The 288,358-nt window shown below is 35.0% G+C and overlaps 1 protein-coding gene and 1 pseudogene across 4 annotated transcripts; one reads left to right on the top strand and one right to left on the bottom strand.

Annotated features, from left to right (window-relative positions):
- The first annotated feature begins 72,924 nt into the window (after nt 1–72,924).
- On the top strand, nt 72,925–227,421 carry LOC146992905 (uncharacterized). 4 transcript variants are annotated; one of them, XM_085809593.1, is made up of 12 exons: nt 72,933–73,081; nt 116,523–116,660; nt 138,678–138,835; nt 160,872–160,902; nt 174,807–174,935; nt 190,638–190,775; nt 200,492–200,611; nt 203,084–203,181; nt 221,126–221,180; nt 221,270–221,366; nt 221,482–221,664; nt 227,306–227,421. In XM_085809593.1, exons 2-12 carry the CDS (start codon nt 116,610–116,612, stop codon nt 227,359–227,361), a joined length of 1,116 nt encoding a protein of 371 aa, XP_085665719.1. In that variant the 5' UTR covers nt 72,933–73,081; nt 116,523–116,609; the 3' UTR covers nt 227,362–227,421. The 4 variants fall into 4 exon arrangements, with proteins under 4 accessions (XP_085665720.1, XP_085665722.1, XP_085665719.1 ...); XM_085809595.1 differs by lacking the exon at nt 116,523–116,660 and adding an exon at nt 138,391–138,451 and having other exon boundaries at nt 73,001–73,081; XM_085809594.1 differs by lacking the exon at nt 116,523–116,660 and having other exon boundaries at nt 72,925–73,081.
- On the bottom strand, nt 103,974–110,191 carry LOC146992906 (uncharacterized; annotated as a pseudogene).
- Nucleotides 227,422–288,358: the final 60,937 nt, after the last annotated feature.

Genomic DNA, 288,358 nt, shown 5'->3' with positions numbered 1-288,358 from the left:
ATGGCAAAGTTGAGCGCCTTCATCGAACATTAAAAACAGCATTAAAAGCCCACAACAACATATCTTGGACGGACACGTTACCAAGAGTACTTTTGGGTTTGCGTACTGCTATTCAAGAAGATACCAATCATTCTATTGCACAAGTAGTTTATGGCCAGAGTCTCAGACTTCCTGGAGAGTTTTTCAGCGAACCAAGTATTCAGACAGCATCGGAGACTTTTGCTAATAAACTCCAGAAACAGTTGGAAGTTGTTGGACCGAGACTAATTCGTAAAAATTCATCTGAACAGATATTTATCCATAAAGACTTAAAAACTTGTTCTCATGTGTTTCAGCGAATAGATCGGGTAAAAAACCTCTGGAACCTCCTTGTGAAGGACCATTTCCTGTTATTGATCGCAAGGACAAATATTTTGCTATTAGCATAAAAGAAAAACATGTTAATGTATCCCTGGATCGCTTGAAACCAGCATATATTTTAGCTGAGGAAAATTCTCAGTTGATACAACCTGACTACACTAATTTGCAGAGACCGGACTCAAATTCGGATGTGAATCAAAAACATTCTCGCACAGGCAGAACTATACGTTTACCTGTTAGATTCAAGGACTGACTAAATTATTTTGATAGTGGTTAACACTGCAATACTAGTTACTACCTATTTCTCCATCTTCGTAACGTAACTTAGTTACTGGTGGGGGAGTAGTGTAGTGGCCCAGTTATTGCATGAGAAATAATTATTTTTTATTTCATATATTTGTTCATGTGTTTAATTATTTTATAAAATTAACTTTAATATTTTGTTAATATTCATATTTATATTTCTTTCATGCTAAATGTCAATAAGTAGTTCATATTTATATTTAAATTTCTTTATGCTGAATGGCAACTAGTTCTAGTTCTGATTCATGATTGCTAGGTTTTGGTTTCAAAACGTTGCTCGTAGCGTCGCATTTCGATAGCTGGAAAATAAAATGCAATAACTTAGCTATTTGTTTATAATTCATGCTGTTACTAGTCATAAATTAATTTTAAACATTAGTAGCCAAGGCTACATCGTGGTGACCCTGATTAATTTTCGAAATGTCAACAAATGACTCTTCTGAAACTGCTATGAAAGATACGATGCAGTCACCGGAGCTTCATAAGGTGAGTGTAAAAATACCTCCTTTTTGGATTGATAAACCGGAAATATGGTTTTTTCAAGTTGAAGCTCAGTTCAAAATTAGTAATATCGTTTCAGAAGAAACGAAATTTAATTATTTAGTTTCACAGCTTGAACCTAAGTTCGTCGAAAATATTTGGGACATTGTAACGAACGATAGTGCCACAAAATATTCGGATGCTAAAATTAATTTATTACATTTATTCAAAGAAAGTGAAAATGTACGGATTAAACGTTTGATTACTGGTATCGAACTTGGAGACATGAAACCAAGCCAACTTTTGCAGAAGTTGAGATCAGTTGCTACTACAGATGTGTCTGAAAATCTAATCAAAACTTTATGGCTGGAGAAGCTACCTGACTCCATAAAAAATATATTATTAGTTAGTGATGAAGATGTAACCAAGTTAGCGTCTGTGGCAGATAAAATTAGTGATATGAATCGGAAACCAGAAGTATTTAGTACTAATGCTCCTTCCGTTCCCGCAAATGATTTGTTGCAAAGAATTACCTTTCTTGAACAAAAAATTGATCAAATAACCATTCGCTCAAGACGCAGGGACTCGGATTTACGTAATTCACGTTCACGATCTCGAAGCCGATCTCGTAAACGATATGACCCTACTGGCCACTTTTGTTTTTATCACTTTCGTTTTGGAGCAAAGTGCATTCCAGAGAAATGCAAGCCTCCGTGTGCTTGGGTAAAAAACGATTTCAAAAACCAGGAAAACTCGAATCTGCAGTAGGTTCAGCGGCAAACGCTGCTGCAGAAAATATGAAGGATTGTCGCAAATTTCGTTTATTCGTTCGTGACCGAAGATCAAATTTGCCCTTTCTTATTGATAGCGGAGCTGACGTAAGCATAATTCCTGCTACTTCACAGAATAAATGTAAAACTGAATATAAACTGTATGCAGCTAATGGCACAGATATTTCCACTTTTGGCATAAAAACGCTAACTCTTGATTTGGGATTACGTCGTGATTTTCAGTTTCCATTCATAATTGCTGATGTCACAAAAGGTATTTTAGGAGCTGACTTTCTTCACAAATATAAATTGCTTAAGGATATAAATAAGAAAAAATTGATTGATGGCGTAACACAGCTTTGTGTCCAGTGTGATGTCGCTGCTATTTCCAGTGATTACTCAGTAACCACATTAAATAAATCCATAAAAATTTTCGATTTACTGTCGAAATATCCCGAAATTTTTAAACCTAACCTTTTTCCTACACAAATTAAACATGGTGTTACACATTTTATTACGACTGATGGTCAACCCGTTTATTCAAAGGCACGACAGCTCGATCCAAAACGCTTAGCTATAGCTAAAGAGGAATTTAAATTTATGCTTGACAATGGCATAATTCGCCCATCAAACTCCCAGTGGTCAAGCCCCTTGCACCTTGTTACGAAAAAGGATGGTTCATATCGTCCTTGCGGAGACTACCGACGATTGAATGCCCAGACGATACCTGATCGATACCCAATTCCTCGCATTGAAGATTTTCATCATATTTTAAGAGGTACAAATATTTTTTCTAAAATTGATTTATTCAAAGCTTATTTTCAAATTCCCATTGCAGAAGAAGACAAATGTAAAACGGCTATCATCACTCCTTTCGGTTTATACGAATTTAATGTAATGAGTTTCGGTTTAAAAAATGCTCCTGCAACGTTCCAAAGATTTATTCATGAAGTCTTTAGAGGATTAGAATTCGTTTTTCCCTATTTAGACGATATACTCATTGCATCCAGTACCCATGAAGAACACGAAAATCACCTTAAATTAGTTTTCGAAAGATTACATACATTTGGGTTAAGAATTAATGTTTCAAAATCTGTCTTTGCTGTTCCCCAAATCGAGTTTCTAGGCTACCTAATTACACCTAAGGGTTCCCGTCCTTTGCCAGAAAGAGTTCAAGCTATTACTAACTACAAACGACCAGAAACAATTCATGAACTTAGAACCTTTCTTGGAATACTTAACTTTTATCGTCGTTATATAAAGGATGCAGCGAAGAATCAAGCATTGTTACATGCGTATCTGAAGGGAGCTAAAAAGAGGGACAAACGTAAAATCGAATGGACTGAAGAAGCTGAAAAACAGTTTGAAACGTGCAAGAATGACCTGGTGAACACGGCACTGTTGTCTTTTCCCAATTCTGAATTACCTCTGGCGTTATTTACAGATGCTTCAGATTACGGCGATTGGCTGTAATCTGAATCATACGGCGATTGGCTCAGTGTTGCAACAATATGAAAACTCCTCGTGGAAGCCAATAGCATTTTTTTCTAAAAAATTAAGTGATACTCAGCAAAAATATAGCACCTATGATAGAGAACTATTAAGCATATATCTTTCAGTTAGACACTTTAAGCATTATCTAGAAGGAAGAGTATTTACAATTTATACAGATCACAAGCCCTTAATATTCGCCTTTCGTCAAAAACTTGACAAAGCAACACCTAGACAGGCTCGCCAACTTCAATACATCTCCCAGTTTTCGATTGATATCAAATATGTAAAAGGTGAGAATAATATTGTGGCGGATACATTATCTAGAGTTAATGAAATTTCATCGATAGATTATGATAAAATAGCTGATGAACAAACTCAAGATGAAGAACTGAAGAGTTTGCAAACCACTACTTCCTTGAATTTCAAGCAATGTTCTCTACCTTCGGGGAAATATTTGTGGTGTGATACATCAACTAAACATGTTCGGCCGTATATTCCTCAGGCTTTCAGACAACACGTCTTTCAACGAATTCATGGTTTATCACATCCAGGAATAAAATCGACTATGAAATTAATGACATCAAAATTCATTTGGCCTAACATAAAAAAAGATGTACAGTTGTGGACAAGAACCTGCTTTCCTTGTCAAAAAGCTAAAATCAGTAGGCATACCAAAACAAAATTAGGTGAGTTTAAAGTACCACCAGGAAGATTTTCTGTCATCCATATCGATCTCATAGGACCACTTCCACCATCTAAAGGGAATATTTATTGTCTTACTTGCATAGATAGATTTTCGAATTGGATGGAAGCAATTCCTTTAGAAAATATTTCCGCTGAGAACGTCGCAAGAGCCTTTTATAGCAACTGGATTGCGCGTTTCGGAACGCCAAGTAAACTCATTAGTGATCGTGGATCCCAATTTAAAAGTGATACATTACGAGCTTTGTCCAAAATCTGTGGCATCAATTTACAACACACTACTGCCTACCAACCCTCGTGTAATGGCAAAGTTGAGCGCCTTCATCGAACATTAAAAACAGCATTAAAAGCCCACAACAACATATCTTGGACGGACACGTTACCAAGAGTACTTTTGGGTTTGCGTACTGCTATTCAAGAAGATACCAATCATTCTATTGCACAAGTAGTTTATGGCCAGAGTCTCAGACTTCCTGGAGAGTTTTTCAGCGAACCAAGTATTCAGACAGCATCGGAGACTTTTGCTAATAAACTCCAGAAACAGTTGGAAGTTGTTGGACCGAGACTAATTCGTAAAAATTCATCTGAACAGATATTTATCCATAAAGACTTAAAAACTTGTTCTCATGTGTTTCAGCGAATAGATCGGGTAAAAAAACCTCTGGAACCTCCTTGTGAAGGACCATTTCCTGTTATTGATCGCAAGGACAAATATTTTGCTATTAGCATAAAAGAAAAACATGTTAATGTATCCCTGGATCGCTTGAAACCAGCATATATTTTAGCTGAGGAAAATTCTCAGTTGATACAACCTGACTACACTAATTTGCAGAGACCGGACTCAAATTCGGATGTGAATCAAAAACATTCTCGCACAGGCAGAACTATACGTTTACCTGTTAGATTCAAGGACTGACTAAATTATTTTGATAGTGGTTAACACTGCAATACTAGTTACTACCTATTTCTCCATCTTCGTAACGTAACTTAGTTACTGGTGGGGGAGTAGTGTAGTGGCCCAGTTATTGCATGAGAAATAATTATTTTTTATTTCATATATTTGTTCATGTGTTTAATTATTTTATAAAATTAACTTTAATATTTTGTTAATATTCATATTTATATTTCTTTCATGCTAAATGTCAATAAGTAGTTCATATTTATATTTAAATTTCTTTATGCTGAATGGCAACTAGTTCTAGTTCTGATTCATGATTGCTAGGTTTTGGTTTCAAAACGTTGCTCGTAGCGTCGCATTTCGATAGCTGGAAAATAAAATGCAATAACTTAGCTATTTGTTTATAATTCATGCTGTTACTAGTCATAAATTAATTTTAAACATTAGTAGCCAAGGCTACATCGTGGTGACCCTGATTAATTTTCGAAATGTCAACAAATGACTCTTCTGAAACTGCTATGAAAGATACGATGCAGTCACCGGAGCTTCATAAGGTGAGTGTAAAAATACCTCCTTTTTGGATTGATAAACCGGAAATATGGTTTTTTCAAGTTGAAGCTCAGTTCAAAATTAGTAATATCGTTTCAGAAGAAACGAAATTTAATTATTTAGTTTCACAGCTTGAACCTAAGTTCGTCGAAAATATTTGGGACATTGTAACGAACGATAGTGCCACAAAATATTCGGATGCTAAAATTAATTTATTACATTTATTCAAAGAAAGTGAAAATGTACGGATTAAACGTTTGATTACTGGTATCGAACTTGGAGACATGAAACCAAGCCAACTTTTGCAGAAGTTGAGATCAGTTGCTACTACAGATGTGTCTGAAAATCTAATCAAAACTTTATGGCTGGAGAAGCTACCTGACTCCATAAAAAATATATTATTAGTTAGTGATGAAGATGTAACCAAGTTAGCGTCTGTGGCAGATAAAATTAGTGATATGAATCGGAAACCAGAAGTATTTAGTACTAATGCTCCTTCCGTTCCCGCAAATGATTTGTTGCAAAGAATTACCTTTCTTGAACAAAAAATTGATCAAATAACCATTCGCTCAAGACGCAGGGACTCGGATTTACGTAATTCACGTTCACGATCTCGAAGCCGATCTCGTAAACGATATGACCCTACTGGCCACTTTTGTTTTTATCACTTTCGTTTTGGAGCAAAGTGCATTCCAGAGAAATGCAAGCCTCCGTGTGCTTGGGTAAAAAACGATTTCAAAAACCAGGAAAACTCGAATCTGCAGTAGGTTCAGCGGCAAACGCTGCTGCAGAAAATATGAAGGATTGTCGCAAATTTCGTTTATTCGTTCGTGACCGAAGATCAAATTTGCCCTTTCTTATTGATAGCGGAGCTGACGTAAGCATAATTCCTGCTACTTCACAGAATAAATGTAAAACTGAATATAAACTGTATGCAGCTAATGGCACAGATATTTCCACTTTTGGCATAAAAACGCTAACTCTTGATTTGGGATTACGTCGTGATTTTCAGTTTCCATTCATAATTGCTGATGTCACAAAAGGTATTTTAGGAGCTGACTTTCTTCACAAATATAAATTGCTTAAGGATATAAATAAGAAAAAATTGATTGATGGCGTAACACAGCTTTGTGTCCAGTGTGATGTCGCTGCTATTTCCAGTGATTACTCAGTAACCACATTAAATAAATCCATAAAAATTTTCGATTTACTGTCGAAATATCCCGAAATTTTTAAACCTAACCTTTTTCCTACACAAATTAAACATGGTGTTACACATTTTATTACGACTGATGGTCAACCCGTTTATTCAAAGGCACGACAGCTCGATCCAAAACGCTTAGCTATAGCTAAAGAGGAATTTAAATTTATGCTTGACAATGGCATAATTCGCCCATCAAACTCCCAGTGGTCAAGCCCCTTGCACCTTGTTACGAAAAAGGATGGTTCATATCGTCCTTGCGGAGACTACCGACGATTGAATGCCCAGACGATACCTGATCGATACCCAATTCCTCGCATTGAAGATTTTCATCATATTTTAAGAGGTACAAATATTTTTTCTAAAATTGATTTATTCAAAGCTTATTTTCAAATTCCCATTGCAGAAGAAGACAAATGTAAAACGGCTATCATCACTCCTTTCGGTTTATACGAATTTAATGTAATGAGTTTCGGTTTAAAAAATGCTCCTGCAACGTTCCAAAGATTTATTCATGAAGTCTTTAGAGGATTAGAATTCGTTTTTCCCTATTTAGACGATATACTCATTGCATCCAGTACCCATGAAGAACACGAAAATCACCTTAAATTAGTTTTCGAAAGATTACATACATTTGGGTTAAGAATTAATGTTTCAAAATCTGTCTTTGCTGTTCCCCAAATCGAGTTTCTAGGCTACCTAATTACACCTAAGGGTTCCCGTCCTTTGCCAGAAAGAGTTCAAGCTATTACTAACTACAAACGACCAGAAACAATTCATGAACTTAGAACCTTTCTTGGAATACTTAACTTTTATCGTCGTTATATAAAGGATGCAGCGAAGAATCAAGCATTGTTACATGCGTATCTGAAGGGAGCTAAAAAGAGGGACAAACGTAAAATCGAATGGACTGAAGAAGCTGAAAAACAGTTTGAAACGTGCAAGAATGACCTGGTGAACACGGCACTGTTGTCTTTTCCCAATTCTGAATTACCTCTGGCGTTATTTACAGATGCTTCAGATTACGGCGATTGGCTGTAATCTGAATCATACGGCGATTGGCTCAGTGTTGCAACAATATGAAAACTCCTCGTGGAAGCCAATAGCATTTTTTTCTAAAAAATTAAGTGATACTCAGCAAAAATATAGCACCTATGATAGAGAACTATTAAGCATATATCTTTCAGTTAGACACTTTAAGCATTATCTAGAAGGAAGAGTATTTACAATTTATACAGATCACAAGCCCTTAATATTCGCCTTTCGTCAAAAACTTGACAAAGCAACACCTAGACAGGCTCGCCAACTTCAATACATCTCCCAGTTTTCGATTGATATCAAATATGTAAAAGGTGAGAATAATATTGTGGCGGATACATTATCTAGAGTTAATGAAATTTCATCGATAGATTATGATAAAATAGCTGATGAACAAACTCAAGATGAAGAACTGAAGAGTTTGCAAACCACTACTTCCTTGAATTTCAAGCAATGTTCTCTACCTTCGGGGAAATATTTGTGGTGTGATACATCAACTAAACATGTTCGGCCGTATATTCCTCAGGCTTTCAGACAACACGTCTTTCAACGAATTCATGGTTTATCACATCCAGGAATAAAATCGACTATGAAATTAATGACATCAAAATTCATTTGGCCTAACATAAAAAAAGATGTACAGTTGTGGACAAGAACCTGCTTTTCTTGTCAAAAAGCTAAAATCAGTAGGCATACCAAAACAAAATTAGGTGATTAAGACAACAATAACACGCCGAATATTTGCTAATTCAGAAGTCAAACAACAAAAATCAGCGTTAATTTACAAAACTTTCACAGGACTAGTTTCGATGGTTTTACCGAACCATCATCTTCAGCTGCAAAACCGCAAATGAACAAGATAGGAAATAATGTTTAGATAAGATAAGAAAGCCTGGACAAGAATAAGCAAGTGGCGCCATCTGTTGGCGAAACCAGAACTAAAACATAATTTCTCTAAAAGCCGAAGGCAAATTTGGATTGGAATTAGGATCGTTAACTAGAACAGAAAGATTTTTATGAATGTGAAATGCCTCTAGAAAATCCAGTTCTCCAATGGAAGATGTTTTTTGAATAATTTTGGCAGCAGAAAAATTGAAAGTGTGATTTTCGGACCAACAATGTTGAGCAACAGAAGACTTCTGTGTTTCCTTTTTTCTAACATATGCCTCATGTTCTTTGACGCGAAATTTTAAGGCTCTCTTAGTTTGGCCAATGTAAATTAAACCGCACTGGCAAGGAATCCTATAAATACCCCAGGAATTCATATCCGGAATGGGGTCCTTGAGTATAGAAGTTGGAATTTTATTGATGGGAGAGTAAACAACCCGAAAGTTAAATTTCTGCAAAATATGTGCAACTTTATAGCTAATTGATGGAAAGAAGGGAATGACAACAGAATTTTTATAATCTCCTAAAATAAGAGTGTGGCTTTTAGTGTGTTGAGATGAGAATTTTTTAACTGCTTGATTAATAATGTTGGGTGAAAAGCCCCTGTCAATAGCTATTGCTTTTAAATAATTTAGTTCTTCATCAAGGGCTAGTTTGGAGGAGCAAACTTGAAGAGCACGGAAAACATAGGAATAAAATGAAGCTAACTTTTGTTTAGTCGGATGACATGATTTAAAGTGTGGTGGAAGGCAAACCGATGAAGGTTTACGGTAAACTGTAGTACTGAAGTTGGATGTGTTACGTGTGACCAGAATGTCGAGAAACGGAAGAGAATTGCAAGTCTCAAGTTCAAAAGTGAACTGAATAGCAGGATCAATAGAATTCATTGTTGAAAGAACTCTATTTAAATCATCTTTATTACCTTCAAACAGGGTAAAAGTATCGTCTACGTAGCGGAACCATGCCGGGAAGTTTAAAGTTTCAAACAATTTTGATTCATAATAATGCATGTAGATATCAGCCAGGATGGGACTGAGGGGGCTTCCCATGGCTAATCCCTCAGTTTGCTTGTAATATTTATTTTGGAAAACAAAATGTGTTTGTTTCAAACAGAGTTGGGTGAGAGAAATTAGCTCATCAATTTCGATGCAAGAGAAATGAAATTCGCGAAGTCTGGTTTCTAGACATCTTAATGCACCCTCCACTGGGACATTGGTGAATAATGATTTTACATCAAAAGAAACCATGAGTAAATTACGAGGAGAAATGTTTTTAACCTTTTTTACAAACTCTATTGAATTTTTTATGGTGTAAATGTTATTGTCTAATAGAGTGGAAAATCTAGAAACTAAATATTTAGCTAATGGATACGAGGCAGTACCTAAATTTGATACAATAGGGCGGAAAGGAATACCACTTTTATGAATTTTGGGAAGAGCATATAATCTGGCACAATTCGCAACAGATGGGATAAGCGAATGTTTTAAGTTGCTTGAAATGATTTGCGAAGATTTGATCGCAGTTTTTATTTTGGATAAGTCCGAAGGTGAAGGATCTTTAGGGATCGGATTATATGGTCCTTCGTTTAAGAGTTTAGTGACACCATCGATGTAAGTGTTCTTATCCATGACGACTATCTGGCCACCTTTGTCGGCCTTTGAAATGACAATATCCGGGTTAGAATGAATCTCGCGCATTGTAGCTCTTTCTCTCGCAGTCAGGTTTGGTTTCAAAGGTTTATTATTGAATTTCACATTATGAGCGATAAGATGCCTAATCATTTCTTTCTGTGAATCTGAAACTTTACTGAACTTGAAAGCTTTTTCGATAGGAGCCAAAATCTTTGGAATCGAGGGTTTACAGGTTTGTGAGAAGTTAAAATTATATTTTAGAATTCTCTCTTGTTCTTCTGAAAGACTAACATTAGAAATATTAACTATTGGCTTGATGTTTACAATGGGAAGATTTTTTGAACTACTTGAACTGGAAGACTGTAAAAGTAGTTTTTCGAATTTAACTACAAGGGTGTTTTTATGACGGTTAACTGCATTCTCCGTTCTAGACCAAGACTTTTGTTCAAGGGCAGTGAATTTTGGATATGTTTTAGCGAGTTCCAGATGAAGCTTATAGAGTTCATGTTCAATTTTGGACAATTGTTGACGTGTATCCCTTATCACGGACCGAAGTAAGGCAAGTTTGCAATTTAACAGAATTCTTGAAACGCGACTCGAAGGTTTTTGATTAGATTTGATTTGAATAAAATTGGGGATCAATTTTTTACATTTACATTTAAGTAAAAAGTCAAGATGATTCAGGAATTTTTGCCGTTTCAGGCGTAATTTAGTGAAACGATTAACGGATGAAGGCATGATAAACAATGCAGAAAATCAAACTAAATTAACTGAGCAATAATAAAGTACACACAAAATAGCAGAAAAATCCCTCACTGAAATGAATAGAAAACAAAATGTTTGTAAGCAAAATGCATGAAATCAGACAAGCAAAGCACAATATCCAAATGTACAAAACATAAACATAACTTGAAAATTGCAAAAATGTACTCACCGAAACTCCTACAATCACAAAATGGCGGCCACACCGTGCAAAAAAGAAAGCAAAATGTAAGCCTGTTTGGGGCTTCTATAATTAAGACAACAATAACACGCCGAATATTTGCTAATTCAGAAGTCAAACAACAAAAATCAGCGTTAATTTACAAAACTTTCACAGGACTAGTTTCGATGGTTTTACCGAACCATCATCTTCAGCTGCAAAACCGCAAATGAACAAGATAGGAAATAATGTTTAGATAAGATAAGAAAGGCCTGGACAAGAATAAGCAAGTGGCGCCATCTGTTGGCGAAACCAGAACTAAAACATAATTTCTCTAAAAGCCGAAGGCAAATTTGGATTGGAATTAGGATCGTTAACTAGAACAGAAAGATTTTTATGAATGTGAAATGCCTCTAGAAAATCCAGTTCTCCAATGGAAGATGTTTTTTGAATAATTTTGGCAGCAGAAAAATTGAAAGTGTGATTTTCGGACCAACAATGTTGAGCAACAGAAGACTTCTGTGTTTCCTTTTTTCTAACATATGCCTCATGTTCTTTGACGCGAAATTTTAAGGCTCTCTTAGTTTGGCCAATGTAAATTAAACCGCACTGGCAAGGAATCCTATAAATACCCCAGGAATTCATATCCGGAATGGGGTCCTTGAGTATAGAAGTTGGAATTTTATTGATGGGAGAGTAAACAACCCGAAAGTTAAATTTCTGCAAAATATGTGCAACTTTATAGCTAATTGATGGAAAGAAGGGAATGACAACAGAATTTTTATAATCTCCTAAAATAAGAGTGTGGCTTTTAGTGTGTTGAGATGAGAATTTTTTAACTGCTTGATTAATAATGTTGGGTGAAAAGCCCCTGTCAATAGCTATTGCTTTTAAATAATTTAGTTCTTCATCAAGGGCTAGTTTGGAGGAGCAAACTTGAAGAGCACGGAAAACATAGGAATAAAATGAAGCTAACTTTTGTTTAGTCGGATGACATGATTTAAAGTGTGGTGGAAGGCAAACCGATGAAGGTTTACGGTAAACTGTAGTACTGAAGTTGGATGTGTTACGTGTGACCAGAATGTCGAGAAACGGAAGAGAATTGCAAGTCTCAAGTTCAAAAGTGAACTGAATAGCAGGATCAATAGAATTCATTGTTGAAAGAACTCTATTTAAATCATCTTTATTACCTTCAAACAGGGTAAAAGTATCGTCTACGTAGCGGAACCATGCCGGGAAGTTTAAAGTTTCAAACAATTTTGATTCATAATAATGCATGTAGATATCAGCCAGGATGGGACTGAGGGGGCTTCCCATGGCTAATCCCTCAGTTTGCTTGTAATATTTATTTTGGAAAACAAAATGTGTTTGTTTCAAACAGAGTTGGGTGAGAGAAATTAGCTCATCAATTTCGATGCAAGAGAAATGAAATTCGCGAAGTCTGGTTTCTAGACATCTTAATGCACCCTCCACTGGGACATTGGTGAATAATGATTTTACATCAAAAGAAACCATGAGTAAATTACGAGGAGAAATGTTTTTAACCTTTTTTACAAACTCTATTGAATTTTTTATGGTGTAAATGTTATTGTCTAATAGAGTGGAAAATCTAGAAACTAAATATTTAGCTAATGGATACGAGGCAGTACCTAAATTTGATACAATAGGGCGGAAAGGAATACCACTTTTATGAATTTTGGGAAGAGCATATAATCTGGCACAATTCGCAACAGATGGGATAAGCGAATGTTTTAAGTTGCTTGAAATGATTTGCGAAGATTTGATCGCAGTTTTTATTTTGGATAAGTCCGAAGGTGAAGGATCTTTAGGGATCGGATTATATGGTCCTTCGTTTAAGAGTTTAGTGACACCATCGATGTAAGTGTTCTTATCCATGACGACTATCTGGCCACCTTTGTCGGCCTTTGAAATGACAATATCCGGGTTAGAATGAATCTCGCGCATTGTAGCTCTTTCTCTCGCAGTCAGATTTGGTTTCAAAGGTTTATTATTGAATTTCACATTATGAGCGATAAGATGCCTAATCATTTCTTTCTGTGAATCTGAAACTTTACTGAACTTGAAAGCTTTTTCGATAGGAGCCAAAATCTTTGGAATCGAGGGTTTACAGGTTTGTGAGAAGTTAAAATTATATTTTAGAATTCTCTCTTGTTCTTCTGAAAGACTAACATTAGAAATATTAACTATTGGCTTGATGTTTACAATGGGAAGATTTTTTGAACTACTTGAACTGGAAGACTGTAAAAGTAGTTTTTCGAATTTAACTACAAGGGTGTTTTTATGACGATTAACTGCATTCTCCGTTCTAGACCAAGACTTTTGTTCAAGGGCAGTGAATTTTGGATATGTTTTAGCGAGTTCCAGATGAAGCTTATAGAGTTCATGTTCAATTTTGGACAATTGTTGACGTGTATCCCTTATCACGGACCGAAGTAAGGCAAGTTTGCAATTTAACAGAATTCTTGAAACGCGACTCGAAGGTTTTTGATTAGATTTGATTTGAATAAAATTGGGGATCAATTTTTTACATTTACATTTAAGTAAAAAGTCAAGATGATTCAGGAATTTTTGCCGTTTCAGGCGTAATTTAGTGAAACGATTAACGGATGAAGGCATGATAAACAATGCAGAAAATCAAACTAAATTAACTGAGCAATAATAAAGTACACACAAAATAGCAGAAAAATCCCTCACTGAAATGAATAGAAAACAAAATGTTTGTAAGCAAAATGCATGAAATCAGACAAGCAAAGCACAATATCCAAATGTACAAAACATAAACATAACTTGAAAATTGCAAAAATGTACTCACCGAAACTCCTACAATCACAAAATGGCGGCCACACCGTGCAAAAAAGAAAGCAAAATGTAAGCCTGTTTGGGGCTTCTATAATTAAGACAACAATAACACGCCGAATATTTGCTAATTCAGAAGTCAAACAACAAAAATCAGCGTTAATTTACAAAACTTTCACAGGACTAGTTTCGATGGTTTTACCGAACCATCATCTTCAGCTGCAAAACCGCAAATGAACAAGATAGGAAATAATGTTTAGATAAGATAAGAAAGCCTGGACAAGAATAAGCAAGTGGCGCCATCTGTTGGCGAAACCAGAACTAAAACATAATTTCTCTAAAAGCCGAAGGCAAATTTGGATTGGAATTAGGATCGTTAACTAGAACAGAAAGATTTTTATGAATGTGAAATGCCTCTAGAAAATCCAGTTCTCCAATGGAAGATGTTTTTTGAATAATTTTGGCAGCAGAAAAATGATTTAAATAGAGTTCTTTCAACAATGAATTCTATTGATCCTGCTATTCAGTTCACTTTTGAACTTGAGACTTGCAATTCTCTTCCGTTTCTCGACATTCTGGTCACACGTAACACATCCAACTTCAGTACTACAGTTTACCGTAAACCTTCATCGGTTTGCCTTCCACCACACTTTAAATCATGTCATCCGACTAAACAAAAGTTAGCTTCATTTTATTCCTATGTTTTCCGTGCTCTTCAAGTTTGCTCCTCCAAACTAGCCCTTGATGAAGAACTAAATTATTTAAAAGCAATAGGTATTGACAGGGGCTTTTCACCCAACATTATTAATCAAGCAGTTAAAAAATTCTCATCTCAACACACTAAAAGCCACACTCTTATTTTAGGAGATTATAAAAATTCTGTTGTCATTCCCTTCTTTCCATCAATTAGCTATAAATTTGCACATATTTTGCAGAAATTTAACTTTCGGGTTGTTTACTCTCCCATCAATAAAATTCCAACTTCTATACTCAAGGACCCCATTCCGGATATGAATTCCTGGGGTATTTATAGGATTCCTTGCCAGTGCGGTTTAATTTACATTGGCCAAACTAAGAGAGCCTTAAAATTTCGCGTCAAAGAACATGAGGCATATGTTAGAAAAAAGGAAACACAGAAGTCTTCTGTTGCTCAACATTGTTGGTCCGAAAATCACACTTTCAATTTTTCTGCTGCCAAAATTATTCAAAAAACATCTTCCATTGGAGAACTGGATTTTCTAGAGGCATTTCACATTCATAAAAATCTTTCTGTTCTAGTTAACGATCCTAATTCCAATCCAAATTTGCCTTCGGCTTTTAGAGAAATTATGTTTTAGTTCTGGTTTCGCCAACAGATGGCGCCACTTGCTTATTCTTGTCCAGGCTTTCTTATCTTATCTAAACATTATTTCCTATCTTGTTCATTTGCGGTTTTGCAGCTGAAGATGATGGTTCGGTAAAACCATCGAAACTAGTCCTGTGAAAGTTTTGTAAATTAACGCTGATTTTTGTTGTTTGACTTCTGAATTAGCAAATATTCGGCGTGTTATTGTTGTCTTAATTATAGAAGCCCCAAACAGGCTTACATTTTGCTTTCTTTTTTGCACGGTGTGGCCGCCATTTTGTGATTGTAGGAGTTTCGGTGAGTACATTTTTGCAATTTTCAAGTTATGTTTATGTTTTGTACATTTGGATATTGTGCTTTGCTTGTCTGATTTCATGCATTTTGCTTACAAACATTTTGTTTTCTATTCATTTCAGTGAGGGATTTTTCTGCTATTTTGTGTGTACTTTATTATTGCTCAGTTAATTTAGTTTGATTTTCTGCATTGTTTATCATGCCTTCATCCGTTAATCGTTTCACTAAATTACGCCTGAAACGGCAAAAATTCCTGAATCATCTTGACTTTTTACTTAAATGTAAATGTAAAAAATTGATCCCCAATTTTATTCAAATCAAATCTAATCAAAAACCTTCGAGTCGCGTTTCAAGAATTCTGTTAAATTGCAAACTTGCCTTACTTCGGTCCGTGATAAGGGATACACGTCAACAATTGTCCAAAATTGAACATGAACTCTATAAGCTTCATCTGGAACTCGCTAAAACATATCCAAAATTCACTGCCCTTGAACAAAAGTCTTGGTCTAGAACGGAGAATGCAGTTAACCGTCATAAAAACACCCTTGTAGTTAAATTCGAAAAACTACTTTTACAGTCTTCCAGTTCAAGTAGTTCAAAAAATCTTCCCATTGTAAACATCAAGCCAATAGTTAATATTTCTAATGTTAGTCTTTCAGAAGAACAAGAGAGAATTCTAAAATATAATTTTAACTTCTCACAAACCTGTAAACCCTCGATTCCAAAGATTTTGGCTCCTATCGAAAAAGCTTTCAAGTTCAGTAAAGTTTCAGATTCACAGAAAGAAATGATTAGGCATCTTATCGCTCATAATGTGAAATTCAATAATAAACCTTTGAAACCAAATCTGACTGCGAGAGAAAGAGCTACAATGCGCGAGATTCATTCTAACCCGGATATTGTCATTTCAAAGGCCGACAAAGGTGGCCAGATAGTCGTCATGGATAAGAACACTTACATCGATGGTGTCACTAAACTCTTAAACGAAGGACCATATAATCCGATCCCTAAAGATCCTTCACCTTCGGACTTATCCAAAATAAAAACTGCGATCAAATCTTCGCAAATCATTTCAAGCAACTTAAAACATTCGCTTATCCCATCTGTTGCGAATTGTGCCAGATTATATGCTCTTCCCAAAATTCATAAAAGTGGTATTCCTTTCCGCCCTATTGTATCAAATTTAGGTACTGCCTCGTATCCATTAGCTAAATATTTAGTTTCTAGATTTTCCACTCTATTAGACAATAACATTTACACCATAAAAAATTCAATAGAGTTTGTAAAAAAGGTTAAAAACATTTCTCCTCGTAATTTACTCATGGTTTCTTTTGATGTAAAATCATTATTCACCAATGTCCCAGTGGAGGGTGCATTAAGATGTCTAGAAACCAGACTTCGCGAATTTCATTTCTCTTGCATCGAAATTGATGAGCTAATTTCTCTCACCCAACTCTGTTTGAAACAAACACATTTTGTTTTCCAAAATAAATATTACAAGCAAACTGAGGGATTAGCCATGGGAAGCCCCCTCAGTCCCATCCTGGCTGATATCTACATGCATTATTATGAATCAAAATTGTTTGAAACTTTAAACTTCCCGGCATGGTTCCGCTACGTAGACGATACTTTTACCCTGTTTGAAGGTAATAAAGATGATTTAAATAGAGTTCTTTCAACAATGAATTCTATTGATCCTGCTATTCAGTTCACTTTTGAACTTGAGACTTGCAATTCTCTTCCGTTTCTCGACATTCTGGTCACACGTAACACATCCAACTTCAGTACTACAGTTTACCGTAAACCTTCATCGGTTTGCCTTCCACCACACTTTAAATCATGTCATCCGACTAAACAAAAGTTAGCTTCATTTTATTCCTATGTTTTCCGTGCTCTTCAAGTTTGCTCCTCCAAACTAGCCCTTGATGAAGAACTAAATTATTTAAAAGCAATAGCTATTGACAGGGGCTTTTCACCCAACATTATTAATCAAGCAGTTAAAAAATTCTCATCTCAACACACTAAAAGCCACACTCTTATTTTAGGAGATTATAAAAATTCTGTTGTCATTCCCTTCTTTCCATCAATTAGCTATAAAGTTGCACATATTTTGCAGAAATTTAACTTTCGGGTTGTTTACTCTCCCATCAATAAAATTCCAACTTCTATACTCAAGGACCCCATTCCGGATATGAATTCCTGGGGTATTTATAGGATTCCTTGCCAGTGCGGTTTAATTTACATTGGCCAAACTAAGAGAGCCTTAAAATTTCGCGTCAAAGAACATGAGGCATATGTTAGAAAAAAGGAAACACAGAAGTCTTCTGTTGCTCAACATTGTTGGTCCGAAAATCACACTTTCAATTTTTCTGCTGCCAAAATTATTCAAAAAACATCTTCCATTGGAGAACTGGATTTTCTAGAGGCATTTCACATTCATAAAAATCTTTCTGTTCTAGTTAACGATCCTAATTCCAATCCAAATTTGCCTTCGGCTTTTAGAGAAATTATGTTTTAGTTCTGGTTTCGCCAACAGATGGCGCCACTTGCTTATTCTTGTCCAGGCTTTCTTATCTTATCTAAACATTATTTCCTATCTTGTTCATTTGCGGTTTTGCAGCTGAAGATGATGGTTCGGTAAAACCATCGAAACTAGTCCTGTGAAAGTTTTGTAAATTAACGCTGATTTTTGTTGTTTGACTTCTGAATTAGCAAATATTCGGCGTGTTATTGTTGTCTTAATTATAGAAGCCCCAAACAGGCTTACATTTTGCTTTCTTTTTTGCACGGTGTGGCCGCCATTTTGTGATTGTAGGAGTTTCGGTGAGTACATTTTTGCAATTTTCAAGTTATGTTTATGTTTTGTACATTTGGATATTGTGCTTTGCTTGTCTGATTTCATGCATTTTGCTTACAAACATTTTGTTTTCTATTCATTTCAGTGAGGGATTTTTCTGCTATTTTGTGTGTACTTTATTATTGCTCAGTTAATTTAGTTTGATTTTCTGCATTGTTTATCATGCCTTCATCCGTTAATCGTTTCACTAAATTACGCCTGAAACGGCAAAAATTCCTGAATCATCTTGACTTTTTACTTAAATGTAAATGTAAAAAATTGATCCCCAATTTTATTCAAATCAAATCTAATCAAAAACCTTCGAGTCGCGTTTCAAGAATTCTGTTAAATTGCAAACTTGCCTTACTTCGGTCCGTGATAAGGGATACACGTCAACAATTGTCCAAAATTGAACATGAACTCTATAAGCTTCATCTGGAACTCGCTAAAACATATCCAAAATTCACTGCCCTTGAACAAAAGTCTTGGTCTAGAACGGAGAATGCAGTTAACCGTCATAAAAACACCCTTGTAGTTAAATTCGAAAAACTACTTTTACAGTCTTCCAGTTCAAGTAGTTCAAAAAATCTTCCCATTGTAAACATCAAGCCAATAGTTAATATTTCTAATGTTAGTCTTTCAGAAGAACAAGAGAGAATTCTAAAATATAATTTTAACTTCTCACAAACCTGTAAACCCTCGATTCCAAAGATTTTGGCTCCTATCGAAAAAGCTTTCAAGTTCAGTAAAGTTTCAGATTCACAGAAAGAAATGATTAGGCATCTTATCGCTCATAATGTGAAATTCAATAATAAACCTTTGAAACCAAATCTGACTGCGAGAGAAAGAGCTACAATGCGCGAGATTCATTCTAACCCGGATATTGTCATTTCAAAGGCCGACAAAGGTGGCCAGATAGTCGTCATGGATAAGAACACTTACATCGATGGTGTCACTAAACTCTTAAACGAAGGACCATATAATCCGATCCCTAAAGATCCTTCACCTTCGGACTTATCCAAAATAAAAACTGCGATCAAATCTTCGCAAATCATTTCAAGCAACTTAAAACATTCGCTTATCCCATCTGTTGCGAATTGTGCCAGATTATATGCTCTTCCCAAAATTCATAAAAGTGGTATTCCTTTCCGCCCTATTGTATCAAATTTAGGTACTGCCTCGTATCCATTAGCTAAATATTTAGTTTCTAGATTTTCCACTCTATTAGACAATAACATTTACACCATAAAAAATTCAATAGAGTTTGTAAAAAAGGTTAAAAACATTTCTCCTCGTAATTTACTCATGGTTTCTTTTGATGTAAAATCATTATTCACCAATGTCCCAGTGGAGGGTGCATTAAGATGTCTAGAAACCAGACTTCGCGAATTTCATTTCTCTTGCATCGAAATTGATGAGCTAATTTCTCTCACCCAACTCTGTTTGAAACAAACACATTTTGTTTTCCAAAATAAATATTACAAGCAAACTGAGGGATTAGCCATGGGAAGCCCCCTCAGTCCCATCCTGGCTGATATCTACATGCATTATTATGAATCAAAATTGTTTGAAACTTTAAACTTCCCGGCATGGTTCCGCTACGTAGACGATACTTTTACCCTGTTTGAAGGTAATAAAGATGATTTAAATAGAGTTCTTTCAACAATGAATTCTATTGATCCTGCTATTCAGTTCACTTTTGAACTTGAGACTTGCAATTCTCTTCCGTTTCTCGACATTCTGGTCACACGTAACACATCCAACTTCAGTACTACAGTTTACCGTAAACCTTCATCGGTTTGCCTTCCACCACACTTTAAATCATGTCATCCGACTAAACAAAAGTTAGCTTCATTTTATTCCTATGTTTTCCGTGCTCTTCAAGTTTGCTCCTCCAAACTAGCCCTTGATGAAGAACTAAATTATTTAAAAGCAATAGCTATTGACAGGGGCTTTTCACCCAACATTATTAATCAAGCAGTTAAAAAATTCTCATCTCAACACACTAAAAGCCACACTCTTATTTTAGGAGATTATAAAAATTCTGTTGTCATTCCCTTCTTTCCATCAATTAGCTATAAAGTTGCACATATTTTGCAGAAATTTAACTTTCGGGTTGTTTACTCTCCCATCAATAAAATTCCAACTTCTATACTCAAGGACCCCATTCCGGATATGAATTCCTGGGGTATTTATAGGATTCCTTGCCAGTGCGGTTTAATTTACATTGGCCAAACTAAGAGAGCCTTAAAATTTCGCGTCAAAGAACATGAGGCATATGTTAGAAAAAAGGAAACACAGAAGTCTTCTGTTGCTCAACATTGTTGGTCCGAAAATCACACTTTCAATTTTTCTGCTGCCAAAATTATTCAAAAAACATCTTCCATTGGAGAACTGGATTTTCTAGAGGCATTTCACATTCATAAAAATCTTTCTGTTCTAGTTAACGATCCTAATTCCAATCCAAATTTGCCTTCGGCTTTTAGAGAAATTATGTTTTAGTTCTGGTTTCGCCAACAGATGGCGCCACTTGCTTATTCTTGTCCAGGCTTTCTTATCTTATCTAAACATTATTTCCTATCTTGTTCATTTGCGGTTTTGCAGCTGAAGATGATGGTTCGGTAAAACCATCGAAACTAGTCCTGTGAAAGTTTTGTAAATTAACGCTGATTTTTGTTGTTTGACTTCTGAATTAGCAAAATTAGGTGAGTTTAAAGTACCACCAGGAAGATTTTCTGTCATCCATATCGATCTCATAGGACCACTTCCACCATCTAAAGGGAATATTTATTGTCTTACTTGCATAGATAGATTTTCGAATTGGATGGAAGCAATTCCTTTAGAAAATATTTCCGCTGAGAACGTCGCAAGAGCCTTTTATAGCAACTGGATTGCGCGTTTCGGAACGCCAAGTAAACTCATTAGTGATCGTGGATCCCAATTTAAAAGTGATACATTACGAGCTTTGTCCAAAATCTGTGGCATCAATTTACAACACACTACTGCCTACCAACCCTCGTGTAATGGCAAAGTTGAGCGCCTTCATCGAACATTAAAAACAGCATTAAAAGCCCACAACAACATATCTTGGACGGACACGTTACCAACAGTACTTTTGGGTTTGCGTACTGCTATTCAAGAAGATACCAATCATTCTATTGCACAAGTAGTTTATGGCCAGAGTCTCAGACTTCCTGGAGAGTTTTTCAGCGAACCAAGTATTCAGACAGCATCGGAGACTTTTGCTAATAAACTCCAGAAACAGTTGGAAGTTGTTGTACCGAGACTAATTCGTAAAAATTCATCTGAACAGATATTTGTCCATAAAGACTTAAAAACTTGTTCTCATGTGTTTCAGCGAATAGATCGGGTAAAAAAACCTCTGGAACCTCCTTATGAAGGACCATTTCCTGTTATTGATCGCAAGGACAAATATTTTATTATTAGCATAAAAGGAAAACATGTTAATGTATCCCTGGATCGCTTGAAACCAGCATATATTTTAGCTGAGGAAAATTCTCAGTTGATACAACCTGACTACACTAATTTGCAGAGACCGGACTCAAATTCGGATGTGAATCAAAAACATTCTCGCACAGGCAGAACTATACGTTTACCTGTTAGATTCAAGGACTGACTAAATTATTTTGATAGTGGTTAACACTGCAATACTAGTTACTACCTATTTCTCCATCTTCGTAACGTAACTTAGTTACTGGTGGGGGAGTAGTGTAGTGGCCCAGTTATTGCATGAGAAATAATTATTTTTTATTTCATATATTTGTTCATGTGTTTAATTATTTTATAAAATTAACTTTAATATTTTGTTAATATTCATATTTATATTTCTTTTATGCTAAATGCCAATAAGTAGTTCATATTTATATTTAAATTTCTTTATGCTGAATGGCAACTAGTTCTAGTTCTGATTCATGATTGCTAGGTTTTGGTTTCAAAACGTTGCTCGTAGCGTCGCATTTCGATAGCTGGAAAATAAAATGCAATAACTTAGCTATTTGTTTATAATTCATGCTGTTACTAGTCATAAATTAATTTTAAACATTAGTAGCCAAGGCTACATCGTGGTGACCCTGATTAATTTTCGAAATGTCAACAAATGACTCTTCTGAAACTGCTATGAAAGATACGATGCAGTCACCGGAGCTTCATAAGGTGAGTGTAAAAATACCTCCTTTTTGGATTGATAAACCGGAAATATGGTTTTTTCAAGTTGAAGCTCAGTTCAAAATTAGTAATATCGTTTCAGAAGAAACGAAATTTAATTATTTAGTTTCACAGCTTGAACCTAAGTTCGTCGAAAATATTTGGGACATTGTAACGAACGATAGTGCCACAAAATATTCGGATGCTAAAATTAATTTATTACATTTATTCAAAGAAAGTGAAAATGTACGGATTAAACGTTTGATTACTGGTATCGAACTTGGAGACATGAAACCAAGCCAACTTTTGCAGAAGTTGAGATCAGTTGCTACTACAGATGTGTCTGAAAATCTAATCAAAACTTTATGGCTGGAGAAGCTACCTGACTCCATAAAAAATATATTATTAGTTAGTGATGAAGATGTAACCAAGTTAGCGTCTGTGGCAGATAAAATTAGTGATATGAATCGGAAACCAGAAGTATTTAGTACTAATGCTCCTTCCGTTCCCGCAAATGATTTGTTGCAAAGAATTACCTTTCTTGAACAAAAAATTGATCAAATAACCATTCGCTCAAGACGCAGGGACTCGGATTTACGTAATTCACGTTCACGATCTCGAAGCCGATCTCGTAAACGATATGACCCTACTGGCAACTTTTGTTTTTATCACTTTCGTTTTGGAGCAAAATGCATTCCAGAGAAATGCAAGCCTCCGTGTGCTTGGGTAAAAAACGATTTCAAAAACCAGGAAAACTCGAATCTGCAGTAGGTTCAGCGGCAAGCGCTGCTGCAGAAAATATGAAGGATTGTCGCAAATTTCGTTTATTCGTTCGTGACCGAAGATCAAATTTGCACTTTCTTATTGATAGCGGAGCTGACGTAAGCATAATTCCTGCTACTTCACAGAATAAATGTAAAACTGAATATAAACTGTATGCAGCTAATGGCACAGATATTTCCACTTATGGCATAAAAACGCTAACTCTTGATTTGGGATTACGTCGTGATTTTCAGTTTCCATTCATAATTGCTGATGTCACAAAAGGTATTTTAGGAGCTGACTTTCTTCACAAATATAAATTACTTAAGGATATAAATAAGAAAAAATTGATTGATGGCGTAACACAGCTTTGTGTCCAGTGTGATGTCGCTGCTATTTCCAGTGATTACTCAGTAACCACATTAAATAAATCCATAAAAATTTTCGATTTACTGTCGAAATATCCCGAAATTTTTAAACCTAACCTTTTTCCTACACAAATTAAACATGGTGTTACACATTTTATTACGACTGATGGTCAACCCGTTTATTTAAAGGCACGACAGCTCGATCCAAAACGCTTAGCTATAGCTAAAGAGGAATTTAAATTTATGCTTGACAATGGCATAATTCGTCCATCAAACTCCCAGTGGTCAAGCCCCTTGCACCTTGTTACGAAAAAGGATGGTTCATATCGTCCTTGCGGAGACTACCGACGATTGAATGCCCAGACGATACCTGATCGATACCCAATTCCTCGCATTGAAGATTTTCATCATATTTTAAGAGGTACAAATATTTTTTCTAAAATTGATTTATTCAAAGCTTATTTTCAAATTCCCATTGCAGAAGAAGACAAATGTAAAACGGCTATCATCACTCCTTTCGGTTTATACGAATTTAATGTAATGAGTTTCGGTTTAAAAAATGCTCCTGCAACGTTCCAAAGATTTATTCATGAAGTCTTTAGAGGATTAGAATTCGTTTTTCCCTATTTAGACGATATACTCATTGCATCCAGTACCCATGAAGAACACGAAAATCACCTTAAATTAGTTTTCGAAAGATTACATACATTTGGGTTAAGAATTAATGTTTCAAAATCTGTCTTTGCTGTTCCCCAAATCGAGTTTCTAGGCTACCTAATTACACCTAAGGGTTGCCGTCCTTTGCCAGAAAGAGTTCAAGCTATTACTAACTACAAACGACCAGAAACAATTCATGAACTTAGAACCTTTCTTGGAATATTTAACTTTTATCGTCGTTATATAAAGGATGCAGCGAAGAATCAAGCATTGTTACATGCGTATCTCAAGGGAGCTAAAAAGAGGGACAAACGTAAAATCGAATGGACTGAAGAAGCTGAAAAACAGTTTGAAACGTGCAAGAATGACCTGGTGAACACGGCACTGTTGTCTTTTCCCAATTCTGAATTACCTCTGGCGTTATTTACAGATGCTTCAGATTACGGCGATTGGCTGTAATCTGAATCATACGGCGATTGGCTCAGTGTTGCAACAATATGAAAACTCCTCGTGGAAGCCAATAGCATTTTTTTCTAAAAAATTAAGTGATACTCAGCAAAAATATAGCACCTATGATAGAGAACTATTAAGCATATATCTTTCAGTTAGACACTTTAAGCATTATCTAGAAGGAAGAGTATTTACAATTTATACAGATCACAAGCCCTTAATATTCGCCTTTCGTCAAAAACTTGACAAAGCAACACCTAGACAGGCTCGCCAACTTCAATACATCTCCCAGTTTTCGATTGATATCAAATATGTAAAAGGTGAGAATAATATTGTGGCGGATACATTATCTAGAGTTAATGAAATTTCATCGATAGATTATGATAAAATAGCTGATGAACAAACTCAAGATGAAGAACTGAAGAGTTTGCAAACCACTACTTCCTTGAATTTCAAGCAATGTTCTCTACCTTCGGGGAAATATTTGTGGTGTGATACATCAACTAGACATGTTCGGCCGTATATTCCTCAGGCTTTCAGACAACACGTCTTTCAACGAATTCATGGTTTATCACATCCAGGAATAAAATCGACTATGAAATTAATGACATCAAAATTCATTTGGCCTAACATAAAAAAAGATGTACAGTTGTGGACAAGAACCTGCTTTCCTTGTCAAAAAGCTAAAATCAGTAGGCATACCAAAACAAAATTAGGTGAGTTTGAAGTACCACCAGGAAGATTTTCTGTCATCCATATCGATCTCATAGGACCACTTCCACCATCTAAAGGGAATATTTATTGTCTTACTTGCATAGATAGATTTTCGAATTGGATGGAAGCAATTCCTTTAGAAAATATTTCCGCTGAGAACGTCGCAAGAGCCTTTTATAGCAACTGGATTGCGCGTTTCGGAACGCCAAGTAAACTCATTAGTGATCGTGGATCCCAATTTAAAAGTGATACATTACGAGCTTTGTCCAAAATCTGTGGCATCAATTTACAACACACTACTGCCTACCAACCCTCGTGTAATGGCAAAGTTGAGCGCCTTCATCGAACATTAAAAACAGCATTAAAAGCCCACAACAACATATCTTGGACGGACACGTTACCAACAGTACTTTTGGGTTTGCGTACTGCTATTCAAGAAGATACCAATCATTCTATTGCACAAGTAGTTTATGGCCAGAGTCTCAGACTTCCTGGAGAGTTTTTCAGCGAACCAAGTATTCAGACAGCATCGGAGACTTTTGCTAATAAACTCCAGAAACAGATGGAAGTTGTTGGACCGAGACTAATTCGTAAAAATTCATCTGAACAGATATTTGTCCATAAAGACTTAAAAACTTGTTCTCATGTGTTTCAGCGAATAGATCGGGTAAAAAAACCTCTGGAACCTCCTTATGAAGGACCATTTCCTGTTATTGATCGCAAGGACAAATATTTTACTATTAGCATAAAAGGAAAACATGTTAATGTATCCCTGGATCGCTTGAAACCAGCATATATTTTAGCTGAGGAAAATTCTCAGTTGATACAACCTGACTACACTAATTTGCAGAGACCGGACTCAAATTCGGATGTGAATCAAAAACATTCTCGCACAGGCAGAACTATACGTTTACCTGTTAGATTCAAGGACTGACTAAATTATTTTGATAGTGGTTAACACTGCAATACTAGTTACTACCTATTTCTCCATCTTCGTAACGTAACTTAGTTACTGGTGGGGGAGTAGTGTAGTGGCCCAGTTATTGCATGAGAAATAATTATTTTTTATTTCATATATTTGTTCATGTGTTTAATTATTTTATAAAATTAACTTTAATATTTTGTTAATATTCATATTTATATTTCTTTCATGCTAAATGTCAATAAGTAGTTCATATTTATATTTAAATTTCTTTATGCTGAATGGCAACTAGTTCTAGTTCTGATTCATTATTGCTAGGTTTTGGTTTCAAAACGTTGCTCGTAGCGTCGCATTTCGATAGCTGGAAAATAAAATGCAATAACTTAGCTATTTGTTTATAATTCATGCTGTTACTAGTCATAAATTAATTTTAAACATTAGTAGCCAAGGCTACAACTTACATGTATCCCGTGTATTACTGATATTTTATTTCTGGTATGTACCTTATTAACAGTTTAAGAATAATACAACTTAATTTGCTTGCCAACTGAATTGTGGACTTCGAATAATTTGTTGTCTGTACTCTGCAATGTTGTTAGTCCTTCTTATTACTTACATGTATCCCGTGTATCACTCATATTTTATTTCTGGTATGTATCTTATTAACAGTACAATAGGCTCAAATTCTAAGTAATTGACGAGGCCCATCAGCTCAACACTGGTGGTTTGACTTCAATTCCTGGAGAATAGGCTGGTTGCATGGCAGTTTTTCCATGTGTAACAAAAGTTAGTTAATGCAGTGAGTTACATACACATTATTTAAAACTATTTAAGCATATTTGGTACTGTGTGTATTTTATGTAATATTATTTATATCTATCTCTACTCTACATATTTTTATTTACATTCAGTTTAACAACACTCAAGTATAGCTATAGTCTACATGTTACTGTGTACTTTGATTATTATAAAATGAGAAAGGTCTAAACACAAAGAATTATGACTACCTGATCCTATACTAATGGTACACAATGTTTACAATTACTTTTTTTAAACACTCAGTGCATTTATGTACATAGCATAACTTGCATTTAATATATTCAAACTCAAGTGTAAAGTTTCTGTACATATAATAATGGTATTTATAATATTACAAATTGCATTAGTATAATTGCTGTTTGTACATATATAGTAATGCTATATATTAATGCTATTTGCACTTACAAGCAATGCATAATATAACATGCTTGCACATAAGACTACTGAAGGAATTGTATCAGATATTTTCTTATTTATTGTACATAATCGTACATACGGTATTTTATGTATGGAGTGTTATTACATATACAGTCAAAAGTCGTTAATCTGGACTCGTCGGGACTTCGGCGATTTCGGATTATCGATTTTTCCGGATTATAGATCATCAGTTTAAATCTCGTAAGATGGCATGCAGAAATTCTAAAATTAAAAATATGAAACCGTAATTTATGAAATAAAGAACAATTATGATCTAAAGGGTATCAAAATTTACAAAAAAAAAGGCTTAATATTTATTTGTTTACTTTATTAAACATTTCTTTCAATGTAAGTTGTTTAAGTTGCTTCGTTTTATGTGATAATACTTTCTCTTTAATTCTATAAACAGATATAATTTCTTGTTCAGTTACAAAGTTCCGCTGTTCAAGTCCCGTAATTGCTGTGCCGAGAATACCGACTAAATTGTCAAATGAAATTTTTTCGTTTTCACTAACCTCTCTGTCACCTTCTTCATGTCTTTATCCATTTTTTGCAGCAATTCCACTTTTTGTTTGATGGACATCGAAACATACTTTCGTTTTGTAGATCCTTTGGGAGCTCCAGCATCGGAAATTCTATTTGACATAATCGAAAGTTCAAGTTTACTTTTATAAAATTGCTCTTACAGTCTGCAAAAAATAATAATTAAGGAACAACGCAATCATCAACATTAACTGAAATAGATAATTAGATAATTTTAGCTTATACCGTCCGTTATCGAGAAAACGTATTCTGCCCTTGCGCACACGCATATGCGCAGTAGTAAAGGTCTTACGCGCACGCGTAAACGCCTATGAGCATATGTCAACGCGGCGCATGCGCAGAAAATTTTTCGCTTTGAGGTCCGGATTATAGATCATTCCGGATTATGGGTTTCCGAATTAACGACTTTTGACTGTACTGTATTTGTAAGTATGTGCAACGTTTCACCAATGCCCTCTGTGGCCCAGCATTTAACTTGCTAACACTGGTAGGTCAACCCAGGTTCATATCCTGATGAATGGGCTGGCTGCATGGGAGTTTTCATGTTTTTCTTCATGTGTTATAGGGATAAAAGGCAATTTCTCTTAAAAAGGCCTTCACATAGGCCTCCATTCCCTCGATGGACACCCTTGTATGCATCGGGGTAAAACATGCAGATTACTAGAACTATGTATCTTTAATAGATTTGTACTTATACACCCTTGAACTCGCTGTATTTTGTGAATTTTGATTTTAGCCATAGATGCATTTATATCCAGTGTAATTTCAATCAATGCGATACTGTATCTTTAGTATCGCATTAACTAGTCGCATTAATTAGTCGCATTAACTTGTGATCTAGTCAAATTGTAATAAGCTAACATAGATTTAAATTTCCCTGTTATTTATGATATAGTGTTTTCTTTATTATGCATTTCTAAGCTTATGGTATTTTTGTTTACATTGGATTACTGAAAGTGTATGTGATATTATATAATTATATGCTATGTAATACTGTATTCCTTGCAGTATATGACATGTTTTGATGCTTTTTACCTCCATAAAAACTCTGATTGTAAAATCTAAAATAATATGCATAAAAACTAGGACTTGTATGACTAGGACCTTTTTTTTCTACGGACCTTGAGGAAATACAGCTATTGAAAAAATTAATGAAGAAGAAAATCCAAAAAGTTCCCAAAATAAGCAAGATCAACAGACTCCGGCTACTCTCAGCCAATCACGTAAGGATCAAGGATCAAGGAAGTGCAATTTACGGAGTTCATAGGCAATTACGCCTTTACCTCCACATCTTCAAAAGAAATTAAATCATCCGAAAGAGGGGATTGTCAAATAGGGTAAAATTTTGATAAGCCGAATGACTTGGAGTAAGTGCCTTCACACTGAGTCAAAAAAAGGCAAAAAACTCAGAAGGTCTTAATTTTGAGCCGAAAAAGGGCCAGAATAATTTAGATAGGGGCAGCCATAAAAATTTTGACTAGAAAAATAAAAGGTGATGTTTCCTTGAACATTGATAATCATTTTCTTTGAATACGTCAGATGAAGAATACGCAAGGGAATTCCGATGCGCGTTCTTCGAGGTGGGAGGGAGGGGGGAACCTGTTTACAGGTCGAAAAAGTAGTTCTGCCAGTGATCAGCTGGGAGGGAGAAGTTTCATTTTTGACCGCTATTCAATGCAGTTTTTAAAGGCCAAAAAGGACGCTGTTAAGCGCCTAAGAAAGTTCCTTTTTAAAGGAAGAGAGAAGCTATAATTTAACAATCTTTTTCAGTTTTATTTCATTTGATAGGTTAAAGTATTTTAAATCTGTCCTATTTGACTATGATGTTTCTTATTAAAGAAACGTTAAAGGAGGTTCCTCGAGTTAATGCCGTGTGCATTAAAGAACTTTAGAGGCGGGGGGTTAAGGAACGAGAGGTAGTTATTCACGTGGCTATCAGTGTGCTCATATCTAGCCCGTTTAAATGGCATATTCCCTGTTAAGAACCGCTCTGGGTCTTTTCCGGGAAGAAGCAACAGCAGGATCGTATACGGGTAGCATATGAAGCACAGGATTTGCAACACGTTGAATATTTTTGAAAAATTTTTCCGAAAGTCGCTGTATATAGCGATTAATGGGCATAATTTTGAGGTCGTTATGAATCTCTTCGTTCCGTACAAACCACGGAGCTTTTAGAATTTGCCGAAGCATTTTAGATTGAAAAATTTGGACATGTTTTCGGTTAGTCAGTGCACATGGGCCCCATACGGGACACGCATACGTAAGAACCGGCCTAATCATTGATTTGTAGAGCAAGATTTTGTTATCAGTTGACAGGTCGCTATGACTAGCTAAAAGGGGGCGTAGGGCGGTTTTGACAGCTGTCGCACCCGCTATGATTTTGCGGATGTGAGGCTGCCAAGTTAATTTTGAGTCTAGTAAAACACCTAGATATTTGTAAGAAGAGACCCAGGGAATGGGTTCACCGAAGAGCATTAAATTAGGTAAACTTGGGATGTTTCTTCGGATGAACATAGTGGCAGCACATTTTGCGACATTAATTTTTATTTTATACAGACCGAGCCAGAGTTCTAAGGTCGAAAGGTAACTCTGCAATTGTGAGATTACCTGGAGGGTGTTGGAGTGTTGTGAAATGATGGCTGTATCGTCTGCGTATAACGCAAGATCGATATTTGGGGCCTTAGGAATATCATTTACATAAAGGTTAAAGATTGCAGGGGCGAGGAGGCTACCTTGAGCCACCCCAGCATAGATTGGGCGGGGAGAGGAGAATTCGTAGTTAACTCGCACGCGGAAACTGCGTCCGGTCAAGTACGAGTTAATAATTTTAATAAGATGGGCCGAAAAACCAAGCCGCATGAACTTGTAAATAATCCCGTCATGCCAAGTTCTGTCAAAGGCTTTGGCAACGTCCAGATAGACATTTCCAGTTTTCTCTCGCTTACGAAAGCCTTCATGAATGAATTCCACGACACGGAGTAACTGGTGTACCGTGGAGTGTTTAGGTCGGAAGCCGAATTGTTCCGGGATTAGTAAATTTTGATCTCGGCAGAATTCATTCAGGCGATTAAGTAAGACAAATTCATAGATCTTAGAGAGAGAAGATAACAGACTTATGGGTCTGTAATTGACGGGCAGGTTTAAATTTTGTCCCGGTTTTGGAGTGGGGACGACTGCTGCAATTTTCCAGCAGTCGGGGAAATAGCTTCTCCTGAGCATTAAATTTATGAGTACCGTGATCCATACGATAAACATAGGGGGGGAAGTTTTTGATCATGCGATTCGAAATAGAATCTATGCCAGGTGCCTTGTCAGGTTTCAATTTATCTATGAAAACCATGACTTCAGTAGGGTCCGTTGGCCTGAGTTCAGTTGTGATAGGTTGTGTTAAAAAATCTTTAACCCGTGCTTGTATGCGCCCCTGTGTAACCGGGCGGTTACAGTAGGAGTCGTGGTTTGTTGTGAATTGAGTTGCAAGGCTGTCAGCTATGACATTCGCCTTTTCTGAGTCAGTGTAGGCCATCTGTGCGCCATCGGCCGTTTGAAGGGGCGGAATGTATGTTTTATGTTTGCATAATCGGGCGGCTGCGCGCCAAATCGATTTGTCTTCAGTCGTTAGGGACTCAATGTATGTTTTCCACTCCGCTTGTTTTAATAAGCGGGTTTCGGTCCTTATCTCGTTCTGTATCTTGCGAAATTGGGCACGGATATTGGGATCTCGTGACCTTTGCCAAATTCTTCGCAAGTAATTTCGCTGCTTAATTTTGAATTTAGTCTCAGGTGGGAGCCTAGCACCTGGGTGTTTGCGTGGTTTTGAAGCCGCAGTTCTCGCTTCTTTCAGTAAAGACTCCAGACTTTTGATATGCCTGTCAAAGTCCGAATTGCTGGAAATTTTGATGGGAGGGAGTGAAGTTTTTTCCAAAATAAATCTAAAGTCTTCCCAATTTGTTGAGACTTGCTCCTCTAATTTTGAGTATCGATTTTGAATATCTAGGGTTATCAAAACGGGGTAGTGATCAGAGTCTAATTCCTGAATCACTTTTACCTCATGCCGAAAAAATATATTATAAAAGGCAGCCAGATCAAGAACTGCAGGGGACGCTCTAACAGGGTAAAAAGTCGGGAGGGTAGGAGCTATGATCTGTACATGGTTTTTCTGGCACCATGAATTTAGACTAATACCATACCTGTTCCTATTAGAACAAAACCATGCGGTATGGCGTGAATTTAGATCGCCAGCAATTATTAGGTGATTTGAAATATTCAAAAGTTTATCAAAATCACTGACAGGAAAAGCTGGTCTTCACGTGCTCTAGACAGTGGAGGTAGATAAGCTGAGACTATTGTCAGCGGGAAGGAATTTTGAAGGAAAATTTTGATGATTGTCGCTTCCAAAAAATTTAAATCAGGGGACGGTATCATTTGGTGCTTTAGCGAACGCTTCACATAGATACAAGTGCCACCACAGGGATTTCTGCCCTGTGACACCCTGTCAGTACAATAAATGTCATAATTCCCAATTTTGGGAGTATTCCCTGGGGTAAGGTGAGTCTCTTGGACTAAAAACACGTCAATATCGTGCTCTACTACAAAATCACGAACTTCGTGAATTTTAGATGTTAATCCATTGGCATTCCACGTGCAAATGGTCAGTTCTCTGGTGGTGTTTGAACTGTTATTCATAAAATTGAATTTTAGGCCGTTATTAGAGGTTCATCACTGAAAAACAGAAGACATGGGTCTAAAAAAGCCTAATTAGGTTGAAAGCTCAACATAGCTTTCATAAATATAAAATGCCCTCATTAAAGCATCTGCTTGCCTGAGTTTAGGCATTGCTTTTTTGAAGGCAAGGAGCAGAATATGCTTGTCTACCGCTGGGTCGCGGGAGATTTCAATTAAGCATTTTAGTGTAGATGAAAAGACATCGTCGGAATCAGTGCTACACTCTGCTGTGGCTGACACTGCTGGGGCTTCTGCAGCCGGCAGTCTTGGATTCGTGGATTTGAATCCGTGCTCGGTGGTGTTCTTCACCATCTGTGCATAAGATGTTGAACTGACGTTGCTTGGGGAGCAGGCATGGGACGTCTTGTCTCAGCAGTTGCTGGGGGCTTAGAAGTACCCTGCGGGGGGGCTGTCTGAGCAGCTGCCCTAGTGTTACCTGCCCACGAGCCCGTTTGTTACCTGGGTAGCGGGGACAAGATTTATATGAAGCAGGATGATCTCCACCGCAGTTGCAGCAAGTGGCAGGTACATCTAAGCCTTTGGTACACTCACGTGCCCAATGGGGTCCAGAGCATCTGACACAACGGATTGGAAGGGTGCAGAGTTCCGAAGAATGGAAAAAGCCCTGGCACCGAAAGCACTGAGTAGGGCCCTTGCGGCCGCGGTAACGCTCAATGCTGATCTCTGTGCCCCACATGTCAGTGACGGCAAACAGATGATCGAGGAAGGGGTGTGGGATGACTTGTAAATAAACAAGTGGCATTGGGTGTCTGGAGCCAGGCTGAGTAAGCCGAACGATGCGATGCACTTTAAATCCCATCGCCTCAACTTCCTCTTTGATGACCCCGACGTCTGTTTCAACAGGGAGGCCTCTGATGACAATTTTGACTGGCCGGTCCTGCTTGAGATCAAAAGTTTTGAACTGGATGCCGGCTTGCTTCATTCAGCGGGTGACCTCCCTGAACTCCAGCTCTGTCTGAACAAAAATTTTTAAATAGGGTCCAGTCAGGATGCTCCGTAAATTAGGCGCAATTTCTCTCATGAAAGACACTTGTGTCTTCCAGTTCTTGCTGCTTTTGAGATGTATTTCCGGAATCAGACTGCGGTGGGGGGGATACGTTCCGTGCCTGCTCGGAATTAACTCCCTCAGTAGTACTTGCAGTAGCTATTTCTGCGTCATTGGTTTGATCGCTGATTAAGGAATTTTTAATTTTTTCGTACTTGTTAGTACTCCTCTCCTTTTTAGGAGTAGCATTTTTTGAACTGGTTGGCAATTTGGAATTTGGAATAGTAGCATTTGTTTCTTTAGCGTTTTGTGCCAAATCATCTATTGTGAGATCCACAATAGGCGCCTTCCCCTGTTTTCGAGCCGCGGGGGTGATAAACCCGTCAGAGTCGATTGTCTGCGTCTTTCGCTTCCGCGATGACGTCGACTGGACCGGTTTCCCCCGCACCTCATGCGTGGGAATAGATGCATCTTGCTTACGAGGATCTTCTGTGGATTGAGCGGCAGCCATCTTGGCTAAGCACTCGTTCTCCAATATATTTAGAAATTCCTCTCTGGTCGAGGGAAGGTGAAAAATGGGTACATCTAGAGCATTAGCAATATCATTAATCTTGTGAAAAAGTGACTTACCCGCCCGGTCGAGCTGGTCGTAACCACTTGCATCTAACGGAGTAGGAGTTCGCTCCATGAAGCTCTTCTGCCGCTGAATCGCCTCGAACTGTTGTTTCAGGTCATAAAACTGGATGAGAAGATTCATGCGTTCGTCATCTGGCGACGCTGATTGCACAGACGGAGCCTGATCCCTAATCTCACTCATATCATGATCAATAATTTCATTATTATCATAAAAATTCCCAGAATTGCCCTGCGTTGGCGGTAGCTCGTTACACGAGCGACCGTCACCCTCGCCGTCCATCCTCGGAATCCCAATCACGTAATTTGGGCACTGCCCCGTACAACCAATCATATGCAGCGATTACCAAGAGCAACCCGAAGACGGTAACGACAGGAAATCCCTCAAGAATAATAAGAAATCTGTAAATAACGATAAAGAAGATCAATTCTCCAAAAATAAACGAAAATCAGTCAACACAGACACAGAAGAACAATCCTTTGAAGAATTCACCGGGTTCATTACTAAAATTTACCAAATTTACCAGCAATACAAGCAGGCTTCTAACCCCGACTTCAGGCTCAAGACTGCAATGACAGCACTAAAGATATTCATCCAGAACGAGCATGAATAATTACGCCCATACGGCTATTCCAAATACCATGCAACATATTAATTATGCCAAGTTTATGTTTTATAATAGTAATGGTATTAAAAATCAAAAAATTGAAATTCAAAACTACATCAACCAGCACAGACTGGATGTTATTTTATTAAGTGAAACCCACCTCAAACCGAATGACAAATTTTAAAATTCCCAACTACAACATCTATAGATTTGACAGTTTTCATAACCATGATGGTGGTACAGCTATTCTCATGAAAAATGCCTAAACAGTACCATCTTTCCTCTTCCCCTTATGAGCTTTGAAGCAAGTGCATGTATTTTGAACAGTGACAATAAAGAATATCTCATCATTGTTGTTTATAAGCCACCCAACAATAGCCTCAGCACTCAAGATCTTGACTATATTCTCAACTTAGGTTATCCAACTATTATTGCTGGGGACTTAAATTGTAAACACGCTAACTGGAACTCCAGGCGAAATAATCTAGACGGAATTATTCTTAATAATTACATCATCAACAACTCTGATATCAACATTTATGGTCCAGATGAACCTACGCATCTTCATCAAATGTCAAATACTTCTGATGTATTAGACATCTTAATTACCTTCAATGTTCCTCAAATACCTTTTCTCCAAGTGGATAATGAACTTTCTTCAGATCACCTACCAGTACGCTTCACTTTATATGGCTTAAAGCATGGTCTTCCGCCTATAAAGTGTCCTATTAATTGGGAAAACTATGCTTATCACCTTGAAGAAAACATATCTGCTACCACTAAAATGACTAATAACAGCGAAATTCATGATGCCACAGTCTATCTTAGCAGCAAAATCAACGAAGCCATCAACCACGCCAAATTTATTCCAAAACAGACTAATTATACGCTCCCACACAATATTAGACAGAAAATTACAGAGAAAAATAGACTAAGAAAAATTTATCAACGTTCCCACTCCATCCAAGACAAAGGAAGATTTAATGCTGCCAATCGAAACCTCAGAAAACTTATTTAAGAGTACAGAAACAATTGCTGGGATAACTTCATTGAAAGTCTTTCGCACACCGACCACTCTGTGTGGAAAGTTGCTAAAGCTATCCGAAGCACTCCCTCCAATATTGGACCCATTCTAGATGATAATAATACCAAAATTTACGATCATAAGAAAATTGTCAACCTCTTCGCTGATAACTATGAACAACAGTTTAATATAAAAAATTTCCCACGCCCGAATGATATCAATATTATCAATCACGTGACCGATTTCCTCTGCAAAGATCCTGAAACTCAAAACAACCCGACTTCTCCCAAAGAAATACAGAAAATTATAAAGAAACTTAATCCAAAGAAAGCATCTGGATATGACAATATCACTAATAAGGCCTTGCAATACCTCCCAAGGAAAGGCATCGTTCTTATTACAAATATTTTTAACGCATGTTTAAGACTTAATACATTCCCAAAAAATTGGAAACACGCCATTCTAACTGTCATTAAAAAGCCTGGCAAAGCTGGAAATCTCACAAGTAACTTTAGACCGATCAGTCTTCTGCCTGCGATTGACAAACTTTTCGAAAGGCTTATCGAGTCTCGACTCACCACTTTTATTAATGAAAATAACATCATCAAAGACCATCAATTCGGATTTCGCCAGGGATTCTCAACGACTCAGCAGATCGCCCGAATCGTAGAATTCATAGGTGAAAATTTTAATAAAAAGGAAGTAGTTGCTGCTATTTTTATGGATGTAGAGAAAGCCTTCGATAAAGTTTGGCATCACGGTCTTATCATCAAGCTGATGAACTATAATTTCCCACCTGCCATCATCCATCTAATCGCTGATTTTTTAAAGAACAGAACTTTTCAAGTTAAGATTCAAGATAATTATTCTACCACAAGAAAAATTCACGCGGGTTTACCACAGGGGTCGGTAATTTCCCCGCTTCTCTATAATTTATATATTAATGATCTTCCTAATATTGAAAATATTCTCACTGCATGCTATGCCGATGACACGGCACTTTTATGCCACTCACTTAATCCATATCATGCAAGAAATAAACTATAGAATGCCATTAATTACATTTTACCCTGGTTTAAAGGATGGAAAATTAAAATTAACCCTGAAAAATCAAAAGTGATTTATTTTAAAAAAGGAAATATCCCTCAAGTCTTAGAAGAAATTACAATGGACGGACAAATCGTGTCACGTGACCACCAAGTAAAATATCTAGGTGTTTATCTCGACCAGAAGTTAACTTTCAAATTTCATGTTAATTATATCAGAGACAAAGCACAACGTGCCTTAATGAGCATATATCCTCTGTTGTGCAAATATTCGAAGTTAAATATCAACGCTAAAAGAACACTCTATCTACAGGCAATCCGACCCATAATTCTATATGCCGCTCCGGCGTGGGCAGCTACTGCACGTTCAAACCGAGCAAGGCTTCAAAGTTTTCAGAGTAATTTTACAGTGTAAAAAAAGTAGTGGAAAAATGTTGTAGTCATGTAACTGGGCTATCATACATAAAAATTAAGCAGCGTTAAAAGTGTAGGGTTTATATTTATTTTAACTAACATTTATTTTAAGTTTAAGCTATCTTTCCTGTCAAGCCTTACTTTCCCCTGGAACTGCCAATGCCAGAGTATGTAAATTTTAGTAGAACGCACAAGGATTCAAGTTATCAGCGGAAGAATTCTGAGTTAAATAGAAAGGAAACGAGTTCGAGGTGTGCTGTTCTTACTTCACGAGCGCGGAGGTAGTTAGCCAGAAATTCAAGAACCCCGCGTTTCGGCCTGTGTGCTTGCCTCGGAGAATTGTTAATCGTTCAACGTGATATTCAAAGTTTGCTGAATTAGCAGCGATATTGTAAAACGCGGTGAGGTTAGTTACTTTTAGAAAGCCTCGTAGTTAGAGTCTTGTTATTATTTCTTTTCAGGTTCTTATTTTTATTTTACCACCGGGTCGGCGTAGTTTGTGAGTGTCAAGAGCACGCAATTGTAATTTCTTAAGTTGAATAAAAAGGGACTTAAACCCTTAGCAAGACTCTGTCTATTTTCCAGTTTCAACAGTCACCTCTTGGTTGCGTGCAAGTTGGAGGCGCGCAACTCTACATTGGCGCCCGAACTCTTATCGAACTGAAATGGCCGAAAATCGGATGGAAGCCGCGGGACAACACCAAGAAATGGCAAGCCAATTGGAAGGATTTGGATACCTGGTCCAGACTTTGAGAGCGTCAATCAAGCCAAACGTCAATTTCGACGGAAAAAATTTGGTGGCGATATTTCTAGAAGGCCTAGAAAATCACTTTCAGCTCTACCCTGTGCCTGAAAGACAAAACGTTGCCATCGCCACATCCGCACTAAGAGGACAGGCCGCGCTATGGTGGAAGAATATAGGCAAATTTTTATTAGGGGAATTTGGAAGCCAGACATATACATTTGAAAATTTCAAAAAATCGTTAGTAAAGGCTTTACCCATAGTGAAAGATCGAGCAAGACTGGAAGCCCAACTATATAGTTTCTATCAACGGGATACAGAAGAGTTGACGGACTTTATTTTGCGAAAAATTAAGCTGACGGATATGCTGTATGGGAAGCAACCCGACGCGGATATTATTGAAATAATCTTACCAAGATTGTTACCTGCTGTTCAAGACTACTTCGAAATTAGAAACCCAAGCACATTGCAGGAGCTCTTCGAATTGGCGGTGAAGTTTCAAAATCGCAGAATAGCGGAAAAAGCTAGAGGGGCATCGTATTCTCAAAGTACCCGAAGGAAATCTTCAAATGAGCAAACCAGAAATGCAAACCGCTCTTATGGAGGAAAGAGCTATCAAGCTAACTCATCGAACCTCGAAGATCAAGGCCCAAAAAGAAAATTCGAAAACAAACATCCGCGTACCCAGAAGGCAAAACTTGAAAGGAAAGCTTTAAACGAGTAGAGGGGCCTGTGAAAGCGAGGGTCCAGACCCCGGAAGTTTTAAAAAAAACCTCAAAAAGACATTTAAATACGGTCATCGTAAAAAATCACATTTACCAATTATACAAGTCCTGGTTGGCGATGTACCAGTAGAAGCCCTCATCGATACAGGAGCAGAAGGAAATTTTATGAGCGAAACATTCTTCAAAAAGAATTTTTATAGGGTACGATTATTTAAAACCAAAAATACCGAAATTATAGCGGCGCAAGGAAAAACCTGTCATTGCATCGGGAAATTATCATTAAACATACAGGTAAAAGAGGAAAGCCTCAAAGTATTAATTTTTGTAGTGAAGAATCTACAAAATCCTCTTATTTTAGGTATGGAGTTTTTAAGGGCCGCGAGGGCCAAATTGAATTTTGAAGACAGTTCAGTTGTGCTGGAGATGGAGCAGAGGGTGGTGGAACCTGTAGAACAACCGCAAGTGTACCTTAGCCATCTGAATGACCATGAAAGTCAAGCCATCCAGCAAGTGGTGAGTAATTTTTCTAACTTGTTTTCAGAAAAGCCTGGTAGTTGTCAAATAGTTACACATCAGATACAATTAACTGCCGAAAAACCTTGTAGGACTAAACCATATCGTTATGACAAACAAAAACACGTAATCATCGAAGAACATATTCAGCAGATGTTAAAGAATAAAATAATAACGCCCATAAATAGTGAGTACGCGAGTCCAGTCGTACTATGTAGGAAAAAGAACGAGTCTCCTCCTTCGGATAAAAGGGCTTGGAGGTTTACTATCGATTACAGAAAACTAAATAGTATTACTAAATTCCCAGTTTACCCTTTGCCGGTTATAGAGGAAATTATTAGAAAGATCAAATCTACAAGATACATGTCTACCTACTATCAAATAGCTATGAGACCCGAAGACATACATAAAACTGCGTTTATAACAAAATCGGGCACTTATGCATTTTTACGCATGCCCTTTTGTTGTGTGGGGCCCCATCAACATTCCAGAGAGCTATGGACATTGTTCTAAAGCCTGTCCTAGGAAAATCGACGTTAATCTATCTAGATGATATAATTATAACGAGTAGTACGTTGGAACAACACATTAAAGATCTAGAAGAAGTTTTTAAATTATTAAAAGAGGACGGTCTTACAATTAACGCCTCAAAATGCAAGTTCGCAACTAAAGAACATAAATATTTGGGTTATAAAATTTCGCAAAAGGGTATAGAAACACAAGATTCAAAAATAAAAGCAATCAAGAATTTCCCACCGCCCAACACCGCCAGGAAACTTTCTTCTTTCCTTGGGTTATGTTCTTACTATTGGTCTTTCATAAAAGATTTCGCTAATATTGTTGAACCACTCTTAGTAATTAAAAGAAAGAGAAGTAAATTTACGTGGACAGCGGAAGCAAATACAGCATTTGAAAGATTAAAAGAAGATCAATGCCCCTGTCTTGAAATTCCCGGAGGGGGACGAAAACCTGGAAATTGCAGCAGATGCGTCGGACTATGCGGTGGGTGCGGTTCTTATGCAAAATAGCCATCCTCTGGCATTTTTTAGTAAAACGTTGAATCAGACACAAAGGAATTATACAGCTACAGAGAGAGAAACATTAGCCGTATTAATGGCTGTACACAAATTTCGAGTTTATTTCGGGAAACCGCCAGTAACAGTCTTTTCGGATCATGCGGCTGTTGGTAGACTTTACTCGGGGAAAAACCTAACGCCTAGGTTAATAAGATGGGCTTTAAAACTCCAAGAATATAATCTAATAATAAAATATAAACCGGGTAAGGAAAACAATGTAGCTGACGCACTTTCTCGTATAAAACTGGACGATGAAGGAAATGAACTTAAATGCGCTGTGTTGACTTCAAAAATTTTAGATTCTAGAGATACGATTATCACTGAACTGAAAGCTGATCCCGAATTTGGAAGTATCTATGCATATTTGAAAGACCCCGAAAGCTTTGAGCACACAGATATCGATGCGATAAGAAATAGAGCAGAAAACTATGAAATAATAGATAATTTATTATTTTATATGAAAACAACAAACGAAAATCTCGAGTACAAACCAATCATCCCAGCCTCGCTTCGATTAAGCATTTTGAAGGAATTACACGACGCGAAAACAGCGGGTCATTTAGGGGTCAGAAAGACTTTAAAAAGGGTACGCGAGGCGGTATATTTCCCGCAATTATACAAAATAGTAACGGCGTATGTCAGGTCCTGCAATCAATGTCAGTTAATAAATGATATTAATTACAGCCCGGCAGGGTACTTAAATAGCATTCGCGCTACATTTCCGAATAAAATTTTAGGCATAGATCTTCTTGGTCCCTTCCCCCAGAGCGAGTTAAATAAAAATCGTTTTCTTTTAGTAATAGTAGATCATTTTTCAAAATGGACTGAAATTGTTCCACTTAAACGCGCGTCAGCCAAAACAGTCGCAGATGCATTCTTACACAGATACATTTTAAAATACGGTGCACCGATAAAAGTCATTAGCGATAACGGAAAACAATTCATTAGTCAAATATTTGAAAACATATCCACTGGACTTGGCATACGCCATATCAAAATGGTTCCGTATAGACCACAGGCAAACATAGCAGAAAGAGTGAATAAAAACATCGTAAAAATAATTCGCAGTTACGTTAGCACACATCACAAGCGCTGGGATGGCTACATAAATGAATTAGCTTATGCTTTAAGAACGGCAAATCACGATACTACGGGAAAACCTCCAGCAGAATTATTTTTAGGCCGAACGTTAATTACGCCTTTAGATAAATTATTCTTTGTGCAACAAAGAGAACAAGAGTTTAAACAGAAAGATGTGCAAAAACGTATTGATCAGGAGCTTAAAAGCTCGGATACGGCAAGAAATAAGCAAAAAGTTTATTACGATAGAAAACGCCGTGAAGCAGATTTTAAAGTTGGGGATAAAGTATTGAAGCGGAAATTTTCTTTATCAAGTGCCCCAGACAATTTTACTGCAAAGTTAGCTCCAAAATTTGAAGGCCCCTATGTAATTCAAGAAATCAAATGAGTCGTATTGTACCTTAAGAACGAGAGAGGGGGAAATCTGTAAAGCAAGTCCCGACCAGGTGAAAAAATACTATAATCCAAATGATTTTGAAATCCTTAAAAGTTTCTTGCATGACTCAAGCCTAAACGAAGTAGAAGGTCCAGAAATAACGACAACCGTTCCACCACCCAAGAAGCAGAGAACTGATGAGAGACCTAGTCCTTCTACAACCCAGACGACGGTACCAAAAAGAAAAAGTGAAAACTTTCAGACTCCAGCATTTAAGAAAAACAAGAATGCAAAGCCACAGCGTAAAGAAACCTTGGTAAAGAGGAAAACACCACCTACAACGTATCGCAGTAGAAATTATACATCAAGGAGAACACTCCCAGGGCCAGAGAGTCGGGTGCAAACAAGGCCGCCGTTCCGGAAACTGAAAAGACAGCAGGAGGAACGAAAATACCAGGAACAACAGAAGAAATTCAAGAAGGACTCCAGACCGGAGGACGTCAAGACCAGCCGTCCAATGGAAAAACGAAAACGACAACAACCCGACGATTACTCCGCCAAGAGGCCAGCATGCAGAGGACGCAAGAGAAAAACTAATGTGGACGACACTCGGAGGTCAGTAAGGAGAAGATTGACGTCCATGAAACCTATAACGTGGGAACAATTTTGGCAGAAAAGAATGACGGAGTTTGAATCAGCGAAAACTCAAAGATAAGTTAAAATCTTCTATAATTTTTTTTCTTTTGTTCCGAAATGTTATGCATAAGTACGAAGTTCTATGTTTTGACGAAAGTCAATATGTCTCGGTTGAGACTTAGTTTTGTTTTACTTTATTTAGCTAAGGCAAACGTATTATTTTCTTTAAGTATAAAAGCTAAGATCAAGCATTTTCTGTTGGTCGAAAGACTAATTCTGTTATGTTAAAGCCAAAATTTGGCCGAAGATAAAAATAACTTCGTATTCTTGTATTAATAAGAATTTTAGTTTCAGTGCCGCCAGCTTGGCGAAGAATGAGTAAAGTAAAAATTTATTTTCTCTTATTCATTTTATGGTAAATTGTAAAAATCATATCTATTAAAATTTTGTAAATATACGTAAATACTTGAAAGTTATGTAAAAGTAGAATTTAGTCTAGATGCATAACATTTTAGTGCTAAAAGTAAATACTTAAAAGCAATGAATTCAAAATTTAAGTATTAAACTGTAGATAAAATCATGCTTTAGAGCGAAAGCCTGCATGTCTAAAGATGAATGAGGGGGAAGTTAGAATGAATGTGTTTTGTTGGCTTCTCCAGCTACACTTGAATTTTTAAGAATGTTAAAGTAGCTCATCGAGTTGTAGAATGTCGAGGAAGGTGTGTCTATTTGGTCGTTGAATTCTAACAAATCATGGTGGTTAGGGGAAGTGTTGTAAGACTAAAACACGAATATTCCCGTTTGACATAACACATGGTGGACAGCCAGGGTAAAGTTAAATTAATGCTTGAATAATTGGATGAATGTGAAGTAAGCAGTAACTAAGGAAAACGAATCGTTTAAAAACAAAAATTTATTCAGTGTCAAGAAAGTGTAAATTATAATGTATTTAGAAAGATACTGATACTTATTCCTTCCAGATGCTGGAAGGAAAAGAAGAAGATTGATTGGTGAAGTCCAGGAAAAGTTGCTGTAAGAAGAGAGATTTATATAAGTATCGACAGAAATTTAGTATACATTTTGTTACATAAGACTTTTTTTGTGTAAACGAGGCTCTTGAGAGTAGGTTCAGAATTATAGAAACTTTACAACAGGTCGGTTGTAGGACCTGCTTCCAAGTTTTCCAAATTCTGGCAGCGGCAAATGTAGGGTTAATATTTATTTTAACTAACATTTATTTTAAGTTTAAACTATCTTTCCTGTCAAGCCTTACTTTCCCCTGGAACTGCCAATGCCAGAGTGTGTAAATTTTAGTAGAACGCGCAAGGATTCAAATTATCAGTGGAAGTATTCTGAGTTAAATAGAAAGGAAACGAGTTCGAGGTGTGCTGTTCTTACTTCACGAGCGGAGGTAGTTAGCCAGAAATTGAAGAACCCCGCGTTTCGGCCTGTGTGCTTGCCTCGGAGAATTGTTAATCGTTCAACGTGATATTCAAAGTTTGCTGAATTAGCAGCGGTATTGTAAAACGCGGTGAGGTTAGTTACTTTTAGAGAGCCTCGTAGTTAGAGTCTTGTTATTATTTCTTTTCAGGTTCTTATTTTTATTTTACCGCAGGGTCGGCGTAGTTTGTGAGCGTCAAGAGCACGCAATTGTAATGCCTTAAATTGAATAAAAAGGGACTTAAACCCTTAGCAAGACTCTGTCTATTTTCCAGTTTCAACAGTCACCTCTTGGTTGCGTGCAAGTTGGAGGCGCGCAACTCTACATTGGCGCCCGAACTCTTATCGAACTGAAATGGCCGAAAATCGGATGGAAGCCGCGGGACAACACCAAGAAATGGCAAGCCAATTGGAAGGATTTGGATACCTGGTCCAGACTTTGAGAGCGTCAATCAAGCCAAACGTCAATTTCGACGGAAAAAATTCGGTGGCGATATTTCTAGAAGGCCTAGAAAATCACTTTCAGCTCTACCCTGTGCCTGAAAGACAAAAAAGTTGCCATCGCCACATCCGCACCAAGAGGACAGGCTGCGCTATGGTGGAAGAATATAGGCAAAATTTTATTAGGGGAATTTGGAAGCCAGACATATACATTTGAAAATTTCAAAAAATCGTTAGTAAAGGCCTTCCCATAGTGAAAGATCGAGCAAGGATGGAAGCCCAACTATATAGTTTCTATCAACGGGATACAGAAGAGTTGACGGACTTTATTTTGCGAAAAATTAAGCTGACGGATATGCTGTATGGGAAGAAACCCGACGCGGATATTATTGAAATAATCTTACCAAGATTGTTACCTGCTGTTCAAGACTACTTCGAAATTAGAAACCCAAGCACATTGCAGGAGCTCTTCGAATTGGCGGTGAAGTTTCAAAATCGCAGAATAGCGGAAAAAGCTAGAGGGGCATCGTATTCTCAAAGTACCCGAAGGAAATCTTCAAATGAGCAAACCAGAAATGCAAACCGCTCTTATGAGGGAAAGAGCTATCAAGCTAACTCATCGAACCTCGAAGGTCAAGGCCCAAAAAGAAAATTCGAAAACAAACATCCGCGTACCCAGAAGGCAGAACTTGAAAGGAAAGCTTTAAACGAGTAGAGGGGCCTGTGAAAGCGAGGGTCCAGACCTCGGAAGTTTTAAAAAAACCCTCAAAAAGACATTTAAATACGGTCATCGTAAAAAACTCACATCTACCAATTATACAAGTCTTGGTTGGCGATGTACCAGTAGAAGCCCTCATCGATACAGGAGCAGAAGGAAATTTTATGAGCGAAACATTCTTCAAAAAGACTTTTTATAGGGTACGATTATTTAAAACCAAAAGTACCGAAATTATAGCGGCGCAAGGAAAAACCTGTCACTGCATCGGGAAATTATCATTAAACATTCAGGTAAAAGAGGAAAGCCTCAAAGTATTAATTTTTGTAGTGAAGAATCTGCAAAATCCTCTTATTTTAGGTGTGGAGTTTTTAAGGGCCGCGAGGGCCAAATTGAATTTTCAAGACAGTTCCGTTGTGCTGGAGATAGACCAGAGGGTGGTGGAACCTGTAGAACAACCGCAAGTGTACCTTAGCCATCTGAATGACCATGAAAGTCAAGCCATCCAGCAAGTGGTGAGTAATTTTTCTAACTTGTTTTCAGAAAAGCCTGGTAGTTGTCAAATAGTTACACATCAGATACAATTAACTGCCGAAAAACCTTGTAGGACTAAACCATATCGTTATGACAAACAAAAACACGTAATCATCGAAGAACATATTCAGCAGATGTTAAAGAATAAAATAATAACGCCCATAAATAGTGAGTACGCGAGTCCAGTCGTACTATGTAGGAAAAAGAACGAGTCTCCTCCTTCGGATAAAAGGGCTTGGAGGTTTACTATCGATTACAGAAAACTAAATAGTATTACTAAATTCCCAGTTTACCCTTTGCCGGTTATAGAGGAAATTATTAGAAAGATCAAATCTACAAGATACATGTCTACCTACTATCAAATAGCTATGAGACCCGAAGACATACATAAAACTGCGTTTATAACAAAATCGGGCACTTATGCATTTTTACGCATGCCCTTTTGTTGTGTGGGGCCCCATCAACATTCCAGAGAGCTATGGACATTGTTCTAAAGCCTGTCCTAGGAAAATCGACGTTAATCTATCTAGATGATATAATTATAACGAGTAGTACGTTGGAACAACACATTAAAGATCTAGAAGAAGTTTTTAAATTATTAAAAGAGGACGGTCTTACAATTAACGCCTCAAAATGCAAGTTCGCAACTAAAGAACATAAATATTTGGGTTATAAAATTTCGCAAAAGGGTATAGAAACACAAGATTCAAAAATAAAAGCAATCAAGAATTTCCCACCGCCCAACACCGCCAGGAAACTTTCTTCTTTCCTTGGGTTATGTTCTTACTATTGGTCTTTCATAAAAGATTTCGCTAATATTGTTGAACCACTCTTAGTAATTAAAAGAAAGAGAAGTAAATTTACGTGGACAGCGGAAGCAAATACAGCATTTGAAAGATTAAAAGAAGATCAATGCCCCTGTCTTGAAATTCCCGGAGGGGGACGAAAACCTGGAAATTGCAGCAGATGCGTCGGACTATGCGGTGGGTGCGGTTCTTATGCAAAATAGCCATCCTCTGGCATTTTTTAGTAAAACGTTGAATCAGACACAAAGGAATTATACAGCTACAGAGAGAGAAACATTAGCCGTATTAATGGCTGTACACAAATTTCGAGTTTATTTCGGGAAACCGCCAGTAACAGTCTTTTCGGATCATGCGGCTGTTGGTAGACTTTACTCGGGGAAAAACCTAACGCCTAGGTTAATAAGATGGGCTTTAAAACTCCAAGAATATAATCTAATAATAAAATATAAACCGGGTAAGGAAAACAATGTAGCTGACGCACTTTCTCGTATAAAACTGGACGATGAAGGAAATGAACTTAAATGCGCTGTGTTGACTTCAAAAATTTTAGATTCTAGAGATACGATTATCACTGAACTGAAAGCTGATCCCGAATTTGGAAGTATCTATGCATATTTGAAAGACCCCGAAAGCTTTGAGCACACAGATATCGATGCGATAAGAAATAGAGCAGAAAACTATGAAATAATAGATAATTTATTATTTTATATGAAAACAACAAACGAAAATCTCGAGTACAAACCAATCATCCCAGCCTCGCTTCGATTAAGCATTTTGAAGGAATTACACGACGCGAAAACAGCGGGTCATTTAGGGGTCAGAAAGACTTTAAAAAGGGTACGCGAGGCGGTATATTTCCCGCAATTATACAAAATAGTAACGGCGTATGTCAGGTCCTGCAATCAATGTCAGTTAATAAATGATATTAATTACAGCCCGGCAGGGTACTTAAATAGCATTCGCGCTACATTTCCGAATAAAATTTTAGGCATAGATCTTCTTGGTCCCTTCCCCCAGAGCGAGTTAAATAAAAATCGTTTTCTTTTAGTAATAGTAGATCATTTTTCAAAATGGACTGAAATTGTTCCACTTAAACGCGCGTCAGCCAAAACAGTCGCAGATGCATTCTTACACAGATACATTTTAAAATACGGTGCACCGATAAAAGTCATTAGCGATAACGGAAAACAATTCATTAGTCAAATATTTGAAAACATATCCACTGGACTTGGCATACGCCATATCAAAATGGTTCCGTATAGACCACAGGCAAACATAGCAGAAAGAGTGAATAAAAACATCGTAAAAATAATTCGCAGTTACGTTAGCACACATCACAAGCGCTGGGATGGCTACATAAATGAATTAGCTTATGCTTTAAGAACGGCAAATCACGATACTACGGGAAAACCTCCAGCAGAATTATTTTTAGGCCGAACGTTAATTACGCCTTTAGATAAATTATTCTTTGTGCAACAAAGAGAACAAGAGTTTAAACAGAAAGATGTGCAAAAACGTATTGATCAGGAGCTTAAAAGCTCGGATACGGCAAGAAATAAGCAAAAAGTTTATTACGATAGAAAACGCCGTGAAGCAGATTTTAAAGTTGGGGATAAAGTATTGAAGCGGAAATTTTCTTTATCAAGTGCCCCAGACAATTTTACTGCAAAGTTAGCTCCAAAATTTGAAGGCCCCTATGTAATTCAAGAAATCAAATGAGTCGTATTGTACCTTAAGAACGAGAGAGGGGGAAATCTGTAAAGCAAGTCCCGACCAGGTGAAAAAATACTATAATCCAAATGATTTTGAAATCCTTAAAAGTTTCTTGCATGACTCAAGCCTAAACGAAGTAGAAGGTCCAGAAATAACGACAACCGTTCCACCACCCAAGAAGCAGAGAACTGATGAGAGACCTAGTCCTTCTACAACCCAGACGACGGTACCAAAAAGAAAAAGTGAAAACTTTCAGACTCCAGCATTTAAGAAAAACAAGAATGCAAAGCCACAGCGTAAAGAAACCTTGGTAAAGAGGAAAACACCACCTACAACGTATCGCAGTAGAAATTATACATCAAGGAGAACACTCCCAGGGCCAGAGAGTCGGGTGCAAACAAGGCCGCCGTTCCGGAAACTGAAAAGACAGCAGGAGGAACGAAAATACCAGGAACAACAGAAGAAATTCAAGAAGGACTCCAGACCGGAGGACGTCAAGACCAGCCGTCCAATGGAAAAACGAAAACGACAACAACCCGACGATTACTCCGCCAAGAGGCCAGCATGCAGAGGACGCAAGAGAAAAACTAATGTGGACGACACTCGGAGGTCAGTAAGGAGAAGATTGACGTCCATGAAACCTATAACGTGGGAACAATTTTGGCAGAAAAGAATGACGGAGTTTGAATCAGCGAAAACTCAAAGATAAGTTAAAATCTTCTATAATTTTTTTTCTTTTGTTCCGAAATGTTATGCATAAGTACGAAGTTCTATGTTTTGACGAAAGTCAATATGTCTCGGTTGAGACTTAGTTTTGTTTTACTTTATTTAGCTAAGGCAAACGTATTATTTTCTTTAAGTATAAAAGCTAAGATCAAGCATTTTCTGTTGGTCGAAAGACTAATTCTGTTATGTTAAAGCCAAAATTTGGCCGAAGATAAAAATAACTTCGTATTCTTGTATTAATAAGAATTTTAGTTTCAGTGCCGCCAGCTTGGCGAAGAATGAGTAAAGTAAAAATTTATTTTCTCTTATTCATTTTATGGTAAATTGTAAAAATCATATCTATTAAAATTTTGTAAATATACGTAAATACTTGAAAGTTATGTAAAAGTAGAATTTAGTCTAGATGCATAACATTTTAGTGCTAAAAGTAAATACTTAAAAGCAATGAATTCAAAATTTAAGTATTAAACTGTAGATAAAATCATGCTTTAGAGCGAAAGCCTGCATGTCTAAAGATGAATGAGGGGGAAGTTAGAATGAATGTGTTTTGTTGGCTTCTCCAGCTACACTTGAATTTTTAAGAATGTTAAAGTAGCTCATCGAGTTGTAGAATGTCGAGGAAGGTGTGTCTATTTGGTCGTTGAATTCTAACAAATCATGGTGGTTAGGGGAAGTGTTGTAAGACTAAAACACGAATATTCCCGTTTGACATAACACATGGTGGACAGCCAGGGTAAAGTTAAATTAATGCTTGAATAATTGGATGAATGTGAAGTAAGCAGTAACTAAGGAAAACGAATCGTTTAAAAACAAAAATTTATTCAGTGTCAAGAAAGTGTAAATTATAATGTATTTAGAAAGATACTGATACTTATTCCTTCCAGATGCTGGAAGGAAAAGAAGAAGATTGATTGGTGAAGTCCAGGAAAAGTTGCTGTAAGAAGAGAGATTTATATAAGTATCGACAGAAATTTAGTATACATTTTGTTACATAAGACTTTTTTTGTGTAAACGAGGCTCTTGAGAGTAGGTTCAGAATTATAGAAACTTTACAACAGGTCGGTTGTAGGACCTGCTTCCAAGTTTTCCAAATTCTGGCAGCGGCAAATGTAGGGTTAATATTTATTTTAACTAACATTTATTTTAAGTTTAAACTATCTTTCCTGTCAAGCCTTACTTTCCCCTGGAACTGCCAATGCCAGAGTGTGTAAATTTTAGTAGAACGCGCAAGGATTCAAATTATCAGTGGAAGTATTCTGAGTTAAATAGAAAGGAAACGAGTTCGAGGTGTGCTGTTCTTACTTCACGAGCGGAGGTAGTTAGCCAGAAATTGAAGAACCCCGCGTTTCGGCCTGTGTGCTTGCCTCGGAGAATTGTTAATCGTTCAACGTGATATTCAAAGTTTGCTGAATTAGCAGCGGTATTGTAAAACGCGGTGAGGTTAGTTACTTTTAGAGAGCCTCGTAGTTAGAGTCTTGTTATTATTTCTTTTCAGGTTCTTATTTTTATTTTACCGCAGGGTCGGCGTAGTTTGTGAGCGTCAAGAGCACGCAATTGTAATGCCTTAAATTGAATAAAAAGGGACTTAAACCCTTAGCAAGACTCTGTCTATTTTCCAGTTTCAACAGTCACCTCTTGGTTGCGTGCAAGTTGGAGGCGCGCAACTCTACATTGGCGCCCGAACTCTTATCGAACTGAAATGGCCGAAAATCGGATGGAAGCCGCGGGACAACACCAAGAAATGGCAAGCCAATTGGAAGGATTTGGATACCTGGTCCAGACTTTGAGAGCGTCAATCAAGCCAAACGTCAATTTCGACGGAAAAAATTCGGTGGCGATATTTCTAGAAGGCCTAGAAAATCACTTTCAGCTCTACCCTGTGCCTGAAAGACAAAAAAGTTGCCATCGCCACATCCGCACCAAGAGGACAGGCTGCGCTATGGTGGAAGAATATAGGCAAAATTTTATTAGGGGAATTTGGAAGCCAGACATATACATTTGAAAATTTCAAAAAATCGTTAGTAAAGGCCTTCCCATAGTGAAAGATCGAGCAAGGATGGAAGCCCAACTATATAGTTTCTATCAACGGGATACAGAAGAGTTGACGGACTTTATTTTGCGAAAAATTAAGCTGACGGATATGCTGTATGGGAAGAAACCCGACGCGGATATTATTGAAATAATCTTACCAAGATTGTTACCTGCTGTTCAAGACTACTTCGAAATTAGAAACCCAAGCACATTGCAGGAGCTCTTCGAATTGGCGGTGAAGTTTCAAAATCGCAGAATAGCGGAAAAAGCTAGAGGGGCATCGTATTCTCAAAGTACCCGAAGGAAATCTTCAAATGAGCAAACCAGAAATGCAAACCGCTCTTATGAGGGAAAGAGCTATCAAGCTAACTCATCGAACCTCGAAGGTCAAGGCCCAAAAAGAAAATTCGAAAACAAACATCCGCGTACCCAGAAGGCAGAACTTGAAAGGAAAGCTTTAAACGAGTAGAGGGGCCTGTGAAAGCGAGGGTCCAGACCTCGGAAGTTTTAAAAAAACCCTCAAAAAGACATTTAAATACGGTCATCGTAAAAAACTCACATCTACCAATTATACAAGTCTTGGTTGGCGATGTACCAGTAGAAGCCCTCATCGATACAGGAGCAGAAGGAAATTTTATGAGCGAAACATTCTTCAAAAAGACTTTTTATAGGGTACGATTATTTAAAACCAAAAGTACCGAAATTATAGCGGCGCAAGGAAAAACCTGTCACTGCATCGGGAAATTATCATTAAACATTCAGGTAAAAGAGGAAAGCCTCAAAGTATTAATTTTTGTAGTGAAGAATCTGCAAAATCCTCTTATTTTAGGTGTGGAGTTTTTAAGGGCCGCGAGGGCCAAATTGAATTTTCAAGACAGTTCCGTTGTGCTGGAGATAGACCAGAGGGTGGTGGAACCTGTGGAACAACCGAAAGTGGACCTTAGCCATCTGAATGACCATGAAAGTCAAGCCATCCAGCAAGTGGTGAGTAATTTTTCTAACTTGTTTTCAGAAAAGCCTGGTAGTTGTCAAATAGTTACGCATCAGATACAATTAACTGCCGAAGAATCTTGTAGGACTAAACCATATCGTTATGACAAACAAAAAGACGTAATCATCGAAGAATATATTCAGGAGATGTTAAAGATTAAAATAATAACGCCCATAAATAGTGAGTACGCGAGTCCAGTCGTACTATGTAGGAAAAAGAACGAGTTTCCTCCTTCGGATAAAAGGGCATGGTGGTTTGCTATCGATTACAGAAAACTAAATAGTATTACTAAATTCCCAGTTTACCCTTTGCCGGTTATAGAGGAAATTATTAGAAATATCAAATCTACAAGATACATGTCTACTTTGGACTTAACGTCTGGCTACTGTCAAATAGCTATGAGACCCGAAAACATACATAAAACCGCGTTTATAACAAAATCGGGCACTTATGCATTTTTACGCATGCCTTTTGGGTTGTGTGGGGCCCCATCAACATTCCAGAGAGCTATGGACATTGTTCTAAAGCCTGTCCTAGGAAAATCAACTTTAATTTATCTAGATAATATAATTATAACGTACGTTGGAACAACATATTAATGATCTACAAGAAGTTTTTAAATTATTAAAAGAGGCCGGTCTTACAATTAACGCCTCAAAATGCAAGTTCGCAACTAAAGAACTTAAATATCTCGGTTATAAAATTTCGCAAAAGGGTATAGAAACGCAAGATTCAAAAATAAAAGCTATTAAGAATTTCCCACCGCCCAACACCGCCAAGAAACTTTCTTCGTTCCTTGGGTTATGTTCTTACTATCGATCTTTCATAAAAGATTTCGCTAATATTGTTGAACCACTCTTAGTAATCAAAAGAAAAAAGGGTAAGTTTACGTGGACAGCGGAAGCAAATACAGCATTTGAAAGATTAAAAGAAGATCAATGCCCCTGTCTTGAAATTCCCGGAGGGGGACGAAAACCTGGAAATTGCAGCAGATGCGTCGGACTATGCGATGGGTGCGGTTCTTATGCAAAATAGCCATCCTCTGGCATTTTTTAGTAAAACGTTGAATCAGACACAAAGGAATTATACAGCTACAGAGAGAGAAACATTAGCCGTATTAATGGCTGTACACAAATTTCGAGTTTATTTCGGGAAAGCGCCAGTAACAGTCTTTTCGGATCATGCGGCTGTTTGTAGACTTTACTCGGGGAAAAACCTAACGCCTAGGTTAATAAGATGGGCTTTAAAACTCCAAGAATATAATCTAATAATAAAATATAAACCGGGTAAGGAAAACAATGTAGCTGACGCACTTTCTCGTATAAAACTGGACGATGAAGGAAATGAACTTAAATGCGCTGTGTTGACTTCAAAAATTTTAGATTCTAGAGATACGATTATCACTGAACTGAAAGCTGATCCCGAATTTGGAAGTATCTATGCATATTTGAAAGACCCCGAAAGCTTTGAGCACACAGATATCGATGCGATAAGAAATAGAGCAGAAAACTATGAAATAATAGATAATTTATTATTTTATATGAAAACAACAAACGAAAATCTCGAGTACAAACCAATCATCCCAGCCTCGCTTCGATTAAGCATTTTGAAGGAATTACACGACGCGAAAACAGCGGGTCATTTAGGGGTCAGAAAGACTTTAAAAAGGGTACGCGAGGCGGTATATTTCCCGCAATTATACAAAATAGTAACGGCGTATGTCAGGTCCTGCAATCAATGTCAGTTAATAAATGATATTAATTACAGCCCGGCAGGGTACTTAAATAGCATTCGCGCTACATTTCCGAATAAAATTTTAGGCATAGATCTTCTTGGTCCCTTCCCCCAGAGCGAGTTAAATAAAAATCGTTTTCTTTTAGTAATAGTAGATCATTTTTCAAAATGGACTGAAATTGTTCCACTTAAACGCGCGTCAGCCAAAACAGTCGCAGATGCATTCTTACACAGATACATTTTAAAATACGGTGCACCGATAAAAGTCATTAGCGATAACGGAAAACAATTCATTAGTCAAATATTTGAAAACATATCCACTGGACTTGGCATACGCCATATCAAAATGGTTCCGTATAGACCACAGGCAAACATAGCAGAAAGAGTGAATAAAAACATCGTAAAAATAATTCGCAGTTACGTTAGCACACATCACAAGCGCTGGGATGGCTACATAAATGAATTAGCTTATGCTTTAAGAACGGCAAATCACGATACTACGGGAAAACCTCCAGCAGAATTATTTTTAGGCCGAAAGTTAATTACGCCTTTAGATAAATTATTCTTTGTGCAACAAAGAGAACAAGAGTTTAAACAGAAAGATGTGCAAAAACGTATTGATCAGGAGCTTAAAAGCTCGGATACGGCAAGAAATAAGCAAAAAGTTTATTACGATAGAAAACGCCGTGAAGCAGATTTTAAAGTTGGGGATAAAGTATTGAAGCGGAAATTTTCTTTATCAAGTGCCCCAGACATTTTTATGGCAAAGCTAGCTCCAAAGTTTGAAGGCCCCTATGTAATTCAGGAAATCAAAGGAGTAGTCTTATATATTAAGAACGAGAGAGGGGAAATCTGTAAAGCAAGTCCCGACCAGGTGAAAAAATACTATAATCCAAATGATTTTGAAATCCTTAAAAGTTTCTTGCAGGACTCAAGTCTAAACGAAGTAGAAGGTCCAGAGACTACAACAACTATTCCACCACCCAAGAAACAGAGAACTGAAGAGAGACCTAGCACTTCTACAACCCGGACGTCGGTATCAAAAAGAAAAAATAATTTTCAAACTCCAGCGTTTAAGAAAAACAAAAATACAGATGCACCGGGTAAAGAAACCGTGGTAAAGAGAAAAACACCACCTACAAAGGATAGCAGGAGAAATTACACATCAAGGAGAACGCGCACACGGCCACAGAGTCAGGTGCCAGCAAGGCCGCCGTTCCGGAAACTGAAACGACAACAGGAGGCACAAAAATACGACGAACAGAAGAAATTCAAGAAGGACTCCAGACCGGAGGACGTCAAGACCAGCCGTCCCAGGGAAAAACGGAAAGGCCAACAACCAGACGATTACTCCGCCAAGAGGCCAGCATGTAGAGGACGCAAAAGAAAAAGCAACGTGGACGACACTCGGAGATCAATAACGAGAAGATTGACATCCATGAAACCTCTAACTTGGGATCAATTTTGCCAAAAACGGATGACGGAGTTTCAAGCATCGAAAACTCAAAGATAAGTTAAAACCTTCTATAAATTTTTTTCTCTTTTGTTCCGAAATGTTATGCATAAGTACGAACTTCTATGTTTTGACGAAAGTCAATATGTCTCGGTTGAGACTTAGTTTTGTTTTACTTTATTTAGCTAAGGCAAAAGTATTATTTTCTTTAAGTGTAAAAGCTAAAAACAAGCATTTTCTGTTGGTCGAAAGACTAATTCTGTTATGTTAAAGCCAAAATTTGGCCGAAGATAAAAATAACTTCGTATTCTTGTACTAATAAGAATTTTAGTCTCAGTGCCGCCAGCTTGGCGAAGAATGAGTAAAGTAAAAATTTATTTTCTCTTATTCATTTTATGGTAAATTGTAAAAATCATATGTATTAAAATTTTGTAAATGTACGTAAATACTTGAATGTTATGTAAAAGTAGAATTTAGTCTAGAAGCATAAAATTGTAGATGCTAAAAGCAATGAAGTCAAAATTTAAGTATTAAATTGTAGATAAAGTCATGCTTTAGAGCGAAAGCCTGCATGTTTAAAGATGAATGAGGGGGAAGTTAGAATGAATGTGTTTTGTAGGGTTCTCCACCTACATTTGAATTTTTAAGAATATTAAAGTAGCTCATTGAGTTGTAAAATGTCGAGTAAGGTGTGTCTATTTGGTCGTTGAATTCTAACAAATCATGGTGGTTAGGGGAAGTGTTGTAAGACTAAAACACGAATATTCCCGTTTGACACCACACACGGCGGAGAGCCAGGGTAAAGTTAAATTAATGCTTGAAAAATTGAATGAATGTGAAGTAAGCAATAACTAAGAAAAACGAATTGTTTAAAAACAAAAATTTATTGTGTCAAGAAAGTGTAAATTATAATGTATGTAGAAAGATACTGATACTTATTCCTTCCAGATGCTGGAAGGAAAGACCAAGATTGATTGGTGAAGTCCAGGAAAAGTTGCTGTAAGAAGAGAGCTTTATAACGATCAACAGAATTTAATATACAATTTGTTACATAAGATTTTTTTTGTGTAAACGAGGTTCTCGCCAGTTAGTTCAGAATTAGAGAAACTTACAACAGGTCGTTTGTAGGACCTGCTTCCAAGTTCTCCAAATTCTGGCAGCGGCAAATGTAGGGTTTATATTTATTTTAACTAACATTTATTTTAAGTTTAAACTATCTTTCCTGTCAAGCCTTACTTTCCCCTGGAACTGCCAATGCCAGAATATGTAAATTTGAGTAGAACGCGCAAGGATTCAAATTATCAGCGGAAGTATTATGATTTAAATAGAAGGAAACGAGTTCGGTGTGATATTCTTACTTCACGAGCGCGGAGGTAGTTAGCGAGAAATTGAAGAACCCCGCGTTTCGGCCTATGTGCTTGGCGGGAAGTAGTGTTAATCGTTCAAGTGAGCTTCAAGTCTGCTGAATTAGTAGCGGTGTTGTAAAACGCGGTGAGTTAGTTATTTTAGAGAGCCTCGTAGTTAGAGTCTTGTCTTTAGTTTCTTTTCAGGTTATTATTTTTATTTGACCGCCAAGTAGGCGCAGTCTGTGAGCGTCAAGAGCACGCAATTGTAATTTTTACGTTGAATAAAAAGGGACTTAAACCCTTCACAAGATTCTGTATTTTATCCAGTTGTCACAGTCACCTCTTGGTTGCGTGCAAGTTGGAGGCGCGCAACGTTACATCTTAATTGTGTGTTTGTGCTATGCTACAAAATAAAATTTTTGAGCACTAAGTGGTTTTTCTGGTACTTATGTATCAATAAAAGTGTCCATTCCAAATTCTTTTGAAAAATTGTTCATTTTCCCTATCATTGAAAGCTTATTCTTAAGCTTGGCAGTATAGCACATAAGGCAAAGCAAAGAATCAAATGAAAGTGAGAGAAGAAATTTTGACAGAACCTAGTCATCACTTTGGCATTCATGCTGCTAAGTTCGTCAACAATAACCTTCCTGAAAAGGAGCATTTCATCCATTTATTTTTTTAGGTAATTTCTAATTATCACACCCCACCACCACCAAAAATTATAAATTTGTTGCCTACTTTAGAGAGAGATGTTTATTTGAGTACTTTTGGGTCTATTTTAATAATGCATCCAGTGCCACCTATTTCTTTTTTCTACAATACACACATACTCCTTTTTTTTGTGCTACTGTTTGATTTCTTGGACACAGCATTGAAATCAAAATTTTAAAATAAGAAGGTAAAAAAAAAGAGGTCCATAAAGCCTTTAACCCTTTGATGGGCGGCGGGATGGCTTTTTTTATCAGTTTTTATCTCCAAGATGACAGCTGCAAAATTCTGTTTAAAATACATACAATAATACCTTTCAGTTTCCTAAATATATAACAGATGGTAGCACTAGTAATTCATAGAAATCATGTAGGAAAAAATTCTTTGCAGGTCTAATTTTGAAGCATTTTTTGTTTTAATTTCTTATGCAATTTAAATCATTTGGACAACTTTTGGTATTAGAATGAATATTGTTTTCTTGCAGATAAAAAGTATTATTTGAATTCATATATATATATTAATTAAAAATGGTTGAAATGAAAAGGTGGGACAAATTTGTCCCATCACGCATGTAGGAAATACTGCTACTAGGGACAGGACTATTGAAAATGTTTTCCGAACATTTGTTCCATTGTGATTTTGTACTTTCGGTTTAATTTTCTGAAATTTTTTTGGTAGGTTTATGGTTATTTCTAAGGTATCACAAACTATAATAATCATATGAGATATGCTGATTAATTTGACCACTTAAAAATGTCTATATCAGACTGAGATAAAAAGTGTCAAATGGTGGCACAGAATTTTTTTTCATTTCCTTGATGTTTGTGTAGTTAATTCATTCATATTGTGTAAACAGTTACCCGCAGAGTGAGAACATTTAAAATATCTAAAATTGTTTAAAATGTATATAGCTGGAAATTTACTGAATATGAGTTCTATAAAGAGAAAAAAATACCAGAGTCTTGTACATGTAAAGTAATAGTAAAATTAATATAAGTTAATTTTACTAAGACATAGGTCATCAAATGAATTTTCAATATAATGTAATTTTTAAACAATGAAAATTTTAAGAAGAATGTTGCCCCTGAATATTTGTCTTGTTGTTTATCATAACTGTGAGAGGAAAATTTTTTACTGATGTCCGAATTAAATTTTTCATTATTTTTCTTCTTTTTGTTTGTTTAAAGGTTCCTTTCTGTACAATTTTTTTATTAGCTGGTATGTTTACAGTTGGAGGTTCAAAGTGTGGTATACTCATATTTATTGCAGATTTATAAATTTTCTCCATTTTAGTTACTTCATTAGGTGTTGTTATTGAGTTTAGTAAGCTTGTAAATTTATTCAGCAGTGCCATTTTTCTTTCTGCTAATGTCAAAGTTTGTGATGTACTTTGCATTAATTCATTTACTATTACTATATCATTTGTGTCGTCTATTATCAATGAAGGATCATTACAGGAATCATGAACTATATCTGCTAGACTGTTTTTCTGCATCTGGCATAAATAATGAATATGCTTACACATATTCCACTTAATTGAAGAATCTATACATGTGCACATATATGTGTGTATACATACATTACATTCAGTACACTTCAATTCACAGTTACCCTCACTGATCACTTTTTGTATGGTATACAAATCTAAATTGCTTTCTGATGAAATAATCCAGCCACTTTCATTTTGTATAATTTGTGATGACAGTGTTAAGCTGGTTTTATATCTGTTTCTCAAGTCTCTAATTTTACTTGTCAATTTTCCTTTATTTGATGTAATGATTCTATCAAACATTTTATCCCTAATAAATTTCATAATTGCATGCACAGCCTTATCAAATCTTTTAACATTTTTTCCATGTAAATAAATATATGTACTTTAATGTTCGATGCATTCTTTCAATATGTGTATTTGTATTTAATCCACAATGAACTCTGTGACAATAAGCCCAAGTAGTTGCATCTTTTAAATAATGTGTCGAAACATAATTATCAAAATCAAGTGTATCGGGATCAGTTTTCAAGAAATTTAACACAACTTCTGCTGCAGTATTAATTAAAACTCTGTATACACATTCTTGTAAAGAAGTGCGGAGAACTTGATACTCTTGGGCTTGTTTTTCTCTACCATCGATTTTTTTTAAATTCTTTTGCCATGCACGGTCAACATGCCATGCACAAAAGAAGCGTTTTTCACGTGTGCCCATCTCTGAAACCTATACATTAAAAAAAGAATCAGCCATATCTGACATGAAAACTTTTGGTTGTAATGTGCCAATGCTTTGCTTGATTATTGAGAAGAATATAGATAAAACTGGTTGGTCACTTCGACTCGAAATTAAAAATGCACAAGGAAATCCTTCTCTTAAATTGTTGACAGTTAATAAAACTATAAGCTCAAAGCCATATGCATTCATGCCATGAGTGCCATCTATACATACAGTTAGTCAATAAAGTCTGCGTACATCAAGAAAAGTAATATCAAATCCAAATTTATGGTGCGAAAAGGGTAGTTTCTTAAAGTTTTTTTTTTTAAATGTTTAGTTTCAATAAGGGACTTTGAAATTATTTAACTGTAATATTTTCATATATAATAATTTATGCACACTAAATTTTAAAAGATAAGTGGTCATAAATCAAAGGCAATAAAGTTTGCGTACAACGTGAAGGAGGCGGGGTATTTCTTAAACTTTTAAACTTCAAACTTGAGAATACAAAGGAGGTTACACTTTCAAGGTCATTGACTTCCGAAGCAAATTTCACGTTGATTGGAAGTTGTTATTTCTATTTTCTTTGACGAAAATGACAACCAATAAAGAAATTCCTTTAGTTACGAGACAACTAATTATCAAATTGAGATATGAAGATAAAACTCTTCGTTATATTGGTAAAACCATTTTCTAGTGGGCAAAGAGTTATTCAAAACTATCTTGACACTGATAGTCTTGCTGTAAAACCAAGATGTGGGAGACCGAAGAAGCTAACGCAGAGGGAAAAAAGAACAATTCTTTTACGAATTAAACAAAATCCTAAACTTTCTGCTGCAAGCATTGCAAAAGACATTTTTTTAACTAGCAACAAGGAAATTTCTCCTGAAACTGTACGAAAAGTGCTGCGAAAGGCCGATTATCATGGACGCAAATCTATGTGGCGTTCCGACAGATACTTCAACTTCTATTCACGAGATGGCGCCACGTGTAAAATCCAGTTCTTAATCGGAGTAGCAAAGCGACGTCATTACTCACTCAGACTTCTCGTCAGACAACTGTACGCGACAGTAGCATGAACTGCGTTCCGAGCTCTGCGTTGATCTCTGCAATGTAATTTAAATTGTAATTTAGTACTTAATATATTCTTTTGTTATAGGAGATTGTCTACTCTTATTTTCTTTAATTATATCATGCATTAAGCACACACGACCACCAAAAGTGGTGACCTTTTGACTGAGCACGCTACTGACAATGGATTTTCAACGACCCTAAGCCACGTGCATCCAAGGCATTCTGAAGAACTGACTAAAGATAACAACGAATATGGACATTAAACGTATGCTACAACGCACCCCTTCAATTATTTCTAGAAGTATTGATATATATTGCTTGTGTTTTTTTCAAAGTCTTGCATATCATCGCAAGGAGCTTCAGCAAATCATCAATGTGATCTGTTCCGTTCCGCTGACTTCGCCAGTCGTGCAATAATTCTTCGATCATTCAACTTTTGAGACAAATGTGATACAATAGTGATTTTCGCTAAATGTGCTACATCAGTAAATTTTCTGCAACGTGCTACGGCAAAATTCTTCCCTCACTGTTCGAAAGTGGTGAATTTTTTTCTCATGTGCTACAGGAATGATTTCCTTTTTTCTTCGAAAGTGCCTTAGTAGTGTGAAGTGGTGATTTTGTGTGTGCGCAATACAAAATGAACGCATCATTTTTTCTCAAATAGGGGTTTCTTTTCAAATGCATTTCGGTAAAATATTATTTGTGTGTGTAATTGCTGACCCTGTCTTATTTGTGTGTGTATCGTTACGTAAATTTTTTCTGCATGGTTAAAATATTTATTGTTATCATGGTAAAATATCAATAGTGTATCCTCATGCTACAATATTTGTGCTGATAAGTGTTTATTAATTAAAGTGAAAATTATCTATCAGTATGCCCGACGATATTCCACCAGAGCCACAAATCAAACGCGTTGCGGTGAAGCCACCGCCTTTCTGGAAAAATAATCCTTCATTGTGGTTCGCTCAGATCGAAGCACAATTTTCTATCGCTCGCATTAGTGAGGATTCTACAAAATTCAACCATGTAGTTGCAGCAATTGAGTCTGATATTCTGAATTCAGCGCATGACTTAATTCTCAAACCACCTGATTGTGATAAATATTCCAAACTGAAACAGCGGCTCATTGAAATATATTCAGAAAGTGAATCTTCAAAAATACGTACTTTACTACAAGGACTTGAACTTGGAGATCAGCGACCTTCATACTTGCTGTCACGAATGCGTGATCTGGCAGGAAGCCATTTTAGTGACGACTTGTTGAAGTCACTATGGCTTTCGCGTCTCCCTAATAACATACAAATAATTCTTGCTGCTTCCAATGAAGATCTAATCCGTTTAGTAGCAATGGCTGACAAAATTAATGAACTTGTTACTCCAGCTTATGTCAGCGCTGCTAATGCTGCACCTTCCAGTTCATCCCTCGAACAACAAGTGGCTGAATTGACCAAAAAAGTATCTGAACTCTCTACAAGTCTTCATGCTTCACGGAGATACAATCGATCAAATCAGGGCTCACGTAATAAATTTCGTTCCCGAAGCAGGAGTCAATCTCGTCACAATACTCGAACGCAGTACAAAGAACCCACAAGTGGCATATGTTTTTATCATATGAATTTTGGCTCTCAAGCTCGCAAGTGTGCCCCTCCATGCACTTTTGAACAAGCGGGAAACTAAATGGGCGGTCTTCTGCTGGCCAACAGAATGTCCGCCACATCGACAGAATAGTACTGGCTGATCGTTCCACTCAGTTATGTTTTCTAGTAGATACTGGAGATGACATATCAGTGCTCCCGAGAACTAAAACAAATGCTCACCAACTTAATAAACTTGTACTGTATGCAGCCAATGGTACCCAAATTGCAACCTACGGCACCAAACTATTGACACTTGATTTAAACTTGCGCCGGACTTTCAACTGGCCATTTATTATTGCGGATGTAACTCAAGCAATTATTGGTGTCGACTTCTTGACACATTCCCACCTTCTAGTGGATGTCAAGAATAATTGCTTAATTGATGCTACAACTCAGCTGACATCACAGGGCCAAGCTTCTCACATATCGAACGTACCTACCAACATAAGTGTTGTATCGGGCAGCACACGGTTTCATCGGTTATTAGCAGAATTCCCTGACATTTTAAACCCATCCAAATCAGGTCAGCATACTCATCAGCCAGAAGTGTATCATCACATTGAAATACATGGCCCACCTGTATTTTCCAAGCCTCATCGTCTTTCTCCAGAGATGCTAAAAGCTGCTCGCAAAGAATTTTAATTCATGCTAGCACAGGGAACCATTCGCCCATCTAAAAGTCCATGGGCCAGTCCACTTCACATGGTTAAAAAGTCTAATGGTGACTGGCGGCCTTGTGGAGATTATCGTCGACTTAATGCCGTCACAGTCCCTGACAAATATCCAGTCCCACATATCCAAGACTGTACCCATCTTTTTCATGGAACAAACATATTTTCTACCCTCGATCTTGCCAGAGCATATCACCAGATCCCAGTGCATACTGAAGTTGTGCCCAAGACCGCAGTGACTACACCATTTGGTCTCTTTGAGTACTTATATATGCCATTTGGCCTTCGCAATGCTGGCCAAACATTTCAGCGTTTCATACACCAAGTACTGTCTGGCCTCGATTTCTGCATCCCATATTTTGATGATATCCTGGTTGCATCTACAGATGCGGAAGAACATTTTCAACATCTGCGTCAGATTTTCAGTCGCCTTAAAGATCGTGGATTAAAACTAAATCCATCCAAATGTGTACTTGGTCAACCCTCAGTTTCCTTTCTTGGATGTCTTATCACCCAGAATGGAGTCAAACCTTTACCGGAAAGAGTCAAAGCAATTAACGACCTACCTCAGCCCAAAACCATCTCTGAACTGAAGCGTTTTCTAGCAATGTTAAATTTCTACCGACGCTTTCTGCCAAATGCCGCAAAAACACAAGCCTGCCTACATGAGTTTCTGAAGAATAGCAAAAAAAGAAAAAAAACGATCAACGAGCTGTCCCTTGGACTGAATCTGCATCTGCAGCATTCGTGCAATGCAAACACGATCTGGCAAATGCAGCCACACTTTTTTATCACTCACCTAGTGATCAGCTCTCTATAATGATAGATGCATCTGACACGGCCATAGGAGCAGTGCTTCAAGCCCATACCACTAAAGGACTTTCCCCAATGGCATTCTTTTCCAGAAAACTTACTACTGCAGAAAGGAAATACAGCACATATGACAGAGAGCTACTTGCTGTGTACTGTGCTGTTAAATACTTCCGGCACAACTTGGAAGGACACGACTTCATCATTTTCACCGATCATCGACCATTAACCTTCGCTTTTAGAAAAAAACTCTGACTCATGTTCTCCTCGTCAGCTTCGACATCTGGATTTCATCGCCCAGTTTAGTACAGATATCAGATATGTCTTTGGTACTGATAATTGTGTCGCTGATGCCTTGTCTCGGGTAAACAATATCAACCTCACTACCCCAGATTTCTCTGAAATTGCAAAAGCTCAATTGCATGATGAGGAACTCAAGAACCTAATCTCAAATCCACAAACCTCCCTTCAGTTACAACCGCTGCACATTGATCCAACGCTTAAAATTTACTGTGACATAGAGAACAATAGAATACGTCCCTATATTCCTGTCAATTTTAGACGTGAAGTGTTTAATGCCTTGCACAATTTGGCACATCCTGGAATCCGTGCCACCAAAAAGCTGATCGCAGACAGATTTGTCTGGCCAGCAATGAATCAAGACATCACAGAATGGACTCGTTCATGTATTAGATGTCAACGGTGTAAAGTATCCCGTCACACTCACAGCCCCATTCAACAATTTAACCTTCCAGCAAGACGCTTTGATCATGTGCACTTAGACTTGGTTGGCCCATTGCCTCCTTCAAATGGTTACACTTACCTCCTCACTTGTATTGATCGGTACACAAGATGGCCTGAAGCCATTCCTATTGAAAATATATCCGCTGAAACTGTAGCTGGAGCATTCATCTCCCAGTGGCTTTCAAGATTTGGCATGCCTACCACCATCACTACTGACCAAGGCCGACAATTTCAATGTCACTTGTTCGCATCTCTCACCTCTCTTCTTGGCATGCGCCATATTCGCACAACACCATACCATCCATCTGGAAATGGGATGGTGGAACGCTTTCACCGATCTCTCAAACAAGGTCTAAAGTGCCACAGTAGCACACACTGGACAGAAGCCTTACCCCTAGTCTTGCTTGGTCTTCGCACAGCATTCAAAGAAGACATTGGTAGCACTTGTGGTGAAATGTTATATGGTGCAACCCTCCGTCTGCCAGGTGAATTCTTTCATCCAGAATCTACTCCAGTTATCGACTCTCCAACATTCCTTCAACGTTTACGTGAGACCATGAGCAATATCTCGCCAACCCCAGCATCTTCGCATAACCAGCCAAGCTATTTTGTACATCCTGCGCTTGAGACATCTTCCCACGTATTCGTGCGCAACGATGCAATTAAGCCAACTTTAACACCTTCATATGATGGTCCATTCAAAATTGTCAAACGAACACCGAAACATTTCACCATCATCTGCAATGGCAAACAATCAGTGATTGGAATCGATCGTCTCAAACCAGCATTTCTAATGCAAGATCCAACAACTTTCTCATCAACATCTTTCCCGGAAGAAAGCTTACATCCCGTTAAAGAGCATCCTAAAACTACTAGATCTGGAAGAAAGGTTAAATTTAACCCAAAGTACTTATAACGTACCGATGGTACTTGGGGGGCGGAGTACTGTGGCGTTCCGACAGATACTTTAACTTCTATTCACGAGATGGCGCCACGTGTAAAATCCAGTTCTTAATCGGAGCAGCAAAGCGACGTCATTACTCACTCAGACTTCTCGTCAGACAACTGTACGCGACAGTAGCATGAACTGTGTTCCGAGCTCTGCGTTGATCTCTGCAATGTAATTTAAATTGTAATTTAGTACTTAATATATTCTTTTGTTATAGGAGATTGTCTACTCTTATTTTCTTTAATTATATCATGCATTAAGCACACACGACCACCAAACCTAGGTCTAAGCCATACATTTCCGAGACAAATAGAAAGAAAAGAATTTCTTTTGCCAAAACATATTTAAACTCTTCGCAGGACTTCTAGAAGAATGTAATTTGGTCAGATGAAAGTAAATTTACTATATTTAAATTTAATGGCCACCCTATTGTATGGAGAAAACCAGGAACAGAACTGAATCTGAGAAATTTAAATCCAACTGTCAAACATGGAGCTGGCGGTGTAATGGTATGGGGGTGTATGTCGTCGAAAGGAGATGGAAATTTTCACATTATTGATAAAGTCATGGATAAGTATGTTTATCTGGATATTCTGAAGAAAAATCTATGAGACAGTGCCCGAAATTTAAACCTTTCTAATACCTTTATTTTCCAACAAGACAACGACCCGAAACATAGAGCTAAAATTGTGAAGGAATATCTCCTCTATCACACTCCAAGACAATTGCGTACTCCTCCACAGTCACCAGACCTCAATCCAATCGAACATTTGTGGGCAAAATTGGAGAAACGAATTCGAAAGCACAATATTACATCACGAAATGATCTAATTAGTAAATTGCAGAAAGAATGGGCGAAATTTATGTCGGATGACACTTAAAAACTAGTTCAGTCAATGCCCAGACGTCTGCAGGCTGTTTTGAAGAATAAAGGATATCCTATAAAGTATTGAAGTAATGTAAAAAACTTATATTTTACTTTTTTTTTTTGAAATTGTACGCAGACTTATTGGATGGAATTTCTGAGTTTTTTGAAAAAATTTAAAAAGTATTACACTGATATTATTTACTTTTTATTTAAGCTTACAATTTTAGCTAATAGAAGAAAAATATGCAATGATTAAAAAACATTTTTCTATGCTTTAAGTGTTTTTTTTAATTTAAAATTTAGTCTGTACACAGACTTTTGTAGCTAACTGTATGCAGTCTGAACTAAATTTTTTTAGCATTTCACTTTGTGATTATTTTCATCATATTTGTCATTATGATGAGAATAAAATCTTCATCGTTAAGGAATGTATGTGTTGGGGATATTACACCTTGTGCCTTATAATATAACTCGCATGAAATCTGTGAACTAAGCATTTCATTCACCCACATGTCAACCCTCACATAGTCATTACTATGCTTTAGCCGACCAGCGGTCGAGCAGTAAAGTCGCTGAACACTGGTAGTTCGGTCCGAGGTTCGAATCACGCGAATGAGCTGGCTGCATGGGCGTTTTCGTGGTTTTCCCCATGTGTGTAACGTGTATACGAGCCAGTTTCCCTTAGAAAGTTCTCCACAAAGGCATCCCTTCCCTTAGGCAGATAGCCCTCGTGTGCTTTGCCATAATTAAATACACCAATACCATTACTATGCTTTACTGCACTGGAAGCTAACTCAAAACTTCGTTCAATGTTTTGCAGATCTTTTTTGTTATTAGATGCAATCGTTCGAGGCCAGAATCAGATATGGAATTGTGAATGTCATCCAAAATTGCATCAAATGGTACTTTAGCAGCTATTCTTGATGCAATAAAGGTTCTATCCTTACATGAAAGGAAAAGATGACCCATATCATTTTCATGGCCTACATGTGTTTTCTGGAAATATGCATAGTATTCCTCTCGTTTTGATTTGACCAATTTTATTTTCGCAGGACAATAAGCATTAATTTTTTTACTGCCCAGTAGCTTTATGTGTCGCTTTTCAGAACTCTGTGAATGAAAATGCTCTGAACGGTGACATGTAAAATATGTAACTGTACCAGTGGCATTTGGTTTTCAGATACAAGTATTATAAATTTTGACTTTCTGATGTTTCAAGTTTTACATCATGAACTTGTAAAAAGTGTTCATTTATCAACTCATTTTCAAAATCCCCTTTACACAAAGGACATTTATACTGTCTCTTAGTTGAAATGTGATCACCATTACTGCTCATATTTTGAGTTTTGATTTTGAGTCACATATTTTGAGTTTGGATGTTTCACATACTTTTAAATTTAGAGACTGCAATATGTGTTCATCCGTTGGATGGCATTTTATTACATGCCTTTTCAAATTAAATTTGGAAAAAAAGAATTTCCCACGTCCGCATGGAAACTTGTTTGATGTAATCATATCCGTAGAAATATCCGAATTAGTTTGATTTTTTTCATCAGATTGAACATTTGGCTCTGAAAAGGGCCCTTTATTAAAGTGATCATTTGGTCCTGAAAAGGACCGTTTTGTTTTAAAATGATCAGAGATGTTTGATCAAATTAGCTTGCAAACACTCGACTACGAAAATTGCAATACGAGGATTTCCGTTCACTAGCTATTCTATCATTTGAGATCCCTCCCCACAACCGGAAATGACATACTGCGAGCGAAGAGAGTGTGGAACTCTGGGATAGATGAGAACCCAATATCTAGGCGCTTGTGTTAAAGTAAGGACAGGTCTGACCCTTCGTGTTAAATAAACAGATGGTTATATTTCCGGTAATAAACATGGCGGAAGGTTTTGCGTCAGTTTTAGCTGAAGCGTATTTGAATGAAATTAGTCGAATTTCTCTGCGTCAGCAGCGAATTTTCCGTGATCGAAGCAATGCGTCCGATTTACATACAATATAGACAATGGATAATTAATCATTGCCAAGATTAATGAATTCCGGGCCCAGGAGAGTGTCGTTGGTGAGGTAAGTTCAGCTTCGTATTTTTCCATAGAATGTTACAAAAATTACTCTTCGTATTTCTTCAGAATGTGTATTTTTATTTCATTGTCACTTATTGACGATCAACTGATTGTATAAATACAAAATGAATTGCGGAATGTGCATGTGTTTGTAGCCTTGGCTACTAATGTTTAAAATTAATTTATGACTAGTAACAGCATGAATTATAAACAAATAGCTAAGTTATTGCATTTTATTTTCCAGCTATCGAAATGTGACGCTACGAGCAACGTTTTGAAACCAAAACCTAGCAATCATGAATCAGAACTAGAACTAGTTGCCATTCAGCATAAAGAAATTTAAATATGAATATTAACAAAATATTAAAGTTAATTTTATAAAATAATTAAATATATTAACAAATATATGAAATAAAAAATAATTATTTCTCATGCACTAACTGGGCCACTACATGTTTGTGCAGTAAAATTATCGCCAATACTGTTTGTGATGTTTCTTTTATTATCGCAAATAGTTTATGCTGTTTGTAAAATTGTATCCTATATTTCATGTAAACTTTGTGCTGAGTTATCACAAAGGTTAAAAATGTGATGTGCTTTATTTTTTATTTAATTTTACTGTACGACTGATAATTTAAAGTAGCATTCTATTTTGATTCTAATATATTGTCGCCAAATCTGTTAGTTGGCGCCAGTGTTAAAAACTTGATAGTGTGATCTAAATTATAAATAATTTTGTTTTTTCTTTATAGTAAGATATATTATGTATTTTTTAGGAATTTTGAAGACGTTAAGTATTAATTTAAATATTCGACAAATTGTTTTGAGCCCATCATAATGCATCTAGTAGTAGATCTTCATGTTGCATTTTTAAGTATACTTACTTTAAATTTACTTAAATGTGTGAACAGGAAATACGTTTTAAGTAGCTTTACAAAATTAATCCTATTTTCGTATAAAAATTAAAATTTATCAGAAAATTGCATTCTTAAAAGTGTGATTAAATTCATTTAATACATGTAACTGTTCTTAAATACTAGTGTTTTAGATTTTAATGTTAAATTTCATGCATGCTTTTGTTAAACTTGCAAGTACATTTTAAAGAAAATCAATTTGTTCATAAATTTGTCGTGGAAGATCTCATGTTCAGCTAAATCAAATTTACTTTTGTGTGACCTTAAATTTGGGCACCGATCGTGAATTTGTTTTGGCATATTCATAATTTTGTTTGGAAAACTTAGTGCTACTGTGAAAGAATGATCAACTGATTTTTACCTTATTATTGTAATGACTTGCAGGATTTTTCACAATGTGATGTTGCATACGTTTTACTCTTCTTTGTTATCAAATACATAAAAGAGTATATTACTAATCTGATATTTCTTCTTTTGTAAGAGTGTAATATATCAAAATGTGATACTTGGGATTTTTTTTAGAGTACATATCAGTATTTTTTTTTTGACATGCTAATAGAACCAGTGTATTTTATTTACTTGTTGCTTTAAAACAGATTTTAAATGAAGGCTATTTTTTCTGCCTACTCAGTATGCACATAAAACTTACTTAAGCTATATTTTTAACAAATTAATGAGATATATGTTTTAGGTTAGCTGCTTTAATAGAAAAAGAACTAAACTAAAATGATATACCTTGAAACATTTTATTGAAAATAAGAATATCTTAGCAGTGTTGGCTAAGATTTATTCAGACCTTTTTTTTTCATTTATTTTGATATTTCCATATACATTCATTTAAATAAGAAGTAAAATCATTCTATATAAAGCTGTTGATTTATAATAGAAAAACATATCAAATTACTGCTGTATTTTAATAAGATTTCAATATCATGGAATGAATTGCACTACATTAAGGAAAAAAAAAAAAGTGAAAAAAATTCTGTTTTTGCATTATTTTCACTATCTGTGTTTTGCATAGGCTTGTTACAAGAGGCCATAATCTATAGATCTGTAGCTAAATGATATTTTTATGTTTTTACATATGGAAATTAACTAATAAGAAGAACTGTGATTTAAGCATTGCCCTTGCAGTGGTATCGATTGAATCTTATATAGGTTATGGAATTATCATTAAATATTCAGATAAGTGTAATATTAACAACATATGTATGTTTTTTTTCATCATTTAATGCACGTAAATTCTTACAAATTTATCAGTATTTCTTTTATGTGTTATAAAAAGTAGCTATCAATAACAAATAATTGATTAGTAAATAATATCTGGAAATTCCATATGTAAAAGTATTATTTTTATTTATTTATGTACGTATTATTTTTTAATTTCGTTTTACCTAAACAAGGGTGAAAAAATATTTTTGATGTGGAATTTTTACTCTACTAAATCTATACAAAAACTTATTTTTTTTTTGCCATCAGAGAAATGAAGTATTTTTTACAACATTTTGCACTTCAATCTGAGCATTATAATTTAAAGGTGCATGTCTTGAACCAGTATTTAAAATCATAAAGCCTTTTCTGGAAACACATGCAAAATAACATTTTTAACCAGTTTGCTACAATAATAGATGTTAGTTTCCATGTAAGCAAACTTCAAATAGCATATTTAAAATAAAAAACATGCTTTATATGCAGACATGCTATTAATTTTTTTCAGAAGTTTAAACTGTGAACTTGCTAGATATATTAAAGTGCCAGCATGCACTTATGTATTCATCATGTAAAAATTTATTGACAATTTTAGAAAATTATCTGTTGATTCAGGAAAGCTTTTGAAACTTAAAAATTACTGAAGTTGTATTTATACCAATTTGTACCCACAGCTTTAATGGCCTCTAAATAGTTTAACATGTAATGTAAATAAAAGTAATATGCTTAACTCCATCAGTACTGAAATGCCATAGCTCAGAAATTAAGAATTATCATTGAAATAGAGCACTGAGAGACGTCTAATTTTTATATGACACATAAAATTACCTTGAATTCTAAAAGGAAAATTGTTAAATAACTATGAAAGTATGATTATAAATCCAGTACAACCTCATAAAAATTTAAGCATACAGCTGCGAGGAATTTATTGTCAAAAAATAGATTTTGAGATGCTTAACATTATGCATGTATTTACAAGTAAAAATTGAAAATTCAACAAAGAAAGTATTTTTAACTAATATACAAATGTGAAATTTAATATATGAAAATGTTTTAGAAACTTTCAAAATAACTTAAATCATATGAGAAATTTGGCAGTTTAAAAAAAAAATACAAGAATGAAGCTGAACTGCAGAGAAAAGAAAGGGGACAAAAGCCACACATCTTTATATGAATGCAAAAAATCGGAAGCTTGGATACCCTAGAATGTTAAATAATAACGTTTTAGCGAACACCGCTAAAGTGCCAAAAATGGCACCCCAAACCTGAAATACAACTCTAAAGCGTGGCTACAATACGAGGCCCACGGTTGAACATGGCTGATGAGTCAACCTATGTCTCTAGTAGCTGTAATATGATTGGCTTATTTTAACGAAGTTTCCCAACTCTCGAACGAATGTTGCTTACCGTAAAAATTCCTCCGACGGTCGTTGTCACGAATGCCAATTTAACCAACAGTCCTTACGGTTACTGGAGCCGTGAAATTTAGCGGTCGTCCGTTAAGAGAAGATCGTTATTTACGCTCCTTGTCGTGAATAGGGCCCTATAGCATACTTATAACTTGTTTTTAAGGAGAGGCGTAACCAATATTACGTCATAAAAAGGCGTGTCCAAGCATAAGAGAAGTAAATACAGCATCGACTGATGCAGCCTATTCTGCGATTTAGCCGTAAATTTTTTTAACAGTTTCTACTTCGTGTCTGCAAAGTATTCCTTTAAGTCGCAAGGTTTCGCGATATTCATTTTCCTTCTGACAAAGTTTATACATGAATCCAAAACATTAAAACCTTCGTAATCGATAAACAACGGCCATTTCATTTTCGATGACATACGTCTGCTTATCGATAGTAAAAGGAAAGTTTGGGCCATCCGAAAAATCGGCGACCGTGTAATATGATTGGCTTATTTTAACGAACTTCCCCCAACTCTCGAACCAAGGTTACTTACGTAAGGATCCCTCCGACGGTCCCAATTTAACCAACAGTCTTTACGGCTACTGGAGCCGTGAAATTTAGCAGTCGTCCGTTAAGAGAAGATCGTTATTTACGCTCTTTGTCGTGAATAGGGCCCTAAGATGTCTAGCACATGCGGATGTTGTTGTTCCGATCGTAAACACGTGACGACATTTTCCCGCTTCTTCTCTTGCGGAATGCATCTCATTTTATCTAATTTTTTATTCGAAATTTAGTTTCTCTAGATTGGCAACAAGAAAATTGTAAAGAACAGTTCGGTTTGGCGGTTTCTGACTCTCTAACGGCGTCTTTCATTATGATGAATTAATTGAAGTTATTTTGAATTAGGTAGACGGACAGTCCTGTTTGGAAACTGCTGGTAAAGAGTTTACCGCAAAGTAAGCATTAAAATTCCTCATTTTTTGGAAGAAACTCGGACATTTGGTTCCAGTTTGAAGCAGAGTTCTCAGTTGCTAATATTAGCCAGAATCAGACTAAATTTAACTATCTTGTAGCGCAGTTAAAACCAAAAGTAGTAGAAAATATATAGGATGTAATCCAGAGTGAACGGAATGATAAATATGGGAACAGCTTTAGTATTGATCTTTTGGCGATTTTTTTATTATTTGACGAAAAACTTCGGTCGCCAAGGTAGACCCGGTTTTGAAGATCGGAAAAAAATGGCGGATTGTCAACAAAACCCGATCTAGACTAAACAACAATCCTAAAAAATAAGCTCTTAATCAGAATAAACAGTCTTTCTCTAATTTTCAGTATTTCTAGTAGTGCTATGATAAATTCTTGAAACACTACTGTAAATAAATTTATGACAATTATTATGGTATGAATAATGAAATTTACAAAATGTTATTTTTAATTACAAAATATAATGTATTAAACATTAATATTTTAAGTAGTTAGTTCATATTTATATTTTATTATATTAGTACTTAGCTAATATTTTAAATTTACAAAAGGTTAATTTTTATGTTTATGAATAATGAAATTTACAAAAGGTTAATAAATGCATTTCAAACTAGTACTAATAAGTTTTTCTTAAATTAACTTTCTTAACTTAAATTAAAACTTTAGTTTCTTAGATTCTGTTATTAAAAGAAAATAAAAAAATATTTCAAAGTGAAGGAAATCAAATTCCATTAGGTTGATCTTTACATTATGGTAACTTGGCGATTTTTTGGTGAAAATTTGGCAACCAACACTCCTACAGCAACCTTCTATTTTTTTTCCCCGCCGCCATTTTGTCTTCACGAAGTAAAGACATGTTTCTTTTCTTCTTATCTACTGAACACTTCTTCCAACAATCTACTAGCCGAATTACACTTATGCTAGAAATTTTATCAAACAAAACTGCTTAATCATGACAAATATTCACTGCAAAATTGGGAAAAAGTGCACAATACCATACACCTTACGCGTTTTTCAAAATAACACATACACATAAACCATGTACACGCCGACTTATTTTTATTTAAAAAAACATCCCAGAATTGCACAAAAATGGCATTGTGCACACTCTTCACTATATCCATGTACACTGCTTTTTTCTCATAAATTAGAAAAATTTCACGAAAATACATGACAATTTTCTCAATCTTTAAACCTGGTAAAAAGAACATATATGAAATTACCTGATCGCGAAAAAGTATTTACCCTTTACAAATATGAACATTTCCACATATAAAATAAATAAAATATCCAAAAACTTTTACCTCTAAATCATCTATTACATTATACACGTCACCAACGAATTCATACCGCAAGCATTACAAATACTTAGTATCAAATATTTAAATTATTTCCATGCACGTTTATTTCAACTTAAACGTATACCAAATTCCTACAAACATAAAATTCACAAAATAACTATCATTTAATTAAAATATCACTAAACCATGTACACGTCGACTTATTTTTACTTAAAAAAACATCCCAGAATTGCACAAAAATGGCATTGCGCACACTCTTCAGTATATCCATGTACACTGCTTTTTTCTCATAAATTAGAAAAATTTCACAAAAATACATGACAATTTTCTCAATCTTTAAACCCGGTAAAAAGAACATATATGAAATTACCTGATCGCGAAAAAGTATTTACCCTTTACAAACATGAACATTTCCACATATAAAATAAATAAAATATCCAAAACCTTTTACCTCTAAATCATCTATTACATTATACACGTCACCAACGAATTCATACCGCAAGTATTACAAATACTTAGTATCAAATATTTAAATTATTTCCATGCACGTTTATTTCAACTTAAACGTATACCAAATTCCTACAAACATAAAATTCACAAAATAACTATCATTTCATTAAAATATAATTGAATTCAAAAACACTACTTAAAATATAAATGAGCACATACATTAAATTAATAAAAATTACCTTACAATCCTAATTACTTTAAACTAAATCATTGCTAATAACAATTTTCCCAATAATACCAAATTCCTTTCCACCTTACATTTAGAACAATGCATAAAAATAATATCCTCAAATAATTAAAAATACTAACTTACCTAATCTTCTTCAGAATCTTGATTACGTGGCGGATACACTTTTCTAATTCATTCAATAAAATTATTCAAAGATTTTTTCTGCAAATTTTTCCTCCATACTTCCTCCGCTAAATAAAAAGCAAACTTCTCTTTATCACAATGCCTAAATACCCATTTCGAATCACTTTAGTTAGGGCCATGGGATCCAAAAATTACACAACACTGTTTCACACGACACAGAATAAAGCTAAATACAAAATTTCCACATTTTTTCCCGATTTCCCCCCTTTTCCGATTAAAGAACCGTAATTCGTCCATTAATATCACCTGACATATCCCATGATATCTCATTTCCCTCGTGCAAAATAATGCGTAATCGGAACTGAGTACTGCTCACATTATTACCAAAGTCCCAGGTAGTAACCTTTATCGCCTCCAAAATGTCGCCAAACTACCAGTTACCATATTGTAAAGATCAACCTTCAATTATAATGGGCAAGTTTTGTACCAGTGTTAGAAATATTTTTTATGATTAAATATTGTAAATGGTAAAAATATTAAGAAGTGTGTATTTTTTAATCCCTCAATTTATTACAAGTAATTTATGATTATAATTTAAAAGATAAAATTAAATTATCATAATGAGTAAATTTTGTACCAATGGTAATAATACAACAATCATCGTAAATGATGATTTCTGTAAAAAATTCGAACAGTCATTGGAATCCACTAGTGGTGGAGTGATAGCCACTGAACAGTGGTAGTTCAGGCTGGCTATATGGGAGTTTTAGTAGTTTTCCGTAGATGTAATGTGAATCTGAGCCAGTTTCTCTTAAAAAGTACTTTATGAAGGCATCCATCTTCTGCTAGCCAGCATATGTATTTATTTTCTATTCATAATTCTCTCTTAATTTCTTATTTCTTAATTCTAAATCTTACTTCTGAAGAGAAGAAGTGTTGCATCTATAGGTTGAAAAATATGGTCAATATGTTTGCAAAATCCTGTCAGTTTTGGAAAGCATTTAAATAAACTAAATACAAAAATGCAGTACACTATTTCATGTACTGAATAATTAATCAGGGAACAAAGTATATTGTAACGTTCCTTTATTTTGTAACCAGAGTTATTTTATGCTTGGGATCTTTACTGTCAGTTTCCTCCATCCGTTTTCTCACCAGAATCCAAATGAAGTTTTTATTTTGTAAAACAAACCGTGTTTTGCCTTTTGATGCCACATAGGTTGCTAGATAAGAAAAGATTTGTAGTCTTCAGCCTTGCATTATAATTGCTGATAGTTGAATTCCATGCCAGTTAAGTTTTTAACCATATTTGCATTAAATTGATTTGTGCAGCCTTTGGGCTACAAATTTATTTGAATTTAAATTTTACATTTGAACTTAATTGTTATCATAAGTTATCTTGCCACAAGTGGTTAACTGAGTCAAGTGAGCACAAGAGTGCCTTCTGTTCTGTACATCTAAACTTTATAATAGAATAAAATTATATCTTAACTTAATAAGAATATATCTAAACTTTACGATAATAACATTTAAAGATATTGAAATCAGTATCTAAGTGCTTGCCATGTAGTCAAATTTTTATATATAAATTGTACTCTTACTTTTATTATAGAGTTTTTATTACAAAAAATTCAGATTTCTGTTAGATAAAATGTTTAAGTAATGTAGAAAATTTGCATAAAATTTAAAATAAAAAGTCGACTGTTATGTCAACATACTATTAATAAAAGTAATAATACTCAGTGAAGGTTATTCATATACAGCTATTAGGTTGTAAGATTTACAAAATTTGAGAACTCTAAATTATAAGCAATATATTCCATAATCTAAGCAACATTATATTTTTTATAGTCAGACAAATTATGAAAATGTTATAAAAGCAATAATGAAACCTGATTTTGGTCTTGATTTGAACCTATGAATTCATGCAATTACACATCCCTTTAGTTCTAATATGAGGTAAATAAGTATTTTTAGACCATGGCAATTTTGATCTCCTTAGCAAAGGAAACACCAAGAGTTTACCTCATGCTACTGAAAATGTTTTTTTCCTTGGGGGGTGGTGGAGTTTATAATAATATGCAGAGTTGACATATGGTAAAATGTCAAGACTCATGTGATGTAATATTAAAAGCACCAGTTTTAACTATCAAAAAGTTGGCTTTTTAAAAAATATTTTAAATGTTATGCTTTCCTAACACAAAAGTAACTTTAAGAAAAACACACAATTTATCTCTCCTGCCATCAAAGCTCCGATACCTATCAAATTCGTTAAAGTTACGTGGACAGAAATGGCGGCATGTTTGAAGCTCAGTATTTAGGGTTACCAAGGTTATCATAATTTTTCATTTATCGCTCCAAAATGTCGCCAAATTTCTCGCCAAAAAGGACTAATACTAAAGCTGTGCCTAAATATGTAGCTGCTAAAGGAAGTATTTTAAGTACTTTTAAAGAAAGTGAAGGAGGAAAGTATGAAATTCCTGACAGGAATTTAACTGGGTGATATGAAACCAAGCCATATATTGTGTAAAATACAATCACTTCCTCGATCAAATATAAAGGCTAAAGTTTGGCTTAAGAAAATTGCCAGAATCCATTAAAAATATTGGCATAGCTTTAGTATTTGTCCTTTTTGGCGAAAAATTGTTTGGCTGCATTTTGGCGCGATAAAGGAAAAATTATGATAACCTTGTTATTTATGGTAACCCTAAATACTAAGCTGAAAAATATGCAACCATTTGGTAGGTATCAGAGCTTTGATGTTGGGAGGAATATATTGCATGTTTAGTTAAAACTGATGCTTTTAATATTACATCATGTGGGTCGCCATTTTTTCATGTCATCTCTGCGTATTATAAACTCCACCCACCCCCAAGGAAAAAAGAACACGTTTTTAGTAGCATGAGGGGGTAAACTCTTGCTGTTTCCTTTGCTGAGGAACCACATGTGTTTCTTAAAATGGGCAATGATCAAAATTACCATGGTCTAAAAATACTTTTTTGCCTCATTTCTTAAATTAGAACTATAGGGATGAGTAATTGCCTGAATTCATAGACCAAAATCAGGTTTCATAATTTATCTGACTATAAAAAATATAAACGTTGCTTAGATAGTGCGGGTTTTCTTCGGCAAAGGATCCGTTGGCGTCGGGGTGTATTTATTCGCCACCGGTTAAGATTTTAGCAGTGTATAGTTAAGTTGCAAGATGGAAGGCATGACATTAGCAGTGTACAGTCAAGTTATAAGGTATTTATCATATAGAAGTAAAATAAATAGGTAAATAATGACATTTAGCGGTGTATAGTTAATTCAGGAGGACGTAGGCTGTATTATGTAATACGAGAACGTGCGTCGCAATTAAATGACATACAAATGAAACATATTCGTATTACAATTCAATAAAATAATGCATTCTGTATTAATTACAACATTTATTATATAAAATAGCTTAAAAATAATGTTAATTTTAAAATTAATAACAAATAAATCAAAAGTACTTGCATTTTCTTCAGATGATTAGGAATCATTGATTTCTATGAGAAATTTGTTTTTAATTTTTGAATGCAATTATAATCCATATTATGCAGAATTATTACATGGACAGTGGGTTATATAATTAATTTTCAAATCAATTAGGCTCAAGAAGAATTAGATATTTTGTAGTTTATACATAAAGCTTCTATTTTACAGTGTTCTTGACATATATTTTTTTTACACTTCATACAGTTTGTGGTTTTCTGTCTTTTTCTCTTGAGAACGTGTAACATCTTCGGTAACATAATTTTCTTTTTGTTTGCGAATCTTCAAGAGAATCTCCGTTGTATTCCTTCTGTTTATGTTGTGATTTCAAATGTGGATTTAAAAGTACAAAGGCCAAATCAGAAGTGCCTGGACTTCTCTGGTGGAGTTGTAGATAAAAACAAGATCGGTTGATCTTTGGATTATGGTAACTTGGCGATTTTTTGGCGAAAATTTGGCTACCAACTCTGCTACAGCAACCCTCTATTTTTTTTTTGCCGCCATTTTGTCTTCACGAAGTAAAGACATGTTTCTTTTCTTTTTATTTACTCAACACTTTTTCCAACAATCTACTAGACAAATTACACTGATGCTAGAAATTTTATGTAACAAAACTGCTTAATAATGACAAATATTAACTGCAAAATTGGGAAAAAGTGCAGAATCGCAAACTCCTTGTGCGTTTTTCAGAATAGCACATACACATAAACCATTTACACGTAGACTTATTTTTACTTAAAAAAAAATACCAGAATTACAAAAAAATGGCATTGCACACACTCTTAACTTTATCCATCTACACTGCTATTTTCTCATAAATTAAAAAAAATTGCACGAAAAAGCAGGAAAATTTTCTTAATCTTTAAACTCGATAAAAAGCACATATATGAAATTACCTGATCGCGAAAAAGTATATACCCTTTCCAAGGATGAACATTTCCACATATAAAATAAATAAAATATCCAAAAGCTTTTACCTCTAAATTATCTATTATATTATAAATGTCACTAACGAATTTATATGCAAACATTAAAAATAGTTACAAATACTTAGTGTCAAATATTTAAATTATTTCCATACACGTTTACTTCAACTGAAACATATACCAAATTCCTACAAACATAAAATTTACAAAATAACTATCATTTAATTAAAATATCACTAAACCATGTACACGTCGACTTGATTTTACTTAAAATAAATCATCCCAGAATTGCACAAAATTGGCATTGTGCACACTCTTAACTATATCCATGTACACTGCTTTTTTTGTCATAAATTAGAAATATTTCACGAAAATGCATGAAAATACTCAACAAATACTACTCAAACGTATTCCAAAATACTACAAATATATAACTCACAAAATCACGATCATTAAATTAAAATATAATTAAAAAACACTACTTAAAATATAAATAAGCACATACATTAAATTAATAAAAATTAGATTACAATCCTAATTACTTTAAACTAAGTCATTGCTAATAACAATTTTCCAATAATACCACATTAATTTATTTACTCCTTACATTTAGAACAATGCATAAAAATAATATCCTCAAATGATTAAAAGTACTAACTTACCTAATCTTCATTACGTGGCTGCAGTACTACTGCTAATTTCTAAATCCTAAATCCAGTAGTCAACTGGAAGTCTATTCACCAAGTAATAAGAAATTAATAAAATTTCACCTATACTCAAACTACTTTCAGCAAACCACGTACCCTTCCTTACACTCCTTTTCACAAAATGTCCATTTTCACCATATTTCTTGCACCGCCATTTAAACTTAAGTGTAATATCCTTCCTTTCACACAATCTCAACTTATTATTATTATCAGATAAACAAATTAAGAATTCAGAATTCACTTTACATAGTGCCATGCAATCCGAAAATTAATCAACACTATTTCACACAACACACAATGAAGCTTTTCCAAATTAAACCCCTTTTCCGATTAAAGAACTGTAATTTGTCCATTAATGTCACATTTCACACAACACAGAATATAGCTACATACAAAATTTCGAGATTTCCCCCCTTTTCCGATTAAACAACTGTAATTCGTCCATTAATGTCCCATGACATATCTCATGATCTTTCATTTTCCTCACACAAAATAATGTGTAATCGGAACTGAGTGCTTCTCACATTATTACCAAAGTCCTAGGTCGCCTCCAAAATGTCGCCAAACTACCAGTTACCATATTCCAAAGATCAGCCACAAGATCATTGAATTTATGCCAGCAATATTTAATAGTGAAAAAATATGCCCATCGGTTTGATATTCTGGCCACAGAATATGTGCCACCCATATAATATAAATATTAACTAACTACCTAAAATATTAGTATTTTTTACGGGTGATCTTTGGATTATGATAACTTGGCGATTTCTTGGTGAAAATTTGGCGACCAACTCTGCTACAGCAACCCTCTATTTTTTTTTCGCCGCCATTTTGTCTTCACGAAGTAAAGACATGTTTCTTTTCTTTTTATTTACTGAACACTTTTTCCAACAATCTATAGCAAAATTACACTTATACTAGAAATTTTATTTAACAAAACTGCTTAATCATGACAAATATTCACTGCAAAATTGGGAAAAAGTGCACAATCACAAACTCCTTGCGCGTTTTTCACAATAACACATACACATAAACCATGTACACGTCGACTTATTTTTACTTAAAAAAGCATCCCAGAATTGCACAAAAATGGCATTGCGCACACTCTTCACTATATCCATGTACACTGCTTTTTTCTTATAAATTAAAAAAATTTCACGAAAATGCATGACAATTTTCTGAATCTCTAAACCCGGTAAAAAGAACATATATGAAATTACCTGATCGCAAAAAAGTATATACCCTTTCCAAATATGAACATTTCCATGTATAAAATAAATAAAATATCTAAAATCTTTTACCTCTAAATTATCTATTATATTATAAACGTCACCAACGAATTCATACCGCAAACATTACAAATACTTAGTGTCAAATATTTAAATTATTTCCATGCAGGTTTACTTCAACTAAAACGTATACCAAATTCCTACAAACATAAATTCACAAAATAACAATCATTTAATTAAAATATCACTAAACCATGTACACGTCGACTTATTTTTACTTAAAAAAACATCCCAGAATTGCACAAAAATGGCATTGTGCACACTCTTCACTATATCCATGTACACTGCTTTTTTTGTCATAAATTAGAAAAATTTCACGAAAATGCATGAAAATACTCAACAAATACTACTGAAACGTATTCCAAAATACTGCAAATATATAACTCACAAAATCACGATCATTAAATTAAAATATAATTAAATTAAAAAACACTACTTAAAATATAAATAAGCACATACATTAAATTAATAAAAATTAGATTACAATCCTAATTACTTAAAACTAAATCATTGCTAATAACAATTTTCCAATATTACCATTTTAATTTATTTACTCCTTACATTTAGAACAATGCATGAAAATAATATCCTCAAATGATTAAAAACACTAACTTACCTAATCTTCTTCAGAATCTTCATTACGTCGCTGCAGTACTACTGCTTATTTCTAAATCCTAAATCCAGTAGTCAACTGGAAATCTATTCACCAAGTAATAAGAAATTAATAAAATTTCTCCTATACTCAAACTACTTTCAGCAAACCACGTACCCTTCCTTACACTCCTTTTCACAAAATGTCCATTTTCACCATATTTCTTGCACCACCATTTAAACTTAAGTGTAATATCCTTCCTTTCACCCAATTTCAACTTATTATTATCAGATAAACACATTAAAAATTTAGAATTCACTTTACATAGCGCCATGCAATCCGAAAATTAATCAACACTATTTCACACAACACACAATGAAGCTTTTCCAAATTAACCCCCTTTTCTGATTAAAGAACTGTAATTTGTCCATTAATGTCACATTTCACACAACACAGAATATAGCTAAATACAAAATTTCGAGATTTCCCCCCTTTTCCGATTAAACAACTGTAATTCGTCCATTAATGTCACATGACATATCTCATGATCTCTCATTTTCCTCACACAAAATAATGCGTAATCGGAACTGAGCACTTCTTACATTATTACCAAAGTCCTAGGTCGCCTCCAAAATGTCGCCAAACTACCAGTTACTATATTCCAAAGATCAGCCTTTATTACATTAATATTATATTTTGTAATTTAAAATATTAACCTTTTGTAAATTTCATTACTCATATCATAATCACTGCCATAAATTCATTTACAGGAATGTTTGAAGAATTTATCATAGCAGTTAGAGAAAGACTGTTTTTTGCAATTTGTTGAAAATTAGAGCTAATTAAGAGCTTTTTTTTTAGGATTGTTATTTAGTCTAGATCGGGTTTTATTGACAATCCGCCATTTTTTTCCAATTTTCAAAGCTGGGTCTACCTTGGCGACAGAAGTTTGTTGCCAAAAAGACCAATACTAAAGCTGTTCCCAGAAATTTATTCTGCTTGTGCAGATACTTCTGTAATGAATACTGTGCTTGATAAAAATTTCTAACTTAGAAAAAACATATTTCAGAATTAAATGTTCACGGATAGTCTAGAAGTAAATATCAACACTTTCACTTTAATTGAAGCAAGAGTTGTAGTCATTCAAGAAAAAAACATAATCCCAAATGGATCACACTGCTAGTAGGATTTTAAATTTGATGATAAATGTTACCTTAATAAATGTAAAAGCCCTTGTAGCTAGAAAATGTCTCAAACTGTTTTAGGTGGATGGAACTATTTTAGGTGCAGATATTTTAACCAAATTTAAATTACTTATTGATATGCATAACAAAAGGGTAATAGATAGCCTCACAAATTTATCTGTTTGAAGCCATGCTACATGTGTAAGAAGTCTAGATAGTATAAGCATGACTGATAAAAATTCTAAATTTGGAAATTTGTTATTACAATATCCAAATTTAACTAAACAAAATCTGTTAATTTGCAGCTCGCAACATAATGTAAAGCACTATATAGCCTCCTGTTTTTTTCAAAAGCTTGCCAATTAGATGCAAAAAGTTAAAATTTGCCAAACAGGATTTTAAATTTATGCTAGAAAACTGGCTTAATTAGGCCTTCAGAATCCTCATAGACCTGTCCGCATTATTTAGTTTTCAAGAAGGATGGCAGTTTACTACCATGTGGGGACTACAGACGTTTAAATTCACAAACGATTCCCAATCATTATTCTATTATAGGAATAGAGAATTTTCACCATATATTAAAGCAAAAAGTTTACTGTAAGGTACCCCTTGGTTTCTATCTGAAAAAAATCGCCAAGTGGTATTGATTTTCGTGTAATCTGGAAGCCCGCTGCGTGAAATAGGTTTTTTTTGGTCACCTCTGTTGGCAAAACTACCCTTTGAGAATTTTTTAAAAAAAGTTTTTGTTATTAAAAAAAAGGTTATTTTAGCGAATATCACCAAATGTGTTGTGATAAATTTAGATTTTGGCTATTTTTTGTAATACAGTCAAAAGTCGTTAATTCAGACACCCATAATCCGGAATGATCTATAATCTGGACCTCGAAGCTACAAACTTTCTGCGCATGCGTCGCATTGACCTTTACGACCTTACGGCTTTTGCACGTAAGACATTTACGGCTGCGAATATGCATGTGCGCGTCCGCAAAATACGTTTACGAATGCGCTTTTAATGTATAACGGATGATATAAGCTAAGCTAAAATGATCTAATTCAGTTAATGTTGCAGCTAGCGTTGTTCCTTAATCTTCGAATTGGATTCAGCTTATTATTTTTTTGCAGACTGTTAGAGCAATTTTATAAAAGTAAGCTTGAACTTTCGATTATATCAAATAGAATTTCTGATATATATTTACAAATATGTAAAGGATCTACAAAGCGAAAGTATGCTTCGAAGTCCATTAAACAAACAGTGGAATTGCTGCAAAAAATGGATAAAGGCATATCCTTTATTTATCTAAACTTTGACGTTTGTTTATCTCTAACGCTGCGGCGCGCAATGAATTGGAAGTTGATCTGTCAGCACTATCCTTATCTTCAGGGCAGATGTTTTTATTTTATTTGGCTTATAATTCCTTACTAAATGTAGTATTTCATCTTGATGTACTCCGTCTTTGATATGATTTAAATCAAATTCCTCGTCATTATAATTCGCTTCCGATAGCAAAGAAAGTGACAGAGGTTATTTAAAGCGAAAAAATTTCGATTGACAAATTAGTCGGCATTCTCGACACAGCAATTATAGGACTTGAACAGCGGAACTTTGTAACTGAAGAAGAAATTATGTCTGTTTATAGAATTAAAGAGAAAGTATTATCACATAAAACGAAGCAACTTAAACAACATACATTGAAAGAAATGTTTAATAAAGTAAACAAATAAATATTAAGCTTTTTTTTTTTTTTTTTTTGGTAAATTTTGATACCCTTTAGGTCATAATTGTTTTTTATTTCATAAATTACGGTTTCATATTTTTAATTTTATAATTTCTGCATGTCATCTTACCAGATTTAAACTGATGCTCTATAATCCGGAAGTCCCGACGAGTCCGGATTTACGACTTTTGACTGTAGTAACCTTTTCGTATGGGCCGTGGTTTTGGTTGCACGTACGTGGTATGGTCTTATATTTTGAACTTGCTATTATTTTGCTATGGGTACCATCATTTGATTATGTTTGAGATGGGTAAGAGGATGAATGTTCATTAACAGCGGATGAGCCGAAACAACGAAAAATTTAATTGAATTGCTTACATGGAGGATAGAGGAAATGGTGGTGGGAAGCGTGAACGTAGGCACGTGTAAAAAATTGATGTTTCATTTATTTATTCATTTGTATGCATTAATTTTTGTTAAAAAGATTCATTGTTTAATGTTTTTATGATAAGAAGTATGTATTTTTGGTTATTATTCTCAGTGTATTTTGGTTATTTGTTTGTCTCTGTGTGTTAAGACAGCAGCGAATTTCTCCTGATTAACATGATAGTTTAACTTTGTTTTAGCTTCCTGATTTTTTGTTTAAGTGAAAATAGATTGATGTGTACATGGACAAATTTAAAGCAGTGTGCAATGCCTAGTTTGTGCAATTATCTGATTTTTTTTTTTTTTAAATTTAAAATAGGTTGATGTCTGCATGGACACTGAGTTTGTGCAAGTCTTTGACTTCTTGTTTTGGTTTTGTGTAGTGGGCAGAAGGATTGGCACCATCTTGAAATTGTGCCAATCATTCCTGGCATCGATATTGGTGTTACAAAAGAGATGATTCGCTAATGGGTATCTTAGAGTAAATTTTAGCCAAGTAAAAGAAAATATTTTCAAAAATTGACCTATTTAGAGCTTACTTGTAGAATAGTGGAAGAAGATAAAAAGAACACATCGATAATAATACCATTTGGGATATTTAAATTTAATGTAATGAGCTTTTCTTAAGGAATGCCCCAACAGCATTTCAATGATTCATCAAGGAAGTGTTTTTCAGACCGAACTTTGCATTCGCCTATTTAGACGATACTTTAATAGCCTCTTCAATGAAAGATGAACATTTACAGCATCCAAAAGTAATTTTCATTTGATTAGAATGATATGGTCTTCTTATAAGTCTTGGAAAGTTAGTTATGGAAGTGAATCACCTAGAATTTCTAGAATACATGATTACTCTGGAAGGCTTAAAACATCTTCCCGAAAAAGTAAATATTATCTTGAATTTTAGATTATCAGAAACCATTCACAAATTGCATACAATGGAACCTCAAGATAAGAGCACCTCTATATATGATCAATTCAAGATACGAGTAAAGTACGAGCAAAAAATTTGTCTCTAAATAGGAGCCTTGACTCGAGTAACAAGCAATAAGCCAGGTTGTTGGTATTCGTGGCGCATTTCCTGATCCAGCGTGACTTGAGGAATCCCCTCGTTAGATCACCTAGTGTTCTTTGATCTACGTAAGTTAATTATTTTTTTACATTTAACGTAAAAATAATTATTTCACGATGCTTCCCAAGAAGATTGTTGCCTCAGGTAGTGCTGTAAAGAAAAAGGAGGAAGCCATGATTGTTGAAATTAAGAAAGAAATCATAGATAAACATAAGCGTGGTGTAAGAGTAACGAAATTGGCGAAGACTTGCAGCCTTTTGACATCAACGATTTGCACTATTCTGAGGAAGAAGGAAGAAATTAAGAAACTTGATGTGCCCTAAGGAGTTATTGTTACTTCCAAGCACCGTCCAAAACTGCTAGATATTGAGAAGGTGGTGTTGGTGTGAATTAACGAGAAGCAGTTAAAAGGCAATTCAGTGTCGGAAGCTATCATTTGTGCTAAGACTAAGAATCTGTACTTGGACCTTCTCTGAAAAGTACCAGGTACATTGACTGAAGATGATGTTACGAGACTCTACTTTAATTTTGTTAATTCAGTCAGTACGCCATTAAAAGAAACTTATAATCAAGTAATACGGGCAATCCACCCAATTAATTCACTTAAAACAGGCAATCCACCTTAATGCAAAGTCATGGTGCATTTTTACTTAATTTATTCTAAACATAAAAAAAAAAAAAAAAAGAAGATACAATGTTGCCTAACCATAAAAATTTAATCTTTTAAGAAATTGCATCTATACAATCGTTGAGTTGCTCGCGACATCTCCTCCCACCTTTTGATTTATGGTGAGTGGAACATAAATCAAAATACAATATACTTAATAACGAGACTAAACAATACTTAGTATAATCATAAAAGGGAAAAAACTAATTAAAACGCAAAGGTTTTACAATAGTTCTACCACATCTAGTTTTAATTATCTTATCAGGAGGTTTAAAGTTAATTTCTTTACTAGCAGGAATGTTAAATTGGTTTTGTTTAGGTAAAAACAAGTTCTTGTCGTCCATCACTTCCAAAGGATACGGTCGTTGCACAGGACGAATCAATTCACCTGCAGCTGTTTTCACCTTTGCCACTCTAACACAATTATCTTGACTCTGGAATGGTTCAATGACTCGACCCAATGGCCAGTCCAATCTTTTTTTGTTGTCACTTCCCACAAGTACCACATCTCCTAAATATATTTGTCTTTGAGTAGCTTTATTATCTCTGGACTGAATTAGGAGACTCAAATATTCATCTCTAAATCTTTTTCTGAGATTTTGTCGTAATTTCTGCTGATATCTATATCTCTTATTGATATTGACTTCATCTATATGGTCTAAGTCCGGAACTCCCACCGTTCTTATATCCTGAATGGACATAGAGGGTGTTAAAGGCATTAAATCTTCAGGATCTTCAGACAAGGCATTAAATCTTCAGGATCTTCAGACAAATAATTTAACGGTCTTGCGTTGATTACAGCTTCTGTATCGCAGAGAATGGTACACAGCTCCTCATATCTCAAGCAGGCTCTTCCTAATATTCTTCTCAAAATTTTCTTAACCATCTGAATAATACGCTCCTGTGGGGGGATTGAACTTCCATGTAATCTTCAAAATAGAACATTCTTGCATAATTTTGCTCCAATCGAGTGAAAGAAAGAGGTTGTTCGTCCCAACAAAGTTCGTACCATTGTCACTATACGTAGTTTTTGGTCATCCACGTCTGGCTATGAACCTTCTGAAGCCCAACAAAAATCTTCGTTGGAAAGTCCTTGTATCAGTTCAAAATGTATGGCCCTATAAACAGCACAACTGAATAAAAGTATCCAGCTTTTTTTTCCATCCTTTAGATGAAGAGGTCCAGATAAGTCTACTCCAGTTATTTCAAAAACCAGAGCGTCTCAGACCCTATCTTCAGGCAGTGGGGCTGAAACTGTTTTGATTTTTTTTTTTTTTGCATTATATCTTTTGCATCGAATGCATTTTGCGATTACCCTTTGAACTGTTTTGCGTCCTATTAAAATCCAAAACCGTTGACGAATATCCGTCAAAACAATTTGAACTCCAGCGTGTGAAAGTACTGTATGTCTTTCAAAAATTAACTTTTCTACAATTTGATGATCAGAAGGTAAAAGTATGGGAGACACGAAATAATCTGTGTCATCTCTTCGAAGGATTTTTGTCTTCAGTCTCATTAAGCCTTCTTTATCAGTGAAAATGCAAAGAGTTTTCAACTTTGATTTTGTAGATTTGTTTTGGAAAGATTCTTTCTGAACATTTAAGAAAAGCCTTTTCTCAGCTGCTTCTATTTCCTTAACAGATAATTCTTCCTTCAGTTTGTGATCGGAATTTCTAGAATTATGAAAGAATCGCAGAATCCAAGCTATCAGCCGAATGTTTCTCGAATATTTAGAAAAACAATGCAAGTACCATTTTTCGTTAGGAGCAACTGAGGTAGCTAAGGCAGTTATTCCCTTTTTTCTTTCTTTAGAAACGTGTTCCATATTTAATTTAATTTCAGAGACGGGCCAATTTTCTTCAGGCTGTTTAAGCCACGGTGGACCCTCCCACCATCTGGATCTGAGCAGAACTCCAGCGGAACATCCTCTGGATGGGAGATCAGCCGGATTGTCGCTTCCTGGAATATGCTTCCATTGTTCCTTTGATGTTAAATTTCTTATCTCCTTCACTCGATTATGTACAAATGTTCCCCAGTTATTTTCATGCTTGATCCAGAACATAACGGTAGAGGAGTCAGTCCAACAGGTACTTGATATTCTCTTTAAATCCATCGCTTCTTTCACTGTTGCAGTGAGACAAGCTCCGATCAAACATGCTAACAATTTTAATCGAGGCATCATTATCTTTGTTGAAGGAGCCATCTACTTTTAGATTCAATCAAATGAACTTTTACCCCTTTCTCACATTCACTTCGTAGGAATACGATTGCGCTATAGGCGGTCTTGCTCGCATCACAAAAAGTATGAAAACTCAATTTTTCTTCCGGGACATTGCTTTGGACATATCTTGGAATTTTGATCTCTGTTAACAGATGTAAATCTTCAAGCCATTTATTGAACTCCAGGCGAATGTCTTCTGGACAGGTTTCATCCCAACCAATCTTCAGGTTCCAGCTATTCTGTATTAACAGTTTCAAATGAATCGTTAGTGGACACAAATCCTATAGGATCGAAGATGCTGTGAACTGTCGAAAGAATATATCTTCTAGTAATGGGTTTTTGCTTGAAATCAATTTTTTTCAAGATCACAAAACAGAACATCTTTAGTTTTATCCCATAATAATCTAAGAACAGGGACAAGTTTTTTTTTTGACATCCTTCACCTGTTAGACTGGAATGTTCCCAACGTCTTAAATCAAAACAATCCGTAGCCAGAATCTGTTTTGCTTCAAAAATGAATTTTTTAAGTTCATCTTGACTAGTTACCGAAGTTATGCAGTTATCCACATAGAATGCATTCCTCAGCTTTTCTACGGTTTCAGGAAAATGGCTTTCATTTTGTTCCAAGTGGTAATCTAGAACGGCAGCTAGTAAGAAAGGGATGCTCGTAAGTCCAAACACTACTCGTCGGTGACGATAAATTTTTTGTTTTCTTTCCTTATAAGCTTCCCACCATATGAATCTTAAGAAAATCTTGGTCTTCTTTGACCACAGATATCTTTAAAAAGGCCTTTTTTATATCCGAAACTACACCAATTTCTTTCTGACGAAATCTCATAATTAATGGGGGAATTTTTTCGATAAGATTTGGTCCTGTTTCTAGACAGTCGTTGAGGGAAAGTGAGTTCTTAGTTCTACACAAAGCATCAAATACAGGGCGTACCTTTGTAGTAGAATTTCCTTTAAAAGTACCTCTATGAGGCAAATAATGACAAGGATTTCCCAATTCACTATCTGGTACTTCTTCGATGATAGTTTCCTGTAATCATTCCTTAAATACAGCTTCATAGTCATTGTATTTTCCTTCTTTAAGAAGTTTCTGAGTAGTAGTTATGCATCTTTTTTCAGCTATATATTTGTTTTCACTTAACGTCTCGTACGCCTCTAACCAAGGTAGTTTGACGATATAACGGCCATTTTCATCTCTCTGAACGGTTTTTCGAAAATGCTAAAGAATGGACTGTTCCGTTTCTTCTTTAGTTCTTGTTTCAGTAGGATCCTTTATACCTATAGTATCTAATTTCCACAAATCAGCCACAGAAGAATTTAATCAGTAAAGATGTCACTAAGTGGGATGAAGTTTCGTCAAACCTTTCTTCGGACATGTTTCCCATGATAACCCATCCTAAATAAGTTTCACATGCAATCAAATTGGATTTCAATGTACATATTCTTCCTGTAAATATATTACCAAAATAATCTGCGCCTATTAACAGATCAATATCAGGACAACCTTCTCCATTATGAGTGAGCCAAATTTTATTTTCTCGTAACTTTTCCTTATAAAGGTTTCTTCTCAACCAAGGAATGTTGCCACAAATGATCTGCTGATCCAAAACCTTTATGTTACAGGAGAAATCCCCTTTCAAAGATATCAGGTTATTGTCATAAACATAATGCTCCCTTTTCTCAGTTGTAATTCCCCCAAATAGAGAGTGAATTAAGATTCTCTTTTCTGTAGGCTTCAAACCTAATTTCTTAGCTGTTTCTTTAAGAATGTAAGAATGTTGTGAGCCAGTGTCAATAAGTACATGTACTTGTAGCTCTTTCCCTATAGTCTTCAGTTTCATTTGTAACGTTTGAAGCAATATTTCATCAGAAGTGCATAAGTTAAACGAACTAACATCAGATGACAACGTCTTCTCAAGTTCCTGTACGTCACCTTTCATCTTATTTCCAGAGAGTTCTGGGCACATGAAAATTGAATGTTTTTTACTGCAAAGGACACATTTGATGTTGGACTTGCAAAATTTAGAACAATGTCCAATTTTTAAACAGACAAAACAGGCCTTTTTGTTTTTTAAAATTTCTTGTTTTTCTTGAAGCTTGAGTTTACGTGCAGAAAAGCAATCTTTACTTTCTTGCAATTTATCACAACATATACAAACATTTTTTCTTTTATTTTCTGTTGATCCTGCAAACAAATCTGTTGCCGTCGGTGTATTACTAAGAACAGAATGCTGTATTTTTAACTTCTGAAATTTGTGTTCCTTACTAACAAATCCCTTTGCTAAACGAATACGTTCTTCCCCTTCAACTTCAGCTTTCAGGAACAATAATAATTTTTTTAATTTCTCTCCCCCATAAGCATTTTTTTCAGAAGAATTGAATTTGGTGTTAACTATAGGGTTTCTTAACCAAACTCTAAATATGTCTTTCGAAATACACGATTCTACAAGAGGGAAAAGTATAGCTGAATATGTATCGGATGTTAAGCCTATGGACTCCAAGGCTCTTAGATGTGATTCTAATTTATCATATAATTTCGACGTGTCTAACTTTCTTTTTTCTTCGGTAACATTTTTTACAACAAGATTTAAAAGTTCGCATATATAAAATTCAATTAGTAATTCCTGCCTGCCGAATCTTGATTTTAAACATGCAATAGCTTTATCATAATTTTCACATGTCGGTGGGTAACTATCGACAATATCCCAAGCTCTAGAGTCTTCAGTCATACATTGGACTAAATATTGAAATTTATCTTCTTTCTCAATATTTTCATTGTCATGTATTCTTTTGAATTGGTTCCAAAAGGCAAGCCGATCTTTGATTTCCCCCATCAAATTTCGAAAGTTTGATCTCCGTTTTTGAACAGGCGAAGAATCAACAGAACTTCGGTTTTAGATATTCTATTTAAATACATTTCTACGTTTACTTCTGCTTTTACGAAATTTTCATTATATTCTTCTATTATCGCATACTCGTTCTGATACTTTTTATCGTGTGTATCTTCTAATAATAAAGAGCTTATTTCCTGATCTATTTCAGTTAGCTGATAATAAATTCTACTTAAATTAGCAAAGTTAGATCTAATGCTCTCTTCTTTAACATTATCTGCCTTTAATAAGTTATTCAAACCATTAAAACATTTTGTAAAGTTAGCTCTTACAGGAGAGCTTTTTTTAACATGCAATTCCATTTTCAGAATAATAGGTAATTCAAAATAACGTACTTTTAATATCACGTCATACGGTCACCATGTTACGAGACTCTACCTGAATTTTGTTCATTCAGTCGGTACTCCATTAAAAGAAACTTATAATTAAGTAATACGGGCAATCCACCCAATTAATTCACTTAAAACAGGCAATCCACCTTAATGCAAAATCATGGTGCAATTCTAAACATAAAAAAAAAAAAAAAAAAAAAAAAAAAAAAAAAAAAAAAAAAACAATGTTACCAAACCGTAAAAACTTAATCTTTTAAGAAATTACAATTATACAATCGTTGAGTTGCTCGTGACAGATGAGATGGCATTTAAGGCATGGATGGTTCAAAAAATTTAAAAAGAGAACCGGTACGCACAGTGTTGTGCGACATAGAGAGGCTGCAAGCTCAGCGACAGGGACGCTGCTTCTGATAAATTTTGCCCAGAGTTCCTACAATGTATTGCTAGTGAGGGATTTCTTCCCCAGCAAGCATTTAATTGTGATGAAATAGGTCTTTTTTGGGAAAAAAAATGGCCTAAGTGCCTGTATCACGCAACAGGAGAAATCTTTGCCTGACCACAAAATGTATTCAAGTCAGAATGTATTTTGATTGTAATCACTATGTCTCCTTCTTTTAGAGGGTTGAATTTTTTATGGCTTTGTTTTGTACATAGTGCTCCCAAATATTCTTGACAAAATCTTTTTCTAAATACTTCCCATACTGTTTGAATATATTGTACCCTTCGCCATAAACTATTTAGATTTGGATTCATTTTAAGGTCTGGTATGGTACTACTTTCGGTTTCTTTAAGAAAATTTGCTAGTGTAAGAGGAGGACTTGGATCAGAAGATACTGTAGTTAAAAGCCTTTCATTTAAAATAGCTTCACAATTGCATAAAGCTGTAATAATTTCTTTATAACTTAAACTAGCTGTTCCTAGAGTTATCTTTAAAATATTTTTCATCATTCCTACAAAATTCTCTTTCCAACCTCCCCAGCAAGGAGCAATAGGTAGTATAAACTTCCAAGTTATGTGTTCTTCTCTTGCTTCATGGAAAAGTTTCTCAAAATAAATTAATACAAAAGCACTGGCAGTTGCTCTGAAACTAGTCCCTTTGTCACTATAGTGACTGAAGTTTTACCTCTGTGAACAACAAAATGATAAAAAGCTAGTAGAAATGTTTCCGTTGACATGGATGTTACTAATTTGAGGTGGATGGCATGATACATCAAGCCTTTACTCATCTACCACTCAGAAAATCCATGAATATTGAAGAAGGGGAAGGTGAAGAAAAACCGACTGAATGTGATGTAGCGCCTGAGTACCATGGCAATTTTTCATTGAGTGGGTCAATGAAGTTTTTGGCCCCCCAATTAAGAAATAACCTTCATGAAAATAAGCCTTGACACTCAAGCCTTTGGTCGTCCTTGATAATGCTCCTGCACATCCTCCAGGGCTTGAAGATGATTTGATGGAGGAATTTCAGTTCACAAAAGTCAAGTTTCTTCCTCCCAACACCATTCCATTTCTCCAGCCTATAAGCCAGCAAGTTATTTCCAACTTTAAGAAGGTTGCCACCCCTTGTTTCAAAGGTGTTGTGAAGTGACAGCAAATACAAGCCTGACCCTCATAGAATTTTAGAAGGATCACTTCAATATCCTAGTCATCCAAGTCTCAGTGTGGACCCTGAATTTGGCATGGAAAAAAACTGTGGCCTTAGAGTATTCCTGACTTAGGTTTCGTTCCACAACCTGTGTACAACACAGTGCAGCCAGCTAATCCAAGAAATTGTATCTCTGGGGAAAAGTATGGGTCTGGTTGTGGATGGTGCTGATCTGGATGAGTTAGTGGAGGAGCATAGTGAAGAACGTACAAGGGACAAACTTAAAAATCTTCACAAGGAGCGGCAGCAAGATGTGGTAGAAGAGCTTTCGTTAGGGAAGTAGGGACCAGGAGATGAGGTTGTATCTTCACTTAAGATTACAGAAGTGTTGGCAAAGTGGGAAGAAGTCAAACTTTTCTTTGAAGAAAATCATCCTAATAAAACAGTGTGTAGGCACACCATGAACTTGTGTAATGACAATGTAGTGTCGCATTTTAGATCTATCTTAAAAAGAATACAGTGTGTGTGTGTGTGTGTGTATTTAATTATGGCAAAGCACACTAGGGCTATCTGCCTAAGGGGAGGGATGCCTTCATGGAGGACTTTCTAAGAGAAACTGGCTTGTATACATGTTACACATGGGGAAAACCACAAAAACACAACCATGCAGCCAGCCCGTTGACGGGATTCGAATCTCGGACCAAACTACCAGTGTTGAGTGACTTTACCGCTCGGTCGCTGGTGGGCCCCTTAAAAAGGATACAGAAGCAAGTGTTATTAGATAAGTTTTTGGTAAAGCAGCTGCAACTAAAAGAAAGTTAAGTTATTCTGACCCAGAACCTACTTCCAGCATTATTTATTTGAAAAATTTATTTTTATGTTGATATTTTTGGGGTTGCGAAACAGATTAACTGGATTTCCATTATTTTCAATGGGGAATGTTTCTAGCTACGAGAAATTCGCTATACAAGCTCAATGCTGGAACAAATTAAACTCATATCTTGAGGTTCCACTGTACTTTTTTTGGTTTAATTAATTTCTGTAGGTGTTATATCATCTATGCTGCCAAAAATCAGGCAATCCTCCGTGAGTATTTTAAAAGAGAGGAAGAAAAAAAAAAAAAAAAAAAAAAAAAAAAAAAAAAAGATGTTAAAAGCAAAATACCATGAACCAAAGAAGCAAAAGAAAAATTTAAGGAATGCAAAAAAGATCTGGCCAGTGCTGCATTGATGAGTTTTTCTAATCCTGACTCACTATTAGTTTGTGGATTAGATGAATAAGCGAAATCGAAACTGATCAGCCAGAGCATTTCATAAGTGAAATAAATGCTTATTTTGCTCTTAAAAGAAACAGCATATTTATTTTTACAGTTTCCATTCTTGTTTGCAACATGTTACTTATTTTTTACAGAAAATATAAAAAATGTTTAAGAAATAAAGCTTGCGCAAAGCTTATCGAGGAACGCTCGAAGTAACAACGTTTTTAGCTCGACTTGTTGCCACACTGCGAATCTTAATAACTATTCAAAACATTACATCATGTTGCGACTTAGGAAATCTTAATAATTATTTAGAAACCTTAAATTATGTTCCACTACATTACTTCCCCTCCAGTAACTGTGTTACGATTTAAGAGATGCTGGTAGTGGAGTAATGTAGCGTAAGCTAACATTAGAATTAAAAATACTAAATACAGTAAATAAATACAATTACAATTAAACATATTCAATAATAGAGGATAGGAAAAATATTCAACATTGTTACTAAAACATAAAGGACGTTTTATTAGTCGTCTAGTTCGTGAGACTCGGTCATTCATCATTGTTCTCAGATTTTAACAAAGTCTGAGTCTTGGGCTGGGTATCAGAAGTTTCTGGTTCCAGCCTTTGCTCACCTTATGTTAAACAATGTGCTGGCTTCAGCCTGTCAATCGAAATGTTTACTTCCTTACCTTTGATTTGTAACAAGAAGTATTTTCCCATTCTTTTAAGTACTTTGAAAGGTCCTTTATAACTAGGTTCTAATGGTTTCTTGACTCAATCAGTTCTTAGGAAAACATGAGTACACACATTTAGATCTTTATGGACAATAACTTTAGGAATCATTTTTTGCTGTACTGGAGAGAGCTTGAACAATTCCATTTGTTTTTGCAATTTATGCAAAAATGTTTGAGGTGTTGTAGTAGAAACTGTGGGTTTATCAAAACATTCTCCAGGAAGTTTGATTGTTTTCCTGTAAACCATTTGTGCAATGGAATATTCAGAGTCTTCTTTTAAGGCTGCTCTAAGACCTAGAAGAATTGTTGGAATGGATTCGGACCACTTAATGGAATTATGACATTTGATAGCAGCTTTCAAAGTTCGATGAAATCTCTCAATTTTGCCGTTACATTGCGGATGATAGGAAGTTGTGTGCTAAATTTTGACTGCACATATAATTGCCAAGGTTCGGAATAGTTCAGAAGTAAACTGTGCTCCACAATCCGTAATAACTTGGTAAGGAACTCCAAAACGAGTGATCCAATGTTCATAAAAAACTCTGGCAACAGTTTCTGCTGTTATGTCACACAAAGGAATGGCTTCCATCCAACCAGTATAGCGATCAATGCAAGTCAAGCAATATATAAAATTATCAGATGGTGAATAAGGACCTATTAAGTAAATGTGAACTATAGTAAAACATTCATCAGGCTGCTGATAAGTTCCTAATGCAGATTTTGCATGACGTGAAACTGTATTTTTTTGACAACCAATACATTAGATTGGGCACAACTCCATGTTTGTATATCCTTTTTGATATTTGGCCAAATAAATTTGGACGTCATTTCTTTAACGGTCGACTTGATTCCTGGATGAGCGAGGCCATGGATTTGTTGAAATATATCCATCCATTCTAAACTGCTTGGGTATAAATGGTCTAATGTTAGAAGAAGACATATCACACCACAGATTTTTACGAGATGGAAGTAAATAACTTTTGAAATTTAATGTTTTATTTTGAGCTTGTAAATCTTGCAATTCTTTATCATTAACTTGTTTGTCAGCAATTTTATCATAATCAATGACTGAAATAGAGACATTGGCTATTCTTCATAACTGATCTGCAGCAATGTTTTCACTTCCACTAATATGGCATATGTTAGTAGAAAATTGAGATATATATTGCAATTGGCGCATTTGTCTGGGTGATGCCTTTTCGCTCTTTTGTCTGAAAGCATAAACTAGTGGTTTATGATCCGTAAAAATTTTGAAATCGCAACCTTCTAAAATATGTTTAAAATGTTTCATTGCAAGATATATTCCCAGTAACTCGCGGTCATAAGTACTGTAATTTTTCTGAGTGCTATTTAATTTTTTTGAATAAAACGCTAAAGGTTTCCATGTTCCATTTTTAAACTGTTGGAGAACTGCACCAATAGCCCAATCAGATGCATCCGTGCATAGTGACAAGGGCAAATCTGAATTGGGATAACTTAAAAGAGCTACGTTTGCCAAATCCTGTTTACATTTTTCAAAGTTAAATATAGCTTCATCTGACCATTTAATTTTTCTTCTATCTTTTTTCTTAGCACCCTTTAGGTATTCATGAAGTATTGCTTGTGTAGCAGCATCTTTCAGAAACGGTCGATAAAAATTAAGCATCCCTAAGAAAGTTTGCAAATCATGGATAGTCTCTGGTAATTTATAATTCAATACTACTTCGACTTTTTCAGGTAGATTACGAGATCCTTCCGGTGTTATAAGATATCCTAAAAATTCTAAGTTATCAACACCCATGATCGACTTAGAAATGTTGATTCTCAAACCGTATTTATCTAATCTATCAAAAACAAGTTTCAAGTTATGTCTGTGTTCTTCTTCTGAGGCAGAAGCAATTAATATGTCATCGAGATATGGAAATGTAAAGTCGAAACCTTGAAATACTTCATGTATGAATCTTTGAAAAGTAGCTGGTGCATTTCGCAAACAGAAGCTCAAATAAAAAACTTTTAAGAAATAAAGCTTACGCATCGCTTATCAAGGAACGCTCGAAGTAACGACATTTTTAGCTTGACTCGTTGTTGCCACACGGCGAATCTTAATGACTATTCAAAACATTACACTTAGGAAATCTTAATAATTATAATACAAATATTATATAGAAACATTAAATTATGTTCCACTACAAGTTCGCTTCAGTGATGCTTCGGACTACGCAGTTGGATCCGTACTGCAACAGATGGAAACTCTTAGCATTCTTTTCCAAAATGTTAAGTAATGCTCAAAAAGGATACAGTACTTATGTCAGGGAACTCTTAAGGAATATACCTCTCGATCAAACAATTCAACCATACCCTAGAAGGATGACAATTTAATGATGACATAAAACTTTGATGTTTGCTTTTCATAAAATAAAAAGAGAAGGCCTCACCTAGACAGTCTGCCATTTACAATATATCTCAGAGTTTCAACAGGTATACGTCACACTGGGAGAAAAGAAAATATCGGTGCAGATTCGTTATCCAGGACAGAATCTATTTTGGATGTAGATTATGATAAAATTTCAGATGCACAAGTCAATAATAAAGATCTTAAGCTATGCTTGAAACCATCTTTACATTTTATGCCATATCCTTTGCACTCTGGTAAACTACTTTGGTATGATATACCAATGACAAAAATTCATCCATTTATACCTGAAGATTTTCGGAAGCACATATTTAAAAAATTTCTCAGCTAAGCTCACCCTGGTGTGAAGTTTACAATTAAACAAATTGCTTCCAGTACATGGATACCGAGTATGTGCAATCTTTTGTCTTGTTATTTTGGCTTTGTGTAGCTGCGATTTTTGGCGCAAATTATGTAAGCCAAAAAAATAAGTCAAAGAATTGCACAAACTCGGTATCCATGTACCGTCAAGTTTCTTCAAGGGGTACCCTATAATATACTTCTACCCATACTGCTTTACTGGCATTGATCGATTCACATGTTAGGTAGAAGTTTTTCCAGCAAATTGGTCACTGAAACAGTAGCTTGAGAATTTTTTTATCACTGGATTTTGTGCTTTGAAATGCCATCCTGTGTAATCACTGATCAGAGTAGCTTGTTTCGATCCGAACCTTTAAAAAACATTTATGTTATTTGTGGATTTAAAGTACGTACAACAACTGCATATCATCCACAATCTAATGGAATAATTGAAAGGATCCTTCAAACTTTAAAGGCTGCTATCAGAACACACAGTTCTATTAAATGGACTCAAACCTTATCAACAGTTTTTTAGGGCTAAGATCGGCTTTGCACAATGACATAAATTACACCATTGCACAAATGGTTTATGGAAAACCTATCAGGCTACCTGGAGAATTTTTTGAACAAACCAAAACGTTTGCTAAAGAGCTACAAAATCAAATGGAACTGTTAAAACCACTAGAAACTCGCCGACATCCTTCCAAAAATTTTTTTGTCCTCAAGGACTTCCATAATTGTACACATGTATACATACGCATTGTTAGAGTTTGAAAACCATTAGAACCTCCTTATGATGGATCCTTTCCAGTTGTGAAGAGATACGACAAGTATTTTACTGTGACTATCAAAGGCAGAGATGTCAATATATATGTAGACAGATTAAAACCAGCATGTTTACTGTTAACTGACGTGAATGCTCTTGCACAAACATTGCTCAATGAAAATCTGACTGCACATCAACAATCTGAAAAAAAAAAAAAAAAAAAAAAATTTGCTGGACACAATGTTCATAAAAAAACTGTATGGTCTGGTAGACGTGAAGTTTCCAGTGCATTAGAAAGATTAATTACATACTATTCATTATTATTTCACATATTTTTATGGTTATATACATATATTTTCTTTTTCACATTTATTTACATTACGTGTACAATGGAATTTTTGTTATTGTTATTGAAAGTTGTAATGTGTATTGTAACTGATAGAAATCACTTAAATGGCATATATATTTTTTGAAATATATTAGAAAGAAATAAGAAACCACAAATGTATGTAACGTGGTTATTTACTTGACTAACTGACTGTTGCAGCAAAAAACAAAGCTGCACATGAATATTAAGGAACATAAAGTCTATAATTATAGCATTGCTTTGGCAGATACAACATCATAAAAATAAAATAAAGTTTATTTCTAACACTTCTTGCCAAAGTATGCCTAAAAAAAACTTTCACTTAAATTGATTAAATACAACCTTAAAAAAATGAAGGATTAAAAAAAAAAAAGGAACTTACTGTAACTCTTCAGAACTGAACAATAAAAAAAAATGGTAAAAGAATCTTACAAGTGACACAAACTTATGAGCATACACAGGCACCTTTTATATTACACATGGGATGGCTATTTGTGAAAACCTAAATATTTTCTCAAGTTGGTTAACACTGTCTTTGAAATGTTTTTAGTTAGAAGATCAGCTAAGTTTTCCTTGGCATTTATGTATTGCAATTTAATCGCGTCTTGTTCAGTATAGTCACATATGAAGTGATGCTTGATGCCCATGTGCTTACTGCATTCAGATGTAGTTTGGTTTTTTTCCAATGAACATAGCTGCTTGGTTATCTACTTTTATAACTGAGGGCAATGGGATAAACTTCAACAGTCCCCTTATCCATAAAAATTCCTTTGTAGGAAGGCCAGCAGCAACATGCTGACGATAAAGCAACAGTAGACTGCTTCTTACTGCACCAAGATATTGCAGCATCACCTAAGATCGGAACATATCCAGTGGAGGACTTTTTGTCGACCTCGTCAGCACCCTAGTCAGCATCAGAGAATGTTTCAAGGGCTCTTACTGTCTTTCTGAATGTAAAAGATAGATGTTTGGTCTCTTTAAGATAGCCGAAAAGATGTTTAACACTTCTCCAGTGAAATTCAGATGGCCTCTCATTAAACTGGCTCATATAGGTTGCACTAAATGCAATATCAGGACATGTTCCTCAAGCAAGGTATAATAGGCTACCTATGGCTTGCCTATATGGAATTTGGTCACTTTCTGCTTTTATATCTCTCCACTCTTCATCATCTAGCGTTTGGTGTTTTACAGTGGGATCTACGGGTGTTGATGCTCCCCTGACTGATTCTAATTTGAATTTTTCCAGAATTTCTTCTATGTAAGCTGTTTGATCTAATGTTAAGGTGCCATCAGTATGCTTCTGGATCCTCATAGATAGTATTTCATTTGCTTCACCAAGGTCTCTCGCTTTGAATCTTTGCACAGCTTTATGCTTAAATGTGGTTATTTCCTCTAGGGTCCCAATAATTAACATGTCATCTACATGGATACCAAGATATAATGCTTTGTTTGGATGGTAATAAATGCATAGATCAATGAATTGTCTTCCTGATTGCTTTAAGCCATAATCATAAGCTTTTCTTTAAATGGCACACTAGATGCTTTTTACCTTGCTCTTAAGGTCCTTCAGGTTGTGCCATATATATGTCTTTCTTGAGTAAGCCATTTAGATAGACAGCAGTGATGTCCATTTGATGAATTTCCATTTGTAACTCAACAGCAAGGGCTAGAAGAATTCTTATAGATTTTATCTTTAAAATAGTGAGAAAGTTTCTGAAAAATCTCTACCAGGGACTTGTGAGTAGGCTTTAGCTACTAATCAAGCTTTAAATTTGATTATTTCTCCTTCTGCATTGTGTTTTTCTTTAAATACCCACTTGCATCCTATGGGTTTGATGCCAGCTTGCTTTGGAACCAGTTCCCATGTCTGGTTTTCGTACAAATTAGACAATTCTTCCTTCATGGCTTCTTTACACATCTTTGCATTTGGTGAATTCATTGCTTCTTTTACACTTGTTGAGTTCTTACAGATTTTGATGCTATGTTGACCTTCACAAACAGCTTTATAATACTGGATTCTTATAGTAAGTCTTAGGTCTCCTTTCACTATTGCTTTTCCTGATTCCAATAGGGTCTTCCTTACTACTCTCAGAATCTTCCAGGAATGCTGATTCTGTGTCTTTAATTTCTTCTGCTTTGTCATTTAATGGGGTATCAACATCTTCGACTCCTTGGTGGTGCAAATGATGGGTACTTCTAATGGAACAACATTTACTTCACTGTTGGAATTGTACTCATGATTTAAGTTAAAGCTCACTTCATTTTCCTTCTTTGCTTGAGGAGCTGTCTGGCTCCTCCTCAGTGGAAAAATAGTCTCATCAAATTTACCATTTCTGCTCACTAAAAACTTATCTTCCTCTGTATTCCATAGTTTGTATCCTTTCACACCTTCGAGATATCCTATAAAGACACATTCTTGGGCACGCTTCCCTAGCTTTCCTTTCTATAGCATTTTATCAATTTGAGCAAATGCTAGACAGCCAAATATTCTCAGGTGACTAATTTGCACAGGCTTTTTTTTAGTCCAGAGTTCTTCAGGTATGTTTCCTTCTGTAGCTTTTGATGGACATCTGTTGCGCAAATAACAGGCAGTAGTCACAGTATCTGCCCACAATTCTTGTGGGATGTTGAAATCTAGGAGAAGATATCTAATCATATCAAATAGAGTATGGTTCATTTTTTCTGCAACTCCATTTTGTTGTGGTGTCCAGGAAACTGTGAGTTGTCTTGTTATTCCACTTTTAGTTAGGAAATCATCAAATTCATTGTTGACATATTCCCCTACATTGTCGCTTTGTAGAGTAGTAATTTTGAGTCCATGGAAATTTTCAACATTTGTTTTATATTCCATGAATTTTTCAACGACTTGATCTTTAGATTTCATAGTTTCAACCACAGCATACCTTGAGTAGTCATCAACGAGGTAACGACATATTTTGATTTACCTTTTGTTGTTGGTGTGATAGGTTTAATAACATCCGTATGTATCAACTGATGTAATCTAGTTGAACGCTCGGCTTTTTCCTTGGGAAATGGAGTCTTCTTCAACCACAGCATACATTGAGTAGTCATCAGCAAGGTAACGACATACTTTGATCTACCTTTTGATGTTGGTGTGATAGGTCCAGTTACATCCATATGTATCAACTGAAGTAATCTAGTTGAATGTTCAGCTTTTTCCTTAGGAAATGGAGTCTTCTTCATTTTCCCCAAAACACATATTGAGCAAACAGTCCCCTTTTCTTGGATTTCTTCACACATCATATTCGAATCATACCTTTTCGTAAGTTTCTTATCCTCCACGAAGGCATCCCTCCCCTTAGGCAGATAGCCCTAGTGTGCTTTGCCATAATTAAATAAACCAAACCATAAGTTTCTTAACTGCATGTTATAAATATAATAAATCACTTTCCTAGAGAAGCTCAAATGAAGCTTTAATCAACTCAAATTGCACATAAAACAATTCTTACATTGTAAAAACAATATTTAAACTAACAATGACTGTTGCAATTCAATGTAGTATAATTTTAGTGCTGCCAACAATATTAAATATTATACCACATTCACCCCTCCCAAAGATTATTAATAAGTTACATAGTCTGCCAGATAAGAAGGCTGATGCCTCTGCCTTTTCGGATGCAAGGATTCACTCTCATGCAAGTTATCATTTAAAGTATTTTCAAAATCTTCATGTCTGCTAGAGTACGGTAAATCACTGCTTTGGGGATCCTCTTCTGTCGATTTTCTTACAGTTTTTGATACGGGTTCAGGAGCTTCAGTGGCCAGACCTTTGTTCTCTTGAGCAAAAGAATCTGAAAGTTATTGGTTTTCGTCCAACCCGATATCATGGGCATGCATGAGAGTATCTCCTCTGGGTGCTGAATTTCGTATTGGAATGTTGGTTTCATGACCATCTGGAAGTTTAACGCAAGCGTAATCTGGGTTAGCCTCCACTTCCTCACTTCCTGCACAGTAGGCTCATATTTATGAGCTCGTGTATGGTTCTTCATTAATACTGTTCCGGGTTGTGTTAACCATGTAGGTAAAGAACGTGCATTATATGATCTTCTAGCATGGATGAACATACGTTCATGTGGTGTGGCATTTGTTGCTGCACATAAGAGTGACTAAATTGAATGCAAAACAGAATGCCTTCCCAACGTTCGATAGACATATTCTTTGATTTTGATGCCAGCTGGATGGTTTTCCATATGATTCCATTATACCTCTCTACTTGGCCATTTCCTCGAGGATTATATGCAGTTGTGCGACTTGTTGCTATACCATGTGAAGTTAAGAAGCATTTTAATTCATGAGACATAAATGAAGATCCTCTATCAGAATGTATGTAGGCTGGCATCCCCAAAATTGAGAAAATATTTTTCAGGTGAGCAATAACAGTAGCAGATGACATATCAGGGCTAGGTATTGCAAAACGGAATCTTGAAAACTCGTCCACAATAGTAAGAAGGAAATGGTTTCTGGAAGCCGTAGGCAAAGGACGTTTGAAATCTAGATTTAGTCTTTCAAAAGGTGCAGTTGCTTTAGTTGAGTGTCCTTCAGATCTATAGAAACGAGGTTTTACTTTACTGCAGCATACACATGAATTAACATTTCTTCTAGTGAGAAAAGCAAATTTTTAGATCTTACCCAGTGATACATTCGAGTAATTCAGGGATGACAAAGTTCATCATGTAGTGCCTTTAGATCTATTTGTGGTTTTATAGCTGCATTTATTCTTGATAAAGTGTCTGCAATTTCATTTTTATTTCCAGGGCGATATATAATATCAAATTTGAAACAAGCAAGTTCTAACCGTCAACACATAATTTTCTCATTTTTAATTTTACTGGAGTGCTGTTGATCAACATAAATGCCAAGGATCTTTGATCGGTAAAAAATTCAAAGTGTCTTCCAATTAGATAGTGTCTCCAGTTTCGTAAAGATTCAACAAAAGCATGTACAGGGGTTGGACAAAAATATGGAAACACCTTTAAAAAAACATGTTTCCTTGCTTAATATGGTGTAGGAAACCCGTTGGCATCCAAAACAGCTTGCAGTCTTCTCGGAATGGCTAAATGCAGTTCTTGTATGTTTGCCAAAGGAATATTATACCATTCTTCCTGGAAAACGGTGGCAAGTTCAGATAACGATGTTGGCGGTGGATAACGAGAATGCACTTTCCATTCTAATGTAGACCACAAAGGTTCGATAATATTCAGGTCTGGTGACTGTAGTGGCCAGGGGAGATGGGACAACTCATCCTCGTGCTCAGAAAACCAGTCCTGGACAATGTGAGCTGTGTGAACAGGGGCTTTGTCGTCTTGGAAGACACCATCACCATCGGGGAAAGTTTGTACCATGGGATGAACTTGATCGGCCAAAATGTTCACATATGTCTTGGCAGTCATGTGCCCTGACACAGTTATCATGGGGCTAGCAGAGAACCATGATATGGCTGCCCAAACCATAACAGAACCCCCGCCATGTTTCACTCTTGGCAACAAGCAGTCTGTATTATAGGCTTGAGATGGCGTTCTCCAGACTTAAACTCGGCCAGAAGTGGGAAACAATGTGAAAGAAGACTCGTAAGACCATATTACTCGCTTCCACTGCTCTATAGTCCAGGCCTTTATGACTTAAACACCACCTTTTCCTGTTACGGGCATTAGCATCACTGATGAGTGGCTTCTCAATTGCAGCATGGCCAGATATTCCCTGTTTATGAAGCTCCCTTCTAATTGTTTTGGTACTCACAGGGTTCGGTAACACAACATTCATTTCAGCAGTAACTTTTGCAGCTGTGGTCTTCTTATTTTTCATCACAATTGCCCTTAATGATCGTCTGTCACGATCACTCAGGACACACTTTCGTCTGCGCTGTGATTTAGCAGATGATGTTTTTCCGCTTTTCAAATGTGCGGAATAAATCTTCGATACAGTACCTCTTGAAACACTAAACACCTCGGCTACCTTGCTTACGGAAGCACCTACCATACGTGCTCCAAAAATTTGCCCACGTTCGAAGTCTGTTAACTCTGACATAATGCAATGACAACCTCACATAACAGTACTCCGACAACAACTGAACTGTTTAGCACATTTACGAAGTTGTGTAGGGGGTGTCAGTAGTAAAAAATGCCAGCGCCACCTACATATTTCATTAAAATCAATCTTTCTTTTCAAACATGCATTTCACAAGGTGTTTCCATATTTTTGTCCATCCACTGTACTTCTTTTTCAATAGAAGAATGTTTTCATTCAGAAGAGTTTAATGTTCTTGAGAAAAAAGTTATAGGACGACCAGTTTGACCCAGGGTTCCTCCTATTGCAAATTCAGAAGCATCAATTTCAACTCTGAATGGTGTATTATCCTCAATTGCAGCTAAAGAAGCTTTGTATATATATCTCTTAAGGGAACTGAAGGCTTTCCAGCATCTGTACCAAGGGGAAAAGGTCCTCTAGTCAAAAGAGGGTGAATATTTTCAGGAAAATTAGGAATCCAACGGCAATAATGAGTAAACATTCCCATTGCTCGCTGTAGAAATCCTACATCTTTAGGAATCAGTAAATCCATTAGCGGTTTCAGTCTATCAGGATCAGGTTTTATTATATTATTAGCTATATAGTAGCCTAACAGTTTTACAGATTTCGTGGAAAATGTGCATTTTTCCTCATTCAGGGTTAGGTTATACTTCTTAGCAGCAGCCATAAATCTCTCCAAGTTATTATTATGCTCAACTTCATTCTTGCCACATATAGTTACATCATCAAGGTAGTGAAAGGTTCCTGATAATTCTTCATTTGAAATAATTTCATCAATTGCCCTTTGGAAAGAAGCAACTCCATTTGTTACACCGAATGGAACACGTAGAAATTGATAGAGTTTACCGTCAGCTTCAAACGCAGTACAGTCAAAAGTCGTTAATCCGGACTCGTAGGGACTTCAGCGATTCCGGATTATCGACTTTTCCGGATTATAGATCATCAGTTTAAATCTGGTAAGATGGCATGCAGAAATTACAGAATTAAAAATATGAAACCGTAATTTATGAAATAAAGAACAATTATGATCTAAAGGGTATCAAAATTTACAAAAAGAAAAAGCTTAATATTTATTTGTTTACTTTATTAAACATTTCTTTCAATGTAAGTTGTTTAAGTTACTTCGTTTCATGTGATAATACTTTCTCTTTAATTCTATTAAACAGACATAATTTCTTGTTTAGTTACAAAGTTCTGCTGTTCAAGTCCTATAATTGCTGTGTCAAGAATACCCACTAATTTGTCAATCGAAATTTTTTCGTTTTCAATAACCTCTGTTACTTTCTTCACTATCGGAAGCGAATTATAATGACGAGGAACTTGTTTTAAATCATATCAAAGACGGAGTACATCGAGATGAAATACTACATTTTGTAAGGAATTATAAGCCAAATAAAATAAAAACATCTACCCTGAAGATAAGGATAGTGCTGACAGATCAACTTCCAATTCATTGTGCGCCGCGCCGTTCCTCCTGCCGAGCAGCGTGAAATTGATAAACAGATTTCGGATTTCGAAACATACTTTCTCTTTAGATCCTGTACGTATTAACAAATATATATCGGAAATTCTATTTGATATAAATGAAAGTTCAAGCTTACTTTTATAAAATTGCTCTAACAGTCTGCAAAAAATAATAAGCCGGATCCAATTCGAAGATTAAGGAACAACGTAATCTGCAACATTAACTGACTTAGATAATTTTAGCTTAGCTTACACCATCCGTTATACATTAAACGCGCATGCGTAAACGTTTTATGAGCATGCGCACAAGCATATTCGCAGCCGTAAAGGTCTTACGCGCGCACGTAAACGCCTATGCGCATGCGTGTCAACGCGACGCATGCGCAGAAAGTTTGTAGATTATAGGTGTCCGAATTAACGACTTTTGATTGTATAGTGTTTGTCTGATTCTTTGATTTGAAACTGATGATCAATTGTACTAAATGTTTTATATTTTGATACTTGTGAAATCAACTCTTCAATTTTGGAAAGAGGGTAAGCATCAAGCATAGTGAATTTGCTTATAGTCTGTGAATAATCTATTAATATTCTGGGTCTATGATGTTCTCCTTTCACAACAAAAGCTTGTGCACGCCAAGGAGAATTACTTGGTTCAATTACACCTTCTTTAAGTAATTTACATACTTTTGTAGCTATGAATGTTCTACCTTCTTCAGTTTGGCATCTTGACTTTGTAACAATAGGTCTACAATCAGCCATTAAATTAGAGAACAATGACGCAGGGGCTACAAGAGCAGTTGCTAATGGACATATTCTAAGAGGTGGTCCACCTTTAAATTCTATCTCAACAGAAGAATGATCTTTTAATAAATCATGCTCGATAAGAAAGTCTGCACAGAGGATTTTTATAATTAATACCTCTATATTAGTGTATACATGGTTTTGCAATTTGATATTAACTAAGCCCATAATATCTGAGCTTAGAGAAGAGTTAGGCATGGTTATTCTGCTAAAATATGGTTTTACTTTAATTCTACCTCTTTTTACAAAACACTGATTTATAAAACTTAGTGAACTACTGTTATCAATTAGAGCATTCAACTGAACACCATTTACTAGGACTTTAGTTATTGATCTTTCAAGACAGTGAGGAAGCATTGAAGTTGATGCTAGTGTATAATCTGCGGCTGTGGGTTTAGTAGTACTTCATGCAAGTTTGGATTTGCATACCTTTTGGTAATGGCCCTTTTTACCACATCCTTGACATATTGCATCCTTAGCTGGGCAAATACTTCATAAATGAAGGTCTCTGCCACAAAAGAAACATTTTCTGAATTGAATAGGACCAACTACTGCCAATTATTCACTATTGTCATTTTTGTTCTCACACTGTTCAACAGCAGCTACTGGTGCTGATGAAGATATTAATTATGAGGCAGAATGATGTTCAGCAAGCTCTAAGGCTCTAGCTTGATCATAAGCTTTTTCTAACAAAATACTGGCATTTTCTAATAACCGTTCTCGAATGTATGGGTTCTTCAAACCTCAGATGAATGCATCTCTACTATACTCATGTTTATATTCTTCTGCAGTAACAGACTTAAATTCACAATCATTGCTCAACTGTTTTAATTTTGTAAATATTCATTTACAGTCTCATCCGTTTGTTGAAATCTGGATGCTAAACAGCGACGGGCAAATATTTCATTTCTTTTAGCAATGTACAATGTATCCAGAACATAAATTGCATTATCATAGGATTGTGAATCATTAATATATTGATAAACATTTGCAGATACAAAATTACATAACAGCTGTAGTTTTCTTTCTTCAGTTGCCTCCATCACTTGTGTGAGAAAATTTGAAAAAGTTCTTTTCCAGTGTTTCCATTTAGATTCTGCTCCAACACAGGCATAGTCAGCATCAAATCTTTCTGGTTTCAATAGATTTTCCATTTTGGGAAAAAAAAAAATTGATTAAATTGTTATAAATATAATAAATCACTTTCCTAGAGAAACTCAAATGAAGCTTTAATCATCTAAAACTGCACATAAAACAATTGTAAGATCAATATTTAAACTAACAATGACTGTTGCCATTCAATGTAGTATAATTTTAGTGCTGCCAACAATATTAAATATTATACCACACTGCATCATTTTGGAAATGTTCTAATTTTCGATGTATAATTTCTTCATGTTTAGAAAGGTATATTTTGTGTGTTTGTTTCTCTTCAATTTTGTATAATCTTCCATACCTATGTGCAGTGAGAATCTTGCTGTCTTGGATCTTTTATGATTGCTTTGCCCCTCTCAAAGGAAACGGTCATTCCCATTTCTTCTATTCTTCCCACTGAAAGAAGGTTACCATCAAGCTTAGGGACATGCAGAAAATTTGCTAGATGAATAGCATCTTTTCCACATTCTCTGACAGGATTCAATATAATGTCTTCCATGCTAGAAACTTCATTTTTTTTTTTTTTTTTATTTTCAGAATCTCAACTTGTGATTTCACTGAAGCTAAATTCATAAATTTCTACTCTTGAGAACAAACACACATGTTCGGTGGCTCCGCTATCGAGGTACCAATCACAGACAAGTTTCCCACCGCAAGAATCAGCAAACAATGCTTGATATACTTCATTAGAAACCATTTTTGCATGTGGGGTGTTAACAGCAGAGCAATTTTTGGCAATATGACTCGACTCCCCACAAGAAAATGCTGTTTCTGTAATGGCTGCATAGTTTTAGTTCTGTACTTATCTCGAGTTTTGAGGGCTTTCTCTCCTATGACCTGCAACTCCTGTTTTCACTTCTGTGTAGCGCAGTAACTTTTTCTCTTCAATGATGCGACGCGATTTTACGATTTGAGTTGTCAACATATCTTCTTCACGTTCTAAATTGAGGATAAGGCCTTCGTACTTCTTGGGCAAACACATTAACATAACAAGGTCAACTTCTCTGTCCGCAAGTCCATGTCTGGGAAGCACTTCTGCAGAGAACCCAGTAAATGTAAACATCACCAACTTTGGCGATAATAGTTCAAACCTGGTAACCTAGCCGATTCATCCCATTTGCTTGTTCGAAGGTTGTCATTGTTTGCATTTGGAGACTTATATTCTTCTTCTCTTATTATTATTTTTTCTGAATTTTTTAACAGCAAATAGTAGATAGAAATATTTTCGTATAATTAAAGAAGTTTTCGTCGATAGATGCTGGTTCTCGGCTCGTCAGTTCGGGATCAAAGGAAGAAAATATGGTGGGAGGGGTGAATGCTAATTTGCAACACAGTTGTTCACATTGTGTTCTTAATTATTAATAGCTGTAAGCACGCAGAACCATGAGGTTTCCAACCCCTAAAATAATTTGTTTTCGTAGGCCGCAAAAATGTGCATGTGCATTTTAAATAAGTAATTGTGAAACATATTATGACAGGTATTTGTTTCAACATAAAATGCTTTAAGCTGTATGCAAGTAACTTGAAAAAAAAAAATACTGAAAATTATGTAAAATGGATGTACTAAATGTCATGCATTCATTAATTTATTACATGGGCATGGCTCTTACCGAAATGCATCAATCAACAGGCAAAGTACTTAAAAATGAAAAGACACTTGTAATAGAAATATTAGTATTCTGTATGAATTAGAGAAAATATAATAAAGTATAAAAAATAAAAAATAAGTATAATGTAAACGTAAGTATAAGAATACTAATTTTTATTTTTTAAATGAATTTTTACTTCCCATTATGTTTAATATATTGTTTTCTGTGCTAAGTTGAATTTAATACAAATTTATTTTTGTATATCATGTTTAACCGGTTACTTTTACATTTACATGCTTATTATCTGTGAATTTTTACTACCATTGTCTGCTAACTTGAATTTACATACACTAAAAATCACGTTTATGGCTCTGCGAGTAAAAATGCAACGGCGCCAACGGGTTCTTTCCCGAAGTGCCAACGGGTTCTCTGCGGATGAAAACCCCGTGTCTGCAAGACGATACCTTTTGGTGAAGGTCCATCAGTCGACTTAAATAAGAACTGATGCTTTCTCCTGGTTTTAAAGTTACAGTAAAAAATTCCTTTAAAAGTTGTAGAGAATGCAAGAGTCCGAATTTTGTATGGTTGTCTTTTAAAGTATCCCACGCTTCTTTTGCTCTTTCACAGTCAGCGTTGTCATCTAAGAACTGGTCTTCAACCACTAAGAATATGAAGGTTAAGGCTTTCTCATTAATTTTCTTTTCGTCATTCTTTAATTCAACGCCATAAATTGGATCATTTGCTTCCCAACAATTTTTTGAACTAAAATAGTTCATGCTCGTATTTTCCAAGCATTGTAATTATCTCCGTTGAATTTCTGAATCTTAATTTCTTCCATCGGATTGCTTTCAACGTGTTAGGCTTAGCTTCAACAGCGCTGTGGATGTTGCTTCATTTTCTTTCAGAAAAATCAAAATTTCTTCTTCATTTCTGCCAAATAAACTTCTTCAGAGCATATCGTGCTAATAACGTGATAGAAATCACTTAAATGGCAGATATATTTTTTGAAATATAGTAGAAAGAAATAAGTAAACCTAAAATGTACGTAACACATTCATTTACTTGACTAACTAACTGTTGCCGTTCAGCAAAAAACAAAAAAAAAAAAAAAAAAAAAAAAGCTATACATGAATATTCAGGAACATAGAGTCTATAAATATAGCATTGCTTTGGCAGATACAACATCATAAAAATAAAAAAAAAAAGTTTATTTCTAACATTATTTATCTAAATATTATTATTCTATCATTAATATTTATCTAAGTTTATTTTTAGTCATGTTGTTACTGGGGAAGGAGCGATGTAGCAGTTCCCTGTAAAATATTATCTTTGTTGTTGCGAAGTTTAGTTTCTGTAGGTTGGCAACAAGAAAAATGTAAATAAAAAAAGGGTTTGCTGCTGTAACCCTGACGTCTTCTTTTATTATTGTGAACTAAAGTATACTTAATTCATTCTGGAATTATCATATAAGGTATTAGGTAAAAATATATTTACGGATGCCCCTTGGTGATAATTGGAGATTTTTGGCGGTACATGGACGCTGAGTTTGTGCAATTCTTTGGCTTGCTGTTTTACCTTTGTGTAGTGCCGACTTTTGCACCCAAAATCGCCGTTACACAAATCCAAAATAACAAGTAAAAGAATTGCATAAACTCAGTATCCATGTAAACATCGACCTATTTTCACTTAAAAAAACATCAGAGAATTGCATAAACTAGGCATTGCACATTCCCTTGACTTTGTTCATGTACACATCACTTAAGAAGTCAAAAGAGCAGCCAACAAAAAATATATAATCTCAATAAACTACATTTTAAATCAAACAATGAAATAAAAACATAAAAATGGAAATTGATCTTAACACTACACAAAGGAAATATCCTGTTACCTTATTTACAAATTTCCCTGTCTTCAGTCAAACAAAATTCCTTAAGAGCATCCAAAAACTTCCTAAAATTATCTGAACTAGAATCTGTATACTGGTGTTTGCCACAAAAATAAAGAGTAAAAAATATCCTCCGTAGTACTGGTATTGTCCGATGTTTGACCATACTCATTTCCTTCCTATAAAAAGAACACTTAATAATGACTGTTAAGTAAACTTTTATATACACACCAGCCAATTAATGCTTTTTTCCCCTTTCGTTTCAAATCATACAGAAACCTCAAATTAATGTTACCACATTCAACCATTTTACTGTGTAAACCACAAAATAATGTACTTCTTATCCGAAATCTGGCATGCACTTTCCAAATCTTTTTCCATCATTCAAATTGACCACAATCACACAACCAATTACATCATAATAGGATTTCCATAGCATTCAACTACTCAGATTACCATAAATGAAAGAACTTGGCGATAAATGAAGCAACTTAGTGATAATCCAAGGGGCACCCTTAAATCTACTCTAACCAGTTATTAAATTATCTGGTGTGTTGATTGAGCATAGTACAAAAGATTTACAATATAATATACACTGAAGACAAAATATTATTTGTGATATTCTTTAAGTAATTTAATGCAATTTCTGTGCATCGCAAAAATAATCAGGCATTTAATGCCTTTAATAAATATGAGGAAAATAAGTCACTAGAACCAAGAAAAATTCAAGTCTCTCGTATCTGACATCTAATTTTGCAGGTATCTTAGAATTTTATATTCATTTCATAAAATAATGTAAAAATGATTACACATAGTATAATAATGACATGACAAATGAACTTCAGTTTCAGCAAGGGCAAATGCCATAATATTTTAGACCTCTGAAAAAAAGATTTTTTGCAGATATTATCTCCACAACATAAATTATTCATCCTCACCGAAGTGCTAAATTCGCTTTAGTAAGCAAATAATATTATATTAAAATGCTTAGAATCTTTAATCTAATCGATTTTTGAGAAATAAGCTGAATTTCCTGAATTTTCACAAATATAGAACATTTTCCTTGCCACTCATTCAAACACACAGTAGCTTGGATATGTTTTAATATTCTTTTAATTAATTCAGATGTATTCCATATTATTAATAATGTGTTGCTGCAAATCTGGCACATTTAGTGTTTGATTATTTTTATAATTATGAAAATACAGTTTTAAAATTCACAAAACAGCTGTGAACTTCGACTGCTAGCAACCAAGAGATAAAAATTGTTGAATATTTGTAATTCAGCTGACATTCATATTCTGGCGAATGGGCTGGATATATGGGAATTTTCATGAATTTTTCCCTGTGAATACGAGTCAGTTTCTATTTAAACCTCTGAAATATTTTTTGTATTATCTCTACACTATAAAGTATCCTTCATGAAGGCATCCATATAGGCAGATAGCCTTGGGCTGCTTTGCTATAATCTAAAAAATATGATTTGTCTACTTTCATTCTAAATCTTGTGATGTTTTGATTGATGTTTTATTTCATCAGAAATTGTGTTAATTACTTTAAATTAACCATTTCAGCAACTTCTGTATTAGATTTTCTTTTTAAAAATTTTGGCATGATTTTAGAAACCTAAATATGTCTGATGGTTTTTAGTAAGACATTGGATTTGTAGACGATGACCTCTGAAAGTGTTTTCTATAACATAAATAAACTTTGTACATTTCCTCTTCAAGACCACCATCTACATTGGTTTGGTTTGTGTGTTCAGGCAAAACCTCGAGGGCTATCTGCCTAAGGGAGAGATGCCTTCGTAGCCGACTTTCTCACAGAAACTGGCTCGAGTACATGTTAAACATGGGGAAAACCACAAAAACACCCATGCAGCCAGCCCATTCGCAGGATTCAGACCAAACTACCAGTGTTCAGAGACTTTACCACTTGGCCGCTAGTGGGCCCATCTACATAAGAAGCCCAAATCGCATGAAACTGTTGGTGGTTGTCTAGTTAGAGTAGATTTAAGGGTGCCTCTTAGATTATCATCAAGTTATTGTTTCATTTATGGTAAACTGAGTAGTTGAATGTTATGGAAACCCTATTATGACGTGTCATATTCTTGATAAGAAGTACGTTGGTATTTTGTGGTTTACACGGTAAAATTGCTGAATGTGGTAAGATTAATTAGGAGTTTCTGTATGATTTGAAACAAAAGGGAAAAAAGCATTAATTGACTGGTGTGTAAATGAAGGCTTACTTAGTAGCCATTATAAGTGTCCTGTTTGTAGGAAGGAAATGCATATGGTCGAACATTGGAGGATATCGACACTACGGGAGATATTTTTTACTCTTATTTTTGTGAATTTATGTGGCAACACCAGTATACAGATTCTAGTTCAGATAATACAGTCAAAAGTCATTAATTCGGACACCCATAATCCGGAATGATCTATAATCCAGACCTCAAAGCTACAAACTCGCATGCGCGTAAGACCTTTACGGCTGCGAATATGCGTGTGCGCAAAATACATTTTCGCATGTGCGTTTAATGTATAACGGACGGTATAAGCTAAGCTAAAATTATCTAATTCAGTTAATGTTGCAGATTGCGTTGTTCTTTAATCTTCGAATTGGATCCGGCTTATTTTTTGCAGACTGTTAGAGCAATTTTATAAAAGTAAGCTTGAACTTTCGATTATGTCAAATAGAATTTCTGATATATATTTACTAATATGTAAAGAATCTACAAAGCGAAAGTATGTTTCGAAGTCCATTAAACAAAAAGTGGAATTGCTGCAAAAAATGGATAAAGGCATATAATTTGTTTATCTAAACTTTAATGTGTGTTTATCTTTAACGCCACGGTGCACAATGAATTGGAAGTTGATCTGTCAGCACTATCCTTATCTTCAGGGCAGACGTTTTTATTTTATTTGGCTTATAATTCCTTACTAAATGTAGTATTTCATCTCAATGTACTCCGTCTTTGATATGATTTAAATCAAATTCCTCGTCATTATAATTCTCTGCCGATATCGAAGAAAGTGACAGAGGTTATTGAAAACAAAAAAATTTCGATTGACAAATTAGTCGGTAGACACAACAATTATAGGACTTGAACACCGGAACTTTGTAACTGAACAAGAAATTATGTCTGTTTATAGAATTAAAGAGAATGTATTATCACATAAAAAATGAAGCAACTTAAACAACTTGCATTGAAAGAAATGTTTAATAAAGTAAACAAATAAATATTAAACTTTTTTTTGTAAATTTTGATACCCTTTAGATCATAATTGTTCTTTATTTCATAAATTACGGTTTCATATTTTTAATTTTATAATTTCTGCATGCTATCTTACCAGATTTAAACTGATGATCGATAATCTGGAATCGCCGAAGTCCCGACGAGTCCGGATTAACGACTTTTGACTGTATTAGGAAGTTTTTGGATGCTCTTAAGGAATTTTGTTTTACTGAAGACAGGGAAATTTATAAATAAGTTAAGTGGATATTTCCTTTGTGTAGTGCTAATATGACTTTCCTTTTTAATGTGTTTGATTTGAAATGTAGTTTATTGAGATTATATATTTTTTGTTGGCTGCTCTTTTGACTTTTTAAGTGAATATAGATCGATGTGTACATGTACAAAGGGAGTGCGCAATGCCTAGTTTATGCAATTCTCTGATGTTTTTTTAAGTGAAAATAGGTCGATGTGTACATGGATACCGAGTTTGTGCAATTCTTTGACTTGTTTTTTGGGTTTGTATAACGGTGATTTTTGGAACAAAAATTGCCACTTCCCAAAATTGCCAAAATAACAAGTCGAAGAATTGCACAAACTCGGTGTCCATGTATCGCCAAAAATCGCCAATTATCACCAAGGGGCACCTATAAATATATTTTTACCAGTTTTCTTAGAAAGGTCTCATTGCATCTGTAAATTTTGTGGCATTGAATAATTTCTGTTCAATATGCATGCTTTTTAAATGATAATGTGGATTTTTCAAGTTGTTATAATAAAAAGTGATATATTCTTCCAATATAAATTTGATAACAATAATGTGTATACTTCTTTCTTAAGTTATATAGATCATGTCAAAGCATGCAAGGCCCCATGCCTTCATGGAGGACATTTTAAGAGAAACTAGCTCATATTTTCTTTATACATGAAAAAACTATGTAGGTTTTCTTGCAGTCAGCTCGTTCACTGGGATGTGAATCAGTCGAACTCTCAGTATTAAGCGATTTTTGCCACTGGGGTACTAATGGTGTGCAAATGTATTCTGTTTAAGAAATTAGAGCAGAAATGAATTTTGATTTTCTTATATCATAAGGGTCTGGTACATTTCTTATAATAATAAAATTATTAGAAATATTGGTGAAAAGACTTGTAAATATTTTGGTCGTGTTGGTTGCAATTTAATCCCCTTCATGTGATATTAGGATGTAATTTACGTAATAACACAGTCAGTATTGAAATTTATGAACACATGAGGATTACGGAGATGTTAGAAAAATTCAAACTTCATTAAAAACCTTCTGTTCTACGTCTGTGCTGTAATTCAACATTGAACAAAATGCCTCTCACTAATATACCAATCTCTAGGCAGAAAATTATAGTCAATGCAATAAATTTCAAAATTCACCGGATAAATTTGCCATACAATGAAAATAATTTTTCAGTATACATCAATCATTATTTGAATTAATGTTAAACTTTACTTATGAATACCTAAACAATATTTTGTGCTTAACGTAAAATTTTCCCCCTAAATTTATATGATAAAAAGAGATAAATGTATGTCAAATACACTCATGTCCAAAATTATGTTTACATGCATAAATTCACGGATTTCTCAGAGACTATGACTTATAATTTAATGAATTTTCGTGGAATCATACATAACATGATGACACATAAATGCAAAAGAAAAAATTGAAGATCACCTCATATGATATAAAATTGTAGCATGAAACAATAAAAATGGTAATAAAGTGTGGCAAAGAGAGTTAAGAAAAAAAGGAATGATTCAGGAAAAGAATTAAGTCTTACGAATTCAATATGGAATATGATCTCTCCTGACTTGTACACACATATCACAACGTGTTTTAAGGCTGGAAATAACGTTGTTAACCACAGTTTGGGGAATTAATCTCCACTCTTCCAGCAATGCCGTCTTCAGAGCATTTACATCTCTAGGAGGAGGATGTATACGTGCAATTGCTCTTCCAAGGTAGTCCCATAAGTTCTCTATCGGATTAAGGTCAGGAGAGTTTGGTGGCCAAGGTATTCGCTTAATGTCTTCACTTTCAGGAATTCATCAACGAGGTTTGCTCGATGTGGACGGGCATTATCATCCATAAATAAAAAGTCAGGTCCATATGCACCCCTGAAAAGTCTTACATAAGGATCTAAGACCTCATCTCGATATATCTGGTCTGTCACAGATCCACTGCTGAACACGTGTAGGGGCGTACGCCCATCGATCATTATTCCACCCCATACCATCACACCTCCACTACCGAAACGGTCATGTTCCACAATGTTCGAGGGATCATTTCGTGTTCCTGACTCCCTCCAGATGTAAACACGTTTAGAATCACCAATTAAACTAAACCGCGACCCATCAGTAAAGAGAACATGGGACCATTGATGTTCAGTCCAGTTTTGATGTTCTTTACACCAATTAAAGCGATCCCTCTTTTTCTGTGAAGACAGTAAAACACATACCCTTGGCTTTCTGGCATAAAGGCCTTTTTCATTAAGCCTTCTGTATATTGTTTGCCGTGATGCAACAGTTCCAGTGGCGGCTGCAAGCTCTGAACTTAACTGGCGAGCAGTAGCCTTTCTGTTACGACGGGCAGTTAATGCCAGATACCGATCTTTCAGAAGCAGTTGTCATTCCTTTCCGACCTTGCCCAGGCCTCCTTACAACACTTCCATCATTTTGAAACTGTTTCCATAGCTTGGAGACTGTCTGTCTTGAAATATTCAGACATGTAGCTGTTTCTATGATTGACTGCCCTGCTTCTAAACGGCCGATAATTCGCCACTTTACAGATTCTTCCAAATGATACTTCGAAGCCATAACAAACCGCTTTGAGTCCCTACACACTGAAATCAAACGCTATGTTGCAGAAATTTACTCAACTATTCAGTTTGCGCAAAGCTCTTGATTCACTCTTGGATGACGTAACGCCTAGATTTGCATATCACAAACCGTTTGATTACTTTTGATTGGATAATGCTTGGTTTTCACACATTTCCTGCAAATACGGATCACATTGATTCGATATTTCATTGAATATCATCATTTTTGGGTATGTAAAGATAATTTTGGACATGAGTGTACTTCTTTACTTACATAATTAAAATAGAATAAAGTCTAAAATGTATACATATTTAAAATAAATACTCCATTTTGCAGAGTAACATTTAAAAAATAATTACGTGACTAAAATAATCCTGAATAATTGTTTATAAGCCTATGGTTTATTCATGGAGGTAGGAAAGGGAGGAGGGGCCAACCCGCGCTAAAAGTGAAGCACTGCTTTGAAGCTTGGGTCACCAGATGGGGTGTTCTTTGTTTACATTCAGAAGCTCGCTTGACAAGATTCTGATAGTATTTCGACACACAGTTCCATAGAAATCGAAAAAGGGACACTTTCGCATGAAAGAAACATTTATAGTGTGATGGATAACAGCAATTTGTATAGTTTAGTGACATTTACTCAAAAATCACATCTTGGTTATTTTTCGATAACTAACAACTGCGATTTTGATTATGAATTTTTTTTATAAAATTCTAAGCTGTTGCACTACAAAAATATAGATTTTAAGAAAAATGTTATGCTTAAAGAATACTTATAATTTAAAAATAATACTTATAATTTTCATTCAAATTATATTCATATATATTTTTTATGTAAAACTTTCGAGCGTATGCTAAATTAGTGTAAATTACTTTACACGAAAAATATAGTGAATGCACAAAAAGTAAAGATTTGCACATACCGGAAATGAAAAATAGGAAATATGTATGGGTATTTATGCATTTGTTTGCAAAAAGCATGTATCTGCCTTTGACAAATACTTAAATATTCATTAAATTATTTATAAATGTATTTGAAATGAAGAATTTATTCACTTATAAACAACTGTGAAAGTACTGTGAAGAAATCTAATTTATAATGATTATAAATGTTATCTAAATATATAATAATCTTAATATTGAATTGTAAACATAAATTGAAATCCTGTTGACAAATACGTTATAAAACTATTTAAGCAAGAATTGTTCGTATTGGAAAGCAATCTGTTAAAAGGTATTGTAAAGCAAATGCTATGAGATGCGCACTTAAGAACGCAATAAAGAGTTTTGGAATATGTATTGTTGAAATGAAGGTTAAAAAAAAATCTGATAAGTATAATTAAAAGAATTATTCCCCTTACATTTTATAATAACTCAGTTACAAGTTTTAAATAATACTTAAAAAAAAAAAAAACTTATTTTATTCCCTTTCAGAAATGTTCAGAGAAAGTCAAGTACTATTTAAAATATTTCGCTAATTCCTAATAATTCTCTAATTTAAAATGAATCGAATAGAGCATTAATTATAAATTGACTTACATTTTTCGATTTAAAAGATGCCTCAGAAGCCAAAAAATCATGTCATATTTAAGAAAGTATTTTAGGAAGAAGCTGTATAAATAGAAAAGAAATAATGCATAATTTTAATATTAATAATACAATAAACTTTGATCTTAATTTTTGTACCTTAACCGAATAAAATCGAATTACCTTAATTTTTTTTTCTAATGTAATTAACGAAAACTTGTGAAAATATTTCATTCAAATTAAACCATTCTGAGAAAACTGTCCTGTGAAAAGTATCGCATTTAATTCCGTTCAGAATGAAATGTTGTTTAAAAATATGTTGTTTTCACATACTTAGGACTCTGAAGTGTTGTAGAAAAAGAAAATAAATACATTTATATGTATATTTACGATGTAATTACAAAATATTTATAGCCGAACGCGTCAAATCCCATAGAACTCAATGGTAAATGACCCAATGTTTTGGTCACCACGTAGGGATCGCCGGTGCTTCAGAGCAGGGTACGGGAGAAACTTGTTTAGGGCGACTCCATCTTACTTCCTACCTCCATGGGTTTATTTGATTGTGACTCATTTGCAAAGTATTAAATCGTGTACTCGTTTGCACAATGTTGTGAACTTTGTGATTTCTTGGAAAATCAGAACTGCAAATGATATGTAATGTTGCTGAATATTATATTCATATTCATGAGAATATTTGGATTAGTTTCGCTATAATAATAAAGGGAGCGTGAAATTCTCAAGCATGTACATTTTCAGACATAAAAGATGAAACGCATAAATGTGATGATGCTTAGACACAAGAAAGATGTAATTCTATTGGGAAAACATCGCTGATGAACTTACTCTTTTCTGGATTCTAAAAGAGCAGAGTATCTGCAAAACGAAATAAAAAGAAAGAAAAAAGCATAAAATGTGCGAAACACAATAAATTATGATGTGAAATAATAAGTACTTAAAACTATTTTACGGATTATTCTGAAGATTAAAGATACTGGTTCTGCTGAAGTAGATATGTCTTTTGAAAACTATTTAGTACTTACCTAGAGATAAAAAGAAAAAATGGAATTGAATACTATAGAGCATGTTTGGGCATGAGTGCAAAGAACATGCTGTTTAATAAATGAAGGTAACACACAAAACGTTAAAAATGTACCATTGGGCATAATATAAAATCTGAAAACTTCATTTTGCAGAGTTTTTAGAATTTTTATTTATTTATTTTGGTTTAGCCAAACGTTAACAAGTGTGTTATTTTTGAAATCTTCTGTTTGAGTTCGATCACCGAAAATTATTATCAATTGCTCTTTTTCTTCACGAGATAAAATTTCAGGTTCATTTGAACGAAATGGATTTCTAATCCAAAATTTTTTTTTCATAATCATCGGGGAAATACATGTTGAAATTATTTATCAATGAAAAATTATGATTTTTAATGTCAGATGCTAATTCTTCTTTTATTTCCAAATTATTTTCAGTTAGAAAACTTTCTAAAAGTGGTAGAAAGCTTAAAGTATTATTATTCAATTCTTTGATATTTAGCTCGAGTTTTCTTTATCAATGCATTTATTTTATCTCTAATGGTAAACAAATTAACACTTTCTCCTTGTAATCCTAAATTTAATTCTTTTAACTTTAAAAAATATCTGCTAAACATGCCAACCACTCTGTTAATTATAGTTATTATTTAGTGAATAAAACAATAATTGTTACACAATATTTTTCTTTATCAATCCATTTATTTTATCTCTAATGGTAAACAAATTAACACTTTGTCCTTGTAATCCTAAATTTAATTCTTTTAACTTTAAAAAATATCAGCTAAAAAAACTAAATGTGCCAACCACTCTGTTAATTATCGGTATTATTGTTTAGTGAAATTCACTAAATAAACAATTTTGCAATTCAAATTTTGAATCACAGAGGAAAATTTGAATTTCTGATCGAAGTTCGAAAAGACGATTTAAAACTTTGCCTCCTGATAACAATCTTTCTTCAGAATGTAATAAAAACCCATCTCTTGCCATAAAATCATAAATATTCTTGAATTTAATGCTCGGCTTTTAATAAAATAATTTTCGCAGCTTGATTCAAAAAGATTTTCAGGTGTTGGGGGATTGTTTTGGCTAGTAAAGCTTTGAATGGAGCAGTGAGTAAACTTAGTTCCAGGTGTGACTTTCATTATTTAAGAAATAACATCGGAATGTTTTCCTGTTAAAGCCCGAGCTCCGTTACTGCATATGGCAGTGCTTTTATTCCAAGATATTAATCTGGACGTCCATAATCCGGAATGATCTATAATCCGAACCTCAAAGCTACAAACTTTCTGGGCATGCGTAAACGCATAATGCGTTTACACATTGGCGTGATACCTTTATGCGTGCGCATAATATGTTTACGCATACATGTTTAATGTATAACGGTCGGTATAAGCTAAGCTAAAATTATCTATTTCAGTTGATTGTTGATGATTGCGTTGTTCCTTAATCTTCAAATTGGATGCGGCTTATTATTTTTTGCAGACCGTAAGAACAATTTTATAAAAGTAAACTTGAACTTTTGATTATGTCAAATAGAATTTCCGATGCTGGAACTCCCAAAAAATCTACAAAACGAAAGTATGTTTCGATGTCCGTCAAACTAAAAATGGAATTGCTGCAAAAAATGGATAAAGACATGAAGAAGGTGACAGAGGGGTTAGTGAAAATGAAAAAATTTCAATTGACAAGTTAGTCGGTATTCTCGGCACAGCAATTACGGGACTTGAACAGCGGAACTTTGTAACTGAATGAGAAGGTATGTCTGTTTATAGAATTAAAGAGAAAGTATTATCACATAAAACGAAGCAACTTAAACAACTTACATTGAAAGAAATGTTTAATAAAGTAAACAAATAAATATTAAGCTTTTTTTTTTTTGTAAATTTTGATACCCTTTAGATCATAATTGTTCTTTATTTCCTAAATTACGGTTTCATATTTTTAGTTTTAGAATTTCTGCATGCCATCTTACGAGATTTAAACTGATCTATAATCTGGAAAAATCGATAATCCGGAATCGCCGAAGTCCCGACGAGTTAACGACTTTTGACTGTATTGACATTGAACAAAGCTCAGATCGCATAAATTTACAAATTTTGAGAAAAAAATTAAAGGATGTTGGGGTTGTTTAATTTTTGAGTTAATTTTTAATAGTTAAAAATACTTTGCTTCATTTTGTACCACTAGTGGTACGCGCAGCGCCAGTTGAAAACCGCTGTATTAAACTAACTTCACTAATGCAAGGCAATTAGAAACTTTTTATTAACCGAAGAAAATATTTTGGTACTTTCTGATTAGCTGCAGCCTCAAGCCTAATAAATTAAAGAAAAAACTACATGCAATTGAACATTAACGAATGAGGGACTAGAGATGTTGGTGTACTGAGCAGGACTAAATCTACATAAACTTTTGACTTTTAAACAACAGCCTATTTTTGATCGATAATATAAACTTATCCACAATGCTAACATAAGATTAACACAGATTATATGTGTTAATATACTCATATTATGGGATGGTGCTTGTTGCATAGAAATTGCAATTCGCGATACACAGTTATGAATTAAAATGAGAATAATAATATGAATAACAGGTATATTTTCCCCTAGGATATGCTTTTATCAATGGTATTTTATAGTAGCGTAGATTTGCTAAAGTCCTATAAATTAGTTTTACTTATTCTAAGGAGTATATTCCATAATATGTTTTTTTTTTTTTTTTTTGCCACAGTGGTTTTTTTTCATCGCTTTTCCAGAGACATGTTAAGTGGATGGCGGAACTGGCAACCGCCAGAGGCCCGGAGCTCCAAAGCTGCCCCATGAACATAGTGGTCTGTCAGAGATGTATTATCCTGAAACGATATAATTTTCAATTATGTTTAAAACTTCTGTGAATGGATTTTGCCGTTATGTTTAACTGCATGCAGAAATAGGATTCGAACATGTGAACATCTTGATTTTCTTTGTAAAGACCATTTTATTTTATTTACTTATTTCTTTTATATTTCCCCCCTTTTAATTCTACTTTCAGAGGCCGCTTGTTCGATTCTTTAGACTGGGCATGTGCACAAGTTGCAGGATAAATAAAATCTGTGTATGATTAACAGTGTGATAGACATAATGCCCCTGCCTGCCTAAGAATGAATATGTCCACCATTCATGATTCATAATACTTGTTCCATTTGCCATGTACTTCTTAATCAGTAGCATCAGAATGTCTGCTGATCCATTGTTTACTGTGAACATATTTTCGAGGAAGGCAATAATTCTTCTGAGACGCATCATTGCAGACAAGCATCTGTTTCAGACAACTTCCTGAATTTAATGAAAATAATTTCATCTATTCATACTTAAAAAATTATGAAAAGATAGCATTACAAAATAACAGTGAATAAGTGGAGAATAAATTGTGCTGGCAAAGACAAACAATGAGTATGATGCTCCAGCATGCAAAATTATGAATAGCAATGTAAGAAACCAGTCGCCGAGTGGTAAAGTCCCTGAACACTGGTAGTTCCGTCCGAGGTTTGAATCCTGCAAACAGGCAGGCTGCATGGGTGTTTTTGTGGGTTTTCCCCATGTGTAACATGTTAATACAAGGCAATTTCTCCTAGAAAGTCCTCCACGAAGGCATCCCTACCTTCCATGTAGTGCCTTAGGGTGGAACACGTAAATAATAATAATAATAATGTAAGGAACCAAAATTCATGTAAGTGGAATGGTTCCAAACATGCTGAATCTTCTACCTCCGAACATGCAAATCCTTTGGGTTACCAGGTTTGAGCTATTATTGCCATTTTTGGCGGTGTTTACATTTACCAGGTTCTTTCCAGAAGTGCTTCCATTTATTTAAGTTGAACCAAACACCTGTTAAATTTCAGTAATCAATTCTAATTCTGTTCTTTATAATGTGATCTGTTTATTAATATAACTTTGATGACTATACTAAAGTTGTATATGAGATTTTGTTTGTAATTTAGATGAGCTAAATTAGGTTAATAGCTGAAAATAAAGATTTTTTTTCCTTTGTGAGATTGCTGTGATAATTTTAATTAAATTAAAATAAGATATGGAAATAAATAATACTTGTTTTTTATATGAAATTGGAATTAAAATTGCCATCTGCCTGTACATTGGCCTAGATATCTTGCCCTCATTGTAAAGTAACATACACTATTGAATGTAATATGTACAAACATATTAGAAAGTTTCACCCAGAAAAAGAAGTTAAAAGGTTTTGTAATCAAATATGGGGTGTCTTTGCACATACCCTATTTGACAGCATATAAGACGCACTTTTTTTCCTAAATTTGGTCTCAAAAAAGTTAACTGCGTCTTATACGTGAAGGTAATTGCATTCAATAATTGTTTATTTGGCTTTTACGAAACGTGAGAACTAAAAGAAACCATGCCATTGAAACTTTTTTTCCTTGTGTGTGCCTGTCTAAATAAGGGTGCGTCTTATATGCCAGTGCATCTTATAAGCTGTCAAATACGGTAAATTCAAAAGAATGAAGGAATTATTAGGTCATATAGATTCAGATCATACTGATATCAAATTGGAGTACAAAAACAAAGTATGTAGCTCTAAAACTGAATTTGAACACTAGAAGGAAAAGATGGAACAAAAAACAAGATCTTTTTTTATTATTTCATCTGCTAAAAGGGCAGTAAAAAATGGAACTCCGTCATATAACTAGTGCCATAGAATTGGGCAAAGTAAAATTAATGAGTCGAGAAAATATAATATTAAAGTAGCTGGCTCTATTGAAAGTGGTATTACTTGCCCAGCAGACATAGAAATTTTTAAAAAAAGTAGATGAGATAAAAGTGGAGTGTCAATCTGTGCTTGTCGATCATAAAACAGAAATGGGGAAATTGCTTCCCTCAAAGACAAACACCATTTATATGTCTCTCCAGGAACCATTCACTAGCAACGTATAAATGAAATTTTAGTTTATGATGTGAGACATATATGTATAAACTGCACAATTTTGGTACTATAGTCAAAAGTCGTTAATTCGGCCACCGATAATCCGGAATGATCTATAATCCGGACCTCAAAGCTAAAAACTTTCTGCGCATGCGCTGTGTTGCCACATGCGCACAGGTGTTTTACGCATGCGCGTAAGACCTTGACTACTGCGCATATGCATGTGCGCAAGTGCAGAATACGTCTTCGCCTGCGCGTTTAATGTATAATGGACGGTGTAAGCTAAAATTATCTAATTATCTATTTCAGTTGATGTTAATGATTGCGTTGTTCCTTAATCTTCGAATTGGATCCCGCTTATTATTTTTTGCAGACTGTAAGAGCAAATTTATAAAAGTAAACTTGAACTTTCGATTATGTCAAATAGAATTTCCGATGCTGGAACTTCCAAAGGATCTACAAAACGAAAGTATGTTTTGATGTCCAACAAACAAAAAGTGGAATTGCTGCAAAAAAATGGATAAAGACATGAAGAATGTGACAGAGAGGTTAGTGAAAACGAAAAAATTTCGATTGACAAGTTAGTCGGTATTCTCGGCACAGCAATTAACAGGACTTGAACAGCGGAACTTTGTAACTGAACAAGAAATTATGTCTGTTTATAGAATTAAAGAGAAAGTATTATCACATAAAACGAAGCAACTTAAACAACATACATTGAAAGAAATGTTTAATAAAGTAAACAAATAAATATTAAGCTTTTTTTTTTTTTTTTTGGTAAATTTTGATACCCTTTAGATCATAATTGTTCTTTATTTCATAAATTACGGTTTCATATTTTTGATTTTAGAATTTCTGCATGCCATCTTACGTGATTTAAACTGATGATCTATAATCCGGAAAAATCGATAATCCGGAATCGCTGAAGTCCCGACGAGTCCGGATTAACGACTTTTGACTGTACTAATCTACTACTGATATTACACACTTCTGTTATGGTACTTTCAGTTTGTTCAAACAAATTTCAAATTAATATTTTAAATAAATGTTTAATTACTGTTTAAAAAAAATATAAATATTTTTAAAATAATATATACAAAATTTAATATTTTTAATAGCATAAGAATGCAGATTTCTGTCCTTAATTATGTAAAATTGAAAAGGGAAAAAGTCATACTTTTATCTGAACTACCTTCTTGAATAAGTAACAGTTTAAAGCAAATTTTAACTTTTTTTAAAAAGAGAAAAGGGCTTCTGTTTTCTTCTGATGTGTCTTTTAATTCTGAAACATAAACAAAGCGCTGTGAGTCAGCCTTAAAATGTTTTCTCACTTGTATTTATTACGCACAATAATACTTTTGAGGATGTCAGTGCAGTAGACAGCATTGAAAAGAAAGTGGGATTCGTGCTTCATTTTCTTCTTCATCCCTGCTACTTAAATGTTCATTGGTAAAATGTTTTCATTTTGTTTTTCAATTGTTCATAAGTCTCATGTCTCATTGGCATCACAGTTTACGTATTCTTTGATTGTAATGTCTAATCCCAGGAGTTTCCAATCTTCACTTGACTTTAGCGCTCTTTCAGCGCTTTCGCTTGACTTTCAGCGCTTTCGCTTGACTTCGCTTGACATGTTTTAATGAAGCAATTTTTATTTGTTTGTTGTTTGTTTGAGTCCAGGAAAGTGAAATTATATTCTTAGCCACAAAAAAAAAAAAAAAAAAAAAAAAAAAAAAAAAAAAAACTTGTGTTTCTGGGCTGGAAGGGAAACATCAGCATTTCATACTTCTTTTTTGCTAATGAAGAGCTCATAAATAACTTTTTCTTTTAGGAAATGGAAACTGTTATTAAAAGGCTGTAAATTTGGCAACTAGTGGACATTTTAGTGAGTTTAAGATCAATTTCTATACAAAATTCTTAATTCAGAAATTTGTATAGATATTGATCTTTAAAGTCACCAAAATGTGAAATTCTCAATTCAAAAATTTGTAAATTTATCGCCGATTTTTTTAAAAAACATTATAACATTTGTACATTTCATTAAAATAGTGATGATATATTAAAATTATGTTTTAAATATCAGATTAAAATAAAACTTTTTATATTTTTCCTTGTCATTAAATGACAATCCTTTCCACTTTGGCAACTTATTATTAGAATATTTTGAATCTGAAGAATAAACAAGATAAGAAATGCTGTCAAGCACAATTTCCCAAACATTTCTTAGCAAAAGCAAATTAGCTATTGTAATTACTTTAAAATGTCATATTTTATATTTTTTCATGGGAAGAGTTTCCCCTCCCCCCACAATTGTTTCAGTATATATATCAGTTTTCTCTATAAAGTTAATTTTATACTTTTCTCCGTATTTTTCATTTCAAAAAACTTTTGGCGTTTAACTGTTATAGAATTGGCATAGATAATTTTTCTTTCAGATTTTAGATATTTTACCTCGGAAGATTTAGAAGGATTTGAAGACAAGATTTATAGACCTATGATCAGGGCCGGATTTAGACTTGATAAGGCCCTAAGCTATTTGAGATATGGGGCCTTTTATAAGTCTAGATACTATATGCCAGTGCCAAATATGATTTTTGGATACCTAGAGGGTTTTTTGCCGGGGGCCCAAGCTATAGTGCAGCTTATACGTAAATCCTGCACTGCCTGCGATTCCAGAAAAAGTGAAAAAAAAGTCTTAATAGTATTAACATATAATGGATGAATTTCTTACTTTTTGGAGAATTTTTGGAAGAACAATGAAAACATATTTTTTTTAATTTTCTATTTCTGATCATCAGATCAGAAATAGAAAATTTAAAAAAAGTCTTTCTCTTAACATGTTTATCATATTTTCTCTTCTTTCCACTAGAAACAGGCATGGAAAATATAAAAAATGCCTCTAATCTTGTCACATGGACAGGCGTTTATAGAAAGGAATTTTTCTAGTATTAGTAAATTGAAAACTGACTATTTAAAAGTTTCATCTGTTATGTCTCAATATATCATACTCAGGGCTGGCACTGGACTTTTTCCCACGTGATGCAGTCTTTGTGGGTCTTAAATTCTGCTGAATAGTGCCTCCTTAAATTCTAAAAGTTTGCCGTCTCTATATTTAATTTCTTGGTACTTCACTAAAGTCTAAAAATTCTGCCACATGGCCCTAACCATTTTCGTATTTATTCTTAATATTCATATTGCTGAAGAAATAAAGCAATTTCTTCCATACAGGGTGTTTCATAGATCATGGGACAAACTTGGAGGGCTGGTGGAGTGTACTAAATCATGCATTTTTTTGTATAGGAATATAGGGTCTGAAGTGACGGGTTAAGGCAGGAATGCAAAAAAGACACAAGAGGAAAATGTGTTTATGTACAAAATCAATGCAAAGTGCTTCTTTGCAGCAATACAGTATTTACAATAAATATTTATAAAGGAAACACTAACAGTAATAGGAACTACAGCTGTGATTGGCTGGTAATGCAGCAGTAATAGGCCAGACAAACCACAATCTGATGCATAAGAGGATCATTCACAACTCTGATGTCGAGCGTGATGGGTAAGTTTACGCGCAGGGAAAAAGCTGACATGCATCTCATTTATAGTGCTGCTAATGGGAACGGCAGAGCAGCACTACGGTTGTACCAGGAACGGTTTCCGAACAGGTGTATACCGAATTGCACAATGTTTGAGAGGTTGCATCGGTCTCTGTGTGAAAACGGGTCATTTGAAGCCACCTCTGACACTAGGAGTGGAGGAAGTGCACGACAACCTCGCATTGAAGAATCCATCTTCAACATTGTGCACGAATCACCTCAGACAAGTACAAGAGCTGTTGCATGTCGTCTGCAGCTGAGTTATTCCACTGTTTGGAGAGTATTCGATGAAATTGGTTTGCACCCATACCATTTGCAGAGAGTCCAAGCCTTGCAAGAGACTGATTACCCTCTTCGAGTTCATTTCTGTCATTGGTTCCTGTAGAAGTGTGCGGCGCAGGCGGAGTTCCCATCGGATATACTATTCACGGACGAGGCAACTTTCTCACAGGACTGCATCTTCAATAGCCACAACATGCCCATGTGGGCAACTCATAATCCACACGTCCACATTCATTCCAAACCCGCTTCTCCGTGAATGTGTGGTAGGGTATTGTTAACGACTACCTCATAGGCTCTTACCTGCATGTACAAATGGCTTACGTTATCATATTTTTCTGCAAGAGGTGCCACTGGAATTGCTGCAGGATGTTCCGGCTGTCATTCGTGATCGCATGTGGTTCCAGCATGACGGTGCACCAGCCCATAGCCACATGCGGGTCCGCCATTACTTGGATGTTTCCGTGCCGATGGATTGGCTTTGGTGGACCCATTCAATGGCTACCCTGTTCGCCAGATTTATCCAGCTTGGATTTTTTTTTTTATGAGGCCATCTGAAGAACTTCATTTACGAGACTCCTGTTGACTCGCTCGAGGAGCTCGTTGCACAACTAACCATTGAGGCCGCAAGCGTGCACGAAATGCCTCTCGTTTTTCAAAATGTTATTTAATCCCTTATGTGATGTTACCAAGCATGTATTACTGCTAGTGGTCGCAAATTTTGAACATTTATTGTGAATACGGTATTGCTACAAAGAAGCACTTTGCGTTGATTTTGTACATAAACACATTTTCCTCTCGTGTCATTTTTTTGCATTCCTGCCTTAACCCGTCATTTCAGACCCTGCATTCCTAAAAAAAATGCATGTTTTAGTACGCTCCACCACCCTTCCAAGTTTGTCCCATGATCTATGAAACACCCTGTATATTTTATAATGAAGTTTTTTAACAGTCTGTGCATGAAGTTAACTAATTAGTTGCAAAATTTCTAGAAAGAAGAGGAATTGAACTGAACTGAAGAAACTGAATACAGTCAAAAGTCATTAATTCGGACACCCATAATCCGGACCTCAAAGGTAAAAACTTTCTGCGCATGCGCCGCATTGACACATGCGCATAGGTGTTTACGCATGCGCGTAAGACCTTTTGTTGGCAGTGGTGATAAAGGCAAAGCATGTTTTGCTTCCCTTAAATAAAGCTAAGACTAAACTAAATAAAATTCTTACTTTATTCCGTAAATAAAATAAAAGAGCTAACACTGTAGCCTTTACATTTTAAAATCATTTGATTGAAAGCAAACTAGCATAATGCGAACTGATAATCACACAAGAGAACAAAAAGAACCAGGATTCGCCGATACTGGGGTACATGTATATTATACTCGGCCAACCCGCCGATCTTGACGTCATCGGCCAATCAGCAGCAACCATGTTAGCTTACCTCCGATCAAAATTTGCATGTGGAAAACTAAAGCCAACACCTTTTACCACTGCGCATATGCATTTGCGCAAGCGCAGAATACGTTTTCGTGTGCGCGTTTTATGTATAACGGACGGTATAATCTAAAATTATCTAATTATCTATTTCAGTTAATGGTGATGATTGCGTTGTTCCTTAGTCTTCGAATTGGATTCGGTTTATTATTTTTTTGCAGACTGTAAGAGCAATTGTATAAAAGTAAACTTGAACTTTCGATTATGTCAAATAAAATTTCCGATTCTGGATCTCCCAAAGGATCGTACAAAACGAAAGTATGTTTCGATGTCCATTAAACAAAAAGTGGAATTGCTGCAAAAAAATGGATAAAGACATGAAGAATGTGACAGAGAGGTTAGTGAAAACAAAAAAATTTCGATTGACAAGTTAGTCGGTATTCTCGACACAACAATTAACGGGACTTGAACAGCGGAACTTTGTAACTGAACAAGAAATTGTGTCTGTTTATGGAATTAAAGAGAAAGTATTATCACATAAAACGAAGCAACTTAAAACAACTTACATTGAAAGAAATGTTTAATAAAGTAAACAAATAAATATTAAGTTTTTTTTTTTGTAAATTTTGATACCCTTTAGATTATAATTTTTCTTTATTTCATAAATTAAGGTTTCATATTTTTAATTTTAGAATTTCTGCATGCCATCTTACGAGATTTAAACTGATGATCTATAATCTGGAAAAATCGATAATCCGGAATCGCCGAAGTCCCGACGAGTCCGGATTCACGACTTTTGACTGTACATGAAGAGGGGAAAAAAATATTCTTCAGAGGTATATTTTTGAGACTTTGATAAGTTAGGAGATGAAGCACAAACTAGTGGGAACATTTGTTCGCTTATTTGGAACAAGAAAAGATGCTAAAAAAGGGAAGAAGAATGATATAAATTAGCCAAAATGTCTGGAAAGTTTTATAAAAAATATTAAAGACACATAAATATTTTGTTGTGTGTTGTTGCTACAAAACAATGCTTTGTAGTTTTTAATATATGATTGTCCTAACACTTTAAAAAGGAGTGATTTTAATAGTGCTTTTTAAAAAAAAAAAATAAAATTTAATATTGGTCGACTAAAGGTTTCTAATTACCTGATTTAATTATTTATAACTAATTGATTACTCTTAAAAATTATCTCTGCACATTAAAGCAAGTTATTGCCTTTTATTAATCCTTACTGTGGTCACAAGATTAAAAAAAAGAAAAAAAAGTAAATATTAATGTAAAATATATTTCGTACAGTTAGTGAGATTTAAAAGTAATATAAAACAACTTATCATTCTGGTGCTTTAGCAGCTTATTAGAACTTTAAAGTATATTAATTGGGTTTCAACTCCGAAAACTCTATGCGAAGCTGACACTAACTGCATCAGACTGAGCATAACTATCAAAACTAACCAAGCGTGCCAACATCAGACATTCAGGTCTGATCAGCAGGTCTCTCTAGGCAAGCAGGAGCGGTGGCAACAGCCAAGCTTCTGTTACGAGCCATGTTGATTATAATTTTACTTCTCATTTTAACCTATGCCATTAGACATAAAATTTGTCTGCTATTAACTAAATCTCTAGGTCTGAATAAGTACATGATGAAATGAGACATAAAAGAAAGAATCAACATAAAATTGTTAGTAAAATGTAAATAAAATTTGTTAAAATATGTCCAAGTACTATAAGTGTAAAATAGTTAATGATATTTGATAAATTTTACAAAGTTGCTTGATTTTATTCTCAAATTTGTTTTATAATTATGTTTAACAAACCCTGCAAATAAGACAGAATCAGGACCAAAATGAGACGATGTAGAAATGTACGAGGGCTATCCAGAAAGTAGATTACGTTTTGGAATAAAAAAATAAACAAAGTATAGGAAACAAATTTTATTATATACAGATGAAAGCCACACTCAAATACTACTTTTCTACATAGTCACCATACAAATTAAGGCATTTATCGTAGCGATGTACGAGCTTGGAAATTCCTTCGTCGAAAAATTCGGCCGCCTGCGCCTTCAACCACTTCGTTACCTCTTCTTGCAGCTGTGCGTCGTCATCAAAACGCTGCATAGCCAGCCACTTCTTCATTGCTGGGAATAGGTGGAAGTCGCTCGGTGCCAGGTCGGGACTGTACGGCGGATGAGGAAACAACTCCCACTTAAAAGATTCAAGAACTTTACGAGTGACATTTGCCGTGTGGGGCCGGGCGTTGTCGTGAATCAACAAGATCTTAGAGCTCAACATTCCTCTGCGCTTGTTTTGAATTGCTCTTCTGAGTTTTTGGAGAGTTTGGCAATACCTTTGAGAGTTTATTGTAGTGCCTCTTTCCAGGAAGTCCACCAAAATTACACCTTTTCTGTCCCAAAAAACAGTCGCCATCATCTTCCTTGCCGACATTGTTTGCATGCATTTTTTGGGTTTTTGGGGAGAACTTGTGTGCCCCCACTGCATTGATTGCAATTTCGTTTCACAGTTCACATGTTTCACCCATGTTTCGTCACCAGTAACGATGCGATCGAGTAAAGAGTCACCATCCTTATGGTAAGCGTCCAAAAAGTTCAACGCTGCAGCCATTCGCTGATTTTTGTGGTCCTCTGTCAAGATTTTTGGAATCCATCTTGCACAAAACTTGTGGTAACCAAGCTTTTCGCTGATGATTTCGTGCAACAAACTTCGCGAAATTTGTGGAAAACTCAAAGAAAGTTCCATTATTGTGAAATTTCGATTTTCACGGACTTTAGCATCGACTTTTTCGAGAAGTTCGGCGGTCACTATGCTGGGTCTCCCACTTCGATCTTCGTCGTGAACATTGGTTCGGCCATTTTGAAATCTTATGACCCACTGACGCACTCCACCTTCAGTGATAATGTTGTCCCCATACACTTCACGAAGCTGCCGATAGATTTCTATCGGTTTACAGTTTTTTGCAGTCAGAAACCTTATTACTGAGCGCACCTCGCAGCTCGCGGGATTTTCAATTAACGCAGACATTTCAAACCGTCACAGTATCTGAACGGAGCACAGCACAAACCTCTCACTAGCACGGCTAGATGCAGACTGAGCTGCGCAACGCTCTGACCCCAAGATGGCCGCGCTAGCCCCGCCCCTAGCGGACACAGACGGAAACGTAATCTACTTCCTGGATGGCCCTCGTAAAATGCGTATAAATGGTGCTTCACTGTACCTTAACATCTAGAAGTGCAGAAAAAGGCCCATCGAAAGATGAATAATGTGTAAATGGGATTAACACAGAAAAGACATCTTTTAGAGTAAGATTGTGTTGATTTCTCATATTGTTTGAAGAATTTTGGGGGAAAGCAGTTTAAAATTAACTGGGTACTTTCTGATTTTCTGCATCCCCCTGAAAAGTATTCATAAGGTAGCTCTTTGTGTCACTAAAATCGGCAACTTGTGACATTGCAAAAAAACAAGCATATTTATGTGGCAACCTGTGCATGCTGATGAGCATCTGCAGATGAGTGCTAATTTCCATTGAAGACCACATTTTCACCTTCAAATTAAAAAATTCAAAGGTCATTAGTGAACAGAGTATGGTGTACATTGAGGAGAGCGACAATATATGTAGTGCCGAATTGTGCATAATATTTGTGGTTGTGCAGTTCTCTGAGTTTTTGAAAGTAAAACAGATCAGTGTGTACATGGGAAGAATAGAGCCAAAAAAAGGTGTTTTATTATGGATGTTTCTTGTGTTTTTAATTTTGTTAATTGGTTACTGTTTTATGTAATTCGTTGCCATTTTTGACAATGTTGTCTTTCATGCTTTAGCTTGGTGAGAAATTAGTCATCACCATTTAACTACTTTTCATCAAATAAGTCTTTTTTAAAAAAAATTTTTTTTACAATTTTTGAAAATATCACACTAAAATTTCACATATTTAAGCATTGCATTCAACCCTTTATCAGGTACATGAAATGGCATCATGTCACCTATTTTCTTGCGATATGCTGAATGTCTTTTTTTCTCTTTTATTATTGAATTATTTTGGTGTGTATGCATTTATATCTTTGCACTTTTAAGTATTTACATATCATGAAAATAATTTCCATTAGTGTATAAAAATGGTATTTATATGCTAATCTGATAGACTTTTTCTAATTTTTCTGTATAATATACGTTATAACATAATGCCCTTTATGTAGGGTGGATTTTGGGATTAATCATCAATGGTATGAAGGATTTGTACTTAACTTAGTACCGTAATTTCGCACGTATAGTCCGCAGACACGATTTTATATAAAAAAAATTTCAAAAATCGTCAGATAGTCCGCGGACTATACGTCCGAAATTACGTTTTTTTAATACGGCAATATTCCCATGCCTTTTAAACACATCCTTTTGTTTGCGCCAATTTCTCACCGCTTTCTCGTCCACTTCAAAATAACGGGGTAAAATCCTAGTATATGGTGCAGCCTTGGTGCGACTTTGAAAATTATCGCCAACACCAAAAATGATCCAAAGAACGTCTATATATATAGTATACATACATAGTATATATACTATATACATAGTATATACTATGTTTAACTATATATTTTCTTTGAATGACCCGTTAACTACTCATCGTATATGTCCCGTTTTCACTGATCATCATAAAGTCGCCAAAAGTAGCCAAATCCCGGGTGCACCGAATACTAATATTAAACCAATAACGGCCCGCTTCTCTATTTCATCTTATTCAGCTTTCTCAACTACCTTGAGTTTAAGTCAGCAGTAAAAACTTCGGCGATGTTTCATCAACGTTATCGAAGATGAAAGACAAAATACGAAAACAAAATACTGTGCAACATGCTATACTCGTGATAAGTGGTAATGAAATGTGACCTTCGACCCCACTCACTCGGTGTTGCCGAACCACGCTAGAAGTAAACGAATCGCGCTTTTTTTTTTCCTACTCCAGGTACTTGCTACTATGGCTCCTAAAAACCGAGCTGACGCATTACTTTTCCCCCTCCCGGCAGTTGCGCTAAAGCAGTGCGAAGGACACTGGGATACAAGACTGGTTGCGCTAAGTGAGTGCTCACACAACTTTCTTTGGCTCATATCCCGGCATCGCTTGATGCGCGAGCCTGGATTTTAGGAGCTCTACTTGCTACTACTCATTCGTTCTGCACTATGCTCTATGGTTTACTATCGATACGTTACATACGAATGTTTTCTTGGAATCTCGCGCTTTTTTTATACTTGATCATCGGCAGTTCACGACAGCGTGTTTTTTAAATTTCAACGATTTTAACCGTGAACAACCAGCGTATTATCCGCACTGGTGGATAGTGCGCAGCTTCAAAAATTCACATTTTAAACACAGATAGTCCGCGGACTATACGCGCGAAATTACGGTACTTTCTGATTATCTGCATCCCCCCTGATTTTGAGGTTATACTTTGAATGTAAAATTTATAATACTATGCATGACCATCGGAAAATGGCACGTGTGCCAGCATGGGATGCGAGTTTGTGCTCATACTGCTGTGCTGTGGGTGCACTGTGTTCTATTGTAAAAATGGTTTTCAGATACTTAGAAAAGTCATGAATTTGTTTATTGAAGCAAATGAGCTTAGAACAGTAGTTAAAGAGAAGGAAATAAGCTAATGTATATAGAAAAATGGCTGATTAAAAAGACATGAATCTTTAAAAATATTATGGATGTTTTGTACTACTTTTTAATGTATAATTGTTGCAATATCTTTTTTACAAAATTTCATTAGATTCTGAATTCAGTAGCACTGTTTCTTTCGGGGGGGTTGTTGTTTTTGGGCCAATATTTTATAAAGAAGAGATTTTTTTTTGTTAGCAATCTTGTAAATCTTTTTGTGCATATTCTTGTTGTCTGCTTGTGTATCTTGTATATAAAGATATGTGTGACTATTATAAGTGTAAAATATTAGTGTTTAAAAAATAGTGTTCATAATTTCATGTTAAGATCTCAAAAGCATTTAAGGAGTTGATTTTATTCTCAAACCTGTTTTTATTAAACTTGTTTGATATTAAATCATTTAAAAGTAATGCATAGTTCATTCTTAAAATAGTATTGCAAAAGTGTAGGCAGTTTCATATTAAATTCTTATAATTTTTTCACTTCTATTTTCTCTTAATACTTCATGCTTTTCATTGGTGGTCCTTAAATTATATTTAAAGAAATATGTAAGAACCATGAGAAAATTGCCAATCTTATTTGTTTATGTTACGGATTTTAATTTATCATTTCATAATTTATGAACTAAAATCATTTGTTAGAATTTTTTTTAAATGCCTTCTAAATTACAGTAAACTCTTTGAGATGACCATCTGTGGTTCCACATGAGTTAGACTGTCTGTGCCTTAACAGGTAATGTTAAAATACTGATGGTTATGTTCTCTAAAATACTAATTGTTTTAGGGAGTAGTTATCTCAAAAACGTGTACTGTATGTCTCTAACAAGGATGTACCACTTATCTTATTGATGTGAAAGGGTACAATTTAAGAATCTCTCATTTTAAAATGTGCATGTATTATTCTTTTTAAATTCTATTCTGTTAGTAATACATTATGTTTTTTCTGTTTATGAACCTAGCTTACAAAGATGTCATCATCATTCAAGGATCGATACATAGCTGCAGGATTTTTGGAAGATGCTGAGGAACTATTGAATGAGTTTATCACAGAAAATACTACAGAATTTAAGGTGTTTGCCTCTCTGTGGAGAAAACATCACTTTTCACTTATATATATGTAAGTAGGTAAATTATTTAAATCATATATTTTATTAATTAACACAGTTTGATATATATATATATATATATATATACTTATGTAGTGTGAGAATAAAAAATTGCAAAATTGCATTGTAAAAAGATAAACATTACTATATATATATAAAAAAAAAATTTAAAAAAAAAAACACTCAAATTTCATGCCTTGTCATTTTTAAGAGTACTTGTAAATAGTGTTTTTTTGCAACACAAATAAATGTTAATCTTCCATTTATGGTTTGCAGAGTTGCCAACCCGATTTACAATATATTTCTCCCTACTTTTTCTTATTCTGAAAATTTCTCACGACTTTTATGCAACTTGGCTTAGTACTTTGTTATATGGATAAAAAGAAAAGTGCTTTTGTACGTCTGAAAGCAATTGAATTTTCTCTAGATTATATCTAAAACGAAACTTGCGAATCAGATAACTTCTGCTTTGTGAGTGAGAGCATTATACGTATCCAGAAACGTCGTTCTCCAGTGGGCTTCGAGCTCCACTGCATGTCAGCTGGCATATATTAGCCAATGAGGACAAAGCAAGTTGTTATTTGGATGTGCTTTAGTTATTTTGTTCATTTTGTACTGAGTTGTGTGAGTATACGTGCCTTAGGGAAATAGTTTTAGAAATTATCATCTTTTGTTACGTCTGCGAGAAAGGTGGAGTACTCGTGTACGTTTCAAAAATCGTACTCAGTTGACTTTCCTTCCATTATTTTCTCAAGGAAGTGTAATAAATTTGTGATGTGTACCCGCCTGTCGTTGCGATTTTTCGATTTCGCATGGTGGAAGGGCGGATGTTCTCAAACATGTGCGTACATAAAAACACAAAGACAACATGAGTTGTTTTGAAAAAAACGAAAAATAAAAATTTTCTTCTGAAACAAAGGACCAAAAAGTTATTAATGCAGAATGTCTGTTCTCTGCTTTTTTACTGGAGCACAACCTGCCACTGAATGCATCGGATCACGTTGCAGCTTTATTTAGAAAAATGTTTCCCAATAGTGAAATCGCTAACAAATACTGAAGTGCAAGAACCAAAACTGGTGCAATTGTTAAAGAAATGGGTTTGAAAAATAAATCTTCAGTTATTAATTGCATTAAAACAGCTTCGTTCTGCCTCTCTACGGATGGAAGAAATAATACCGATTCAAAACTGTGTCCAATTGAAGTTTCTTTTTTTAATCCAGATTCTTCAGAAATTAAATGCAGTTTACTTTCTGTTCCTACTTTAGAAGGACATTCGATAGGCTTTAATATAGCACAGCTAATTATTAAAACTTTAAGAGAAAATGCAGGCCTTCTGGATAATTGCTTAGCACTTGGTGCCGATAATGCACCATTATTGGTATACTTGAAGACTGGTGTTGCAGGCATCTTAAGAAAGGAAAATTCAGATTATGAGGTGCACCTGTCACCTCTTAAATTTAGCAGCTGAAAAGGGGGCAGCTTCTTTACCAATAAATGTGGATGAACACACATTTGATATTTATTATTATCTTGAAAGGAGTTCTAAAAGGAAGGAAAAATTGAAACAATCCATCCAAGTCTTCATTCAAGTTTTCTAATTATAACAGCTGCATAACAGCAGTTTACAATGAGAAAACTTATAAAATCATCTAGGATTGACACCCAATGGAGTTTTAATTGGAAAACTGAAAGATGCTGATGGAATTTTAAAATATAGTGAACTGTCTAGAATTGTGTTGGCCATCTTGACAGTTCCCCATAGTTATGCAGAGTGTGAGAGAATTTTCAGTGTTGTTGCGAAAACGAGGACTAAATTTAGATCTAATATTAGTGATGACACATAAGAAAAACTTTTATTAGTGAAAGCAGGCCTACGTGGCAATTGCTGTGAACAAATTTATGAAGTTTCTTTCTTAAAGAAAAGGCAAAATCTGCCACTGTTTATAACATTTGTATGAAAACTGATTAAAGTTTTTTTTTTTTCCCTTAAACGATGCAAGTAATAAAAATGATTTTTATGTGTAAGGTAATTTTGTGTGGCTTGCATTTAAGAATTAGTTACTATTGAAAGTTAATTCATTATTAAAAACTATATTTTTATCATTTAAAGTTTTTTTAACATTGTGAAAAATCTGATTTCTTAAAAAACTCTCCTGATTTTTGAGTGTCATAGGTTGGCAAGTATGGGTTTGTTAATAATTAGCAGTAAAGCAGTGCCAATTCAGAAAGCAGTAATAAACAATGCATCCTCTTAAACAAAAATTAAAAAGCATCGTATTTAGCGCTCTAAATAAGTTGTAGATTATTGCATTTGGACTGCATAAAAGGTTCAGTCTTATTTTAGTAAAAAACTGCATATGAGTTAAAATCCTAATAAATTGTTATTCTGTATTATCTAAGATGAATCAGCAAATTTACTTTCCAGTTTCACTTGCAACAACGTTGCCACGTTACTTGGAAAAGTTGGGAATTTGAAAATTGTTTTAAAAAGGTCAGGGAATTTAAATATTTAAGCCTAAATTTGAAAAAGTCAGGTAATTTCATCTGGCAACTCCCTCCCAAAAGCGATTTTTGTGCCAACGTTGGAAATCAATCTCTTTCTTTTTCTTCTCTAGGTTGGATTGGGTTTGATAGGTATCAGGCACCTCTGCTAAACAGCATTTTGTGTCAAATGCAAAAAACCCAATGCTTCCTATCTCTATTTGTTTGGGCCAACAACTTTGTTTCTAAAGTGTGACAGGACCTTATTAAAGCTCAGGATGGTAGGGACAAAGCCCATTTCCACTCCTATCTTATTCGTTATCAGAAGTTCAAGCTCAGTAGCCTGTTCCTCTGATAAACATTTTTCAGGATGTCCCTTAAGAGGGATTAATGCCCCTTTCTCATGTAGATTTAATAACAGATGGCACTCACTACGAACGTTAAGCGATAAAGAGTTGAATCTGTAAGACTACCTACAGCCTGGTTACTATGGCAACAATGCTTTCTTTCCTCTGTATTTATTTGACAGGAAAGTGGGTAATCCATAAAATACTTAAACACATCCCCTTAGTTGAACTAAAGACCTGCTGTCATTTCCTCCGTCTGACTCAAAGAGTACAGAGTATATTTTGACTAGTAATAGAACTTTTCCGCACTTGTGTTGAAAGATATCTGTAAGATATACAGTCGCAGTTCTTTTTCGCAAAATTTGTTCATGACGCTGGATCGCATTTTTAATGTTGCGTAATGTTTTGTAATTTGCTGTTATTCTACAGAAGAAAACGGTTTTTAAAAATACCAAATTTTAAGCATTTCGATTATTTCATTGCTACATAAAAATTATATAAACAGTCAAAAGTCGTTAATCCGGACTCATCGGGACTTCGGCGATTCCGGCTTATCGATTTTTCCGGATTATAGATCATCAGTTTAAATCTGGTAGGATGGCATGCAAAAATTATAAAATTAAAAATATGAAACCGTAATTTATGAAATAAAGAACAATAATGATCTATAGGGTATCAAAATTTACAAAAAAAAGCTTAATATTTATTTGTTTACTTTATTAAACATTTTGTTCAATGTAAGTTGTTTAAGTTGCTTCGTTTTATGTGATAATACTTTCTCTTTAATTCTATAAACAGACATAATTTCTTCTTCAATTACAAAGTTCCGTCGTTCAAGTCCTATAATTGCTGTGTCGAGAATACCGACTAATTCGTCAATGGAAATTTTTTCGTTTTCAATAACCTCTGTGTCACTTTCTTCACTATCGGAAGTGAATTATAATGACGAGGAACTTGATTTAAATCATATCAAAGACGGAGTACATCGAGATGAAATACTACATTTAGTAAGGAATTATAAGCCAAATAAAATAAAAAATCTGCCCTGAAGATAAGGATAGTGCTGACAGATTAACTTCCAATTCATTGCGCGCCGCGGCGTTTCCCCTGCTACCGCCGCAGAGCAGCGTGAAATTGATAAACAGATTTCGGAATGGTTAGGGGTGTGCCTTTATCCATTTTTTCCAGCAATTCCTTTTTTTGTTTAATGCACTTCGAAACATGCTTTCGCTTTGTAGATCATTTACATGTTAGTAAATATATATCGGAAATTCGATTTGACATAATTGAAAGTTCAAGCTTACTTTTATAAAAGTGCTCTAACAGTCTGCAAAAAATAATAAGCCGGATCCAATTCGAAGATTAAAAAACAACGCAATCTGCAACATGAACTGAATTAGATAATTTTAGCTTAGCTTATACCGTCCGTTATACATTAAACGCGCATTCGTAAATGTATTATGCGCATGCGCACACGCATATTCGCAGCCGTAAAGGTCTTACGCGCATGCATCAATGTGACGCATGCGCAGAAAGTTTGTAGCTTTGTGGTCCATATTATAGATCATTCTGGATTATGGGTGTCCGAATTAAGGACTTTTGACTGTAAAAATTATTTTATACTTGATGATATGTGTATACTAATATAGCATACACATAATATTATAAATATGTGCAAGTATAAAATACAGAGCTTTATATATATTTTTTACTTGTATTATAAAATCATATAACACTCCTATTTATATTTTTTAATTCAAAAGTGGATAATTCGTTATCAAATCTTGCTAGTACACAGAGAAATAGTGTATGTATCTATACACATATCCATAGTAAAAAATACTATTCTTGATGGAATATGTTTGGCAGCAATATCAAAATGTAACGGAAATTAGAAATCGATTACTCACATGCATTTTATTACAAAAACACTAGCAGGGCGTATATTATTTGCACAGAAACTTAGTGTGAAAATAACTTGCGGCACATTATCTGATTTCTGCTTTGAATGAAAACTACATAACGTGTTAACGATCATAAAGTAACTCACATAAAGTGTAAGTGCTAATGATGAACGATCAGTTTCAAGACTTCACTTGATACTGAAATGCATGAAATTGTGTTGCTGTGTACCAAGTTTATAAAGTACAGCATATAACTGAACGGGTATCACGTTTATAAAGTGCAGCTGGTAATACATAATAAGGGGGAAGAAATTCCAAAATTACGAAATTCAGTATAGTAAAATAATCTACATTATATATACATCAGGAAACGACGATATATAACATATATATCATCTTTTCCGGATGTAACTCTGGCTACATACTGAGGGATTCATTATCTTCCTGTAGAGATGCATTTGAATTTACTGTGTATAAATCTGTTTCATTTTAGAGGAACAAATGGGAACCAGAGTATTGAAAATTGAATTTTTATTTTAGCATTAGTAATTTATATATGTATATATATATATATATAGATTATACAATACAAAGTCTTTAAATCCGGAATGATTTATAATCTGGACCTCAAAGCTACAAACTTTGCGTAGCGTTTACGCATGCACGTTTAATATATAACGGACGGTATAAGCTAGGCTAAAATTATCTAATTATCTATTTCAGTTAATGTTGCAGATTGCATCGTTTCTTAATCTTCTAACTGGATCTGGCTTATTATTTTTTGCATACTGTTAGAGCAATTTTATAAAAAGTAAGCTTGAAATTTTTATTATGTCAAAAAGAGTTTCTGATTCTGGAGCTGCCAAAGGATCTAAAAGCGAAGCCAAAAGCGAAAGCATGTTTCGATGCCCATCGAACAAAAAGTGGAAATTGCTGCAAAAATTGGATAAAGGCATGAAGAAAGTGACAGAGAGGTCAGTGAAAATGAAAAAATTTCGATTAATAAAACAAGTCAGTCGGTATTCTCGGCACAGCAATTACAGAACTTGAACAGCGGAACTTGGTAACTGAACAAGAAATTATGTCTGTTTATAGAATTAAAGAGAAAGTATTAGCACATAAAACGAAGCAACTTAAACAACTTACATTAAAAGAAATGTTTAATAAAGTAAACAAATAAATACTAAGCTTTTTTTTTGGTAAAATTTTATACCCTTTAGATCATAATTGCTCTTTATTTCATAAATTATGGTTTCATATTTTTAATTTTATAATTTCTGCACAGCCATCTTACCAGATTTAAATTGATGATCTATAATCCGGAAAAACCCCTAATCCAGAATCGACGAAGTCCCGACAAGTCCGGATTAAAGACTTTATTTATTATGTATGCATTCGAAATAATGATATATATTATATTTACATATGTAAGATATATAATATATATATCGTCTCTTCCATATATATATTATATTTACATATGTAAGATATATAATATATATATCGTCTCTTCCATATGTCCGTCTTTTCTGGATGTAACTCTGGTTACATACTGAGCTGGTTTATTATCTTCCTGTAGGGATACATTTGGATTTGCTGTGTATGAATCTGTTTCATTGTCGAGGAACAAATGAGAAATAGAGTACAGTGAAACCTCGTTACAACAATATTTTAGGGACCAAATAAACATATTGTTGTAGAGAGGCATATTGTTATATCGAGGGCCCACATATTTTGAGCATTTAATAAGAGTTTTTTTTTTTAAATTATTATTAGTTTAAGGTGCATAACATACTACTTTGAAGTCTATATTTAGAAGAAATTAATTTGTAAAATACTAATAATAGTGGTTTAAATACTAAAAAAATAAATAAATAAGATAAATTCAGAAAATAAGCACAGAAATATTCACATACCTGAAAGCACTTTTTATTGAAAATAATCCAATATTTTTGTTTGTTTATTGATTTTTTTAACTGTTAAGTTCACCAATACTGTATGCATTAAGTCTAGTGCACGAAAATGTTCTTCATTTGTCGACGGAAGGCTTGAAAAAAATGTCCGTAGAGAATTCACAGATTGAAGAGCTTCCTGGGATGACAATAAGGACTGCGATGGACCTGTATTATCATCATCATCAATATCATCATTTTCATCATTGTTTCCTATCTCATCAGTAATTTCAAAGAGAATATCTTCATCAGTAACTCCTGCGAAAACCATAAGATCATCATCTGCTGTTAAATGGTCTTCTATACTAATTCCAAACTTTTTACCGCTTGTTTCCTCAAGTTGGGATACGGATTTTTTGATGTGCAAAAGACATTCTTGATCATCTGAGAGATCATTGTCTATGGAATTTTCATCATTATGAGATTTCTTATCTTCCATAACACAAAGACCGGCCTTTTTCCAGCAATTCCGAATGGTTTTTTTCTGTTACTTCCCACCAACTTCCAGCAATATTGTCACATGCTTCCTTGACATTTACAGCTTTGAAAGGGTCTTCTACTTTATTTTCAAAGTTTACAAGTATGGAGTCCATTAACCGTTTTCTGTAATATCCTTTGAAGCACTTAATTATGCCCATATCAAGAGGCTGTAAAATTGAAGTGCAGTTGGCGGGGGAAAAAGCGATTTCGATATTTTGTAGCTTTGTAAATGACGTGTGAGCACCGCAGTTATCTATCAACAAAACGATTTTTTTCTTTCTCTTCTTCTTTCATTGTCTAACTTCTGTAAGCATTCGGAAAAAAATGTAGACGTCATCCAAGCCTTCTTATTTGCTTTATATACTCCACGGGAAGACTTTTCACGTTCTTAAAGCACCTTGGCTTCAATGATTTACCAATGACGAGAGGTTGTATTCTATGCGTACCTGTGCTATTTGTACACAGAAGAACAGTCAGTCTCTGCTTTGATTTCTTCCCTCCATAACACTTTTCACCCTTGAATGCCAATCTTCGATCGGGTAAGAGTTGGAAAAACTGCCCAGCTTCATTTGCATTATAAATGTCTTCTGGAGCATACTTTTCTAAGATTTCTTTCATCTTGTTTTCCGCCATTCATTTGCGTCGTTTATCGGGGCTGACTTTTTCTCTCCGTGAACTTCTTGGAAAGTTATTCCATGACGATCTCGAAAACGCATTAACCAACCATTGCTAGCTTTGAAAGTTTCGTTCCCTAGCATTGCTGCAAATTTCCGTGCTTTTGCACATAATAAAGGTCCATTTATTGGGACATTTATTGCTCTCATCTCTTGAAACCATTTTAAAACAGCAGCATCAATGTTTTTATTTGTCGCAACTTTCAGTCGTTTTCACTCTGGGTTAATTTCATTTGAAGTTACAGCATCTTCGATTTGCTTTCTCTTCTTTAGGAACGTTGCAACTGTAGATTGCGATAATCCATGTTTCTTAGCCGCATCAATCTGCTTCATTCCCTCATCAACATCATTGATAACGTTCAGTTTATCTCGAAAAGACAGTTGCTTTCGCCCTGCCATCTTAGGGAACAATATCGCGTGAAAGAAAGAAAAGTTTAAACCAAATGTTTCACGTAGAACTCAAAATCGTTAAAGACTTTTAAACAACCTTTGAACTCACTTTTCAGTACGTCACTTAACAACACCCCGCCTCCATCTTGTTGGCAGTGGTGATAAGGGAAAGCATAATTTGCTTCCCTTAAATAAAGCTAAGACTAAACTAAATAAAATTCATGCTTTATTCCGTAAATAAAATAAAAGAGCTAACACTGTAGCCTTTACATTTAAAATCATTAAGTGAAAGAAAAACTAGCATAATGCTAACTGATAATCACACAAGAGAACAAGAACATTCGCCGATCTTGACGTCATCAGCCAATCAGCGGCAACCACGTTAGCTTACCGCCGATCGACCTCCGATCAAAATTTGCATGAGGAAAACTAAAGCCAACAAACGGCCCTCTTTTCCCCATGCAAAGACAAAAACAAAACTTTCACAGAAGTTCATAGTTCAATTCTATTATACGAAAACACTTATTGTCTTTAAACACTGAAAACATCTAAACAAAACTTTCTTAAATTAACAGCAGTCGTTGCTTTTGTAGATAAGTAGGCGGTATTTAATTTACTGGTCAAGGTCTAACACTCCATCATTTACTAGTCTTCTAACAAAGTGATATTTTACGTCTATGTGCTTGGTTCGGCGATTTTCTATTGGCAATCTAGAAAAATCAATGGCAGGCTTTTTATCACAAAATAGTTTACACTCTCTTAAATTAAACTTTAAAATTTCATCTTGTAAGACATTTTTCGCCCACATTAATTCCTTCGCTGCTTCAGATATGGCGATATACTCCACTTCCAAGGTTGATAAACTTACACATTTTTGTTTAACAGTTTTCAGATTACCGGTAACTTTCATCTAAATATAATATAAATCCTCCCATGGACACGCGGTCATCTCTATTACTTGCATAATCAGCATCTGAATAACAATATAAATTTAGATGTTTAATCTTCGATAAGTTTAACTTATATAATTTGGTACTATTGAGATAACCAAGCAATTTCAACAATGCTTCCCAATGTGTAATTCCAGGATTCTCCTGAAATTGTGATAAGATATTCACTGCATATGTAATATCAGGCCTTGTCCTGTTAGCTACAAAAACTAAAACATCCTAACAGATTTCTAAAGGGTAATGTATGCATTTCTGCAATTCTACACTTGTAGATGGATAATCTAATTTTGTAAGAATAGTGCCCTTAGCTGTGGGAAGTGAAGTTATTGGTATCTGGAAATGTTTAAATTTTTCAAAAATTTCTTCGATATAATTTTGCTGATGTATAAAAACCCCATTCTCATTCTCTAAGAATTCAATTCCAAGTAATGTTTTAGTTTTGCCTAATACTTTAAGATCAAAAATCTTACTCAGCTGTGAAATTACTTATCTATACTATATTGATCTTTACTAAAAATCACAATATCATCTACATATAACAAGAGAATTAACATTTGAACCCTTATAAAACACAATTACACCATTGTATTTTCTTAAAATGTAGATTTTCTAAAGTACTTTCAAATTCACAAAACCATTCGCGGCCACTTTGATGTAGACCGTAAATGGCCTTGTGTTAATAAACACACTTTATTTTTCTCTTTGATAAATCCCTCTGGTTGGGTCATATATATTTTCTCATTTAGGTTTGCATATAAATATGCATTCTTTACATCTAACTGACAATTAGTCCATCCATATAAACATACCGGTATAGTGAAAATTATTCTTATGATTGAAAAATTTACTACAGGACTGTAAACGTCATCAAAATCTTCACCTCTTTTCTGCCTGAATCCCTGTGCTACTAAGCGTGCTTTGTATCTAACCACTTGATTCTTTTAATTTCTTTTTAGCGTATAGACCCATTTGTTTCCTATTATAGTTTTATTTTCTGGCTTTTCGACTAATTCCCAAACCTTTCTTTTCTTTATTGTGTCGATTTCTTCTTTCATTGTCTTATTTCTTCGGCATTTACTGATTTTCGTGCTTCTTTAAAATTTTGTGGGATAACTATTTCTACGGAATTTGCCTCTTCAGACACAGAGCTAGTCTCCTGTTCTACGAAATTAACTTTCCCCGAGTATTCGTTTTTTCCACTAAAATCAAACTTATCTTTTTCATATTTAATATTTCTTGCCTCACAATACTTTTCAATATCATTATAGGACCTAAAACGGGTGTCTGTTCCCTCTACATAATAATATATGTCTGTACGTGTTCCATCTGGCCTTTTAACTGCTTTTCTTTGCCAGTTTAAGTCTGATACTTCTTTCGAAGTAGATTTGTCATCTGACAACTTTATTTCTTCTCTAGAAATTTCCTGTTCTTCATCTGATCCTGCTAATAGCTCAGATTCCTCTAGTCTTTTAAATTTAGGTTTTGATTTCTGTTCCAGGATGCCATTTGCTGCATACAGTTTTTCATCGAACTTCACATTACAGGTTTCTATTAATTTGCGTTCTTCTGGCAGCCATATCCTATAACCCCTAGTTTCCTTCGCGTATCCTACCATGATTCCTTCTTTGCACCTCATTTCTAATTTATTCCTAATCTGTTTTGGCACGCCAACATAGGCTTTACAACCAAATACTTTAAAATAAACAACACTGGGTTTTCTATTTAGGAACATTTCATAAGGGGTTTGGTTGCTTTTATGACATACTCTGTTCCACGTATGTACGAAACAGCCAAGAGCTTCTGTCCACCATTCTTTTCCCATTTTACCATCATTAAGCATAGCTTTAATTGCGTCTAATGCCGTTCCGTTAAAACGTTCACATACACCGTTCTCTTCTGGGGTGTACGCATTCGTGCGTTCAACACTAATTCCATTTTCGGCTAAGTACCCTTCGAATTGCCTGTTACAGAATTCCCCACCATTATCGGTGCGTATACTTATTAATTTTCTATTTGTCAGTATTTCCATTTGCCTATGATAATTCTTAAAGTTGTAGAACGATTCGTTTTTATTTTTCATACAATACACTGTTACTAATCTACTATAGTCATCTACAATAGCAAGAAAATATTTACTCCCACCCTTAGATGGAACTCGTAGTGGGCCAAAAACGTCTAAATAAACCAACTGCAATGATTTATCCGATCTCTTCGGAACAGATCTAAAAGTTGTTCTACTAGATTTAGCAATAATACACGATTTACACCTTTCTATTGGTTTTTCAATTTCTGGTAACCCTTTCACGCTTTGATTCTTACTAGTTTTCTTAATATAATCAAAATTTACGTGGCTAATCTCCAATGCCATAGCATTGCATCGTCTACTTTATTTAACTTTCCAATTTCTGTACCGTAACCAGCTTCTCTTTTACCTGTTGCATATCTAAATGGTTTTACGTGATGAAGTCCGTCATATCGTTTAGCGTAGCGTAATCTATCCCAATTATTAAAGTATATCCACATCTTCCCTTTCGAAATCACAAAATGAGCACCAGCCTTTTCTAACCTTGCTCCCGATAATAAATTTCTTCTTAGATTTGGATTATATAACATATTATCTAACTCAATCCAATTTATTCGATTGCCTACTTTTACTGCAAATTTGACAGTTCCCTTTCCTAGTACTTTACTTTCACAGTTTCCTACAGCTAAAGACATCATTTATTTCTTCGAAATTTGTCATTAAATTTCTATTATTACAGAAATGAGTTGTAGCTGCAGTATCTACGACCCAATTAAATTTATCTGCGTTACCTCCTTTATCTGTAGTTGTTACATAATTTTCTAACATTAATTCTTTATCTTTAAACTGTCCATTTTTATCGTCTATTTAAACTTCTGATTTTTACTTACATTTTCTGTACATTGAGCAATTAAGTGCACAAATTTATGACATCTGAAACAAGGTCCTATTCTCATATTCCCCATTTTTTTCTTAGATTTAGTTTTATTTTCAACTTTATCTTTCCCTGCGTTTAAACTAATAGTATTAAACACGCTTACCTTGCTGTCTTCTAAATCGGCAATTACCTGGCGAAGTCAGCTTTCTTCCCTTACCAGCTCTTCAGCAATTCTTTCCAGCGTAAAATCTTCGTCCTTTCACCTATATATCAACTGTACAATGTTGGAGTATTCCTGGGGTAATCTCCTTATTGCCTGGAATCCTTTAGAAAGATCTGCCAAGTTGGGACCAGCTTCAGCCAACTTCTTTGCAGTCATACTTATCCTCGCGATAAATAATCCTATTTCTTCATTTGGCGTATATCTAATACTAAAAAATTCATCCAGTAACTGAATTATCCTTGCTCTTGTTTTGAGTTCGAATTGCTTCTGTAGAACTTCTCACGCTTCTTTACCACTTGAATATTCTTGTATCAGCGGCCTGAGCTCAGCTTTAATTCCGTAATATAATGTAGTGAAGGCTCTGTTCTCCCTCAGTGTGAACTCCTGCTTTTCACGCCTTGTTGCACTTTTATCTAATTCTTCTTCTTTGTCTTCTATGAAGCTCCAACAATTTCTATCCAGTAACAGCATTTTCATGTCGACTTTCCATCGATCCCAGTTGTCATGGTTTAACAACTCAAAACCTTCAGGTAGTAATGACATCTTCAATTAAGTGTGAGCACAACGACTTGAACAAACTTCTAAGACAGGTCAGCTTCTTTTCGTGGATAACGGCCCTCTTCACCTACATTCCTTCAATGCTGAGTTGAACTGGATGACTGATTAGCTGTTGGCGCTTGGCCCATAACCCTGTTGGCAGTGGTGATAAGACAAAGCATAATTTGCTTCCCTTAAATAAAGCTAAGACTAAACTAAATAAAATTCATGCTTTATTCCGTAAATAAAATAAAAGAGCTAACACTGTAGCCTTTACATTTAAAATCATTAAGTGAAAGAAAAACTAGCATAATGCTAACTGATAATCACACAAGAGAACAAGAATATTCGCCGATCTTGACGTCATCGGCCAATCAGCGGCAACCACGTTAGCTTACCGCCGATCGACCTCCGATTAAAATTTGCATGAGGAAAACTAATGCCAACACATCTTCCCCTGTTCCTCTAATAAAGGGCACTTGTTCTGTGACAAGGTGACCAGACAGGTCTAGATGTCTTTAAACCTTATCAGAATTCCAAAGCTTACTGGGAAATGAAACTAGGCATACATTTACACTTCACCCCCCTCACTCACTCCAATTCCCAAAAGGGTGGTCTTCATCTGTTTTGAAATCTGAACAATAGCTATTTATTCAGGGATAAGTTGAATATCAACAATGAGTCTTAATAGACGGAAAAAGTAACAAAAGAAAACGGGAAAAAAAAATAAAAGCATTTGAAAATCAAAATATTATTATAAAGGGAGAAAATAATACTGAAATTTAGATTGAAAAAATCGTTTTACTGAGGTTTATCGTTCTAGAGAATATAACAATATTGAGGGGAGATTAACATTAGTTTATATGCAAAATCACCGGGACCACAAAACATTATTGTAGTAGAGGGAGTTATTGTTGTATCGGGTATCGTTGTAGCGAGAGTTTACTGTATTGAAAATTGAATTTTTATTTTAGCATTAGTAGTTTATATATAAATATAGGAAATAGATTGACTAATCAGAATATATTTATACATAATGTATAAATAAGTGTAGTGAATACATGTTGGCTATCACCTTTCTAGGATGGCCAATTTTGAAAATAACCAGTATTGTTGAATAACCAGAACATAAACGTCGGTACGATCTAAGATGACCGAAGCCTAAAACTATCTGGAACAGTGAATTGTCATCTCAGAGTGGTTTGCTTTATGTGATTATGGCAAAGCCTTGAGGGCTATTTGCCTAAGGACATGGATGTCTTCATGGAGGACTTTCTAAGGAAAACTGGCTTATATACACACTACACATGGGGAAAACCATGAAAACGCTCGTGCACCCAGCTCGTTCACGGGATTCGAACCTCGAACTGAACTACTAGTGTTCAGCAACTTTATCGCTTGACCCCTCATTTCAAAGCAGATTCGCTAAATATGTAAAATATAAAGAACAAGGTGCCCTTACTGGGTTTATCACCCTGTCTTTTTCCTCACCCTCCTATAAAAAACAAAATAGCAAAATTATAGCAGCGTTTGTAAAAAGGTGCTTTGTTGTATTCTCATAAAATCTCTTATTATTCGGTGCTACTGCAACCGAAGACTGATAATTTTAAATTTAAAACTAGGCAAAATTTTATAACATTACTTTTACAGAAATTTTCCTGTATAGTAATCCAATATCTTCTACAAATGGAACCCCACATATGTTTCTTTCAAAGCACTTATTTTCTGCACAAAGTAATTTCAGTGTAATGCTGAATTTTGTCTAACTTTGAATGAAGTAAAAATAAATAAATAAATAAATATTTACATAATAAGCAAAGCTATTACAGAACATAAACTAAATTCTATTAAATTACCAGAGGAGAAAAAATACTCCAATGACTTAATTCTCTGAGAATTCATAAATACTAAATTAAGAATAAATTTTATAAATTTTTACTATTAAAGACAAGATATAATAAGTTTCATTTGAATAATAAGTTTCATTTTTTATTGTTTTTCCATCTCTACATATACCACGTTTATCAGAGTGTTGCAGACAATTATGCTTCGAAATTTCATTCCTATATTCAAATAGTCTAACCCAATTCTAACACAGAGGCATAATCAACCTCTCTAAATTCTAAAAAAATGTCGCCATATGTGGCTGCAATGGCTCCAGCACCACATTCCAAATGATAATTACAGTTCAATAAATAAAGTGTTTCAGATACATTCGTATAAGTAAAAAAGTCTTTTCAAATTTCTTCCACATCCAAGCATGCATGCTGATAAAGCAAATACTAACGATATATTCGGATAATGATGCAAAGATAATGGTTTATCGATTTCATATAATAGCTAGAAAATATTTTCTTGAACTTATACTCAAATAAGTTAGTTGTTCTTGGTAATGAATATTGTATCATGAAGTAGGTACGCCTCTAGGCACTAGACATTTTGCTGCCTTTGTAAGGCAATAAATTCTTCCCTAATAAATTCAGTGCCCTCCCCCTAAATTCTAAAAATTTTATTGCTTGACGCTTCACTGAATTCTAAAATTTTGCTAGACCTAAATTCTGCTGTACCGGTACTGATGGTGATTTCAAAATCCCTGAGATTTGCTATGTTATCTGAAAAACTGCAATTTCTTTTTGACAAATTGCTAAAAATAACTACAGAACAGGTTCCAACACTCAGCCGAGCCCTCCCGCTGACACCCCAGATGTTTTGAAACTCAGCTTATTAAAGCGAAAAGGAATGGGAATAATTTCTGTCCGACTCACAGTATGAATCAGGCGCTGGGACGGCGCTACAGCCTCGGGCAGTAGAATATTTACAATTCAGGAGGAATTTCAGAATCGCAGAGTAGGCGTCGGCAGCAAAAAGTCAAGGTCTGGTCCTGATCAGAAGGCACTTTTTTGGTGTACTGTAAAAAGTTTTGAATAACATTTTTTTTTTTTTTTTTTCTTGGTTACACACATTTGGGTAACATTCATCTTGAGAATTCATCTCCCATTCGTTATCCTTTAGTAATTGGCAGATATGCTTTTAGGAAGGAGTAGATGAAATTAGAAAACAAAATGTTTGATATCAATGAGCTGTGAGTTCATTAATTTCAATAGTTTGGTTCAAACACACACAAAAATATATCCTTTTGCATAATCGAAAGATTTCATCTGAAAATAAATTTTTCCACTTATAGATGAGTTTTATAGTATTTTCCAAATATTACTTCTATTTTATTTTTGAAAATTGTAATAAATAATGTTTTGCTTCAAAAATGTTTTAATATATTATTTCTAATATTAATGACTTGCAGAAAAAAACAGGATTTTCAGGAATTCTTTTTATTATGTTTATGCAAACTTATAAGAATATGCATCTTTCATATTTCTCATACATTTGCCTCTGCATACACACATATATACATATATATAAACAGAAATTTCTGTTACATGTTAAGAAAGTTTGCAGAAATTCTGTAGCTATTTGCTAGGTCAAGTTCCTCTTCCTTACTAATAATACCTTACCCAGAGGAGTCTCGATGAAGGCCAAATCATACACAAAATTTACACCTGAAAAAGGAAAAAAAAAAAATATATAAAATATTTTCAGTACCATATTCTCTGCAATAAAATAGATCTTCCCCCCCCCCCCGGCCGGAAAAAATGCAAGAAGTACAGTTACGAATTTCTAACAGAAAAAAAGCATTCTCAAACAGCTGAAATTGTTGCACAAGTTTTCGTGCAGATATAATGCAAATAAGAAATGCAGCAACAAAATATATTCAACCAACCAAGTGTAACTAATTAGAAATATTATACATCCAAAGCCAGGGGCTGCACTAAGTATGTTGCCACCCGGTGCAATTTCTGCATGTCCTAATGTCTGCTGTCTTCGTAAGTCCTGAAAATTTTTCGCCTCTAAATTTTGCCGCCCAGTACCCTTTCCTATATTATAAAATTTTGCTACTCAGTATCTAAATTCCAAAAATTTTGACTGCCACTGGTCCCACTGGCCCTGATCAGAGCAAAGAACCAAGATGTTACTTGCTATTGATAGGCTGCATTATAAGTGCCACAGAGCTAAAAAAAAAAAAAGTCGGTTGTATTTTCCAAATATTCCATGAAAAATATAAATGCAGTCAAGATTCAACACATACAACATACAATAAAGTGATGAGTGCATCCAGTTCGACTTGCAGCAATGCATAAAAATACAATTTTGGAAACGTAAAAGACCATATTACTAAATTAGGGCACAGTATAGTCCAGCTATTTAGCAAAATGAAGAAGTAATTTAACGTATTGAAAATTGCCTCGTACATTCATGGACAAAACATTAGCGCACCTAGAAATAATTGTGGGATCGTAACGAAACTTGCAATGAAGGTCCATGTCATGGAGATATGCAAATGATTAGAAATGCAGCGTGATTGTGTATTACGTATAGCCGGTAGAGGGCGTTAAACATCATACTCTGTGGAGTATAAAACAGGTAACCAAAGCTTGTTTGAGTGTGCTGAATCATTTACAAAGGAAGAGCTGAGGTAGACATGCCATTATGCCGTGTTCGAAGACAATATGAGCAGTTGTTGCGGTTTGAGAGGGGGAGAATCGTCGGCATGATGGAAGCGTGGTGGTCATCTAGGTGAGTAGCTCGTAGATTAGGCCGCTTTCATTATGTTGTGAGGAGGTGTTGGGACCAGTGGACTCGAGAGATGTCTACACGAAGACCAGGCTCATTACGCCCTCAACAGACCAGCCATTGAGAAGATCGCCACATCGTTAGAAATGCACGCGTACAGGCAACTGATTCATCAGCCACCATAGGCACAGGTAGCAGCTTCACTAGGCGCCCCTGTGTTCTTCTCGAACCATACGAAGGCGCCTGGCTGAAGGACAGATGGTATCACGGTGCCCATTATGTGTGCTGCCCTTGATGCCCACCCATCAACGCCTCCGTTTGGAGTGGTGTCGAGCCCGAGGAAACTGGACTGCAGCGAAATGGAACTAGGTCGTCTGATTCAATCTCGGCAGTGATGACAATTGTGTTCGTGTGTGGAGAGCCCGTTTTGAATGCCTTAATCCTGCCTTTGCTGTACAGTGACACATCGCTTCCACAGCTGTTGTGTTGGTATGGGGTGCCATTGCCTACAATACATGGTCAGCCCTAGTATTGTTCCATGGCACTATGACAGCCCAGCAGTATGTTCATGAAATCCTGCAACCACATGTATTGCCACTCGTGCAACGGCTCCCAGGAGCCATTTTTCAACAATGCTCGGCCTCATATGGCAAGGGTGTCACAAGACTGTCTCCGCACTGTTACTACCCTTCCTTGGCCTGCCCAATCCCCAGATTTGTGTCCAATCAAGCATATCTGGGATCATTTGGGACGATGAGTTGGGCATCCTATGAGTTTGAACGAACTAGAGGCAAGGTTACAGCAAATATGGAATGAAATGTCTCAAAACATCATACAGAACTTGTATGACTCAATGCCCGATTGTATCACATCGTGCATTCGCGCTAGAGGGGGTCCAACGGAATATTAACTCCTCCGTTTTTGAGTTTTTCTCTGAAATAAATTATCCTTTTTCTTATCATTTACTTATATCAAAGTAGTCATGACGTATGTAAAATTTTGTTTCATTTTGACGACTCCTTCTTGGTGCGCTAATTTTTTTGTCCATGAGTGTATTTATGTAAGATACAATAAAAACCTAGATACTTTCACAGTAAGTCTCATCTGCTCACAGAAGTAGAATAGATATCCTATAAACTGTGAAAAACAAATTAGCAGCTATGCAAGAAAATTAGAGAAAACATTTAGCTGCAAAGAAAACAATAAACACTGATTTTTGTGTTAGAGCTCTTAATTATTCCTAAGATGACTGTAGGATGATTTGCAGTTCCCATCTTCGTATGTTTTGGTTGCTGCAATCAATGAAGCTGGAAATTTCAACTCTCTTCAATCCACATCCACAGAAATCATAGTCACTCTTGCATGATGCTATGGCCCTTCTCATAATTTCAAAGTATTCTTCAGTCAAGGTTAAACTCAATAATAATGAAACCATCTAGTTCAAGGAGATAATGTTAGATTTTTCCATAAGAAAGACCCATGAATAAAAACAGAGTACAATATACTGCCTTGTGTTACTATGTTTTATGTAACTTCAAAAACAAATCTTTACACGATTTTTATATGTGCTGTATATTATCTACGTGTTCTTTCATGCAAAATGTCCAAATTTGGAACAACTCAAATTCCTCCCCCTTTTTTACTGCAGTTTTAATGGCTATCAGTATAGAAACCATAAAAAGTAATACCACGTAAGAAAAACATAAATGATGACATTTTAATTTTACCATAGATAAATACATATTTACCCATAAGAGTTCCATCTTCTATGTCGGAGTCAATAGCTGAAATGTTCACATCTGAGCTGAGGGGAAAAGAACCATAATTAGTTTGCCATAATTAAATAGCTGTAAGAGTTTCAATATCATGCATCAGACAATATCTATTTTTGAACTCAAGGAAACCAACTTACCTCAAGAAAGCATGATTTATCTTGGTAACATTAGCTATACCTTTTGGTATGGAAAAGTCAAATGTTTCATTTCTAAAACCAAGAATGAAAGAAATAAGCTACCATAATATATAATTTAAAAAGTATATGAGTGAATAAATAACATAAATAAATTTGAGCATTAAGCTTATTGAATAAATTCCTTATTTTTAATTTTACAGTAAAAATTAAACAATAATAATCATTCATCTAGGCTGACCAGGGGCGTAGAGTTTCCAGCGTCCGGGGACGACTTAAGAATTTGCGCCCCTTTCTGTGTGCCAAGAATGGAAAGCATTTTATAAAAACATTTTGTAGCATCAATTTGGTGCCCCTTGGATGCTGCGCCCGGGGACAGATGCCCCACCCTAGCTTGGCCACTGAGGCTGACCACTTACTATATCAATATTCAATCTATAATTGCCCTTATCTTTAAATAGATAACTTTATTTTAGTGTTATTCGTGTCATTTGATGTAACTTCTTCCTTATAAAATTTTTTAATATTAGTTAATAGTAATTTCAAATTTCAGGCAATTTTCTCTGGCATGCTCTTGAAACTTAATTCTATCAATATGATGGCTTGCCATCGTGAAAATTAGCATGATAGTTTTTGCTTATGCATACTGCTGAATAAATATAAAATACTTGAATTTATTTACAAATATTCTTAAACAGATTTCTTTTCTTTAGCTGTAAAATATCTGCTAAAAAGGCATTTTTAATCCAGATGGGCCAAATTCTAATCTTAATCCTCAGTGGAATCCATACTGAAGGAGCTCCTAACAGGGACACACGTTTTGCCAAAACAAATGTCATGCTTTGCAGTGTTGCAAAACTAGTTCTAATTTTATCACATGCCAATGCCACAGTAGAAAATGGTTTCTTGGTTAATAATGATATGTTAGTGGAAAATCTTCAGGAGAAATCTTTAATAGCAATGCAAACTGTTTATGATTCCATAAAAGTAAATGAAGGTATTATGAGTATTAATATAACTCCTGATATGTTTTTGTATGCCAGATCTGCTCATGGTTCATATCATCAAGCACTCAAAGACAAAACACTATGTGATAATGAAGATTTAAAAAAATATATCAGACAAATGAAAAGCATAAGCATAGACTAAAATTTTGGAGTCAAAGAAACAAAAAATTGAGCAAGGATGTTTCTTCAATTGACTTGCAAAATTAAAACAACAAATCTAATTTTGTGCTAGCTTTTTATTAATATTTTTTCTGTTAATGTTTTGTTTAAATATTCTGAATTTTTGTGTCCTCAATTTGAATAAAAAATTACATTTAACTTGTATTATGTATGTTTATATTAAAAGTTTTTCATCAAGAGTTTGTCGATTTCCTAAAAAAATCTGCTTTTTTGACTTTTCAGAATTCAGCAACTGTAAATAATTTTTAAGCTATACTTAAAAATTAATTTTTAAGCTATACTTTTAACTAATTTATACTAACATTTTATTATAAATATATTTCGGTGTTCAGCGACTGCAAATAGTTCAAATGCATTAACAATCACTTCTAGTATTATATGCTACTTTCGTGTAATTAAAAAGGGAATTTGTTTGCATTTAATTAATTTTATGATACCTTTGATTACTGAAGAAAACGTTGGCAAGTACTGTATAGCAAGTTTTCTTAGTTTGGCAAAAACTTAATTTGAAATTTATTAAGAAGAACATCCGTTATAGTTATAATAGTAATGCTTTGTGGATTCAAAAGTAAGTTCTTTTTAATCAATCAGCAAATTTGTGTGTGTTCAATAATTTATCCTCAAAACAGCCAATGTGCACTGAAATTTTCTAAAGACACATCTGGGAAATTTAGGGAATTTCATTCTTCTGTTGGAGTGTTACAGCCCTATTACAATATTTATAAAGTGTGCCATATATTTTTGTAGCACAAGACACCACCACCACAACAGCTCAACATTGTATAATTAACCGAAAGTAGCCAATTTAGCAATTCTTTTAAAGCTATTGTAAAATTTAAAGAAAATTTAATTTTTTATGGATTTTGAATAAGTAGTGCTGCATACTTAGAATGAATTGTAAGTATTTAATTTCTTTTGTGAATGTATGTGTTTATGCATGCAAAGTTTACTTTTAACTAATTATATTTGTACTAACATTTTATTATAAATGTATTTCAGTGTCAAAATGAATTTCTTGCTAAATTCAATTTCAATGTTATACATAAAAGTTCATTTTGAACAAGCACATGCTTTGATTAATGTAAATGTACAAACAAAATTGTATAAAGAGATTAAATATAATACAAAGAGGTTATGGAGCATTGCTTCATAGCCTTTTTGAATTTTTCTAAAAATTCGGATAGAGCCCACCAGCGGCTGAGCGGTAAAGACGCTGAACACTGGTAGTTCGGTCCGAGGTTCGAATCCCGTGAACGGGCTGGCTTTTCGAGGTTTTTCCCATGTGTAACGTGTATACGAGCCAGTTTCCCTTAGAAAGTCCTCCACAAAAGGCATCCTTTCCTTTAGGCAGATAACCCACATGTGCTTTGCCGTAACTGAATAATCCAATCTAAAAATTCAGAATATGTTAAAAAAAAAACTTTTCAAAAGTTTAACAATGATGAATTATTTTTGACAATTTATTACTTTCATTATTTTTCTAGGGGAAGACCAACTGAAAGAGAGTTATCTGAAGTATGTTAATCTTTTTTTTTTATTGTTCTTATTAAAAAAATTCCTGCTTTAGGTAGTCTGTTCTAAAATTTAAACTTTTATATAGTCAGTTGATTATGTACTGCATATCCTTTTAATAATTGGTTTTGTAATTTTTTTAACAAAGGTTATTTTATTTGTAATTATATTAATTAGGAGTATTTTTATTTATTTACATTTTTTGTAATCATATTAATATATATTATTTTAATTTATTTATTTGTAATTTTTATGTCCAAAATTATGCTATCCTTAATAATCATCTGCTTCTCAAAGTGTTTTTAAGTTTCACTTTATATAATACAGTAGTAATTCAGTATATGTCATTAATCCATTCCAGATCCGTGGACTTATCCTTGGACGAACTAGACATATATCAACAGCCTTTCTCAATAAAAACGAGTGCAATAATTAATCTATTCTTATAAAAAACCCTATTACTATTTCAATTCTATTTAATAGCAAAATGTGAATGCAGTTGGTGAAATTTGTCCTGTACATAAATGTTCTTCTGTTATCCATATCAAAAGCAGTTTCTCAACATACACTGATATCTCTGATCTTTATTTGGTTATCAGTTTCACCCCTTGGCAATATTAGCTGATTTAATAGCATCTATGTTTTTCACTGTTAGTTCATTTCCAATTAAATCGTCTACTTGAAACCATTTTGACAATAATTTGCAAGTGTCGGGAAATTCCTGTTTACATTTATCAAAATGATATTTCAGAGTTGCAGCTAATAAATATGGACTTGGTTTTAGTCCCAATAAAACTCTACTAAAGTTCATTTCTTGATATGAACAGAAGAATCTAGTAAAATTTCTATCGTTAATGTAGATCAAAATTTGTAGATATTGTTACAAAATGCCCAGTCGTGGTAAGATAGCTTTCCCGTAAAGTAGGTTTAGGGTTTCCAGGAAATGGCAAGGGAAAGCGGAGTTGCCATATTTGGCTCAAAATTGCCACTATGTCATAGACGGATAGAGAACATCTTGGAATGAATTCTTACCAGTTTGGCCCAAAATGTTCTCGACAGCAGACCAAAACCCTGCCTGTATGCAGAGTTAGTGTATGTCGTCAGTGTATCACGAGTGTGTGCGTCGTTGAGGCTATCGAGTGCATTGCGAGTTGTAGTGTGGTGAGTCTCGAGAGTATATTGAGTTCCGAGAACGACCAAACCGAGTCGGGAGCTGTAGTCTAGTGTTTTGCCATGAAGTTGTCTTCACCGTTGTAGCCTGAAGGCTGTGTTGCTGATTGTTTCAGCATGCTTGTCAGAATTTTTCTGTGACTCTAAACATGTTTTTAGAACTGTCCTGATTAATACTGGCAAATAAATATTGTTTTGATACTTCATCAAGTGTTGTCATCAATCACTCCTAATCCGCGAACCCGTAGAATGCAACAACTAGTGTCAGCTGTAGGGTTTGTGACGGAACACCCACCTACAGGAAAAGCCATGGCAAAGGAATTGAAGCTGACAGACTTCTTAGCAGCTGTAAAAGCTGGACTGGAATAGATGAGAAAGTCAAATTGGAGCTTAACACTTGGCATGCAGGCAATGTATTTTTATGTTTTTTGCAGTCTGTCACTGGAGCGCGCGTCATGTAAAAAGACGCATTTAGTAGATTTGTGGTGGATACCCACTAACCACCACAAATCTATTAAATACGTATAATTATATGTATGTGTGACATTATATGGGTGTTGTTTGCGTTACTAGGCAACACATTGCATTTTTTCTTTCAACAAGTTATGATTGTCCGAGTTACTTGGTCTTTTGTGGAGTTATTTCGTCTTCAATCGAATTCTTATTTCCAGAATGTACAAGTTGTGTTTTGTCAATTTGAAGCTTAGTTTTTTATTATTGATTAAATAAATTTATAAAATGAACCATTGTGACAAAGATAGTGATGAAGAAATATGCGCTGACAGATTATCGGACTTTTCGTATGATAGTGATTCTGAAAGTCAAGATATCGAAGAAAGTGACGATGATGACATTATTCCACGTTCTCGAGTGTTCGTCCGAAGAAGAATTTCTAGTAGTTCTGAAACAACTTCTGATGAAGAAGCAGATGAATGGTCATCGATTGACAATCCTCCAGACCTTAAAGAGTTTTGGGGTCATCCTGGGATAACTAACATGGCTAATGTTCCTGAATCCACAGCTGGTGCAGTAAATTTATTTATAGGCAATTCTTTTTTGCATATTTAGTCTTGGAATCAAACAGGTATTATTATCAAAATATGAATCAGTTCAAAATATCTCCCAAAAGCATGAAATGGAGAGATATTACAATTCTGGAGATGAAGAAATTTTTGGGGCGTATTATTTTCATGGGAAAGTTCGTAAAGATGCCCGAGATGATTATTGGTCAACTGATGTCTGCACAAGTACACCTTTTTTTTTTTTCAAAAACTATGTCAAGGGATAGATTTTGCCAAATATGGAAGGCTTCAATGAAGACATCATGGACGATTCTGATCGATTATTCAAAGTCAGGCCTATACTAAATTATTTTGTTGAAAAATTCAATAACATTTACAAACCAAAAGAACAAGTATCGTTAGATGAGGGCATAATACCTTGGAGAGGACAATGGTTTTTTAGAGTTTACATTGCCGGGAAAATTATAAAATACAGCATACTCATACGAATATTGTCTGAAAGTGACACTGGTTATATTTACAATTTTGAAGTTTATTCAGCTCAAGGATTACGTTTGATCGAAATGATGCTCCCAGTAATTTCGCCATATACTGATGTCTGCCACCATTTGTACATGGACAATTACTACAACAGCGTCAATAACACAAATCCCTTTTACCAAAAAAAAAAAAAAAAAAAAAAAATTACAAATTTGCAAAACAATTAGGAACAATAGAGGTCTACCAGAGTGCCTGAAAAAAACTAATTTGAAAAAAGGAGAAACAATCTTTCAAAGAAAAAATTATATATTATTACAAGTTTGGCAATCCAAGAAAGAAGTCAGTTTCATCTCTTCAATCCATTCCGCGGAAATGAAAGAAAGTAGTAATGTTGATCGTATCAAGAGACAAAAAATTATAAAGCCAAATGCTTTGATCAACTTCAACAAGTACGTGAAAGGAGTAAATCGGGCCGATCAGTATTTGTCCTATTATAGTATTTTGCGTAAAACAGTAAAGTGGACAAAGCGCTTAGCTATGTTATCAGGTTCTAGTATTTCTCCTTACTTGCTTTGGGAACCTTAAATGACCTGACTCGGAACAGGGAGCTTACTAAAGCTATGTTCAATAAAATGTGGGAAGTAGACAAGATACACAGGAAGGGTATACGAAACCCTTTATTTTTCTCTCTTTACAATGATTTCCGGACTTCGGAATACAGAGACCAACCACTTGTGGTCTGAACGTAAGAATATAAAAATATTAACTAAATTCTAACTAAACTAACTTAATAATAAACAAGTGTGTACTTGAAGATTGGCTGTATATTAACAGAAAGGCTGTATGTAGTACAGAGAACTGTTAACACTACGATACGTTTAAAATTATCAAGAGGAGTAAACCTCTGGCCTTGAAGGCAACCAGCAACCGAGTAAAACGGCCTGCTCCTAACCACTCCTTCCTCTCTCTTGCTTGGCAAAAAGCCATAACTTAAGTACTTGGCGTTCGCAAGACAAATTTGCATAAATAAGTTAAAGCTTTTAATTCTGGCCGGAAGTAGAAAATAAGAAGTGATAGTAAAGATTTAAAATAAAATAAACGTTAGTAAAACTTAAGATCCTTACAATGTATATGATGAATTGTGCATTTTTCAATGCATATGTAGTGGACAAAGTGCTTAGCTATGTATATGATGAATTGTGCATTTTTCAATGCATATGTAGTATACAATTCGACAAAGACGCAAAAAATAGAATACAAGAAACTTTTGCACATCACACAACATTGGGTTACTGATGAAATACCTGAAATCAGCACTAAAGAACCAGAGCAAATTATATCAAAACGTGACCCTCCTGGAAGATTGTCCATGGATATGCGCAAACACGTATTGGAGAAAATTGTTGGTGCCAAGAAGAAAAAAAATCCACTAACACAATGTCGCGTGTGCGCAGTCATAAAAGTGTGTTTCATATGTAGTTTCTGTCGTGTTCCTCTTCATAGAGGAAAATGATTTGAACGGTACTATATCGTAAAGCACTATTAACGTGTTATCAGTTCTATTTGTACTTGTTATGAAAAAATATTTTTTAATACATTGTAAAATTTTAAAAATCGTTTATTTTTGTGATTTCGTAAAAATATCGTTTTTCTTTTTTTGTTGTTAAATAATCATACAGTATATATGTAAGTGTAAAATAAAAAAGTTTCGTTCATAAAAACGAAGTAGTTTTCGATTTACTGTGATTTTCCTGAATAACCATACTTCAGCGCTATTCATGAAAAATTGCCCGGTGCACGCGTAAGTTTGTGGCGAAGTATACCCTCATGCCAAGTGTTAAAGAAAAAATTGGATCAAAAATAGAACATGTCAAAATGACAGTAGTGTCAACTGTAGAATCAAAGGATGAAGAAATAAATAAAATAGCTGGTGAAGTGTCTGAAATGGTGGAGGAAACATCTAACAGAATTAAAGAAAAAGAACAAAAACACGAAGAAATAAAACATGGGAAAGAAGCTTTTGATTCTCAAGTCCCTGAAGTCAAAGTGGAAGAAAATTAAAATGTGACTGTTAAGTTGGTAGAAGCTGATAGTGGGGTTACGAAGTCACAGTCAGCAAGTATTGAACCATCTGAAAATGCATGTGATTCAAAGATTGGAGAAGCTGATGAACAGCTTAAGCAGAATGTTCCAGTATGAAGAGAAAATACACTGATATCAAAAACTAAGTCTCTGTCTCCTAATACAAGTTGCACAGAGACCAACCTTATTCTAAACCAGGATACTTCTGTTTGTAAAGGATTTGATTCTATTCATAACTCTGATACTCTGGTTTTCATGAAATAGAGGTAAATAAGCATGTACCAACTGTTGAAAGTACCGAGGTGAACTGTACTTATGATGCAGATAAACTACAGAGTGATGAACAAACTGTTTCAGATCTTGCTGTGGGTGAAAAGTCTGAAAGGACTGAATCTTCGGACTGTGATATGCAAAACAGAAATACGTCTGAGAACTGCATTGAAAGAGTATTTGTCCCGGGCATAACTTAACGAAAGGCCTAAGACTGAAATTCATTCTGAACTTAATTTATATAATTTAAAATTTTTATGTGGTTAATTTTTCTACATTGTATACATATTGTAAATATTTGTTTCTGTAGTAATGTTATTTGTTTGTTTTATTACGTTTTGTTTGTATCGAATTTGGTTTCTGACTAAGAATTTTATTGCATGGGATTGTGCAGTCCTTGGGAGAGGGCAGTGTTACAAAATGTCCAGCTGCGGTAAGATGGCTGCCCTGTAAAGCAGGTTAACGGTTGTGAGAAAATGGCAAGGAAAGGCAAGGTTGCTATATTTGGTACAAAATCTCCCATTTGGCGATATGCCATAGATGGACAGAGAACCTTCTAGAATGAATACTTACACCAGTTTGTCCCAGACTGTTCTCAAAGGCAAACCAAAAGCCATATAAACCCTGCCTGTATGTAGAGTAGGTGTGTGTGTCAGTGTATCCCAAGAGTGCATTAAGAGTGTGCTTCGTTAAGGCTATCTAATGTATCGTCGAGTGTGTCACGGGTTTTAGCGTAGTTTTGAGAGTACGTTGAGTTCCTGGAATGACCGAACCGAGTCAGGAGCTGTACTTTAGTGTTTTGCCGTCAAGTTATCTTCACTGTTGTAGCCTGAAGGTTGTGTTGCGGATTGTTTCAGCATTTCCTATGGCTGTAAATGTGTTTTTTAAATTGTTTTAAGTAATACTGGTAAATAAATTGTGTGTTGATACTTCATCAAGTGTTGTAGTCAATCACTCCAAAACGACGAACCCGTAGAATGCAACAATGTGCTTGCTTTATATTGGCCGTAAAGGCGATTATACTTTGTGAAAACATTAAAAATCATATCAAATAGATTTGGATATAAATTATCTCCTTTAAATAAACAGTCATTAATTGAAAATTGTCCTTCATGAGAAGAATCATCAGACACGATTCTAAGTCGACTAGTAGATGTGCCCTCGTGAATAACTGCTTGTTGAGTGAGTAGAATGACTTTTCAGAACATTGCACTTCAGTATCTGATGGTTGATGAGATCTGAATGATACTTTCCTAACAATAGTCATCATTTACCTTTTTATAATCCTCAGAAAAAGCTGTATCATTTCTAAATCTCCTAATCTGGCCTACGAAACATTTCCAAGCCACTTCTCTATGATTCTCTTATTTCTCCTGCATACCTGATTTCCATGACAACTTTACATAATATCTTCCATCTAAGAAACCAATAGAGTTATTAAATTCTTCGAGTATTTCTTGTTCCATTAAAGTCAAACACTCCGTTTCTTTGTTTGTAATACCTAAACTTTCCGCTTCCCAGAAATGCCCGAGTTCAGCTGACACAGTGCTTTGATCACCCAACACTAAGTTTACAGCAGCAGTCTTACTCAAACCAACACAATTTCCTTGCAAGGACCATCCAAGTTCAGTATTTACAGCTACCAATTATGTATTTAACCTTTCAAAACCTTTTGTTAAATTCTAATAAAAGTCTGAACCTATTAAAAATGAAATTTTATCGTCATCAGATGCTTGATTATATCCACACATTAAAGTGAATCCCATGGCTTCCATTTCAGCTATGATACTCCCATTTGGCAAATTAATCATAGCCCTAAAAAATTCATCTGTTTTGACCCCTTAACTGCCGCCGAAAACGTACAAGATTCATTTTCCAGTGCCACAGTTTCTAACACAGGTGCACGAAGTTATGCGATGTATTACGGGGAAAATAAGTGCAAGTTTTACTTTCTAAAAACTGTTTACTTTCACAAAATAAAGAATAAAAGAAAAAATGAATGCACAAAATTTAATGTTTTGAGTAAAAGTGTAATGAAAAGATGTAAGTATAATAAAAATGATGTTTTTATAATAAAAAAGATCCCTAAAATTGAGTTTCGATCAATTCATTTTTAGACCAGTAAAGTGTAATATCAGGTTTCAGTGTTATACCTTGTGAAATCAGGATGCCTAAGAAAACATATATTTCATCTGAACTGGTTGAATGCCACAATTTTGTTCTTTATTTTTCGTTTTCAAGGTGTTGGTTCATATACTCATCTACAAAACGGTTAGTTTCAGTAGCAATATGAAGCACAAGCAGTTCATCAAAAAATAATTCAGAAAAGATAAATGAGTTTGAAACATTCATTATATCTTTCTTTATTCCTAGAACCTACTACAAAAAGTAAGTGAAACCGGAGGACACAAAATTTAAAAAAATACGTTTTACTCAAACAACACCAGCCAATACCGCATAGTCATTACTTTCAACGCTTTAGACACACCCCTCTCTGCAATTTCTCTCCACACTTCTCTGAAATAGTATCCTCCTTCGCATACTTTGTCAAGGGCATTGTGGTGTTACATTCCAAATGTTTGCGAATAATTTTACGGGTAGCAGCGCAAAGCAATTGATAGTTTGGAATGGCGTATGACAGTTAATGCATCGGCTGAGCAAGGCGTATATATACGCCTGCGGCAGTTAAGCGGTTAAATGCTTGTATTACGTCTTCATTTCTGTCCAAAATATTTCACAATCTCGCTTCCAATCTGCGATAAGTTTGCAACCAAGTATCCTTTGCTCCAAACAAATAAATCTTTAATGTTTCTGACCCTAGACATTTTAATCCCAACTTTATAGATACATTTCTTTTAATAAAACTTTTTTCACTCCTGTTATCAAACATTGCAATAACTATACCTGATGATTTACGACCAACAATTTCTGTCCTGACACACTGCAATAAAATCACATTCCTATCATTTACAACTGAATTCAAAATAGTAGGCTGAATTTCCTTTTACTTTGGTTTATCATCTTCTGGATTCGAATTGGATTTATATTTGCTAGAATTTTCAAATTTATAATAAATAGCTTTGGCATGTCTGCCAGAATGTATACTGTTTAGCATTACATTTTTTCACAAAACTGTTTGTGTTGCAACACAACAGACATCTCTTTTCCTTAATTAATGTATCCCTTTTTTGTTGCACATAGTTTCTCATTCACTCTTACAGTGACCTTGACTGCAGAATAAGCAAACAAGAAGTTTTCGCCATAAGTTCTGTTGTTGACGCATGTTGATGACTCGGAGGAAAGTTTCATTTCTGGTTTCGAAAATTACTTTGTTTGTGCTGGTTAGAATGAAATATAATATTGGAATGAATACAGAACACTTTTTCTCTTGCACTGATGGCATTATGTAAAAGCTTCATCAATTCCTGTAAATCTTGACAATTATTTATGTTTTGTTTGGAAAATTCAACACTATACAGAGCCAATTCTCCTGGCAGATTTTTTAGTATTATGTTAGTCAGTATTGTTGTGGATGTTTCCAATTTGACATTCAATTCCTCTAAGCATTTAATTTGAGTTTGGCCTTCAAAGTAAAGGTTGCGAAGAGCCTGAATGGTAGAAGCATTTTTTACAGGAGTCGAATTTAATAAATTTCATAAGTGAGCATTTATTAAAATGTCTCTTTGTCCAAATGTGTCATAAATTAACTTAATAGCCTGCTTTTAGTTTTCTGGAGTAATTGAAAATCCTTTAATGCTAGCAAGGGCCCTAACACCTAATATTAACTATAAACAGCAAAATTTGGCAACCTCAGTTAAATTAGAATTATTATGTGCAGAATCAAACTGATTCCAAAAATTCAGATATTCTGAAGGCTTTCCGTAGAATCAAGGAAGAGAAAGTGTAGGGAGTTTAGTTCTGTTTTCTAAATGCACAGTTTTATTTTCTATGTGAACCTTTTCTGTGAGTAATATTTGTCCAGCTGACAGATACGGAACTTTTCCAATTTATTTAATTCAGTTTTGTAACTTTAACTGGTATCATTTTTTCGTTATATTCATCTACCCTGGTAATTTTGCATTCTTCCTTCAATAATTCATCAGTGTCACTATTTAGTATGTTAGCAATTTCAATTTTACTCTTCAACTGTTCTAAATATGAATCACATGCATCTATGTAAATATCTGATTCATTCAAATATTTGTTTATTTTTTCCACTAACTTTAAAGTTTGTTCTCGGTGTGTGTCACTCTTAGTACTTTAACAATAAATTCTAATTCTAGAATTCTAACAAAACAAACTGTAATTTTCAACAAGTCACACTTAAAGCATTAACAACAAATTCTAACCCTAAGAAAATACAACAGAGTCTTGCTTGCAAATACATTCGAACCTTCAAATCAATGCAAACATTCAGTAAATATGAATACAAACGTTTCAAATTTTTACCAAAACAAAATCGATATCAAACAAGTTTACTACTTCAACAATCACAAAATATTCTATACAAGCAAATTTTCAACATAACTATTGACTCATCCCAACATACACCCAACACAGTAATCCATCCATAACATCCCAACACAGTAAGTCATCCATAACATCCCAACACAGTAAGTCATCCATAACATCCCAACACAGTAAGTAATACAGCGACAACACAACGGCGCACCAACAATTACATAATTTAAACACACAGAGTATTTTCTTTTGGTGCAACAGTGCCCTCTACCATGAAAAGTCACAACATGGGCTACAAACATCTCTCACAACTCGGCATCCAACCCATGCATTGCTGGAGAAGGATTTCAGGGGATGGGCAGTGCATATCTACATTTTAAGCTGGAACATTATTTAGAGACCAGTAGATGGCACCCTATGTCCATTATTTTTTTCTGACTGAGCATCTGAGCTGAATAAATACATATTTCTGTGATGTTTTGTAACTGCTTTATTTTTTAACATCCTATATTGCATGATGATGTTTTGTAACTGCTTTATTTTTTAACATCATCTATTGCACAATGATGTTTTCAAATTGCAAAAATTTGACACCACTTTATTTTCTATGCCTGTGTTTTATGCTGCAGTGCTTTATACTGCAAAGTTTTCTCCTCACTTATCTTTCTATAATGATGTTTATTCCCATCTTATTTCTCCACTATGCATTTTGTCCACTATATTTTTCTGCAGTCTGTAACCACGTATTTTATATCTAGATAGGAAAGTGCGATGTATCGAATTAAGATGAATAGAAGAGACTTAGTTTAGTGATTAAATTAGGTGGAATATATTGATTCTTAATGAAGTTCTAACACAGCTGTACTATATACTGACTAGGAACTAAGTGACTAATGCTGCAGAACATTAGTATAAGAATTGATGGATAAATAAGTGGATTGAGCCTGTGCTTTTAGTTTAGTGATTAAATTAGGTGGAATATATTGATCCTTAATGAAGTTCTAACACAGCTTTACTATATACTGACTAGGAGCTAAGTGACTAATGCTGCAGAACATTAGTATAAGAATTTATGGATAATAAGTGGATTGAGCCTGTGCTTTTTGTGTGTGTAGACATAAAGAAAAACCTGTTGTGTTTATTGATATATTTGTCTATGTCATCTTTGCTATTCTCAAATAAGCATTTCACCTTCAAATGTGAATGAGTACAGTGATGAATTCAGCCGTCACAAAACTTATTCACCCTTGAGATTTCTTTGTTGTTTCTTTTCTTTGTTCAGAGGCCTATTCTTATATATTGGTTTTTAGAAAGCACTGCATTGAATAGTGGTCACCACTGCAAAAAACTGGAACATTTGAGGAAGAAGATTGAAGGTGATTGACTTGGAGTGCTGTCTCAAGACATTCTTTTGCAGGAAAATGCAAGGCCAGATACAGCAGCTGGTACCTTGACAGAAATTCAACAATTCATTTTAAATGTGCAACCCCAGCCTCAATTCTCAATGTATGGTTCTTTTATAGTCAGTCCAATAAAGAGGACTTACGATGGGAAGTGCTTCATGGAATATCAAAATATATTTTCTTTGTGGCTGTGCAGCAGCCTTAAGAATGTAAAGAAAAAGAATTGATAGGTAGCTGTACCTGTAGAATTGTTGTCTCAATAATCACTGTGAATGTTACGATTCAAAACCACTTCTAGAATCACAGTGAAAAACTTTAATTTACTCATCGAATAATCCATGTAGCTGTGTCATAGTATTGGTGTCCTTTTGTTGAAGTAGTTGTCATCTTAGTATTGGTTAAATTTTCATCAGGGGAGCATATTGCTTTGTTCTTGGACATTCTTCATGGTTTCTCTATGTGTAATATGCAATAAAAGTGACTAGAAATCCTTCATGAAGGCATGCCCTCTCAGGCCCCGTTCAGACGAGGGCGTAAAGGACATAAGTGGTTAAAGCCGAGCTCCGTTGCCAAGGCAACCAGTCACTGCTACGTCACAGAATCTGGTTTAGGGCTCGTGGCACAAGGTTCCAAGGTTTCAACTTTACGCCGAGTTTGGGATAAGCGTCGACCAATCAGAGCGAAGCTAAAACGAAGCGGCTTTCTTAAGACGATTTCGCAGTCACATCGAAGCCGACGTTTTTTTTTTTCCTGTACCTGTTCCGATGACTTTTTCCTGTTTAATTATTTTTGTATTTAAGAATAAATTTATTAAAAAAAGCTGGAAATATTGTATTGGTATTTGCTTCAAATGCTGATTTTCTTTCCAAACAAACTTCATGAATTAATTTTACTAAAACATGAAATCAATATCAAGAATCTGCTGTTTTTTTAACAGTAAAAATATTACTTTAAAAAAATTATTTTCACTTATTTAAGAATAGTCACAATAGTCAATTCAATAGTGTAAGCTTTGTATAAGTAATAAAAGATTAATCTTTTGAGAAAAATGCTCTTATGAATTCCAAGAAAGGAAAGATGTAGTGAAATATCTTCAAAACAGCAGTCAACAGTCTAGACAGTTTTGTCTCCTGTTAAAGTGCAGTTTTGTCTGTTCTGTTTTTTAATTACGTTCTCCATGAAAGGAATTTACTTTTAATGAAACTAAATAGCACACATAATTCATAACATGGACTATAATTTAATGAATAGTATTTGTTATTATTAACCACTCTTTATTACTATCATTTGAACGGAGTTTTGATCATTAAATTCATGCTATTTCTCTGGTAGAAATTCCTGGATAAGGTATGAATGTTTATAATTTTGATGTATTTGAAGACTTGGGTACCTAAAATTTGTCAATGTGAAATTACTTTTGAGATTTGGTCGTAAATAGAAATGACAGCATATCTTGAAGTTAAATTCAGGGGTGTGGCTAATACATGCAAATTATTAAAAATAGATGTACACAAACAGCTGGCAAGACAGCAAAATGTATTTAATGATTTAGCATAAAATACATTGTTGTGTGAACGTTTCCTAGTATTGTACTAGTTGTGTTTGCTGGTCATTGTGACCAGTTGTGGGATACTAGTACTAGTGATAATTGATACTGGTAGTGCAGCAAACTACTATAGTGATCGACAGGGACAGTGAATAAGGAGTGCTAAGCACACATGTTTTACTGTGACAGAAACATGTTCCTTTTGATTGAAAATAATATAATAATAATAATAATGTATGGTAAGTACTGTTTTTAGCTTAACTGCTTTCACACCTGCAAAATAGAAAAATATTATATACAGGCTATCTGTTAGTTATCCTCAAGATTTTTTTTTAAATTAGGCATATTTAGAATATCGTATTTCTCCTAAGAGAAATTATATATAAAAATTGAAGAAGGTTTTATGTTGTATATAAATATGCATGTGCATGTTTATAGTATAGAGAGTACTACAGTACAATGCAGAAATATTCCATACTGCTTTGTACAGAAAGATATGTGCCAAAGTATTGGTCTTTCAAAAAAATATCTCTAGACCATTTTGTTATTTTTCTTTTTTTACCTTCTTCCGTTGCCTCTTGGCTAATGAGAAGGGCAGATAAAAGATCATTCTGTTGAGCCGGTAAAACTTTATGGCGAGTTGAAAAAGCCATGACACAACGAAAAAAACAAGCAGAGCGAACGCGGGAAATCAATCGAGCGGGAGAACAGCGTTGTAGACATTCCACGCACGTGCAGATTTAGCTTCTCTCATTGGCCATGGCTTACACCTCCTTTTCGCAGGTGTGAACGGGTCTCCCGTATTTTATGCCCTTATGACTATGCCTCTATGTGCTTTACGCCCACGTCTGAACGCACCTTCAGGGAATGTGCTATGCGGAAATTAATGAAAACTATTAAAATTATTTGGAAGGACTATTGTGCATAGTTAAAGCACAGTAATCTATTTACTTTTTCTTTGACAAATTTCTTTCACATTTCATTTTTGACATAGAAGTTTGAATTGAACAGTTATAGCAACCATAGTTTTCAAAGTAATGTGCCTCTATGCTAACCTAAAATATACAAAAATTGTTTTCAAAGCATGCGTTTTCTTAAAATGGTAGGTAACGGATCTTATTCCAAGCTGAAAGATTTTATTCTAGTGGCTGGTGTTTTTCGATATCTCTAAGAATGTCATTCCTTTAGGGCATAGAGGAGAATTTAGGTGGAAACTTTCCAGGTGTATTTGATAGACTTTCTTGGCTGGAAGGCAAAAATAAGCATTTTTGGACAATGATCAAGAATATTTCTATAAGCAGCTGTTGGTTATATTTTATGCATTTTTATTTTCTGAAATATATTTGCACCTCTTGGAATTTCATAAAACTTTTATAATTTGAAGTTTTAAATGAAGGTGTAATAATTATTGAAAATTAAATTGTTCTTCTTAAGTGCTGCCCAAACTTTAATTTTTCTTCCTTTTTTCTATAGTTTACATCAGAAATTTTCCGTGTATCGATGCAATTTCTAGATACTGAAGAGCCATTTTTTAAAAATGTTGGAGGAATCTATTTGTTGTATGGCCTTTTCAGAAATCAGATTTTAAATCCACCTGTAAGAGTAAGTATTCTTATATTTTTATACAGAGCGTTGCATTTTCCTTGTAATTATTCTGAATGAAAAAGATATTTTAATTTGTAAAATACGAGGTGTGTTAAAAAAGACCTTTTTAAAAAAAGTTGCACTCATAGAAGCATATGGTGTGCTCCAGCCACTATGCACATCTTACATCATATCTTGGTAACAAATTGCCTTTTACTGAGTTCCAATCTATGCGTTAGTTATCGACTAACAACCAGTTGAGTGAGGTCGTGCATAAATCACTCATTGGATTAGTAAAAAAGCAAAAATGGAGGAACACATCTGTGTAAAATTATACATAAAAGCAAGGAAAACTGTCACAGAAACATACAGAGGCTTAACCCTTTCCGACACGCTACCTTTTAAAGTTGGAATTTTGATTAAAAAAAAGGTAAGCAGTCTAATTAGGCCTAGAGTGCACAAGTAAAATTTTGTGAAGATAGCACTTATCGTTTTGATTCTGTGGGTGTGCCCGAAGCAGGCGCACTGATACTGATTGAATAGAGCTTCGAAAAGAGTGCTGAAACAGCATTGCTGTGAAGTGCGTAAAAGAGATTTTTGTCTCAATTAAAAATCACTAGATTCTGAATACCGTAGCAGATTTATCATTACCTAGGGTGTGCCACGGGGAGACCTGCTACTCTATACCCCCCTAAAAGGCTCTTTTTTGGTTATATGATGATTACATGCATATAAATGGGGGAAAAGAGTAACTTGGGTATATGATATTTACATTATTTAAATTTCATATTTACACTTTAGTTGATTTTTTTCATGGGGGTACTTTTCGAAGAAAGTGACACCACCTTTGAAAAATCACAACCCAATATTGTATGTTTTGCACTTGTACCGGGATCTGTATCAGATTCACTATCTGAAGCAATTCGTGTAGCACTTTCAGTGCTTCAGAAATGGTCAGCCCTCTCCGATCCGTTTGGAAAACAATTAAAAATCCAAAAACATAAACTAATATTATATCTACAATTAGAAATTATAAACTGTAAAATAAAATTGCGTAAATAAACGTCTACAACTCAAAACTGCTAAACGTAGTGCTAGCGAAACTTTGAATGAAAGAGAAAGAGGAAAAGAGAACTGCTCTAATGAAAAACCAAGCAGCTAACTGACAAAATTACCCTTGACCTTCAGAAAATCACCCAAACAATTTGTTAGTTAATAACCAAGCATCCCCCCCCGCAAAAAAAAGAGCGAGAAGAAAGAGAAAAACAGGAAATAAAACACAGATGTGGACCCACCTTTCTGTTGTCAGTGAACTGACCAATGAGATGTGGAGAAACAAAGAATACAGTCTCTCAATTGTCCTGGTGTCCTGGTGTGCCCGCTCGGGGCACACTTCGGGTTCGCCGTTCGATTTTAGGCATGATTTCAAGGTAAAAATTGAAAACTAATATAGAATAAGGAGATTAGCATACAGCCAAAAAATAACATAAAAATTTCTTTTCAAACAATTGCTTTTATATTCTAAAAAAAATCTGGAAGATATCTTTGAAAAATGAGGATCTTAAAAAAACTAAACAGGGCTAAAATATATAGACTGGTTTGTGTTGAGCTGCCATGTACTATAAAGAAGGTTCAGAGTAACCTATAGTAACCCTAAGTCCTTTTTCATTCAATTTTTCTGTGCGTACAGAAGGAAATTTTTAGATGTGCCAAGACCGTGCACACCGTGCCAACAAGTGTTAAGCAAGAATACAAAAGGTGATTGCATGAGCCAAACACAGTACTACGATTAATTTCAGTGTTTTAAAGTGGACAAAAGTTTGATTGTTGAAAAACCAAGGACTCAATGACCTTTCACTTCAACAGATGACCAACATGTTCAATGCAAGTATGAATTTGTACCGTGTGGTCAAACAGTATTCAAGGAAGTTTACCAGAGAATTCTAACATGATTTTGATATGATGTGCTTTGGGAAAGACCTGAACTGTGGGGAAATCGGTCATGGATGTTGCATTATGAAAATGCTTCAGTTCGCACATTGCTCCCTGTTGCAGTTATCTGACAAAAGCATCACACTTTTGTTTTGTCCCACCCACTCTTTTCTCTGCACTTATACCTGGCAGACATTTTCCTCTTTCCCAAACTTAAAACCACTTTTTAAAGATGTCATTTCATTTCCACTAAAAAAATTCAGGAAAATCCGACAAGAGTATTGCATGACATTGAAACACATAATTTCCAACAGACATTCAAATGATGGCACGAGAGAGGATACTTTGAAGAGGATAATTGTTGAAAATTTGTATAATTAGGAATAAAGAAAGAATAGTAAGGTTTTTTTTTTAAAACAGTCCTTGTAGGCTTTTACTTTTTAAAGTACTGTAGAAGAATCTTGATCTAGTTAAAAATTAATTTCACTTTATTCCGCAAAGAAGTACCTTTATCGTAATTTTTAAAATACATTCATACGTCCATTCGTGATGCAGTTAAAGCTTCAAAAAATTTTCCAAGCGTCTTAGAAATTTTGTATCAGAATCAACTTTTTAAAAAATTTTATTTTTAATGGAATTTTGAAATATGCATTTAATTATGGAACATTAATTTAGTAATTTAAAAGTCACAGTTGTAGCCAAATAAAACATGCACTTTTCTCCCTGATTTCTTAAACATTTTATATCTTTAAATTCACACTGTTGTGTATTTGTGTTAAATGTATTTATTTCCGCATTGAATTTGCTGAAAATAGTTACCATGACTTATCTGCTTTTTTGATAACATTTCGGTTTGTATGTACTTTTCTAATGCTATGCATTTTTTATTCAGTACATTTTATGTAATAGTTTTATAATTTTTCGAAATCAAATTTATGGCTTCTTATTTTGATTGAAAATATTAATTTTACATATTATATTTTAGACCTTATGCCACCCAGCCAATATAGTGGTTAGTGACCCTCACTACTACCCAGGTTCAAATCCCCGAAAAGGCATAGTTGTAACTGTCTGTTCCTTCATAGAAGGCAATGGTACTATTAGGTAGTTCCGTAATGAAATGGCCACCACTTCTGGCTCTTGTAGTGGCACAAGGCTAGTGGCAATTAAATAAAGTGCCTGGCCATTAAAAATAATTTTTTTTTTTTTTAGATCTTTCCATTCTAAATCAATTAACATCTGAATTCTAAAAAACGAAATCAGTTGAAACCAAAGATGTACGCAAAAACCTTTCCACCATAATCTTGGCAATTTCATGCCTCATTGACAGCATTCTGGAACTTTCTAGAAAATGCGTTTTATTTAAGCTCTAAAGAGTACTTTTTCATGAAGCTTTCAGAAATCTTTGGGCAACTGTCTAAATACAAGTGCATTGGAGCCAAGAGTCAATGAGTTCAATTATTTAGTTCAAAGTCCTGCTATTATATGGAGTTCTTGCTCTATGATTATTGCTTTAGACTTTGTTCTGCAAGTAATTCTGGTGATCTACAATTTCATCATATGATTAGGAGAATTCTCCTTATCTTTCTTTTTTGTCTTGAGCTGTTTATAGTTGTGTATCTTGCTGTAAAGCTGTTATTTATTTTTAAAAAGTGTCAATCTTTTCCTGTTCAGCTTCGTAGTCATTAAGGAAATAAAATGCACAACAATAGTGTCACTAATACAGTAAGTTTCTAAACCTTAATTTTGGTGTCGAATTTATTTAGTGATTATCTCAAAATCTGATTAACACTTTAATATGATTGGAAAGTTTTTCTAATAAAATCAGGCCATAAATAAGAATATGATATATCTGCATTATTTACAAGAGAAATTATGATGAAACTGGTATTTAAAACAGAGAAACCATTTCTATTCTATAATCTCAGAATTAAGTACTATCCCACGGATCTTTGCCTCCTGAAGTAATAAATGATTTTCATATTCTTATTCAGCAAATCAAAGTCAACAAAAGTTGGTCTATTTTTGTTTAGATGTTGTTCAGCATTGCAACTTCATATTAGTTTAATATAGATTTGTGCATTAAACCCATGCTGAACATGGGTGTTATGGCATTAATGCATCGTGCATACAGCAAAATTGCATTCTGCAAAGTTAACTTTCTGTGGAGAAAATGTCTTAGGTATAATTTATATTAAGAAAGTTACCCTATAGTCTGGTATATAACATTCTGTTTTAATACAAAATATAAGATTGAAATTTATGGGTGCGCATTATACACCGGATATAAGAATGATAAATTTAAAAATAAGGAAAATATAAGCATACAAAAATTGAATTTCTACATGTTCCTAAATGCTATTTATTTAACACGTTGATTGCCGCTGCCACTTCCGTGGGGGGGGGGGCGTCACCCACATATGGATGACGCTCTTTACCACAATATTTTCAAAGATGATGTTTTTTAACAGCAAAGTTTTTAGAACCACTTTATTTTCGACAACAATATTTTGTACCACAATATTTTAGATCTGTGATGTTTTCTCTTTGCTTTATTTTCTCCCAACATATTTTGTGCCATGACGTTTTCACCTTGCGTTGTTTTCTCCACGGCAGGCACCGGGTGACGAATGTATTAAAAGAAATGACACACCTTATAAAATGAAAAATTTTCATTATTAGATAGCATTAAAAGTTTGTCATATTTGTCTGCCATTATTTCTTCAGGCACATCATCGAATTCATCTTCATCATCATTGTTACTCTGATATATAGATAAATAATCATCTTCTGTTCCGTCTAGATTGTTAGATATAGTACATTTTTTAAATGACTTTTGAATTATATCAGGTTTGATTTCATTCTGTGCTTTTATTATCCACTCGCGCATTATTTCTAAACTGGCATGGCACATATGACCTCCTTTTGTAAATGTGTTTTCACCTTCTAACATCCACACATTCCACTGTTCTTATAAATTTTCTTTGAATGATTTATTGACACACATTTAAATGCTAAATTAATGGCATTAATTTTCCTGGAAGAAATGCTATATCTGCATTACACTCTTTCAACAATTGCTTCATATTATCCATTAGATGGGATATGAACATGTCCAAAACTAAAAGATTTTTATGGATTCTTTAACCTCTTAACTGCCGCAAGAAACGTACAAGATTCACTCCCACCCAAGTGTCATTGTTTTTTTACACAGGTGCACATAGTTATGTGATGTATTGGGGGGGGGAATAGTGCAAGTTTTGCTGTCTAAAAACTGTTAACTTTCACAAAATAAAGAATAAAAGAAAAATGAATATACAAAATTTAATGTTTAGAGTAAAAGTGTAATAAAAATGATGTTTGTATAATTAAAAAGATGTATAATAAAAAAAAAGATCCCCAAAAATGGAGTTTCGATCAATTTATTTTTAAACCAGTAAAATGTAATAACAGGTTTCAGTGTTATACCTTGTAAAATCAGTGTGCCTAAAAATATATATATATATATATATATTTCTGCTGAATTGGTTAGATGCCATAGGCAAGTTTTTCATATCAAGTCGTACCCAACGTCGAGCTGCTTTTAGAGAATAGTCGCAATCCTGTTTATCTGACATAATATATTTTGAGGTGTCTGATCCTGAAGATGACAGAAAGTAATAATCTATTTCACTGTCGTCACTGTCAGACATATTTGTAAAAACAGCACCTACTACAAACAGTAAATGAAAATGGAAGACGTCGGATAAAAATTATGTTTTACTCAAACGGAGACACAAGCAATAACTGCGCAGTCAATTACTTTCACCGTTTCAGAAACATTCCCCTCTTCTCTGAAGTAGTATCCTCCTTTGCATACTCTGTCAAGGTCATTGTGGTGTTGCATTCCAAAGCTTTGTGAATAATTTTACTTTTAGCAGCACAAAGCAAATGATAGTATTTCCAAAGGGCGTTTATATACGTCTGGGGCAGTTAATGCATCGACTGACCAAGGCGTGTATATATATATGCAGCAAGTAAGGGGTTAAGGCAACAGGATGCTTTTGCCAAACATTACCCCAAATTCCCCACTACTTTCATCCATCCATCTCTTCTCTTGAACATGAATGGAAATGCCATTTGGAAAATTACATCTTGGCATTGTCTCTCTTTTAAAAATAACCTTGGGTTTAAATTTTGTACTGTACCCTAAGCAGGAAAGCAGTACAGTGAGGTGATAATTTTCATGACCTGTTGTATTTATGTGCACCATTTTTGTTCCTTTCACATAATTTTTTTTTTTTTGTCTCGTATCAAACATTGCTGGAGTTTCATCTATATTTTCAATATGAGACAGTAAACATTTTTTGCTCTGGAAACTTATAAATTTGTTGTCCAAGTCTTCTAGATGCCTTTTGTGAAACTTTTTTCTTGTAGAACTAAATTGTCGTGCCATAAATTGACTATGCCAACCCAAAGTTGCTTTAAGGTTTTTGCTTTCATTTGCATTCTTTTTTGCTCACTTTAACACAAATAAAGGTATGCTGTTTCTTGTTACAATTAATCCATTCCGGCCATTTTCTAGGACCCAGTTCCCAATATTTTCTTCTAGGATAGGCCATTTCGTTGCCCCTTAATGCAAAGCATATTTATTCTTAGCATATTATTGTGATTTCCTTTTTCTTCCACTCGCATATGTTTCAACAACAAGCAACCTTGCTGCAGCACGATTTCCATTTCCTTTTGCAAATTTAATGACTTTGCATTTGGAACCAGTACTGTGTTTGTTTCATTTGGAAGGACCTATATTTACTACTAAAAGGAGCACTAGATCTATTGTATTTCAACTAAAGCAAATATGATTTACTGAAGCCTCCAATGTTCACTTCAGAATCATGCTTCAAATGACTGCAGAAAGAGGAAACATCCGACTCCTAACTCAGTGAATTTATTTGGGTCAGAAGTGCATTCTTACTCCAAATTATGTCCCCCTTTTTCTTGGAACACTAGAGTAACATTCTAGTGCACACCTGCATTGAAAACATCCTACCGTCTTTGCAGAATTATTTACTATGTCAAGGATTTTGCCGACATGCATATTGTTGCCCTTGTTATTTATCAATTCAGTATATCATTTTTCGAAAGCCTGAGGAAAATCTTTGAGTGAAAGGCTTCAAATGCAAATAAGAGCATCGTATATGAATCAGGTTTCTTCATAAAGAAAAGAGTGCGCATTATACGGCGAATATACCTAAAAATTAAAAAATATAGTTTGAAATTATAGGTGTGCTGTATATGTATGCATATGGTATGTATAATTTGGTATATATGGTATGTATAATTTGAACAGATCTAAATGCTATTGTAATTAAAAGGGAAAATCATATGAATAAGTAAAATAATTTTTATTATTGCTTAATAAGTATGGGGTACAATTATTTTTTAAGAAGGCTTGTGATTTTTGCTCGAGGCAATGACAGCTGCAACCCATTTAAAGTTTTATAGTAAGGATCACAGAGTTTTTTAATGCTTCTCATAAAGTGTCCATTTCTTTCTTAATTTGGATTAGTTGCAAAATCAGACAGTTCCTCTGCCTTTTTTATTCTTAAGGTGAATCAAATTCATCCTTAAAGGTGCTTTGTTTTCTCAGTATCATTGCATTCACTCTTGACTGGAATTATATAAGATCCTCCCAGTTGTTTCGTCATCATTATCATTTAATTCTTTGACTTCTATATCTGAAAATCCTTCACCACAATGCATATGCAATGTGTATGATTTCTTTGGTTTCATTTTCCTTCTATGAAAAATCCTTTAAATTTGTTGATAACTTCTGGTCAGAGCTGACACCAACATATATTTAGTGTTGATGAATGAATGTTGTGTCATGTATAAATGAAATTCTAGGCATTGCACAAATTAAAATGGAAACAATTATGATTAAAAGTATATTTGATATTGTGTTCCACAAATCCATGCTCGGCAAGGGTATACTCTATTTAACTGGTAACTGTTTTGAACTTTCTTGTGATTTGTCAGTTACAGATTTAAAAAGTATTTCACAGACTGTGGGATTAAAAAAAAAGATAATTTGGAAACCGTAGGAATTTGCCTTTACTCTTTTCCCCTTAACACTTGCCTTTCTTTATACATACATTGTTGGATGCATATTGAATATTTGCATTTCTTTTTTTCTTTGTATATTTTATTTTCTCATTGTTTATGTTGTGATTTACAATAATCATGTTACTGGCAACATGCTTTATTTTACTATTGAGTTTGTGTGAATGGCAACAGTTGTTCATGTTTATGTTTCAGTAGAATAGCGTTCTTAGCCGCACTGTGCTGCAGGCAATTTTTCTCTTAAATATTTCATTTTTTAGAATATCAGTAAAGTTTTTATACAAAGCTGATGCTAGTTCAAGGCAACTATTTGGTGCCCCGGGTGAGGCATTTCATGATAGTTAATATGTTGTAATTATATGCTTTTAACGAACTTTTAAGTACTGGTACTGCAAATCATCTGCATGACGTTAGAAAGATAAGTGGAAATATTTTTTGCTGCTTAAGTATCTTGTTGAAGTTATTTGTGCTTATTAATCATTATTCATGGTAATAATGACAGAATTAAGTGAAGCTGATCTTAAAAGATTACGAGGACAAACGAAATCTACCCTAATGCGGCTTCACAATAGTTTCAGTAATCAGCTAAGTTTAACGAATTAAAAGCGTGATTAGAAAGAATTGAACAAATATTTAAGAACTTTGATCAATATGATGCTGTTTTACCCGAACAAGGTTCTGAAATTGCTGAATTCGAAGCTAAATACACTCACGTTTGTGAAAATTGCAACACCAAGAAGGAATCGTCATAATTGAATGCAATTTAATACACAGTTGAGTGGTAGTGGTACAAATAAACGATTAAATGTTCAAAGCAAACAAACAAGAACAAGAGATCAGAATCAGTATTTTGTGTGGCCACCACGCGCCGCAATAAGTGCTGCTACACGACGTGGCATGGAGTCAAACAAAGTTTGAATGTCTGACTGAGGAAGAGCATTCCATATCGTTTGTACGCGTACCCAAAGTTCGTCTGCAGACGCAACAGGACGAGGATCACGAGCAAGACGCCGACCAATGACATCCCACACATGTTCAATTGGCGACATATCCGGGGAACACGCAGGCCAAGGAAGAAGCTGTACCTGCTGCGCTGCAAAGAAGGATTTAACAATCCGAGCAGTATGAGGGCGGGCATTGTCCTGTTGAAATACAGCGCCTGGCAAGCTTTGAAGGAAGGGAATAGCTTCGGGCTGTAGAATTTCACGGATATACCGGTTGCTGTTCAGATTGCCCACAATTCGTAGCAATTGAGATCATCTATGATATGCTATGGCGCCCCAGACCATAACTCCGGGTGTTCGTCCACTGTGGCGTTCGATAATGCACTCCGGAAGCTGGCGTTCACCGGCATAGCGTCTGACACGAATGCGGCCATCATGGTACCACAAATTAAAGCAGGATTCGTCAGAAAACACGATATGCTGCCAATCAGCACGCCAGTCTCTATGCTGATTGGCCTGTTGTAGCCGCAGGCGGCGATGGTCGTGCGTTAGGGGGATCCTGTATAAAGGAATCCGTGCGCGCAGTCCACACTGCAGCAGACGTCTACGAATTGATGAAGCACACAATGAAACACCTGTAGCTATTGACCACAGTGCTGCCAATTGTCTAGAGGAAGCTGTACGGTCCGTCCGCGCCATGCGGACCAGGTGTCTATCATCGCGAGCTGACGTCACATTTCGGGGTCCACTCCCGGATTTCCGAGTTGTCCGACACTCCTCCGTCCACTGCTTCCAAACGCGCATCACTGTGCTGCTGTTACGCTGCACACGAGAGGCTACTGCACGATACGACAATCCAGCTTCACGAAGGCCGATGATTCTCCCTCGTTCAAACTCTGTAAGTTGTTCAAATCTCGCTCTCTTTCGTCGACGAGGCATAAGTACAGATTGAGTTAACGTTTACCACTAGCAGATAACCACCGATAACCATACACGCCTCGCTACAGCCGTCTATTTATTCGGATCCATCAGCCTTTCAGAGGGCGCTGCTCAGCATACGCATGCGCTACGGATTTGCAATTCTAATCATTTGCATATCATGCGCTACTTTGCATTTCCTGAAAATTTCAGCTCACTTGCGTAAGTCCTTCATGGTGTTGCAATTTTCACAAACGTGAGTTTATTTTGAAATGAAAGTAATGTATCAATTAGCCATTGAATCCGCAACGGACAGAAATGTTTTGATTTCAAATCCCACTGCAGTTGAGGCAAACTTTAAACTTCTTGTTTAAACATTCTGAGTTTCAATGCTAAATATACTGATTGACTTAATTTTAAAGATCTGTACATGGTGACAGTTCATACTAATCAGTCATTAGCAAAAATTCAGAAATTCCAATATTTGATAGGACTTTTAACAGACGAACCAGCTGCTATTATTAAGCACATTCTGATTTCCGAAACTACATAGGATGAGGCTCGGAACAAACTGATGCATTGTTATGATAGAAAAAATCAAATTGTCATGCCGCTTGTCAGAACATTTCTTGAGCAACCCAAAATTACTAGCGCTGCTTCTGTTAATCTAAGAAAACTATCTGATGAAATTATCCGTGGATTAAAATCTCTTGGCAAAAAGGCTTCGTCTAGATATGTTTGGCTAATTTATTTTTTGTTAGAAAAGGTCGATCCGGAAACGCTCCATTTACAGTCACAAAAATATATTGAAGAAGAATTTCCTACCTTAGCATGTTTTTTGGAATTCTTAAACTCAAGATGTGTTTCACTTGAAATATTAAACACTCATAATACTGAAAAGCGAGTATCGCATAAAAATCAGTCCTCTGTTTCGAAGAATGTTTCACATAATAATAAATATTCTGTTCTAAAATGTCAGCATTGGAATGGTTCTCATACCTTATCAAAGTGTTATAAATTTAAAGGTGCAGATATTACGAGTAGGAAAAATATCATCTGGAAGATTTTATTATGCTTCAATTGTTTTGGAAATCATCAATTAAAATTTTGTTCATTGCAGAATTTGTGTTCTATTTGTAAAGCAAAACACCATACTTTACTGCATGAGGATGTTAAAAGTAATAACGTAGTGGTGTCAAATTTATCTCCATCTGATGAACAAATTTCTAATTCAGATGAACAAAATAATTTTCGAGTTTTTCTATTCAGGGTCAGAGTACTTCATTTTTACCAACGGCGACAGTAATAACTTCCGATTCTGCTGGTCAAGGTCATGAATGTATCATTCTTTTTGACAGTGGAAGTGAAGATTCTTTCATCAGTGAATCATTTATTCGACTATTAAATATACACAGACAAAATGCTTGTATTTGCATAAAGGAACTTGATGATTCTGAAGCAGCTTTGACTGGTGGTTATGTAAATGTAAAATTGTTTCCGAAATCTGAGTTGAAAGAAGGTGGTGTTTTAATACAAGCATATATTCTTAAAAAATTAACTTCACATTTGCCTTCAGTAAAGGTTGACAGCAAAGACCTTGATTATTTGAATTCATTTAATCTTGCAGATCCGAATTGCAGTACGCCCAAACAAATAGACATGATAATTGGAGCTGACTATTTCTTTTATCTGCTTCAGCGAGGGCAGATTGTTGGCTATAAAAATGTAATTGCGCAAAATACTATTTTGGGTTGGGTTTTATCGAGCAGAATTAAATCAGAAGGCAATACTCCGCATCCCATTAGTGTTAATCACATTAGTTTACATACTGAGGATAATGTCGATGCAACACTTAAGCGTTTTGGGGAGTTGGAAGAATTAATGTTCCAAAATCAGAAATCAACAGTTGAAGAAGAGTTTTGTGAGAAAATTATCGAGTAAACGAAAATGGCAGATTTATTGTCCGACTGCCCATTTTCAGTAAAGCTGAAGTGTTAGGCGACTCCCAACCTTTGGCTATTTCCTCATCTTTTATCCATGGAAAGAAAATTTGATTTAGATAAGGAACTTGGTAGGATATACAAGGAGTTCAGGGAAGAATACGAAATTTTAAATCATATGACTCCAGTTGTTCAGATCGAAGAAAATAATCAAGTATATTATCTACCGCATCATGCTCTTGTTAAACCAAATAGCTCTACCACTAAACTTCGTGTAGTATTTGATGGATCATGTAAAGCCTTCTCCAGCACTGAAATTTCCTTTCACGCTTGGACTGACTGTAAGGTTGTTCTCTGTTGGTTAGCAGCTCATCCTCAAAAGTGGAAGCCTTTTTTGGCAAGCAGGTCTTCAAAAAAATTAGATGCTATTCACTATCAACAATGGAGCTATATTTCGTCGAAACAGAATCCTGCCGATCTTCCTTCTAGAGGAATCGATCCTAAACTTTTATCGAACGTATCCCTGTTGTGGCATGGGCCATCATTCTTAGCGTTCAAAGGGGCCTCTACAATGTTCGTTCAGTAATGAGACCACTAGTGATGCAACTGTCTTAGCTGAGCAAAGGACAAAATCAATTTTTTGTACAACAGCTTATTTGACAGATGACATTCTGGACAATTTATTTCAGAATTGTTCTTCTTTATCTAAAATAGTTAATGTAATTTCTTTTTGCTTCAGATTTATTTCTAGGCGCAAAGAAACGGGTCTTTGGTTCTGAAGATAATAGGTTAAAAATTCCTGCAGTAGTACCTTCATCTAATGAAAGGCAAGCAGCTATGAAGTTGATCATTAAATGGATCCAGTTTGTGCGCTTCCATAAAGATATAAAGGATATAAAAAATAATTCATCCTAAAGTCCTAAAAGTGTTTTAAGCTCACTTTTTCCTTTTCTAGATGATGATGGTGTTTTACGGGTGGGAGGTCAGCTGCAAAATTCTGACTTATCATTCAATGCTACACATCCTATAATTATGCCAGGTCAACACAGGATTGCCTTGTTGCTTGTTAAACAATATCATGTAACTTATATGCATGCAGAGCCCAGTTTACTGGCTGACATTTTAAAGCAAAATTATTAGATTGTAAATGGTAAGAAACTTATTCAGTCTTTTATCCATAAATGTATTATTTGTCACAGATATAAATTGTCATCTAAGAATGGGAAACTTACCGAAACAAAGAGTAACACTTGCGAGACCATTTTTTAACACAGGTATTGATTATGCCGGTCCTGTAATTTTGAAATGTTACAAAGGTCGTTGCTTTAAAACCACCAAAGCTTACCATATTGAGGTAGTTAGCGACTTAAATGCAGATTCTTTCATTGCTGCTCTTAGACGATTTGTATCAAGGCGTGGTACACCTCGATACTTATTTTCGGATAATGGTATGAACTTTGCTGGGGCAAAGAGAAAATTGTCCGAATTGCACACTCTGCTCCTTTCACTTAACAGCAATGAATTGATTTTAAATTATTTGGCTCAAAATACTATGGAATGGAAAACGATTCCACCTGCTTCTCCCCACTTTGGTGGTTTGTGGGAGTCAGGGATCAAGTCCATAAAATTTCATTTGAAAAGAATGATAGGAGAGACAAAGTTAGCATTTGAGGAATTAACTACTTTACTAACTCAAATTGAAGCTGTGTTAAATTCATGCCCCTTATCTAAAACTAATCACAATGATGTAGCTAATTTAGATGCTTTGACTCCATCACAATTTTTATCTAGCATTCCAGAACAGGATTTTTCTAATATTCCCAAACCCACTTTATTAAAACAATGGGAATTATTACAGCAAATAAAACAAGGCTTTTGGAAGAGATATTATAAGGAGTATTTAAATTCCTTACAACAAAGGTACAAATGGAAGGGACAACTTCCAAATTTGTCTGTAGATGATATTGTATTAATTAAGGAGGACAACATGCTGCCTGGTGTTTGGCCTTTAGGTCACATTGTTGAAATACATCCTGGAAAGGATGGCAATGTTAGAGTTGTTACAGTAAAAACTGTTAATGGTTATTTTAAAAGGCCTGTAGTAAAACTTTTACCATTGCCATTGCTTCGGGAATGATCTATTGTTAATGCAATGGCAAGGGTGGGAGTTAATGTTGGATGGATATTTAATATTTGCATTTCTTTTTTTCTTTGTACATTTTATTTTCTCACTGTTTAATTTTATGTTGTGATTTACAATAATCATATTACTGGCAACATGCTTTATTTTACTATTGAGTTTGTGTGAATGGCAACAGTTCATGTTTATGTTTCAGTAGAATAGCGTTCTTAGCCGCACTGCACTGCAGGCAATTTTTCTCTTAAATATTTCATGCTTTAGAATATCAATAAAGTTTTTATACAAAGCTGATGCTTTTTAGTTCAAGGCAACTATACATATGTGTGTGTGTATGTGTAAAGTAGCAGAAAGTTTCACTGTCTGCCTCTCTCATGTGTATATGCTAAAATAACTAATATAAGTTCAAACCAATCCAGGAACTGAACAACAGGCTAAAAGCTGCAGAAAACTTAATAGGAACAATGAAAATGAATATATATATATAAAGAAAAGAAAATTATAATTCTTTCAGATCAGCTAGGACTTGATGTTTTAAAGCAAAAATAAAAATTCAATGTATTAAAGTATAATAGAATATAATAAATAAAAAAAGGCGTTGTATATTTATAACATCTCTTCAGTGGATTCATACAAAAAACTGTAGCCAGGCTTCTGAACTACGTAATAAAAATTTTAATATTGCCAAAAACTGTAAAATTAGCTACTTTAAATGCAGAATATTAGAGATATGTTGATTTGAGTAAAGAAGTTCAGAAATATGGCTGTTCTGTTACGTTAATTTATGGCACCAAACCCTTGAAGAAATGTTCTGAGATATGCTACACCTCATTTTATTTTCTGAATTCTTTTGTTTATTATATTTTCTTATATTTCAGTGTACTGAAGGATCCCCCCTTTTTTTCCCCTGCTTTGAATTGTCAAGCTCTAGCCATTTTGAAAATATTATATATTATTTCCTTCTTTGTGTGTGTATGTAAGCATAAATTTAAAAAGATTTTCCTTGCATGTTCTTTATGAAAAGTGACAGCTCTTTTTAACACCTTCACGCCGGAGAAAATTTTTATGTTCTTCGCCGTGAGACGGCACTTCAATTTTTGCCGCGTTTTATCTGCTGGTGCACGATTATTACTGTTCGGACGAGTTGTATGCTTGCTAATAGTTATTAATTATAATTGTTATTTAAAAAATTTTTATAATAAATAAACATTAGTTTTTCATTATTTTAATTTTCAGCGTCTAATAACACAATCGAATGTGTACCACCAGTGGTACACGCCGCCCGTGCCAACGTGAACGTGTTAAAAAAAGGTATTATTAGGTGTTAAAAGGAAAAAGTAAAACAATTATGATAATTTATAGCTCTTCATTAGAGAGTAGATCACAGCTGTCCTAATCTTGCCATTTTTCTAAATTCATATCTAGATGAATTTTGTTAAATTTAAATTTGTAAGTTACTCTGTTTTGTAAGTTATTGGTTAAAATTATGTGCAAAACATTTTCTTTTTTCAAAATTTAATAAAATTCATCCAGAAATGAATTCAGAAAACTGATAAGATTGTGCTACTTGTAGTCTGCTTCCCAATGAAGAACTGCAATTTGTAATTGTTCCATGTCTTTCTTTTTGTGTATCCTACTTACTACATTGCTGCCCTGTCTGTTTTGTGGAAAGTAGTTGAATAAAAGTATTATTACAGTATTTTTCTAAGTCATTGATGTGCTTTGTGTTATTTTTCTCCCCTTTTAGATTCGAATTATTCCATCTGAGTTTAAGAATTTTTTGCGAATCCGCCACATAGCTGCAGTAGCTCCTTACAGATCATTGCATTATGTGATGGATTATATGATTGAAAACTCATTTAGCTTTGTAGCGGCCCCTAAATTGGTAATTTCTTTTTCCCCCTTTCTAAGAATATGTTTCGTATCGCTTTATAAACAGTTCATTCTGCATTCTAACATTTTTTGTATTTAACTGAATGTAAATACGTGCATTATAAAAAAAATTGATAAAAAAGTGAATAGTGTATGTTTGATTAATTTATTTTAATTTTGCAGTGCTGTTACATCTTCTCTGGGCAAATATAATCATTTGTGCTCTAATTATTCTAGAAAATTGTAGAAAATTATTATCACTTAAATTTTTAAAAATTATTTTATCTTTTAAAAGCCTTTTTTGTGTAACGTGCTGTTTAGCTGTTTGAGTCCCAAGCAGCACAATCGCGCTGTTGAGATTTTATGTCGAGAACACCCAGTACATTTCAAACATTGTGGACAAAATGAGAAACAGTTATGCAAGAATACATCTGATCGCTTTGCAAACTGCAATAAATGTGACAGAGAGATCAGAAAAAGATGAGAATCGCATTACCTAACAAATGCAAGAAGCTCTATTGCTCTGATTGGAATTCATCGATGTAAAATAAGTGCTGTCGCATCGCTTGGTATGTCTCAACGTAAAGTAAAACAAGTGCTGTCGCGCTGCTTGGGCCTTTTCATACTCATTTAGAGAACGCCTGGTTGTGCCATTTGGGATTCTTCGACAGTGTTTTTTCAATACCCCATGGGACTCAAACGTTTAATTAGGCCCAAATTGACCATTTTATTTTACTCTGTGCCATATTGGTATAAGAAAGTGAATCAGTGTTTATAATTACTGAGCAAGTGTGATGCAGAGACTTAAAGCTTATTAGTACAAAAATAAATTGTTAAGAATTTTAAACAAATTTTATGCATCAAATTAAAAAAAAAAGCTATGTATAGATTTGTGTAGCTCTGTACAGAATGTTTGTGGAATTCTGTCTGAAAATGTTTCATTAAGTACCTTGAGTAAATGAGGCATATCAGCTGAAGATGTTTCAGAGATAGACAGTCAGTGTTATAGACTATAAAAAGAAAGAAAATGTAAGCTAAATATGCGCTGTCTATTACCTTTATAATTTAAACATAATGTACCTTTTCATGGTGTCTACTTCTCTAAGACCTTTGAAAATCTCTGTCTACCTCTGAAAATGGCCATTTTTAGTACATAAATGCAAAACATTCTTTCTACGAGTTTATTATCTCCATATAAGACCAAAATCATCTGGAAACATGTGCTTAGAGATGGTTCACTGTAATTATATGAAAACATTCTCTGTGATATATTTATGTATCCAAAATTACTTTTTGTTGGCATTAGAGGTTCCTGATTAAAATTACATTAATTATGTTTTACAATTTTTAAATTGGGAAATACTTAACATTATATTAACTAAATTTTTTTTAATGCTTACATTGTAATTCCTTCCAGTTTCTAATAGAGCATCTTTAAGTCAACATATGATGGAATTAAGCGATTTATATTCAGTCATTAAGGTAGAATAAATTTAAAACAAACTTTTAAATATTTGAATTTAAAAAAATTATTATTCTTGTTATCTATCATAAATTGTAAATAGACAATAAATAGATAGACTGACAATGAATTATCGCTAACTCAGAAATAGCAACAGAGATTTGAGAATGGTGAGAAAGAACACCCTTTATTTTAAATTAAGGAAGAACAGGAGACATGCCTGGTGCTAACAACTCAGCCAGCTACTTGTAGTGATGTGACTTAAGCAATTGCCAACCACAAAATTTAAATTTATGTAATGTAGTAGCTGAAGGCTTTACAATTTAATTTACTCACAGACCTAACCGGCATAAATATTCAAATATCAGCAATTGTAATGCAAGGCTGAAGACTTATCTAAGCTATGAGCACTTTTGCAACATTTCCTCGAATGGCAGAACATACTCTGTCTTGCAATCTAAAAACCTCAGCTTAAATACATACAAGCCAATTCGTATTCTGGCAAGAAACTAGAACGGAGAAGTGACAGTCAAGATCCAAAACATAAAATAACAAGTTAGATTAACGTAATAGAAAATTATATTTTTTTCTGATTATTGTAAATTACCAGGACCACTTTCCTAAATCTATCACTTCTAAAGCAGTAAACAGTTCTGAAAAATTATTAACATCAGTTCTCTAAGAATGAAGACTAAAGTCTTCATAGAAACGATTTGTTTTATATAGTAAGCCTGATTTTAATATGGAAAATTATATATACAGTGGCTCACATTTGTATTTGGGCAGGTGTTTTTACGTTTTATTTGCAAATATCAGCTATTGAAAATTAGCAAAATGACTGTTTTTCTCTGATTCTCTCTCTTCTATTGATCATCTTTTTTAAAACCTTATTGTTTTTGAACAAGTTATTCAAAATATCGTTATGAAATGTCCAGCTGCGATAAGATGGCTTTCCCACAAAGTGGGTTTACGGTTGCCAGAAAATGGCAAGGGAAGGCAGGGTAGTCATATTTGGTGAGAAATCGCCCATTTGGCGACATAATTGGCAATATGCCATAGATGGACATAGAACCTTCTAGAACGAATTCAACGAATTCTTACCGATTTCGACCAGAATGTTCTCAAAGGCACTCTAAAAGCTATATAAAACCTGCCTGCATGTGGAAGTAGCAGTCAGTGAGTGAGTCATTGTCTCATCTAGCAAGTTGATCGTCAGTCTAATGTCGAGAGAATCTCTTAGTGTATCACGAGTTATTGCATCGTCGAGTTTTATCTTGGAGCTGTAAGAACGATGACTGAGTTGGAAGCTGTTCTCTAGTGTATCGCCTAGTGCATCATGAGTCATATCGTGTAGTCTCGGGAGTATTTAGAGTTCCAAAAACAACTGAACCGAGTTGTGAGCTGTACTCTGGTGCTTTGCATGAAGCTGTTTTCACCAAGGTATATAGCTTTTGGACTGCCCTCAAGAACATTATGGTCCGGACCGGTAAGAATTCGTTCTAAAAGGTTCTCCAACTGTCTATGGCATATCGCCAATTTTGTTGCCAAATGGGCAATTTCATGCCAAATATGGCAACCCTAAACCTGCTTTGCAGGGAAGCTATCTTATCACAGCTGGACATTTTGTCCATATTTGGTTGCCATATTTGGCCCCTCCCAAGGGCTGCATATCCTGGATAGTACAGTCCTTGGTCAGAAGCCTAATTCAATACAAAATGTAATGAAACAAATATTTAGAGTATGTATACAATGTAGACAAATTAACCACATAACAGTTTTAAATTATATAAATTAAAATTCAGAATGAATTTCAGTCTCAGGCTTTACTTTAAGTTATACCCGGGACAAATACTCTTTCAATGCAGTTCTCATACGTATTTCTGTTTTGCATATCACAGTCTGAAGATTCAATCCTTTTAGACTTTTCACCCACAGCAAGATCTGAAACAGTTTGTTCCTCACTCTGTACTTTGTATCATAAGTGCAGTTCACCTCGGAACTTTCAACAGTTGGTGCATGCTTATTTACCTCTATTTCATGAAAACCAGAGTATCAGAGTAATGAATAGGATCAAATCCTTTACAAACAGAAGTATCCTGGTTTAGAATTAAGTTGGTGTCTTTGCAACTTGTATTAGGAGACATAGACTTAGTTTTTGAGGTCAGTGTATTTTCTCTCCATACTGGGAACATTCTGCTTAAGCGGTTCATCAGCTTCTCTTATCTTTGAATCACATGCATTTTCAGATGGTTCAATACCTGCTGACTATGACTTAATAACCCCACTATCAGCTTCTACCAACTTAACAGTCACATTTTCACTTTCTTCCACTTCTACTTCAGGGACTTGAGAATCAAAAACTTCTTTCCCGTCTTCTATTTTTTCATGTTTTTGTTCTTTGTCTTTAATTCCGTTAGATGTTTCCGCCATCATTTGGTGATCTTTCTCAGGCACTTCACCAGCTACTTCCTTCATTTCTTCATCCTTTGATTCTTCAGATACCACTTCTGTCATTTCTGCATTTTCTTTTATGGCTGCAGTTTCTTCTGCAAGCTCCACTTTCATCTGTTAGAGTCACTCTCCCAGCTTTTCTTTGCTGACATTCATCGCTTCTTGTCTGGCTTTCATCTCAGCTGTCATCTCCTGATATCCAGCTATTATCTCATCATATCCGGCTTTTATCTTATCTGTCATCTCTTCATATTCAGCATTTACCTCATCCAGTCCAACTTTCACAGCTGCAAAGAAGTCCGTAAACTTCATTTCCTCCGCCATGGGTTTTCCTGTAGGTGGGTCAGTGACATCCACTGGCAAATCCCACTTCTGACACCAGTTGTGTTTTTGTGAGGGTTCGTGGATTTGGAGTGATTGACGACAACACTTGATGAAGAATCAGGCACAATTTATTCAGCCAGTATTACTCAGGACAGTTCCCAACACAGGTTTACATTCATGAAAACACTGAAAGGATCAGCAACACAGCCTTCAGGCTACAACAGTAAAGACAGCATCACTGCAAAACACTAGAGTACAGCTCCTGACTTGGTTCAGTCATTCTCGGAACTCTACGTATTCTAGAGACTTCCTAAAGGTCTCGAAAGTACATAGGGTTCCGAGAACGACCGAACCAAGTTGGGAGCTGTACTGTGGTTCTTTGCCATGAAGCTGTCTTCACCGTTATAGCCTGAAGGCTACATTGCTGCTCATTTCAGTGTGTTTATAGAAGTTTTTTTATAACTGTAAATGTGATGTTGGAACTGTCCTGAGTAATACTGGGTAAATAAATTAGGTCAGATTTTTCATCAAGTGTTGTCGTCAATTATTGCAAATCCACGAAGCCGTACACAATAGTATTTTTGGTTGAAAATAATAGTTTATTCTAAAACGGCCTGAAAATCAATTTGCATAAGTATACAGATATTTTGAGCAAGCAGTTTTTAATAAAAACACGAAAAAAAATGGTACATCCAATACTTTAGATATTCTTTAGCTAAACTTTCCATGCACTTTGGTATGTGTTTAACTAGTTTGTTTGAGTAAGAATATTCTGTTTTGTTTCATTCCTCCATAAGAATTGTTTTTACTTGAGCTTTCGATGAAATGTAATGCCTATTTATTCTTTTCTCGAACTCACTCCATAAATGTTAAATAGAATTAAAATCCAAAGAAAATGGAGGGGTTTTGATAGCTTCACTTGTATAATAACTGAAAGTAGACATTTAGGGCCATTATCCTTATAAAACTTTATTGTGAAAGTTTTCTTGTAGTTGCTTACAAGCTTTCATGTAGAATATTTGTATATTTATAGTGATACACATTATTGTCTGTAAGAATTATATTTCCAATTTCGGAAACAGCAACACATGCTCAAGCTATTATGCTTACACCTTTTAACAGTAGGCAATAGGTTTCTCAGATTCAATTCTTCATTTGTCTTTCACGTCACAGCAACTCATCCAAATGTATTAAATCTTTACCTGTCTATAAATATATTGTTATTTCAATATGATAAATCTTTGCTTTCCATGGATTTTGCAAATGCCAGACATATTTTTCTTGTTCATAAATTTGGGTGATGCCCCATTGTATTTCAGGTTTATGCTTCAACTTATTCTGATTGGTGATAGAACAGAGAAGAAGCTGCTGATGACATGAAGCAAATGCAAGCATGAGAAGAACAGAGTTTATGCTATTGATATTAAATTAGGAATAGTGAAGTTAATTTCATAGACTTTGTTGCTATTGAAGGTTGCTTGGATAAAGGATTTTGCTTCTTGTTATTATTACTCTTAATATGTAGGTGCATACAATATTAGGATGATATCAGAAATACACTGGTTCTTAAACTATTATATGGTTATCATCCAATTCTAGGACAAATCTGGGCTGATCTGTGAACAGGACATAATCTGAGACAGCCTATTTGAGATGTAAGTGAAACCACTTGAACCTTGCGCCTCTGACTTGGGCAGTTGGTGGAATACAGTTGATACTCATGTGAAGCCTACAGTGTTAGTGGATAGTCTTATCACGTAACACTGCAACCATGAATGTAATGGTTGTGGAGGATGCTTGACACTTCTGTTTGAGTACTATAACTATATATATGTGTGTGTGTGTATATATATACAGTACAAAGTCTGAGATCCAGACTCGCGATTTTGGATTTGGGAATTTTCTGGATATTAGATCAAAAGTTTAAATCTAGTAAGATGGCATGTAGAATTTATAAAAATATGAAATCGTGATTTATGAAAGAATGTAGCATTCATGATCTAAAGTGTATCAAAATTTACAAAAGTAAAGATTAATATTTATTTGTTTACTGTATTAAACATTTCTTTCAATGTAAGTAGTTTAATCTCTTTAATTCTGTTAACAGACATAACTTCTTGTTCAGTTACATTAAAGTCCTGTGTGTAGAGAATTCTGACTAACTTGTCAATCAAAAGTTTTCGTTTTCAGTAACCTCTCTGTCACTTTCTTTACTATCAGTAGTGCTATTTTCTGGATCTAGAACCGGACTACAGATTTTGCCATTCATTAATTGATTGATGAATGAGGAGCATTGTGATCACAATGAAAAACTTGTTTTATATCATCTTCATTTATTACCGCTTCTCCGAAAAATCCGTTAATTTGAAAATTTCACCTTTGGTTTGCGATATCCGAGAACCTTTAAAGTTTGTGGCTATCATCATAAAATTTAGCATTTGTTCACTATACATATTTGGCTATGTAATTGTTAGATTGGAGACTAACAACAAGTTGTTGTGCTAAATTTTATCTTGCTTCTATGGTGCTCTGAGTCAATTAAGCCTGAATTATATTAGTTATTTATTATACTTATGTCTATTTCTTGCACATGCTTAAGGCTTATCCGAGTCCTGAAATAAATTCCCGCATATACTTAAGGCTTATTGAGGGCTGGTGCTAGATATTGTACAACCTGATGCAGTCTCTGTGGATCCTAAATTCTGCTCCCAAGCGCCTCCCTTAGTCTTTTTTTTTTTTTTTTTTTTTGTGCAGCCATACGAGCTATGGCACTGGTTCTGGGTTTATGTGAATAACAAATCTATTCTTAATACAGATAGCACTAATTGTAGTCTTTTGGCCTATGAGTATCTTTAACAAAATCTTTTTAGCATATGGAAAGAAATTTTTGTTAAAAGTTTCCTTGTCTCCGAGTCAATTAAGCCTGAATTATATTAGTTATTTATTATACTTATGTCTATTTTTTGCACATGCTTAAGGCTTATCCGAGTCCTGAAATAAATTCCCGCATATACTTAAGGCTTATTGAGGGCTGGTGCTAGATATTTTACAACCTGATGCAGTCTCTGTGGATCCTAAATTCTGCTCCCAAGCGCCTCTCTTAGTCTCTTTTTTTTTTTTTTTTTTTTTGTGCAACCATACGAGCTATGGCACTGGTTCTGGGTTTATGTGAATAACAAATCTATTCTTAATACAGATAGCACTAAATGTAGTCTTTTGGCCTATGAGTATCTTTAACAAAATCTATTTTTAGCATATGGAAAAAAATTTTTGTTAAAAGTTTCCTTGTCAACATTTCTTAGCGCATTTAACTTAAATCTGTAAACATCACCAAGCGTAAGGTCAACATAAAGATTACCATACTCTTTATTATTCAAATGCTAACATAAAAAAATTGTTTAAGCATTGCTGAATGAGTCATTGCTCAAGTTGTCATGTGTTTATAAACATGCGGTGATGAAAGCAAAATATAATAAATAATGATCACCAGGTTGACATCAAAATATTAGAAGGTGTAAAATCCACGATGTATCTATGTAGAGTGTTTTGGTTTGAGATGTATGCCAAGCAGACACTTAGCAACATAGCTACTAAATGATTGTTTCTTCAATAATGATGTATTTTATTTAAGTGCCGAAGTGAAATTAAGAATCCGGGCTCTCCACATGTTTTATTATGCGCTGGGGTTGGATCAAATGCACATGCATAAAGCATGCAAAAAAATAAATAAGTAAAATAAAGTTGGTGGTGGCTTTTAGAGGCCCGGATTTTAGATCATTCCGGATATTAGACATTCAGATTTCGGACTTTGTACTGTATATATTCAGGAGAGGTTGTAACCCTTGTTGATCAGGTGTAGTTAGTTCTTTGACTTCTTTGGAATTGTTTGTTCATTTTAGAAATTAAATTATCAACTCAAAAAAAAAAGTTGTTTGATTATCCTACTTCAATGCATTCAACAACATGCTGCCATTTACTATCTGTGATTCTTCTTTCACTCATAGTAACTTAGATATCATCAAAAATTATTATAAGCACTTAACATCAGTATTTAAAGGAACCTCCTCAAACCCTTCTGAAGGCTGATGAGTCAATGACTGCCTACTTAGCATATGTATGGAGAGTCAGTTGGGATTGTCTGTAGCATACAATATTTGCAGAATGCCATCTGCATCTGCAACAATTTTTTATGCTTTTAAAATTGCTAATTTGCAATTTTAAAAGCATAAAAAAAAGAGTATATAAAAACAGTGTCACAATTTGAAATTTTATCTTACACACACAAAATTTTATTATATTAAAGTAAGTTTGTTTATGTTAAACTTACTTTAATGTAAATGGTTTGACCATGTTATTTCCTTTGCAAAATCAGTAAATTCTACCACTACTTTTAGGGAAATGTGTTGGTTTGGAATTGGCATATAAATGATATTCTCTAAAGAATTATCTACTTCTAATAAAAACACATCATAGTAATATATAAAATGAAAACATCATAGTAATATATAAACTAAATAAGATTAGTCATAAGAAACCTCACCGCATTCTACCTGAACATAACAAATTCTCTGGATCCCAGATACATTTTTTAACTCATTCTTTTGCAATTTAATGTTACCAAAATATTAGAACTTAAAATTATACTTTATAAACAAATATTATCAAAATGTTGTGTGCTTACAGCATCTATTCACATATCAAGCAATTGCTGTGCTTGTCATTGCCAACATAAAATAAGGTGATAAAGGACAGTATCATCTGTTATGTACAAGAGGTGAATAAATATAGATCTGTGCCTACCACAGTGTTCAAAATCTTAGGAATCTTTTGAGAGGTGGATGCTTGTGAATGCCCTGGATAGGAACCCAGTGCTGGTGAAAACTTTTCAGCACCACCAGTTGTAAAACTAGTGGTTTTTATGGCATAAATAAGTATTGGTGCTGAACATCATCTCTCTAATACGATCACCTCAAGAGCTAAATATCTGATACTATGAGGGGCCGTCTTAGAGAGAGTTCATCTTAATATTAAATTTTCAATAATATAATTTGTAAATCTTAAATTTCACAATATAGCCGAATACTGCCTTGATTAGTTAAAATAGAGCTGTACAACCTAAAATCAACTTAAGCATATTTAAAGTAGAAGAGCATTTCTCTTCTATTTCTAATTATGCTTTCTGTGTGAATAAAAAATATCAAATAATAAAGCCAAAAAAATTATACATTTATTTATTTTGGCTTAATTTTGCAACTCGGTCAGATACCATGTTTTTCGGATATGTCTTCTATATGGTTAATGCCATTTCTTTTGTATAATTATTTATCTGTATATTACTATATATTTTATATTTGTATATTTCGTCAGTTATTAATAACAAATAAATAATTACATAATATATATTCTTTTAATATATATTCTTATAACCTTTTTCGTTGTTTTTCTTTTTATGAATTGCTTGCAAGTCTTTAAATGTTATTTAATTTTGATAGTTGGGACCTATGATTCCTAGAGGGCCCGGTAAACCAAAACCGGATGACCAAAACGTTTCAGGTGTTGAAGAAATCTTTAAATCTGAGATGACTGAATTTTTGGAAAGCAAAATTTTGGAGGTACACAGATATTGTAATAATTTTTTCATATTCAAAGATGAAAATGCCTGCTTTAAATATTGTCTTTATTCTTACTTTCAATAAATTTGACTGAAATATGCATTGCATGTTCTGTATCTTTGAGTAAAGTAGTTTTAGGAGGGGGATGAAGATTATATTGGTTTCATTAATAAGCAAATTTCATTTACAATTGCATAAGTAACTCACAAATTAAATTAAGAATATTGTGTTGCAAGTTAGGAATAATTCTGTTTAATATAATTTGTATTAATATGTTTCATTTAATAGCAAAATATTTTTAATGTGTTTAGTTAAATTTATTTACATTTAATTGCAGTAAATCTTCATCTGCATTCCGGATTTCTGGAACTCTTTACTATCTAGATCACTTCATTTTATATAAGTAAATAATTAAGCTTGCTATTGAATTATTTACTTCTTTAATTGTTAATTGATTTAAATAATATTTTTAAAAGAAAGATAGAAGCACTCACCTATTTGCTGTATATGCTTTTGAAATCTACTGTTAAGGTAGCCAGCACCATTTTTCTTACATATGTAAAGACTTTTCTTGTTAATTTTGACTATTTTATTGGGTTCTCCTATTTAGTGTTTAGCATGTTTTACCAACTGTTTTGAACTGACTTCCTTTGTAAATTCCAATCAGCTATGGATAATATATAATTTAAAAAGAATTTTTTAACCATAAGCAGTTTTCTGTCAAAGGTGCTGCTCTTTTTTAGGCATTATTTACTTATATTATGTAACTTCATTGCAAAGTTTTATTTCATGATTTTTTTTTTTGCACAAAGTTTAGTGCGTGGTAAAATTTTCTTTTCTGAAAATAATAGACCATCATCTGCAAATTCAAAATAGCATATTTATGAATGAAATGTAAATCTTAAAAAAATAGATGGCATTACTCTGTAATTGATTATTAAATAAATTTTAAATTAAACTGAACTACAAATTTATTTTATTGTTTTACTGTAGAGCTATCCAACCCCCTTGATCATGAGATACAGTTTAATTATACTTTTAAGGATCCTAAGTTATCCATTAATTGCTTTTTTAAATTATTATTTTATATACTTTCCACATACTAGTTGCACAATATTGCCTGTTGAAAATAACTGGGCCGCTTTGCTCACATTGAAACAGAAAAAAAAAACTATTAAGCAAATAGAAAAATTGTTTAATTTTTTTTTTTAATATTTTGGGGAAAAAAGTATTTTTGTGCAAAGCATTTTCAAAGTGTAAATACAATAAATGACAAAATGAAAGTATATGCTTGACATATAGGAAAATAGCAATCAATTACATGGAACTTTTTTAGAACTTCCATTCAGTTTGCGATTTGGAGATTACTGGATATTAAAAATTAAATTTTTGTATTTGTTTAATAGGAAATGTATTATGATTCTTATTAATAAAGTTAATGTAATACAAATGTGATTTTCACCCTTAATTTGCATAATTTGGGAAATCGAATTGGAGTATTTCCACATAATTTAAGTGAAGAATCATTTGAATAATAGATCTCTTGTGTCTACCTTATGGAAAAAATAAAAAGGAAATGAAGTAAAAGGAAAATGAAGAACTTTTAATTAAATCACATATGAAACATGCATTAAAGAAAAATATTGAATTTATTAAGACACAAATGAAATTTAGTAAATGAAGTACATCTCTTGAGTCATCAGTTTCATTTTCTCAGTATAATTTGGCAAAAATATTTGAGTAATGATTTAATTTTCCCAGAACCTTTTTAAATCAAAAATTTAAAGTATAGATAGAGCAGGACTTTTAAAAGTTGACACTAGTTAGCTAAACACTTAACATGGAACATATCCAGAAAATTTATACTGTGGCACTCCAGGTGACCATGAGTTAGCATTAATGGTTACAGTTTGCTAAAATTGCTCCAGTTTTGTTCTTTTTAATGAATGTTCCTGAACTAATCTTTCCAAGGTTTAATTTAAATCATTTTAATTTTTGGTGGGTTGGGAGGTAGAATTCAAAAGATCTGAAAGCCTGAAAATCGTGATTCAAGAATTAAATTAATTCATATCTCTTTTTAATTTGAGGTATTTATATTTTTAATTTTTACCTTCTTTTCCTAGTGATTGTATCAAATTTCAAATATAGTTTGACTGTCTCATCCGCGACCATGAGCGCACTTACGCATGCGCCATGCTCAAAATAGAGTGGAAGGATGGGGACTTTCATTACCTCCAGCATTCTCTTTTCCGAGAAGAGAATACTTTCACGTGATATTTTACGTCGCAGCAATAATGTCCCTTTTGGACGAGTCTAAGAGTTCTGGCAGAATGCCAGCCACGGTTGCATTTGAGACGGTCGAACTATATCTGACACTGCATAACATACATAGCTAATGTGAAAAATAGAAGTAATTTGTATTATTGTAAAGAACATAAATCTGTAATTTTTTTGTGTATTATTTTTTAATAGTCTGTCAGTGAGCTTTCCAAAGAGATTGAAGAGATTTCAGAAACATTACCTGTAAAAATTGACTCAGCTTCACATATAGATTATACAGGAGTAGTCGAGTAAGTATGACAAGCACATGTGAGTAGATTTTGTACGCAATAGATACCTGTCTGTGTTTCATACAATATGTATGTTAACTGTATTGTTAATTATTTTTATGCAGGTTTGTATGAAATTGAAAAAGTAATTGAAAATAGCTTATTTTCTAATTCTTTGAACACTGCCTATATGGGGCTAAAAAGCTAAAGTTGTAGAACATCCAGGTGAAGTAATTCATCCTAGGTTTGTTTACTCGCTTCAGAACAAAGTGATGGTTTTTTATGGCTTTCAGAGAATATTAATTAGATGTATCTTTCACAAAGCCATCGCTGCCATGAAAAAGTAGCTTTCAAGTGACTTTCCATAAATAGTTAGCCAACCGTTTTTTAAACTTGAAGAAAAATCTCTTTCATAACCATGCTTAAGCTGCATACTCACGTTTGCACTTTCTAAAATTTAATTTTTGAATTGTAAAAAAAAAAATTGAAACTGCACACAAAAATGCTAAATGTTGTTTCCATTTTGATTTCTGAACCAGCAGGCAAAAATGCATTAGTATTTTTTTTTTCCCGGGGGGGGGGGGGGTAATGAATATTGTGTAAGCCAGGTGTGGCAATACTGTGACTCTTTTGTGTGTAAAATGTAGCTTTTGTTTTTGCAAATTTGTGAAAATAGCTCAGATTTGAAATAAAAAATCGTGCTGCAGTGTACTTTTAAGAAATGAATAATTAAATTTTAAAACTACTCTCTGCATATAATAATTTTAAAATGGTATTCCTAATAATACAGAAAGCACAGCTCTTGTTTCAACAGATTTGAGGTATAGGTCAGATCTGAAATAAAAATTTTGTTGCAGTGCACTTTTGAAGGAATTAGTAATTAACTTTGTTAAATTATTTTATGTATATAGTAATTTTAAAGCTGTATAAATTGTTCATAATGTAGTAATGTACCAATAAACAAATGTTAGTAATACACATGAAAGTAGCAAACTGCATTTTCTTTTTTGCTATTGCAGCAGTGCTAATTTTGGAACAGGTAGTGACTACTATAATGGCAAAGAAACATGCATTCACAAATGCTGCAATAGTAGAATACTGCAGCCAAATGAAACTAGAATGTATAGACTTCTTGCTGCATAAAACAAAACATATCGATGTCCTGTTCATATCTAATGGATTGATTTTATGATTTAGGTTTTGGAGTGATATTCATATACTGTTGCTTTCATTAACAACATATGAAAACTAAACTGTAATTTTTATGTCTTGAATTAAAATTTCTCTGTACCACAAGACATCTCAACTTATGTTTACTCTTTTCAAAGAAGAACCTTTTTCTCAAATTACTTATTCTTCATTCAAATGTAAAGCATTGTGAGTTATTCTAAAGGATTAAAATTAGTTGACAGTTAAAGTAAGAAAAAAAGTTAAATTTGAACTAAAATGTGTGATTTTCTGTCTGAAAGACGAATATTCAATGCATCATGAATGAGTTTAAAATTTATATATTATAGGAGCATACTCAAAGTGCAAGAAAAACAAAATTTATATATATATGTTAGATAAAAGTTATTAATGCATTAATTGTTAACTTGCTTACCAGTGGCTGAGTAGTAAAATCACAAATTGATAATTCAGCTAGATTTTAATCCCAGTGGATGGGTGGGCTAAATGGGAATTTTAATGATTTACCCTTTGGCTCATATAAATATGTGTTAGTTTCATTTAAAAAGTCCTCCATGTAGGTATTTCTTTCTTTAAGCAGGTAGCTCTCTCATGTGCTTTATCATAATACAGCTGTTTGTTACAGCAATAAAGAACATTAAACCATCTTTTTTTAATGTCCTTGTAATAAGACTACTATCACGGAGTACCCCCAACTCTTCATAACTTATAACCTCCTTACCCATCTCCAGTATTCCTGCAATATATCGTACTATTTTTTTGTTTTAATATTATAATAAAAAAGTCAAAAAATGCAATTAAACAAGGAGTGATTATTGCTTAATTCATTTCTAATAATATGATAACACATGTTTTTAAACCACAATACAATGTACTTGACATACTGTAATTATTTTGAATTGATAAAATCTAGGCCTGTACTCCAAACTGTGAGCATTCATGAAATAGTATTGTACCACAATAAAATTCTAAGCCTGTAGTAGTTTAAAGTTAATTTATAACTTCGTTCAAACCAAAGTTAAGACAAAAGATTCTGTTGGTAAGAAAAATCTAATACCCCTTACATTTAAATGCAAAACAAATAATACAGCACTATATTGTTTACCTAAAAATTAATTTTAAAAATCATTAACCTTAGTAACATAGTTTTGAACTGTTATCTAAACTTCATTAATTGTTGTGGTGATATTTGAACCTGTGTCAGTAAGCTTAGCTTTTTAAGACCAAACGTAGAGACAAATCAGGAATAGTGTGCAGTTTTTACAGTGATTTCAATATGTATCTAAGATGAGGATTCTCTTTTCACAAGCTCCCTATTTTTAAATGGCAACAAACATTTTAATGACTTATCACTTATCCCTTCATGGCTCCAATTGGGATATTTAGTTTTTAACTGTTGCAACAGTAACTTATATTTCAATTTGGTAAAACCTCAATTTACACAGAGAAGATTGAAGCTGTCTTCGTTTTCCTGTGAATTAAAATCCATGTGTTAAAGTCATTACAATACAGTCCTTTTCTTCTGTGAAAAACCTTTGTTTTGAAATTTTTACCTACTTTTCTTTTATCAGAATAATACTTCATATTGGCTGTCAACTGGTAGACCTACCAATTTCTTGGAAGAATGTTGTGGAGACACCAAATCAGAACTTTTACCCATTGTAGTTTTTAGTTCTGCGTGAAGATCTACCTTTTAAGCACGTACCTATTTTTATATAAACAGCACTTTACATTTAACAACTGTAAAAAAAATTAAGTTACATTAAAAGTTGTTTGAAAATCATAATTATAAAGATAGACATATCTGGCCTGATGATTCATTCAGTATTGGGATATGCAGTGAAAGAGCAAGGATTACATATTGTTACGAAATGCCCAAGCTTTCCTGCAAAGGGTGATTAGGGTTGCCTGGTTTGGCACGAAATCACCCATTTGGCAACAAAATTGGCGATATTCTGTAGACGAAGTGAGATTCTGGAATACATTCTTAGCGGTTTGCCTCGGGAATGTTCTTGAAGGTATTTTAAATCTATATATACTTTTAATATATAAAATCCATCAATAAAGTTTAAAATTAATAAAACAACACAATAAAGACTATTTACAGTAAGAAGTAACAAAATTTAAAATGAAGACTGAGTGTGGTAAATCTCGAAGCACGGAGAAGTATCACTTTCTAACTCTCAGAAAAAGTATCACTTTATAAATCTTTAGAAAATGAATCATCATTCTCATCTGCGTTAATAAATGGTTCATTGACCACACGAGGGTATTCTTCTTCTGATAAATAGCACCTTCCCGCCATAATAGCCTGGAAGTGAGGCTTTCCGAAATAAAAAGAGAAGAAACGAAAATATATCTGAAGGCAATGCAAAACGTAACAGTACTCCACATACTAATCCTAAAAGACCATACATAGTAAAGGAAAAAACAGAATAAAAAAAGGAATTGGATATAAATCAGACACACGAATGTTTTCATTAGCACACAGCAATTTAAAAAGCTCACCTCTGTTTACGCTTTCCCCTCCCCCCCCACCCTCACAACAGCTGATGAGTAAAATACCAAAGTCAAGCAGAATATATCAAATCAAGGTCAGGAACCTAAACCTGTGTTCATTTCAAAAGTAATGGACATAGGATGCCATCTAGTGGCCTTCAGAAAAACGCTCCAACTTAAAATGCGTATACGCATCACCCGTCCTCTGAATGCAATCTCTAGCGATGTGTGGATGGGACGCCCGGCTGTAAGAGACGTTCTTAGGGAATGCGTATATGGGACGCCCGTCCTGAAAGGGTTAAAAGATAAAGAAATGTTGAAGCAATATGATTCTTTACCAAAATGATGAGGTTTCTGTACAACTCTGAATTCACAATCTGCATGCATTATGTACGTTGTTGAAAAGAAGGGAGGCAATTTCAGCTGAACTTATTGCAAGTGCAAATGTCTTGCAGAAGCGAAGTGGAAAGTGTACCGATGTAGAAACTGTGCTCTTGGAGTTGTTTTTAAATGCCAGGAACATAAAACCATGCCGCCGCAAGAAATCCTGTATCAAAAGGCAGCAAAATTTACCAGAATCCTAGGAGAGGAGTTTGTCCCTACCGTTAGGTGAGTGATAAAATGGGAAGAAATGATATCATTTTCACGAAATTCCGTGGAGAGAAACAAGATGTGGACTCTAAAGAAGCCAATAATTGGATAGAAAAGAATTTAGCCAGACAAATGCAAGAATACTAACCTTGTCAAATTTTAAAAACTGATGAGACTGATCTTCATTATTGAGCCCTACCTCAGCACACATTAATGTTTAAAAATAAGTCCTCAGCTGGCTGTAAAAAAAAAAAAAAATAGACAATGTGTTACTGTGTTATTAATGTGTAATATGAAAGGAACATTTAAAAATATTTCATTTTCTAAAGGGCATAAAACATTTGCCTGTGACTGATTACAGGAATAAAAATGTTCGATGACAAGCAATAGTTTTAGTGATTTTCTTGCGAAGTAGTATAAAGACCTTCAGCAAGAAAAAGTGGCACTCTTGTTAGATAACTGTGCTGCTCATCCAACTAATCTCTCGTTGAAGAATATAAAATTATTTCCCCTTCCTTCTAATACAATTTGCATTCTTCAAACGTTAGATCAGGGCGTTACAAAAGCATTCAAGGGACATTACAGGAAGGAAGTGGTTCAAAATATTCTTAATGAAATTGATGTGACAGGTGCAGTTTGTTCTTCACATGAAATTGTCAAGTATTCCTCTCTTAGATGCCATAAATGTTATTTTAAATATGTGGGATGAATTAACATTGCAAGTTATTTTAAATTGTTTTAAAAAGCTGTCTTCTATCCAAAGCAAATTTCTTTAAACTCTCAAGATGTGATAGAAGATAAGGGTGACAGTAAAGAAATGCATAATGAAACCTTCCTTGATTATTTGGGAATTGATGAGAGTGATGCAGAGATCTTGGATGATATCAGAGAAAACAAAGGAATTAATAAAGGTGAAAATCTCGATCTTGTACCAACAGCAGCGCAGTCTCGACAAGCATTAAAAATTTTGGAAAGAACGCTTGAACTTAAAAGTGGAGATACAGACATTTACAAGCAATGTTGTGTCTTGGAGACCACAGTTGAAAAGGTACTAACAAGAAATATGCAACAAACTCGAATGGATAAATTTTTAAATAATGTTTGATATGCTTACATATCGTATTGATCTGTGTAACGTGTTGAAATAATTACAGTTTTTCTGAATTAAGATGGCCCTTTTGTCATTGACCGGGGAAAAAAGTGAAAGTTTTATATAAAAAAAAAGTATATGTAACTTACATATTACACAGCATATCAAAAAAGAGCATTAATTTAAACAGCAGGGTCACATGCAAGGAAAGAGAGGTTCAGGTATATGTGCATTTCATTCATAAAGATTCATTGAAAAATTTTATAAAATAGGTATTTTTTAAATCTCCCCCAAAATAATATCCAATCTAGTATCCGTAACAAAAATGATATCCTGCATGGGGCCCAGCACCAAATTTTAAACTTAGCCGCCTCATACAGTCAAATAAGATAAGAATGGACATTATCATATTAAACAGTACCAACTGTGTAGTATTTATTTAATTCAAACCTTTCTTTTGGTTCAAAAGCTCCAAAGCCAATAATTCATAACAAGAAAACTTTCCATATACCATCTCCAAGGAACAGAAATTCGATTTAAAACTATGAATGAAAAAAAAAAAAAACTTTTTATTCAGTATTTTAAACTAGTATTTTTCTAGACCTCTTTTGCTTTAAAAACTTAAAAATCTCTGTTAAAAAAATCTTTAATCTAAAAAAAAAATAATAATAATAATAATCAAAAGTAAAAATTTTAAGCATTGAAAAAGTAGTTATTGTCATTGATCACAGATTAATCAACTTATCAAAGGGATAAACCAATCTACTGTCAATTAACAACTAAATTAAGAAGGAGTGTTTCATCTTACTTCCAAGTAAGCGTCAGTTTTTTTCTAGATCCAAATCATAAGTCACAACTAACACTCAATCATAAGAAAGACATTAGTCTATTAAGCCAAAAGAATCCTGTTAAACAAAGTAAACAGCTAAAAGTCTTAAGAATTAAATTTGCTCTCTAAGAACACCACTAAACTGGATGCTTACTTTAGATGCCGTATCCCATACACTCTGATTTTCAAACTCAAACACAAACGTAAAAGCAAAAATATACATTTTAGAACAATTAGAAAGTAATTCAAAATCATAAGAAGATAAAACATAATCTTTAATTTTAAAGTTAACTTTAATTTTAAAATTTAAAACAAGTAGTTGATTAGAAATTTAAGATCAAACTAGGAAGTTAAAATTAACTAACTTGCCTGCAAAATTTTAAAACCAAATAGCTGGAAATGCAAGTATTAAGTGATGGAAGTAAAAAGGTTGTCATAAGTGTAGTTTTCTATTTAAAAAAGTTTAGCCTAAATTGGCGAGAAAACTGAAGTTTCTTGGAGATAATACATACAGAGTAGTCTGTTACTATAATAGCACTAAAAGTTGCTATTAGAGTATAAATTCTAGATAAAAGTAATTAAAATTAAATTACAACCCTTTTACTTCTATCACAATGTAGTATACTTTTGTTTTTAAGTTTTTGTGTTTGAGTTTGAATATGAGAGTGTAGGGGATATGTCTTCTAAAGTAAGCATTCCATTTAGTTGTGTTCATAGTGAGCAAGTTTAAAGACTTTTTGCTGTTTATTTTGTTTAACAGGATTCTTTTGGCTTAATAGACTAATGTCTTTCTCATGATTGAGTATCAACTGTGACTTATGATTTGGATCTAGGAAAAAAACTGATGCTTACTTGGAAGTAAGATAAAACATTCTCTCTTAATTTAATTATTGTTAATTGATAGTAGATTGATTTATCCCCTTGATAAATCGATTAATCTGCAATCAATGACAATAGCTACTTTTTCAATGCTTAAAATCTCTACTTTTGATTTTGCAATTTTGAGATTAACGAACATTCAACCAAGACATTAAATTAAATTCTGAAATTCCAATTTACAGCCATTTTAAATTATTCAGTAAAAAACCATTACGAGGAAGTGGAGCAGGTAATAAACAGCAAAATAAATTATTTTCTACTGTAGATACTGCCAAGTTAAACGATAATATGAATAATTTCTTTCTAACTGAAATTTCACAAGAAATATCATCATTTGGTTGCAAACTTGTAAGCACACATTCTTAATGAAACTTATTAATTTCATTAAATTGCAATTTAAGGGACACAATATATTCAAAGACCTCATTTTAGATTTTTGCAAATTTAAATTCTCTACCACTAACAAGTACAATAATTATTACTGCAAAATCAACTTTCTTCATATGACTATGACAATATTCAGTTCAGCAATATTTTCAGAAAGAGTCAACAACAATTTCCTGCTGCTAAAGCACAAGTCACACCAGCTTTCAAGTATCAAAAACCTCTTAGCAAATTACTAATTAACCACCATAATCTAGTTCCTACTACCCATTGATACTGCAAAAAACCTCAATATAAAGACTACATAGACAAGTTTCATAAACATATGACAATAGTTCAAAAGCAGCATTTATGAAATTTCATGAAAAAAGGCACAAAATTTAGACCAGTACTGAAACTTGGCAAAAATCACAGTTTTAGAAGTTTTGAAAAAAATCTCGATGAGTTCATAGTTAAAACTAGATTCCAAATTCTGCCTTTATAGCTTGGATAGCTCAAGTGCTAGAAGAAATGAAACAAGGAATTCAAAGGATTGAATTTAACAGCAATTTACCATGGAATTTTCTCAATTCTCTAATGCAAGACTTGAAACAAAAATTCGTAAACACCAAAATTGACAAAGCCACTAATAATTTTAGCATCATTTGAAAAATTTTTTATATCTCACTAATTGAAACTTAATAATGCCATTACTTACAAATATACCAAAACACGAGAATATATCATTGCAAAAAAGCTTAAAGCAATTCATAAGAAACTACAAATTACACAACCATCTAGCTACAGTCAAAAATCGTTAATCCAGACTCGTTGGGACTTCGGCGATTCCGGATTATCGATTTTTCCGGATTATAGATCATCAGTTTAAATCTGGTAAGATGGTACATCCAATAATGGACATCGAAACATACTTTTTCTTTGTAGATCCTTTACATATTAGTAAATATATATCAGAAATTCTATTTGACATAATTGAAAGTTCAAGCTTACTTTTATAAAATTGCTCTAACAGTCTGCAAAAAATAATAAGCCGAATCCAATTCGAAGATTAAGGAACAACGCAATCTGCAACATTAACTGAATTAGATAATTTTATCTTAGCTTATACCGTCTGTTATACATTAAACGCGCATTCGTAAACGTATCGTGCACACACGCATATTCGCAGCCGTTAAGGTCTTACGCGCATGGACGCATGCTCAGAAAGTTTGTAGCTTTGAGCTCCGGATTATAGATCATTCCGGATTATGGGTGTCCGAATTAACGACTTTTGACTGTACAATAGATTTGCTCTTCCTAAATTCCATATATCACCGCTCAAATTTAGATTTATTGCAAATGGTACAAATAATTATGAAAAGAATATAGATTACATATTTGCAATTAAATTTTAAAAAAATCTGTATTTTAATTCATTAACTAGTTAACAAGCTGCACAACCATAGTTGGATTATTTATAATAACGATCCAATTCTCAATAAGTTTAAAAGTTTAGAAATCAAGAACATTAACTGCTATGTATTCGAAAACCTTTATACTTTTCTTCCATTGGACGAAATTTTTACTAGTTTAATGCAACTACCACAACTTTTTCCTGACATGCTAAGTATCCTCTGAATTGACAGATGGAAAACATACCTGTATTGTGCATTATTTAATAACTACATTAATTTCAATAATAAGATCTTTGAGTGGGTAAAAGGAATTCCAATGGGAGGAAACAGTTCTACGTAAATATGTAATATATTTCTTTTTGCTAATGAATATAAATTTCAGCTAGGTTTGAATAATAATGAATTAAGGTTATCTGCAAATATTTTTAGATACATTGTTGATATTATAACTTTCAACAATGATTCTGTTATTGAACAATTCAAAATTTACCCAGATAGTTTAACACTTAATAGGACTAGTATAAGTCAAGATAATATTGAATACATTGACCTTCTAATAATTAAACACAACATAATTAAATTATATGATAAAAGGAGGAATTTCCAATTTGAAGCTATCAAACTAATTAATTGAAACTCTAATATTTCTAAAAGAGTAATTAGAATGAAAAATATATGTACTGAAATGGAAGATTTAAAAGAAGAAGTAATAAAGTTTATGTTCAAGTAAATAACCAGGTCCCAACGCAATTTATTAATTTCTATATTAAAAAGGCAGGCATTAACTTTTTTATTTAATTTTTTGACTCTTTTTGGTATGATAACATTACCTTAAACCTTACCTGGAGGGTAATGGGATTTATTGAAGAGTTAATGGAATAATTCTAGTAAATATGTATATTTCTCTTAATCAATACTGCAGTCTTTCCTTTTATTAATGAAGGGCCAGTTCTTTTCAGAAGTCTTAGTTATAGCCCGAACTGAGTGAAGATTATTATCATTTTCTAATTTTCCTTAGCTTTGGCCAGTATTGAGTTAAAGTTTTGATTTAACTATGAGTTCAGCTTCAGTTTTAATAATATATATATATATGTAATAATATTTTTAAATCAGTTGATTAAATTAAATTTTAATCATATTCCTTAATAATGTGTTGGCAATTCTCTACCTAAATTGCATCCCTGTTCCTAAATTTTGATGAAATCCTTTCTTTATTATAAATTATATTAACCTGTTGGCTCCCGCCAAATCGCCAAACTCATAAATCTGTCATATTGTATGAAGTCCTTAAGAACATTCCTGATGAGAAGATAGCATCACCTCGTGATTTCAATTAATATCGCTGATTGGATGAGCACCATGATGGACACATATCTGTAAATAGGGCTTCTCCTCGGGGTACAGGCAGAACGCTTGTGAGATGGATGCTAAAATAAACGTATCACTTTATATTCAAAAATTTGTCTCATTCCTGTTGCCATGGCTGCACAACACAAATAATGTATGAGAAAATACATTTCATATATATATATATCAATTATAGAAGATCAAGAAAAGAAATTTAGAACTAAATCTACAAAGACATGAAAGAAATCTAAAACAAATAAATATGAAATTCCCCTGAAATGTGTAAAAATCAATCAATAGTCATCCAACCACAACATGTCGTAGATTGCCATAGTCATACAGATGGAAACAAAGATTACCGTATTATCCGTAGCATGGGGTTCATTTCCTTCACACATGTTTCTGTTGATCGGCACAGAGATGACACTTTTTTATTTTGTTGTTTAACAGTAAACTTTAATAAGAAAACAATTCTTATACAATTATGGATAGGCATTATCCCCGCCGCATGAGAAAACAATCTCTGCATAACTAAAAAATGGCGACAGCCCTCCAGCCAAAAAAATCAGACTGTCCCTCTAACATCCGTGGTCAAAAGTCCCCTTTGCCCTCACTGTGCTTTCTGTTCTTTTCTCTGCTTTGTTCTTTTTTTTTTTTTTTTTTTTATTATTACTTCTATCCAGCCAAACCACCCGGCACTCGCCAGTGATCATCCCGTCAGACTAATTATTTTTTCTGGCCAGGCTTTTCCTTCTCCTGGGGCTATCGGCATTACACACCTCCACTAAAATAACGATTTGCCTCTTAAGGCTAATTTTCACAACAGGTTCAACAGAACCATTCAGCGTTCATTATAAGCAATTCCGAATTTGTCAGAATCAGAGTTCATAGGTTTATTAGTTGACACACTTGATTCTTGATTTCACACGAAATGTCAAAGTTCCTGTGTGTGTGTAAACAAAAAATACTGGCAGAGGAATGCAGTTAGTATCTGATTCAGTTATATCAAGAGGAGTCAGACCAGATGCAGTTGCACACCTCTCTCTTTGGAAATTCATTGCATTTCTGTTATTTCAAAATTAGCCAATGAACCATTGTAAATTATTTGATTTTAATGGTTCACCTAAAAATTCTGAGCTTTTCCCCCAATGCAGTTTTCTTCCAATGTAAAGAAGTAGTACTAAAACAAATCTATGTATGAGTTAAAATGTCCAATAAAGGAAAAGAATAATAATTATGATATATTTAAATAAGCTCAAATAAACATAAATAAAATCAAATTATAAAATATACTTAAAAAACCAACAGAGAAATGGAATCACCAAAACCTACCTCTCAGCAAGGTTGAAACAAAAGATCTAGATTCAAAAACAGATTCCTGTGATTGTCAGATTGGCCTCATTGGTGAAATAAATTGATGATGGCAAGGAGGTATCACCCAAAAAATGAACTTAAGGCAATAAATTTTTATTTATTTTTTTTAATAATTTTGCAGAGCAAAAACTAAGAAAATGAAAAAAAAAAAAAAGGTTTGAAAAGAATTAAGTCTATGTCATGGCTTATCATGACCCTCTGTTAATATAGTAATTTTTTTTTACCATAATATAAATATATACATATAGTATATACTATGAAACCTTCTAAAACTTCCTTCATTATCCTTCTCTATTAGAGCTCTCAGATAAAAAATTCATAACATTAAAATAATTTTATAGGTTGTAGGCTGCTGCAGTTTTTTTTTACAAGATGCGTAATGACGTAAATTTAAATTGGAATCTCAGTTTCATGCAAAATTTAATAAGACGAATTATTTCTTGTTCTTGTTGAATTTCTAAGCAAACTTTTTAAATTCTATTAACTTATTAAAATTGCATTATATATAACATTTTTAGACATACTGGTGTTAAGAGTTTATGAGTTTAATTGTAGAAAAGTTAAACTCTCTTCTTTTCAGCATTTGAAAAGTTATAAATTATATGTGTGAAAATTCTTTTGGCACCCAAACTTTAACAAAATTTTAAGTTAAACAAAGTTATACACTAGTACATAATGAAAGAATATCATTGAATGGCATTTATGGAGAAAAAATTAATCTTAAATTATTCTAATTTATTTATTAACTGATGACAAACAGTTGTGAAAATTACATATATATATATATAGAGAGAGAGAGAGAGATTTTATGCAAAATTAACTTCTTAATACAGTACAAAGCCCGTAATTAGGACGTCCATTATCCGGACCTCAAAGTCACAAACTTTTTTTTTTTTGGTATGCTTTATGCATTCACGTTTAATGTATAACGGACGGTATAAGCTAGGCTAAAATTATCTTTACTGATTCTAAGGCATTGTTAATGTTGCAGATTATGTTGTTCCTTAACCTTCTAATTGGATCTGGCTTATTATTTTTTGCAGACTGTTCGAGCAATTTTCTAAAAATTAAGCTTGAACTTTCGATTGTGTCAAAAAAAAATTCCAATTCTGGAGCTGCCAAAGGATCTACAAAGCAAAAGCATGTTTCGATGTCCATCGAACAAAAAGGGAAATTGCTGCAAAAAATGCATAAAGGCATATCCGCCTCAAACTTATGCGAGGAGTAAGACATTGGAAAGTCAACTGTAAATGACATAAGCAAAAAGAAAAAGGAACTTTTTGAATTTTTTGTGGATTTCGACACCCCACTTGCAATGAATAACAGAAAAGGGTTCGTTATGCTAAAAGTGACGATAATGACAAAGTGATGATTGAATGGGTCAGACAGCATCGCAGTGAGGGCGTGCCATTGACAGATCCAATGCTAATTGGCTCAAGCCAAAATATTTCATGAAGAAATGAACTCAAACACTGAGTGCACATATTCGACAGGTTGGTTAACCAAATTAAAAAACCGCCATGGTATAAGACAAAAATTTCAGGTGAAAAAGCTTCAGCTGACACTGAAGCTGCTGGATAATTTGCAGATGAATTCATTGAACTCATTACTAGAGAACAATTATCTCCAGAACAAATTTACAATGCTGATGAAACTGTTTTTTATTATTTTTTTTTCTGGCAATATGTACGGTGAAATACCTTGGTAACCTCTACAGAAAAGGCTCCATTTGGTGTCAAAGATTCCAAAGCGAAACTAACAATTTTAGCGTGCACAACTGCGCAGGCATGCACAAATGCAAACTTTTTGTAATCGGAATACATGCACGACCTCGAGCATTTTTAAAGGAGTAACAATTTTTCCTATTATATATCGCACAAATAAAAGAGCATGTATGACACAAGCGTTGATGAATGATTGGTTTGGAAATCATTTTATACCTGAGGCTCAGCGACATTTGAATTCGGTTGGTTTACCCGATGACTCAGAAATAGTCCTGATTGTTGACAACTGTTCGACCCATACTTCACTTAAAGTTTAAGTGAAAGATAATGTATCCGTATTATTCTTCTCTCCAAATCGTACGTCCATCATTCAGCCTATGGATAAGGGAATAAAGCACGTGCTGAAATGCAAATATAAAATAGCATTTTTAAAATCTATGTTAAATTTCTGGAAAAATTGCAAGACTATTCAAGATGTTTTAAATTTTTTAGCATAAAATCTGCTGTGTGGAGCATCACAAGATTTTGGGATGATGTATCTCCAGATACGTTAAAAACTGCTTGGCATAATTTATGACCAGCTACTATATTTCATGGGGAGGACGATGAAGATGATAGCCGCAAATTTGAAGGTTCTCGGGCATCGCAAACTAAAGGTGAAATTTTCAAGATTTTGTAAAGAAATGTGGAGAAGCGGTAATAAATGAAGATGATATAACAGAAGTTTTTCATTGCGACGACAATGCCCCAATCATCAATCAATTAATGGACGCGAAATCTGTAGTATGGTTCTAGATCCAGAAAATACCACTTCCGATAGTGAAGAAAGTGACAGGGAGGTTATTGAAAATGAAAAAATTAGATTTACAAGTTAGTCGGTATTCTCGACACAGCAATTGCAGGATGTGAATAGTGGAACTTTGTAACTGAACAAGAAATTATGTCTGTTTATAGAATTAAAGAGAAAGTATTAGCAAAAAAAGCGAAGCAACTTAAACAACTTACATTGAAAGAAATGTTTAATAAAGTAAACAAATAAATATTAAGCTTTTCTTTGTGTAAATTTTGATACCCTTTAGATCATAATTGCTCTTTATTTCCTACATTGCGGTTTCATATTTTTAATTGTATAATTTCTGAATGCGATCTTACCAGATTAAAATTGACGATCTATAATCCGGGAAAACCCCTAATCTGGAATGGCCGAAGTTCCGACGAGTCTGGATTACGGACTTTGTACTGCATATTCTATTTACATGCTTTTGGTGCTATGTTTAAAATGATGGTTAATTTAACCCCAGATGTGTTCCACATATCACAATAGAAAAGACTGTTTCTGATATTTAACATGTTGTCAAGGATACTTAAGTTTAGTGTACTTTCATTCAAGCAAGTTTCATATTAAATAGTGATGGTGAGTATTTGTCACAGTATTTTTGTTTGTTTCATTTGTTGTTTACTTCACAAAAATGAAGACTGTTAAAGATGGAATTAAGCACACAGAAGGAAAGCACAGAACCTTTTAACAGCAAAAAAAAAATTCTTTCTTATGGAGAATGGAGACAAATTCCTATGGAACTTAGACCTATTAATGACAGAAGAAGGATGGGAAAAATGTTGACCATGATACTCATTCATTTTTAGATCAAGAATGGATCCTTTAATGCTATGATGAGGATATCCACACACTACAGCCAAATATTATGATCCTAGAACTTCCAGAAATTCAAAAAACTAGTGATGGTGAAGCAACAAGCAGATCTGGACTAGCTGAAGACTGGAAGGCATAATCTGAATATCCTAGTTAGTTACTAAAAATTCACGCAGTGCGAATATTTCACCTTCATCTGTTTCAAAGACTAATGCTTCTTTGACCCATCTCAGACAAATATTCTGTTACATGTTCTTTGGGTAAGTGCTGAAGTTAAATACCTACCTATTAAATACAATTGGCAAAATCATATGCAATACTTTAATTTTAGATGATGTTTTCTAAAAAAAAAACACTTTCATTAATGGCCAGAATATAATCCCAATTTCTTTTAAGATTATATATGCTAAGATCCAAATAATCAGCATATAATTGATTTTAGTCAGTGAGGTAGATGCTGCTAATTTCAATGCTATTACAGTACAAAGTCCATAATCCGGACTCGTCAGGACTTCAGCGATTCTGGATTATAGATCGTCAATTTAAATCTAGTAAGATGGCATGCAGAAATTATGCAATTAAAATATGAAACCGTAATTTATGAAATAAAGAGCAATAATGATCTAAAGGGTATCAAAATTTTCAAAAAAAAAAAAAAACTTAATATTTTTTTGTTTATTTATTAAACATTTCTTTTAATGTAAGTTGTTTAAGATGCTTCCACAAAAAATTCAAAAGTTCCTTTTCTTGTGTCATCCAATGCCATACTCCTAGCATAATTTTGGGACGGTTATGCCTTTATCCATTTTTTGCAGCAATACCACTCTTCGTTTGATGGACATCGAAACATGCTTTCGCTTTGTAGATCCTTTGGCAGCTCCAGAATTGGAAACTCTTTTTGACATAATTGAAAGTTCAAACTTAATTTTTATAAAATTGCTCTCACAGTCTGCAAAAATTAATAAGTCGGATCCAATTAGAAGATTAAGGAACAGCGCAATCTGCAACATTAACTGAAATGCCTTAGAATCAGTAAAGATAATTTTAGCCTAGCTTATACCGTCCATTATACATTAAGCACGCATGCATAAAGCATACCAAAAAAAAAAGTTTGGATTGGATGAGGTTTGGATTATAGATCATTCCGGGTAATGGACGTCCGGATTGTACTGTATCATTATTGACAGTAATAATATCATCAATATATCTGAATGTGTATTCAAATTTTTTTAAATATGTCTAATAATTATTATTATTTTCCTTTATTGGACATTTAACTGATACATACATTTGTTTTTGTGCTGTTTCTTTACATTGGAAGAAACCTGCATTGGAGAGATATTCAGAATTTTCAGGTGATCCCAGGACTTAAAAGAGAAGGGCTAGCTCATAGAGCTTTTCCCTCTGAAACAAGCAGCGAGGAGTGATGATGTAGCCATGATGACACTGAGCGCGGAGATGCAATTGACAACATAGAAATTAGCGTTTTAAATCTGAAGAACCAGCGTTTAAAATGAGCTGTGTGTGAAAGATAGCTATAATTTAGAGGAGACAATGTTACTGCAGTATGCATTTTACACTGAACATTAAAAAATTTAATAGTACTTTCTCAATTTTAAAATAACAGATAAAATGTGCCACTCTTAGCATAAAGTTCCTTTTTTTTTTTTAATTTGCAGGGAATTTTTTTTTTTTTTTTTTTCTTTAAATGCCTGTTTATTTCTAATTATTTCTTTACCTGCATGTCAACTAAGAGAACCGTACTACTGCTTCTAAGATAACTATAATAACAGCTATTTAAAATTAATCAAGAAAAAACCTTAAATTGCCGTAGATTTCAAAATTTCTGCTAATCTAAGTTTGAGTTTCAGCCTAATTGTAAATTTTACATTAGCATATTTTTCTCCCGATTCAATATAATAACGTATATTTTTTTAATAATTTTGTAAGTTAGGCTTACATCAATATTACATTTAAATAAATGCATATTGTTGCACAAGATTGTTATCTTAATTTAGAATCCTGTCTTCGACATTTATATATCCATTCTTTTGACAAAATCAAATTGTCCTTTGGGAAAGCATGAAATACAATATCTCTTCCTTTCGTATTTCTATAAGTGTTACGGCACGTTGCTACAGCATAAGAAGCTGTATTACATAAAGTATACTTTAAATTTAGAATTTAAAAGGAAAACTGACTAAAACTATATATATACACAAATTATTAAATATTTGCATTATTAGAAAACAAATATGTATGATTAAAATTAATTTGGGATATGCGACCTCCAGAAAATCGTCTCTCAACTGAATGAAACTACAGTTTTAAATGCGCGAAATCGGAGCAGGTGCAACACAAACATGTCAGATTACTTCCAGTTAACCCCCCCCCATAACGCTCGAGCCAGTGAGGAGTTGAACAAAGGAATGACCTAGCCCTTCTATTTATCCCTGGGTGAACCATTAAAATGAAATAATTTATAATTTCTCATCAGCTAACTTCAAATAACAGAAATGCGGTGACTTTTCAAGGGGAGAAGTGTGCAATTGCATCTGGTCTGCCTTCTCTTGATAATGATGAATCAGATACTGATTGAATTCCTCTGCCTGTATATTTTTGTATTTATTTATTTATTGTACCTTTTCTATACTTCTAATGGTTGGATGATTGCTAGTTGATTTTTACATATTTTGGGGGAATTTTGTATTTATTAGTTTTAGATTTCTTTCATGTTTTTGTGGTTTAGTTATAAATTTCTTTCTTTTTGTCTATAATTGATTAATTTTCAGCAGCATTTTCATGGAAATGATATTGGCATAGATTATTTTAAAATAAAACTTTATCATACTGTAATATATGCATACATATATATATATATAATAATTTAAAAAATGTTTTTGGCTTGCTGCAAATGCTATTTTGTATGCTTTTTTGGATTAATTTTGTTCAGTGTTTATCCAGTCTAAGATCCATTTATTTTTTGAAGTCTAGTCACCTTTTATTTCTCTTTAGCCGTCTCAAGGCAATAAGTGCTCCAAAGAAGTCTCTTAAAGGGTGTAGGTCTAAGGTAAGTCCTTTTTTCAATTTTCTAAGAACTTGTTAAAGAAACAGTTTTATATTTAAATGCTTTGTTTAAAGCTAATTTTAAAACAACAGGTTTCGGAAGACATAGGGTCACGTAGAGCCCGTATAAAAGAAGCCGCATACAAACATCGCTCTGCACCTCATTTGGAAAATACTTCTATGGAATTAGGTATTGGTCAATTCATTTCCCCCAAAAATCGAGGTGATGGTTTTAGTTTAAAGTGAATGTGCAAGTGTTGGAGAAATGTAAATGATCTCTCTTACAGAATTTATTTTTTCAATAGATGAGAAGTCCTCTAATACTTCAGAAAAGAAAAAACAAAGTCGTCCACGTCAAGTGCCCAAACAACACAGGAAACTCGGCCGACCAAAAAAAGTAACTATAGAAGAACCAGTTGAAGAATCTGAAGAGGAATCAAATATTGAAAGTATTCTTGATATTCCACCTGACTTAGTACCTCCTGAATGTAAGTTAATCTCTCTTTTTTTTTAATGCTTGAATTAAAAGATTTCAATCTGGTTACTAATTCACTATTATTTTCTAATTTATTAAAAATTTATGATTAAATGATATTAGTTGCAAAATAGGCATTTTTAGCATCAACTCTGCTTCATACTCTCCATAGCCTATCTTCAGTGCTCTCTCTAAGGGACATTCAGAATTAAGATTTGATTATTTTATTTTGCTATCATACATTCATATTTTGCACATTTGATTCAGTTCAATGTGTAAAGTTTTATTTTTATTAGTCATGCAGCAAATCTTTGCTAAGATTTTCAGAATGCAATCTCATATATATACGTTACCTTTATTGTTGTTAAAATTGAGATTAGGTTGACAAAGAGCTTGTTTAAAAATAGAAGCAAAGGAACTTTCACATATGGCCTGTCTGCTTTGTCTGCTGGAGCTGGAGTGGACAGTTAAATCACATTCATAGTCTTTTATGGCTTTCTGTAGAGTTGCTGCACTCAGAATTGATATCCAGGTGTATGGAAGTGTGAAGGATAAATCTCTGTTGCTACGTGGCTTGGTGATGATTTCAAGCACTTCTCTAATTTTGAGGCTGTTTATATGCCGAAGTTCAGCGATTATTTTTTCCTTGTCCCATACAGTTACTAAGTGTGGATGCTCTCGAAGTATTTAACCAAAGATGTGCTGTTTCCATTAATGAAGTCATGGGTATAACTTGGAGGTATCTTTTTTATGTTTGTTAGTTCGTATGGTTAGTTTTCAGAAAGCTGAGCCAATTTAACTTTCCTGTGCTTGTATCTTTGTTACAAAGCAGGATATATATGTACATATGCCTGAAATATCTCTTGTGGCAATGTCTTATTTATGTAATGTTAACAATTCCTATATGGATACAGCTGAAGTAAAGGCAAGTTTATCACCAAATATTTTAAACACCAGTATTTAATATTTTAATACTAGTAAACATGTTAAGTATTATTCCATTACAATTAACTCCCATGTTACTTGGATAATACCAGGGAAAACATTCGCGATTAACTCAAAATCATTCTGTTACATCATCTTGAAGAATGCCTAATTGGAAGAACCTTAAAAAATACAATAAAGAGAAATGACCCATATTATAATTAACACCTATATGTGTCTGTATTTGTAAACTCTTAATGATTTAATAGCTTGTATTTTTCAAGTAGCTAAATTTGGAGATTAAGTCTATTTAGCTTTAAAAATTAAATCAGTATTCAAAGCAAAACAAAATATTGTTAGTGACAAACATTATTAAAACATGAAACAGGTGAGTTATAAGTTATTGATCACCAAGTTATAACATTATCTGCTCTCTCTTCCGTTATCCTAAACAGTTTTATTTTCCATAGACAGTTTTCTTTTATGCTAATGGTTTGTGACAGTGATTTTTCTAGCTTTCTCCAATAAACAAATTTTAGACAGAGCCTAGCCAATCCCTAACTGGGTTCGGAAGTGATCACTTTGAGAATGTTCCTTATACAGGGTGTCTAAAAAATGCAGCGACAAACTTTTAGGAAAAATTGGGCATATTATAGGATTCAGAATTGTGTAGCAACCCCTGACAGGAAACATCATCGAATGGCAGTAGGTGGTGCTCTGGACATCAGTCCTGGAGGGGAAACTGAGGATTTCCTTATTCGAGCAGTAGCCAGCACACGAAGAGCACGCTATGGTATGCAAATGGTGCAGACATTCACTTAGTGTGTGGACTGGCTGAGGGCAATGGACGAGCTGCTGAATGAATTTATCAAGAGTGCTTCCCAGAAATCAACTGCAACATGGTATGTTTGTATGTATGCATCAAAATTTGTGTGAGTAGGGATCATTAACCCATTCAGGGGTGGTAAAGAAAAGAATTTAAAATTTTGTATGAATTGTAGCTTATGGACCCCAAGAACACACAACTGAGACTTTAAAATATCTAGAGTGAAATCCTGAATTTTGAGAGCTAGTATATACTATTTTGTACACTGGCTAGAAGAAAAATTTTTTTCTGTGCATCTGCTAATTGTTAATTATGGTTTTTTAATCTATTTTTCTTACTTTTGGTATGTGTCTATAGAAATGGGTGCTTGAATATAGTTAGGTATGAAGTCAAAAAGATCTAAAATTTCTTTAGAAATTAAAAATTTTAGAAATAAAATATATGTTTTTAGGCTCTTTGATGAGGCCACCCAGTTGAACATACTTATGTAAAATATGTGTAGAAAGCTTTTGAAAGTGGTTTAAGTTCAATATTATTATGTTATCAAAATAGTTAGAAAATGTTTCACTGCATAAGTAAACCACATCATTCTCTAACTAAACTAGTACAATGATACAAGGAAATGTAACTCAGCTGAAGAATATAAAGCTAAAAAAATGACACTTTGTGACTCAGTGAAAAAATTAAAAGTTTTAGATAATATATGAAAAAAATATGCTTCCTGCTATGATACCAAAACCCCCTTCCCGCCACAACACTTTCAAATATCGGGCACCATAAGGCCCCCATTTAAATTTTTGTAAATATAGGTTGTAATATATCATTTCATTCAGGAAGAAAAGCTGTTAAATAATTGTTTTTGATACATCTCAAAGTTCTTATTTCGATTTTCATCTTCTTTGGGGGCCCCTTTTTAACTTTGCAATAAATAAGATAATAATTTTGCTCAAGAACATCTCTTCAATAGAGGTAAAGTACAAAGACACCTTGAAGCCCCTTTTTTATTCGATTGTTAGGTCTATGGACCTTGTGGAACCAGTGGATATTTTCCTTCCAAAGGTAAATATTTTGCATCTAAAGCTATTCCCCCCCTTTCACCAACTATACAGACTTATTTCGGAAGCTGCCTGCCTGCATTCTTACCCATGGGGGGAAATTTCTTTTGTGTTGCTAGTCTCTCACCTGTAATTAACGAAAAAGCATAAAAATAATGCTTTCAAATCAGCAGATTTTTCAGTGCATGCCATTTTTCCCATGTTTCTGAGTGAGTTTCCCTTTTATTAACTCCCCCTCATGGTTTGTGGGATCTAAACCCTGCTAATATGGCGAAATTAGCCATCAATCACCTCCTTTCATTTTCACTGCATTCTAGGGTTTTTAAAAACAGAGATGGGTGTCTTTTGGGCGTAACATGCCACATTTAACCCTTACAATCGTGTAATGTTTTGAAACCAGACAACAATTTTGAAATCAGTTTGTCTCGGGGGTAAAGAGGGATGGGGTGAAATTAAAATCTTAGCTGAAGAAAGACAAATGAAAACTCAACTGGAGTAAGCAAAGTATGAAAAGAAAGTAAAATACTTTTTATTCATTCCTAGCATAGGGTCATTAAACAATCAACATAATATTTAATTATAAACAATTTTAAATTAATCATAAACAACTGTATCATATTATGTCATAAACAATTATAATGTAAATAAATTCTGTCATTCCACAGAGTAGAGATGGAGAAGCCTGGTGCTGCCATCTATTGGCAAGGTACTCTCGGTATTGGCATTGGTATATTTTATATACCGGTATTAAAATCCTATAAATTATCTTTTAATTATCAGTGTTGATTGAAATGCAGTAAATATATAAGATTCAGCATGTGTGCATCATATATTTAAAGATTTTGAATTTTTTTCCCTCCCGTCCAATAGAATTTATGAATATTCAAACATGATACCTTTGAACGAGGTTTATTAATTTCATAACTGCAAAATCTTAAACGTTCATAGGGTAGTGCTGTCATTTAGAATCAAAAGGAAGCACTAGAAACTAAAGATTACAACTTTTTTGGTGTATAAAAATTAGCAATTTTTAGGAGGGTAACAAATTGGCAAATTGCTGCTCTATTTTATATACAAAGTAGCAGGAATAGTGAGGACAGGCCATGATCAACTTGTTCAGTTGTTATGGAAGAAAATATGTTGGATGCCATGGAGACTAAGCCCAGTACCAGCATATGTGCCACTCCTTCTGCCTTAACAGCATCTTGTAGTGTGCAGCATGTTCTGAACACCAAGGCCTTACATGCCTTTCATCTCCAAAGAGTTGAGTTACAGCTTCATCATGATCATTCTGCATCTGTGCATTTTGCACAGTAGTATCCACAGCAGTCCCTAAAATGTGAATTTCCCAGCTTATGTGTTCATTGATGTGGCCACATTCCATAGGGATGGAGTATTCCATCAGCACAATGCTCATTTGTGAGCTTACGGGAACCCCCCACAGTCTGTGGTACCACACAGCACAACATCTCTTTCCTGTAAATATGTAGGCAGTTTGGTCAGCATCTGCTTGGTTGAGCTGCACCTTTTACCATCCTGCATGATCACTGTGAATTATCAGATCTTTCAGGAGCAGATTCTTCCAGGCATACTTGGCAATTTTCTAGCAAATGTGAGGACCAACGTGTGGTTCCAACCTGCTCATTTTAGACTGGCTGTTTGTAGACATATGAACAGGTCATTCCTGCATCAATGGATTGGGTCCGTTGGACCAGTTCCATAGCCTCCGTGCTCATCTGATGTATTAAGCTTGATTTCTTCTTTAGGCTCAAAGATATCATGAATCACCATCTTATGAATCTGAAATAGATCTTGCGGCAAGACTTGTCTGCACTGGTGCTACAAACAAAGAAACTCCTGGTGTGTTTGACCTTGTTCAGCAATCAGTATTCCATTGGTGCCAGGCATGCTTGGTGTCTGATGGTGTAAACTTTGAGCATCTGTTGTAACACCAGAGCTATATTCATCTCGTATGCCATTTGTACTCATGATTTCCTATAAATGTTTTAGTTTAGTTACTCTTTTGATCTTTTCTGATCTTCTACCTTTACTACTACTTACCCCTGACATTTTCCAGTCATGGGTTGCTATGCAATTCTCAATCTACGTCACAGATGCCGCCTACTTCCCCTAAAAGTTTGTCACTACATTTTTGAGAAACTCTATATATCGTATATGTAAGGTGAAGTCATTGGTAGGTATGACTACCAATTGCATAATATTATTGCATAATATTTTTTTACAGTAGAACCTCGATTATTTTAAGTGGAACCATAACTATTTCAGATATTTGTAAACTCAGATTATAGAGACTAAATTTTAAATCATGCCAGTTTTGACGGGGTTTTCTACATTGGTTTGTATGAAATAAGTGCTCAAGTTTATTAACATTTTAATTGGTAAATAATTTTAATGAATAACATATGGCATGAATAATTTCTATATAACCCAAAACTGGAAAACCTGTGGCTGACTGTTTTTTACACTTATCAGTTCTCAAACTTCATCTTGAGCAATGTTTAATTGATTTTATTCCTGAAACATGCTTACAAATTAATTTTTAGTGTCCAATTTTTAACACTGTTTTCATAACTAATCAATATAAACTAAATCTTGTAACATAGCAGAATTTTCAAACATTACTGATTTTCTTTGCAACCTCTCTAATTATCACATTTTCCTGGTGATTTTTTTAATTGGTTGCCAGCTCAGTTCCTAGAGAATTCAGGTAATGTAGGCTCTGTAGTATTTATTAAAATCTGCATTTTTGTTTTATATATTTTATTGAATACTAATATTCTGTATTGCAAATAGTGTACAATTAAAATAGTTATATATTTTTTATTCAGGTATAACAGAAAAGAAGAAGCGAGAAAAACCAAAAAGGAAACTCTACTGCAACTGATTACTGTACTTTACGAAGCTGTACTTGTTCTGAATAAAAGTTGAGTAAATATTTTACAAAGTTGTACTTCCTGTGCATAAAATTTGAGCAAATATATTTCATTTATATACAAAGTGGCCAAAATAAAAGTGGGCCGGAAAAATGATTTCTATATTTCATGAGACGGGGTTGTCAGTCAAGCAAGAGAATGAAATTCCCTGACTTTTCTAGGTGTGTTTTAAGAAAATCCCAGTCTATCCACATAGTGTGTGTTGGCTGTGCTTTGAGGTAGGTTAATTATGGTACCACTTAAAAGCACAAAAATTTGCCAATTATATATGACTTTTCCCCAAAACATTACTACAGTCAAAAGTCGTTAATCCGGACGCCCATAATCCGAAATGAACTATAATCCAGACCTCAAAGCTACAAACTTTGTGTGCATGCGTCAACGCATAAACGTGCACGCATGCGCTTTTAATGTATAAACAGACAGTATAAGATAAGCTAAAGTTATCTAATTATCTATTTCAGTTAATGTTGCAGATTGTGTTGTTCCTTAATCTTCGAATTAGGTCCAGCTTATTATTTTTTGCTGACTGTTAGAGCAATTTTATAAAAGTAAGCTTGAACTTTCGATTATGTCAAATAGAATTTCCGATGCTGGAGCTACCAAAGAATCTACAAAGCAAAAGCATGTTTCGATGTCCATTAAACAAAAAGTGGAGTTGCTACAAAAAATTGATAAAGGCATATCCTATGTTTCTCTAACCATTCCGAAATCTGTTTATCAATTTCACGCTGCTCTGCGGGGAAGGGGAACGTCGCGGCACGCAATGAAGTGGAAGCTGATCTGTCAGCACTATCCTTATCTTCAGGACAGATGTTTTTATTTTATTCAGCTTATAATTCATTACTAAATGTAGTATTTCATCTCGATGTACTCTGATATGATTTAAATCAAATTCATTACAGATATCGCGAATACACATCAAATAGTTTTCTGGTTGCAATTTTCTAATTTCGACTATGCGTAATGTATGCTTTATGCATGCGCGATTTGAAAGAAATGTTTAATAAAGTAAACAAATAAATATAAAGCTTTTTTTTTTTTTTTTTAAATTTTTGATACCCTTTTAGATCATAATTGTTCTTTATTTCATAAATTACGGTTTCATATTTTTAATTTTATAATTTCTGCATGCCATCTTACCAGATTTAAACTGATCTATAATTCGGACCCGACGAGTCCGGGACTGTATTATAACTATAATAGGAGTTGTTTTCCCCACTGAAGATAGAGATTAGAATCTGCCCAATCTGGATTTTAAAATTTCTTCCCCCCTCTTTTTTTTGGCAGACATTTTGCAGCTAAATGAAAGAAAGAAATATATTTAATGCTATTTTGATATTTTAAAATAAATTCAAGTATTTTACATTTATTTAGTTGCATACATAAGCAAAAAATATGTGCATTAAATTTTGTGAAGTTATGTTATCATACTGCTAGAATTAGGTTCGGAGTATGCCAGAGAAACATTTCCCAGAAATACTTATTATTAACTAATAATAAATGAATTTAGGAGGAAGAAGCCACATTAAATGATACAAATAGCATTAAAATAAAGTTAATTACTGAAAGATTTAAAACTGAATAACAATAATTAACTATATTTTGGTGAATATAATTATATTAAATGTTTATATTAGTTTAGATGATTGATTACTTTTTTAAATTTTACTGCAAAATGACAGATAAAGCACTTATTAAAAAGAAAAAAGTGTTCAAAAGATTTTGTGGTAAAATCCTAGTAGCCTTGGCATGATTTTGAAAATTGTCACTAACACCAAAATGACCCGTTTACTGCTCGTCATAATGTCGCCAAATCGTGTGTGTACTGTATACCAGAATTGAACTGATTTTGTTTTATATGAGAATGGGAAGGTATTTTATATTTTCATTTGTTCAACATGCACTGCACATGCACATGCAAATCTCTCGATTCTCGAGATACTGGAAACCATAGTTGTTGGAAACTTGCTTTGCCTTTCTAAAAGACAATCTGATTGGAACTGGGAAAATTGGCTGTATGCCAGCTGCCTGAATGACGCTCATGCAATACAACATTTGTCAAGAAAAGTGATCGCTTCCAATGTTGATGTATAAATCGCTTTTTAGGGGGGTCGCCATATGAAATTCCCCAACTTTTCCAGATTTTGACTGAAATATTTGAAGTCCCTGATTTCTGCCAAACTTTTTTAGTCAGTTTACAAATTCCCTGACTTTTTTCAGGTTTTCCAGGTAATGTGGCAACCCTGACAAGAGCAAAATGCACTAATTTCCAAAAGTTAAGCACTTAAATCAATAAAAATATAAATGTAAAGTTGAGAATGCTGGTATCTTCATCAACGGCCTACTTAGCATATCTTCATACAGTTAATCATGATTGACTGTAACAGAGATATATGCATACTGCCATTTTCATCTGGATCGATTTTCAGCCACTCAAATTCAACTCTGGTTTGAAAAACTGCTAATTTGAATTGCGTGTTTAACTTTTGAAGCCCAGCGTATCATTTGAAATTGGAACAGACATTGTTAAGTGATCAGTTGAATGCAGCAAGAAATGGTGCCAATGATAAAACAATGCATAGACAGTAGGGTGTTTCGTTTTGTAAAGCAAAATGTAAAATTTTTTCAGACTTTGCTTACTCCCCAAGTCTGTGATGGAAAAGATATATGTGCCAAATTTTGAGAAGATTGAATGATATTTAGTGTTGCACACTGATCAGTTTTGTAAAAGTAGGGGCCAAATAGTATTTTTAATGTTAATTACTTTTATTGGGAAAACTAGAAATCACAAACTTAAAAATAATATTAAAACGAGATAGTAAAACTAATTAATAGCTAGTATGATAGGCAAAACATGTCTTACATTAATCAACTTTGAATGATAAATCCCTTTTAGTCTTTTGTGAAAAGTTTTCTGTGATGCTTGACTACCCTCAACAAGAATTATTTTTATTGTTTGTTCATGACTGATTTGTTAAACTTTCTTGTCAGAGCAATTCTTCTTTCTGTGGTATCATTCACCACCTTAAGAGCGTTCACATGGCTTCTTAGAGAATCACTGCAGTATTCTGTCGTGTTGTAGATCACAAATAATTTCAAAGAACATCTTTGTTTTATTAATAATAATATGGCCCATGTTTCCTTCAAACAAAAAAAATATGTTATTACCTTCTAATAATTTTATTTCCTTTTTCTGTGCAGGTTTGGTTTCTAAAATTTTAATCATGTTTTCATCCAAGAAAGCCAATCCTACGTTTGCTTCTGACTAGCAACTGTGAGAGTACTTTTTTTTAATGTCTGCGTCAAGACCTGTAACATATCCAAATCATTCATTTGGAGCCCATCAACTTACATTTGCCTCATGCCGAAAGCGCATATATATAAGGCTCCCAAAATATATAATCTGTTTCATGGTTTTCGGTTCTCGTTGACAAATATTCAACTACTTAGTGAAGAGGACAATTTTAAGTGCATATTGCCTTTGCCACCCACCATGCTCAGAGTTACCAACTCTCGCGATTTAAGCGAGAGACTCCCGATTTTCGACCGCCAACCCGATTTATAATATATTTCTCCCTACTTTTTCTTATTCTGAAAATTTCTCACGACTTTTATGCAACTTGGCTGAGTACTTTTATATGAATAAAAAGAAAAGTGCTTTTGGACGTCTGAAAGCAATTGAATTATTCTACATTATATCTAAAACAAAACCTTGCAAATCAGATAGCTTCTGCTTTGTGAGTGAGAGCATTATACGTATCCAGAAACGTCGTTCTCCAGTGGGCTTCGAGCTCCACTGCATGTCAGCTGGCATATATTAGCCAATGAGGACAAAGCAAGTTGTTATTTGGATGTGCTTTAGTTATTTTGTTCATTTTGTACTGAGTTGTGTGAGTATACGTTCCTTAGGGAAATAGTTTTAGAAATTATCATCTTTTGTTATGTCTGCAAGGAAGGGAAATACTCGTGTACGTTTAAAAAATCGTACACAGTTGACTTTCCTTCCATTATTTTCTCAAGGAAATGTAATAAATTTGCGATGTGTACCACCTGTCGTTGCGATTTTTCGATTTCGCATGGTGGAAGGGCGGATGTTCTGAAACATGTGCATACACAAAAACACAAGGATAACACGAGTTGTTTTGAAAAAAACGAAAAATTACATTTTTTCTCGGAAACAAAGGACCAAAAAGTGATTAATGCAGAATGTCTGTTCTCTGCCTTTTTACTGGAGCACAACCTGCCACTGAATGCATCGGATCATGCTGCAGCTTTATTTAGAAAAATGTTTCCCGATAGTGAAATCGCTAAAAAATACTCAAGGTGCAAGAATCAAAACAGGTGCAATTGTTAAAGAAATGGGTTTGAAAAATAAATCTTCACTTATTGATTGCATTAAAACAGTCAGTTCTGCTTCTCTACGGATGGATGCAATAATACCGATTCAAAACTATCCAATTGTTGTTTCTTTTTTTGATCCAGAGTCTTCAGAAATTGAGTGCAGTTTACTTTATGTTCCTACTTTAGAAGGACATTTGGCAGGCTTTAATATAGCACAGCTAATTATTAAAACTTTAAAAGAAAATGCAGGCCCTCTGGATAATTGTATAGCACTTGTTGCCGATAATGCACCAGTATTGGTAGGCTTGGAAGACTGGTGTTGCAGACATCTTAAGAAAGGAAAATTCAGATTATGAGGTGCACCTGTCACCTCTTAAATTTAGCAGCTGAAAAGGGGGCAGCTTCTTTACCAATAAATGTGGATGAACACATATTTGATATTTATTATTATCTTGAAAGGAGTTCTAAAAGGAAGGAAAAATTGAAACAATCCATCCAAGTCTTCATTCAAGTTTTCTAATTGTAACAGCTGCATAACAGCAGTTTACAATTAGAAAACTTGGATGAAGTTATAAAATCAGCTAGGATTGACACCCAGTGGAGTTTAATTGGAAAAGTGAAAGGTGCTGATGGAATTATAAAATATAGTGAACTGTCTAGAATTGTGTTGCCATCTTGACAGTTCCCTATAGTAATGCAGAGTGTGAGAGGATTCTCAGTGTTGTTGCGAAAACGAGGACTAAATTTAGATCTAATATTAGTGATGACACATTCGAAAAACTTTTATTAGCGAAAACAGGCCTACGTGGCAATTGCTGTGAACAAAATTATGAAGTTTCTTAAAGAAAGCAAAATCTGCCACTGTTTATAACATTTGTACGAAAGCTGATTAAAGTGTTTTTTTTTTTTTTTTTTTTCCCTTAAACGATGCAAGTAATAAAAATGTTTTTTATGTGTAAGGTATTTTTGTGTTGTTGCATTTAAGAATTAGTTAGTATTTAAAGTTAATTCATTATTAAAAACTATATTTTTATCATTTAAAAAGTCTTTTTAACATTGTGAAAAATCTCCTGATTTTTGAGTGTCATAGGTTGGCAAGTATGCATGTTTATTGCAAAGCCTCTCAGATCCTGAAGCTGAAGTCATTTTAGGACCAACTTCCTAGGTACAGAAGTGTAATAACTGTTTGCAGTCTTCTCTTGGATGACTTCTGTCTCTTAGCACATTTTTTGGATGTAGTAAACCGCTTTCATTCTTTGTTCTAGTAACCTGGAATGGGACTTTCATTCAACATTGTCATATATGGCATCTTATTAAGTTCCCACAGACTTTATAATTTCTAAAACCTCCGGATGTCGGGACCACTTGATGATATGCCCCAACAATCCTCAAACACTCCTTTTCAGTATTAGTTCATGGGTGTGATGACGGCAAGACAACCACAATATTCATCTGAATTTGCTTTTGGTCTGGTACAAGCCCCTTGGCTCAGTTCTGCATTAGATATTGTAGCATCAAAATTAGAAAATACAGATGATATTGTCACATAGGCCCAAATGAGTCTACTTCCTGAAGAACTACTTTAGCCATCTGTTCACCAGTGCCTTTCAGGGCAAGCAAATGCTCAATTTCTTTGCCATTCACTAGAACTGCAACTCTCTCGTCTAAAGTTTTGACACTTCCATAGGCAACAGTTTACTATTCTATATGCAAGACCAAATGAAGAGGATTTTCAAAGAGTGACTTTTCAATTTTCTTTGCCAATTTACTTCTATTGATCTTTCAGGCTGGGTAAACGGTAGTTGGAAATATGGAATATTTTTAAACATCACGACCAAGAAAAGCATGAGAAGTCTGTTAGTACAAAGCACTTCCATATGTGAAATATAGCTAGCTTGAGGTAACTAGTGTTTGTAACACCAACCTGTTCAGCCATTCAATTAGAAGGCACTACTGGGCTAGTTTGATATACCAATCTACTTGAAATTTGGCAGATATATCTTTTACATCACTGAAACTATGAGCATAGCCAATGCATATGAAAATCACACGTTTGGAAAAATGAATCGCCCTAATGTTTAATGTTGCGTGTTACGAAAAGTACAATTGATGACAAGCAAGGTCAAATTTAGTGTCAGAGTAATATAGTACAAAGTCTGAAATCGGGACATCCAATTTGTGAAATTATCTGATATTTTAGCTCACCGGCAAAATTTTTGGACCGGGCTTACCGGTAGCTCACCAGGGGAATTTTTTCTTAAAAGGCAGGGAAAATTAAGATTCCGAAAGTAGTGTCTTACTGTAGCTCTTGTTCAATGCTTCACAGATGCACAGTAGACATTTTCTCGTTAAGGCGTCTGACAAATCCTAATTGTTAGTTTAACTTCAGTACTAAATAAAACACCTCCATGTTTGAATACTTATTTATTAGCATAAATCTGTATGATCAATATTTTTCTCCAGAGCTGTCTTTTTTGCTTGCCATACATCTCAAACCGAAACATTTTAACAATTTGCTGATTTTATACCATCTGAATAACTTATATCGCTGACGAATCATTTATTATTATTTATTGGTTTCATCACCATATGGCTGCTTGAGAAATGACTCGGATGGCGATATCCAAAACAATATATTTTTTTAATGTTAACAAATTCATATATGCAAAAAGTAGATTTTGCAACCGATTGTTAATTTAACTGATTTGTTGATCTGGTAGCCTTTACGTTTATATGGGAATTTATTTCTTCAGAATTCATTTAAGCCTTAAGCATATGCATTAAGCAGACGTAAGTATAACTGCTGACTAATTTAGGCTTAATCTCCTCAGTGTTCGATAGAAGCAAGACAAAATTTAGTGAATCTTTATGTCTTTAATTGCCAATCTCATGGTACTACATCATCAGTAGTGTACAAAGGACGCTAGCTAAGCTTTATGATGATAGCCATGTATTTAAAGGCTTTCGGATATTGCAAAAAAAAAATTCCATTTAATCTTAATTCATGAAGAAAAGTGGGAAAAATATAATAAATAAGAATAGTATAACAGAAGTTTTCCTTTGCAATGACAATGCCTCAATCATCAATCAACAAATGGCAAAATTTATGGTATGGTTCTAAATCCAGAAAATATTGCTAGTGATAGTGAAGAAAGTAAAAAATTTAATTGACAGTTTAAGAATATTCATTGGTAAAGTCGCTGAACACTGGTAGTTCAAATCCCAGCTAACAGGCCAACTGCTTGAGTGTTTTCATGGTTTTCCCCCATGTTTAATGTATATACAGTGAAACTTCGTTACAAAAATATTTTAGGGACCAAATAAATATATTGTTGTAGAGAGGCATATTGTTATATCGAGGGCCCACATATTTTGAGCATTTAATAAGAGTTTTTTTTATTATTATTATTATTAGTTTAAGGTGCATAACATACTACTTTTAAGTCTATATTTAGAAGAAATTAATTTGTAAAATACTAATAATAGTGGTTTAAATACTAAAAAAATAAATAAAAGATAAATTCAGAAAATAAGCACAGAAATATTCACATACCTGAAAGCACTTTTTATTGAAAGTAATCCAATATTTTTGTTTGTTTATTGATTTTTTTAACTGTTAAGTTCACCAATACTGTATGCATTGAGTCTAGTGCACGAAAATGTTCTTCATTTGTCGACGGAAGGCTTGAAAAAAATGTCCGTAGAGAATTCACAGATTGAAGAGCTTCCTGGGATGACAATAAGGACTGCGATGGACCCGTATTATCATCATCATCAATATCATCATTTTCATCATTGTTTCCTATTTCATCAGTAATTTCAAAGAGAATATCTTCATCAGTAACTCCTGCGAAAACCATAAGATCATCATCTGCTGTTAAATGGTCTTCTATACTAATTCCAAACTTTTTACCGCTTGTTTCCTCAAGTTGGGATACGGATTTTTTGATGTGCAAAACACATTCTTGATCATCTGAGAGATCATTGTCTATGGAATTTTCATCATTATCAGATTTCTTATCTTGCATAACACAAAGACCGGCCTTTTTCCAGCAATTTCGAATGGTTTTTTCTGTTCCTTCCCACCAACTTCCAGCAATATTGTCACACGCTTCCTTGACATTTACAGCTTTGAAAGGGTCTTCTTTATTTTCAAAGTTTACAAGTATGGAGTCCACCAACCGTTTTCTGTAATATCCTTTGAAGCACTTAATTATTCCCATATCAAGAGGCTGTAAAATTGAAGTGCAATTGGCAGGGGAAAAAAGCGATTTCGATGTTTTGTAGCTTTGGAAATGACGTGTGAGCACCGCAGTTATCTATCAACAAAACGATTTTTTTCTTTCTCTTCTTCTTTCATTGTCTAACTTCTGTAACCATTCGGAAAAAAAATTTAGACGTCATCCAAGCCTTCTTATTTGCTTTATACTCCACAAGAAGACTTTTCACGTTCTTAAAGCACCTTGGCTTCAATGATTTACCAATGACGAGAGGTTGTATTCCATGCGTTCCTGTGCTATTTGTACACAGAAGAACAGTCAGTCTCTGCTTTGATTTCTTCTCTCCATAACACTTTTCACCCTTGAATGCCAATGTTCGATAAGGTAGGAGTTGGAAAAACAGCCCAGCTTCATCTGCATTATAAATGTCTTCTGGAGCATACTTTTCTAAGATTTCTTTCATCTTGTTTTGCCGCCATTCATTTGCGTCGTTTATCGGGGCTGACTTTTTCTCTCCGTGAACTTGGAAAGTTATTTCATGACGATCTCGAAAACGCATTAACCAACCATTGCTAGCTTTGAAAGTTTCGTTCCCTAGCATTGCTGCAAATTTCCATGCTTTTGCACATAATAAAGGTCCATTTATTGGGACATTTGTTGCTTTTATCTCTTACAACCATTTTAAAACAGCAGCATCAATGTTTTCATTTGTCGCAACTTTCAGTCATTTTCGCTCTGGGTTAATTTCAGTTGAAGTTACAGCATCTTCGATTTGCTTTCTCTTCTTTAGGAACGTTGCAACTGTAGATTGTGATAATCCATGTTTCTTAGCCGCATCAATCTGCTTCATTCCCTCATCAATATCATTGATAACATTCAGTTTATCTCGAAAAGATAGTTGCTTTCGCCCTGCCATCTTAGGGAACAATATCGCGTGAAAGAAAGAAAAGTTTAAACCAAATGTTTCGCGTAGAACTCAAAATCGTTAAAGACTATAAAACAACCTTTGAACTCACTTTTCAGTACGTCACTTAACAACACCCCGCCTCCATCTCCCCCTGTTCCTCTAATAAAGGGCACTTGTTCTGTGAAAGGTGACCAGACAGGTCTAGGTGTCCTTAAACCTTATCAGAATTCCAAAGCTTACTGGGAAATGAGACTAGGCATACATTTACACTTCACACCCCCCACCCACTCCAATTCCCAAAAGGGTGGTCTTCATCTGTTTTGAAATCTGAACAATAGCTATTTATTCAGGGATAAGTTGAATATCCACAATGAGTCTTAATAGACGGAAAAAGTAACAAAAGAAAATGAAAAAAAAAAAAAAAGCATTTGAAAATCAAAATATTATAAAGGGAGAAAATAATAGTGAAATTTAGATTGAAAAAATCGTTTTACAGAGGTTTATTGTTCTAGAGAATATAGCAATATTGAGGGGAGATTAGCATTAGTTTATATGCAAAATCACCGGGACCACAAAACATTATTGTAGTAGAGGGAGTTATTGTTGTATCGGGTATCGTTGTAGCGAGAGTTTACTGTATCAGCAGTTTCCCTTAAAAAAGACATTCCTTTCCTTAGGCAGTTTGCTGAAAACATTTGCAAAGTCAAAAATATTGCATTGGAAGTAAGGAAGCTTTACATTTGTCTAAACTCTAACTTAAAGAAATTTGAATATATACAAGACCGATTTTAATTATCTGCATTCGTAAAATTTACGTAAGAGCAAATGATTATAAAAAATAGTTGATAGCAAAATATCTGAAGAAGTGAATGAAATATTTCGTTTACAATTTTAAAAAAATGTTCAGTTCAGAGGAATTGGTGTGGGACGGCTTCCAAGTTCCCCTGCGAGTCGCGAATAGCTGGCTGCAATGCCAACTGTATTCCGGCTGTCAGAAGGTAGACGCTTTTTCTAGCACATCAGGTGAGAAAATGCACGACTGCGAGTCCAGAGGACGGCTTTGCAGGTGTAGGGGGAGTGACCATTTGTTACGTGAGAGATTTGGGGACGTCTGAATGGCTGAGGTAGTTTCAACAAGTAACTGATAATACAGACTTTTACATAGGAATAAACAATTAAATATATATATAAGAAAAGTAAACAAGTTCCTTGGTGCTATGTGCAATATATGCGTTATCTACATGCCAGTAAAATGTGTAAGCAATAAGACGAGATATGTAGTCAGGAGTCGATAATCATGTGATATTTATTCACTTGAGAGGTTTACGCTCCCGGAAGCGTATTTCCAAACCCTACCCCACTTTTCGAATTTTTGACGTCACGGAAATATCGACTAGTTTCACCTGGCAAGACGCCTACCCCACTTTTGACTACTACGACGCGCTTTCGAAAGAATTGTGCTGCTGAATAGTGTGTTTAGGTGCTAATTGTGAGATTTTCGCAATTTAAATTATTATGAGTGGGAATTTACGCAAAATCTTTAGTGAATGGTTATTGTTTATCGCCGTAGTGTATTTGAGGAAAGAGGAGGATAATTCGAAAAATCTGGAAGGTGATACTCGGCAATAAATGTGCTGCATTTCATCACAAAATTCAGCGATGCCAGTAAAACAAACGAAATTGTTCGAAAAACTTATCCACATCTGAAGCTACTATACAAAAATTGTATGTGTGCCAATACAGCAATTTAAATTTAAAAAAAAAAAAAAAAAAAACGCAGAAAACTTCAGATCAAGGAATAAGAAAGAATTGCAGTGCCTCTATGTGCTTAAAAACTACGAAGCATTCTGCAGACTTTCGTGCCAAAAACAAGGTTGACAAATAGATTAATACATTTTATTGTTTCTTTTAGTTTATATATTTCAAAATTATTAAAATAACTTGAACAGTTGTTTAATTGCTTAAAACAGCAATAAAGTTCATTTATAAAGATATACAAGGAACTTCATAATTCTTTGGTGAACAACTGAAATTTACTAAATTACCTAACTTTATAACATTAAATATCTTCGTAACTGTGTTATTATGCTCTGTTTTATAAAAGCTTAACTACTTCTAAAAGCTAACTACTAACTAAAAGCTTAGCTACTTACTATTCATTTGTTATACATTAAAATATTTTCTGATTTACTTACTAAATGTGTAATCAGTTATCAGGATTACTAAATGTATTAAGAATTTCCATACATGCTTGTGCAGTGTGAATGCATGTTTGTGTAATGAACTTTGATTTTTATGAACGAAAAAGAAATACAATCTCCGAATAAGTACTTTTTTGTTTTCCAGTTCCTGTGTTTAGCTGTAAAAGTAAATTCACTTCAAATATGTGTCTGTGCAATTTTGACGATGTAAATGCTGAAATATATGTATAGTAAAAACTCAACAAAAAAAATATCCAGAAAGCTCTTGAAATTTTGGATAGCCGAGCATATAAAAAATGAAATATTGTAATAAGTGAATGGAAGAATAAACTATTAGTCTAAAATCATAAAAACAGTTCATCTTATTTGTGTAATAAGTGAATGGAAGAATAAACTATTAGTCTAAAATCATAAAAACAGTTCCTCTTATTTGTATCAACTTGACTATCAAAAGCCAATATTTAATATTATGAACGATTTTTAAAAAAATGTATGCTGCTGATCTTTGGAATATGATAACGAGTGATTTTTACAATGGTTGTTATGTGGATTAAGACTGCAAGTTGAGACTAAATATGAACAATAGTAATCTGAAAATTTGAAGTAGTAATTTCATATCCAACAATCTCTGCCAAATAACTTCTGTGTTTTAAGTAATTAAAAAATATATTTTTAACCACTTATTATTAATTTTATAAAGTACATTCTATAATTTAAATTTTATTTACTTTCATCTATTTTTAATGTTTGCCTTTATAAATTTCATACTATGTACTTTTTTAAGATTTCATAGTTGCTAATTAAACTTCCTTTACAATTTATCTAGTTTTTCTATACATACATTTATATTTTATGTAAGAAAGGGATTTATGTGCAACAGATATACAGTGAAAATCATTTAACACAAAACTGAGGGGACTGAAATATTTTTTCGTGTTAAAGAATATTGAAAGGAAAAAAAAAAAAAAAAGCATATATTCAACAAAATTAAGCTTGTTAAAGTACATTTTATTTACATAGATATGTATATATGCATGTATTTAATAAAAACCAATGAAACAAAAACATCCACAACAACTTAATGGAATTTAATGCAAATTTTTCAAGTTTTTGAAAAACAAAACATTTATCGAGTTTTAGGAAAATAATCTGATATTTTTCTTTGCATTGTCTTTTTTAGCATCAAATTGTTCAATATCAAACATTTTGTTATTCATTTCATCATTGGAATGTGCCTCTAAATAACTGGGATGACGTGGGAACAGGAACTGCATTAATTTTATTTTCGTCATCAGAATCTGCATCAATGATATCTTTTTAGCTTTGAACAAATTCCAAAATAACTTTGCCATAATTGGGGCTGTACACACATTATCATAAACTACTGCAACGAATTCTTCCGATAGTACAGTAGGACAGTTCATTAATACAGAAATATTCTCAAACATTTCATTAAGTGTTTGAGAAAACAGTGTCAGCTCAGTTTCAATAGCCTACTTCTTCATTTCTTTCGGCACCGAAGAATCTGATACTTTTGAGAATTGTGTGTAATGAAAATAATTTTCATTCATCCTTGGAGTCGCTGAATTCTATGCAGTGCAACATATGAGCCAAACTCACTAATTTTTACTCACACTGCCATGTACTCATCACTGAATTTCAAAGCTAGCTGATGAGAGATGAGATGTTTGTGTGGCGCTTGTAGACGTGGAAGGCGAAAGTACCGTAGATAAACAAAACTGGCTTGTGTCACAGACTATTCCGAGGGTATTTCAAAGCCAAATTAGCCTCTTTTCTACGAAACATGTGAAACCACCTCTCTTTTATTTCACACCCCACTTAAATCTCGCCAGCGATGCCAGTCTTTTCTGTATTTTGTTCATTTCCAGAAAGGATACCTTTTCGTGTTAAGAGAAACAAAATTCATGAAAATACATAATAGTTTGTCGGGACCGTTGCACTATTTCATGTTAACCGATATTTCGCGTTAAACGTATTCCACTGTATACAGATATGTTTGGACTATGTATATACAAATAATTTTTTAAAAGGAAAATTTATAATCCTTCCAAAAATTTTTATGCATTATGCTGCTAAAAATTGATCAGTAAATATATAAAGAAAGAAATTTAGAACCAATTTTTCAGAAAGAATAAAAATTCAAATTCAAATTTGATAAAATCCTGTTTAGACTAGTAAAATCTTTTTAAATTGGAAGATATTTTTAATGATTTTACTCCCCCCCCCTCCCATTTTCCTTTGCTACTGCTGTTTGATAAGAGGTTCTAGTAAAGTTTTGTGTTTAAATTTTGAACTTTCAAAGATTTTCCACTGCAGGATTTTAATTTTTTCTACATTTTTAAGGGCATATTTTCTTTCTTTCTTTTTAGATTAGAAAAATATTTTTAAATCGGAAGATATTTTCAATGACTTTCCTTCACTTTGCGAAGGACTAGAATTCTTTGGTGAACTATTAAGATAAAAAATATATTGAAATGGTTCATCAGCTGATTCTGGATACAGAAAAGCAAGGATTTTGTTTTAGAAGGGGAAATGTAATTAAATTCGACATACCTCCTCTTGATGATATTATGTTAAAGTTGGTTGGATTCCTCACCTTTCTTGTTCTTTTATACTACTTTTTTGGTTTTTCTTGTGATGGTTTATTTTAACATGTTGACTGCCGTGGGGGTCACCGGTGACCTGCACTCGACTTGGCTACAGCGCCGTGGGTGCCACTGGCAACACGGCCAATAGTAAAATACATAATTAGAATAAATATTGATACTGATAAATTTTTAAATAGTACCATTGTTACTATAATGGTTTGAAGAATAAGAAATAGTAAAAATTTAAATTATAAATCACAAAAATGGTCTGCAGATGTTTGGAGGTCGCTGGTGACCCCCAGCATGAAGCACAATTATATAACATTATGTTCCGTAGATAATATTTCGACATGATATATATCGCATAATAAAAATTTCAAGTTGGCATCATGCGCAAATCACGTAAAATGCACGCGGCAGTCAACGTGTTAATTTTTACATTTTAAATTATTCTTGTTCCACATTTATAGGATTTTATGAAGATCATTTGAACTTCAATTTTTTAGTCTTTGTGAAAAGTTGTTTCTAAATTTCTTTATATACTATATATAAGAACTCCTAGAAAAAACTTATTTATTTATCCCAAATTTTCATTTTGAAACATTTTAGTACATGCTTTTCATCAATATTTTAAAAGTTGATTTTTTGTTGAATGGAATATGGAAAAATTCTATCAAAAAATGTGGGATATTTGATTCTCCCCTCTAATAGTCATTTGAAACATTTTAGCGTGTTTTTCCATTCAGCTGAAACAGTAAAAATATAGAAAATTTCCCCCAGAAACATAATTCAGCTGAGAAACAAAACAGGCAAAAAAAGGGATTGGCACCAGGAAAATGATTGGTCTAAAACAGGGCTTCTTAAACTTTTTTCAGTCGTGACCCTTTTTTATCATAAATTTTTTCACGACCCCAAAATATTTATGAAAATTTTGTGGGACCCCATAAGCATTGCAAAAATCTGACACACACACGAGTGAAACTGTCAATTTTTTACTTGTATTGTAAGATAGTATTGCAGTTTTAGGTCATTATCTTTAATTTCTCATTTTAAGACATAGAACAATGTGAAAATTTTAATTAATTAACTGACGAAATGACAGCATCACGTGCAAAGCAAGTAAAATGAACATTTATATTATAAACAGAATGCATTGAAACATATTTGTTTTTCTCTTTGTCTGTATTGTCTTATCTTTATCTATTTTCAGATACATTGTGTAAAAATATTGGGTAATTGTAAAACTATTATATTAAGTTTAAGAAATACCAAAACTACTAAAATTTTTTGCGACCCCCTGCTGTAGATGGGGGTTGCGATCTACAGTTTAAGAAAGTCTGGTCTAAAATAACATTACAATATTTGATTTTGTTGGAATATTGGATAACTGAGGCCACAGCCAGTGCAGGTATGCAAATTTTGGAATTTACAGAAATATCAAGTAGCAAAATTTTTTGAATTTAGGAGTGGAAAAGTTTTTAGAATTTAGGACCCACAGAGATTGCATAGCACAACAAAATGTACCTGCTGAAGCTAGGACTCCAGTGCATGGTTATATTCTTATAAAGAGTTTATGCCCGAATGCAAAGATGCATTTTGAGTCATCATCGCTAGGTCACCAGCCTACACAGCATTGTGTGATACATCATTCAGGTAAATAAGAAATAAAATTGACTGCACTTTAGTTAAAGAACCTAACTCATTCCTTGTAAGTATTATGCAAGAGTATTGTAATTGTTGAATAAGAATACAACACTTGCTTTCTGTTCATCTGAAATGGGATAGATATTCTAGCAGTTACTCCAGCAGAAGTTTCCAAGAACGGATCATTCTGTATTTAGTTAGATAATCAAAATACACAAGCTATGAACATAACATATTAAACCGTAATTCACTTTTCACATTGGACAGCCAACGTTTATCAATTTTCACATAAGTCGTAAATTTGAAAATACTCTATTGTATGCTGTTCTGTTCACGACAAGCCTGAAATCATTTTTTTTTTTTTTTTTTTTTTTTTTTCCAAAATGCAATTGATAACTTGTTTTTTTACAAAATTTTAACCTGGGAGTCATGAACAAATTTGCGGGGGGGGGGGGGGGGGTCACCAAATTCAAAGAAATTTATTTGACAATAAAAGATATACGGAATTAAGAGAATTTTGGATGTTTTTTAACATTTGCCAGGAATTTTAAATTAAACATTTCCATATTTTAATTCTGATTTTATTGCTTTCCACTTGATTTATGTGTTAGTTTGATGATTTCCAAACAGCTCGAATCAAATTTCAAAGCAACTGCATACGCGCAGCTAAGATTTAGTTTTTTTGGCTATCTTAGTAGTGTCTTGCAGGCAATTTTTAATTGTAATATGCATCATTTATAAGCTATGTTTCTTATTGCTAATCAAATTTGTTGTCAAGTAAACACATAACATTTCCTAAGCATTGGAAAATTCAGTAGTGTCTCAAAGGATAATAAAAACAATTTTGTTTTCGTTGCAATTTTGTTCATGATGGTTAAATGGCCCAAAATCTCTTGTAGGAGAAATGGGATGGATGCACCAACATCAAATAAACTTCGAGAAAAACTATTAATGTAAATGCAAACAAAAATGTAACCATTGGCTCTCTTTCTACTTCTAAAAAAAAAAAAAAAAATTGAGTAAATATCAAGAAGAGTTTATTTTATACTGTTTTACATGTTGCATTATCAATGGAAAAAGAATATCCATTGTGTTAAATGCAGTGAAAACTTGGCACATGGAAAGCATGAAACCTGCGAAATTAAAAATATATTTAGAAACGGTACTTTTCCCGTTTTGCCGTCGCAAACAATAAAGTCGCCAACAATGGTACTACTGATGCCAAACGGAATATCTTCGCTGCCAACGTTTTACGCCTCATATTCAAAACAAGTCACAGCCATTTCTTATCAGATTGTTTCTTTCAATATTGGCATACAACTACATAGAATTTTTACAAGATAATTAAAATTTATGCCCCAAGACCATTTGCGGTAATTAAGACAATTAGACTGCAATCACACTACTCACCCGAAGGCAAAAATATAGAAAAGGCAAAATCAAGGGTTAAATTCTAATGAGAATGCAGTAGCTAAGTAAAGCACTGCGGTTTTACATAATTTTCTCAGTAAGCTATTTGTACAAATTGAAATAATTCTTGCATTTAAACTTGTATTCCAAATTAAGATTTAACTTGAAATTAATGTAGATGATTACTGAGAGAATTAGATTTTTGTAGCATAGTTTATGTGAGATGAGATCACGTGGTGTTACGTGATACGAACTGGCGAATCAGGATGTTGAACCATGAAAACATAGTAAATTCTTAATGTCTTTTTACAAATTTATTATGTTTATTTATTGGCTTTTTACAAAATTTTAAGATATTAAAATACTATAGTAGTACCGTGTGCCTTCAAAATAAAAAATTCTTAGAACTAACGTTTGTTAACATTTTTTATGTATGTGTGTATTGTATGTTGTCATCAACAAAGTCTGCTTGGCAAGATTTGCGCCAGTGAAACTGAAAAGTACCTCAGAAACTAAACATAAAGATTAAGTAAATAAATCTGAAGAATTTTTTTAAGGAATGAGCTGAGAGCATGAAAAATGAAAATGTATTTTTGAAAAAATATACAACAGTTCCTGAGAAGGATTTACAGGCATCCTTAAAAGTTTCATATTTAATTGCAAAAAATTTAAAACCTCATACAATTGGAGAATCGCTCATTCTTCCTTCAGCAATTAAAATGACATCATTTATGCATGCAGAAAAATATAGTAACGATTTAAAAACAATAGCATTAAAAAAAGATACTGTTTCTCACCAAATTTTTGTCATATCAGACACTATAGAATACAAAATCCAGTCTTTACTATAAAACTTGATGAAACTACCGACATTACTAAAATGTTTCAATTCATCGTTTATGTGAGATATGTTTTTGAAAACGACGCAGTAGAATATTTTTTATGTTGTAATATTTGGGAAGGAAAAGCAACTGGAGAGAAAATATTTGAAATTATTAACAGACATTTTGAAACAAATAATCTTACCTAGACACACTGTGTCGCAGTTTGTACTAATGTAAGCTTTTAAAACTAAGCCAATACTTTGGCAAGCAGAATTGAATAACAAAAAAAAGAAAAAGAAAGAAACATGCTTTTTGACAATTTACTAAAGAAAATAATACAGATTTCTTGTTTAAAACAACATATGATAAAATTGACAGAAGTGTTTTTGAAAAATTTCCAAATAAGGAATTAGGTTGGATCTGTGACCCATTTTGCCTTTGGTATTTTCAATTCCAATGTATCTCTAAATGAAAAAGAACAATTGATATTTTAAGTGACGGAATACTGTGTGTTAAGTTAAGTCTCTAACTTGCCAAAAATTTTAGTTGATTGGAAATTAATATGCCGATTTAAAAGGAATGAAGTAAATTATTAGGTTTCTTACATAAAATTGTACAATAAAACTTTAGCTTATATTTAAAACTTCTAAAATGCTTATGTTACATTTTTCTGTTATATAAGTATTGAAAGTGGATTTCTCACTGAAATAGAAATAATTTTGCTATTGAATTAACATGGAGAACTTTTTTATTGAAATATTTTTTCTCTGTGACATTAGTTGCATCTACTACAAAATAAAGATTACAGAACTTTTTTTAAAACATTTTGAATTCGTTGTCATATTGATCTATGAAGCATTAGATTAGTGAGTTTTTATTACATTATTGACAAATATAGTTTTTAAACAATCCAAAAATTTTCAGCAGAGATAATTATTTGTCAAATATGAATGTGTTTTCAAAGAGGAAATAAATAATAAGTAATAAAAAAAAATTCAGTTAGAACATTCACATCTCTAACAAAGTAATTTGCTTTGATTTAATCTTTATAATACAATTTATTTTAAAATGATAAGGCAAAATCCAATGTGAAAGGTTATGCGAAGATTACGATGTACCTAGAGTATTCAGCATTTCGTATAATCCTATAGCCAGATAATAATAATATTAAAATAAATTTTATCAGAATGAAGTTTACTTATTACAGAAACAGTAAAATTATGCAATTACATAAACGAATACACTTTCAGACAATATACTTAATACTGTTTACAAGCGCAAGCCAAAGTTCTGTTTATGTTACTTCTCGCCCTTCAGCGCATGCTCAAGAATTACCATCCAGGCGAAACTAGTCGATTTGTCCATGACGTCAAAAATTCGAAAAGTGGGGTAGGGTTTGGAAATACGCCTCCCGGAAACGTATTTTAACTTCCTCCATAGGAAACGCAACCCGCGACTAAATTTGGCGAAATTGTGTGGCTAGCGCATACGCAGAGGTGGACGAACTATCGTGATGATATGTCGTATTTTGCAGTGTGATACTTGATCGCCGATATTCAAGGAGGTTAGAATAGAAGGAGGGAGGGTTCGCAGTTTCCTCCACTATCGGGGAGTGAAACTCCACCGAATAAGCGGCGTCCATGTTAGTAACCTCAAAACATTGCATTACGGCAGTGAAACATACGTGATTTTAAGCTGTTCGTGCATGTATTTTCCACTAAAAATATGTGAAATTTATAATGAAATGCTTCTCTATTGTTAGTATTTTGTTTTAAAGTTATAAAGATGATATCCGTAATTTATTACGTACAGAAAACCATTAAGAAATAGTTCTAAATCTAAATGCATGTGCATAACATTAAAGCCTTTAAAAATAATGTTTCTGCATTTTTCAAGAATTTGTTTAGGTTTTTATTAGCAACCTGTTGGGTGTACTTTCCAATTTTTCCTTTAAGAAGTGATATTTCTGATTTATTCACAATATTCTAATTTATTAAAGAATCATTTAAAATAATTTTAACCTGAAATTAATAGCAGATAATTATCTAAAAAGACAGTCACCGGTTGCTTCTTTTTTTAAAGAAAGTTTTAAATAGATTCTTTTCACAACTAACAATCTTATAACAACAAGAAAATAAATATTACTAAAATAAAACAGATTTATGTGAATTCAGTGATTTCAGTTTATGCGCGTTTCATATTCATGAATCTTAAAGAAAGTGCCTTGAATTAAGCTGAATTACAGAAATATACCTATATTTTTGCATACGTTTTTCCACATGTTCAGTTGTGTAAATATTTTACTTACTTTTATCGCTATACTGTCCACAACTTTAAATTTATGCAAATGAAATTTTAACAACAGAAAAATTAGTTTATCTTGATCAAACGCACAAATTATATTCCTAACAGTTCACAAAACTTAAAAATGAAAAATAATTAATACACAAAAAAAGCATTACTTTATTTAACACCTTTACAATTCATAAAAATAGTAACAATTGGTGTCTTACTTTTCATGAAAATTATCAAACGAATTACCTAAAACGTTCAAATTATACAGTTTAAATCCTAGCATACATCATTGTATGTGAAGGAACAAAGATGTCAACTATAAATAGAAACATTAAAATGTATTTCACATATTTTGATTATTATTAAGTCCTTTTTTCACATCTGGAAAGAATACAACATGACATTGTGATATTTTTTATCTAAGTTATCAAATTACATAAAAAAGAAAAAATCAATACTTACGCGTGAAGAGTAATCCTAGGAATCTCTTTCGAAAATCTGTTTGTGCATCCATATACAACACAAGATGACATTCTTTAAAAAGAAAAGAAAAAAATATTGCAATTACAGACTTCCTTGCACAAGTCACAGCGATAACAGGAACATGGCCGCCAAGCTTCACCGTTTGAGTTGAACCTTCCCTCCTTCTATTCTAACATCCTTGCCGATATTTCGTAATGGCGGGTTATATGTAATTGTGCATGTGTCAAACATAATTACTGAAGCTGCAAACTTCATATGTGATTAGTAAGGGGCATTAAGCACATGTTCTAGCTTCGCCGGTTGGCGTGGTGGTTATCACCTTCAACTTTTAGTTTACCAAGCCTAAGGCAAAATCCAGGATAGACGGTAAAAGCAGATCTGCTAAAGGCCGTCCCACACACTCTTGCACGTAAGGACAAAAGGAGATTTATTATGAAAAAATACATCCTAGGGATGAAAATCAATATCAAGAGATATGAAGGACGTGCAGGACTTCTGCAGTGTTATCGCTGTCAGGGGTTTTACCACACACAAAACAACTGTAACCAGGAGCCGCGTTGCGTAAAATGCGGTGAGGCCCATGAATCCTTTAAATGCACCAAGGCAAAATCTGAACCGCCGCGATGTGCAAACTGTCTGGCTGAGGTACACACAGTAAATTTTCGCGGTTGTGAAAAGTTTCCCAAAACCATTCAGAAAACGAAGACCTATGCTGAAAGAGTTGGGATAAATAAATCATACTCGCAGGCACTCTCAAGCGGGCTGGCTCCCGAATCCATCTCTGAGGTCAAACAAATATTAAGTGATCTGAAAATGTTCGTTCCTCATAAAGGAGTCAGGAATTCCTCTTCTCTTCAAGCAACTAACTAGTGATAAAAATAATCAACCTGAAGAATCCGCAGTTAACCCTACTCTTAATGGATAATTACGTCCGCATAGCTGCTCCCATCAGACTGACAATTTGGAATGCCAATGGGCTTCTGAGCCGTGTACAATAACTTCAACATTTCTTTTCTATGCATGATATTGATATCGGGATAATAACAGAGACGCATGCACAGTCGTGTCATCGTTTATCAATTGCGAACTACAGAACCTACAGATGCGACTGAATTAGTCACCGTGGTGGCGGTGTCATGATATATGTTAAAAAGTGCCACAGCTTCTGTCTTATAAGTACAAACAGAAATAATAATAGTGAATTAGTGACTGTGAGTATAAATCTTCCATACTACAAGGACTTGCAGGTTAGTGTATACTACAATCCACCAAAAAACAGGTTAACTGCAAGTGTGTTGGATCTGCTACTGCCCCCCGACACCCTACATTTCTAGCGGATTATTTGAACTCTAAACACTCAGACTGGAATTGTAGACGAACAAATACGAACGAAAGAACTTTGCACAACTATACCCTGTCCGTTCGAACAAATACGAACGGAAGAACTTTGCACAACTATATCCTCAATCATCCAGTCGTACTCCATGCACCCAGTGAGTACACTTATCACCCGAATAATATTGCATATTCAGATATCCTGGATATTTTATTATCCACCACTACTATCCCTGTGGTTACTGAAGTTCTTCACGAGCTAACCTCGGGCCATCTTCCCGTTATAGCTGTACTTGGGATTTCTAAAAACTGTGTAAATAGTACTCGTACTATGACGGATTGAACTTTATTCGAAAACCTGATGAAAGACAGTGTTGAACTTTACTAACTTACGCAGTGAGAAAGGTATTAATTCTGCTATCCGTACCCTGACAAATACTATACAGAACTCTGTCATTCATGCAAGCGAAAGTCTTCCGAACAAGGATAACCTCTTTAGACTTCCTAGACATATTCGGCTCCTTATTAAACAGAGAAACAGGCTCCGGAAAGTCTACCACTTGACTTGGGATCCGGCCATCAAAAGGGACATTAACCGGCTAAACAGCGAAATTAGAAAAATCAATTAAGCAACATAAAGAAGATCTTTGGTCAGAGAAAATGCTTCGTCTTGACATCAACGACGGTTCATCTTAGACTCTAATCAAAAATCTAAAGACGACCCACTCATACAACCGTCCTCTGATTTTTAATAATATAATTGCAACTTCAAACCAGGTGAAAGCAGATATTTTCGCCAAACACCTGAGACTGCTGTTCACTCCTAACAGTTGGCCAATGAACAATGACTCGGAGATTAGAATACTTCTATATGTCCGCGATTAGCTAAATTCCCCTAATACGAACAACGTCATCAAATTGGCTACGCCCACAGAAGTAAAGACTCTGCACTCTGTAAAAAAATTATGACCAAAGAAGGCTCCTTGAAAGGACGGTATCACAAATACGGCAATTAAACACCTTCCTAATTATCTGCAAATTAACCAGCATTCTGAATGCATGTCTTGTCGCTGCCATTTCCAAGACAAGTGGAAATTTGCTAAAATCGTCATGATACCCAAACCGAGCAAAGACCACACAAATCCAGACGGATATCGCCCGATAAGTTTACTTCCGGGATTTGGTAAGATGTTCCAAAGAATTCTTGACAGAATGAAAATATATCTCAACCTACTTCCACCCGAACAATTTGGATTCAGGGCAAATTTGTCAACTACGAAGCAACTTGTAAGGCTCACAGAGTTTGCAAGAGCTGTCCTGCATTGTAAACAAACAGTTGCGATCCTCATGTTAGACGTACCGAAAACTTTCGACCGCGTCTGGCATGAGGGTCTTATCTACAAACTAATCCAGATGAAACTTGAAAGGGAACTCGTACTCATAGTCTTCTCCTGAAATCGTCTGGAAATTCACAGTCGCTGTTATGCTCCTACGACGGTAGTATCCATAGTGGCATTCCACAGGGATCAGTGATCGGTCCGATTCTTTTCCTGTGTCTATGTTGCCGACTTTCCTCATCTTCAGCTTCATGGCAGCTCCCTTCTAGCGTGTTATGCAGACGATACTCCTCTGGTAGTAAAGTCTGCAAATGTAGATCACGCAATTAAGAAGCTTCAAGATAACATCCCACTCACAGAGGACTGGTGTAGGAATTGGAAAGTTCAAATCAACCCTGCAAAATCCCAACTTCTTATCATAAGACGGAAGAAACGACACGTTCCAGTCAAGAAGGATCCGGTCCTTTTCAAAGGACCAGTTCCTATAGTCCCACATACAAAATATTTGGGTGTTATACTGAACGACAGACTCACATGGACAACGCACATCACCCATATCCGCAAAAAAGCAACTGCAGTGATGAAATCCCTCTACAAGCTCTTCGGCAAATACTTATGATTGGATTTATTTAAGAAAAGACTCATTTATCTCTCCACGATTCGGCCCATTATAACCTATGCTGCTCTAGGCTGGGCCGCCACCACGGACTCGGGCCTAAATTAATTGCAAATCTTGCAAAATAAAGATTTACGGATTATGACAAACGCCTATTACTATGTAAGAAATGTGGCGTTCCGACAGATACTTCAACTTCTATTCATGAGATGGCGCCACGTGTAAAATCCAGTTCTTAATCGGAGCAGCAAAGCGACATCTTTACTCGCTCAGACTTCTCGTCGGACAAGTGTACGCGACGCTAGCACTAACTGTGTTCCGAGCTCTGTGTTGATCTCTGCAATGTAATTTAAATTGTAATTTAGTATTTAATATATTCTTTTGTTATAGGAGATTGTCTATTCTTATTTTCTTTAATTATATCATGCATTAAGCACACACGACCACCAATAGTGGTGACCTTTTGACTGAGCACGCTACTGAGAATGGATTTTCAACGACCCTAAGCCACGTGCATCCAAGGCATTCTGAAGAACTGACTAAAAATAACAACGAATATGGACATTAAACGTATGCTACAACGCACCCCTTCAATTATTTCTAGAAGTATTGATATATATTGCTTGTGTTTTTTTCAAAGTCGTGCATATCATCGCAAGGAGCTTCAGCAAATCATCAATGTGATCTGTTCCGTTCCGCTGACTTCGCCAGTCGTGCAATAATTCTTCGATCATTCAACTTTTGAGACAAATGTGATACAATAGTGATTTTCGCTAAATGTGCTACATCAGTAAATTTTCTGCAACGTGCTACGGCAAAATTCTTCCCTCACTGTTCGAAAGTGGTGAATTTTTTTCTCATGTGCTACAGGAATGATTTCCTTTTTTCTTCGAAAGTGCCTTAGTAGTGTGAAGTGGTGATTTTGTGTGTGCGCAATACAAAATGAACGCATCATTTTTTCTCAAATAGGGGTTTCTTTTCAAATGCATTTCGGTAAAATATTATTTGTGTGTGTAATTGCTGACCCTGTCTTATTTGTGTGTGTATCGTTACGTAAATTTTTTCTGCGTGGTTAAAATATTTATTGTTATCATGGTAAAATATCAATAGTGTATCCTCATGCTACAATATTTGTGCTGATAAGTGTTTATTAATTAAAGTGAAAATTATCTATCAGTATGCCCGACGATATTCCACCAGAGCCACAAATCAAACGCGTTGCGGTGAAGCCACCGCCTTTCTGGAAAAATAATCCTTCATTGTGGTTCGCTCAGATCGAAGCACAATTTTCTATCGCTCGCATTAGTGAGGATTCTACAAAATTCAACCATGTAGTTGCAGCAATTGAGTCTGATATTCTGAATTCAGCGCATGACTTAATTCTCAAACCACCTGATTGTGATAAATACTCCAAACTGAAACAACGGCTCATTGAAATCTATTCAGAAAGTGAATCTTCAAAAATACGTACTTTACTACAAGGACTTGAACTTGAAGATCAGCGACCTTCATACTTGCTGTCACAAATGCGTGATCTGGCAGGAAGCCATTTTAGTGACGACTTGTTGAAGTCACTATGGCTTTCGCGTCTCCCTAATAACATACAAATAATTCTTGCTGCTTCCAATGAAGATCTAACCCGTTTAGCAGCAATGGCTGACAAAATTAATGAACTTGTTACTCCAGCTTATGTCAGTGCTGCTAATGCTGCACCTTCCAGTTCATCCCTCGAACAAAAAGTGGCTGAATTGACCAAAAAAGTATCTGAACTCTCTACAAGTCTTCATGCTTCACGGAGATACAATCGATCAAATCAGGGCCCACATAATAAATTTCGTCCCCGAAGCAGGAGTCAATCTCGTCATAATACTCGAACGCAGTACAGTCGGTCACAAAAGTATTCGAACACCGGTACCCTATCAGTAAATGACAAGATGGCATTTTTTTTCTCTTTCTCTCTGTGTGTCCTGTTATTCCATCCTAGGTTTTCTTCTCCCCCCCATCTTGGAAAAAACTGGAAAAAATTGGTCACGATCTCTTTTTGAATGGGGAGATGCCATTTTGAGAAAAAGCTGACGACCCTATATTGGAGAATGAACATGACCGCTCTACACACCCTTTTACTCTCTCTCTCTCTCTGAATTGGGAAGCCATTTTGGGAAAATGCAGACTACCCTATCTTGGAGAATGGAAATGAACGCCTCTCCCTCTCTCTTTGAAATGGGAAGCCATTTTGGGACCCTCTATTCTTGGGGAGGGAGAAAACTGAAGTCTGCACTTCGCTGTCTCTGAATGCGGAAAGCCCTTTTGGGAAAAGCGGACCCTCTTCTTCTGATCTTGGAGAACTGGAAATGAACGCTCTACACGATCTCTCTTTGAATTCAGAAGGTATTTTGGAACCTTCTAAAGTTGGAAAACTGAAATGAATGCTCTACGCATTTTCTCTCTCTCTCTCTTTGACATGAGTAGCCATTTTGGAGGATTCTCCACCACCATCCTAACCTTGGAAAACTGAAATGAACGCTCTACACCTTCTCTCTCTCTCTCTCTTTCTCTGAAATGGGTAGTCATTTGTAAACTCCCTAACTTTGGAAAAAACAGAAATGAACGCTCTACGCCATCTCTCTTTGAAAATGGGGGGTGTCATTTTGAGACCTCCCTCCCCTAAACTTGAAAAAAAAACTGAAATGAACGCTCTACACTTTCTCTCTTTGAACATGGGTAGCCCTTTGGGGACCCTCTCCTCTTGGTAGAAAAAAAGTACTGAAGTGAAGGCTCTACACAATCTCTCTTGGAATGGGATCCATATTTCGGGAAACGTGGATCACCTCATGCTGGAAAACTGAAGTGAACCACCAAGATTGGACTCTATATAATATTTTTTTAATTGATATCATGACCCTCCTCCAATTTGTTATTAAAAAAAATTGTTTTTTTTTGTTTTGGTTTTTATCCCATTTCCGATGTGATTTCAGAAATGCAATTCCATAACAGTTCAATTTCATTCGAGGTTAAATGATCTAAACAGTCTTTGACCCACCCATCCGTATGATTATTTTCTTCTCCTTCCTGTTGCATCAAATTTTGTAAGTCCATATAATCATTCCATACGGGAAGGGCTGGATCCTCACAAGGCTGTCTTGAAACACTTGGAGTCTCTTTGGGATGAGTGGAGGGATCTAGGATGTCTGGACCCGGCTGTGATTCTACCTCCATGATTTCTGGACCCGTTGGAACTTGTGAACCCGGCTGTGATTCTGCCTCCATGATTTCTGGACCCGTTGGAACTTGTGGACCCGGCTGACATTCTACCTCTACGATGTCGGGACTTTTTGAAGCTTGTGGACCCGTCTGACATTCTACCTCTACCATGTCGGGACAGGTTGGAGGAGAAGAAGAAGAAGCAGAGGATACTGGAAGAGGTTCTGTCTGTGAGGAGTCCGAAAGAGGCTGCCTGTTTGAACAAGTCGGGGAAGAAGAAGAAGAAGCTTCTGGGTTCTGAAGCGGATCTTGCACGCCAGGTAGGTTCCGGTAAGTCGACCGTTTTTTAAGAGGTAATTTTTTTTCTTCCTCCTCATCTTCAATTGTGATGACTTCAATTTCATTCCGTTGCCGGGTCGATTTTGTTTCGGGCCATGACGGTTTGGTCCAGCTCCTCTTATCATCTAAGGAAGGGATGGGTAAAGGTGGCGGAGGGTTCTCTTCTTTTTCTTGAAACACCATCGGCGATTGGAAAGAAATCTCCTTTTCCAATTGTTTCCAAAGCGAGTACGAGCACCGATCGACGAGAAAGGGACTCTTCTGGGTTGTGACTATGAGATATTGCATTTTCGGGGGAACGACATAGTTTTGAAAAGGTCTTAGAATATATTTCTTATATTTCATCCTGTCGCTGACTTTAAAACTTCTTTCCTTCAGATTGGGGGACGATGATTCGTAATAGGCGAGAGGAGCGGCTGTGGTTTGAACAATATGAACTTCGTCCTCAGCCGTCGTTCTCACTCCAAACGTAAAATATCGTTTCGTGAGAAAAATATTCTTCCACCGAAAACTCGTGCGCGGATCCGTATATCGCCGGTCTGTTTGAATGGGCCGTCTCAAAGCTCGATCCATCCGATTCCAAGAGAAGGGAGATTCCTCTTTCGTTTGTTGCGATTCGAATAAATTTCTGTATATATTCTGAACGAGCAGGTTGGAGGATTCGACATCTTGGTTGAAAGAAACGATCGCTTGATGAGGTGGTAAATGCGGAATAAATGTCGCACAATGACACGCCAAAAAAATTTTCAAGTTGGAGATTTGCTTTAGCGTCTTCAAATCCTCCCAGTTCGAAATCCGTTGAGTTGGAAAAACGTCTAACAGCGACATGGCTCCCAATGGAAAAGAAATTATCTCGCCCAGTTCCCTCGCCTTTTTATATATATATAGACACACACACACACACATAGAGGCTCTATGACGTCCGTTTTATTTGTTTTTTTTTTGTTTCTCTCTCTCTCTTCTTTCCAAGAAATCTTATCTCCATGACCTCTTTTTCTTTTCTTAAAAGATGAATGTGTGTGGGAATGAGGAAGTGAAAGTAATAATTTAATAAACAAAAAATTATCCAACCATGACCTTTTTTTTTTCAAAGTCAACCTTTCCAATCCAAGGACGTCCAGAGATACAGGAAGCAGGGAGAGAGGAGGAGGGAAGTGAAGGTCACACTCTCTTTCTCTCTATAAATAAAAGGGGAGAGCCCCAAAGTCGTATTTTTGTCCAAGTGGATCATGAGGAGGCATCCCCAGCTCACTACGCGTATTCCTTTCAAAGATAAATATGTTGATCTTTCCCTTTATATCATCCAAGGAGTCGTTTACCTGAAAGCCTCCGATTTTTCAAAATGTGCGGGTTATCATACCGTGGGGAGTTGTCAAAAGATGCGGGACGAATTTTTGTCCGACGAAAACGTGTTGATGGCTTGTGACATTCCACCTTTGGATGCACAAATTTTGTTAATGAAACGAGCCAAATATTTTTACACGTCCCACTTTCTAACCGTCTCGCAAATGAATAGGATTATGGATCGTCTTGAGAAGACAAAAGGGATTCTCGTTCATTTTAGTGAATGGTTGCACAAATGTCTGCACGAACCTCTCTCGATCGAGAAGACTGGGAAGACTACCTATTATATTCTTCTCGAGGACTCTCCTCCTTCGTCTCATCTTAGAGAGGCTACGACTTTTGAAAAAATCCTCGAGCAAGAAAAAATAGAATGCTGGAACAACTACCCCATCCCTCTCCCCGAGCATCAAGAGGAGCCTGTTCAGAAGAAAAAGAAAAAACCTTTCCAAAAGCCTATCCTCATCCTCCTCGATAATGATGGGGATGAGGAGAAGCCTGTTCAGATTCCTCTCCGTTTGTCAAAACCCGTCGAGGATGAAAAACCTCTCCCTTTCTCAAGACCCCTTGAGGAAGAGAGAACCCTCGAGAAGGAGAGATCTCTTCCATTGTCAAACCTCCTCGAAGATGAAAAACCTCTCCCTTTCTCAAGACCCAGCGAGAAGGAGGGACCTCTTCCTTTATCAAACCTCCTCGAAGATGAAAAACCTCTCCATTTATCAAGACCCCTCGAAAATGAGGGACCTCTCGATTTGTCAAAACCCCTCGAGGATAAGGGAACCAAAACTTCTCTCTCTTTCTCAAGACTCCTCGAAGAGCAGAGATCTCTCCCTTTCGAAGAGGAGGGACCTCTCAATTTGTCAAGACCTCGCGAGAATAAGGGAACCGAAACTCCTCTTCCTTTCTCAAGACTTCTCGAGGAGGAGGAGAGACCGCTCCATGTCTCAAGACAGGACCCCCCTCTATCTCTTGAGGATCCGAGGGAAATGATTCCTATTGAAAAACCATCTATCGACGATCCTCACAAAAGGTCTTCGGAGGAGACTAGACTTCCATGTAGAAAACGAATCTGCCACAATCATCATAATAATAATAATAATATACCCCCTTCTCAACAACAGAATCCTACAAAATTTGCAGATAAATGCATTCAAACCAATCCCTTTATAGTAACCCTTTTGATTGGAGAACCCGTGCATTAGCCTCGAAAAAAATGAGATTCTAGACTGTTTCTATGACCAGAATGTTAAGCCAATAGATAGGTCTAGCTCAGATTTTTTCTTTTTAAAAGAAAATAAATAAATAAATAAATAAATAAATAAATAACCCAAAGACTATTCGTAAATATAAATGGTAAAGTCTTGAGTCGGCTGGAAAAATATTTTCAGAGCTGAGAAAAATTCTCCAACTCAGGAGAAAAAAAAACTTTTTGTTAATTTTTATCATGTCTTAGACATGATAAAAATTAACGACCCCCTTCCCTTTTCATCTGGGAATGTTGTCTCACTCTTTTGAAAAACAAATCGTGATTCATTCATGGAATGATTGCCATTAGAGAAAGGATGAGTCATGGTCTATTTTTAGAAAGGGTGAGACATCCTTCCCAGACAAAAAGGGAGGGTCATTAATTTTTACCATGTCTAAAGACATGATAAAAATTAACCAAAAGTCTTTTTTTTTCATTAGAGAATTTTATTTCAGCTCTGAGAAATTTTTTTTCTCCCAGCCGATTCGAGACTTTACCATTTTTTTAAGAATGATTTCTCCCTGATCTATTATTTCAAAATTCCAAGTTTCGCTTCAGAATCATCTGTGCTGTTGAAGAAGTAACGTGATATATGTATTTTTTTAATGAGTTCTGTCAAGATTGAATTGTGCAGGATCGACCTTGCGAATTTCTTCTCTGTGTCTTTAAATAATAATGATACCGAACCGCTTTTTATAGAGCGCAATGGAAAAAACCTTTTGTATGGTTAGGACAATTCATGTGTTCGATCCCATTGTATTTGAGAATCTCTTGCATCGATCCCGAAATGCAATAAATGGATCTTTGCAACCATTTCTCTAAAAACCGCCGTTTCATTTCTCCTCGCACCCAAATCATGGAAAAGGGTTCCGTCAACATCGTTAACACCCATGGAAAATAACTGTACGGAAATTCTCCTTCGTACCACGACAAGCCGTGATAATAATCACTCGCCCACACAGCGGTTCGTTTTTCTTTTTCGGTGAGCATTTGCCATGGGAACGGGGGTTTAAAAACAAATACCCCTCGAGAAGTACCGTCCAATGTGACGTAAGCCAATTGTTTCACAATAAAGGCTCCTTGAGAATCGTAGAAACCTTCAAAGTCGAGCACGAGTTCCATGTTTTTTATTTCTTTTTCTTTCCAAGGTGACCTTTATTATTATTATTATGATGGATGTGTATTGAGATACGCACGATATTATTCAAAAACAAATATATATACGAATGTGACCTTTCCCAGAATTCATACGACCTGTCACGTGCAACCTTCTCTCTCTCTCTCTATAAAAGAGGAGACGGCGAGAGAACGCTATCCATTTTTTCCTTCAGGACACACAGCGAGAGACAGAGAGAGAGAGAGAGAATTCTGTTTTCTTTTTTCCTCAATTGAAGAAGATGGACATTTTGAGTGCCAAACCTCTCAAAGATTCCTACATTGTTCTGGACATGGAATACTTTCATTGTTATGATCCAAAGACGGGAGATATATGTTTCATCTTGAAAGAACTGGGCTACATCACTTGCGATTTAACCTTATGCGGATCCATGATTTTTCTCCCTCCTGTCCATTACGATGACTTATCGTCCCGCAATCAAGCTGTGGTCAACCAGACTACAAATAATCGACACGGCCTGCAATGGACCGAGGGTCGTCTTTCCTACGAGCATCTTCCTACGATCCTGAAAATACTGACCGAAAATGTGGAGGCGATCTACGTCAATGGATACGATAAAGCCGAATTTTTCAGCAAGCTCTGCCAGCGATCCGTTTACGAGTTTTACATCCCAGGGAAAACCGAGTGGCGGAACAAGTCGAAATGCACGCGACACCAATATTTCCAAAAGATGATTCATTGTGCCGAGAACAAGGTGAGAAATTTTCGATACCATTTGATGGAGGGTAGTTACGTTTTCCGGAAATTACATTGTTACCCCTCCGAGAGCAAAGCTGTCGAAGACGAAGAGGAGGCGGAAGAATCTCCCCAGGAGAACTCGTGCGACGATGAGGAGGAGGAGGAGAAGGAGGATGAACTTTCTAATAATAATAAATGTCTAAGTTGGGATGCTTGAGAGACCCAAGAATATTGGTCTCAACCCTTATCTCACCTAGACCTGAAAGAGGATCCTCAAGTGTACTTTTTGTGGTCCTCTTCTAAAATTTGGTCTTGGAGAGAACCCTTGAATGTTCATGAATGAAATAATATGTAAATCCCTAGAGAAAAAAATAGAAAAAAAAGTTCCTTTTTTTTGTAATATGTTGATTTCTTTCCAATCACATTTCTTTTCCATAACTCCAGCCCAATCGACGAGAAGAAGAAGAATTTTCCAAGTTACACAAGACGTAGAAAGATTTCACAAGGATTTATAAATCTGTCCTGTTTCCAAGTGATGGAACATCCGGATGAGCATACGCCTTTCCATTTGATGGGCACTTCTACTTCTTTTTTGTCGTCAACTTCCTCCAATAACTCGAGGAAGACGGAGGGTTGCGGAGACATACCTGAAAATATTCCCCATTACGATCCAGCAGCCTGTTGGGACGAACCTTCCAAAGAATCTCATGAGACCCCCAAAATATCTTCAGAGGATCCAAAGACAAAATCCACTGAGTGTTGGGACAATGAACGGACGACTCATGATCCAAAATCCACTAAGACTATGTCCACTAAGTGTTGGGACAATGAACAGACGACTCATGCTCCAAAATCAACTGAGACTATGTCCACTGAATGTTGGGACAATGAACTGACGACCCATGCTCCAAAATCTACTGAGACTATGTCCACTGAGTGTTGGAACGATGAAACCGAAAAGACGACAGAGAATTGGGATGACCGTTCTCAAAAGTATTTGAATTGATATATACATAAACTCAGGAGAAAGAAAGAAAGAAAAGATTTTTAGAAATAAGTAGGGAAAGGTTCTCCGCTTTCCCTATATTTATGGAAATGGACTGAGAAGAGAGAGAGAGAGACGAATCAGGAGACCAAAAAAATGGGTCTTGGAAGGAATGAGTGCAAATGCATTCGATTCCTTCCGAGACCCATTTTTTTGGGTCCCTCTCTCATCGAATCTTGGAAAAGAACTTTGTCCTATTTTTCTAGGTCCATTCAAAAAGAAATGAATCTATCCATAAATTTTCTTAAAAGAAAAAAACAAAAAGATCCTTTACCTCTTGACGGTCCACAGTCGAGAATCTTGGAAAAATTTATCCACTCTCCATCCAGTCAAGCTTCTCTGTAGAAAATCTAGTAGGTGCATCTGGATACTTGAACACCCGGCAGTTATTATTGGACGCGAAACGTCGAATGCTGAAATAGTTAACAGTGAGCCCATTCTTAAAGAAAAGGGGATGTTTTATTCATCCAGTCGAGTGCGGAAAAATTTCTGAGAGCCGGAGAAAAATTTCTCTGGCTGAAAAAAAAAAAAAATACCCCCCTTTTAGTCTGAAAATTGATGTCTTCAATTTTTCAAAAATTGAAGACATCAATTTTCAAATTTTCAGAGTAAAAGGGGGGGTATTTTTTTTTTTTTTGAAAATGATGTCTTTTTTTATTTTGTGGACGGCCAATTTGTATTGGAATATACTGAAAACGGGTGTTTGAGTCGGTTTTCAGTATATTTCAATACAAATAGAGCTCGATCCAAGAAAGAAATGTCTTTTTTTTATTTTGTGGACAGCCAATTTTGTATTGGAATATACTGAAAACGGGCGTTCACGTTGGTTTTCAGTATATTTCAATACAAATGGAGCTCCATCCAAGAAAAAAATGATGTCTTTTTTTTATGTTGTGGACAACCAATTTTGTATTGGAGTATACCGAAAACGGGCATTCACGTCGGTTTTCAGTATATTTCAATACAAATGGAGCTCGATCCAAGAAAGAAATGATGTCTTTTTTAATTTTGTGGACAACCAATTTTGTATTGGAATATACTGGAAACGGGCGTTCACGTCGGTTTTCAGTATATTCCAATACAAGTGGAGCTCGATCCAAGAAAAAAATGATGTCTTTTTTTATGTTGTGGACAGCCAATTTTGTATTGGAATATACTGAAAACGGGCGTTCACGTTGGTTTTCAGTATATTCCAATACAAATGGAGCTCCATCCAAGAAAAAAATGATATCTTTTTTTATGTTGTGGACAGCCAATTTTGTATTGGAGTATACTGAAAACGGGCGTTCGAGTCGGTTTTCAGTATATTTTAATACAAATGGAGCTCTATCCAAGAAAAAAATTATGTCTTTTTTTATGTGGTGGACAATCAATTTTGTATTGGAATATACTGAAAACGGGCATTCGAGTCCTTTTTCCGACTATTTCTATACACATTCCACTATATTAAAATGACGTCATGGTTGAGTCCAAACAGAGTCGTCTCCGGACAAAGTCGTCCCCGGACAATTTTATACCGAATTTGTATAGAAATATACTTAAAATGGGCTTGGAGGGGGGGGCGCTTTCTAGTATATTCCTATATACATTTGGTTGCATTCAGAAACAAAAAGAATGTCTTTTTGAATGGACAGGATGACTATGGAAACCGGATCTCTCTCTCTCTGTCCCAAGATTGGATGAGAGAGTGCCTCCTATTTGTATTGTAATATACTGAAAACGGGCTTTCGAGTCAATTTCTAGACTATTTCTATACAAATGGAGCTCTATTTACGAAAAAAATTATTTCTTTTTTATTTTGTGGACAGCCCTATTTGTATTGCAATATACTGAAAACAGGCGTTCGAGTCGGTTTCTAAACTCTTCCTATACAAATTCCACCATCTATATAGAAATGATGTCATCGTTGAGTCCAAACAAAGTCGTCCCCGGACCATCTTGATGACCGAATATGTATAGAAATAGTCTGAAAATGGGCTTGAGGGCCGGTTTCTGGACGATTCCTCTACAAATTCGGCCGCATCCAGAAAAACAAAAATACATAATTTCTTTTTGGGTGGACAGGAGATGATAATTTCTTTTTTTTCTCTCTCTCTCTCCCAAGATTGGAGGAGAGAGTGGCCCAAAAAATGGGTCTTGGAAGGAATCGAATGCATTTTGAAATGCACTCATTCCTTCCAAGACCCATTTTTTTGGTCTCCTGATTCAACTCTCCAGTCTATGGAATAGGGAAAGCGGAGAACGTTTCCCCTTCTTTAAGCGACTGGAGACCATAGCGCATCATCATCATCATCATCCTCTTTCTGATACTTTTCAACGAAGGCTTGATGTCTCTGGATGATTTTGGGGAGATGATGGATCCCGAATTGAGTGATGAAAAAGAGAGGACTCTTTTTCCTTTCTTGTTCGTCTTGCACAGTCTCTCGGAGGGTGATATACGTTTCCCCGTCCTCCTCAATTTTCGTCAGAGGTCTCATGAATATTTTACACATCCAAGGGAAGAGCGACTTGTTATGCAGGGATTTCGAAGCGACGAAGGCCGCTTCATTCGAAGTGAGGACAATCTGGTTCGGATGACCCCATTCTTTGGAGTAGTTGTCCAAATCGCCTAGTCGAAGAAAATGGTGTCGATTAGGAAAAAAGACTTGGAGAACACTCGTCGTATGCGAGACGTTCGTAGGCAAGAGAGTCAAGATATCTTTGGCATTCCAGTACAGGAATCCTAGATCCACATACGCGTGCACGTAATAGTCATCGTTATATTCCAGTTTGAGCAGCATGGCTTTTGTATTTTTTTTCCGTTCTCAAGGCGAAACACTCGTCTGATATGAACAAGAGCTCGCTGGCGATCCGTTTATATAGACTCCTCAGAGAGAGAGGGAGAGGGGAGGAGGAACAAGGTTGATGAATTCTAAAATAAAAAAAATGATAAAACATGAGTGTTTGTGAAGGTCATAGAGAGATGATTATAAAGTTGTTTTATTTTTTATTTCCTCAAAAGAAAAAACCAAAAGGGTCCCATTCCATACGACATAACCTTTGAGAAGGTGACGGGGTCATGTGTCTACAATGTTGATAAACTTTAGAATAAAAAAAAGCTTTCATCACGTAGCTCTCGAGAAGAAAATGACAGGGGTCTCTAGGAGAAGGTCATAGGTAGTATACAAAGGATGGTTGTTTTTTTTTCTTTCGTTCCTCTCAATCCCATGACCTTTGAGAAGGTGACGGGGTGTCCTTTAGGAAAAAAAATAGAAGGTCATAGAGAGAGAGAGGTAGACAAAGTTGATTTTTTTTCTAGAAGTCAACCGTCACGTCGCCCCTCACGTGGTCTTCTCGTATATATAGAGAGGCGAGTGGAAGACAGACTCTATTTCCCAGAGAGAAAGACTGCTGTGCGTAGCCGTATTTCTACTCAAGATGATGATCCGCGTCTTATATAATGAGTTTGTGAGCATTCGCTGTTATGTGGATGACGGAAGATTGTTTTGGAACGCTACGGACATTTTGCCTCTGATTCATACTTCCAGTAAAAGAACCTGGGACATTCTCTCCGTGTTTTTCGACGAACACCACGTCTTCAGGAAAATAAAAGATCTTGAGAGTCTCGGGAGTTCTCAAGAGGGATATGTCCTCTCCAGCGAAGAAATGTTACATCTGGCCGAAAATAATCCTAAAAATAATCAGCTTCTGGCCTGGGTGTATAGCATTTTAACTCAGCCGCTGGTTCGAGTTGTACCCAATCAACCCGTTTACCGACTGCTCTATCCGGGGGAGAGATTTCCCTTCATCACCCTCTTTAATCTGGGAGTGCGCTACATACCGCCTCATCCAGGCATGACGGACTCTTCTACTTACCCTAAACAATATGCCAGCGCTTATTGCCAGACAGACCCCCGTCAAGAAAAGGTCGTCGAGACTCAAACGGATCCTCTGGTGGTCTCTTTAAATGTCACTAAAGTCATCACCTTCTAAAAAAAACAACCACCACCACCCAAAAAAAATTTGCTCCTCCTCCAAATTTTTTTTATCTTCTCGAAAGAAAAAAAAAAGAAACTTTTCCATCTAGCCTCTTTCTTTCAATCCCTCTTAAGAGAGAGAGGGAGGAGAAAAGAAAGAGAGTTCTGAGGAGGCAAAAGAAATGGGTCTGGAAGGAAATGGGTGCATTGCGAGAAAAAGAGGGTCCTCTTTTTTTCTCGAAATGCACTCTTTTTCTTCCAGACCCATTTTTTTGATCATTTCTTCAAACCAATCTTGGAAAGGGGGGGACACAATAAATTGTGCGTAAAGTCCATTTCGATCAAGACTGGATTTTTTTTTGAAAAGAAAACATAATGTTATATATAGATAGCTAAATCTTTATCATGATATTCTTTAAGAATTTCTTAGCCATTTGTCAAAGAAGGGGACTATAATTGAAGAATTTATGAATTTGGGAACATGTCACCCATGGCAAATCTAAAATCTTGGAAGTGGATACTGGAAAGCCCCACTCTGATTATAATTCTGAGTTCTAGCATGGGACATTTTTTAGATCAATAAGCTAAACTATTTTTTTAGTCTCATATTCTCTCGTGACTAGGGTTCCAGATTTGGGTAGAGAGAGACATTGTTCTGAACAGAAACGTGGAATGCTTTTATAGAAAAGTGAAGAGTTGAAAGTGAAAGTCGAAAAACGAAATGGGATCGGCTAGGAAAAATTTCTCAGAGCTCAGAAAAAAATTCTGAGATGTAAAAAAAAAAAAAAAAAAAAAAAAAACTTTTTGTTAATTTTTATCATGTCTTCTAGACATGATAAAAATTAACTCACCCCCCTTTTGTCTGGGAATGTTGTCTCCCACTTTCTAAAAATAGACCATGACTCATCCTTTTAAAGAATAGAATTCCAAGAAAAGACTGGGTTCTGGTCTATTTTTAGAAACGGTGAGACAACATACCCAGACAAAAGGGGGATGAGTTAATTTTTATCATGTCTAGAAGACATGATAAAAATTAACAAAAGTTTTTTTTTTTTTTTTTTTTTTTTTTTTTTTTTTTTTACATCTCAGAATTTTTTTCTGAGCTCTGAAAATATTTTGCCAGCCGATCTCATTTCGTTTTTCGACTTTCACTTTCAACTCTTCTCTTTTCTATAAAAGCATTCCACGTTTCTGTTCAGAACACTGTGGGCTGTTGAAAAGGCAACACGCCTCCCTCTCTACCCTAATCGGGAATCCTGATCCAGGTGTCCCCCGCTTCACGCTACTCATCTTCACCCATTTCTAAAGAATCTCAGAGAAAACTAAAAGCGAGATTGCAAAAAAAGAAATAGCCTCCAGTGAACACAAATCCAACGACAGTGGATAGCTTTTTGGGGTGCTTCCAGATATATTACCGGTGACCGATAGGTTGTTCAGGGTCTACAGCACAGACTCAATGTACCCCCTTTTGTCTGGGAATGTTTTCTCACCGTTTCTAAAAATAGACCAGAACCCATTCTTTTCTTGGAATTCTATTCTTTAGAAAGAATGAATCATGGTCTATTTTTAGAAACGGTGAGACAACATTCCTAGACAAAAGGGATTAGTTAATTTTTATCATGTCTAGAAGACATGATAAAAATTAACAAAAAGTATTTATAATATATATTATATAATATATATTATATAATATATATTATATAATATATATATTATATAATATATATATTATATATTTTTTCTTTTTTTTTCTGACTCAGAATTTTTTTTCGGCTCTCAGAAATTTTTCCCAGGCGATCCCATTTTGCTTTTTGACTTTCACTTTCAATTCTTCTCTTTTCTATAAAAGTATTCCACGTTTTTGTTCAGAATAATGTGGGCTGTTGAAAAGGCAATATGTCTGGTCATCAAGGTGGTCCGGGGACGACTTTGTTTGGACTCTACGATGACATCATTTCTATATAGATGGTCGAATTTGTATAGGAGGAGTTTAGAAACCGACTCGAACGCCTGTTTTCAGTATATTGCAATACAAATAGGGCTGTCCACAAAATAAAAAAGAAATAATTTTTTTCGTAAATAGAGCTCCATTTGTATAGAAATAGTCTAGAAATTGACTCGAAAGCCCGTTTTCAGTATATTACAATACAAATAGTAGGCACTCTCTCATCCAATCTTGGGAGAGAGAGAGAGAGAGAGAGAGATCCGGTTTCCATAGTCATCCTGTCCATTCAAAAAGACATTCTTTTTGTTTCTGAATGCAACCGAATGTATATAGGAATATACTAAAAAGCGCCCCCCCTCCAAGCCCATTTTAAGTATATTTCTATACAAATTCGGTATAAAATTGTCCGGGGACGACTTTGTCCGGAGACGACTCTGTCCGGGGACGACTCTGTTTGGACTCAACCATGACGTCATTTTAATATAGTGGAATGTGTATAGAAATAGTCGGAAAAAGGACTCGAACGCCCGTTTTCAGTATATTCCAGTACAAAATTGATTGTCCACAACATAAAAAAAAGACATAATTTTTTTCTTGGATAGAGCTCCATTTGTATTAGAATATACTGAAAACCGACTCGAACGCCCGTTTTCAGTATACTCCAATACAAAATTGGCTGTCCACAACATAAAAAAAAGATATCATTTTTTTCTTGGATGGAGCTCCATTTGTATTGGAATATACTGAAAACCAACGTGAACGCCCGTTTTCAGTATATTCCAATACAAAATTGGCTGTCCACAACATAAAAAAAGACATCATTTTTTTCTTGGATCGAGCTCCACTTGTATTGGAATATACTGAAAACGGACGTGAACGCCCGTTTTCAGTATATTCCAATACAAAATTGGTTGTCCACAAAATTAAAAAAGACATCATTTCTTTCTTGGATCGAGCTCCATTTGTATTGAAATGTACTGAAAACCGACGTGAATGCCCGTTTTCAGTATACTCCAATACAAAATTGGCTGTCCACAACATAAAAAAAAGACATCATTTTTTTCTTGGATGAAGCTCCATTTGTATTGAAATATACTGAAAACCAACGTGAACGCCCGTTTTCAGTATATTCCAATACAAAATTGGCTGTCCACAAAATAAAAAAAAGACATCATTTTTTTCTTGGATCGAGCTCCACTTGTATTGGAATATACTGAAAACCGACGTGAACGCCCGTTTTCAGTATATTCCAAAAAAATTGGCTGTCCACAAAATAAAAAAAAGACATCATTTTTTTCTTGGATCGAGCTCTATTTGTATTGAAATATACTGAAAACCGACTCAAGCACCCGTTTTCAGTATATTCCAATACAAATTGGCAGTCCACAAAATAAAAAAAGACATAATTTCTTTCTTGGATCGAGCTCTATTTGTATTGAAATATACTGAAAACCGACTCAAACACCCGTTTTCAGTATATTCCAATACAAATTGGCAGTCCACAAAATAAAAAAAGACATCACTTCTTTCTTGGATCGAGCTCTATTTGTATTGAAATATACTGAAAACCGACTCAAACACCCGTTTTCAGTATATTCCAATACAAATTGGCAGTCCACAAAATAAAAAAAAGACATCATTTGTTTCTTGGATCGAGCTCCATTTGTATTGAAATATACTGAAAACCGACTCAAACACCCGTTTTCAGTATATTCCAATACAAATTGGCAGTCCACAAAATAAAAAAAAGACATCATTTCTTTCTTGGATCGAGCTCCATTTGTATAGAAATAGCCTAGAAATCAGTTCGAACGCCCGTATTCAGTATATTGTAATACAAATGAAATGACATGAAAAATGCAAAAAGAGGAAAAGTAGCCTACCTTGACGGAAATTCTATTCCAAAAGGGGAAAACTTGTATCCAGGTGGGCCCACAGCACGGCCGGAACTCAAGCGAAACTCGATAGGTTGAAATCGATCCATTAAATAACATTCTTAAAAAACAGTAAAGTTTTATTCACATCTAAAACTCAAGCGAAACTCGATAGGTTGAAATCGATCCATTAAATAACATTCTTAAAAAACAGTAAAGTTTTATTCTATTCCAAAAGGGGAAAACTTGTATCCAGGTGGGCCCACAGCACGGCCGGAACTCAAGCGAAACTCGATAGGTTGAAATCGATCCATTAAATAACATTCTTAAAAAACAGTAAAGTTTTATTCACATCGAGTCGGCTGGGAAAAGTTTCTGAGAGCCGGAAAAAATTTCTGTGTCTCAAAGTTAGATTTGGAAAAAAAAAAAAAAACCTTTTAGTCTAAAAATTGATGTCTTCAATTTTTTGAAAACACAAACCGTGACTTGGAAATTACATTGGATGCAATTAGAAAAATAAATTACCCCCCTTTTTAGTCTCAAAATTTGAAAATTGATGTCTTCAATTTTTGAAAAATTGAAGACATCAATTTTCAGACTAAAAGTGTTTTTTTTTTTTTTTTTTTTCAACCAGAGAAATTTTTCTCCGGCTCTCAGAAATTTTTCCGCACTCGACTGGATGAATAAAACATCCCCGTTTCATTAAGAATGGGCTCACTGTTAACTATTTCAGCATTCGACGTTTCGCGTCCAATAATAACTGCCGGGTGTTCAAGAATGCAGATGCACCTACTAGATTTTCTACAGAGAAGCTTGACTGGATGGAGAGTGGATAACTTTTTCCAAGATTCTCGACTTTGGACCGTCAAGAGGTAAAGGATATTTTTGTTTTTTTCTTTTAAGAAAATTTATGGATAGATTCATTTCTTTTTGAATGGACCTAGAAAAATAGGACAAAGTTCTTTTCCAAGATTGGATGAGAGAGGGACCCAAAAAAATGGGTCTCGGAAGGAATCGAATGCATTTGCACTCATTCCTTCCAAGACCCATTTTTTTGGTCTCCTGATTCGTCTCTCTCTCTCTCTTCTCAGTCCATTTCCATAAATATAGGGAAAGCGGAGAACCTTTCCCTACTTATTTCTAAAAATCTTTTCTTTCTTTCTTTCTCCTGAGTTTATGTATATATCAATTCAAATACTTTTGAGAACGGTCATCCCAATTCTCTGTCGTCTTTTCGGTTTCATCGTCCCAACACTCAGTGGACATAGTCTCAGTAGATTTTGGAGCATGGGTCGTCAGTTCATTGTCCCAACATTCAGTGGACATAGTCTCAGTAGATTTTGGAGCATGAGTCGTCTGTTCATTGTCCCAACACTTAGTGGACATAGTCTTAGTGGATTTTGGAGCATGAGTCGTCCGTTCATTGTCCCAACACTCAGTGGATTTTGTCTTTGGATCCTCTGAAGATATTTTGGGGGTCTCATGAGATTCTTTGGAAGGTTCGTCCCAACAGGCTGCTGGATCGTAATGGGGAATATTTTCAGGTATGTCTTCCCAACCCTCCGTCTTCCTCGAGTTATTGGAGGAAGTTGACGACAAAGAAGAAGTAGAAGAGCCCATCAAGTGGAAAGGCGTATGCTCATCCGGATGTTCCATCACTTGGAAACAGGACAGATTATCGCATTTCTGGATGAGGTCATCGTACGCTTTTGGGGACGGATCCTTCTCTAACTGATCGTAGGCCTTATCAAAAGCTTGCAGAGGATTGTCTGCTTCCTCCTGAATCCTCTCCTCTTTCTCCGTTCCGTCTGGATAGACGTGATTGATATGAAAATCTCCTTCCGTAATATGCCATCGGTAGTTGCGCACTTTGTTTTCGGCATAATGGAAATATTTCCTCCTTTGATGATGTCGGGCACATTTTTCCCGATACTTCCAAATGATTCCATCTGGCACATAAATTTCCGTCACGGGTTTTTGATAATCCAAGGCTTTAGCAAAGAATTTAGATTTCTGGCATCCCACCACATAAATCGTGGAGAAGCTGTGAGTGAGCGATTGGAGAATGCGTCCTAAATGGTTGTAGGGAATATGACCCTCGTTTCAACGAAGTCCGTGCCGGTTTCTCGTCAGCCAGGCATTCGTCTTTTGGTTTTTGTCACTCAGTTGGTGGAAGGGGTGAGGAGGAGCAAACGTCAACGATCCCATGGTCAAAAAATCTTTTGTCGCATAGCCCAATTCTTTTAAAACGTAGGTAAATTCACCCTTCTTGTGGTTGTAGGACTGGAAACCCTCTAGATCGAGCACGATAAAGTTTTCTGAACACGCCATGGCGATGAATACGGTGATGTCTTCCACAAACAGGAGCAAAAAAAGAGTCGAAAAGGTATATATGTATAACAGCGAAGATCTAGAAAGGGAAAAAAACAATAAAACGTTTTAGAGTAGTCGTCTTGAAAGAGACATTTTTCTTTTCAAAGGGTTAAGAAGTTTCAAAGGTCTTTTTAAATGAAGTTATGACTATTATGATTATTAAAAAAAACTAAGAATCAAATCGATTTTATAGATAACCATATTCATAGGACCAAAGGGACTTACCAGCTCAGTTCACGTCTTCTTCTGTTCTCTGAAGAAATCTCGCGGAGGACACACACTTTTATACTCGCGCGACATCTGTCGGGATCGCGACCCCATCTAAATGTCAGGGTCATTCCAACCTCTTAAAAGGATCGGGATGAAAGAAACACTTTGATAAAAAATATATTTATGAAAAGATATCTGAGGGTCGTGAGAACATTTTCTCTCTCCTCCCCGCCTATTTCAAAAAACATAAAAAGTCTTTCTTGGATCGCGTCAAGATTACAAAACAACTCACAGGACTTGTTTATCTCGATCTCGTCAGGGTCACCGTTTCACATAAGAAGATGGATGGACCCTGAACTTTAGACATAATAAAAATTAACTCTACCCGCCTTTTGTCTGGGAATAGGGTCTCACCGTTTCTAAAAATAGACCAGATCCCATTCTTGGAATTCTATTCTTTAGGAAAGGAGGAGTGATGGTCTATTTTTAGAAAGTGTGAGACAACATTCCCAGACAAAAGGGGGGTAGAGTTAATTTTTATCATGTCTAAGACATGATAAAAATTAACAAAAAAATTTTTTTTTTTTTTAAGGCTGAAAAATTTTTCTGAGAGAGCTGAGAAAGATTTTTCCTCCCAATCTTTTTCGACGATGAAAAGGGAAAAACTACTGATCCGATCTCCCTACGCTTTAGGGAAAAAAATACTTATGAAATATTCATGTGTTGAAATTGACTATTCAAATAAGTGACATTTTGTTTCTCATTGGAACTGTTCAACGGCGAGTCCATTCGTCTTATTCTTTGAGGTAGGGGATGAAAGTACAGGGGTTTGTTGAAATCGATGATAATTTCCTCTTTAGTCGGCGGAACTGTAAATCTATCCCGTCTTAACTCTTCTAATCTCTTTGAAAGTCTTTCCACTTGCTCTGCTAAGGTTTCCTCGGTACACATGGTCTCTCTTAGTTTAGGGAAGTCTTGACGTATTGGCTAGAGAACAGAGGGTCTTTTTCTCTCTATACATATATCACGTGGGAGAGTGTGATTTATAAATCCTTGTGAAATCTTTCTACGTCTTGTGTAACTTGGAAGATTCGTCTTGTGTAACTTGGAAAATTCTTTTTCTTCTCGTCGATTGGGCTGGAGTTATGGAAAAGAAATGGGATTGGAAAGAAATCAACATATTACAAAAAAAAAGGAACTTTTTTTCTATTTTTTTCTCTAGGGATTTACATACCATTTCATTCATGAACATTCAAGGGTTCTCTCCAAGACCAAATTTTAGAAGAGGACCACAAAAAGTACACTTGAGGATCCTCTTTCAGGTCTAGGTGAGATAAGGGTTGAGACCAATATTCTTGGGTCTCTCAAGCATCCCAACTTAGACATTTATTATTATTAGAAAGTTCATCCTCCTTCTCCTCCTCCTCCTCATCGTCGCACGAGTTCTCCTGGGGAGATTCTTCCGCCTCCTCTTCGTCTTCGACAGCTTTGCTCTCGGAGGGGTAACAATGTAATTTCCGGAAAACGTAACTACCCTCCATCAAATGGTATCGAAAATTTCTCACCTTGTTCTCGGCACAATGAATCATCTTTTGGAAATATTGGTGTCGCGTGCATTTCGACTTGTTCCGCCACTCGGTTTTCCCTGGGATGTAAAACTCGTAAACGGATCGCTGGCAGAGCTTGCTGAAAAATTCGGCTTTATCGTATCCATTGACGTAGATCGCCTCCACATTTTCGGTCAGTATTTTCAGGATCGTAGGAAGATGCTCGTAGGAAAGACGACCCTCGGTCCATTGCAGGCCGTGTCGATTATTTGTAGTCTGGTTGACCACAGCTTGATTGCGGGACGATAAGTCATCGTAATGGATAGGAGGGAGAAAAATCATGGATCCGCATAAGGTTAAATCGCAAGTGATGTAGCCCAGTTCTTTCAAGATGAAACATATATCTCCCGTCTTTGGATCATAACAGTGAAAGTATTCCATGTCCAGAACAATGTAGGAATCTTTGAGAGGTTTGGCACTCAAAATGTCCATCTTCTTCAATTGAGGAAAAAAGAAAACAAAATTCTCTCTCTCTCTCTCTCTCTCCCGCTGTGTGTCCTGAAGGAAAAAATGGATAGCGTTCTCTCGCCGTCTCCTCTTTTATAGAGAGAGAGAGAGAGAAGGTTGCACGTGACAGGTCGTATGAATTCTCGGAAAGGTCACATTCGTATATATATTTGTTTTTGAATAATATCGTGCGTATCTCAATACACATCCATCATAATAATAATAAAGGTCACCTTGGAAAGAAAAAGAAATAAAAAACATGGAACTCGTGCTCGACTTTGAAGGTTTCTACGATTCTCAAGGAGCCTTTATTGTGAAAGAATTGGCTTACGTCACATTGGACGGTACTTCTCGAGGGGTATTTGTTTTTAAACCCCCGTTTCCATGGCAAATGCTCACCGAAAAAGAAAAACGAACCGCTGTGTGGGCGAGTGATTATTATCACGGCGTGTCGTTGTACGAAGGAGAAATTGCGTACAGTTATTTTCCATGGGTGTTAACGATGTTGACGGAAACCTTTTCCATGATTTGGGTGCGAGGAGAAATGAAACGGCGGTTTTTAGAGAAATGGTTGCAAAGATCCATTTATTGCATTTCGGGATCGACGCAAGAGATTCTCAAATACAATGGGATCGAACACATGAATTGTCCTAACCATACAAAAGGTTTTTTCCATTGCGCTCTACAAAAAGCGGTTCGGTATCATTATTATTTAAAGACACAGAGAAGAAATTCGCAAGGTCGATCCTGCACAATTCAATCTTGACAGAACTCATTAAAAAAATACATATATCACGTTACTTCTTCAACAGCACAGATGGTTCTGAAGCGAAACTTGGAATTTTGAAATAATAGATCAGGGAGAAATCATTCTTAAAAAAAATGGTAAAGTCTCGAATCGGCTGGGAGAAAAAAAATTTCTCAGAGCTGAAATAAAATTCTCTAATGAAAAAAAAAAACTTTTGGTTAATTTTTATCATGTCTTTAGACATGATAAAAATTAATGACCCTCCCTTTTTGTCTGGGAAGGATGTCTCACCCTTTCTAAAAATAGACCATGACTCATCCTTTCTCTAATGGCAATCATTCCATGAATGAATCACGATTTGTTTTTCAAAAGAGTGAGACAACATTCCCAGACGAAAAGGGAAGGGGGTCGTTAATTTTTATCATGTCTAAGACATGATAAAAATTAACAAAAAGTTTTTTTTTCTCCTCCTGAGTTGGAGAATTTTTCTCAGCTCTGAAAATATTTTTCCAGCCGACTCAAGACTTTACCATTTATATTTACGAATAGTCTTTGGGTTATTTATTTATTTATTTATTTATTTTCTTTTAAAAAGAAAAAATCTGAGCTAGACCTATCTATTGGCTTAACATTCTGGTCATAGAAACAGTCTAGAATCTCATTTTTTTTTGAGGCTAATGCACGGGTTCTCCAATCAAAAGGGTTACTATAAAGGGATTGGTTTGAATGCATTTATCTGCAAATTTTGTAGGATTCTGTTGTTGAGAAGGGGGTATATTATTATTATTATTATTATGATTGTGGCAGATTCGTTTTCTACATGGAAGTCTAGTCTCCTCCGAAGACCTTTTGTGAGGATCGTCGATAGATGGTTTTTCAATAGGAATCATTTCCCTCGGATCCTCAAGAGATAGAGGGGGGTCCTGTCTTGAGACATGGAGCGGTCTCTCCTCCTCCTCGAGAAGTCTTGAGAAAGGAAGAGGAGTTTCGGTTCCCTTATTCTCGCGAGGTCTTGACAAATTGAGAGGTCCCTCCTCTTCGAAAGGGAGAGATCTCTGCTCTTCGAGGAGTCTTGAGAAAGAGAGAGAAGTTTTGGTTCCCTTATCCTCGAGGGGTTTTGACAAATCGAGAGGTCCCTCATTTTCGAGGGGTCTTGATAAATGGAGAGGTTTTTCATCTTCGAGGAGGTTTGATAAAGGAAGAGGTCCCTCCTTCTCGCTGGGTCTTGAGAAAGGGAGAGGTTTTTCATCTTCGAGGAGGTTTGACAATGGAAGAGATCTCTCCTTCTCGAGGGTTCTCTCTTCCTCAAGGGGTCTTGAGAAAGGGAGAGGTTTTTCATCCTCGACGGGTTTTGACAAACGGAGAGGAATCTGAACAGGCTTCTCCTCATCCCCATCATTATCGAGGAGGATGAGGATAGGCTTTGGAAAGGTTTTTTCTTTTTCTTCTGAACAGGCTCCTCTTGATGCTCGGGGAGAGGGATGGGGTAGTTGTTCCACCATTCTATTTTTTCTTGCTCGAGGATTTTTTCAAAAGTCGTAGCCTCTCTAAGATGAGACGAAGGAGGAGAGTCCTCGAGAAGAATATAATAGGTATTCTTCCCAGTCTTCTCGATCGATAGAGGTTCGTGCAGACATTTGTGCAACCATTCACTAAAATGAACGAGAATCCCTTTTGTCTTCTCAAGACGATCCATAATCCTATTCATTTGCGAGACGGTTAGAAAGTGGGACGTGTAAAAATATTTGGCTCGTTTCATTAACAAAATTTGTGCATCCAAAGGTGGAATGTCACGAGCCATCAACACGTTTTCGTCGGACAAAAATTCGTCCCGCATCTTTTGACAACTCCCCACGGTATGATAACCCGCACATTTTGAAAAATCGGAGGCTTTCAGGTAAACGACTCCTTGGATGATATAAAAGGAAAGATCAACATATTTATATTTGAAAGGAATACACGTAGTGAGCTGGGGATGCCTCCTCATGATCCACTTGGACAAAAATACGACTTTGGGGCTCTCCCCTTTTATTTATAGAGAGAAAGAGAGTGTGACCTTCACTTCCCTCCTCCTCTCTCCCTGCTTCCTCTATCTCTGGACGTCCTTGGATTGGAAAGGTTGACTTTGAAAAAAAAAGAAGATCATGGTTGGATAATTTTTGTTTATTAAATTATTACTTTCACTTCCTCATTCCCACACACATTCATCTTTTAAGAAAAGAAAAAGAGGTAATGGAGATAAGATTTCTTGGAAAGAAGAGAGAGAGAGAAACAAAAAAAAAACAAATAAAACGGACGTCATAGAGCCTCTATGTGTGTCTGTGTGTGTCTATATATATAAAAAGGCGAGAGTACTGGGCGAGATCATTTCTTTTCCATTGGGAGCCATGTCGCTGTTAGACGTTTTTCCAACTCAACGGATTTCGAACGGGGAGGATTTGAAGACGCTAAAGCAAATCTCCAACTTGAAAATTTTTTTGGCGTGTCATTGTGCGACATTTATTCCGCATTTACCACCTCATCAAGCGATCGTTTCTTTCAACCAAGATGTCGAATCCTCCAACCTGCTCGTTCAGAATATATACAGAAATTTATTCGAATCGCAACAAACGAAAGAGGAATCTCCCTTCTCTTGGAATCGGATGGATCGAGCTTTGAGACGGCCCATTCAAACAGACCGGCGATATACGGATCCGCGCACGAGTTTTCGGTGGAAGAATATTTTTCTCACGAAACGATATTTTACGTTTGGAGTGAGAACGACGGCTGAGGACGAAGTTCATATTGTTCAAACCACAGCCGCTCCTCTCGCCTATTACGAATCATCGTCCCCCAATCTGAAGGAAAGAAGTTTTAAAGTCAGCGACAGGATGAAATATAAGAAATATATTCTAAGACCTTTTCAAAACTATGTCGTTCCCCCGAAAACGCAATATCTCATCGTCACAACCCAGAAGAGTCTCTTTCTCGTCGATCGGTGCTCGTACTCGCTTTGGAAACAATTGAAAAAGGAGATTTCTTTCCAATCGCCGATGGTGTTTCAAGAAAAAGAAGAGAACCCTCCGCCACCTTTACCCATCCCTTCCTTAGATGATAAGAAGAGCTGGACCAAACCGTCATGGCCCGAAACAAAATCGACCCGGCAACGGAATGAAATTGAAGTCATCACAATTGAAGATGAGGAGGAAGAAAAAAAATTACCTCTTAAAAAACGGTCGACTTACCGGAACCTACCTGGCGTGCAAGATCCGCTTCAGAACCCAGAAGCTTCTTCTTCTTCTTCCCCGACTTGTTCAAACAGGCAGCCTCTTTCGGACTCCTCACAAACAGAACCTCTTCCAGTATCCTCTGCTTCTTCTTCTCCTCCAACCTGTCCCGACATCGTAGAGGTAGAATGTCAGACGGGTCCACAAGCTTCAAAAAGTCCCGACATCGTAGAGGTAGAATGTCAGCCGGGTCCACAAGTTCCAACGGGTCCAGAAATCATGGAGGTAGAATCACAGCCGGGTCCAGACATCCTATATCCCTCCACTAATCCCAAAGAGACTCCAAGTGTTTCAAGACAGCCTTGTGAGGATCCAGCCCTTCCCGTATGGAATGATTATATGGACTTACAAAATTTGATGCAACAGGAAGGAGAAGAAAATAATCATACGGATGGGTGGGTCAAAGACTGTTTAGATCATTTAACCTCGAATGAAATTGAACTGTTATGGAATTGCATTTCTGAAATCACATCGGAAATGGGATAAAAACCAAAAAAAAAAAAAACAATTTTTTTTAATAACAAATTGGAGGAGGGTCATGATGTCAATTAAAAAAAATATTATATAGAGTCCAATCTTGGTGGTTCACTTCAGTTTTCCAGCATGAGGTGATCCACGTTTCCCGAAATATGGATCCCATTCCAAGAGAGATTGTGTAGAGCCTTCACTTCAGTTCTTTTTTTTCTACCAAGAGGAGAGGTTCCCCAAAGGGCTACCCATGTTCAAAGAGAGAAAGTGTAGGGCGTTCATTTCAGTTTTTGTTTCAAGTTTAGGGGAGGGAGGTCTCAAAATGACACCCCCCATTTTCAAAGAGAGATGGTGTAGAGCGTTCATTTCTGTTTTTTCCAAAGTTAGGGAGTTTACAAATGACTACCCATTTCAGAGAAAGAGAGAGAGAGAGAGAAGGTGTAGAGCGTTCATTTCAGTTTTCCAAGGTTAGGATGGTGGTGGAGAATCCTCCAAAATGGCTACTCATGTCAAAGAGAGAGAGAGAGAGAGAAAATGCGTAGAGCGTTCATTTCAGTTTTCCAACATTAGAAGGTTCCAAAATACCTTCTGAATTCAAAGAGAGATCGTGTAGAGCGTTCATTTCCAGTTCTCCAAGATCAGAAGAAGAGGGTTCGCTTTTCCCAAAATGGCTTTCCGCATTCAGAGACAGCGAAGTGCAGACTTCAGTTTTCTCCCTCCCCAAGAATAGAGGGTCCCAAAATGGCTTCCCATTTCAAAGAGAGAGGGAGAGGCGTTCATTTCCATTCTCCAAGATAGGGTCGTCTGCATTTTCCCAAAATGGCTTCCCAATTCAGAGAGAGAGAGAGAGTAAAAGGGTGTGTAGAGCGGTCATGTTCATTCTCCAATATAGGGTCGTCAGCTTTTTCTCAAAATGGCATCTCCCCATTCAAAAAGAGATCGTGACCAATTTTTTCCAGTTTTTTCCAAGATGGGGGGGGAGAAGAAAACCTAGGATGGAATAACACGACACACAGAGAGAAAGAGAAAAAAAATGCCATCTTGTCATTTTCTGATAGGGTACCGGTGTTCGAATACTTTTGTGACCGACTGTCTGATTATACTGGGAGAACCATGAAATCGGAAAAGCGATGGGTTTCACAGTTAACGAGGCAATCCAAGACAGACTGGGAAAGAGAGATCCTTTTTTTTTAGCTGAGAAGCAGATTGCCCTCGAAATCCGTGACTCTGACCATATAATTTCTCCATAGACCCTTTGAACGGTATTCAGGAGACATCCTCCATGAGGGAAAAAAAATCTCCCCTTCCCCTTCTAAATCGACTGGAAAGAGAATGAGGTGGAAGAGATCCATCCACGAGAGATCATACTCTTGAACGTCAGACAAATATGAAGTCGAATAGCTTAAACAAAAAGTGCTTGAAAAGTCATCGAGTCTCGAAAATCTAGGTCTCTCTCTCTCTGAAGGAAATGAGAAAATGGGAATCTGCGTTTTTCTTCCTAAACGGCTGACATTCATCTGAAGTGACACTCGAAATGTTTAAATAGATAAACGAGAGTCCATTCTTAAAAAAATGGCGCTGTGTGGTCAATTGGAAAATCGAGTCGGCTGGGAAAATATTTTGACAGCCAGGAAAAAAAATTTTCTAACTCCAAAAAAAAAAAAAAACTTTTTGTTAATTTTTATCATGTCTTTAGACATGATAAAAATTAACTACCTTCCCCTTTTGTCTGGGAATGTTGTCTCACCGTTTCTAAAAATAGATCATCACTCATCCTTTCTAAAAAGAATAAAATTCCAAGAATGGGTTCTGGTCTATTTTTAGAAACGGAGAGACAACATTCCCAGACAAAAGGAGGGTAGAGTTAATTTTTATCATGTCTATAAGACATGATAAAAATTAACCAAAAGTTTTTTTTTTTTTTTTTTTTTTTGAGTTAGAGAATTTTTTTTCCCGGCTCTCAAAATTTTTTCTCAGCCGACTCGATTCTCCATTGACAAGACAGCGCCATTTTTTTTAAGAATAAACTCTCGCTTATCTATTTAAGCATTCCCAGTTTGGCTTTAGATGAGTGTCAGCCGTTGAAGAAGAAGCATCCTGTCACTTGGGAGAGACATATTTTGAGGAGTCAACATGTTGTGTGGACCGTTGAGATAGATTTTTTTCTTCCCATTGTGTGGACATTGTTGAGCGTTTTGTGAAGCTTTGAAAGAATGGAGGGGTTTTGATGGAGAATATTTCTTTTTATTGAATTTTTAAAAAAAGATTTAAGAGTAACATTTTATAACAGGTTTTACATGGAAAGAAGGTTTTTCTTCTAGTTTGACGACTTCTTTTTCTTGGGAGATGTTTCTATTGGAAAGATGGAAGGAAAGACGATTCCCACATTGAAGAAGGTTCATGAGAAACTCGTACGGATCTTGGTTCTCTTTTCGAGCCGATATATCATACGGAATCCGGGACATGTTTTGCAATCGCTCCAGTTCCTCCTCGTATTTTTGCTTGCTCGCCAATTTCATGCGGGGACGAAACTGGTCCAGAATATACAATCCCTGGGGTTGAGTCACTCGAGAAAAAGCGACATATTGCTGAAATCGATTAAAAGGTCCGTGCATGTAAATGGCGATCGACGGAAAGGTGGCTCCTTGGGCTTTATGAGCCGTAATCGCTTCGGCTAACATCAAAGGAAACTGTTCGCGATAAAATGCGAGTCTTTTCGTCGAACAGGTGTCAATACGAATGGAGACGCGATCGATAGGAGCTAGACTATTGGAAAATTGCAGCCAGACACGCGTCACAACTCCGTCTTCGTCCTGGTCTATTTGGTGTAGTGTTCCAATCGCTCCATTCATCCATCCTTTGGATCTGTCGAGCGTTTTAGTCAATTGATATCGCGCTCCTCTTTGTAAATGGAGGACGGATTCGAGATTCGCCATCTGAGATCGATGTAAATGTCGACTCCGTTTCATCATCCTCTTCCGCAATTTTTCGCTCTCGGAATAAATCACGTCTCGAGCCAGACACGAACAGTACGTCCCTCGGGATTGGAGACGTTTCATATTATATTTCTCTGCATCCTTGCTCGAAAAACAGAGAATAATAGCTTCGCGAGGAATTTCGTCGAAACTGCGAACGCGGGACTGGAAAAATGCCACATCGTCCGGTTCTAGAAAGTGATTTCTCGTTAAACGATCGAGTCTCTCCTCGTAATCCAGAGAGAATCGCATACATTCGACTAGTTCATAGTAGAGCGTGGATTGAGGCGTCCACCACCCTTCAGAATAAAAAATGGGCGTGTCGCGAATCGGTTGGAGCTGCTGCAAATCTCCGAATTTAATCATATGCACATTCCCAAACGGCTTATCCGGCACATGACACCATTGTCGAAGTTGCTGGTCGAGGCGCGAAAATAAATTGGATCCGATCGTGGAAACGTCATCCAAAATCACCATCCGTAAAGGAGCATACAGGGGTCTGTAATAGTCTAAAGTCTCTTGGGTCAGAGGTCGAACAAAAGTCCCGTTCATTTGAAGACGCAGGGCATGATGCAAAGTATCTCCCGTAATGTAGACCGCTCCTTGAGCACTGAGTGCGAGTTTGAGAACCGAGCACGCCTCGCTAAAAAGAGGCGTTCGAATCAGAGTTTGGTATAAAGCTTGGATCAGGAAAGATTTACCCGTTCCGGCAGATCCTTGCACAATAATATCCAGAGGAGGGGGACGTTTCGATTCAGGTAACGCGTAATAAGTGTACAAACGGACGAGAACGTAGATCAGGAAATTGTATTGCTCTTTATTACATTGTCGAATACATTTTTGATAGGCTTCTTCGGACCACATATCCTTATACTGCAAATTCGTATAGCTTTCCCACTGCTTGGGAGGAAGATGTTTCTTTCGCGGTCGGGAGTTCTTTTTAAGAACAGCATAACGTTCCCTTTGAAGTATTCGTTCTCGCTCTCGATTAGCTAAATTGCTTCGCCAGCGTCGTTTCTGTTCACGCATTCTTTCCCTAAGACGTTCTCTACTGGATAGGCTCATCGTGACACCACTCAAAAAGGTGAAGTGTGTGTATGAAAATCACTTCCTTTAATTTATATATATATACTTTTTGAGGAGGAGGAGGGGGGTGTGTGTGAAATGACTTCGTCTCGAAACGAACCAATAGCACTTCGAGAAGACTTGGAACGAGATAGGTTTCTTAGAGAGAGAGGGACACAAAAAATATATAAAAAATCAGAATGATTTATCCGTCGACCTCTGGGCTAAAAGTAAACAAACAAAATTTGAAAAGGTCAAGGTGAACTCACTGAATTCATCTTAGAAATCAGATAGGAAAAAAAAATGAGGGTACCCATGTTTCCTCTTCAACAACATAGACTCATCTAAAACGAAACTCGGAATGCTTACACAAATAAACAAGAATCCATTCTTAAATAAAAATGGGGACGTCTTGTCGATCGAGTCGGCTGGAAAAAATTTCTGTAACTCTGGAAAAAAAAAAACTTTTGGTTAATTTTTATCATGTCTTCTAGACATGATAAAAATTAATGAACCCCCTTTTTGTCTGGGAAGGATGTCTCACTCTTTCTAAAAATAGACCATCACTCACCCTTTCTATTGGCAACCATTCCAAGAATGAGTCATGGTTTGTTTTTTCGAATGGGTGAGACATCCTTCCCAGACAAAAAGAGGGGACAGTTAATTTTTATCATGTCTATAAGACATGATAAAAATTAACCAAAAGTTTTTTTTTTTTTTTAACTCAGAAATTTTTTTCAGAGCTCTGAGAATTTTTTCCCAGTCGACTTGGCTGGACAAGACATCTCCGGATTCTTTCTGGAATGGACTCTATGATCTATTTAAACATTTCGAGTTCCGAGTTTCGCTTCAGTTGAGTGTGAGCCGTTCTAGAAGAAGAAACCATCCTGTGACTGGATAGAGAGAACTATTCCTTTTTTCCATTCACCCGTTGTGTTGAACCGTTCAGATATTTGCTTTTATTGATAATTTTTTCCTAACCCACCCGTCTTTAAACAATAGAATAGTTTGAAAGGATCAACCCATTTTATAGATATCAACCTCATACCTTCATCTCAACGGGTCTCGAGTGGGAGGAAGGAAGGAGCAGGCTACGAGAACTAAGCATGTCTGTTTATCGAGTAGACGCATCGGGGAAAGAACGATACCCGACCGACCCCCAACATCCTCATTACGAATTATACGTTACGGATCCTGAAGGAAATCCTATCTTGGCTCGAGACGAAAACGGTCATGAGTATTACGCGGTAGATTTAAACGGAAACCAATACATTTTAGCTCCTCGACGGTATGCCCGAACGTCTTTTGGACGAGAATACTACCCGAAATTTCAAAATGGGGACGAGTATTTGCTTTATACGTCTGTTTTATTCCCTTATGCCAAAGACGAATCGGGGCATGAAATGTATCCTAAAAAGGCGGATGGAGTCGAATATTGTTTAACGGCTGGCGATCGAATTCGTTATGCTCGCGATGCTTGGGGAAACGAGTTTTATCCTCGAAGAGCGGATCAGCAAACGGAATACCTCTGTGAAGAAGTGGGGTATGCGAAAAGAGCCGACGGATCCGAAACGTATCCTAAATTTTATATCTACACTTCTGGTTAAAATCTCTCTCTCTCTCTCTCTATTGAAAGAGAAGAAAATAATAAAGAGTGTGTTACTGCAATGGAGCATTCTGACGCGGAACCTGTTTCGTATTCCATTTGGTATGTGAAATGCCGAGCCAAGACCGATACGGTCGACGTCCACTATCGCATGTCGAAAAATCGACGGCCGATGGTCACGGGAAAATGTCAGGCGTGTGGAACCAAGAAACAACAGTTTATTACAAATGCTTCCGTTCCACCTGGAATTCAGTTCCTGGATGAGGAGGAAGAAAAAGGAAAATGTTCCGAGTAAGAAGAAACAAGTATATTCAAATCAAAAATTGAAAAAAGATGGATCTTACTATTATCTGCTCTCCTAAAGCGGGTGGTTCTCCTTTACAGTTTGGTATACAGACAGATTCGCATAATCCGGTTCCAAGACTCGTGAATTTTCCTCAACCGGCAACTCCACCCTTAGATACTTCTTCTTTGAATGAGTTTTCTAGCATTCTGAAAGAATATCTAAACGTCGTGAGAGAATTGATTCTTCCCCTGCATCGAAATGTTGAAGAAAAGAGCTCTGAATGTGGAAGCAAGGACACGGATCCAAAGCCAAACTCGGAGGGTTGAAAGGGATAGGTGAAAGTCCATTATTAAAAAAAAAACAATGGTCATGTCTTGTCGATCAAGTCGGCTAGAAAAAATTATCTAGATAAGATTGAAAAAAAAAACTTTTGGTTAATTTTTATCATGTCTTCCAGACATGATAAAAATTAATGAACCCCCTTTTTGTCTGGAAAGGATGTCTCACTCTTTCTAAAAATAGACCATCACTCACCCTTTCTATTGGCAACCATTCCAAGAATGAGTCATGGTTTGTTTTTTCGAATGGGTGAGACATCTTTCCCAGACAAAAAGAGGGGACAGTTAATTTTTATCATGTCTATAAGACATGATAAAAATTAACCAAAAGTTTTTTTTTTTTTTTATCACTCAGAAAATTTTTCCCAGAGCTCTGAGAATTTTTTTTCCCAGTCGACTCGATGATCCAAACAACAAGACATCCAAAATTGTTTCTAGAAGAAACTCTCGCTTCTCTATTTAAACCCCTCGCGTTTCCAACTTCAGATCCGTGTGTGCTGTGCACTCAACCTAGATACGCGCTTCTCCTCCCTCCTGGAAAGAGCCTTTTTTTTCTGAGCTCTTAGCATTTTTTTCTCAGCTTCATTTCCATTCTCCAGGTTTCTGTCTCCTCCTTTCCGTTAACACTGCAAAATTTCTAAATTTCTCATCACTCGGAGCTTGGAAATCTGTCATCAAAAAAACATGACATAGCTCTGCTTTCAAGGAGTCGGTTTAGATTCGTCAAGGTCATGGCTGATTTTCCATGACGGCTCTCCAACCTCAATATTAGAGTTTGAAAGGAATAAGGTAAAAAAGTTCGTCCTAGATATCCAACGAAACGTAAAAAGAGCGACGAGGATCTAAAAAAGCTACGACCCTTTCCAGAAGGGGAAGGAGCAATGGATATTCAGGTGAGTCCACAGCATGACCCGCACGAAAATGAAACGACTTCCGCAGATAACAGAATGTTCGAGATGTCTGTCGTCGATCAAGTCAGCTGGTAAAATTTTCTAAGAGCTGAGAAAAATGTTCGCATACCTTCACAGAAATTCTATCCAGGAGGGAGGAGTGTGTATCCAGGTCGAATTCACAGCACAGACTGAACTAAAGTTGGAAACACGAGTGGTTTAAATAGAGAAGGGAGAGTTCCTTCTAGAAACAATTTGGATCTGTCTTGTTTGGATCATCGAGTCGGCTGGGAAAAAGTTCTGAGAGCTTTGGAAAAAATTTCTGAGTGATAAAAAAAAAAAAAAAAAAACTTTTGGTTAATTTTTATCATGTCTTCTAGACATGATAAAAATTAACTCTCTCTTCTTTTTGTCTGGGAAGGATGTCTCACCGTTTCGAGAAACAAACCGTGACTCATTCTTGGAATAATTGCCATGAGAAGGATGAGTTTTGGTTTCGTTTTCGAAACGGTGAGACATCCTTCCTTGACAAAAAGAGGGGACAGTTAATTTTTATCATGTCTATAAGACATGATAAAAATTAACAAAAAGTTTTTTTTTTTTTTTTTTTTTTACTCAGAAAAATTTTTCCAGAGCTCTGAGAATTTTTTTCTCCCCCCCAACCAACTCAATGGACTAGACGATGAGTTTTTAAGAATGGACGTTTTGTTATTTATGCAGATATTCCGAGTTTCGCGTCAGGTAAATGCGCGCTCACCTTAGAGTGGATTTTTTTCAAACAGGTCTAGAGATTGGATAACCCATCAAGAATTCTTCGACAGGTTTTTGGAAAAAGAAATCGTCAAGAAGTGAGTATTGATTTTGATATTTTCTTTTCAACCTTGGGTCAGTTTCTAGTACATTCCTATACTAATTCCATTGTATTTAAAAAAAATAATGTCAGCACGGACTGATCTGACCCGAAACGCTTGCCCATCCAGTTGGCTGGAGGGAGGAAAAAAAAGAAATTAGTTGTGAAGGATATGTCAGTTTTTTCTAAAAATAGATTTCTAAGAAAAGAATGAACCTTTGTTGGAAATCTATTTTTAGAAACATGTCTAGACAACATGTTGACAAGAAAAAAATTCTTTTTTTTTCCTGAGAGTGAAATGATTTTTTTCTTTCCACCCACTTTTCTTTCTTTGGGAGGAAGGAAGAACTTCCCTTCCCCCCGCCTTTTTTCCACTAGTATTTATATAGATCCGAGTTTTTCTACCTACAGGGTTCATTCTCGTTCTTCCTTCCCAACCAAGCAAAACCAAAATGTCGACCGATGCTGTTGCAGTTCTACCTACCCTGGTGGAAATCACGCCCGTCTGTCATCTCGAACGAGCTCATCAATGGGAACCTCTCTCCTGTTTCGAGGAATGGTTTTGAGACCCGGAGCGTATGGAACAAATCGTCCAAGAAACCATGTGCTATTTATCCTGTTACGATGGAAAAATCCTGCATTATTTTTCGTCCATCAAAGCTTTCAAGCACTTTGCTTTCCAATCGATGATGGAGGCATAAAACTTTCGCTTACACGCTTATCTGCGATGGGAAAATGTGATCGCCGTCGATGCTGGAACCTTTTTAAAACTGTTTTACGTTTCACCCGAGTGGGTTCATATTCTTCAAACCGGAGAAGCTTCTATCCGTCTTTATGGATGGGAAATGGAATCAGAAGCCGACGGGTATCGTATGATTCCCTATCGACTGCGAGCTCGCTCCGTGTACATTATTCACGGACCTCTTTACTACCAACTCCAATTTCATGACAAGACGGTGTTTGCCGTAGACGCCCTCTCCAGGAAGAAAATGGAGCCTTTACGAGCGTTACATCCTGAACAGCATTTCCAATTCCCTGCTCGCGAGGAAGAGAGGAGAAGGAAAAGATCCAGAAGGAGGAGACACCTAAAGAGGTACTAAAAAGAAGTCGGAAGGTAGAAGCATTTTTTTTACATTAACGGAAAAAAAAACTGTGGATCATTCTTTGTATATTTCTTGGAAAAAAAAAGAAAAGACTAATAGTCATAATAGAGGGAGTTAGGAGGAACCCTATCTATATATAGCTCTCTATATAAATCGGAAGCGTCAACAGGACGGTCCACCCAAAACAATCTATCCTATCTTTCTCAGAGCAGAGTGGAAGAAAGGCCAAGATGCGTGGACTCATTGGAAGCAAAATTCGAGTGGTTTAAATAGATAAGTGAGAAAAGATTTTGAGAGGTGTTGTTTTATGGATGGAGCTGGCTGGGAAAAAAATTGGCAAAGCTCAAAGAAAAATTTCTGAATTGGAAAAAAAAAAAAAACTTTTGGTTAATTTTTATCATGTCTTCAGACATGATAAAAATTAACTCTCTCTTCTTTTTGTCTGGGAATGATGTCTCACCGTTTCGAAAAATAGACCATCACTCATCATCCTTTCTAAAATAATAGAATTTCAAGAATGGGATATGTTCTATTTTTCGAAACGGTGAGACATCATTCCCAGACAAAAAGAAGAGAGAGTTAATTTTTATCATGTCTATAAGACATGATAAAAATTTTTATCATGTCTATAAGAGATGATAAAAATTAACCAAAATTTTTTTTTTTTTTTTTTTTTTTTTTTTTTTTTTAACTCAAAATTTTTTTCCACAGCGCTGAGAAATTTTTCCCAGTCGATTCACTCATCCAAACAAGACATCTTATATTGTTTCTAGAAGGAGCTCTTATTTTTTCTATTTAAGGAACTCGAGTTTCGGCTTCCCATCAGTCTGTACTGTGCATTCAACCTGGATACCCATTTTTGGAGATACGGAGGGGAAACTTTCGCAGTTTTTTTTCTGAAACTCTCTATGGATCAGAGAATCTCACACATATCCTCCTCCGTGGATCGAAATGGACTGACCGCCACATCTGTTTTAGATAATAGTTTTGAATTTTCCACCTCCTCCCCAAGATTGGACTATCTCAATATTTTTTTAAAGAAAAACGAAATTATTTTTTATGATTATTCTACAATTTTTAGTTTTTCTTCCCCCCCACTCTTTAAGAAGAATAAAAACATAAAGCACATTGAAACAGTTCCGATAAATTTTGAAACTGAAAGTCCATCACCTTGTTCTCCACGGGACTAAAATAAGTTTCCCCGGTCTGAGAATCTTCTTGGATTTGAAGAGGTTCTCTCATCACACTCTGAAGCCAGGTCGAAAAGAGGAGAGCGTCTGGACCCAAATCGTTGAGCAGTTTTTCCAGGGAATCGAAGGTGATAAAAGGGGTATAGCGGAGAATCCGGCTGGGGCGGTCCGACGTATCGATCCAGAGATCCGTCGTTAAGAATCGGTAAGGGCGAAAAGGGGCTCGAGAGATCCATTGCTGAAGGGTCCGTTGACCTTTCGGACTCATCCAAGTCCCTTGCTGGGAAAGGCAAGTCACGAGTTCCGATCCTCGAAAATAGAGCGTGCCCGACCCCAAGTAAAACGTGAGGGGGATCGTCTTGGCGAAACGGAAACGAATCGCGAGGGAAAAAGACTCTCGCCGTAACCACTCTATGGCATTTGGCTTTCTCTCTCTCTCTTTCTCCTGAGGATGAGATGGAAAAAAAGAAAAGACAACTTTTCTCTCGGTTTCTTTTAT

The sequence above is a fragment of the Stegodyphus dumicola genome, chromosome X2 (assembly GCF_044657685.1).
Source record: "Stegodyphus dumicola isolate Sdum_Otavi_A_Nest chromosome X2, ASM4465768v1".
NCBI lineage: Eukaryota > Metazoa > Arthropoda > Arachnida > Araneae > Eresidae > Stegodyphus > Stegodyphus dumicola.
The sequence above is the reverse complement of the archived record's forward strand: the minus strand, read 5'-3'. Positions and strand labels throughout refer to the sequence as shown.

What these genes read in the sequence shown, in the direction of transcription:
- LOC146992905 (XM_085809593.1), top strand. Translation starts at nt 116,610, where the DNA reads ATGCTCTTAAGGAATTTTGTTTTACTGAAGACAGGGAAATTTATAAAT. An exon ending in CAGGGAAATTTATAAATAAG is followed by an intron (nt 116,661 to 138,677) that starts TTAAGTGGATAT and finishes TTATGAACCTAG; the next exon opens with CTTACAAAGATGTCATCATC. An exon ending in TTAAAGGGTGTAGGTCTAAG is followed by an intron (nt 221,181 to 221,269) that starts GTAAGTCCTTTT and finishes TTAAAACAACAG; the next exon opens with GTTTCGGAAGACATAGGGTC.